This window comes from Eleutherodactylus coqui, chromosome 2 (genome assembly GCF_035609145.1).
Source record: "Eleutherodactylus coqui strain aEleCoq1 chromosome 2, aEleCoq1.hap1, whole genome shotgun sequence".
Taxonomy (NCBI): domain Eukaryota; kingdom Metazoa; phylum Chordata; class Amphibia; order Anura; family Eleutherodactylidae; genus Eleutherodactylus; species Eleutherodactylus coqui.
The window spans coordinates 343,028,665-343,317,022 of record NC_089838.1 but is presented as its reverse complement, the minus strand read 5'-3'; the positions used below and the strand labels follow the sequence as shown (position 1 = coordinate 343,317,022).

Genomic DNA, 288,358 nt, shown 5'->3' with positions numbered 1-288,358 from the left:
CTAGTATCACTGTGTGTAGGGTGTATATATGCTGTAGATATCTAGTATCACTGTGTGTAGGGTGTATATACTGTACATATCTAGTATCACTGTGTGTAGGGTATATATATGCTGTAGATATCTAGTATCACTGTGTGTAGGGTGTATATACTGTACATATCTAGTATCACTGTGTGTAGGGTGTATATACTGTAGATATCTAGTATCACTGTGTGTAGGGTGTATATACTGTAGATATCTAGTATCACTCTGTGTAGGGTGTATATACTGTAGATATCTAGTATCACTCTGTGTAGGGTGTATATACTGTAGACATCTAGTATCACTGTGTGTAGGGTATATATACTGTACATATCTAGTATCACTGTGTGTAGGGTGTATATACTGTAGATATCTAGTATCACTGTCTGCAGGGTGTATATACTGTAGATATCTAGTATTACTGTGTGTAGGGTGTATATACTGTAGATATCTAGTATTACTGTGTGTAGGCTGTATATACTGTAGATATCTAGTATCACTGTGTCTAGGGAATATATATGCTGTAGATATCTAGTATCACTGTGTGCGGGGTGTATATACTGTAGATATCTAGTATCACTGTGTCTAGGGTATATTTATGCTGTAGATATCCAGTATCACTGTCTGCAGGGTGTATATACTGTACATATCTAGTATCACTGTGTGTAGGGTGTATATACTGTAGATATCTAGTATCACTGTGTGCAGGGTGTATATACTGTAGATATCTAGTATTACTGTGTGTAGGGTGTATATACTGTAGATATCTAGTATCACTGTGTGTAGGGTGTATATACTGTAGATATCTAGTATCACTGTCTGCAGGGTGTATATACTGTAGATATCTTGTATTACTGTGTGTAGGGTGTATATACTGTAGATATCTAGTATCACTGTGTGTAGGGTATATATACTGTAGATATCTAGTATCACTGTGTGTAGGGTGTATATACTGTAGACATCTAGTATCACTCTGTGTAGGGTGTATATACTGTAGACATCTAGTATCACTGTGTGTAGGGTGTATATACTGTAGATATCTAGTATCACTGTGTGACGGGTGTATATACTGTAGATATCTAGTATTACTGTGTGTAGGGTGTATATACTGTAGATATCTAGTATCACTCTGTGTAGGGTGTATATACTGTAGATATCTAGTATCACTCTGTGTAGGGTGTATATACTGTAGACATCTAGTATCACGGTATGTAGGGTGTATATACTGTAGATATCTAGTATCACTGTGTGTAGGGTGTATATACTGTAGATATCTAGTATCACTGTCTGCAGGGTGTATATACTGTAGATATCTAGTATTACTGTGTGTAGGGTGTATATACTGTAGATATCTCGTATCACTCTGTGTAGGGTGTATATACTGTAGATATCTAGTATCACTCTGTGTAGGGTGTATATACTGTAGACATCTAGTATCACGGTATGTAGGGTGTATATACTGTAGATATCTAGTATTACTGTGGGTAGGGTATACATATACTGTAGATATCTAGTATCACTGTGTAGGGTGTATATACTGTAGATATCTAGTATCACTGTGTGTAGGGTGTATATACTGTAGATATCTAGTATCACTTTGTGTAGGGTGTATATACTGTAGATATCTAGTATCACTGTGTGTAGGGTGTATATACTGTAGATATCTAGTATCACTGTGTGTAGGGTGTATATACTGTAGATATCTAGTATCACTTTGTGTAGGGTGTATATACTGTAGATATCTAGTATCACTGTTTAGGGTGTATATACTGTAGATATCTAGTATCACTGTGTGACGGGTGTATATACTGTAGATATCTAGTATCACTCTGTGTAGGGTATATATACTGTAGATATCTAGTATCACTGTTTGTAGGGTGTATATACTGTAGATATCTAGTATCACTGTGTGTAGGGTATATATACTGTAGATATCTCGTTTCACTGTGTGTAGGGTGTATATACTGTAGATATCTAGTATCACTGTGTGCGGGGTGTATATACTGTAGATATCTAGTATCACTCTGTGTAGGGTGTATATACTGTAGATATCTAGTATCACTGTGTGTAGGGTGTATATACTGTAGATATCTAGTATCACTGTGTGTAGGGTGTATATACTGTAGATATCTAGTATCACTGTTTGTAGGGTGTATATACTGTAGATATCTAGTATCACTGTGTGTAGGGTATATATACTGTAGATATCTCGTTTCACTGTGTGTAGGGTGTATATACTGTAGATATCTAGTATCACTGTGTGCGGGGTGTATATACTGTAGATATCTAGTATCACTCTGTGTAGGGTGTATATACTGTAGATATCTAGTATCACTGTGTGTAGGGTGTATATACTGTAGATATCTAGTATCACTGTGTGTAGGGTGTATATACTGTAGATATCTAGTATCACTCTGTGTAGGGTGTATATACTGAAGACATCTAGTATCACTGTGTGCGGGGTGTATATACTGTAGATATCTAGTATTACTGTGTGTAGGGTGTATATACTGTAGATATCTAGTATCACTGTGTGTAGGGTGTATATACTGTAGACATCTAGTATCACTGTGTGCGGGGTGTATATACTGTAGATATCTAGTATTACTGTGTGTAGGGTATACATATACTGTAGATATCTAGTATTACTGTGTGTAGGGTATATATACTGTAGATATCTAGTATCACTGTGTGTAGGTTGTATATACTGTAGATATCTAGTATCACTGTCTGCAGGGTGTATATACTGTAGATATCTAGTATTACTGTGTGTAGGGTGTATATACTGTAGATATCTAGTATCACTGTCTGCAGGGTGTATATACTGTAGATATCTAGTATTACTGTGTGTAGGGTGTATATACTGTACATATCTAGTATCACTGTGTGTAGGGTATATATACTGTAGATATCTAGTATCACTCTGTGTAGGGTATATATACTGTAGATATCTAGTATCACTGTGTGTAGGGTGTATATACTGTAGATATCTAGTATCACTGTGTGAAGGGTGTATATACTGTAGATATCTAGTATCACTCTGTGTAGGGTGTATATACTGTAGATATCTAGTATTACTGTGTGTAGGGTGTATATACTGTAGATATCTAGTATCACTGTGTGCAGGGTGTATATACTGTAGATATCTAGTATCACTCTGTGTAGGGTGTATATACTGTAGATTTCTAGTATCACTGTGTGTAGGGTGTATATACTGTAGACATCTAGTATCACTGTGTGTAGGGTGTATATACTGTAGATATCTAGTATCACTGTGTGCGGGGTGTATATAATGTAGACATCTAGTATCACTGTGTGTAGGGTGTATATACTGTAGATATCTAGTATCACTGTGTGTAGGGTGTATATACTGTAGATAGCTAGTCTCACTGTGTGAAGGGTGTATATACTGTAGATATCTAATATCACTGTGTGTAGGGTGTATATACTGTAGATATCTAGTATCACTGTGTGCAGGGTATATATACTGTAGATTTCTAGTATCACTGTGTGTAGGGTGTATATACTGTAGATATCTAGTATTACTGTGTGTAGGGTGTATATACTGTAGATATCTAGTATCACTGTGTGACGGGTGTATATACTGTAGATATCTAGTATTACTGTGTGTAGGGTGTATATACTGTAGATATCTAGTATCACTGTGTGTAGGGTGTATATACTGTAGATATCTAGTATCACTGTGTGCAGGGTGTATATACTGTAGATATCTAGTATCACTGTGTGTAGGGGATATATACTGTAGATATCTAGTATCACTGTGTGTAGGGTGTATATACTGTAGATATCTAGTATCACTGTGTGTAGGGGATATATACTGTAGATATCTAGTATTACTGTGTGTAGGGTATATATACTGTACATATCTAGTATCACTGTGTGTAGGGTGTATATACTGTAGATATCTAGTATTACTGTGTGTAGGGTGTATATACTGTAGATATCTAGTATAACTGTGTGTAGGGTGTATATACTGTACATATCTAGTATCACTGTGTGTAGGGTATATATACTGTAGATATCTAGTATCACTGTGTTTAGGGTGTATATACTGTAGATATCTAGTATCACTGTGTGTAGGGTGTATATACTGTAGATATCTAGTATCACTCTGTGTAGGGTGTATATACTGTAGACATCTAGTATCACTGTGTGTAGGGTGTATATACTGTACATATCTAGTATCACTGTGTGTAGGGTGTATATACTGTAGATATCTAGTATCACTGTCTGCAGGGTGTATATACTGTAGATATCTAGTATTACTGTGTGTAGGGTGTATATACTGTAGATATCTAGTATTACTGTGTGTAGGGTGTATATACTGTAGATATCTAGTATTACTGTGTGTAGGCTGTATATACTGTAGATATCTAGTATCACTGTGTCTAGGGAATATATATGCTGTAGATATCTAGTATCACTGTGTGCGGGGTGTATATACTGTAGATATCTAGTATCACTGTGTCTAGGGTATATTTATGCTGTAGATATCCAGTATCACTGTCTGCAGGGTGTATATACTGTACATATCTAGTATCACTGTGTGTAGGGTGTATATACTGTAGATATCTAGTATCACTGTGTGCAGGGTGTATATACTGTAGATATCTAGTATTACTGTGTGTAGGGTGTATATACTGTAGATATCTAGTATCACTGTGTGTAGGGTGTATATACTGTAGATATCTAGTATCACTGTCTGCAGGGTGTATATACTGTAGATATCTTGTATTACTGTGTGTAGGGTATATATACTGTAGATATCTAGTATCACTGTGTGTAGGGTGTATATACTGTAGACATCTAGTATCACTCTGTGTAGGGTGTATATACTGTAGACATCTAGTATCACTGTGTGTAGGGTGTATATACTGTAGATATCTAGTATCACTGTGTGTAGGGTGTATATACTGTAGATATCTAGTATCACTGTGTGACGGGTGTATATACTGTAGATATCTAGTATTACTGTGTGTAGGGTGTATATACTGTAGATATCTAGTATCACTCTGTGTAGGGTGTATATACTGTGAATATCTAGTATCACTCTGTGTAGGGTGTATATACTGTAGACATCTAGTATCACGGTATGTAGGGTGTATATACTGTAGATATCTAGTATCACTGTGTGTAGGGTGTATATACTGTAGATATCTAGTATCACTGTCTGCAGGGTGTATATACTGTAGATATCTAGTATTACTGTGTGTAGGGTGTATATACTGTAGATATCTCGTATCACTCTGTGTAGGGTGTATATACTGTAGATATCTAGTATCACTCTGTGTAGGGTGTATATACTGTAGATATCTAGTATTACTGTGTGTAGGGTGTATATACTGTAGATATCTAGTATCACTGTGTAGGGTGTATATACTGTAGATATCTAGTATCACTGTGTGTAGGGTGTATATACTGTAGATATCTAGTATCACTGTGTGTAGGTTGTATATACTGTAGATATCTAGTATCACTGTGTGTAGGGTGTATATACTGTAGATATCTAGTATCACTGTGTGTAGGGTGTATATACTGTAGACATCTAGTATCACTGTGTGTAGGGTGTATATACTGTAGATATCTAGTATTACTGTGTGTAGGATATATATACTGTAGATATCTAGTATCACTGTGTGTAGGGTGTATATACTGTAGATATCTAGTATCACTGTGTGTAGGTTGTATATACTGTAGATATCTAGTATCACTGTGTGTAGGGTGTATATACTGTAGACATCTAGTATCACTGTGTGTAGGGTGTATATACTGTAGATATCTAGTATTACTGTGTGTAGGGTATATATACTGTAGATATCTAGTATCACTGTGTTTAGGGTGTATATACTGTAGATATCTAGTATCACTGTGTGTAGGGTGTATATACTGTAGACATCTAGTATCACTGTGTGCGGGGTGTATATACTGTAGATATCTAGTATTACTGTGTGTAGGGTATATATACTGTAGATATCTAGTATCACTGTGTTTAGGGTGTATATACTGTAGATATCTAGTATCACTGTGTGTAGGGTGTATATACTGTAGATATCTAGTATCACTCTGTGTAGGGTGTATATACTGTTGACATCTAGTATCACTCTGTGTAGGGTGTATATACTGTAGATATCTAGTATCACTGTGTGTAGGGTGTATATACTGTAGATATCTAGTATCACTCTGTGTAGGGTGTATATACTGTAGACATCTAGTATCACTGTGTGTAGGGTGTATATACTGTACATATCTAGTATCACTGTGTGTAGGGTGTATATACTGTAGATATCTAGTATCACTGTCTGCAGGGTGTATATACTGTAGATATCTAGTATTACTGTGTGTAGGGTGTATATACTGTAGATATCTAGTATAACTGTGTGTAGGGTGTATATACTGTAGATATCTAGTATCACTGTGTGTAGGGTATATATATACTGTAGATATCTAGTATCACTGTCTGCAGGGTGTATATACTGTAGATATCTAGTATCACTGTGTGCAGGGTGTATATACTGTAGATATCTAGTATAACTGTGTGTAGGGTGTATATACTGTAGATATCTAGTATCACTGTGTGTAGGCTGTATATACTGTAGATATCTAGTATCACTGTGTGCGGGGTGTATATACTGTAGATATCTAGTATCACTCTGTGTAGGGTGTATATACTGTAGATATCTAGTATCACTCTGTGTAGGGTGTATATACTGTAGACATCTAGTATCACGGTATGTAGGGTGTATATACTGTAGATATCTAGTATCACTGTGTGTAGGGTGTATATACTGTAGATATCTAGTATCACTGTGTGTGGGGTGTATATACTGTAGATATCTAGTATTACTGTGTGTAGGGTGTATATACTGTAGATATCTAGTATCACTGTGTGTAGGGTGTATATACTGTAGACATCTAGTATCACTGTGTGCGGGGTGTATATACTGTAGATATCTAGTATTACTGTGTGTAGGGTATACATATACTGTAGATATCTAGTATCACTGTGTGTAGGGTGTATATACTGTAGATATCTAGTATTACTGTGTGTAGGGTATATATACTGTAGATATCTAGTATCACTGTGTTTAGGGTGTATATACTGTAGATATCTAGTATTACTGTGTGTAGGGTGTATATACTGTAGATATCTAGTATAACTGTGTGTAGGGTATATATACTGTAGATATCTAGTATTACTGTATGTAGGGTATATATACTGTAGATATCTAGTATTACTGTATGTAGGGTATATATACTGTAGATATCTAGTATAACTGTGTGTAGGGTGTATATACTGTAGATATCTAGTATCACTGTGTGTAGGGTATATATATACTGTAGATATCTAGTATCACTGTCTGCAGGGTGTATATACTGTAGATATCTAGTATCACTGTGTGTAGGGTGTATATACTGTAGATATCTAGTATCACTCTGTGTAGGGTGTATATACTGTAGATATCTAGTATCACTCTGTGTAGGGTGTATATACTGTAGACATCTAGTATCACGGTATGTAGGGTGTAAATACTGTAGATATCTAGTATCACTGTGTGTAGGGTGTATATACTGTAGATATCTAGTATCACTGTGTGTAGGGTGTATATACTGTAGATATCTAGTATTACTGTGTGTAGGGTGTATATACTGTAGATATCTAGTATCACTGTGTGTAGGGTGTATATACTGTAGATATCTAGTATCACTGTGTGTAGGGTGTATATACTGTAGATATCTAGTATTACTGTGTGTAGGGTGTATATACTGTAGATATCTAGTATCACTGTCTGCAGGGTGTATATACTGTAGATATCTAGTATTACTGTGTGTAGGGTGTATATACTGTAGATATCTAGTATCACTGTGTGTAGGGTGTATATACTGTAGATATCTAGTATTACTGTGTGTAGGGTATATATACTGTAGATATCTAGTATCACTGTGTTTAGGGTGTATATACTGTAGATATCTAGTATCACTGTGTGTAGGGTGTATATACTGTAGACATCTAGTATCACTGTGTGCGGGGTGTATATACTGTAGATATCTAGTATTACTGTGTGTATGGTATATATACTGTAGATATCTAGTATCACTGTGTGTAGGGTGTATATACTGTAGATATCTAGTATCACTGTGTGTAGGGTGTATATACTGTAGATATCTAGTATCACTCTGTGTAGGGTGTATATACTGTTGACATCTAGTATCACTCTGTGTAGGGTGTATATACTGTAGATATCTAGTATCACTGTGTGTAGGGTGTATATACTGTAGATATCTAGTATCACTCTGTGTAGGGTGTATATACTGTAGACATCTAGTATCACTGTGTGTAGGGTGTCTATACTGTAGATATCTAGTATCACTCTGTGTAGGGTGTATATACTGTAGATATCTAGTATCACTGTCTGCGGGGTGTATATACTGTAGATATCTAGTATCACTGTGTGCGGGGTGTATATACTGTAGATATCTAGTATCACTGTGTGTAGGGTGTATATACTGTAGATATCTAGTATCACTGTGTGTAGGGTGTATATACTGTAGATATCTAGTATCACTGTGTGTAGGGTGTATATACTGTAGATATCTAGTATCACTGTGTGTAGGGTGTATATACTGTAGATATCTAGTATCACTGTGTGAAGGGTGTATATACTGTAGATATCTAGTATCACTGTGTGTAGGGTGTATATACTGTAGATATCTAGTATCACTCTGTGTAGGGTGTATATACTGTAGATATCTAGTATCACTCTGTGTAGGGTGTATATACTGTAGATATCTAGTATCACTGTGTGTAGGGTGTATATACTGTAGATATCTAGTATTACTGTGTGTAGGCTGTATATACTGTAGATATCTAGTATCACTGTGTCTAGGGTATATATATGCTGTAGATATCTAGTATCACTGTGTGTAGGGTGTATATACTGTAGACATCTAGTATCACTGTGTGTAGGGTGTATATACTGTAGATATCTAGTATCACTGTGTGCGGGGTGTATATACTGTAGACATCTAGTATCACTGTGTGCGGGGTGTATATACTGTAGATATCTAGTATTACTGTGTGTAGGGTGTATATACTGTAGATATCTAGTATCACTGTGTGCGGGGTGTATATACTGTAGATATCTAGTATTACTGTGTGTAGGGGATATATACTGTAGATATCTAGTATAACTGTGTGTAGGGTGTATATACTGTAGATATCTAGTATCACTGTGTGTAGGGTATATATATACTGTAGATATCTAGTATCACTGTCTGCAGGGTGTATATACTGTAGATATCTAGTATCACTGTGTAGGGTGTATATACTGTAGATATCTAGTATCACTCTGTGTAGGGTGTATATACTGTAGACATCTAGTATCACGGTATGTAGGGTGTATATACTGTAGATATCTAGTATCACTGTGTGTAGGGTGTATATACTGTAGATATCTAGTATCACTGTGTGTAGGGTGTATATACTGTAGATATCTAGTATTACTGTGTGTAGGGTGTATATACTGTAGATATCTAGTATCACTGTGTGTAGGGTGTATATACTGTAGATATCTAGTATCACTGTGTGTAGGGTGTATATACTGTAGATATCTAGTATTACTGTGTGTAGGGTGTATATACTGTAGATATCTAGTATCACTGTCTGCAGGGTGTATATACTGTAGATATCTAGTATTACTGTGTGTAGGGTGTATATACTGTAGATATCTAGTATCACTGTGTGTAGGGTGTATATACTGTAGATATCTAGTATTACTGTGTGTAGGGTATATATACTGTAGATATCTAGTATCACTGTGTTTAGGGTGTATATACTGTAGATATCTAGTATCACTGTGTGTAGGGTGTATATACTGTAGACATCTAGTATCACTGTGTGCGGGGTGTATATACTGTAGATATCTAGTATTACTGTGTGTATGGTATATATACTGTAGATATCTAGTATCACTGTGTGTAGGGTGTATATACTGTAGATATCTAGTATCACTCTGTGTAGGGTGTATATACTGTTGACATCTAGTATCACTCTGTGTAGGGTGTATATACTGTAGATATCTAGTATCACTGTGTGTAGGGTGTCTATACTGTAGATATCTAGTATCACTCTGTGTAGGGTGTATATACTGTAGATATCTAGTATCACTGTCTGCGGGGTGTATATACTGTAGATATCTAGTATCACTGTGTGCGGGGTGTATATACTGTAGATATCTAGTATCACTGTGTGTAGGGTGTATATACTGTAGATATCTAGTATCACTGTGTGTAGGGTGTATATACTGTAGATATCTAGTATCACTGTGTGTAGGGTGTATATACTGTAGATATCTAGTATCACTGTGTGTAGGGTGTATATACTGTAGATATCTAGTATCACTGTGTGAAGGGTGTATATACTGTAGATATCTAGTATCACTGTGTGTAGGGTGTATATACTGTAGATATCTAGTATCACTCTGTGTAGGGTGTATATACTGTAGATATCTAGTATCACTCTGTGTAGGGTGTATATACTGTAGATATCTAGTATCACTGTGTGTAGGGTGTATATACTGTAGATATCTAGTATTACTGTGTGTAGGCTGTATATACTGTAGATATCTAGTATCACTGTGTCTAGGGTATATATATGCTGTAGATATCTAGTATCACTGTGTGTAGGGTGTATATACTGTAGACATCTAGTATCACTGTGTGTAGGGTGTATATACTGTAGATATCTAGTATCACTGTGTGTAGGGTATATATACTGTAGATATCTAGTATCACTGTGTTTAGGGTGTATATACTGTAGATATCTAGTATCACTGTGTGTAGGGTGTATATACTGTAGATATCTAGTATTACTGTGTGTAGGGTATATATACTGTAGATATCTAGTATCACTGTGTTTAGGGTGTATATACTGTAGATATCTAGTATCACTGTGTTTAGGGTGTATATACTGTAGATATCTAGTATCACTGTGTGTAGGGTGTATATACTCTAGATATCTAGTATCACTGTGTGCGGGGTGTATATACTGTAGATATCTAGTATCACTGTGTGTAGGGTGTATATACTGTAGATATCTAGTATCACTCTGTGTAGGGTGTATATACTGTTGACATCTAGTATCACTCTGTGTAGGGTGTATATACTGTAGATATCTAGTATCACTGTGTGTAGGGTGTATATACTGTAGATATCTAGTATCACTCTGTGTAGGGTGTATATACTGTACACATCTAGTATCACTGTGTGTAGGCTGTATATACTGTAGATATCTAGTATCACTGTCTGCAGGGTGTATATACTGTAGATATCTAGTATCACTGTGTGTAGGGTGTATATACTGTAGATATCTAGTATTACTGTGTGTAGGGTGTATATACTGTAGATATCTAGTATCACTGTGTGTAGGCTGTATATACTGTAGATATCTAGTATCACTGTGTGTAGGGTGTATATACTGTAGATATCTAGTATCACTGTGTGGGGTGTATATACTGTAGATATCTAGTATTACTGTGTGTAGGGTGTATATACTGTAGATATCTAGTATAACTGTGTGTAGGGTGTATATACTGTAGATATCTAGTATCACTGTGTGTAGGGTATATATATACTGTAGATATCTAGTATCACTGTCTGCAGGGTGTATATACTGTAGATATCTAGTATCACTGTGTAGGGTGTATATACTGTAGATATCTAGTATCACTCTGTGTAGGGTGTATATACTGTAGACATCTAGTATCACGGTATGTAGGGTGTATATACTGTAGATATCTAGTATCACTGTGTGTAGGGTGTATATACTGTAGATATCTAGTATCACTGTGTGCGGGGTGTATATACTGTAGATATCTAGTATTACTGTGTGTAGGGGATATATACTGTAGATATCTAGTATAACTGTGTGTAGGGTGTATATACTGTAGATATCTAGTATCACTGTGTGTAGGGTATATATATACTGTAGATATCTAGTATCACTGTCTGCAGGGTGTATATACTGTAGATATCTAGTATCACTGTGTAGGGTGTATATACTGTAGATATCTAGTATCACTCTGTGTAGGGTGTATATACTGTAGACATCTAGTATCACTGTGTGTAGGCTGTATATACTGTAGATATCTAGTATCACTGTGTGTAGGGTGTATATACTGTAGATATCTAGTATCACTGTGTGCGGGGTGTATATACTGTAGATATCTAGTATTACTGTGTGTAGGGGATATATACTGTAGATATCTAGTATAACTGTGTGTAGGGTGTATATACTGTAGATATCTAGTATAACTGTGTGTAGGGTGTATATACTGTAGATATCTAGTATCACTGTGTGCGGGGTGTATATACTGTAGATATCTAGTATTACTGTGTGTAGGGTGTATATACTGTAGATATCTAGTATAACTGTGTGTAGGGTGTATATACTGTAGATATCTAGTATCACTGTGTGTAGGGTATATATATACTGTAGATATCTAGTATCACTGTCTGCAGGGTGTATATACTGTAGATATCTAGTATCACTGTGTAGGGTGTATATACTGTAGATATCTAGTATCACTCTGTGTAGGGTGTATATACTGTAGACATCTAGTATCACTGTGTGTAGGCTGTATATACTGTAGATATCTAGTATCACTGTGTGTAGGGTGTATATACTGTAGATATCTAGTATCACTGTGTGCGGGGTGTATATACTGTAGATATCTAGTATTACTGTGTGTAGGGGATATATACTGTAGATATCTAGTATAACTGTGTGTAGGGTGTATATACTGTAGATATCTAGTATCACTGTGTGTAGGGTATATATATACTGTAGATATCTAGTATCACTGTCTGCAGGGTGTATATACTGTAGATATCTAGTATCACTGTGTAGGGTGTATATACTGTAGATATCTAGTATCACTCTGTGTAGGGTGTATATACTGTAGACATCTAGTATCACGGTATGTAGGGTGTATATACTGTAGATATCTAGTATCACTGTGTGTAGGGTGTATATACTGTAGATATCTAGTATTACTGTGTGTAGGGTGTATATACTGTAGATATCTAGTATCACTGTGTGTAGGGTGTATATACTGTAGATATCTAGTATCACTGTGTGTAGGGTGTATATACTGTAGATATCTAGTATTACTGTGTGTAGGGTGTATATACTGTAGATATCTAGTATCACTGTCTGCAGGGTGTATATACTGTAGATATCTAGTATTACTGTGTGTAGGGTGTATATACTGTAGATATCTAGTATCACTGTGTGTAGGGTGTATATACTGTAGACATCTAGTATCACTGTGTGTAGGGTGTATATACTGTAGATATCTAGTATTACTGTGTGTAGGGTATATATACTGTAGATATCTAGTATCACTGTGTTTAGGGTGTATATACTGTAGATATCTAGTATCACTGTGTTTAGGGTGTATATACTGTAGATATCTAGTATCACTGTGTGAAGGGTGTATATACTGTAGATATCTAGTATCACTGTGTGTAGGGTGTATATACTGTAGATATCTAGTATCACTCTGTGTAGGGTGTATATACTGTAGATATCTAGTATCACTCTGTGTAGGGTGTATATACTGTAGATATCTAGTATCACTGTGTGTAGGGTGTATATACTGTAGATATCTAGTATTACTGTGTGTAGGCTGTATATACTGTAGATATCTAGTATCACTGTGTCTAGGGTATATATATGCTGTAGATATCTAGTATCACTGTGTGTAGGGTTTATATACTGTAGACATCTAGTATCACTGTGTGTAGGGTGTATATACTGTAGATATCTAGTATCACTGTGTGTAGGGTATATATACTGTAGATATCTAGTATCACTGTGTTTAGGGTGTATATACTGTAGATATCTAGTATCACTGTGTGTAGGGTGTATATACTGTAGATATCTAGTATCACTGTGTGAAGGGTGTATATACTGTAGATATGTAGTATCACTGTGTGTAGGGTGTATATACTGTAGACATCTAGTATCACTGTGTGTAGGGTGTATATACTGTAGATATCTAGTATTACTGTGTGTAGGGTATATATACTGTAGATATCTAGTATCACTGTGTTTAGGGTGTATATACTGTAGATATCTAGTATCACTGTGTTTAGGGTGTATATACTGTAGATATCTAGTATCACTGTGTGTAGGGTGTATATACTCTAGATATCTAGTATCACTGTGTGTAGGCTGTATATACTGTAGATATCTAGTATCACTGTGTCTAGGGTATATATATGCTGTAGATATCTAGTATCACTGTGTGTAGGGTGTATATACTGTAGACATCCAGTATCACTGTGTGTAGGGTGTATATACTGTAGATATCTAGTATTACTGTGTGTAGGCTGTATATACTGTAGATATCTAGTATCACTGTGTCTAGGGTATATATATGCTGTAGATATCTAGTATCACTGTGTGTAGGGTGTATATACTGTAGACATCTAGTATCACTGTGTGTAGGGTGTATATACTGTAGATATCTAGTATTACTGTGTGTAGGGTATATATACTGTAGATATCTAGTATCACTGTGTTTAGGGTGTATATACTGTAGATATCTAGTATCACTGTGTTTAGGGTGTATATACTGTAGATATCTAGTATCACTGTGTGTAGGGTGTATATACTCTAGATATCTAGTATCACTGTGTGCGGGGTGTATATACTGTAGATATCTAGTATCACTGTGTGTAGGGTGTATATACTGTAGATATCTAGTATCACTCTGTGTAGGGTGTATATACTGTTGACATCTAGTATCACTCTGTGTAGGGTGTATATACTGTAGATATCTAGTATCACTGTGTGTAGGGTGTATATACTGTAGATATCTAGTATCACTCTGTGTAGGGTGTATATACTGTACACATCTAGTATCACTGTGTGTAGGGTGTATATACTGTAGATATCTAGTATCACTGTCTGCAGGGTGTATATACTGTAGATATCTAGTATCACTGTGTGTAGGGTGTATATACTGTAGATATCTAGTATTACTGTGTGTAGGGTGTATATACTGTAGATATCTAGTATCACTGTGTGTAGGCTGTATATACTGTAGATATCTAGTATCACTGTGTGTAGGGTGTATATACTGTAGATATCTAGTATCACTGTGTGCGGGGTGTATATACTGTAGATATCTAGTATTACTGTGTGTAGGGGATATATACTGTAGATATCTAGTATAACTGTGTGTAGGGTGTATATACTGTAGATATCTAGTATCACTGTGTGTAGGGTATATATATACTGTAGATATCTAGTATCACTGTCTGCAGGGTGTATATACTGTAGATATCTAGTATCACTGTGTAGGGTGTATATACTGTAGATATCTAGTATCACTCTGTGTAGGGTGTATATACTGTAGACATCTAGTATCACGGTATGTAGGGTGTATATACTGTAGATATCTAGTATCACTGTGTGTAGGGTGTATATACTGTAGATATCTAGTATTACTGTGTGTAGGGTGTATATACTGTAGATATCTAGTATCACTGTGTGTAGGGTGTATATACTGTAGATATCTAGTATCACTGTGTGTAGGGTGTATATACTGTAGATATCTAGTATTACTGTGTGTAGGGTGTATATACTGTAGATATCTAGTATCACTGTCTGCAGGGTGTATATACTGTAGATATCTAGTATTACTGTGTGTAGGGTGTATATACTGTAGATATCTAGTATCACTGTGTGTAGGGTGTATATACTGTAGATATCTAGTATTACTGTGTGTAGGGTATATATACTGTAGATATCTAGTATCACTGTGTTTAGGGTGTATATACTGTAGATATCTAGTATCACTGTGTGTAGGGTGTATATACTGTAGACATCTAGTATCACTGTGTGCGGGGTGTATATACTGTAGATATCTAGTATTACTGTGTGTATGGTATATATACTGTAGATATCTAGTATCACTGTGTGTAGGGTGTATATACTGTAGATATCTAGTATCACTGTGTGTAGGGTGTATATACTGTAGATATCTAGTATCACTCTGTGTAGGGTGTATATACTGTTGACATCTAGTATCACTCTGTGTAGGGTGTATATACTGTAGATATCTAGTATCACTGTGTGTAGGGTGTCTATACTGTAGATATCTAGTATCACTCTGTGTAGGGTGTATATACTGTAGATATCTAGTATCACTGTCTGCGGGGTGTATATACTGTAGATATCTAGTATCACTGTGTGCGGGGTGTATATACTGTAGATATCTAGTATCACTGTGTGTAGGGTGTATATACTGTAGATATCTAGTATCACTGTGTGTAGGGTGTATATACTGTAGATATCTAGTATCACTGTGTGTAGGGTGTATATACTGTAGATATCTAGTATCACTGTGTGTAGGGTGTATATACTGTAGATATCTAGTATCACTGTGTGAAGGGTGTATATACTGTAGATATCTAGTATCACTGTGTGTAGGGTGTATATACTGTAGATATCTAGTATCACTCTGTGTAGGGTGTATATACTGTAGATATCTAGTATCACTCTGTGTAGGGTGTATATACTGTAGATATCTAGTATCACTGTGTGTAGGGTGTATATACTGTAGATATCTAGTATTACTGTGTGTAGGCTGTATATACTGTAGATATCTAGTATCACTGTGTCTAGGGTATATATATGCTGTAGATATCTAGTATCACTGTGTGTAGGGTGTATATACTGTAGACATCTAGTATCACTGTGTGTAGGGTGTATATACTGTAGATATCTAGTATCACTGTGTGTAGGGTATATATACTGTAGATATCTAGTATCACTGTGTTTAGGGTGTATATACTGTAGATATCTAGTATCACTGTGTGTAGGGTGTATATACTGTAGATATCTAGTATTACTGTGTGTAGGGTATATATACTGTAGATATCTAGTATCACTGTGTTTAGGGTGTATATACTGTAGATATCTAGTATCACTGTGTTTAGGGTGTATATACTGTAGATATCTAGTATCACTGTGTGTAGGGTGTATATACTCTAGATATCTAGTATCACTGTGTGCGGGGTGTATATACTGTAGATATCTAGTATCACTGTGTGTAGGGTGTATATACTGTAGATATCTAGTATCACTCTGTGTAGGGTGTATATACTGTTGACATCTAGTATCACTCTGTGTAGGGTGTATATACTGTAGATATCTAGTATCACTGTGTGTAGGGTGTATATACTGTAGATATCTAGTATCACTCTGTGTAGGGTGTATATACTGTACACATCTAGTATCACTGTGTGTAGGGTGTATATACTGTAGATATCTAGTATCACTGTCTGCAGGGTGTATATACTGTAGATATCTAGTATCACTGTGTGTAGGGTGTATATACTGTAGATATCTAGTATTACTGTGTGTAGGGTGTATATACTGTAGATATCTAGTATAACTGTGTGTAGGGTGTATATACTGTAGATATCTAGTATAACTGTGTGTAGGGTGTATATACTGTAGATATCTAGTATCACTGTGTGCGGGGTGTATATACTGTAGATATCTAGTATTACTGTGTGTAGGGTGTATATACTGTAGATATCTAGTATAACTGTGTGTAGGGTGTATATACTGTAGATATCTAGTATCACTGTGTGTAGGGTATATATATACTGTAGATATCTAGTATCACTGTCTGCAGGGTGTATATACTGTAGATATCTAGTATCACTGTGTAGGGTGTATATACTGTAGATATCTAGTATCACTCTGTGTAGGGTGTATATACTGTAGACATCTAGTATCACTGTGTGTAGGCTGTATATACTGTAGATATCTAGTATCACTGTGTGTAGGGTGTATATACTGTAGATATCTAGTATCACTGTGTGCGGGGTGTATATACTGTAGATATCTAGTATTACTGTGTGTAGGGGATATATACTGTAGATATCTAGTATAACTGTGTGTAGGGTGTATATACTGTAGATATCTAGTATCACTGTGTGTAGGGTATATATATACTGTAGATATCTAGTATCACTGTCTGCAGGGTGTATATACTGTAGATATCTAGTATCACTGTGTAGGGTGTATATACTGTAGATATCTAGTATCACTCTGTGTAGGGTGTATATACTGTAGACATCTAGTATCACGGTATGTAGGGTGTATATACTGTAGATATCTAGTATCACTGTGTGTAGGGTGTATATACTGTAGATATCTAGTATTACTGTGTGTAGGGTGTATATACTGTAGATATCTAGTATCACTGTGTGTAGGGTGTATATACTGTAGATATCTAGTATCACTGTGTGTAGGGTGTATATACTGTAGATATCTAGTATTACTGTGTGTAGGGTGTATATACTGTAGATATCTAGTATCACTGTCTGCAGGGTGTATATACTGTAGATATCTAGTATTACTGTGTGTAGGGTGTATATACTGTAGATATCTAGTATCACTGTGTTTAGGGTGTATATACTGTAGATATCTAGTATCACTGTGTGTAGGGTGTATATACTGTAGATATCTAGTATCACTGTGTTTAGGGTGTATATACTGTAGATATCTAGTATCACTGTGTGTAGGGTGTATATACTGTAGACATCTAGTATCACTGTGTGTAGGGTGTATATACTGTAGATATCTAGTATTACTGTGTGTAGGGTATATATACTGTAGATATCTAGTATCACTGTGTTTAGGGTGTATATACTGTAGATATCTAGTATCACTGTGTTTAGGGTGTATATACTGTAGATATCTAGTATCACTGTGTGAAGGGTGTATATACTGTAGATATCTAGTATCACTGTGTGTAGGGTGTATATACTGTAGATATCTAGTATCACTCTGTGTAGGGTGTATATACTGTAGATATCTAGTATCACTCTGTGTAGGGTGTATATACTGTAGATATCTAGTATCACTGTGTGTAGGGTGTATATACTGTAGATATCTAGTATTACTGTGTGTAGGCTGTATATACTGTAGATATCTAGTATCACTGTGTCTAGGGTATATATATGCTGTAGATATCTAGTATCACTGTGTGTAGGGTTTATATACTGTAGACATCTAGTATCACTGTGTGTAGGGTGTATATACTGTAGATATCTAGTATCACTGTGTGTAGGGTATATATACTGTAGATATCTAGTATCACTGTGTTTAGGGTGTATATACTGTAGATATCTAGTATCACTGTGTGTAGGGTGTATATACTGTAGATATCTAGTATCACTGTGTGAAGGGTGTATATACTGTAGATATGTAGTATCACTGTGTGTAGGGTGTATATACTGTAGACATCTAGTATCACTGTGTGTAGGGTGTATATACTGTAGATATCTAGTATTACTGTGTGTAGGGTATATATACTGTAGATATCTAGTATCACTGTGTTTAGGGTGTATATACTGTAGATATCTAGTATCACTGTGTTTAGGGTGTATATACTGTAGATATCTAGTATCACTGTGTGTAGGGTGTATATACTCTAGATATCTAGTATCACTGTGTGTAGGCTGTATATACTGTAGATATCTAGTATCACTGTGTCTAGGGTATATATATGCTGTAGATATCTAGTATCACTGTGTGTAGGGTGTATATACTGTAGACATCCAGTATCACTGTGTGTAGGGTGTATATACTGTAGATATCTAGTATTACTGTGTGTAGGCTGTATATACTGTAGATATCTAGTATCACTGTGTCTAGGGTATATATATGCTGTAGATATCTAGTATCACTGTGTGTAGGGTGTATATACTGTAGACATCTAGTATCACTGTGTGTAGGGTGTATATACTGTAGATATCTAGTATTACTGTGTGTAGGGTATATATACTGTAGATATCTAGTATCACTGTGTTTAGGGTGTATATACTGTAGATATCTAGTATCACTGTGTTTAGGGTGTATATACTGTAGATATCTAGTATCACTGTGTGTAGGGTGTATATACTCTAGATATCTAGTATCACTGTGTGCGGGGTGTATATACTGTAGATATCTAGTATCACTGTGTGTAGGGTGTATATACTGTAGATATCTAGTATCACTCTGTGTAGGGTGTATATACTGTTGACATCTAGTATCACTCTGTGTAGGGTGTATATACTGTAGATATCTAGTATCACTGTGTGTAGGGTGTATATACTGTAGATATCTAGTATCACTCTGTGTAGGGTGTATATACTGTACACATCTAGTATCACTGTGTGTAGGGTGTATATACTGTAGATATCTAGTATCACTGTCTGCAGGGTGTATATACTGTAGATATCTAGTATCACTGTGTGTAGGGTGTATATACTGTAGATATCTAGTATTACTGTGTGTAGGGTGTATATACTGTAGATATCTAGTATCACTGTGTGTAGGCTGTATATACTGTAGATATCTAGTATCACTGTGTGTAGGGTGTATATACTGTAGATATCTAGTATCACTGTGTGCGGGGTGTATATACTGTAGATATCTAGTATTACTGTGTGTAGGGGATATATACTGTAGATATCTAGTATAACTGTGTGTAGGGTGTATATACTGTAGATATCTAGTATCACTGTGTGTAGGGTATATATATACTGTAGATATCTAGTATCACTGTCTGCAGGGTGTATATACTGTAGATATCTAGTATCACTGTGTAGGGTGTATATACTGTAGATATCTAGTATCACTCTGTGTAGGGTGTATATACTGTAGACATCTAGTATCACGGTATGTAGGGTGTATATACTGTAGATATCTAGTATCACTGTGTGTAGGGTGTATATACTGTAGATATCTAGTATTACTGTGTGTAGGGTGTATATACTGTAGATATCTAGTATCACTGTGTGTAGGGTGTATATACTGTAGATATCTAGTATCACTGTGTGTAGGGTGTATATACTGTAGATATCTAGTATTACTGTGTGTAGGGTGTATATACTGTAGATATCTAGTATCACTGTCTGCAGGGTGTATATACTGTAGATATCTAGTATTACTGTGTGTAGGGTGTATATACTGTAGATATCTAGTATCACTGTGTGTAGGGTGTATATACTGTAGATATCTAGTATTACTGTGTGTAGGGTATATATACTGTAGATATCTAGTATCACTGTGTTTAGGGTGTATATACTGTAGATATCTAGTATCACTGTGTGTAGGGTGTATATACTGTAGACATCTAGTATCACTGTGTGCGGGGTGTATATACTGTAGATATCTAGTATTACTGTGTGTATGGTATATATACTGTAGATATCTAGTATCACTGTGTGTAGGGTGTATATACTGTAGATATCTAGTATCACTGTGTGTAGGGTGTATATACTGTAGATATCTAGTATCACTCTGTGTAGGGTGTATATACTGTTGACATCTAGTATCACTCTGTGTAGGGTGTATATACTGTAGATATCTAGTATCACTGTGTGTAGGGTGTCTATACTGTAGATATCTAGTATCACTCTGTGTAGGGTGTATATACTGTAGATATCTAGTATCACTGTCTGCGGGGTGTATATACTGTAGATATCTAGTATCACTGTGTGCGGGGTGTATATACTGTAGATATCTAGTATCACTGTGTGTAGGGTGTATATACTGTAGATATCTAGTATCACTGTGTGTAGGGTGTATATACTGTAGATATCTAGTATCACTGTGTGTAGGGTGTATATACTGTAGATATCTAGTATCACTGTGTGTAGGGTGTATATACTGTAGATATCTAGTATCACTGTGTGAAGGGTGTATATACTGTAGATATCTAGTATCACTGTGTGTAGGGTGTATATACTGTAGATATCTAGTATCACTCTGTGTAGGGTGTATATACTGTAGATATCTAGTATCACTCTGTGTAGGGTGTATATACTGTAGATATCTAGTATCACTGTGTGTAGGGTGTATATACTGTAGATATCTAGTATTACTGTGTGTAGGCTGTATATACTGTAGATATCTAGTATCACTGTGTCTAGGGTATATATATGCTGTAGATATCTAGTATCACTGTGTGTAGGGTGTATATACTGTAGACATCTAGTATCACTGTGTGTAGGGTGTATATACTGTAGATATCTAGTATCACTGTGTGTAGGGTATATATACTGTAGATATCTAGTATCACTGTGTTTAGGGTGTATATACTGTAGATATCTAGTATCACTGTGTGTAGGGTGTATATACTGTAGATATCTAGTATTACTGTGTGTAGGGTATATATACTGTAGATATCTAGTATCACTGTGTTTAGGGTGTATATACTGTAGATATCTAGTATCACTGTGTTTAGGGTGTATATACTGTAGATATCTAGTATCACTGTGTGTAGGGTGTATATACTCTAGATATCTAGTATCACTGTGTGCGGGGTGTATATACTGTAGATATCTAGTATCACTGTGTGTAGGGTGTATATACTGTAGATATCTAGTATCACTCTGTGTAGGGTGTATATACTGTTGACATCTAGTATCACTCTGTGTAGGGTGTATATACTGTAGATATCTAGTATCACTGTGTGTAGGGTGTATATACTGTAGATATCTAGTATCACTCTGTGTAGGGTGTATATACTGTACACATCTAGTATCACTGTGTGTAGGGTGTATATACTGTAGATATCTAGTATCACTGTCTGCAGGGTGTCTATACTGTAGATATCTAGTATCACTGTGTGTAGGGTGTATATACTGTAGATATCTAGTATTACTGTGTGTAGGGTGTATATACTGTAGATATCTAGTATCACTGTGTGTAGGCTGCATATACTGTAGATATCTAGTATCACTGTGTGTAGGGTGTATATACTGTAGATATCTAGTATCACTGTGTGCGGGGTGTATATACTGTAGATATCTAGTATTACTGTGTGTAGGGTGTATATACTGTAGATATCTAGTATAACTGTGTGTAGGGTGTATATACTGTAGATATCTAGTATCACTGTGTGTAGGGTATATATATACTGTAGATATCTAGTATCACTGTCTGCAGGGTGTATATACTGTAGATATCTAGTATCACTGTGTAGGGTGTATATACTGTAGATATCTAGTATCACTCTGTGTAGGGTGTATATACTGTAGACATCTAGTATCACGGTATGTAGGGTGTATATACTGTAGATATCTAGTATCACTGTGTGTAGGGTGTATATACTGTAGATATCTAGTATCACTGTGTGCGGGGTGTATATACTGTAGATATCTAGTATTACTGTGTGTAGGGGATATATACTGTAGATATCTAGTATAACTGTGTGTAGGGTGTATATACTGTAGATATCTAGTATCACTGTGTGTAGGGTATATATATACTGTAGATATCTAGTATCACTGTCTGCAGGGTGTATATACTGTAGATATCTAGTATCACTGTGTAGGGTGTATATACTGTAGATATCTAGTATCACTCTGTGTAGGGTGTATATACTGTAGACATCTAGTATCACTGTGTGTAGGCTGTATATACTGTAGATATCTAGTATCACTGTGTGTAGGGTGTATATACTGTAGATATCTAGTATCACTGTGTGCGGGGTGTATATACTGTAGATATCTAGTATTACTGTGTGTAGGGGATATATACTGTAGATATCTAGTATAACTGTGTGTAGGGTGTATATACTGTAGATATCTAGTATAACTGTGTGTAGGGTGTATATACTGTAGATATCTAGTATCACTGTGTGCGGGGTGTATATACTGTAGATATCTAGTATTACTGTGTGTAGGGTGTATATACTGTAGATATCTAGTATAACTGTGTGTAGGGTGTATATACTGTAGATATCTAGTATCACTGTGTGTAGGGTATATATATACTGTAGATATCTAGTATCACTGTCTGCAGGGTGTATATACTGTAGATATCTAGTATCACTGTGTAGGGTGTATATACTGTAGATATCTAGTATCACTCTGTGTAGGGTGTATATACTGTAGACATCTAGTATCACTGTGTGTAGGCTGTATATACTGTAGATATCTAGTATCACTGTGTGTAGGGTGTATATACTGTAGATATCTAGTATCACTGTGTGCGGGGTGTATATACTGTAGATATCTAGTATTACTGTGTGTAGGGGATATATACTGTAGATATCTAGTATAACTGTGTGTAGGGTGTATATACTGTAGATATCTAGTATCACTGTGTGTAGGGTATATATATACTGTAGATATCTAGTATCACTGTCTGCAGGGTGTATATACTGTAGATATCTAGTATCACTGTGTAGGGTGTATATACTGTAGATATCTAGTATCACTCTGTGTAGGGTGTATATACTGTAGACATCTAGTATCACGGTATGTAGGGTGTATATACTGTAGATATCTAGTATCACTGTGTGTAGGGTGTATATACTGTAGATATCTAGTATCACTGTGTGTAGGGTGTATATACTGTAGATATCTAGTATTACTGTGTGTAGGGTGTATATACTGTAGATATCTAGTATCACTGTGTGTAGGGTGTATATACTGTAGATATCTAGTATCACTGTGTGTAGGGTGTAAATACTGTAGATATCTAGTATTACTGTGTGTAGGGTGTATATACTGTAGATATCTAGTATCACTGTCTGCAGGGTGTATATACTGTAGATATCTAGTATTACTGTGTGTAGGGTGTATATACTGTAGATATCTAGTATCACTGTGTGTAGGGTGTATATACTGTAGACATCTAGTATCACTGTGTGTAGGGTGTATATACTGTAGATATCTAGTATTACTGTGTGTAGGGTATATATACTGTAGATATCTAGTATCACTGTGTTTAGGGTGTATATACTGTAGATATCTAGTATCACTGTGTTTAGGGTGTATATACTGTAGATATCTAGTATCACTGTGTGAAGGGTGTATATACTGTAGATATCTAGTATCACTGTGTGTAGGGTGTATATACTGTAGATATCTAGTATCACTCTGTGTAGGGTGTATATACTGTAGATATCTAGTATCACTCTGTGTAGGGTGTATATACTGTAGATATCTAGTATCACTGTGTGTAGGGTGTATATACTGTAGATATCTAGTATTACTGTGTGTAGGCTGTATATACTGTAGATATCTAGTATCACTGTGTCTAGGGTATATATATGCTGTAGATATCTAGTATCACTGTGTGTAGGGTTTATATACTGTAGACATCTAGTATCACTGTGTGTAGGGTGTATATACTGTAGATATCTAGTATCACTGTGTGTAGGGTATATATACTGTAGATATCTAGTATCACTGTGTTTAGGGTGTATATACTGTAGATATCTAGTATCACTGTGTGTAGGGTGTATATACTGTAGATATCTAGTATCACTGTGTGAAGGGTGTATATACTGTAGATATGTAGTATCACTGTGTCTAGGGTATATATATGCTGTAGATATCTAGTATCACTGTGTGTAGGCTGTATATACTGTAGATATCTAGTATCACTGTGTCTAGGGTATATATATGCTGTAGATATCTAGTATCACTGTGTGTAGGGTGTATATACTGTACATATCTAGTATCACTGTGTGTAGGGTGTATATACTGTATATATCTAGTATCACTGTGTGCAGGGTGTATATACTGTAGATATCTAGTATTACTGTGTGTAGGGTGTATATACTGTAGATATCTAGTATCACTCTGTGTAGGGTGTATATACTGTAGATATCTAGTATTACTGTGTGTAGGGTATACATATACTGTAGATATCTAGTATCACTGTGTGTAGGGTGTATATACTGTAGATATCTAGTATCACTGTGTGTAGGGTGTATATACTGTAGATATCTAGTATCACTGTGTGTAGGTTGTATATACTGTAGATATCTAGTATCACTGTGTGTAGGGTGTATATACTGTAGACATCTAGTATCACTGTGTGTAGGGTGTATATACTGTAGATATCTAGTATTACTGTGTGTAGGGTATATATACTGTAGATATCTAGTATCACTGTGTTTAGGGTGTATATACTGTAGATATCTAGTATCACTGTGTTTAGGGTGTATATACTGTAGATATCTAGTATCACTGTGTGTAGGGTGTATATACTCTAGATATCTAGTATCACTGTGTGCGGGGTGTATATACTGTAGATATCTAGTATCACTGTGTGTAGGGTGTATATACTGTAGATATCTAGTATCACTCTGTGTAGGGTGTATATACTGTTGACATCTAGTATCACTCTGTGTAGGGTGTATATACTGTAGATATCTAGTATCACTGTGTGTAGGGTGTATATACTGTAGATATCTAGTATCACTCTGTGTAGGGTGTATATACTGTACACATCTAGTATCACTGTGTGTAGGGTGTATATACTGTAGATATCTAGTATCACTGTCTGCAGGGTGTATATACTGTAGATATCTAGTATCACTGTGTGTAGGGTGTATATACTGTAGATATCTAGTATTACTGTGTGTAGGGTGTATATACTGTAGATATCTAGTATCACTGTGTGTAGGCTGTATATACTGTAGATATCTAGTATCACTGTGTGTAGGGTGTATATACTGTAGATATCTAGTATCACTGTGTGCGGGGTGTATATACTGTAGATATCTAGTATTACTGTGTGTAGGGTGTATATACTGTAGATATCTAGTATAACTGTGTGTAGGGTGTATATACTGTAGATATCTAGTATCACTGTGTGTAGGGTATATATATACTGTAGATATCTAGTATCACTGTCTGCAGGGTGTATATACTGTAGATATCTAGTATCACTGTGTAGGGTGTATATACTGTAGATATCTAGTATCACTCTGTGTAGGGTGTATATACTGTAGACATCTAGTATCACGGTATGTAGGGTGTATATACTGTAGATATCTAGTATCACTGTGTGTAGGGTGTATATACTGTAGATATCTAGTATCACTGTGTGCGGGGTGTATATACTGTAGATATCTAGTATTACTGTGTGTAGGGGATATATACTGTAGATATCTAGTATAACTGTGTGTAGGGTGTATATACTGTAGATATCTAGTATCACTGTGTGTAGGGTATATATATACTGTAGATATCTAGTATCACTGTCTGCAGGGTGTATATACTGTAGATATCTAGTATCACTGTGTAGGGTGTATATACTGTAGATATCTAGTATCACTCTGTGTAGGGTGTATATACTGTAGACATCTAGTATCACTGTGTGTAGGCTGTATATACTGTAGATATCTAGTATCACTGTGTGTAGGGTGTATATACTGTAGATATCTAGTATCACTGTGTGCGGGGTGTATATACTGTAGATATCTAGTATTACTGTGTGTAGGGGATATATACTGTAGATATCTAGTATAACTGTGTGTAGGGTGTATATACTGTAGATATCTAGTATCACTGTGTGTAGGGTATATATATACTGTAGATATCTAGTATCACTGTCTGCAGGGTGTATATACTGTAGATATCTAGTATCACTGTGTAGGGTGTATATACTGTAGATATCTAGTATCACTCTGTGTAGGGTGTATATACTGTAGACATCTAGTATCACGGTATGTAGGGTGTATATACTGTAGATATCTAGTATCACTGTGTGTAGGGTGTATATACTGTAGATATCTAGTATCACTGTGTGTAGGGTGTATATACTGTAGATATCTAGTATCACTGTCTGCAGGGTGTATATACTGTAGATATCTAGTATTACTGTGTGTAGGGTGTATATACTGTAGATATCTAGTATCACTGTGTGTAGGGTGTATATACTGTAGATATCTAGTATTACTGTGTGTAGGGTGTATATACTGTAGATATCTAGTATCACTGTGTGTAGGGTGTATATACTCTAGATATCTAGTATCACTGTGTGCGGGGTGTATATACTGTAGATATCTAGTATCACTGTGTGTAGGGTGTATATACTGTAGATATCTAGTATCACTCTGTGTAGGGTGTATATACTGTTGACATCTAGTATCACTCTGTGTAGGGTGTATATACTGTAGATATCTAGTATCACTGTGTGTAGGGTGTATATACTGTAGATATCTAGTATCACTCTGTGTAGGGTGTATATACTGTACACATCTAGTATCACTGTGTGTAGGGTGTATATACTGTAGATATCTAGTATCACTGTCTGCAGGGTGTATATACTGTAGATATCTAGTATCACTGTGTGTAGGGTGTATATACTGTAGATATCTAGTATTACTGTGTGTAGGGTGTATATACTGTAGATATCTAGTATCACTGTGTGTAGGCTGCATATACTGTAGATATCTAGTATCACTGTGTGTAGGGTGTATATACTGTAGATATCTAGTATCACTGTGTGCGGGGTGTATATACTGTAGATATCTAGTATTACTGTGTGTAGGGTGTATATACTGTAGATATCTAGTATAACTGTGTGTAGGGTGTATATACTGTAGATATCTAGTATCACTGTGTGTAGGGTATATATATACTGTAGATATCTAGTATCACTGTCTGCAGGGTGTATATACTGTAGATATCTAGTATCACTGTGTAGGGTGTATATACTGTAGATATCTAGTATCACTCTGTGTAGGGTGTATATACTGTAGACATCTAGTATCACGGTATGTAGGGTGTATATACTGTAGATATCTAGTATCACTGTGTGTAGGGTGTATATACTGTAGATATCTAGTATCACTGTGTGCGGGGTGTATATACTGTAGATATCTAGTATTACTGTGTGTAGGGGATATATACTGTAGATATCTAGTATAACTGTGTGTAGGGTGTATATACTGTAGATATCTAGTATCACTGTGTGTAGGGTATATATATACTGTAGATATCTAGTATCACTGTCTGCAGGGTGTATATACTGTAGATATCTAGTATCACTGTGTAGGGTGTATATACTGTAGATATCTAGTATCACTCTGTGTAGGGTGTATATACTGTAGACATCTAGTATCACTGTGTGTAGGCTGTATATACTGTAGATATCTAGTATCACTGTGTGTAGGGTGTATATACTGTAGATATCTAGTATCACTGTGTGCGGGGTGTATATACTGTAGATATCTAGTATTACTGTGTGTAGGGGATATATACTGTAGATATCTAGTATAACTGTGTGTAGGGTGTATATACTGTAGATATCTAGTATAACTGTGTGTAGGGTGTATATACTGTAGATATCTAGTATCACTGTGTGCGGGGTGTATATACTGTAGATATCTAGTATTACTGTGTGTAGGGTGTATATACTGTAGATATCTAGTATAACTGTGTGTAGTGTGTATATACTGTAGATATCTAGTATCACTGTGTGTAGGGTATATATACTGTAGATATCTAGTATCACTCTGTGTAGGGTGTATATACTGTAGATATCTAGTATCACTGTGTGTAGGGTATATATATACTGTAGATATCTAGTATCACTGTCTGCAGGGTGTATATACTGTAGATATCTAGTATCACTGTGTAGGGTGTATATACTGTAGATATCTAGTATCACTCTGTGTAGGGTGTATATACTGTAGACATCTAGTATCACTGTGTGTAGGCTGTATATACTGTAGATATCTAGTATCACTGTGTGTAGGGTGTATATACTGTAGATATCTAGTATCACTGTGTGCGGGGTGTATATACTGTAGATATCTAGTATTACTGTGTGTAGGGGATATATACTGTAGATATCTAGTATAACTGTGTGTAGGGTGTATATACTGTAGATATCTAGTATCACTGTGTGTAGGGTATATATATACTGTAGATATCTAGTATCACTGTCTGCAGGGTGTATATACTGTAGATATCTAGTATCACTGTGTAGGGTGTATATACTGTAGATATCTAGTATCACTCTGTGTAGGGTGTATATACTGTAGACATCTAGTATCACGGTATGTAGGGTGTATATACTGTAGATATCTAGTATCACTGTGTGTAGGGTGTATATACTGTAGATATCTAGTATCACTGTGTGTAGGGTGTATATACTGTAGATATCTAGTATTACTGTGTGTAGGGTGTATATACTGTAGATATCTAGTATCACTGTGTGTAGGGTGTATATACTGTAGATATCTAGTATCACTGTGTGTAGGGTGTAAATACTGTAGATATCTAGTATTACTGTGTGTAGGGTGTATATACTGTAGATATCTAGTATCACTGTCTGCAGGGTGTATATACTGTAGATATCTAGTATTACTGTGTGTAGGGTGTATATACTGTAGATATCTAGTATCACTGTGTGTAGGGTGTATATACTGTAGACATCTAGTATCACTGTGTGTAGGGTGTATATACTGTAGATATCTAGTATTACTGTGTGTAGGGTATATATACTGTAGATATCTAGTATCACTGTGTTTAGGGTGTATATACTGTAGATATCTAGTATCACTGTGTTTAGGGTGTATATACTGTAGATATCTAGTATCACTGTGTGAAGGGTGTATATACTGTAGATATCTAGTATCACTGTGTGTAGGGTGTATATACTGTAGATATCTAGTATCACTCTGTGTAGGGTGTATATACTGTAGATATCTAGTATCACTCTGTGTAGGGTGTATATACTGTAGATATCTAGTATCACTGTGTGTAGGGTGTATATACTGTAGATATCTAGTATTACTGTGTGTAGGCTGTATATACTGTAGATATCTAGTATCACTGTGTCTAGGGTATATATATGCTGTAGATATCTAGTATCACTGTGTGTAGGGTTTATATACTGTAGACATCTAGTATCACTGTGTGTAGGGTGTATATACTGTAGATATCTAGTATCACTGTGTGTAGGGTATATATACTGTAGATATCTAGTATCACTGTGTTTAGGGTGTATATACTGTAGATATCTAGTATCACTGTGTGTAGGGTGTATATACTGTAGATATCTAGTATCACTGTGTGAAGGGTGTATATACTGTAGATATGTAGTATCACTGTGTCTAGGGTATATATATGCTGTAGCTATCTAGTATCACTGTGTGTAGGCTGTATATACTGTAGATATCTAGTATCACTGTGTCTAGGGTATATATATGCTGTAGATATCTAGTATCACTGTGTGTAGGGTGTATATACTGTACATATCTAGTATCACTGTGTGTAGGGTGTATATACTGTATATATCTAGTATCACTGTGTGCAGGGTGTATATACTGTAGATATCTAGTATTACTGTGTGTAGGGTGTATATACTGTAGATATCTAGTATCACTCTGTGTAGGGTGTATATACTGTAGATATCTAGTATTACTGTGTGTAGGGTATACATATACTGTAGATATCTAGTATCACTGTGTGTAGGGTGTATATACTGTAGATATCTAGTATCACTGTGTGTAGGGTGTATATACTGTAGATATCTAGTATCACTGTGTGTAGGTTGTATATACTGTAGATATCTAGTATCACTGTGTGTAGGGTGTATATACTGTAGACATCTAGTATCACTGTGTGTAGGGTGTATATACTGTAGATATCTAGTATTACTGTGTGTAGGGTATATATACTGTAGATATCTAGTATCACTGTGTTTAGGGTGTATATACTGTAGATATCTAGTATCACTGTGTTTAGGGTGTATATACTGTAGATATCTAGTATCACTGTGTGTAGGGTGTATATACTCTAGATATCTAGTATCACTGTGTGCGGGGTGTATATACTGTAGATATCTAGTATCACTGTGTGTAGGGTGTATATACTGTAGATATCTAGTATCACTCTGTGTAGGGTGTATATACTGTTGACATCTAGTATCACTCTGTGTAGGGTGTATATACTGTAGATATCTAGTATCACTGTGTGTAGGGTGTATATACTGTAGATATCTAGTATCACTCTGTGTAGGGTGTATATACTGTACACATCTAGTATCACTGTGTGTAGGGTGTATATACTGTAGATATCTAGTATCACTGTCTGCAGGGTGTATATACTGTAGATATCTAGTATCACTGTGTGTAGGGTGTATATACTGTAGATATCTAGTATTACTGTGTGTAGGGTGTATATACTGTAGATATCTAGTATCACTGTGTGTAGGCTGTATATACTGTAGATATCTAGTATCACTGTGTGTAGGGTGTATATACTGTAGATATCTAGTATCACTGTGTGCGGGGTGTATATACTGTAGATATCTAGTATTACTGTGTGTAGGGTGTATATACTGTAGATATCTAGTATAACTGTGTGTAGGGTGTATATACTGTAGATATCTAGTATCACTGTGTGTAGGGTATATATATACTGTAGATATCTAGTATCACTGTCTGCAGGGTGTATATACTGTAGATATCTAGTATCACTGTGTAGGGTGTATATACTGTAGATATCTAGTATCACTCTGTGTAGGGTGTATATACTGTAGACATCTAGTATCACGGTATGTAGGGTGTATATACTGTAGATATCTAGTATCACTGTGTGTAGGGTGTATATACTGTAGATATCTAGTATCACTGTGTGCGGGGTGTATATACTGTAGATATCTAGTATTACTGTGTGTAGGGGATATATACTGTAGATATCTAGTATAACTGTGTGTAGGGTGTATATACTGTAGATATCTAGTATCACTGTGTGTAGGGTATATATATACTGTAGATATCTAGTATCACTGTCTGCAGGGTGTATATACTGTAGATATCTAGTATCACTGTGTAGGGTGTATATACTGTAGATATCTAGTATCACTCTGTGTAGGGTGTATATACTGTAGACATCTAGTATCACTGTGTGTAGGCTGTATATACTGTAGATATCTAGTATCACTGTGTGTAGGGTGTATATACTGTAGATATCTAGTATCACTGTGTGCGGGGTGTATATACTGTAGATATCTAGTATTACTGTGTGTAGGGGATATATACTGTAGATATCTAGTATAACTGTGTGTAGGGTGTATATACTGTAGATATCTAGTATAACTGTGTGTAGGGTGTATATACTGTAGATATCTAGTATCACTGTGTGCGGGGTGTATATACTGTAGATATCTAGTATTACTGTGTGTAGGGTGTATATACTGTAGATATCTAGTATAACTGTGTGTAGGGTGTATATACTGTAGATATCTAGTATCACTGTGTGTAGGGTATATATATACTGTAGATATCTAGTATCACTGTCTGCAGGGTGTATATACTGTAGATATCTAGTATCACTGTGTAGGGTGTATATACTGTAGATATCTAGTATCACTCTGTGTAGGGTGTATATACTGTAGACATCTAGTATCACTGTGTGTAGGCTGTATATACTGTAGATATCTAGTATCACTGTGTGTAGGGTGTATATACTGTAGATATCTAGTATCACTGTGTGCGGGGTGTATATACTGTAGATATCTAGTATTACTGTGTGTAGGGGATATATACTGTAGATATCTAGTATAACTGTGTGTAGGGTGTATATACTGTAGATATCTAGTATCACTGTGTGTAGGGTATATATATACTGTAGATATCTAGTATCACTGTCTGCAGGGTGTATATACTGTAGATATCTAGTATCACTGTGTAGGGTGTATATACTGTAGATATCTAGTATCACTCTGTGTAGGGTGTATATACTGTAGACATCTAGTATCACGGTATGTAGGGTGTATATACTGTAGATATCTAGTATCACTGTGTGTAGGGTGTATATACTGTAGATATCTAGTATCACTGTGTGTAGGGTGTATATACTGTAGATATCTAGTATCACTGTCTGCAGGGTGTATATACTGTAGATATCTAGTATTACTGTGTGTAGGGTGTATATACTGTAGATATCTAGTATCACTGTGTGTAGGGTGTATATACTGTAGATATCTAGTATTACTGTGTGTAGGGTATATATACTGTAGATATCTAGTATCACTGTGTTTAGGGTGTATATACTGTAGATATCTAGTATCACTGTGTGTAGGGTGTATATACTGTAGACATCTAGTATCACTGTGTGCGGGGTGTATATACTGTAGATATCTAGTATTACTGTGTGTATGGTATATATACTGTAGATATCTAGTATCACTGTGTGTAGGGTGTATATACTGTAGATATCTAGTATCACTGTGTGTAGGGTGTATATACTGTAGATATCTAGTATCACTCTGTGTAGGGTGTATATACTGTTGACATCTAGTATTACTCTGTGTAGGGTGTATATACTGTAGATATCTAGTATCACTGTGTGTAGGGTGTATATACTGTAGATATCTAGTATCACTCTGTGTAGGGTGTATATACTGTAGACATCTAGTATCACTGTGTGTAGGGTGTCTATACTGTAGATATCTAGTATCACTCTGTGTAGGGTGTATATACTGTAGATATCTAGTATCACTGTCTGCGGGGTGTATATACTGTAGATATCTAGTATCACTGTGTGCGGGGTGTATATACTGTAGATATCTAGTATCACTGTGTGTAGGGTGTATATACTGTAGATATCTAGTATCACTGTGTGTAGGGTGTATATACTGTAGATATCTAGTATCACTGTGTGTAGGGTGTATATACTGTAGATATCTAGTATCACTGTGTGAAGGGTGTATATACTGTAGATATCTAGTATCACTGTGTGTAGGGTGTATATACTGTAGATATCTAGTATCACTCTGTGTAGGGTGTATATACTGTAGATATCTAGTATCACTCTGTGTAGGGTGTATATACTGTAGATATCTAGTATCACTGTGTGTAGGGTGTATATACTGTAGATTTCTAGTATTACTGTGTGTAGGCTGTATATACTGTAGATATCTAGTATCACTGTGTCTAGGGTATATATATGCTGTAGATATCTAGTATCACTGTGTGTAGGGTGTATATACTGTAGACATCTAGTATCACTGTGTGTAGGGTGTATATACTGTAGATATCTAGTATCACTGTGTGTAGGGTATATATACTGTAGATATCTAGTATCACTGTGTTTAGGGTGTATATACTGTAGATATCTAGTATCACTGTGTGTAGGGTGTATATACTGTAGATATCTAGTATCACTGTGTGAAGGGTGTATATACTGTAGATATGTAGTATCACTGTGTCTAGGGTATATATATGCTGTAGATATCTAGTATCACTGTGTGTAGGCTGTATATACTGTAGATATCTAGTATCACTGTGTCTAGGGTATATATATGCTGTAGATATCTAGTATCACTGTGTGTAGGGTGTATATACTGTAGACATCTAGTATTACTGTGTGTAGGGTATATATACTGTAGATATCTAGTATCACTGTGTGTAGGGTGTATATACTGTAGATATCTAGTATCACTGTGTGTAGGGTGTATATACTGTAGATATCTAGTATCACTGTGTGTAGGGTGTATATACTGTAGATATCTAGTATCACTGTGTGCGGGGTGTATATACTGTAGATATCTAGTATCACTGTGTGTAGGGTGTATATACTGTAGACATCTAGTATCACTGTGTGTAGGGTGTATATACTGTAGATATCTAGTATCACTCTGTGTAGGGTGTATATACTGTAGATATCTAGTATAACTGTGTGTAGGGTGTATATACTGTACATATCTAGTATCACTGTGTGTAGGGTGTATATACTGTAGATATCTAGTATCACTGTCTGCAGGGTGTATATACTGTAGATATCTAGTATTACTGTGTGTAGGGTGTATATACTGTAGATATCTAGTATCACTGTCTGCAGGGTGTATATACTGTAGATATCTAGTATTACTGTGTGTAGGGTGTATATACTGTAGATATCTAGTATTACTGTGTGTAGGGTGTATATACTGTAGATATCTAGTATCACTGTCTGCAGGGTGTATATACTGTAGACATCTAGTATCACTGTGTGCGGGGTGTATATACTGTAGATATCTAGTATTACTGTGTGTAGGGTATATATACACTGTAGATATCTAGTATCACTGTGTGTAGGGTGTATATACTGTAGATATCTAGTATCACTCTGTGTAGGGTGTATATACTGTTGACATCTAGTATCACTCTGTGTAGGGTGTATATACTGTAGATATCTAGTATCACTGTGTGTAGGGTGTATATACTGTAGATATCTAGTATCACTCTGTGTAGGGTGTATATACTGTAGACATCTAGTATCACTGTGTTTAGGGTGTATATACTGTAGATATCTAGTATCACTGTGTTTAGGGTGTATATACTGTAGATATCTAGTATTACTGTGTGTAGGGTGTATATACTGTAGATATCTAGTATCACTGTGTGTAGGGTGTATATACTGTAGATATCTAGTATCACTGTGTTTAGGGTGTATATACTGTAGATATCTAGTATCACTGTGTGTAGGGTGTATATACTGTAGACATCTAGTATCACTGTGTGCGGGGTGTATATACTGTAGATATCTAGTATTACTGTGTGTAGGGTATATATACTGTAGATATCTAGTATCACTGTGTGTAGGGTGTATATACTGTAGATATCTAGTATCACTCTGTGTAGGGTGTATATACTGTTGACATCTAGTATCACTCTGTGTAGGGTGTATATACTGTAGATATCTAGTATCACTGTGTGTAGGGTGTATATACTGTAGATATCTAGTATCACTCTGTGTAGGGTGTATATACTGTAGACATCTAGTATCACTGTGTGTAGGGTGTCTATACTGTAGATATCTAGTATCACTCTGTGTAGGGTGTATATACTGTAGATATCTAGTATCACTGTCTGCGGGGTGTATATACTGTAGATATCTAGTATCACTGTGTGCGGGGTGTATATACTGTAGATATCTAGTATCACTGTGTGTAGGGTGTATATACTGTAGATATCTAGTATCACTGTGTGTAGGGTGTATATACTGTAGATATCTAGTATCACTGTGTGTAGGGTGTATATACTGTAGATATCTAGTATTACTGTGTGTAGGCTGTATATACTGTAGATATCTAGTATCACTGTGTCTAGGGTATATATATGCTGTAGATATCTAGTATCACTGTGTGTAGGGTGTATATACTGTAGACATCTAGTATCACTGTGTGTACGGTGTATATACTGTAGATATCTAGTATCACTGTGTGTAGGGTATATATACTGTAGATATCTAGTATCACTGTCTTTAGGGTGTATATACTGTAGATATCTAGTATCACTGTGTGTAGGGTGTATATACTGTAGATATCTAGTATCACTGTGTGAAGGGTGTATATACTGTAGATATCTAGTATCACTGTGTCTAGGGTATATATATGCTGTAGATATCTAGTATCACTGTGTGTAGGCTGTATATACTGTAGATATCTAGTATCACTGTGTCTAGGGTATATATATGCTGTAGATATCTAGTATCACTGTGTGTAGGGTGTATATACTGTAGATATCTAGTATCACTGTGTGCAGGGTGTATATACTGTAGATATCTAGTATTACTGTGTGTAGGGTGTATATACTGTAGATATCTAGTATCACTGTGTGTAGGGTGTATATACTGTAGATATCTAGTATCACTGTCTGCAGGGTGTATATACTGTAGATATCTTGTATTACTGTGTGTAGGGTGTATATACTGTAGACATCTAGTATCACTCTGTGTAGGGTGTATATAATGTAGACATCTAGTATCACTGTGTGCAGGGTGTATATACTGTAGATATCTAGTATCACTGTGTGTAGGGTGTATATACTGTAGATATCTAGTATCACTGTGTGAAGGGTGTATATACTGTAGATATCTAGTATTACTGTGTGTAGGCTGTATATACTGTAGATATCTAGTATCACTGTGTCTAGGGTATATATATGCTGTAGATATCTAGTATCACTGTGTGCGGGGTGTATATACTGTAGATATCTAGTATTACTGTGTGTAGGGTATATATACTGTAGACATCTAGTATCACTGTGTGTAGGCTGTATATACTGTAGATATCTAGTATCACTGTGTCTAGGGTATATATACTGTAGATATCTAGTATCACTGTGTGTAGGGTGTATATACTGTAGATATCTAGTATCACTGTGTGAAGGGTGTATATACTGTAGATATCTAGTATCACTCTGTGTAGGGTGTATATACTGTAGACATCTAGTATCACTGTGTGTAGGGTGTATATATACTGTAGATATCTAGTATCACTGTGTGTAGGGTGTATATACTGTAGATATCTAGTATCACTGTGTGTAGGGTGTATATACTGTACATATCTAGTATCACTGTGTGAAGGGTGTATATACTGTAGATATCTAGTATCACTGTGTGCGGGGTGTATATACTGTAGATATCTAGTATCACTGTGTGTAGGCTGTATATACTGTAGATATCTAGTATCACTGTGTGCGGGGTGTATATACTGTAGATATCTAGTATCACTGTGTCTAGGGTATATATATGCTGTAGATATCTAGTATTACTGTGTGTAGGGTATACATATACTGTAGATATCTAGTATCCCTATGTGTAGGGTATATATATGCTGTAGATATCTAGTATCACTGTGTGTAGGGTGTATATACTGTAGATATCTAGTATCACTCTGTGTAGGGTGTATATACTGTAGATATCTAGTATCACGGTATGTAGGGTGTATATACTGTAGATATCTAGTATCACTGTGTCTAGGGTATATATACTGTAGATATCTAGTATCACTGTGTGTAGGGTGTATATACTGTAGATATCTAGTATCACTGTGTGAAGGGTGTATATACTGTAGATATCTAGTATCACTCTGTGTAGGGTGTATATACTGTAGACATCTAGTATCACTGTGTGTAGGGTGTATATATACTGTAGATATCTAGTATCACTGTGTGTAGGGTGTATATACTGTAGATATCTAGTATCACTGTGTGTAGGGTGTATATACTGTACATATCTAGTATCACTGTGTGAAGGGTGTATATACTGTAGATATCTAGTATCACTGTGTGCGGGGTGTATATACTGTAGATATCTAGTATCACTGTGTGTAGGCTGTATATACTGTAGATATCTAGTATCACTGTGTGCGGGGTGTATATACTGTAGATATCTAGTATCACTGTGTCTAGGGTATATATATGCTGTAGATATCTAGTATTACTGTGTGTAGGGTATACATATACTGTAGATATCTAGTATCCCTATGTGTAGGGTATATATATGCTGTAGATATCTAGTATCACTGTGTGTAGGGTGTATATACTGTAGATATCTAGTATCACTCTGTGTAGGGTGTATATATGCTGTAGATATCTAGTATTACTGTGTGTAGGGTATACATATACTGTAGATATCTAGTATCCCTATGTGTAGGGTATATATATGCTGTAGATATCTAGTATCACTGTGTGTAGGTTGTATATATGCTGTAGATATCTAGTATCACTGTGTGTAGGGTGTATATACTGTAGATATCTAGTATTACTGTGTGTAGGGTGTATATACTGTAGATATCTAGTATTACTGTGTGTAGGGTATACATATACTGTAGATATCTAGTATCCCTATGTGTAGGGTATATATATATGCTGTAGATATCTAGTATCACTGTGTGTAGGTTGTATATATGCTGTAGATATCTAGTATCACTGTGTGTAGGGTATATTTATGCTGTAGATATCTAGTATCACTGTGTGTAGGTTGTATATATGCTGTAGATATCTAGTATCACTGTGTCTAGGGTATATATATGCTGTAGATATCTAGTATCACTATGTGTAGGGTGTATATATGCTGTAGATATCTAGTATCACTATGTGTAGGGTGTATATATGCTGTAGATATCTAGTATCACTGTGTCTAGGGTATACATATGCTGTAGATATCTAGTATCACTGTGTGTAGGTTGTATATATGCTGTAGATATCTAGTATCACTGTGTGTAGGGTATACATATGCTGTAGATATCTAGTATCCCTGCGTGCTGCTGGGTTGCATACATTGTATCGATGTCTGTGGGTTTGTATTGATTCATTGTGTCTGGCTGTGCAGAGGATGCGCTCTCTGTATACTCCCCCTGCTATAAGAAGGAGGGAGCGGTCACATGACATGTCAGCTGATGAGGAAGAGCTGTATACTGGGTGTTATGTAGCTACATTGTGTGATACGGAGGAGAGTATACAGGATATATGTGACGTGGATACAGGTATTGTACACTGCTGGGTATATGTGATACATGAGAGATGTACCGTGATGGGAACATGTGACACATGGGAGATGTACCGTGATGGGGGTGAATGGGAGATGTACCGTGATGGGAACATGTGACACATGGGAGATGTACCGTGATGGGGGCGCATGGGACATGTACCGTGACGGAAACGCGTGACATATGGGAGATGTATCGTCACGGTTTACGCATGGGAGATGTATCGTCACGGTTAACGCATGGGAGATGTACCGTCACGGTTTACGCATGGGAGATGTACCGTCACGGTTTACGCATGGGAGATGTACCGTCACGGTTTACGCATGGGAGATGTACCGTCACGGTTTACGCATGGGAGATGTACCGTCACGGTTTACGCATGGGAGATGTACCGTCACGGTTTACGCATGGGAGATGTACCGTCACGGTTTACGCATGGGAGATGTACCGTCACGGTTTACGCATGGGAGATGTACCGTCACGGGGGCGCATGGGAGATGTACCGTCACGGTTTACGCATGGGAGATGTACCGTCACGGTTTACGCATGGGAGATGTACCGTCACGGGGGCGCATGGGAGATGTACCGTCACGGTTTACGCATGGGAGATGTACCGTCACGGTTTACGCATGGGAGATGTACCGTCACGGTTTACGCATGGGAGATGTACCGTCACGGTTTACGCATGGGAGATGTACCGTCACGGTTTACGCATGGGAGATGTACCGTCACGGTTTACGCATGGGAGATGTACCGTCACGGTTTACGCATGGGAGATGTACCGTCACGGTTTACGCATGGGAGATGTACCGTCACGGGGGCGCATGGGAGATGTACCGTCACGGGGGCGCATGGGAGATGTACCGTCACGGTTTACGCATGGGAGATGTACCGTCACGGTTTACGCATGGGAGATGTACCGTCACGGGGGCGCATGGGAGATGTACCGTCACGGTTTACGCATGGGAGATGTACCGTCACGGTTTACGCATGGGAGATGTACCGTCACGGTTTACGCATGGGAGATGTACCGTCACGGTTTACGCATGGGAGATGTACCGTCACGGTTTACGCATGGGAGATGTACCGTCACGGTTTACGCATGGGAGATGTACCGTCACGGTTTACGCATGGGAGATGTACCGTCACGGTTTACGCATGGGAGATGTACCGTCACGGGGGCGCATGGGAGATGTACCGTCACGGTTTACGCATGGGAGATGTACCGTCACGGTTTACGCATGGGAGATGTACCGTCACGGTTTACGCATGGGAGATGTACCGTCACGGGGGCGCATGTGACGCATGTCAGATATATCATGCCGTCACCATGTGAGACATGGGAGATGTGCCAGGACTATGTGACACATGGGAGATGTACCGTGCCACTACCATGTGACACATGGGAGATGTGCCGTGACGGGGGCACATGGGAGGGGTACGGTCCTACCTTCACTAATAGTATACACTCTTTGTCTCCCCCTAGTGATGACCTCAGAAAATTCTCCACTCCTCCACTACCGTCTCTTTAGCGTAACCGATGGGGCCCTGGGATCCCCAAACTCCACCCTCTGCGATGTGGAGCCAACCACAGTGGGCACTGGCCCTGCACCCCGCAAGCTCTCCACGTTCTTCGGAGTTGTTGTCCCGACGGTCCTCTCTATGTTCAGTATTGTGGTCTTCATGAGGATCGGTGAGTGGGTGGGGCCTCCGGTCAGCATATGGTTAATACAATCTTGCCGTGGTAACTTGCAGTGTAAATGGCATATTATGCCCTGTGACTTCCATATCTTCCTCTAGGGAAGGCCTGTCTGCATTGTCTAGACCTCGGTGGCTGCACACAATGGCCGCCTTTGTCCTCCTTCACACGTCTATCCAGTTCTTTAGGGATGTCACCAGGCTGATCGCTGCATCAAAACCATTTTACTGCTATTGAAATCTTCTGCTTCATGTGGTGGTCTCTGGACAGGCATATCCGACGGATCAATGGTCCCAGGACAGGCACACGGGTATATCTGATGGTCCCAGGACAGACGCATGGGTATATCCGATGGACCAAAGGTCCCAGGACAGACGCATGGGTATATCCGATGGACCAAAGGTCCCAGGACAGGCGCATGGGTATATCCAAAGGATCAAAAGTCCCAGGACAGGCGCACGGGCATATCTGGCAGACCAAAAGTCCCAGGACAGGCGCACGGGTATATCCGACGGACCAAAGGTCCCAGGACCGGCGCATGGGTATATCCAACGAACCAAAAGTCCCAGGACAGGCGCACGGCATATCTGATGGTCCCAGGACAGGCGCACGGGTATATCCGACGGACCAAAGGTCCCAGAACAGGCGCATGGGTATATCCGACGAACCAAAAGTCCCAGAACAGACGCACGGGCATATATGATGGTCCCAGGACAGGCGCACGGGCATATCCGAAGGACTGATGGTCTCAGGACAGGCGCACGGGCATATCCGAAGGACTGATGGTCCCAGGACAGGCGCACGGGCATATCCGAAGGACTGATGGTCCCAGGACAGGCGCACGGGCATATCCGAAGGACTGATGGTCCCAGGACAGGCGCACGGGCATATCCGACGAACTGATGGTCCCAGGACAGGCGCACGGGCATATCCGACGAACTGATGGTCCCAGGACAGGCGCACGGGCATATCCGACGGACTGATGGTCCCAGGACAGGCGCACGGGCATATCCGACGGACTGATGGTCCCAGGACAGGCGCACGGGCATATCCGAAGGACTGATGGTCCCAGGACAGGCGCACGGGCATATCCGACGGACTGCTGGTCCCAGGACAGGCGCACGGGCATATCCGACGGACTGCTGGTCCCAGGACAGGCGCACGGGCATATCCGACGGACTGCTGGTCCCAGGACAGGCGCACGGGCATATCCGACGGACTGCTGGTCCCAGGACAGGCGCACGGGCATATCCGACGGACTGCTGGTCCCAGGACAGGCGCACGGGAATATCCGACGGACTGATGGTCCCAGGACAGGCGCACGGGAATATCCGACGGACTGATGGTCCCAGGACAGGCGCACGGGAATATCCGACGGACTGATGGTCCCAGGACAGGCGCACGGGCATATCCGACGGACTGATGGTCCCAGGACAGGCGCACGGGCATATCCGACGGACTGATGGTCCCAGGACAGGCGCACGGGAATATCCGACGGACTGATGGTCCCAGGACAGGCGCACGGGAATATCCGACGGACTGATGGTCCCAGGACAGGCGCACGGGAATATCCGACGGACTGATGGTCCCAGGACAGGCGCACGGGAATATCCGACGGACTGATGGTCCCAGGACAGGCGCACGGGCATATTTGATTGACTGTTGTGCACAGGCGTACAGTCATAGGGCTTGTTCACAATCCTCAGGGAACGTTGCCTATGTATTTTGATGTGTTCGTTCAGATGTCCTCTTCTCCCCGCCATGTTTGATGGTGTGTAGACCTACATGTCCTGCTTTGGTGCGCATCACGTACTGCCGTAGGCCATTGAAGTACATAGGAAGGCTCAGTATGCACTGATTGCGCAGGAAATGGTCTCTTCTGTGTATTTTTTTGTGTGCACAAATATGCAGTGTTTTTGACCGTACAAAAACCAGCAAGATCGGATGGAATCGGCACACAATTACGATTTTCAGCCATGATTTTTAAACCCTGCATGACTGAATATGGCGGCCAACAGACTGCCGTGTCTGTTCCTTCCGCGGTCTCATCCTGTCGTCTCTCTGTCGCGCAGGGTTCGTGGTGGGCCACGCTGGACTCCTGCAGTCCCTTCTCATGCTGTTAGTAGCATACGCCATCATCTGGTTGACGGTACTCAGTGTATCTGCCATATCTACCAACGGTGCCGTCCAAGGAGGTGGAGCTTACTGTATCCTTATATGCTGCAGTGTGATGTCTAGTATATATAATATATACACCATGTGGGGTCAGTATGTTGGTACCCCACCTATGGCTACAGAGGAAAGTGGCCAAATTCTGATGCTGCCGTAATCCTTTGGATTGTTCTTATTTGGGATGTAAGTAGCTGCAGACAGACATTGAGCTCTATGATTACCGAATAGAGAGTCAACCCTTCCCAACAGTCCATGGGGTGTAAGCTTATCCGGACCTTGCTGTATCCAGTGAGAAGAAGCGGATGGTAAGTGAGTCTGTTCTTTTCCTTGACTTCAGCCAGTTATGATCTCGAGGACTCTTGGCCCGGAGTTCGGTGGGAGCATCGGCCTCATGTTCTACTTGGCCAATGTTTGCGCTTGTGGAGTTTACGTCCTCGGTCTGGTGGAGGCGGTGCTGGATATTTTTGGAAAAGGTCAGTTCTGTCCTCCATTCCGTCTTCTACCCCAGTGTTTCCCATCTCCAGTCCTCGGTGACCCCCACAGGTCATGTTTTCAGGATCTCTCAGGTGATGTCATTGTTGTTGGTCCTCAGACATCACCACTGGTGGTCTTACTATGGGATATCCTGAAAACATGACCTGTTGGGGGGGGGCCCCGAGGACTGGAGGTGGGAAACGCCGATCTACCCCATTGTTTTTCCTCATGATGTTCTTGTCAGCCGCCCGGTAACCCATCGTCTCTCCTTCTCCTCCAGACACGTCTGACCCCACCAACCCTCTCCGCTCGCTACCCCAGGGTTATGGCTACAGCTTCCTCTACGCTAGCATGGTGCTCCTGCTCTGTCTGTCAGTCTGTCTGGTTGGGGCTTCCATCTACTCCCAAGCGGCTTTCTTCATCTTCATTCTTGTCAATTTAGTGCTTTTGTCCATTGTGCTCAGTTTCTTAGCGGTTGGTCCGCGCCAAATCACTATTCGCCATGGAGGTAATGTGACTCTGATCGGAGAGTACACCGGGATCAACAGCAGCACTCTGCATAACAACCTACGAGGTAAGCAGAGTGTTTATAGCCACCGCTGTCATTAATCAGCTGGTCGTACATATTTATGGGGGGAGACGGAGATATACACCGCATGGCCACTTTATTAGACTCTGACCCTCTCGCGATTGGGACTTCCTGTAGGTAATTCTCCCCGTGAGCCCGGAGTACGACATTAAATTATATGACAAGTTTTCCATGGAAAATCCAGTGATCGGAGCGACTTCCAACGAGGCCGGTCATCAGGGCTAGACTTGCCGGGGTCTCACCGCCAACCACAGGGGGCAGGGTTTCTCATGTAACGGTTGGAGAGTATGCCGAGAATGACGCGATCGAGGAAAACGCCCAGCGAGAGGGGATCCTGCTGACGGAAACAACTCCTCACTGAAAGGGGTCGGAGGAGGATGTCAGGAATCGTTCTGACCAACAGGCTGCACAGTCAGCTGAATACAACGCTGGAGCTCCAACTAACGTGTCCGAACGCACAACTCGCCGTTCCTCCGCACGGATGGTATAACAGCGGACGACCAGTTCCAGCGCCATTGTGTCTAAGAGAAACAGAAAGACTCCAGCGGGCAAAAGAGCGCAAAACTTGTATCACTGAGCAGCGGGAAAACATCTCCTGGTCAGATGGAGACAGATCTCTGTTGGTGATGGGAGGGCAGAATTTGGCGCAAGCAGCATGAATCACTGACCCCTTCCTGTCAGCCGGTCAGAACATGTCAGCACCGCCATCTAATCTGCAGCAACTACAAGAAGCTTCCTGTCCGCAGGGGCCGAAATTCCTGCAGAACGATTTCATCACCTGGTGGAATCTACAACAGAGTGAACTGCTGCGGGTCTGAAGGCCAAAGGAGTCCAAAGCTGGTAGATTGGGGGGGGGGGGGTATCATAATGAAGGGGTCATTGACTGTATATTGTGGGAGCTCAGCCTCCCGCTCCCCAGCCTTTCTATGTAAAGTATGGAGCACTAATTTGTATCTGATATCTGATACCTTATCTGCTGTGAGCCTCCAGGTAGAACCATCCCTCATCTGATATTGAATGTTGTAGGACTTCTCTGTCTGATATTTACTGCATGTGTTTCTCTTGGTGGGAGACCATAGCTGTTAGACTGCTGGGAGTCAGGGAGGTGATAACCCTAACCTCCACCTCCGGCCTGGCTCCAACAGTAGGTCCCATGTGTGGACGGTCTGTGCCCGTCATATCCTTGGAGGAGGCTGGCTGTTTGGCTCATCTTGGTAGTGAAGCCACCCCATTCTGTGTCTCGGCATCGACTATGATCGACAAGGGGGCTGGCGTAGATTTACATGAGCCCTCAAGCATGAGGGGACAGACCCTGAGGCAATCCAAACCACATGAGCCCGTGTCGGAATGAGGTTACAACACTGCAGGACTGGATAAGGCTTTGGCCCCCCTGGACAACTCTTTTTAAAAGAATTCCCTATAACTCTCAGATGTGTTTTGAAATGGCTGGGATTGTTATAAAGTAACAAATGAATCATTATCACCTGCTGGTTCGCCAACGACTCCTGCGCCTACGCTCCCTACAACGGTGAAGTCCTCGTTTCTCCACGCTACCGCTGAGGCCATCGATTGGCTGGAGCTGTGGAAACTTACATCTTTTTTAACCATGGAAAAAAATTTTTTTCTGACACCCAAAAAAGTTTGAAAAAAACCCCCAAAAACTGGCATCGTTACAAAAGTAAGATGCAAAGTGTTAGTCTGGAGACGCCATAGTCGGTGTGGGAGTTGGGAGAGAAAAGAGGAGATTCCTGAGGGGTCCATCACTTGCCCTGAAGGGGCCTATAATGTAACCTAATACTGCTTCCCGATGGTCCTGGTGTACCCCAAACATGCAGTCGGTCCGGAAAGTCCTCACACCCTCTAATTTTTTTTTACGTTGTGGCCTTGTGTCCCCCTCATTCTGCACTCAGTACCCCATGATGACGAAGTGACAACAGGACCCGAGAAATTGTTGTACATGCTTTAAAAATGGACCTCCGCCCCTGTAGTGACATAAGTAGTCACACCCCTGTACTCAGTACTTGGTTGGATCTGCTTTGGCAGTGATTCCAGCCTCCAGTCTTCTTGGGGATGATGCCACAAGGTTTGCACCCCTGGATTTGGGGACTTTCTGCCCTCCGTCAGATTGGCTGGGGGCCGTCTGTGGACAGCCATTGTCAGGTCTCCCCAGAGATGTCTCATTGGGTTCAGGGCTCTGGGCAAACCACTCAAGACCATTAACAGAGTTGTCCCCACTCCTGGGTGGTCTTGGCTGGGGTCATTGTCTGGTTGGAAGGTGACCCTCCTGCCCGCTCTGAGGTCCCTTGTGCTCTGAATTAGGGTGTCATTATCTCTGTACTTTTACTCCATTCAGTTAACCATCCATCATCACCCCCCCCCCCCCCCTTCGCCACATGGTGCCCTACCACCAGGCTTCACTGTAGAGATGGTATTGGGCAGATGATGAGCAGCGCCTGGTTTCCATCCACCCTGTCCGGCCTTCCCTCCCCCAGCATGATGCCCCACCACCAGACTTCACTGTAGAGATGGTATTGGACAGGTGATGAGCTGCGCCTTGTTTCCTCCAGACAGGATGCTTAGAGGCCAAAAAGCTCCATCTTGGTGTCATCAGAGCAGAGAACTTTTTTTCTGGGTCCTTTAGGGTCTTTTTGGTAACTCCAGGGGTCTTCCATGAGTCTTACTGAGGACGCTTCTATTTGGCCCCTCCACCATAAAGCCCAGATTGGTGGAGGCTGCAGGGATGGTTGGCCTTCTGGAAGTTTCTCCCATCTGCACACAGGATCTTTGGAGCTCAGCCAGAGTGACCGATGGGTTCTTGGTCACCTCTCTTACCGCTTAGTTTGGGGGGTGGGGGTACAGGACCTAGATAGTCTTGTGACAATCCTTACTGACTCCATTAGACTTTCCAAAAACACTGATGGAAATTGTGTTCTGTCAGTTGAGAACAGAACTGTATATTTGTCCTCCTAGTGACGGTTTGGGTAGTTGAGATGCTCAACTGCTGTTTTTTCAATGTCCAGCTTCATTGCTTGACTGGTTGTACCTTGCTCTCCTATGTCTCCTGGTAGCGGACTACTCCCTGGATTACACAACCGGAAACCTCATGAATTTCGCCACCGTGTTTGCCGTCATGTTTAATGGATGCACCGGGATCATGGCTGGATGTAACATGTCTGGTAAGACCCATCTGCACCTTGTTATTGTTTTAGTCACCGGTTTCATAAAGTTAGGACCATGAATTGTCATGTAGGAAGGGGCGAAGTCGGATTGCTCAAAGATCAGATTCTGGGAGTGATCTGAAACGATCTGCTTTAGTCGATTTCCCCTTTTGATTACTGTAGTTGGCGGTGGCTTTTGCCATCTATGGTCTTGTTGGATTGGTTTGGTCAGTTCCCAGTGCAGGGCTTTAATGGCTCTCATTCCACACTTGTACCACTTTGTAGTGTCTTGAGAACATGTCCCATGATTCATTGGTGTCTTTCTAAGACTCCCAGTACAGTGATCTCCACTGGGTTAAGAAGAAAAGCTTTGTTATTTTCATGTCAAGGAGACAAAGAGTACATGAAGTTCAAGAGTGTGTAGCCTCCAGTTTTGGTCCTGAGTTAGACCATTGGGGTTGGGGGGATTAATACAACATTGGTGATCCTTGTCATGGGGACTAAGCAACTTCCTGAGAAGCAGCCATGTCCTCCATGTCCCCAAGTGACTTCTTGTTTTACTTTTACAGGGGAGCTGAAGCAGCCAAGCCGTGCCATCCCTCTTGGTACCATCATAGCCGTAGTCATCACGTTCTTCGTCTATCTCATACTCTTCATCTTTACAGCCTTGACCTGCGACAGGTCCGTAATTCCTGCCATACTTCATTGCTAGGCGTGTCTCAAGCTTTTATGCTGCCTAACGCAAAGTGTAAAATGCCCCCCCCCCCCTCCTCCCTCCCCACAAAAAAACATGAATTTTGCAGTCATTGAAAGCACCAATACACAAGATACCCAACACATATTTGAACCATTGAGACTGAAGGGGGCTGGACAGAGGTTACAGACTGATGATAGCAGCATCGGCCTGAGCAGAGCTACAGACCCAGTGAGTTGGGTTGATGCCCGCCTAGCTTGGAGGTGGCCATTTATTTTTATCAATCATTATTATGGCTGGTAAAAATAAATGCCAGCTGGGCCGGAGACCTACCAGCTGGGTAACAACCCACCGCCACTCCTCTGAGGTCCTGCAGCTTTCCTCCTGGTGCAGCAGGCTATGGTTGCCTCACCGTAGGGGTCCCCGTCCATTGCTGAGGATGGTAAACCACATATTTACCGTATTTCCATACCTGCATAGAAATGAGAGGGTGATGCATGGTTGTATGGATGGACCGCTGTCCCCAATTTATACACCCACCCCCCACCCGCAAAGAGAGTGTTAGTCATTGGACCTGTTCTTCATGTGCTATAGGATGTAAGGTTGCAATGCGAGATGGTGGTTTCACTAGCTGACATTGTTCTGGAGGTCCACCCTTGACATTGCTGATCTTTCTCCTTCTTGTCAGGATATTACTGAAAGAAGATTATGGTTTCTTCCGGCCAATCAATTTCTGGCCTCCATTTGTCCTGATTGGCGTCTATGCCACCTCCCTGTCTGCCTCCATGAGCACTCTTATTGGAGCATCTCGCATCTTGCATGCTTTGGCCAAGGATGACCTATTTGGTGAGACATCTTAGTGTTAGTAGTTAAGTATTGGATCTTCGTCCGTCAACGCATTGCATCCGGTCCATCTAACATTGTGTCTTTCACAGGAATTCTCCTTGCACCTGCAAAACTTGTGTCAAAGGGAGGCAACCCATGGGGAGCAGTGGTGTATACTTGGGCCCTGGTGCAGGTTAGATATGTTGTTTATATGCTTTCTGTATAGTGATTGTGATGGCCAATCTGTGTCCATGTCTCCATGAAGTTGTCCAAAAAGTCGACCATAAAATCAGACTAATGATTATCATAGCAACCTTCCAGGCCCAAGAAAAAATTGGCCTTGGGTCTGAAGGGCGAGGAGTGATATTATCTGATGCTATCCTATATCTGGATCAGCCATTTGCCTCTTCATCCATTCAAGATGGCTGTGCTGTTTTTTAGACTACCCAATGCACACTGAGCACTCGTGGTGGGTCAGAAGTCTAAGACGTCCCATCCTGCTTGTAGGAACAGTGCTGGCCAATTGGGAACCAGCATGCATTGTCTGACTACTGATGCACAATGTGCATCGAGTAGTGACAGGAACACTTTGGCCATGTTTGAAGAATGACAAACAGCCCCAGGAAAAGGCAGATTGCTGGTGGAATTGGAAAAAAGGTCTTCACCAGGTAATATAACTCCCCTCCAGTCCCTGTACATATCTTATCGCAGCACCAGAGGGTTGCTTCAAAGTATAAGTATAGAAACTACTGACCAATAACAATTTTTGATGTGTGACTATGACATTTAATGATCGTAGTGTTTTTTTTCTTCTTAGCTGGTCTTGCTAGCCGGTAAGTTGAACACCATTGCTGGAATAGTGACCGTTTTCTACCTCATGGCATATGCGGCAATAGACCTTGCTTGTTTGGCCCTTGAATGGGCATCTGCTCCAAACTTCCGGTGAGTGTGCACAGACCGCTACTCTTTACCAAGCCTTGTTATTTTCATATTTCACTTTGTGTTGTTGATTTCCTGTTGTTCTCCCAAGGCCCACGTTCCGCCTCTTCTCCTGGCATACCTGCCTCCTGGGCATCTTCAGTTGCCTGGTGATGATGTTTCTCATTAATCCAGCCTATGCCTCTGGCAGCATTGTCCTACTTCTCCTCCTACTAGGTTTTATCCACTTCAGGAGTGGAAGCAGCAGCTGGGGATACATCAGCCAGGCACTTATTTTCCATCAGGTGAGCACTGGCAAAGAGTGACACAGGTCGTAGTGTGGATGTAGAAACATGTGAGGTGTAAGGAGGTCCACCATGAATAATAATGATGAGATAAATCTTTGAGACACGAAGGTTCCACCATGAAGACTAATGATGAGGTAGATCAGTGAGACATGAGGAGGTCCACCATGAATAATCAAGATAAGGTAGATCAGTGAGACGCGAAGGTTCCACCATGAAGAATAATGATAAGGGAGATTGAGACATAAGGTGGTTCCACCATGAAGAATGATAGCAATGTTATAGATTAATGAGATACAATGAGGTTCCACCATAAACAATAATGATGAGGTAGATCAGTGAGACAAGAGGAGGTCCACCATAAAGAATGATAGCAATGTTATAGATTGAGATAAAACGAGATTCCACCATGAAGACTAATGATCAGGTAGATCAGTAAAACATGAGGAGGTCCACCATGAAGAATGATAGCCATGTTCTAGATTAATGAGCTACAATGAGGTTCCACCATGAAGACTAATGATGAGGTAGATCAGTGAGACGTGAGGAGGTCCACCATGAAGAATGATAGCAATGTTATAGATTAATGAGATACAAAAAGGTTCCACCATGAAGAATAATGATGAGGTAGATCAGTGAGACGTGAGGAGGTCCACCATGAAGAATGATAGCAATGTTATAGATTAATGAGATACAAAAAGGTTCCACCATGAAGAATAATGATGAGGTAGATCAGTGAGACACTAAGGTTTCACCATGAATAATGATGATGAGGTAGATCAGTGAAATATGAGGATAATCCACCATGAAGAAGAATGATGAGATACATCAGTGAGAAACAAAGGTTCCACCATGAATAATAATGATGAGGTAGATCAGTGAGACATGAGGAGGTCCACCATGAAGCAGGGGCGTACCTAAAGGCTCAGGGGCTTGGGTGCAAAAGTTCAGCTTGGGGGGGCCCCCCAGGCCCTTTTTTTTTTTTTTTTTTTTCCCCTCGCCCCGTATCTATGCCTGAGGGCCAATGTCCACGTGCGGATTTTATTTATAAAATCCGCACGTGGCCCCCGCACGGGAGATCCATGCATCTTGCTGCCCATAGGGATGCATTGGCATCGGTAGGGCAGCTCAAAGCATGCAGATGGGATTCCTTCCCAGAGTGCGGGTCACGCGCACAGGACTAAATCGCAGCATGCTCCATTTTCCTGTGGATCTGCCACACGGATGGCTCCCGCGGCTTCTATTGAAGCCTATGGAAGCCGTTCGTATCCGTGGCACAGCTGCAGCTGTTTTTGTGCTGTGCAGCGGATATGCGGGAGAACAGGAGAGTCTTTTAAATATTGGTGCGCATGCACGCAGCACGCTGCCGGCATGGCGAGCCCGTCCCCCGACCCGAAGAAAGAAGATCCGGCCAGCACAGAGGGGAGCCTCACAGCATCCGGAGAGGTGAGTATAATGTATTTTCCCTCTCCATGTCCGCGGGCATGTACGGATTTTTCTACGGGATTCAGCAGTGAAATCTGAGCGTGCAAGTGGGTATGAGGTGATAGATAGATATGAGACTAGGCAAGATAGATAGATAGATACCCTGGTGCCCAGACTACTTCTCTGGTGAGGAGTGCAGCTGTACACAGTGTCAGCAGGAGGGAAGCAGCAGGGAGATGACATCATCCCTGCTCTACTTGCTGACTTGCTGTGCTGTGCCCGTGTGCGGTGAGTCTACTTCTGTGTCCTCCCCCCTCCCTTCTCCTACTCTCCTCTCTGGCTTGTGCTGTCGGCCGAACCGCACTAACTTAGCAAGCGGCCGCCGACAGTGTAAAGTGAAAGTGACCTGTATATGCTGGAGGGCGGCCTCTGGGCCCCATCAAGCTCAGGGGCCGGGAAGCCTATGCCAAGAAGAATGATAGCAATGTTATAGGTTATTGAGATACAATGAGGTTCCACCATGAAGAATAAGGATGAGGTAGATCATTGAGACGCGAAGGTTCCACTATGAAGACTACTGATGAGGTAGATCAGTGAGACGTGAGGAGGTCCACCATGAAGAATGATAGCCATGTTATAGATTAATGAGATACAATGAGGTTCCACCATGAAGAATACTGATGAGGTAGATCAGTGAGACATGAGGAAGTCCACCATGAAGAAGAATAATGATGAGGTAGATCAGTGGGTCACAAAGTTTCCAACATGAATAATAATGATGAGGTAGATCAGTGAGATGTGAGGAGGTCCACGATGAAAAATGATAGCAATGTTATAGATTATTAAGATACAATGAGGTGAGGTTCCACCATGAAGAATAATGTTGAGGTAGATCAGTGAGATATGAGGATGATCCACCATGAAGAATAAGGATGAGGTAAATCAGTGAGACACAAAGGTTCCACCATGAATAATAATGATGAGTTAGATCAGTGAGGCGTGAGGAGGTCCACCATGTCCACCGCAATGTTTTAGGTTAATGATACAATGAGGTTTCACCATAAGAATAATGATGAGGTAGATCAGTGAGGTGTGAGGAGGACCACTATGAAGAATGATAGCAATGTTATAGGTTATTGAGATACAATGAGGTTCCACCATGAAGTATAGTGATGAGGTAGATCAGTGAGACACAAAGGTTCCACTATGAAGAATAATGATGAGGTAGATCATTGAAACATAAAATGTTTCCACCATGAAGAAAGATTAAGTAATGTTATAGATTAATGAGATACAATGAGGTTCCACCATGAAGAATAAGGATGAGGTAGATCAGTGAAACGTGAGGAGGTCAACTATGAAGAATGATGGCAATGTTATAGGTTATTGAGATACAATGAGCTTCCAGCATGACGAATAAGGATAGGGTAGATCAGTGAGATGTGAGGAGGTCCACCATGAATAATAATGATGAGGTAGATCAGTGAGACATGAGGAGGTTCACTATGAATAATAAAGATGAGGTAGATCATTGAGACATAGGGCAGTTCCACCATGAAGAATGATAGCAATGTTATAGATTAATATGATAAAATGAGGTTCCACCATGAAGAATAAGGATGAGGTAGATCAGTGAGACGTGAGGAGGTTCCACCGTGAAGAATAATGATGAGACAGATCAGTGAGACATGAGGAGGTCCACTATGAATAATAAAGATGAGGTAGATCCGTGGGACACAAAGGTTCCACCATGAAGAATGATGATGGGGTAAATCATTGAGACATAAGGTGGTTCCACCATGAAGAATGATAGGAATGTCATAGATTAATGAGATACAATGAGATTCCACCATGAAGAATAAGGATGAGGTAGATCATTGAGACATAAGGCAGTTCTACCATGAAGAATGATAGCAGTGTTATAGATTAATGAGATACAATGAGATTCCACCATGAAGAATAAGGATGAGGTTGATCAGTGAGAAGTGAGGAGGTTCCACCATGAAAAATAATGATTAGGTAGATCAGTGAGACATGATGAAGTCCAGCATGAAGAATGATAGCAATGTTATAGATTAATGAGATACAATGAGGTTCCGCCATGAAGAATAAGGATGAGGTAGATCAGTGAGATGTAAGGAAGTCCACCGTGAAGACTAATGATGAGGTAGATCAGTGAGACACGAGGAGGTTCACCATGAAGAAAAATGATGAAGTAGATCAGTGATACATGAGGAGGTCCACCATGAAGAATGATAGCAATGTTATAGATTAATGAGATACAAAGAGATTCCACCATGAAGAATAACCTTGATGAGATAGAGGACACAAATAGAAGAATATTGGAGGAATGAGACTGGTGGAGGACATGTTCTGATTATTCGGTGATCATGGATATTCTCACACACTTGGCCTTGTTTGTCCTTCTGTCCAGGTCAGAAAATATCTACTGCTTTTGGATGTACGGAAGGAGCATGTGAAGTTCTGGAGGCCACAGATTCTTCTCATGGTGTCTAATCCGCGGACTTGCTGCCAACTCATCAAGTTCATCAATGACCTAAAGAAAGGTGGACTGTACATTATGGGTCACGTCGAAACTGGAGATCTAGGTGAGATAGTGTGGCATTCTTGTTATCTGGGGAACCACTGGTACGATGGGATCAGGTGCTCTTGATACATTGGGTTCCTGTTCTTCCTTCCTCAGATACCCTCCCGTCTGACCCAGTGCAGGCACATTACAGCTTCTGGCTCAGTCTGGTGGATAAATTAAACGTTAAAGCTTTTGTGGATTTGACCTTGAGTCCATCGGTACGACTTGGAACACAACAGCTTTTACGCATCACTGGGCTTGGTATGTACGATGTTACTCCTAAGAACACTTTGCATCATTGAAACCCAGTCCCTGCCTTCATACAATGGATCCATTAGTTTCCGGTACAGACCTCCCTTCCTCAGCCTTCTTTATACCTTATCGCCCTGACTAATGTATTTCTCTACTTCCAGGAGGGATGAAGCCGAACACCTTGGTTCTTGGGTTTTATGACAATGCCACTCCAGAAGACTACTTTCTGCAGGACTCTGCTTTTACCCCCGGTCTCTCTCCACACGATGACCCCTTTGGCGTAGATGCCACGTCCTTGCAGGCTCATTTTCCCCCCGTTCGTAGTCCGGAGACTCCTCACCATCTTGCGCCTAAGGAGTATGTAGCCATAATCTGTGATGCCTTAAAGATGCATAAGAACATTGTTTTGGCCCGGAGTTTTCCCTGTCTGGTGAGGCCGGGGACCTCCAGTAGTAATGCTGCCTTGTACATTGACGTATGGCCCCTGGACCTCCTCCGGCCTCAGGCTTCTGCCTATGTGGATGTCTGCAGTTTATTTTTGCTACAAATGGCTTGCATTCTGAACATGGCCGCCTCCTGGCGCCGGTACCAGTTGCGTGTCTTTCTCTGTGTGGAGTCCTCGGGCACTGGCAATGGGGACAGTAATGGCTTGTTGGCAGCAGAAGTCAAGTTTCAAGAGTTGCTTCTCAAGTTGCGCATCCGAGCTGCCATCCGGGTGGTGGACTGGGACCGAGTGGCGGTGCTGCGGGGCCAGGGCCTCCAACACCCAGGCCTCACGCGGGAGCCCATCTCTGTGGAGTATCTGAGGGCAGCCAACCAGGCGGTGCTGGAGGAAGGGGGCTTGGAGTCTGCGGTGCGGTTCCTCTACCTCCCCCGGCCTCCTGCTGACCCTACCCTCCACGAACGGTACTTGGAAGAGCTGGACCACCTGACGGAGGGGCTGGGCCCTACACTACTGATCCATGGCCTGACCCCCGTTACCTGCACTGAACTCTGATGGGCCAGTCATCGGCCAAACCCCCACGTCCACCTGATGGCACCTTCTAGAACCTTCCAGCGCAATAATGATCCACGTTTTGATGCCACAGGCCCCCCCCTATAGCTGGGTGTAAACCCTTCCCAGAATCCTCTGCTGAGTCCCACCAATCATCTGATGGATGTTACAACAGTGTGGCTGGAGATGAGCGGACCAAGGCTGCAATATAATGGACCTATAACTGCCTCCTTGCGGACAGTGAATTTGGCGCAATGTTAAGCCCGCCTCTCCTAGTAGGGCGCCGACTATTATCGGCCTTCTCCACTTTTTGCCTTTATTATCTGCATCTCGAATGTGTTATTTTATTTTGGCTTGAACAGAAACCTCTTGGTCTCTGAACACCGTATCACAGGCCCTGGGTGCCAGCATGCCTCCTACTGTAGTCACTGCCAGAGCTGCATTCACACTTTTACTGTCCTGACAAGTCTTGCACTCCAATTACACCCAAAGCTGCAGTCACTATCCTACTGCTCCTCCATGTATCTAAGATAATCCACTCCAATCACCTCTAGAGCTGCAGTCACTATCCTACTCTTCCTCCATCTATCTGTGGGAGAACCCCCTCCAATCACCTCTAGAGCTGCACTCGCAGTTCCACTCTTCTACCATCTTCCATTCTATCCACAGCTGGATTGCATTCATTACTTTTTGGTCATCACGCTCCATTCACAGCCAAAGCTGCATTCCCAATTCTACGGTTACAATCCGTTGACTGCTTTAATACTCCAGTCACATCCAGAGCTGCACCTTCTTATTCTCCAGGCTTACACTCCATTCACAGTTCTGCTGTTCTATCATATTTTGCAGCCTATTCACCCCCAAAGCTGTAAGAGAGAATGAGCGTGTCTCAGCGGCGCCCCCACGGAGCGCACTACATCTCCCACAATGCTTCACAGCAGCCGTGGGCATGCTGCGAGTTAGCAGCGGTCTGGTAGCCGTCCGCCAGGCCTCTAGTCTTCCACGTGGTGCCCGCTGGATCCTTGGTCCAGTTTCCGGAATCTTCTAGTCCTCGCACTCCAGGGACGGGCAGGATGGCAGACGGGTCCTGTGACACGAGATGGCGCTTCTGTTTTTGGGCTTCTATTTACGCACAGCGGGAACGTTTCTACTCCGTGTAAATATCGTCCATGTGCCCTCCCCCACTCCCCCCACCGCACCCCTCCCACACCCCTCCCCCACTCCGCACCCCTCCCCCACTCGTGGCCTCTTGTATCCGGCAGACGCATTTATTTTTGCTAATAACTAACTTTTAGAATGTGGGATTTTTTTTACAAGACTTTTGTTGGTTTCTTCAACTAGCGGGAAGAAGTGTCGTTCTGCCTCCGGTTGGCGCCGCAGCGGCACGGAGATGGTCCTCAGCAGGACAACGCTGGCGGGTTGATGCTCTTCCTGGGGAAAAAACCTGATGGGCACTTGAGGGCCGGTGACGTCATCAGGCCGTCCGCAGAGCCCCGCAGTGATGGGCTGCCAGCCCCGCTCCCACACATCTGCTGCAGAGACCTGGAGGGGCGCTATACACCACCACTGCTCATTATTGGGATTCTTTGTGTGCTCAACCTCCAGAGGCTGCAGCAAGCTGACAGCATTCTTCTTGTCTGAAGAGGCATTGTCTGAATCCCCTCCTCCAATCAGATCACCTCATTGGGTAAATCTCTGTATAACACAAAGTACTGCACATTTCTGGCTCTGCTTATCCTGTACTGCTCCTGAGTTACATCCTGTATTATACTGCAGAGCTGCACTCACTATTCTGCTGGTGGAGTCACTGTGTACCTACATTACTTATCCTGTACTGCTCCTGAGTTACATCCTGTATTATACCCCAGAGCTGCACTCACTATTCTGCTGGTGGAGTCACTGTGTACATACATTACTTATCCTGTACTGATCCTGAGTTACATCCTGTATTATACTCCAGAGCTGCACTCACTATTCTGCTGGTGGAGTCACTGTATACATACATTACTTATCCTGTACTGACCCTGAGTTACATCTTGTATTATACCCCAGAGCTGTACTCACTATTCTGCTGGTGGAGTCACTGTGTACATACATTACTTATCCTGTACTGCTCCTGAGTTACATCCCGTATTATACCCCAGAGCTGCACTCACTATTCTGCTACTGTAGTCACTGTGTACATACATTACTTATCCTGTACTGCTCTTGAGTTACATCCTGTATTATACTCCAGAGCTGCACTCACTATTCTGCTGCTAGTGGAGTCACTGTGTACATACATTACTTATCCTGTACTGATCCTGAGTTACATCCTGTATTATCCTCCAGAGCTGCACTCACTATTCTGCTGGTGGTGGAGTCACTGTGTACATACATTACTTATCCTGTACTGATCCTGAGTTACATCCTGTATTATACTCCAGAGCTGCACTCACTATTCTGCTGGTGGAGTCTCTGTGTACATATATGACTTATCCTGTACTGCTCCTGAGTTACATCTTGTATTATACTCCAGAGCTGCACTCACTATTCTGCTGGTGGAGTCACTGTGTACATACATTACTTATCCTGTACTGCTCCTGAGTTACATCCTGTATTATACTCCAGAGCTGCACTCACTATTCTGCTGGTGGAGTCACTGTGTACATACATTACTTATCCTGTACTGATGCTGAGTTACATCCTGTATTATACCCCAGAGCTGCACTCACTATTCTGCTGGTGGAGTCACTGTGTACATACATTACTTATCCTGTACTGCTCCTGAGTTCCATCCTGTATTATACCCCAGAGCTGCACTCACTATTCTGCTGGTGGAGTCACTGTGTACATACATAACTTATCCTGTACTGATCCTGAGTTACATCCTGTATTATACTCCAGAGCTGCACTCACAGTGCTGCTCATAACATGTCTTATAGTCCAGTCCCATCCATAACGGCCTTCACAAGGTTCTTGTCTTGCTCTCTAGTTATATTCACAGCTGTTGTCAAAATTCTGCTGCATTACATCTTCAGAGCTGCACTTCATCTAGCTGCGCTATTAGTGTCTGCTTTGGATTCTGGGTAGAGTTTGCTGTGAGCTGTGACCTGCTCTAATCACTACAGCCGTGCACTAACAGACCGCGCAGAGGACTGAAAGCTGAGCTAAATCCAGCAGAATTGTGAATGCAGCTCTGGATGTGCCCTTGGTGATGCTGTGCATCTAATGTTCTATAGAGAATTAACCCTTCCTTCATGGGCAGTGCAGCTCCACCTCTACTGCCTTAGACATGCAGCCAGTGTTAGTGGGCGGGGCTTTGTGGATGGTCCGTGCCTCCCTGCCTACGTTTGTGTGCCTCAGCGATACAGGTGGGCGGAGTTAACCCGGTTTATGACGGATATATATATATTTTTTTTCTTATTTAAACTTTTTTTTGTAACAATTTGACACTTAATTAAAAAATAACAAAATAAAACGAGTCGTTGTGATTTCTGCGCCGTGCGCCGCCGCCGCCATCCTGAATCACGAACAGCTTGATGGCTTCTCCTGACAAATGCGGCGCTGCCTTCCCTCCGCGTCGCGGCGGCACACGGATACATTGTTACAGGTTTTTACTCAGTAATGCTTAAAGAAAAAAAAATGACAATTTTATAAATAAAGCCCTTCCTGCCGCCGCGTTTCGCCCCTGAACTCTCCGCGGTTTTGCTCTGATGCTGCTTGTTGCTGCAGCGCGACCCGCAGCTCGTATTGGCGCCATTCTGGGGAAGATGGGACTTCTGGACAGATTTTTGTTCAATATTTAATTGTGATGGTCTGACCAAAAAAGTACAATTCTGCCATTTTGTGTATTTTTAGTTTTTCGGATGGCGCTCCTCATGCGGGATTATTAACGTAGCAGAAGGCGCGCTGTGCATGGGTGCAGCCGCGGCCGTTTGGGGGCCTAAATGTTTTCACGTCTGACAACTGTGAGAGTTTTGACTTTTTTTTTTTCATTTTTCCTTATTTTCCTCGGTCCTTGCGTTTATTTGATGGCGTATACAGTATGACGCAAGCTTATAACGTACTGCCCCCCCACAGGCTGCCAACAGTCATGGCCGCTCTGGGACCTTCAGAAGTCCCCCGGCGGCCATGATGCCCAAACTGCAGGATCCTATCAGGACATTTGAATAAAGATCAGGATATTTAAATGCTGCCGTCTAAACTGACAGCATTTAAAGAGTTAATGGCTGTTGTGGGGGTGCTGGCTGTCAGAGGCCACCCGTACCGGCTGTGTGTGGAGCAGGTTCGGATCCTGAGCCCGCTCCATATAAAGCTGATGCAGCCAACGGCTAGTTGCGCCCAAACTGCCCAGGGTATGTGGATTTAGGACATAGTCATATATATGTCATGAGGGGGTTAAACCCTTTACCCAATGCAGGGGAAGCTGCACTACCCAACATGGCCACATGCAGCGCTGTTCCTGCAAGGACAAATCCTGCTTCTACTCTGAAGCTTTTTGCTGCAAACCTGTCCTTACTGTATCTGCCTGCTGTGATCGATGACACCACTTGGTGGCGCCTCTATTGGCAGCAGATGTAGCTGAGTCCAGTGCCGCTGCTGCAGCCCATGCATCTAATGCAGCAGGTTCCACCCCACAAGCTGAGCTGCACGTCTTCATCATAGTCATGTGTGGTAGGGAACTGAGACTGCAAGCTCACTGCTTCAGGGCTGGGTGAGGCCTCGGTCCCAAGAGCTTACAGTCTATGGCTGCTGTAGAATGGGGGTCAGGAAGGTTTCTCCTTGGGGAGAGCAACTAAAAGATCTAAGGAGACTTATAAGGTAATGCAAGCTCCTCTGGGAAATATTCAAGGACTGCAGAGGTGGAGGGGAGATCAGAGACGGGTCAGGAGGCGGCAGAGAGACGGGTCAGGAGGCGGCAGAGAGACGGGTCAGGAGGCGGCAGTGAGACAATCTACCTCATAATGGGGATGTGACAGATGATCCCCCTGATATGACCCCCAGAGCTCCGCTTAATGACACTTCGATACGGAAATCTGATATCAATGGAAAAAGAAACTCAAAAGGTTTTGTTGCACAACATCAGAAAAGTTTCCCCCTCTTCGGTGGTGTCGCTGCGGCCCCCTCCTCCCTCGGTGGTGTCGGTGCGGCTCCCTCTTCGATGGTGTCGGTGCGGCCCCCTCTTCGGTGGTGTCGGTGCGGCCCCCTCTTCGGTGGTGTCGCTGCGGCCCCCTCTTCGGTGGTGTCGCTGCGGCCCCCTCCTCCCTCGGTGGTGTCGGTGCGGCTCCCTCTTCGATGGTGTCGGTGCGGCCCCCTCTTCGGTGGTGTCGCTGCGGCCCCCTCTTCGGTGGTGTCGCTGCGGCCCCCTCCTCCCTCGGTGGTGTCGGTGCGGCCCGCGTTGCAGCGTCGGCTCCCTTGGTCACCGGACACCCATGCAGCATGTAGTCACGTTCTTGCCATAGTGGATTACGACCAACCGATGCAATGACTTCTGGGATGCCGAAAATCATATATGGTGGGTGGTATGGGGGCATGTAGACTAATCACAAGGGCTAAGGTCCAGGGATTGTGGAAGATGGTCACGATGGTCACCACCTGCACAGACTATCTTTAGAGCCGGTGTCCAGTTGAGGCGGGCCGCTTGTCCTCCAGCTGGAGGGGCCCGGCGTGGCGGCAATGTCCGGGGCTCCCCCACTGTGGTGGTTGGTTGCAGCAGCGGGGGGAAGCGGCTTTGTCACTCCTCTGGTGGTCCTGTGACTTCTCCCCTTGGGGTGGTGAATTCTGCTTCTATACGTGGCTTGCCCAGACTCTGGTTGCCAGTGTTTGGTTCAGACTCGCTCCGCCTACACCCGCGGTATTTGACCCTACTTGTCTTTTGCCTCCGGGCTTTCTCTTGACTCTGCCTCGGTTAGCCCTCTTGTATCTCGCATGTGACATCTGCTTCTCACCCGGCCTGCTTTCCGATGACTCTCTGGTTTGTTCAGTGTGCCTTTTGTCAGTAGTCATTGCTATCTGCCAGCTCCCCTGTCCCCCCTTCCCTGGGGTCCCTGTCACTAGAGCAAACAGAACGCTCCCCCGTCGGCGTTGGCAGCCTTTTTGTATGTTATCCCCCTGACGACAACTACGGCAAAATATAACTTTTTGGGACTAATTTAGCAAAGCTGTCTAACAGTAAGACGTCCTCGATTCCCAACCAATCACAGCGCAGCTTTCATCTTACCTCTTCAACTTGAGAAATGAATGCTGCGCTGTGATTGGGTTCTCTGGAAAACCAGGCCGTCTTAGGCCTGTCTCACACGATGGGATTTGAATTGCGGACGATCCACTGTAAAACACGGCCATGGAAGGCAGGCAGTTTCTATTTTTCCTTCACAGCCGCGGTACAAATTGTATGTTCAGTGAGTGAAAGAAAAATGGCAACCGGCTCTATTTCACGCGGACGACCTCCATTAGTGCTAACGGCGACATGTGATGCACATGTATGCAGTTAGCATCCTGTAAGGACTGCGGGTACTTGCGTCATCGCTAGGTGACGGCATGGGAAATACAAACAAAACCCAGCCCGTGCGTGACCGCCTGCGAGCCGCCGCGCTCCTCCTCTGTGCCGTACGCAGGGTCACTTACTGGTAGATCCACTGTTCAGTCGTCCGACTCTGGCAGTTTATGCATCAACCGTCTCCTTGTAGTTCAGTTTTGTGCGGCTTCTTTCAGCCGATCATCTGCATGTTGGCATCGGCTTTCATAGTAGAACTTTTTTGACTCTACAGCAACTGCGATAGAAACCGTCCGCCAACAGCAGGAACCGTAGAAACCGTCCGCCAACAGCAGGAACCGTAGAAACCGTCCGCCAACAGCAGGAACCGTAGAAACCGTCCGCCAACAGCAGGAACCGTAGAAACCGTCCGCAAACAGCAGGAACCGTAGAAACCGTCCGCCAACAGCAGGAACCGTAGAGACCGTCTGCCAACACCAGGAACCGTAGAAACCGTCCGCTAACAGCAGGAACCATAGAAACCGTCCGCCAACACCTGGAACCGTAGAAACCGTCCGCCAACAGCAGGAAACGTAGAAACCGTCCGCCAACAGCTGGAACCGTAGAAACCATCCGCCAACAGCAGGAACCGTAGAAACCGTCCGCCAACAGCAGGAACCGTAGAAACCGTCCGCCAACAGCACGAGCCGTAGAAACCGTCCGCCAACAGCAGGAACCGTAGAAACCGTCCACCAACAGCAGGAACCGTAGAAACCGTCCGCCAACAGCAGGAACCGTAGAAACCGTCCGCCAACAGCAGGAACCGTAGAAACCGTCCGCCAACACCAGGAACCGTAGAAACCGTCCGCCAACACCAGGAACCGTAGAAACCGTCCGCCAACACCAGGAACCGTAGAAACCGTCCGCCAACACCAGGCACCGTAGAAACCGTCCGCCAACAGCAGGAACCGTAGAAACCGTCCGCCAACAGCAGGAACCGTAGAGACCGTCCGCCAACGCCAGGAGCCGTAGAGACCGTCCGCCAACGCCAGGAGCCGTAGAGACCGTCCGCCAACGCCAGGAGCCGTAGAGACCGTCCGCCAACGCCAGGAGCCGTAGAGACCGTCCGCCAACGCCAGGAGCCGTAGAGACCGTCCGCCAACGCCAGGAGCCGTAGAGACCGTCCGCCAACGCCAGGAGCCGTAGAGACCGTCCGCCAACGCCAGGAGCCGTAGAGACCGTCCGCCAACGCCAGGAGCCGTAGAGACCGTCCGCCAACGCCAGGAGCCGTAGAGACCGTCCGCCAACGCCAGGAGCCGTAGAGACCGTCCGCCAACGCCAGGAGCCGTAGAGACCGTCCGCCAACGCCAGGAGCCGTAGAGACCGTCCGCCAACGCCAGGAGCCGTAGAGACCGTCCGCCAACGCCAGGAGCCGTAGAGACCGTCCGCCAACGCCAGGAGCCGTAGAGACCGGCCGCCAACGCCACGAGCCGTAGAAACCGGCCGCCCAAACCTAGAACTAATTTATTAACATGTTTTATAAAAAGGGAATGTAAGTCAATCATTGTCCAGAGAGCATGTAAGGACAGGATGGACGGTTCCCCTACGGGTATATAGGACAGGATGGACGGTTCCCCTGCGGGTATATAGGACAGGATGGACGGTTCCCCTGCGGGTATATAGGACAGGATGGACGGTTCCCCTGCGGGTATATAGGACAGGATGGACGGTTCCCCTGCGGGTATATAGGACAGGATGGACGGTTCCCCTGCGGGTATATAGGACAGGATGGACGGTTCCCCTGCGGGTATATAGGACAGGATGAACGGTTCCCCTGTGGGTATATATGGACGCATTCCCCGGGGGTATATAGGACAGGATGGACGGATCCCCCGGGGGTATATAGGACAGGATGGACGGTTCCCCTGCGGGTATATAGGACAGGATGAACGGATCCCTCAAGAGTATATAAGACAGGATGGATGAATCCCCTGCGGGTATATAGGACAGGATGGACGATCCCCCTCGGGTATATAGGACAGGATGGACGATCCCCCTCGGGTATATAGGACAGGATGGACGATCCCCCTCGGGTATATAGGACAGGATGGACGGATTCCCCGTGGGTATATAGGACAGGATGGACGGATTCCCCGTGGGTATATAGGACAGGATGGACGGATTCCCCGTGGGTATATAGGACAGGATGGACGGATTCCCCGGGGGTATATAGGACAGGATGGACGGATCCCCCGGGGGTATATAGGACAGGATGGACGGATCCTCTGCACCTGCGGGTATATAGGACAGGATGGACGGTTCCCCTGCGGGTATATAGGACAGGATGGACGGTTCCCCTGCGGGTATATAGGACAGGATGGACGGTTCCCCTGCGGGTATATAGGACAGGATGGACGGTTCCCCTGCGGGTATATAGGACAGGATGGACGGTTCCCCTGCGGGTATATAGGACAGGATGGACGGTTCCCCTGCGGGTATATAGGACAGGATGAACGGTTCCCCTGTGGGTATATATGGACGCATTCCCCGGGGGTATATAGGACAGGATGGACGGATCCCCCGGGGGTATATAGGACAGGATGGACGGTTCCCCTGCGGGTATATAGGACAGGATGAACGGATCCCTCAAGAGTATATAAGACAGGATGGATGAATCCCCTGCGGGTATATAGGACAGGATGGACGATCCCCCTCGGGTATATAGGACAGGATGGACGATCCCCCTCGGGTATATAGGACAGGATGGACGATCCCCCTCGGGTATATAGGACAGGATGGACGGATTCCCCGTGGGTATATAGGACAGGATGGACGGATTCCCCGTGGGTATATAGGACAGGATGGACGGATTCCCCGTGGGTATATAGGACAGGATGGACGGATTCCCCGGGGGTATATAGGACAGGATGGACGGATCCCCCGGGGGTATATAGGACAGGATGGACGGATCCTCTGCACCTGCGGGTATATAGGACAGGATGGACGGATCCCCTGAGGGTATATAGGACAGGATGGACGGATCCCCCGAGAGTATATAGGACAGGATGGATGGATCCCCCGAGAGTATATAGGACAGGATGGACGGATCCCCTGAGGGTATATAGGACAGGATGGACGGATCCCCCGAGAGTATATAGGACAGGATGGACGGATCCCCCGAGAGTATATAGGACAGGATGGACGGATCCCCTGAGGGTATATAGGACAGGATGGACGGATCCCCTGAGGGTATATAGATCATGTGATTTTTGGACCCTATAAGGAGACCTTTATACACGTCACAGCCCATGCGGGGTTAATCGTCCGTCTTGTTACAGATCCTCTCTTCTGTAATTATGTACAAGGATAGTGTGTTACCGCAGTGAGGAGCGGCTGCTTTAATTACTGTTGCTATATAATGGATTTACAGAGAAGCGCCCAACAGTTGGAGAGTTTACCCGCGGGTCACAAAGTGGCGCCGGGCAGCTGAGAGTTGGTGGCCGCATCAGAAAGTTAGAAATGACCCTGAGAGGTTTGGCTGTTGGGAGCGTACCACTGCCACGGTCAAAGTGGGGGGAGGCGAACCCCCGCAATGGAACGCTCCATGGAAGAGGAAGAAAAAAGGTCCGGGAGTGAAGAAACAGCGAGACGTGCATCAGCCGCAGTTACCCAGAATCCTCAGCGGGTGAGTATTATAAAGAGCTATATCATTTAAGTAGAGCGAAGATACGGATCTATTCCTGAAGATGGAAGACAAGAAGTGATATTTGTGAGCAGACGGCTGTGGCTACACTGGAGACTCCTGCACCATCTGCAAAGAGGAGAGAAGGTCTATTATCTCAAAGTGCAAGGAAGCAAGGTGCCCCGCCCTCACAGAGTGATCCGCCCGTTCACAGGGGTGGGGAGGTGTACCAGCACCACCATCCAGCCGCCGGCAGAACGCACAGCCGCATGTAACAGGCCTGCCATCATGGCTGAGGAACGAGGAAACGTTTTCTTTTTCTCCCGTTCCTCGGTTATGGCCTACAAGTTCTGTCTTGGGTCGGCGTTCTTATTGTTGCACACTAAACCCTCCCACGGCGGTGGAGACTTGAAGTTTAGAAGCCGTTCTGTGCCATCCACAATGCGGATCAGATGTACCGCTCCCCTTATCGCATGGACTCTGACCCGGTGCAGGACTATTAATGATGGACTATTAATGATGTGATAACTGATTTTATGGCCCACCCTTCATCCACATCAGAGACTGTTGGGACATGATGCAATTATGTTATGTAATTGCTAAAACGATTGTGCAGGCATATTGAACCTCATTTATGTGGTAAAAATAGTCCGATAAAATTTGTGTATATTTATTAAAAACCTCAAAGTTGGGAAATTTTGAAACAAATCATCATTTTTTCACATTTTCAACTGCAATATCTCAAATATGTGCAAACATAATGTACAAATCTTTGCTGAGATATATATTCCCATCTATTTACTTTATTCTGGAAGCACATTGGAAAAAACTTTACTCGAGACGAGCACCACGGGGTACTCGAGTCAATTCCATTTCCTTCCCCGCATGTTTAGCGCCATTTTCTGGCCAATAGACATGCAGGGAAGGCATTACCACTTCCTGCTGTGATGTGCCAGCCCTATTCCACCCCCCTGCAGTGAGTGGCTGGGCCGATCAGGTGACCGCCGAGTACTTAAACTGGTCCCGCCCGCGGCTCGCCTCAGAAACGCGCTGGCAGAGGTTAGGGAAAGTGCTGCTGAGATAGGGAAAGTGTTAGTGTAGGATCCTGTCATTAAGAACCCCAACGGTCCTTCTTAGGGCTACTCCTCATTGTGTGCATTACTGTTGTGGCTGCTGGAAGCTGTAGTGCACCATTTTTTTTTCATCTCGGGCTGTGCAGCGTTCTCAGTCTGCAGTGTATTATACAGAGTTTAGGGAAAGAGCTGCTGATATAGGGAAAGTGTTAGAGTAGGATCCTGTCTGCAAAAACCCCAAAGCTCCTTCTTAGGGCTACATCTGACCGTGTGCATTATACTTGTGGCCTGCTGGGAGTTGTAGTGAATCCATTTTTGTATTACACATCTAGGCCTGTTCCCAGCCTTGCAGTTACAACGTTCTCAGCCTGTAGTGCCGTACAACCAGCTCTCACCGTGAAACTGCACTCTAATATTTCCTAGCCTGCTGCAAACGACTTCAGTTATACCGTTCTGTGTCTGCAGTGCATTAGACCGCGGTCTCACCGCTAAACAGTACTGTAATATTACCGGGGCCACTGCAGAGTATTTCAGCTCTGTCGCTGTGCAGAGCGTCTCACAATACCCTTTCCTTGGTGGGGCTGAGATCGCCGCAGTTACCAGCACTATCCACTGGCTTTAGAGTCTTCTCCCACTCCACACAGCCTCTATAATCTACAAGTCTCTGCGAGCGGTAAATTACCCCTAGGTATCAGCGCCAGACAGCGGTCACAGCATAGAGCCTCCGCTATCTACAAGTCTCTGTGTGCGGTGAATTAGCCACAGTTGTCAGCGCTGTACAGTGGGGTCATTTATTTTGGGCCCTGCTCTATTCTTAATCCGCCATGATGAGGAGTAGGGGTAAGGGTTGAGGACGTGGACGTGGACGCAGACGTCCAAGTGAGGGTGTGGGCACAGGCCAAGTTCCTGGTCCAGGTGAATCACAGCCGGCTGCTGCGGGATTAGGAGAGGCAAGTTTCTGGGGTCCCCAGCTTCATATCACAATTTATGGGTCCACGTAGTAGACCTTTATTACAAACAGAGCAGGTCCTGTCGTGGATGGCAGAAAATGCATCCAGCAATGTATCGACCACCCAGTCTTCTACGCAGTCCACTGCTGCAACTCTGAATCCTCTGGCTGCTCCTCCATTCTCCCAGCCTCCTCATTCCATGAAAATGACATATTCTGAGCAGGCAGACTCCCAGGAACTGTTCTCGGGTCCCTGCCCTGAGTGGGAAAAACTGGTTCCTCTCTCACCTGAGGAGTTTGTTGTGACCGATGCCCAACCTTTGGAAAGTTCCCGGGGTCCGGGGGATGAGGCTGGGGACTTCCGCCAACTGTCTCAAGAGCTTTCAGTGGGTGAGGAGGAGGATGATGATGAGACACAGTTGTCTGTCAGTGAGGTAGTAGTAAGGGCAGTAAGTCCGAGTGAGGAGCGCACAGAGGATTTTGAGGAAGAGCAGCTGGACGATGAGGTGACTGACCCCACCTGGTTTGCTAAGCCTACTGAGGACAGGTCTTCAGAGGGGGAGACAACTGCAGCAGCAGGACAGGTTGGAAGAGCCAGTGGAGTGGCCAGGGGTAGAGGAAGAGCCAGAGCAAAGAATCCCCCAACTGTTTGCCAAAGCACCCCCTTGCGGCAAGCCTTCGTGCAGAGGGCTAGGTGTTCAAAGGTGTGGATATTTTTTAGTGAGAGCGCAAATGACCAACGAACAGTGGTGTGCAACCTGTGTCCCACCAAGATCAGCCGGGGAGCCACCACTACCAGCCTCACCACCACCAGCATGCGCAGGCATATGATGGCCAAGCACACCACAAGGTGGGACGAAGGCCATTTACCGCCTCTGGGTCACACCACTGCCTCTCCCCCTGTGCCCCAAGCTGCCATTCAGATCCAATCCCCCTCCCAGGACACAGGCACGAGCGCCTCCCGACCTGCACTCACACACTTACCTCCAACGTCCATCACTCCATCCAGCAATGTCTCTCAGCGCAGCGTTCAGCTATCGCTAACACAAGTATTGGAGCGAAAGCGCAAATATGTCGCCAACCACCCGCACGCACAAGCTTTAAACGTGCACATTGCCAAATTAATCAGGCTGGAGATGCTTCCGTACAGGCTTGTGGAAACGGAGGCTTTCAAAAACATGATGGCGGCGGCGGTCCCGCGCTGCTCGGTCCCTAGTCACCACTATTTTTCCCGGTGTGCCGCCCCAGTCCTACACCTTCTCCCGCAACATTAATCCTGCCCTCACCAACGCGGTTACTGGGAAGGCCCACTTAATCACGGACATGTGGACAAGTACTGGCGGGCAGGGCCACTATATCTCCCTGACGGCACATTGGGTGAATTTGGTGGAGGCTGCGACCGAGTCAGAGCCTGGGACCACTCACGTCCTGCCCACACCCGGAATAGCGGGTCCTACCTCATTGCTGTATCTGCGGCGTTTTATGCCGCCTCCTCCAAACCCTCCTCCTCCGCCAACTCTACCTCTCAATTAAGAAGTGTGAGCACGTCGCCAGCAGTCGGTAGCACGCGGCGTGGCAGCACAGCGGTGGGTAAGCGTCAGCAGGCTGTGCTGAAACTAATCAGCTTAGGTGACAAGAGGCACACGGCCCCCAAGCTGTTGCAGGGTCTGACAGAGCAGACCGACCTCTGGCTTTCGCCGCTGAGCCTCCAACCGGGCATGGTCGTGTGTGACAACGTCCGTAACCTAGTGGTGGCTCTGCAGCTCGGCAGCCTCACGCACGTGCCATGCCTGGCCCATGTCTTCAATCTGGTGGTTCAGCGGTTTATGAAAAACTACCCCCACTTCTCTGTAGGATAGGTGTGCCGCCTCTGCGCACATTTCCACAAGTCCACCACGGACACTGCCACCCTGAGGACCCTGCAACATCGGTTTCACCTGCCAGAGCACCGACTGCTGTGCGAAGTGCCCACACGGTGGAATTCTACTCTCCCCATGTTGGCCAGGCTGTATGAGCAGCGTAGAGTAATAGTGGAATACCAGCTGCAACATGGGCAACATAGTGGTAGTCAGCCTCTGCAATTCTTTACTGAGGAGTGGGCATGGATGGCAGACATCTGCCAGGTCCTCGGAAACTTTGAGGAGTCTACCCAGATGGTGAGCGGCGATGCTGCAATCATTAGCGTTACCATCCCGCTGCTATGCCTGCTGAGAAGTTCGCTGCAAAGCATAAAGGTCAACGCTTTGCATTTGGAACAGGAGACAGGGGATAACAGTATGTCGCTTGATAGCCAGACCACCCTCATGTCTATATCTCAGCGCGTTTTGGAGAAGGGGGAGGAGCAGGAGGAGGAGGGGGAAGAGACAGCTGGGCACACTACAGAGGGTACTCATGCTGCTTGCCTGTCATCTGTTCAGAGTGTATGGGCTGTAGAGGAGGAGGAGGAGGATCCTGAAAGTCATCTTCCTAGTGAGGATAGCGATGTGTTGCGTACTGGTACCCTGGCACACATGGCTGACTTGATGTTAGGCTGCCTTTCCCGTGACCCTCGCATTAGACGCATTCTGGCCACTACAGATAACTGGGTGTACACCCTTCTCGACCCACGGTATAAGGAGAACCTTTCCACTCTCATTCCCAAAGAGGAAAGGGGTACGAGAGTGATGCAATACCACAAGGCCCTGGTGGAAAAAGTGATGCTAAAGCTCCCATCTCACAGCGCTAGTGGCAGAAGACGCAGTTCCGAGGGCCAAGTAGCAGGGGAGGCGTGGGGATCAGGCAGCATGTCCAGCGCAGGCAGGGGAACACTCTCCAAGGCATTTGCCAGCTTTATGGCTCCCCAGCAAGATTGTGTCACCACTCCCCAGTCAAGGCTGAGTCGGAGGGAGCACTGTAAAAAGATGGTGAGAGAGTACGTAGCCGATCGTACCACTGTCCTCCGTGATACCTCTGCTCCATACAACTATTGGGTGTCATAGCTGGACATGTGGCACAAACTTGCGCTGTACGCCCTAGAGGTTCTGGCCTGCCCTGCCGCTAGCGTCTTGTCAGAGAGGGTGTTTAGTGCAGCTGGGGAAATCATCACGGATAAGCGTACCCACCTGTCAACTGCCAGTGTCGACATGCTTACACTCATAAAGATAAACAAAGGCTGGATTTCCCCAGATTTCTCTTCTCCACCGGCGGAAAGCAGCAGTACCTAAAGATTCTTTTCGCTGCAACAGGAGAAAAAAACATTCTCTATCACCAGAAAAAAAGGGGGAATTAGCTTTGTCAATCACTCTCAGATATTATTACTGCTTCTCCTCCTAAAACAGCATGTCATCAGGCTGAACTGCCAATTTTTCTGTGGCCCAAAAGGCAATGTTTACATTTTTTTTACAATTTTTCAAAGTTTCAAAAGTATTAATAACAGAAACCAATTTTTTTCACAGGGCTGCCTCCAGACTCTATTACAAATTAAGCAACAGCGAGCTGTATCTTTAAAAAATGTTTATGGATTTCACCTGCCCTTGCAGTTGAGCAATTTCAGGGGTACACTTGTACTCTTGGTACACCAATTTTTCAGGCCCTCCCCTATACTGTTATCTAACTAATTTTTCTGGCCTTCACCTACATTCTTGGTACACTAATGTTTCAGGGGTTCGCCTACACTCTTGCTACAGAAATGTTACAGGGGTCCGCCTATCCTCTTGCTACAGAAATGTTACAGGGGTCCGCCTATCCTCTTGCTACAGAAATGTTACTGGGGTCTGCCTATACTCTTGCTACAGAAATGTTACTGGGGTCAGCCTATACCTTTGCTACAGAAATGTTACAGGGGTCCGTCTATACTTTTACTACAGAAATGTTACTGGGGTCCGCCTATACTCTTGCTACAGAAATGCTACAAGGGTCCGCCTTTACTCTTACTACAGAAATCTTACAGGGGTCCGCCTATACTCTTGCTACAGAAATGTTACAGGGGTCAGCCTATACCTTTGCTACAGAAATGTTACAGGGGTCCGTCTATACTTTTGCTACAGAAATGTTACTTGGGTCTGCCTATACTTTTACTACAGAAATGTTACTGGGGTCCGCCTATACTTCTGCTACAGAAATGTTACAATGGTCCGCCTATACTTTTACTACAGAAATGTTAGTGGGGTCCGCCTATACTCTTGCTACAGAAATGTTACAGGGGTCCGCCTATACTTCTGCTACAGAAATGTTACTGGGGTCTGCCTATATTTCTGCTACAGAAATGTTAATGGGGTCTGCCTATACTTTTGCTACAGAAATGATAGTGGGGTCCGCCTATACTCTTGCTACAGAAATGTTACAGGGGTCCGCCTATACTTCTGCTACAGAAATGTTACTGGGGTCTGCCTATACTTTTACTACAGAAATGTTACTGGGGTCCGCCTATACTTCTGCTACAGAAATGTTAGTGGGGTCTGCCTATATTTCTGCTACAGAAATGTTTGTGGGGTCCGCCTATACTCTTGCTACAGAAATGTTACTGGGGTCCACCTATACTTTTACTACAGAAATGTTACTGGGGTCCGCCTATACCTTTGCTACAGAAATGTTACAGGGGTCTGCCTATACTTCTGCTACAGAAATGTTACAGGGGTCTGCCTATATTTCTGCTACAGAAATGTTACTGGGGTCTGCCTATATTTCTGCTACAGAAATGTTAGTGGGGTCCGCCTATACTCTTGCTACAGAAATGTTACTGGGGTCCGCCTATACTTTTACTACAGAAATGTTACTGGGGTCCGCCTATACCTTTGCTACAGAAATGTTACTGGGGTCAGCCTATACTTCTGCTACAGAAATGTTACAGGGGTCTGCCTATACTTCTGCTACAGAAATGTTACAGGGGTCTGCCTATACTTCTGCTACAGAAATGTTAGTGGGGTCCGCCTGTACTTTTACTACAGAAATGTTACTGGGGTCCACCTCTACTTTTACTACAGAAATGTTACTTGGGTACGCCTGTACGTTTACTACAGAAATGTTACTGGGGTCCGCCTATACCCTTGCTACAGAAAAGTTATTAAGGTCCGCCTATACTTTTACTACAGAAATGTTACCGGGGTCTGCCTATACTTCTGCTACAGAAAAGTTATTGGGGTCCGCCTATACTTTTACTACAGAAATGTTACTGGGGTCTGTCATACTTTTACTACAGAAATGTTACTGGGGTCTGCCTATAATGTGGGTGCACAAATACTTCCCATCGCGGTGTTTTACACTGACTGACATGGGCAGAAATGTGGGCCAAGACCGAGGTCCTTGGCGGGGTGAAACATGTTTGGGCACTCTGATTTCTTCCTGTGTAATACTATCCTTGTGCACTGACAGCATAGGCGAGCCCAAGGAACTTAAAGACGCCCCCTTGCGGTGTTGAGCTATCTGACACCTACACAGAATGAAGTGTGTGTGGACACATGGATTTCCCATTGCTATGTAACTCATGGCACCTTGGGTCACACAAGGCGGAGGCTGGGACCGAGCCTGACCCAGGGCCTGCTCACATACTTCCCACACAGACTATTGCAGGTCCTACCTCAGTCATGGTTTCTTGGCCTTGTAATGCCACCTCCTCCTCCTGCTTGGGGTTAGGGGATCAGCACTGGGCAACATGTATTTTCTCCCGTGTTACCACAGTTATCTGAGACACTAGTTTGGGCCAAACAAAAGGAGCGTTACTGCATGAATGAGATGTTCACAGCTGCACTAGCATCCGAGTTCACTTTATGCCCACGACTACTGTGGGTGTGAGCCAAGGTTGAGGTCCTTGGCACGGTGAAACTGCCTTGTTTGGGCGCTCTGATTTCTGTATGTGTAATACTTTCCTTGGGTTCCAGGGGCTCGTCTATGCTATGAGGGCACAAAGACTTCCCATTGCAGTGTTTTACCTGTCTGACACAAATACATTGACTGACTAGGGCAAAAATGTGGGCAGAGGCCGAGGCCCTTAGCAGGGTGAAACTCTGCCATGTTTGGGCACTCTGATTTCCTTGTGTGTAATACTAGTCTTGAGTTCCTTTGGCTCGCCTATGCTGTCAGTGCACAAAGACTTCCCATTGCAGTGTTTTACCTGTCTGACACAAATACACTGACTGACTAGGGTAGAAATGTGGGCCGAGGTCCTTGGTGGGGTGAAACTCTGCCATGTTTGAGAACTCTGATTTCCTCATGTGTAATACCATGCTTGAGTTCCTTGGGCTCTCCTATGCTGTGAGTGCACAATGAGTTCCCATTGCGTTGCTTTATCTGTCTGGCACAAATACACTGACTGACTAGGGCAGAAATGTGGGCCGAGGTCCTTGGTGGGGTGAAACTCTACCTTGTTTGGGTGCTGTGATTTCTTTATGTTTAATACTTTCCTTATGTTCCTTTGGCTCACCTATGCTATGGGTGCACAAAGACTTCGCATTGCGTTGCTTTACCTGTCTGGCACAAATACACTAACTGACTATGGTAGAAATGTGGGCCGAGGTCCTTGGTGGGGTGAAACTCTGCCTTGTTTGGGCGCTGTGATTTCTTAAGGCGTAATACCATCTTTAAGTTCCTTTGGCTCGCCTATGCTGTGAGTGCACAACGACTTCCCATTGTGGTGTTTTACCAGTCTGGCACAAATACACTAACTGACTAGAGTAGAAATGTGGGCCGAGGTCCTTGGCGGGGTGAAACTCTGCCATGTTTGGGCACTCTGATTTCTTCATGGTTCATGTCTTGGGGTTCCTTGGACTCGCCTATGCTGTGGGCGCACAAAGACCTCCCATAGCTGTGTTTTACCTGTCTGGCTCAAATACACTAACTGACATGGGTAGAAATGTGGGCCGAGGTCCTTAGCAGGGTGAAACTCTGCCATAGGCGAGCCCAAGGAACTCAAAGACTTCCCATTGCGGTATTTTACCAGTCTGGCACAAATACACTGACTGACTAGGTTAGAAATGTGGGCCGAGGTCCTTGGTGGGGTGAAGCTGCCATGTTTGGGCGCTCTGATTTCTTTACGTGAAATAATTTCCTTGGGTTCCTTCGGCTCGCCTATGCTGTAGGTGCACAAAGACTTCCCATAGCGGTGTTTTATTGGTCTGGCACAAATACACTGACTGACTAGGGTAGAAATGTGGGCCGTGATCCTTGGTGGGGTGAAAGTCTGCCATCTTTGGGTGCTGTGATTTCTTTAGGTGTAATACCATCTTTAAGTTCCTTGGGCTCACCTACGCTGTGGGTGCACAAAGACTTCCCATTGTGTTGCTTTACATGTCTGGCACAAATACACTGACTGACTAGGGTAGAAATGTGGGCCGAGGTCCTTGGCGGGGTGAAACTCTGCTATGTTTGGGCGCTCTGATTTCTTCTTGTGTAATACCATCTTTGTGCACCGACAGCATAGGCAAGCCCAAGGAACTCAAAGACTTCCCATTGCGGTGTCGAGCTATCTGACACCTACACAGAATGAATTGTGTGGGGACACATGGATTTCCCATTGCTATGTAACTCACGGCACCTTGGGTCACACAAGGTGGAGGCTGGGACAGAGGCTGACCCTGGGCCCGCTCACATGCTTCCCACACAGAGTATTGCTGCATTGTGGAGATGTGTAGAAGTGCTGGCACCTGAGTCCCCTTTATGCCCACGTTTGCGGCTCCTGACAATTTTGTGACGGAGGTGGCACGGGATTGGAATGATGATCGTACGTCAATTTATCATCAATTCTCACCAGCATTGTGGGCTATCGCCCACACTTTCAAAGAGGGTCGCTGCCTGGCCCTGCCAACCCTCTGCAGTGTGTGCCTCCGGTTACTCCTCATCGCAGACGCACTTATAAATAGACATGAGGGTGATGTGGCTATGAAGCGAGCCAGCTGAATGCTGCATGCGGGGGGGGGGGGGGGTTGACAGCAATGCCTGCATGTAACCCAGGAGAAGAGGCAGCGGTGTCACCCGCAGGCAGTGATTGTCCTTGGTTGCAGGTAGTGTGGTGCTTAGCTAAGATGTGCCAGTGCATGTGCCTTGCTAATGAGGGTTTGTCCCAAGTAAATTGTTAGGGTGGTGAAGCCAGACTCTTGCCCCCATTTTGGCTTAATAGTGGGACCTGGGAGCCTCAGTCCTACCCATGCATGCTGCCCCTGCCCTTCCCTATCCGTTTCTGTGGTGTTTCCATGACTTTCAGATGTTTTCTGGAGCTCGAGTAGTCATCAGCTATGCGGAGCATCGGTCCCATACAAAAATGCTCGAGTCGCCTGTTGACTTTAATGGGGTTCGTTACTCGAATCGAGCTCTCGAGCATTACGAAAAGTACGACTTGAGCAACGAGCACCCGAGCATTTTGGTGCTCGCTCATCTCTAATTATTAACATTTTGAGGAACATTTTGTTTTCCTGCACCGAGCCTAGATTGCAAAGGCTCATGGGGTCAGAATGATAGATCCCCCACAAATGAGCCCATTTTACAAACCACACCCCTTAATGTACTCACTGAGCGGTCAGGAGGATTTTTACCCCACAGTTTCCTTTCAGGAATTAATGCAATTTAGAGCAGGAAAAAAAATTCAAATTTTTGCAAATATGTCATTTTAAAGGCAGGAAAAAAGAAAAAATCTTCCCGCGCTCCAAGGGTTAAAGTATGAATACAGGCCGCAGGTCCGTAAAGTTACAGGACTGCTTTATTGCTACGCGTTTCGGTGTCCAAATTACGCCTTTTCAAGCAGAATACACATACAAATTCTATTAAAAAAACGTCTTATGTGCATATTTACAGGGGTTGTGTTCGCTGCGGACGCCCTCCAATGCGGGAGGAGATTCGGTCACATGACCTAGTCATGTGACCCAGGTAATGGGACCAGAGATCTCAATCTGTGGAGCGCATCATGCGTTCCACTCGCATTTCAAAAGCCGGTTGCAATTAAACTCCATTTAAAAAGTGAAGTGTTGAGTTCATCCTTCTAGCTTCCCCCCCCCCCCCCCCATTAATGCCGAAATATCCTCATCAGAGGCAAAAATAAGGATCCAAACATAACATGATGCCTCCTCTCAACGAGGTTTATAAACATTAAAAATAGATCAAATCTCCCCAATATTCTAATTTGCCTTGAAGATTTTTCATATATACATAAATAAATAAATTCTCTTATTAGGAGGAGAGAATCCTCCTAAATGGGCAATAAAACCATTATAAAAAGGGATATATATAAATCTACAAAATCTACAAAATCTACAAAATCTACAAAATCTGCAAAATCTACCTGCATGTAAAACAAACGTAACCAACAATTTATATATATAAAATAAAAAGACACATTTACCGTATATACCGGCGTATAAGACGACTTTTGAACCCCGAAAAATCTGCTCTGCAGTCGGGGGTCGTCTTATGCGCCGGTAATACAAAAAAAAAAAAAGTGTAAAAAAAAAAAAATTCATTACTCACCTCCCACGGCGTTCTGTCGCGCTCCGGCAGGATGTCGCTCGCTCCGGGAAGCTGTCGCTGGCTCCTCGTCCCCGCCGCAGCATAGCTTTCTGAATGCGGGGCTTGAAATCCCCGCTTCCAGAAAGCTAGTACACACGCCGGCAGCCATGACAGCATTGAATGGCTGTGATTGGCTGAAGGCGCACGTGTTAGCAATCACACCCATTCAATGATGTCATTGAATAGTGTGATTGGCTGAAGCCACGTGCGCTTTAGCCAATCACAGCCATTCAATGATGTCATGGCTGCCGGCGTGTGTATTAGCTTTCTGGAAGCGGGGATTTCAAGCCCCACATTCAGAAAGCTATGCTGCGGCGGGGACGAGGAGCGAGCGACATCCTGCCGGGGCGAGCGACATCCTGCCGGAGCGCGACAGAACGCCGTGGGAGGTGAGTAATGAATTTTTTTTTTTTTCACCACTGAATACCGGCGTATAAGGTGACAGTTGGGGGGTCGTCTTATACGCCGGTATATACGGTAATGATTTAATATAAATTTGTTGTTTAAAAATAGTTTTATATGCAGGTAGATTTTGCATATTTTGTACATTTTGGACATTTTGCATATTTATATATTCATTTTTTTATAATAGTTTTATTTTAAAAAATTACGATTTTCATTTTTTTTTTGCAATTTAGTTATTTTAAAAACAGTTTTTTTTGTACAGCGTACATAGGAATCAAGACTTTCACCCCAAAATGGATTGCCCATTTGTCCTGTGTTCAGAGACATCCCCATTGTGGCCCTAATCTTATGTCTGGAGGCACAACGGGGCCCAAACCAAACAGAGCATCAAACTTTAACTGTCTTTTAACTTTTACGTGATCGCCATTATCCATTGGATAACGGTGATCATGTGACTGGGGGAATGCTCACCGCTGCTCTCGGTCACTGCCCTAAGCTCTCAGCTACCTTTAGTAGCCAGGAACAAGGACATTTTAATTTTTCCGGGTCCTCCCCAGCTTCTGCACTTGCGTCAACCATTTTGGCAACAGGCGCATGCACCAAAGCTGGGGAAAGGTCCACGGATAAGGATCCAGTTGGGGTACATCGCCAGAGGTCTTAGGTAAGTAATTTCACCCCCCTTCATGGTTCGGATCCGTGACAGGAGGTGAAACTTTAGCTTTTTTTTTACTTTTACATAATTGTAGTTATCCATTGGATAACGGCGATCATGTGACCAGGAACCACCTACTGCGGCCCCCTATGAGATCTCCAGGGTCTCAGCTACATTTAGTAGCCAGGTGCGGGGAGATTTTAAAATTACCCCAGCAATCTGCAGCTTTTGTGCCTGCATCCACCATTTAGGCAACGGTCACATGCGCAAAAGCCTGGGTAAGGTCCACGAATAAATCCGGAGGCCTTGGGTACCTAATTTCATCTCCCCGCACGGATATGATCCATGAGGGAAAATGAAACAAACTTGTTTTTTTTTTTTACACTTTCTTAAACTTTTACATGACTGCTGTTATCTATTGGATAGCAGCGATCATGTGACCAGGAAGCGCATACAGCGGCTCCCAGTGACAGCTCCCTGCTCTCGGCTACTCATACTAGCTGAGAGCAGGGAGTTTTTAGATTTCCCGGGCCTCCTGGCCCTTTGCGCATAACATAATGCCATCTGGCTCGCATGCACAGAGGCCGGCATCAGGTCAGTGGAGGACGAGAACCGCACCGGACATCTCGGAGGATGGGGGTGAGTATTCTCAGCTCTCTAGTTGGATCGGATCTGTAAGAGGATGCATGTGTTTATGTCCTCGAGGATTAAAGCCCAGACAGCCAGGACGTAAAAACACTACGGGCGGGTCACTAGGGGTTAAGTAGGGTCCACCTTTAAATATGCAAGCCAGTCATTGGAGGTTAACTTCAGTGCTTTGCATGGGGTCCAGGGCTCTCTGACCCATCGCCCCACCATACTTTGTGTGCCAGAGATGAAGTGTTTACCGTCCCTAGGCAAGGTAAGGAGATCTAGTTTTGGCTCCTTCTCTTAATTTTTCCTTTCTTAGCCACCCCTTTTACCAGGGGGTCAGCTCCAGCATGACATTCTTTTTGAGTCTTTGGGGAGAAGTTATGCATGGGCCCCTTAGCTTTGCTGATGGTCTATGGTTGCGCCTGGCTCAGCTAAAAATTGTAGAAAGGTTTGGTCCACCTCTAGTTTATGCCTGCTGTCAGGTATATGAACACTGGAATTGAGGGTCTGCAGCCCGAGTGGGCTGGTAGTCAGCTGGGGGGGGGGGGGGGGTTTAGACACAACGATCATCGCTCAAAAGATGTCTACGTGTGTCCCTCTGGGAGGGAGCGTGGCAAGTGCCGCCATGACAAGCCATTTGTGGTTACAGCAAACATTCCCTTACTTACACGTGATAAACATGTAGAACAGGTCTGGGGTTAGTTCCTTACAATGCGGGGCCTAGTTCATGTATTAAGGCCTGTTCAGATAGATATATATATATAAAGCTGAAAGCCCTCACTGACTCACTGACTGATTGACTGACTGACTCACTGACTGACTGACTCGCCAAAAGTTCTCCAACTTCCCGATGTCGTAGAAACATGAAATTTGGCACGAGCATTGATTATCTCCAAAATAGGAAAAGTAATTGGGTCCCAACTCGATTATTCAATTCTAGCGCAAAAGAATTGGCGTCGAAATTTAACGTACATAATCTAAATCACTCACTTCCCAATGTCATAGAAACGTGAAATTTGGCACGAGCATTGATTATGTCATAAATAGGAAAAGCTAATGGGTCCCAACTCGATTATTCAATTCTAGCGCAAAAGAATTGGCGTCAAAATTTTACGTGCGGAATGTAATTTTCTCACTTTCCGGTGTCATAGAAACGGGAAATTTGGCAGGAGCATTGATTGTGTCATAAATAGGAAAAGTTAATGGGTCCCAACTTGATTATTCAATTCTATGCACAAAAGATTTAGCGTCCAAATTTTATGTGCGGAATGTAATTTTCTCACTTTCCGGTGTCATAGAAACGTGAAATTTGGCATGAGCATTGATTATGTCATAAATAGGGAAAGCTAATGGGTCCCAACTCGATTATTCAATTCTATGCACAAAAGATTTAGCGTCCAAATTTTATGTGCGGAATGTAATTTTCTCACTTTCCGGTGTCATAGAAACAGGAAATTTGGCACGAGCATTGATTATGTCATAAATAGGAAAAGCTAATGGGTCCCAACTCCATTATTCAATTCTATGCGCAGAAGAATTAGCGTCAAAATTTTACGTACATAATCTAAATCTCTCACTTCCCAATGTCATAGAAACATGAAATTTTGCACAAGCATTGATTGTGTCATAAATATGAAAAGCTAATGGGTCCCAACTCGATTATTCAATTCTAGCGCAAAAGAATTAGTGTCCAAATTTTATGTATGTAATCTAATTCTCTCACTTCCTGATGTCATTTTATATAAAGGAAACGTCGCATGGTTACCTCCACGTGGTGTTTCCTGGGTAACGCAGAGAACTATGCAAAATGGTGAACATATGTTTTTCCTCAGTATCTCTAAAGTAACCACGACTTCATAAGATTTCCGTGTGAACACCAGATAAACACCAGTACCAAATTAACTCGGGCGAAGCCGGGTATATCAGCTAGTATATATATATATATATATATATATATATATATATATAATATAATATAATATACATACATACACATATATATATATATATATATATACTCCATCCATAACATATTATATATATATAAATGTATATATATATATATATGGTAAGCAGGTAAAGGGTGAGGTAGTGGATGGAGTATACCTCCCTCCCAGTCTTTTAGCCTGGACAGGGTAGAGCTCCAGTCCCCAGCTTCACCCTGGCTCTCAGGAAGCACAGCTGCAGGCTCTGGTCCCGTTAATGGAGGATAAAAGACTGCAGCTCCAGGAAGTCAGGGCCTGACAGCCTGAGGAGGGAGCCTCTGAGTACCTTGCATGGTGCAGCTTTCATTTTGTGATTCTTGCATGGACTTGAGCACCCTCCGTGGTGCCTCTATGATTTTTGAAAGACTTTTCTGTTTGCTGTGCTGGAAAATAAAAATGTCTCTCCCTAACATCTCTCCAGACCCACCTCCCTACCTACAGGAACCTTAAGGCCATTCACACCCAAGATTTTGCTGAGTCCCTACAGTCCTCTCTGTCCCCTATCTCTCTCCTCGCCTGCCCCAGCCTGGCTGCCGCTCACTGCAACACTGCTCTCAAACATGCCCTGGATGAAGCGGCGCCCCCCAGGACCTGAGCCATCTGGTGTAGAACGCGGCAACCCTGGCTCACGCCTCAAACGCGTTTCATCTGGCGGTGCTCTAGAAGTGCTGAACAGCTGTGGAGGAAGTCGCAAACGTCCGCAGACTTCCTCCACTACAAATTCATGCTCAGAACCTACAACCTCGCCCTCCACCATGCCAAACAAGTCTACTTCACCTCTCTAGTCTCCTCATTATCGCACAACCCTAAACGGCTCTTTGGTACTTTTCACTCTCTTCTCAGACCTAAACCGCAGCCCCCGGTGACGGATCTCAGTGCTGAAGAGCTGGCTGCTTACTTCAAATAGAAAATAGATGACATCCGTCAGGAAATAACTTCCCAATCCCAGACTAGCCCTGACCCTAGTCTTGTCAGCACTGCATCTAGCTCCTGCTCACTGTCTGCACTCAGACCAACGACAGAGGAAGTATCCAAATTGCTCTTCTCTGCTCGCCCCACCACCTGCGCTAGCAACCCTCTTCCCTCTCCCCTCCTCCGGTCCCTCTCCCCTCACACCTCCTCCGATCCCTCTCCCCTCACACCTCCTCCGTTCCTTCTCCCCAGTGGTCATCTCCCATCTCACAACTATATTCAACCTCTCTTTGACCCCTGGCATCTTTCCCTCTTCTTTCAAACACGCCATCATATCTCCACTGCTAAAGAAGCCGACTCTGGACGCGACTGATGCTGCCAACTACCGACCCATCTCAAACCTCCCCTTCATCTCCAAACTATTAGAACGCCTGGTTTACTCCCGCTTTGTAAGCTATTTATCAGAGCACTCTCTCCTAGACCCCCTACAGTCTGGCTTCCGACCCCAACACTCGACAGAAACTGCCCTTACTAGGGTATCCAATGACCTACTGCCAGCCAAATCGAGGGGCGATTACTCCCTACTGATCCTCCTCGACCTCTCCGCAGCATTTGACACTGTTGACCACAAACTCCTCCTCAGTATGCTTCGCTCCATCGGCCTAAAGGACACTGCTCTCTCCTGGTTCTCCTCCTACCTATCTGACCGCTCTTTAAGCATCTCCTTTGCTGGCTCTACCTCTCCTCCTCTTCCCCCTTGCTGTTGGGGTCCCCCAGGGCTCGGTCCTCGGCCCCCTCCCCCCTCTTCCTCTTGCTGTTAGGGTCCCCCAGGGCTCGGTCCTCGGCCCCTCCTTTTCTCCATCTACACAGCCCCCTATTGGACAAACCATCAGGAGATTTGGCCCCCAATACCCCCTGTACGCTGATGACACCCAGCTATACACCTCTTCCCATGACATCTCTGCACCTTTCCTCCAAAACATTACCGTCTGTCCGCTGTCTCTACCACCATGTCCTCTCTACCTAAAACTAAACCTCTCTAAAACTGACCTGCTGGTATTTCCACCCTCCACTAACCGACCTCATCCTGACATCTCCATCTCCGTGTGTGGCACCATAACTCCCAGCACGCCCGCTGCCTTGGGGTCATATTTGACTCCGATCTCTCATTTACCATCCAATCTCTGGCCCGAACATGTCAGCTGCACCTCAAGAACATCGCAAGAATCCGCTCTTTTCTCACTGTGGACACGCTTAACACGCTCACTGTCGCCCTCATCCACTCCCGGCTCGATTATTACAACTCGTTGCTGATCCCCCCCCGCACCAGACTCTACCCCCTCCAATCCATCCTGAATGCGGCAGCCAGGCTCATCTTCCTGTCCAGCCGCTACTCGGACGCCTCTGTCCTGTGCCAGTCACTGCACTGGCTGCCCGTTACATACAGAATTCAATTCAAACTCGCTACCTTCATCCACAAAGCCCTAAACCACAGTGCAGCGCCCCCCTATACTGTATCCCTCATCCACAGCGCCGCCCCCTATATTGTATCCCTCATCCACAGCGCAGCGCCCCCTATATTGTATCCCTCATCCACAGCGCAGCGCCCCCCTATATTGTATCCCTCATCCACAGCGCAGCGCCCCCTATATTGTATCCCTCATCCACAGCGCAGCGCCCCCCTATATTGTATCCCTCATCCACAGCGCCGCCCCCTACATTGTATCCCTCATCCACAGCGCCGCCCCCTATATTGTATCCCTCATCCACAGCGCAGCGCCCCCTATATTGTATCCCTCATCCACAGCGCAGCGCCCCCTATATTGTATCCCTCATCCACAGCGCCGCCCCCTACATTGTATCCCTCATCCACAGCGCCGCCCCCTATATTGTATCCCTCATCCACAGTGCAGCGCCCCCTACATTGTATCCCTCATCCACAGCGCCGCCCCCTATATTGTATCCCTCATCCACAGCGCAGCGCCCCCTATATTGTATCCCTCATCCACAGCGCAGCGCCCCCCTATATTGTATCCCTCATCCACAGCGCAGCGCCCCCTATATTGTATCCCTCATCCACAGCGCCGCCCCCTATATTGTATCCCTCATCCACAGCACTGCGCCCCCTATATTGTATCCCTCATCCACAGCGCAGCGCCCCCTATATTGTATCCTTCATCCACAGCGCAGCGCCCCCCTATATTGTATCCCTCATCCACAGCGCAGCGCCCCCCTATATTGTATCCCTCATCCACAGCGCAGCGCCCCCTATATTGTATCCCTCATCCACAGCGCCGCCCCCTACATTGTATCCCTCATCCACAGCGCCGCCCCCTATATTGTATCCCTCATCCACAGCGCAGCGCCCCCTATATTGTATCCCTCATCCACAGTGCAGCGCCCCCTATATTGTATCCCTCATCCACAGCGCAGCGCCCCCTATATTGTATCCCTCATCCACAGCGCCGCCCCCTATATTGTATCCCTCATCCACAGCGCAGCGCCCCCTATATTGTATCCCTCATCCACAGCGCAGCGCCCCCCTATATTGTATCCCTCATCCACAGCGCAGCGCCCCCTATATTGTATCCCTCATCCACAGCGCAGCGCCCCCCTATATTGTATCCCTCATCCACAGCGCCGCCCCCTACATTGTATCCCTCATCCACAGCGCCGCCCCCTATATTGTATCCCTCATCCACAGCGCAGCGCCCCCTATATTGTATCCCTCATCCACAGCGCAGCGCCCCCTATATTGTATCCCTCATCCACAGCGCCGCCCCCTACATTGTATCCCTCATCCACAGCGCCGCCCCCTATATTGTATCCCTCATCCACAGTGCAGCGCCCCCTACATTGTATCCCTCATCCACAGCGCCGCCCCCTATATTGTATCCCTCATCCACAGCGCAGCGCCCCCTATATTGTATCCCTCATCCACAGCGCAGCGCCCCCCTATATTGTATCCCTCATCCACAGCGCAGCGCCCCCTATATTGTATCCCTCATCCACAGCGCCGCCCCCTATATTGTATCCCTCATCCACAGCACTGCGCCCCCTATATTGTATCCCTCATCCACAGCGCAGCGCCCCCTATATTGTATCCTTCATCCACAGCGCAGCGCCCCCCTATATTGTATCCCTCATCCACAGCGCAGCGCCCCCCTATATTGTATCCCTCATCCACAGCGCAGCGCCCCCTATATTGTATCCCTCATCCACAGCGCCGCCCCCTACATTGTATCCCTCATCCACAGCGCCGCCCCCTATATTGTATCCCTCATCCACAGCGCAGCGCCCCCTATATTGTATCCCTCATCCACAGTGCAGCGCCCCCTATATTGTATCCCTCATCCACAGTGCAGCGCCCCCTATATTGTATCCTTCATCCACAGCGCAGCACCCCCCTATATTGTATCCCTCATCCACAAAGCCCTCCACAGCGCAGCGCCCCGCTATATTGCCTCCCTCATCTCAATCCATCACCCAGCCCGGGCTCTCCGCTCTGCTAACGAAACCAGACTGAGCGCCCCTCTAATTCGAACTTCTCATTCCGCCTCCAAGACTTCTCCAGAGCAGCACCGGTCCTCTGGAACGCACTACCAAAGGCTACCCGAGCAATCCAGGACTCGCAGAACTTCAGGCGTGCTCTAAAAACGCACCTCTTCAGGGAGGCATACCGCATTCCCTAAACAAACCCCTCTGTACTCCGCCTGATAACATGCTCCCTGACCTACTGACTGCAATCCCTGCTAGCCATCATCAACTGCCCCCTGCAGTCATACCGATCCTGCAATCACACGGCCAAATGTCTGATCATTTTCTGTGTATAACATCCCTCGCTCTCCACCCCGCCATACCGTGCACATCTTCACCCCACCATACTGGGCACATCTCCACCCCCCCATACCGTGCACATCTTCACCCCACCATACCGTGCACATCTCCACCCCGCCATACCGTGCACATCTCCACCCCGCCATACCGTGCACATCTCCACCCCGCCATACCGTGCACATCTCCACCCCGCCATACCGTGCACATCTCCACCCCGCCATACCGTGCACATCTCCACCCTGCCATACTGTGCACATCTCCACCCCGCCATACCGCGCACATCTCCACCCCACCATACCGTGCCCATCTCCACCCCACCATACCGTGCCCATCTCCACCCCGCCATACCGTGCACATCTCCACCCCACCATACCGTGCACATCTCCACCCCCGCCATACCGTGCAAATCTCCACCCCCGCCATACCGTGCCCATCTCCACCCCGCCATACCGTGCCCATCTCCAGCCCCCCATACTGTGCACATCTCCAGCCCCTTTACCTTCTGTATCACCCCATTATCTGTAGTATGTAAGCCCGTTGGAGCCCCGCACCCCTACTGTCTCCATCAGCTGATTACTATGTAACCGCGGTTCTGTAATGTTTGTATTTTGTCTTTCTGTATTCCCCCTGTCTATGTAAGCGCTGCGGGATATGTTGGCGCTATACAAATACAGATTATTATTATTATTGTTATTATTATTATATGTAAAGTCCACCGAACACAGCAGGAGTGACCGCATATCTGCAAGCAAAATCCAATATAGTTTTTTTCCTCCATTAACGCTACGTTTCGCCCCTCTTGGGGTCCTTGCCGAGCACAATACATACAAACACAGCGATTTATATAAACAGAACGTAAACCCACCGCCAGTCACAACTAAAAGCAATCAGGTGCCCCTAGTTCTGCAATCACCGAGCTCAGCTTCATTCTGACTTCAGTAAGTTTGCATTGCCTACCTCCTGCTCACTCCACACTCCATATGGTCCCAGAAGACATGCTGGAGTCCCATCGGCGGGTATACCCGGCAACAAACGGGGTAATACAATTGTACATAATACACCAATCCTATCTTACACCCTACGACTACATAAAATGGGCAGAGCTCGGAATGTGATGGGTGTCGCCAACTGAATGCTGACTTCTGGCATGTTATGGGACTGTCCACACATCAGGGACTTCTGGACGGAGGTGACAGCATTTTTACACAATCACTCCAGATCACATTCTTGGCTTAATAGTGGAAGAACAATGGCCTGATCACATGTGAATCTTCTAGAGGGCGGTGTTGTTCGCGGCAAGCAATCGCCCTGAAATGGATGGCTGACGAGTCGGGATGGTAAGCCCTGGTCAATACTCTGTTACCATATGAAACGGTCGTCTATCAACACAGAGGAGCCCGGCTACATTTATAGAAATCTCTGGGTTGATGCCTGTAATGCTCTATGTTAGCGCCAATGCCACTTCATAGCCACTTCATAGCCACTTCATAGCCACTTCATAGCAGACCAATACCGATGCGGACTGGTTCAGATTGGAAAGCCTCCGCTGTTCTAACAATGGCCCATGGGATATCAGAAGTTGTAAATGACAGCAAGAAACAAAAGTAACTGACTTATTGTCATAGTACCAACAGTAATGTATGGAGGGCACCGGTGTACCAGATTCACTAAGGGATCCAGGACACAAAGTAAAAAAAATGGAATCTGGACAAAAAGGATCCATCTGCAAGAAAGGCCCCGCCCCCACTCTGGAAAAATCACAATAAACCCCCCAACACTTGACAGAGCACATCAGAGACCCCTGAACTCGACCAATTACAATCCTTTTACCTTCCCCCGCCTGATCTGTCTGACGGTGCATTTATGCTGCAAAGATGATCGCTCAAGAGATGGCTTTTGAGCGATCATTTTGCATAAACTACTACTTGGCACTAATGCCTATTAGTACCAAGTAGCAGCGTGTGAGCCATCAGAAGCTGTAATCAGGGAACAGACCTCCTGCTGTTCCCTGATTACTTTCACTATGTTCTGCTGGTGGGGCTGACAGCTGAGAACAGCTGATACAATGTAATCAGCTGTAATCAGCTCTCCCCCGACAGAACACAGCATGTGGTCCTGCTTATCAGCTGTTCTGCCAGTGGGGCTGACAGCTGAGAACAGCTGATACAATGTTATCAGCAGCTATCAGCACTCTGCAGGTAGAGCACAGCATACGGTCCTACATATCAGCTGTTCTGCTGGTGGGGCTGACAGCTGAGAACAGCTGATACAATGTTATCAGCAGCTATCAGCACTCTGCAGGTAGAGCACAGCGTAAGGTCCTACATATCAGCTGTTCTGCTGGTGGGGCTGACAGCTGAGAACAGCTGATACAATGTTATCAGCAGTTATCAGCGCTCCGCAGGCAGAGCACAGCATACGGTCCTGCTTATCAGATGTTCTGCTGAACAATGGTTTTCAAGCAGAACTGAAAACCTTCGTCCGGCAGAAAACTGAAAGATGGGCCCATATAGACACAACGATTATCACTCAAAAGACGGCTTTTGATTGAATTTTGAGCAATAATCGTTCTGTCTAAATGGGCCTTTAGACCAGCGTATAATGACCTCCAAACGCCCTTGAAGAAGCCTCACATCCTTTGTAAATTAACCATCCCCTTCCTTTCTACTGAGAGAAACCAAGTTCCCCATCCAAGAAACGCCAATGAAAAAGCCACTCGAAATAAAGCCAATTCTAACCCTCCCGCCATGGATGCATTCCCCAACCACTAAGGCTCCCTCTGTCTTCTTCTATCCTTTTGTTGCCTAAGGACTCCACCCATTTCTTCCACTCCGGCCATTCAGCCGTGCACGCCACCGCTGTACCTGGCGCCAGTGAAGCACTGATCAGGTGATCTGCTGCTTCCTGACCAATCTCCAAAGCCGAGCCGGGCATGTACTCCCCTCCTCTTTCACACCCAGAGCCAACTCTCAAAAATGGTCCCACTGAAAACGCGAGAGCTTTTGCTGAATGTTTTACACCCGGTACATGCACCGCCACCACCCCATGCTCAACGACAAAGCTTGTAACACCAACTACACGATAAGCACGCCACGGGGGAGAAGGAGACGATAAACTATTAATGCCTGCAGCACCCCCATATTGTCGCAATGAAAACGCACCTTCTTATTCTTCAGAACGTCACCGCATAAAATGACCATAATTGGAGAAAGCTCCAGTCCTACCGAGCTCCAGTCCTACCGAGCTCCAGTCCTACCGAGCTCCTGATCGACCGAGCTCCAGTCCTACCGAGCTCCAGTCCTACCGAGATCCTGACCGACCGAGCTCCAGTCCTACCGAGATCCTGACCAACCGAGCTCCAGTCCTACCGAGCTCCAGTCCTACCGAGCTCCAGTCCTACCGAGCTCCTGACCGACCGAGCTCCAGTCCTACCGAGATCCTGACCAACCGGCTCCCCTCCATTCTTCTGGTCAACCTCCACACACCATTGCTCTTGAAAATAAGCGCCAAAACCTGAACTACCTGCTGCATTCGTGAACAGCTCACAGGCAAACCTTTCCACCACCTCCGAAATCATCACCGATTTTCCATTGCAGCCCTCTAACGAGGACAAGCATACCTCCAAGTCGTCCGAATGAGATGATGGGCCGATTTCACTCCCGCCATTGCAGATGCCCATCGCCTGCAAAAAACCCTTGCCATGGGCATGATCCGACATGCCAAATTAAGCTTACCAAAGTGATTGCAACTCCCGAAGCGTGCCCTTTTTACCCGCCGAGTCCTCCGTAACTCCCACATTCCATAACCCCCGTATCGATGGTGATGCTTAAAAAAGTCAAACACATCGATGGGCCCTCCTTCTTATCACGTGACCAGGGACCACATACTGTGGCCCCCTGTGAAATCCTCAGGCTCTCAGCTACATTTGGTAGCCAGGAGACGGAAGGCTTTAAAATACCCTGGAAGTCTGCGGCTTTTGCACATGCGTCCACCATTTTGGAAACAGACATGTTCGCAGAAGCAGGGATAAAGTCTGTGCATACGATCCGTGAGGGGAGGGGAAACTTAAACTTTTAAAACTTTTTTTAAACTGTTTAAACATTTTTTGGATTGGATACCGATGATCATGTGACCAGGGACCGCTGTGTGCAGCGCCTGGTGACCCCCCCCCTCCCCCCCCTGCTTTCAGATACTCATGCTAGCCGGGAGCAGGGAGATTTTAAACCTCCAAGGCTCCCTGGCCTTCTGTGCATGCGCTCAACATTTTACATCTGGCGCAGAAGGCGGTATCAGGCGCTGGAAGGACCAGAACGCCACAGGACATCGCGGAGGACAGAGGTGAGTCGTTTCAGCTCCCCTCATAGATCCGATCCGTGAGGGAAGCTGAAACTTTAACTTTGTTTCACTTTTTATTTACTTTCATGCAATTACGTGACCGGCGGAGGCATTTCAAGGACCCTGATGACAGCGCAAGGCTATTGGCTACCTCCAGCAGCCGACAGCAGGAGCTGTCACATCCACGGCCCCTACGGCTTTAATCCACAGGGTAAGCGTGTCTTTACGGACCTATGGACTAAAGCCCAACAAACCAAGACATGAAAAGGCATATGGCTGGTCACTAAGGGGTTAAGTGCAAATTAATCCCACCGTGCCTGTGCCTTGTCATGAGTATGTGTATATATATATATATATATATATATATATATCTTTGGATCTACTTCATTATGCCTTGATGAAGAACCCTGTGAGGTCTGAAAGCTGGCTGTAGCATCGTGTACTTTTGTTGGCCAGTACAAGGTCTCCTATCTACAGGATGACGCGGTTCCTCCTACTGAGAACAATCACATTTATGAACTAGTGACATCAATTGGGCCTTCCTGCTTTTTTTTGCACAAGGGAAACAAAATTCAAGAAATACATGTGCAAAACACACAAAAACCACATATATACACGTAATAAAAACACAACGTATTGCATGTATCGCAATACGCACACGTCCATGTGAAGGAGCCCTTAGTGAGAGGCCACATTACCAGACCTGCCAAGAGGTTGTCCACTGTTGGAGGTGGCCTGCTGTTTGTCCTGCCCCCCCACCCCCCTACAGCGCCGCGGTGTCCGCTATGTACTTCACACGCTGGTGCCGCCCACTGATAGCGGCGTTGCTCCATACAGAGGTTGACCTCTTCCCCAGCTTTTGCCTGATCTCAGTGTATCTGGAGGAGGCCGGTGTCAGCGGCCGGGCCAGTATATCACATACAAAGCAGTCACTGACAATAGAATCTCTTGTTCATTTTCATCGGTAGCTCCGGAAATAACAAATCTCCTGGACGGCACGCTGCGACTTTCGCAAAACACGCACACATATGCAGCGTCCGAAGAGTGGGCCCACAGCTGAGGAGATGGCGGGGGGGGGGACAGGGATTTCTTTGGTCATGCTGGCTCTACCATTTCCTCCCCTGGGGGTAGCACAGGACCCATCCAAGTTACTGCCGGGGGAGGTCACAGGGAAAAGTAACAGGGAGTTACCTTAATATACTTTTGTCACTCGTGACGCCACCGTTCCGTCCTCTGCGGTGAATCTGGATGCCATAAATAACTGAGTCCCCACACGGGGAAACTTTATGGGCAAATCGGGAACGGGTGGTAATGTCTGTTTACTATAACTGGTTGAACTTCCATAACATCAACAGTCTGGCACAGATACGATGAAATAAAGTGGTGTGACAGGAAGGACTCTCAGGGTATTCTGGACGATCCACAGTCCCAGTTATCTGTGTGATCCCGCTACCAGCGAATCTCTCTCTCTTACTCTCTACCAGTCAACACTCACATTTATTAGTACTTTGCTTCTGGCCATGTAGCAGTCCTTCTCTCATACTCAATACTTACAGGTAGTACTGGAACACTCTGGATGAACTAGTCCCAGGCCAAACAGTGGGAATCTTCCTCCATTCTCCACACACTGGACGATCACTGTGGTTGCAAGACTACCACCTCAGACTCCCTCTCACTCTCTTGCAATAAGCAAAAAGCCCCCTTGCATACAGATTACAAAGACATATATATATATATATATATATATATATATATATATATAAATATGACACTGTCACATGACATACAACAAGATACATTTCTCAGACATAACCCAGACATTAACCCATTCAGTGCTGCAGAGGGGCAATACACATCACAGACACACACTGCATGTAAGACACTGACTTTACCAATGCCTGAGACAACCATTTAACATGATGGAGGGGCCCCACTCACTTTGGGCCACTACACATACATGCATGCACGCAGATACACACATACATACATGCACAGACACACGCACAGACATACATACATATACACACGCCGATAATATTGTGTGACTTTATGCATGTTCTATAAGACTGTATGATGCCATTGGTTTCTTCTCCTAACCAGAAGGTTAGGAAATAGGAAGTACTGGACTAGTGACTCAGCAGCGTTACGCAAAACACATAGACGCGTGAAGAGACAATTATTAGACGCATTTACAACATTGTCTTTGGGTTGTTAGCACTGTAATAATGGACCCCCATTTACATCCTCTCATGTAATCTAGTGGAAGCCTCCAACTCGGGAGAAAGCTGCCGAACTTTGTCAAACAACTGATACACAACGCTGACATGTGATTGTCCCCAGCGGGAGAAACCAAGTCACCTTGTGGATATGAGACCTTGTAATGGCCAACACACATACATCAGGTTAATGCCAGCTTTCCAGCCTCTCAGGAGTCTTCCTCAGGCCAGCGCTCATGTATGCCACAAAGCCCAAGCGCTGCGGAATAAGTTGGGGCGGTTTCTGCGTGTCGGCCTGCATGACGAGCTCTCGACTTCTCCTGACATCAGCTTTATGAAGGGCGTCCGCAGATACGAGTAGGAGTTATTGCCTTCTGACAAGGCGAATGTGACTATTGATGATCTGATGGAGAGCTGGTGAGAAGCGTGAAGTAGAAGAAGCATTCACCAGGTCCGGACATCCCAGAAGTCTCAGCATTCTCCATCTGGTACAGAATGCATCTTGGGTCTACAGAGTAGGATGATAAGTTTGGTCCGAGTACTTAATAAGCCCACTAATTGTTACACAAGCGAGACACGTACCCGCAAAGACACGCGGCGTCTTAGAAGCTTTTGCTGATGCCACACAAGCACATTACGGGTATTTGCTGGGGGTTTAAGAGGAAATGCCCCGGAGGAGCTCCGCCTGAGAACGGGGTTGTTTCCAACAGGTTTACCGTATTCTCATAAGATCTCCAAAAAGTGAGATTATCATTACACCGACTACTTTAATCTCCGTACATAGTGCGGACAAGATGTCTGAGAGATTACACCGCAGTCAGGGCCGCTTGAAGCAACACCTACAGCCTGAAAGTCTATTGTGGGCAATGCAAGCAGTGATTCAATCACAACCATAGGAGAAGTCGCCTGACATATCTTAGAAGGGCGAATACCTCTGAAAGAGCATCCGAGAAACCTACTAAAGCAGCGGCGGAGGGCTATAATACACTCGGGTGATAAACTCTGGTCATAAGGGAAGAATCAGGCAGGCGGGTTTATAGGAGCGATATTAGGCTTCACGATTCCCATAATGAGTCTGCTTGCCGGTCGATAATGGAGTGCAGAGAAAATGTACTTGGTCCCGGAACGCAAGCTTAGCAAGTTAAGATGCGCCGCCATAACCGCCACTAACATACGTGATGGCACTACTCAGCATCTTGATGATGAAATTAGTGGGATTTATAACGTGGCGATTGTCTGATGTGCTACAAAGATACGTGGAAATGTTAATGATACACATGATTGGATACAAGGCTTGTAGGATACAATGTATTTATAAGGAACAGACCTAATAAAGGGGAGGAGGCGTTGTGTTGTATGTTAGGAGAACATTCATCTGCCAGGGTAATAAAATATTCTAAGTACAGCACCAATCGGGCCCACCCCACTTGCCCGCTGCCGGCGGTAAAGAAAGAAACACCACACAGAGGTCTGGTATCATTCCTCACACGGGACATGGCTCTCGGCTGTGCTTTATTACAGATTACATGAGATCTTATACCCTCTGTCCCATCACCACCAGGGGGTGATGGGCTCATAACCATATATGGGCAGTCCGGATTTTTGGCCTAAGACAGTGAAAGTTATGTACATTTGAACATCTTGATATCTTGTTCCAGCGCTTCTGGGAAAACAGCCAAGTACACGCGGCCTTGTGTCTGGTTCCGTATCTTCTCTGAATTTCTAGAACATCTCTCTCAGCCTTCTAAAGCCTTGGAATATCTGATGTAAGGCGACATATAAGATTTTTTTTCATTTGGAATTGAATAAAACTTGCATATAGGTATAAAACATAAAAAAAACATATGGCAATATATATATATACCCTCACACATCTCCACAGAGATTCAAGCTTCAGAGCTGGGAGTTCTGTAGAAACTGTTTGGGTAAGAATACAAGGAGAGAACAACAGAAAGGACACCATTGTAGGCACTTACTATAGGCCGCCGGCACAAGCAGAAGATATGGAGGAACTCTTTCTACATCAGATGGCCAAGCTCTCAGGGAAGCCCAACATAGTGATCATGGGAGATTTTACCCATCAGACATTTGTTGGGAATCTCTCAGGTAAAAGTAATGGATCCAACAGATTCTTATCCGCTCTTGTGACAACTTTATCTTCCAGAAGGTAGAAGAGAAAACAAGGGGATCTGCTGTCTTGGACCTACTGTAATTCTTACCAACAGGGAGGGAATGGTTGAGGAAGTAAGGGTGGCTGGGACCTTAGGAGGCAGCGATCATTATATCCTTGGATGTTGGATAACAAGGGGAGGAAGACCTGAGAAGACTCAGACCTCAAGGTTGGATTTCAGAAAGGCAGATTTTAATGAACTCAGAAAGAGGAGAGGAAGAATCCAATGGCTGGATGTTCTTAAGTGCAGAAATGTCCAAGAAGGTTGGGAAATATTGTGGAATGAGATTCTCAAAGCACAATCGTTACCAATCCCTAAAAGAATGAAGAATGGGAAGCATTTAAAGAGACCAGGATGGATGAACACAGAACTTGTACACATGTTAAAGAGGGAGAAAATATGTTTATCAAATGGGAAGAGGGGGAATATCTAAAGAAGAATATAATGGGGTCTGCAGAAACTGTAGGGGAAGTGTCCGAAAAGCTAAAGCTGATAATCAATTGAGGCTTGTAACAGAGGCCAAAAGCATTAAAAAAGGATTTGGGGGGGTCAAAAGAAAAGTCAAAGATGCTATTGGATGCTTACAGGATGAAAGACGGACGAACTGTTAAATTCCTATTTTGTATCTGTTTTCTCTCAGAAAGTAGATGTAACATCAATTGATCTTCCCTGTGCTATTGGGGTAATAAAAGAATGTAGGCTATCTATAAGCAGAGAGATGGTGAGGGAACACTCAGCTAACTTACATGTATTCAAGTCTCAAGGTCCAGATGAATTACATCCTAGGGTACTAAAGGAAGCAGCGGAGGTAATTGCTGAACCACTCGCCATAATCTGTGAAATTTCTTGGAGAACGGGAGAAGTCCTAGAAGATTGGAAAAGTGCAAATGTTGTCCCTATCTTCAAAAATGGGAAGAAGGTGGATCCAGGAAACTACAGGCCTGTGAGCCTGACTTCTATACCGGGAAGGATCTTTGAATAAATTATTAAACAGCATGTATGCAAGTACTTGGATGAGAATGGAGTAATTAACCAGAGCCAGCATGGGTTTGTAACAAACAAGTCATGCCAGACTAATCTAATTTCCTTCTATGACAGAATCACCGACTGGGTTGGTCAGGGAAATGTGGTGGATATAGTATATCTTGGCTTTAGTAAAGCATCTGACAAAGTATCTCATACCATACTTATTGAAAAATGACCAAATCTGGGATTGACAAGGCAACTGTTAGGTGGATTCACAACTAGCTGAGTGATCGTACTCAAAGAGTGGTCATAAATGGCTGCACATCCAAGTGGAAGAATGTATCAAGTGGGGACCACAAGGCTCTGTCCTGGGCCCAGTGTTGGCCAACATTGTTATAGTTGATCTGGAGGAGGGAATTGTGGGAAACTGATCAAATTTGCTGGCGACACAAAGCTGGGAGGGATAGCTAACACTAGGGAAGAGAGAGAGGATTCACAAAGATCTAGAAAAGCTTGAACAGTGGGCAGCGACTAACAGAATGGTATTTAACAAGGAGAAATGCAAAGTCCTACATCTGGGCAAGAAAAATGAAGAAGATACATACAGAATGGGAGGAATCGGGCTAAGCAGCAGCACATGTGAAAAAGACTTGGGTATACTAATAGATAACAGACTGAACATGAGTCAACAATGTGATGAAGCAGCCAAAAAGGCAAACACAATTCTGGGATGTATTAAGAGAAGCATAGAGTCTAGATCACGTGAGGTCATTATCCCCCTCTACTCCTCCTTAGTCAGACCTCATCTGGAATACTGTGTTCAGTTCTGGGCACCCCACTTTATACAAGACATAGACAATCTGGAGCAAGTTCAGAGAAGAGTTACCAAGATGGTGAGCGGTCTGCAAATCATGTCCTAGGAGAAACGGGTAAAGGATCTGGGAATGTTTAGCAGAAGAGAAGGCTGAGAGGAGACTTAATAGCTGTCTACAAATATCTGAAGGGCTGTCACAGTGCAGAGGGATCAGCCCTATTCTCACTTGTATAGCTGCCTGGACACTATTTGAATGTACGTTTTTTATTAAAGGGGTTCTGACACAAATAATTTTTTTTATGCTTTAGCAGCCATTGTTCCCTGGTCTGCCTAATGGACCCAGGGAACCCATGGGTTAATGGCTACTAAAGCATAAAAATCTTATACTTACCTGTTCTCCTGTTGTTGTTGACATCGGGGGGTCATCTACCGGCAGCATATTAGCACTTTCTGCTTAGGTTAAGCAGCCTGACTAGAGCCACCTGATTGGTGCACGCTGTGCAGTCACGTGGTGCCGAAGAGCCAATCAGGTGGCTCTAATCAGCAGCGCTGCTTAACCTAAGCAGAAAGTGCTAGTATGCCCCCCGGCAGGCAGTCTTCTTCCTCCAGCAGCCGCGCTGCTCCGGGATCGCGCGCATGCGCAGTGGAGAGGTGCCCTCTGACAGGAGTCAGGACGGGCCGCGTCTCCACTGCGCATGCTCAGCACTCCGGAGTTCAGCCAGGACGGACGGGCCGCCCACAGCAAGCACTGCTTGTGACGTGCTTGCTGTGGCGGTCCGTCCGTTGACCTCGGAAGTGCCTGACGGACGGACCAGAGCAGGAAGCGGTCTTTTTGACCGCTCCTGCTCTGCTTTAAAGGCACAGAAGAAGATGCCGGCTGGAGGGGACATGCCTGGCGATCGGGCCAGGCCAGGCAAGGTGAGTACAATTTTTTTTTTTCCATGTCAGAACCCCTTTAACGGTAATTAGGACTTATTTTTGGAGAATGGCTTTTATTTCAAGCATCCTTAAAAATTCTGAAAAATACTGAATCCTCCAAAATCATGAAAAATCATGCTAGGGCTTATTTTCAAGGAAACAAGGTATCAATCTTTTATCTATCCTGGGGGCGGAGTCGGCATTGGATGGAATTGGAAAGACTGCACCTAGATGCCACTCCTTTTCTGACAATTTGTGGAAGGGACACACTTGGTTTTAAAGCTTTCGTAGAACCACACCGACGCTGGACTTCTTCTGATGTCATAAATGGGCAGGTTGAGTATATGCGTGGATCATCTGGATGGAATCCCTATTTAACATTTCAGCCATATTTCCCCAGGAGGCGCTCCAATAGGGAAGATATGGCCGTCATGTCTAATATCAGGAGTCCACCTACATATGGATACTAAACATCATAGGTGACTGATGATTATCTACGTATATGGGCAATACTGTGGGTCGCACAGCGACTGGAGTGACTGCACCATATACGCAGACCGCTCCGAAGATATACCCACTGTTGGGCTGGCCCTGCGGGTGACTCATAATCCCCATCATAAATCTCTCCTTTAATAATTAGAGGATTAAGGCGAGGTGCAGCAATGTCAGCTTGGAGTAAGCAGGGCACAGGATGGGTGACAAATGGCTGGCAAAGGTGGTAATTAACATTCCTTTGTCACTTGGGTTCTTCTCACCATCACAACAAAGGGCTTCTTTACTGCTCCCAGAGACAAATGTACATCAGAGACCCCTGCAGATGTGAGGGAGGGGGAAAGAATATCCAGGAGTTCAGCCCAGCTTTCTCTAGATCAGAACGATGGCAAGTTGACTCAGAAAGCTGGGTGATGATTTATCAATATCATTAGATCACACTATCTCATATCTATCTATCTCATATCTATCTATCTATCTATCTATCTATCTATCTATCTATCTATCTATCTATCTATCTATCTATCTCATATCTATCTATCTATCTATCTATCTATCTATCTATCTATCTATCTATCTATCTATCTATCTATCTATCTATCTATCTATCTATCTATCTATCTCATATCTATTAGAGATGAGCGAACGTACTCGTCCGAGCTTGATGCTCGTTCCAGTATTAGGGTGTTCGGGATGCTCGTTACTCGTAACGAGTACCACGCGAAGTTCGGGTTACTTTCACTTTCATCTCTGAGACGTTAGCGCGCTTTTCTGGCCAATAGAAAGACAGGGAAGGCATTACAACTTCCCCCTGCGACGTTCAAGCCCTATACCACCCCTCTGCAGTGAGTGGCTGGCGAGATCAGATGTCACCCGAGTATAAAAATCTGCCCCTCCCGCGGCTCGCCACAGATGCATTCTGACAGAGATCAGGGACAGTGCTGCTGATGCCGGAGCTGCTATAGGGAGAGTGCTAGGAGTTATTGTAGGCTTCAAGAACCCCAACGGTCCTTCTTAGGGCCACATCTAACCGTGTGCAGTACTGTGGAGGCTGCTTTTAGCAGTGTTGCACATTTTTTTTTTTTGGTATATCGGCCGTGCAGAGCATTGCGCCCTGCAGTAATACTCCAGGGATAGAATTGTGTAGGCAGGGCCAGAAGACATATTATAGATTGAATATACGCAGTGGTCCTTTTGAAAAAAATATTTGGAAAAAATCTATTTGGCCTGCCTGTCACTGTGCTCAGTGTTCTGGGTCCGTGTGTGCTGGGGGTAGTAGTTCTCCAAATAAATACGCAGCCAGCTAAGTGTTACAGCAGGCTTGCGCCAAATTATTTCCTGGCTCTGAAATCACCGGTCTGTTGCAGTTAATAACAGTGCAACACTGCAGTTCCGTCACACACATCAGGGACAGAATTGTGTAGGCAGGGACAGAAGACATATATTATAGATTGAATATACGCAGTGGGCCTTTTGAAAAAAATCTTGGAAAAAAATCTATTTGGCCTGCCTGTCACTGTGCTCAGTGTTCTGGGTCCGTGTCTGCTGGGGGTAGTATTTCTCCAAATAAATACGCAGCCAGCTAAGTGTTACAGCAGGCTTGCGGCAAATTATTTCCTGGCGTTCCGTAAGCGAACTCAGCCTCCAACCACAGGCCAATAAGCGGCACATTTAATTACACCGTTCTGTTTCTGCATTGCTGGTAATACAGCATGCTGAGGGGTAGGGGTAGGCCTATAGGACGTGGGCGCGGCCGAGGACGCGGAGGCCCTAGTCCGGGTGTGGAAACAGGCCGAGCTCCTGATCCAGGTGTATCGCAGCCCACTGCTGCGGGATTAGGAGAGAGGCACATTTCTGGCGTCCCCACATTCATAGCACATTTAATGGGTCCACGCGGTAGACCTTTATTAGAAAATGAGCAGTGTGAGCAGGTCCTGTCGTGGATGGCAGAAAGTGCTTCCAGCAACCTATCGTCCAGCCACAGTTCTGCGCCATCCAGTGCTGCAACTCTGAATCCTCTGGCTGCTCCTCCTTCCTCCCAGCCTCCTCACTCCATGAAAATGAGACATTCTGAGGAGCGGGCAGACTCCCAGGAACTGTTCTCGGGCCCCTGCTCAGATTGGGCAGCAGTGGTTCCTCTCCCACCAGAGGAGTTTATCGTGACTGATGCCCAACCATTGCAAAGTTCCCGGGGTCCGGGGGATGAGGCTGGGGACTTCCGGCAACTGTCTCAAGACCTTTCAGTGGGTGAGGAGGCCGATGACGATGAGACACAGTTGTCTATCAGTGAGGTAGTAGTAAGGGCATTAAGTCCGAGGGAGGAGCGCACCGAGGATTCTGAGGAAGAGCAGCAGGACTATGAGGTGACTGACCCCACCTGGTTTGCTACGCCTACTGAGGACAGGTCTTCAGAGGGGGAGGCAAGGGCAGCAGCAGGGCAGGTTGCAAGAGGCAGTGCGGTGGCCAGGGGTAGAGGCAGGGCCAGACCGAATAATCCACCAACTGTTTCCCAAAGCGCCCCCTCGCGCCATGCCACCCTGCAGAGGCCGAGGTGCTCAAAGGTCTGGCAGTTTTTCACTGAGAGTGCACACGACCGATGAACAGTGGTGTGCAACCTTTGTCGCGCCAAGATCAGCCGGGGAGCCACCACCACCAGCCTCACCACCACCAGCATGTGCAGACATATGATGGCCAAGCACCCCACAAGGTGGGACAAAGGCCGTTCACCGCCTCCGGTTTGCACCGCTGCCTCTCCCCCTGTGCCCCAACCTGCCACTGAGATCCAACCCCCCTCTGAGGACACAGGCACTACCGTCTCCTGGCCTGCACCCACACCCTCACCTCCGCTGTCCTCGGCCCCATCCACCAATGTCTCTCAGCGCACCGTCCAGCCGTCGCTAGCGCAAGTGTTTGAGCGCAAGCGCAAGTACGCCGCCACGCACCCGCACGCTCAAGCGTTAAACGTGCACATAGCCAAATTTATCAGCCTTCAGATGCTGCCGTATGGGGTTCTGGAAACGGAGTCCTTCAAAAGCATGATGGCGGCGGTGGCCCCGCGCTACTCGGTTCCCAGTCACCACTACTTTTCCCGATGTGCCGTCCCAGCCCTGCACGACCACGTCTCCCGCAACATTGTACGCGCCCTCACCAACGCGGTTACTGCCAAGGTCCACTTAACAACGGACACGTGGACAAGCACAGGCGGGCAGGGCCACTACATCTCCCTGACGGCACATTGGGTGAATTTAGTGGAGGCTGGGACAGAGTCAGAGCCTGGGACCGCTCACGTCCTACCCACCCCCAGAATTGCGGGCCCCAGCTCGGTGGTGGTATCTGCGGCGGTGTATGCTTCCTCCACTAAAGCACCCTCCTCCTCCTCCAACGCAACCTCTGTCTCGCAATCATGATGTGTCAGCAGCAGCAGCACGTCGCCAGCAGTCGGTGTCGCGCGGCGTGGCAGCACAGCGGTGGGCAAGCGTCAGCAGGCCGTGCTGAAACTACTCAGCTTAGGAGAGAAGAGCCACACGGCCCACGAACTGCTGCAGGGTCTGACAGAGCAGACCGACCGCTGGCTTGCGCCGCTGAGCCTTCAACCGGGCATGGTCGTGTGTGACAACGGCCGTAACCTGGTGGCGGCTCTGCAGCTCGGCAGCCTCACGCACATGCCATGCCTGGCCCATGTCTTTAATTTGGTGGTTCAGCGCTTTCTGAAAAGCTACCCACGCTTGTCAGACCTGCTCGTAAAGGTGCGCCGGCTCTGCGCACATTTCCGCAAGTCCCACACGGACGCTGCCACCCTGCGCACCCTGCAACATCGGTTTAATCTGCCAGTGCACCGCCTGCTGTGCGACATGCCCACACGGTGGAACTCTACGCTCCACATGTTGGCCAGGCTCTATGAGCAGCGTAGAGCTATAGTGGAATACCAACTCCAACATGGGCGGCGCAGTGGGAGTCAGCCTCCTCAATTCTTTACAGAAGAGTGGGCCTGGTTGGCAGCCATCTGCCAGGTCCTTGGAAACTTTGAGGAGTCTACCCAGATGGTGAGTGGCGATGCTGCAATCATTAGCGTCACCATTCCTCTGCTATGCCTCTTGAGAAGTTCCCTGCAATGCATAAAGGCAGACGCTTTGCGCTCGGAAACAGAGCCGGGGGAAGACAGTATGTCGCTGGATAGTCAGAGCACCCTCCTGCCTATATCTCAGCGCGGTGAGGAGGAGGAGGAGGAAGATGAGGAGGAGGGGGAAGACACAGCTTGGCCCACTGGTGAGGGTAGACATGCTGCTGGCCTGTCATCCTTTCAGCGTGTATGGCCTGAGGAGGAGGAGGAGGAGGAGGATCCTGAAAGTGATCTTCCTAGTGAGGAGAGCCATGTGTTGCGTACAGGTACCCTGGCACACATGGCTGACTTCATGTTAGGATGCCTTTCTCATGACCCTCGCGTTACACGCATTCTGGCCACTACGGATTACTGGGTGTACACACTGCTCGACCCACGCTATAAGGAGAACCTTTCCACTCTCATACCCGAAGAGGAAAGGGGTTCGAGAGTGTTGCTATACCACAGGACCCTGGCGGACAAACTGATGGTAAACTTCCCATACGACAGCGCTAGTGGCCGAAGGCGCAGTTCCGAGGGCCAGGTAGCAGGGGAGGCGCGGAGATCAGGCAGCATGTACAGCGCAGGCAGGGGAACACTCTCTAAGGCCTTTGACAGCTTTCTGGCTCCCCAGCAAGACTGTGTCACCGCTCCCCAGTCAAGGCTGAGTTGGCGGGAGCACTGTAAAAGGATGGTAAGGGAGTACGTAGCGGATCGCACGACTGTCCTCGGTGACGCCTCTGCCACCTACAACTACTGGGTGTCGAAGCTGGTCACATGGCCTGAACTCGCGCTCTATGCCCTGGAGGTGCTTGCTTGTCCTGCGGCTAGCGTGTTGTCAGAGAGGGTGTTTAGTGCGGCTGGGGGAATCATCACAGATAAGCGTACCCGCCTGTCAACCGACAGTGCCGACAGGCTAACACTCATCAAGATGAACAAAGGCTGGATTTCCCCAGACTTCTCTTCTCCACCAGCGGACAGCAGCAATACCTAAGCAATATGTAGGCTGCACCCGCGGATGGAAGCATCGTTCTCTATCACCATCCAAAACGGGGACCTTTTTGCTTCATCAATCTGTGTATAATATTCCTCCTCCTCCTCCTGCTCCTCCTCCTGAAACCTCACATAATCACGCCGAACGGGCAATTTTTCTTAGGCCCACAAGGCTCAGTCATATAATTTTTGTAAACAATTTTTATACGTTTCAATGCTCATTAAAGTGTTGAAACTTTCACCTGAACCAATTTTTATTTTAACTGTTCTGCCTCCAGGCCTAGTTACCAATTAAGCCACATTAACCAAAGCGATTAATGGGTTTCACCTGCCCTCTTGGTTGGCCATGGCCAATTTTTCTCAGGTACATTAGTACTGTTGATACAGCAATTTTTGGGGGCCCTCGCCTACAGTGTAATCCAATTAATTTTTAGCCCACCTGCATTACAGCTGACGTTACCTCAGCTGTGATGGGCACTGCAATGGGATATATTTATGTACTGCCGGTGGCTTCCTGGCACCCACCCATGCCGTGGGTCCACAGGGAGTTGTAAATGCATCTGTTTCCACTTCTAAAGAACCCCAGTCTGACTGGGGCATGCAGTGTGGGCCGAAGCCCACCTGCATTAAACATGACATTACTACCTCAGCTGTGATGGGCAATGCAATGGGATACATTTATGTACAGTGGGTGGGTTCCAGGGAGCCACCCATGCTGTGGGTGCACACGGAATTCCCATTGCGGAGTTGTACCTGCCTGTGACTATTTATAAAAAACCGCGGTCTGACTGGGGCGTGCAGACACCTTGACAGAATGAATAGTGTGTGGCACATAGGTTCCCCATTGCTATGCCCACGTGTGCAGCTCCTGATGGCGGTGGCACAGGATTATATTTCTCATTGCTTCTGTACAGCATTGTGGGCTATCGCCCTGCCCCTTTTAAAGAGGGTCGCTGCCTAGCCGTGCCAACCTCTGCAGTGTGTGCCTGCGGTTCCTCCTCATGGCAGACGCACTTCTAAATAGACATGAGGGTGGTGAGGCATGAAGGCAGCTGAAGGCTGCGCAGGGACACTTTGGTGTGTGCTGTGGGGGAGAGGGGGGGCGGTTGGTCAGCATGTAACACAGGAGAAGTGGCAGCGGAGTGTCATGCAGGCAGTGATTGGCCCAACCTGCCACTGAGATCCAACCCCGCTCTGAGGACACAGGCACTACCGTCTCCTGGCCTGCACCCACACCCTCACCTCCACTGTCCTCGGCCCCATCCACCAATGTCTCTCAGCGCACCGTCCAGCCGTCGCTAGCGCAAGTGTTTGAGCGCAAGCGCAAGTACGCCGCCACGCACCTGCACGCTCAAGCATTAACCGTCCACATAGCCAAATTTATCAGCCTTGAGATGCTGCCGTATAGGGTTGTGGAAACGGAGTCCTTCAAAAGCATGATGGCGGCGGCGGCCCCGCGCTACTCGGTTCCCAGTCGCCACTACTTTTCCCGATGTGCCGTCCCAGCCCTGCATGACCACGTCTCCCGCAACATTGTACGCGCCCTCACCAACGCGGTTACTGCCAAGGTCCACTTAACAACGGACACGTGGACAAGCACAGGCGGGCAGGGCCACTATATCTCCCTGACGGCACATTGGGTGAATTTAGTGGAGGCTGGGACAGAGTCAGAGCCTGGGACCGCTCACGTCCTACCCACCCTCAGAATTGCGGGCCCCAGCTCGGTGCTGGTATCTGCGGCGGTGTATGCTTCCTCCACTAAAGCACCCTCCTCCTCCTCCAACGCAACCTCTGTCTCGCAATCATGATGTGTCAGCAGCAGCAGCACGTCGCCAGCAGTCGGTGTCGCGTGGCGTGGCAGCACAGCGGTGGGCAAGCGTCAGCAGGTCGTGCTGAAACTACTCAGCTTAGGAGAGAAGAGGCACACGGCCCACGAACTGCTGCAGGGTCTGACAGAGCAGACCGACCACTGGCTTGCACCGCTGAGCCTCCAACCGGGCATGGTCGTGTGTGACAACGGCCGTAACCTGGTGGCGGCTCTGCAGCTCGGCAGCCTGGCACAGGTTTGGATTTCTCATTGCTTCTGTACAGCATTGTGGGCTATCGCCCCGCCCCTTTTAAAGAGGGTCGCTGCCTAGCCGTGCCAACCCTCTGCAGTGTGTGCCTGCTTTTCCTGTGGCAGACGCACTTATAAATAGAGATGAGTGTGGCGTGGCATGAGGGCAGCTGAAGGCTGGGCAGGGACAGTTTGGTGTGCGCTGTGGACACTGGGTCGTGGGGGGGGGGGTTGGGCAGGAGAAGTGGCAGCGGAGTGTCATGCAGGCAGTGATTGTGCTTTGTTGGAGGTAGTGTGGTGCTTAGCTAAGGTATGCCATGCTAATGAGGGCTTTTCAGAAGTAAAAGTTGTTGGGGGGGCCCCACTCTTGCCGCTATTGTGGCTTAATAGTGGGACCTGGGAACTTGAGATGCAGCCCAACATGTAGCCCCTCGCCTGCCCTATCCGTTGCTGTGTCGTTCCCATCACTTTCTTGAATTGCCCAGATTTTCACAAATGAAAACCTTAGCGAGCATCGGCGAAATACAAAAATGTTCGGGTCACCCATTGACTTCAATGGGGTTCGTTACTCGAAACGAACCCTCGAGCATCGCGAAAAATTTGTCTCGAGTAACGAGCACCCGAGCATTTTGGTGCTCGCTCATCTCTAATAGTTATGAGATAGATAGATAGACAGATATGAGATAGTTATGAGATATATATAGGATAGATGTGAGACACATCTTGATTGCGAGACAGAGGTTGCGGAGGAGGAGGAGGATGGTTTAGTGGAGGAAGCATACACCGCCGCAGATACCACCACCGAGCTGGGGCCCGCAATTCTGGGGGTGGGTAGGACGTGAGCGGTCCCAGGCTCTGACTCTGTCCAAGCCTCCACTAAATTCACCCAATGTGCCGTCAGGGAGATATAGTGGCCCTGCCCGCCTGTGCTTGTCCACGTGTCTGTTGTTTAGGGGACCTTGGCAGTAACCGCGTTGGTGAGGGCGCGTACAATGTTGCGGGAGACGTGGTCATGCAGGGCTGGGACGGCACATCGGGAAAGGTAGTGGCGACTGGGAACTGAGTAGTGCGGGGCCGCCGCCGCCATCATGCTTTTGAAAGCCTCCGTTTCCACAAGCCTATACGGCAGCATCTCCAGGCTGATCAATTTTGCAATGTGCACGTTTAACGCTTGAGCGTGCGGGTGCGTGACGGCGTACTTGCGCTTGCGCTCAAACAGTGGCGCTAGCGACGTCTGGACGCTACGCTGAGAGACATTGCTGGATGGGGCCGAGGACAGCGGAGGTGAGGGTGTGGGTGCAGGCCGGGAGATGGTCGTGCCTGTGTCCTCAGAGGGGGGTTGGATCTCAGTGGCAGGTTGGGGCACAGGGGGAGAGGCAGTGGTGCAAACAGGAGGCGGTAAACGGGCATCGTCCCACCTTGTGGGGTGCTTGGCCATCATATGCCTGCGCATGCTGGTGGTGGTGGCTCCCCAGCTGATCTTGGCGCGACAAAGGTTGCACACCACTGTTCGTCGGTCGTCAGGCGTCTCTGTGAAAAACTGCCACACCGTAGAGCACCTTGACCTCTGCAGGGTGGCATGGCACGAGGGGGCGCTTTGGGAACCAGTTGGTGGATTATTCGGTCTGGCCCTGCCTCTACCCCTGGCCACCGCACCGGCTCGGCCTGTGCCCACACCCTGACTTGGACCTCCGCGTCCTCGGCCGCGTCCACATCCTCTAGGCCAATCTATAATATATGTCTTCTGGCCCTGCCTCCACAATTCTGTCCCTGGAGTATTACTGCAGGGCGCAATGCTCTGCACGGCCGATATACCAAAAAAAACAAAAAAGTGCAACACTGCTAACAGCACCCTCCACAGTACTGCACACGGTTAGATGTGGCCCTACGAAGGACCGTTGGGGTTCTTGAAGCCTACACTAACTCCTAACACTCTCCCTACAGCAGCTCCGGCACCAACAGCACTGTCCCTCAGCTATGTCACAACGCATCTGAGGCGAGCCGCGGGAGGGGCCGATTTTTATACTCGGGTGACACCTGATCTCCCCAGCCACTCACTGCAGGGGGGTGGTATAGGGCTTGAACGTCGCAGGGGGAAGTTGTAATGCCTTCCCTGTCTTTCTATTGGCCAGAAAAGCGCGCTAACGTCTCAGAGATGAAAGTGAAAGTAACCAGAACACCGCGTGGTACTCGTCACGAGTAACGAGCATCTCGAACACGCTAATACTCGAACGAATATCAAGCTCGGACGAGTACGTTCGCTCATCTCTAGTCATTTTATATGAAGGAAACGTCGCATGGTTACCTCCACGTGGGGTTTCCTGGGTAACGCAGAGAACTATGCAAAATGGGGAACATATGTTTTTTCCTCAGTATCTCTAAAGTAACCACGACTTCATAAGATTTTCTGTGTGAACTCCAGATAATTACCAGTACCTAATGTATTCGGGCGAAGCCGGGTATATCAGCTAGTACAATATATATAGATGACATATGTCATTACTGGTTACAGGAATAACCAGAGTTCGACGTTTGGGACCTCTGCCAATAGAACAAATAAGACGAAACTCATAACCTGTAAATCTTACTTCCTTGTTTTATTGTATTATGACTTCATTAGGATTAGCAGATACCAGATCGTCTAGAAGTGCATCTGGCATCATAGAGCGCGTGATAACTGCGGGCACCAGGGAACTGGACATAGAGCGCGTGATAACTGCGGGCACCAGGGAACTGGACATAGAGCGCGTGATAACTGCGGGCACCAAGGAACTGGACGGAGGTACATATATCTGGAGCCAACCTGTGAGAGGACAAGGTGAGGAGAGAGAGGGAAAGTAGAGTGTGGTGAGGGGAATGGGGTGAGTAGAGTGGAAGGGGGGAGAGTTGGAAAGTGGAATTAGCAGAGTGTGGGGAGTATCATGGGAAGAGTAGGGGGAGTTGATTGGAAGGAGTGAGGATAGTTGAGAAGAGGATAGAGTGGGTTAAATGAGGCAGAGGAGGGTTAGAGTAGAGTAGGTTCAGAAGAGTACATTCGGGTGAGTGTAGTGGGTTGAGAGGATTGGAGTCGGGGAAAATAGTAGGTGGAGCAGGGGAAGAATCGTTTGGGTGAGTGGAATGCTGAGAGCAGAGTGGGGGAGAGCGGTGGGGGGAGCAGAGTAGGGAGAGTAGAGTGGGCAGAAGGTAGAGCAGTGAATGGAATATAGTAGAGGGAGTGGAGTACGTATTGAGGTCCAAGTGGGAGGAGTGGAGAAATACAGTGGGGAGAGAAGAAGAACATGCACATTACTATGTACAATCTCTTCAGACCCATCATCCTCTGCTTTTAGCAGACAGTTCTACAGCCCACACAAATTGTGAGATTACTCCTGTCAACTATTACTGCAGTTATATTCTTGTACATAGGAGGCAGTATTATAGTAGTTATATTCTTGTACATAGGGGGCAGTATTATAGTAGTTATATTCATGTACATAGGGGCAGTATTATGGTAGTTATATTCTTGTACATAGGAGGCAGTATTATAGTAGTTATATTCTTGTACATAGGGGGCAGTATTATAGTAGTTATATTCTTGTACATAGGGGGCAGTATTATAGTAGTTATATTCTTGTACATAGGGGGCAGTATTATAGTAGTTATATTCTTGTACATAGGGGGCAGTATTATAGTAGTTATATTCTTGTACATAGGAGGCAGTATTATAGTAGTTATATTCTTGTACATAGGGGCAGTATTATGGTAGTTATATTCTTGTACATAGGGGGCAGTATTATAGTAGTTATATTCTTGTACATAGGGGGCGGTATTATAGTAGTTATATTCTTGTACATAGGGGGCAGTATTATAGTAGTTATATTCTTGTACATAGGGGGCAGTATTATAGTAGTTATATTCTTGTACATAGGGGCAGTATTATAGTAGTTATATTCTTGTACATAGGAGGCAGTATTATAGTAGTTATATTCTTGTACATAGGGGGCAGTATTATAGTAGTTATATTCTTGTACATAGGAGCAGTATTATAGTAGTTATATTCTTGTACATAGGGGGCAGTATTATAGTAGTTATATTCTTGTACATAGGAGCAGTATTATAGTAGTTATATTCTTGTACATGCGAGGCAGTATTATAGTAGTTATATTCTTGTACATAGGGGGCAGTATTATAGTAGTTATATTCTTGTACATAGGGGCAGTATTATAGTAGTTATATTCTTGTACATAGGGGGCAGTATTATAGTAGTTATATTCATGTACATAGGGGCAGTATTATGGTAGTTATATTCTTGTACATAGGAGGCAGTATTATAGTAGTTATATTCTTGTACATAGGGGGCAGTATTATAGTAGTTATATTCTTGTACATAGGGGGCAGTATTATAGTAGTTATATTCTTGTACATAGGGGGCAGTATTATAGTAGTTATATTCTTGTACATAGGGGGCAGTATTATAGTAGTTATATTCTTGTACATAGGAGGCAGTATTATAGTAGTTATATTCTTGTACATAGGGGCAGTATTATGGTAGTTATATTCTTGTACATAGGGGGCAGTATTATAGTAGTTATATTCTTGTACATAGGGGGCGGTATTATAGTAGTTATATTCTTGTACATAGGGGGCAGTATTATAGTAGTTATATTCTTGTACATAGGGGGCAGTATTATAGTAGTTATATTCTTGTACATAGGGGCAGTATTATAGTAGTTATATTCTTGTACATAGGAGGCAGTATTATAGTAGTTATATTCTTGTACATAGGGGGCAGTATTATAGTAGTTATATTCTTGTACATAGGAGCAGTATTATAGTAGTTATATTCTTGTACATAGGGGGCAGTATTATAGTAGTTATATTCTTGTACATAGGAGCAGTATTATAGTAGTTATATTCTTGTACATGCGAGGCAGTATTATAGTAGTTATATTCTTGTACATAGGGGGCAGTATTATAGTAGTTATATTCTTGTACATAGGGGCAGTATTATAGTAGTTATATTCTTGTACATAGGAGGCAGTATTATAGTAGTTATATTCTTGTACATAGGGGGCAGTATTATAGTAGTTATATTCTTGTACATAGGAGCAGTATTATAGTAGTTATATTCTTGTACATAGGGGCAGTATTATAGTAGTTATATTCTTGTACATAGGGGGCAGTATTATAGTAGTTATATTCTTGTACATAGGAGGCAGTATTATAGTAGTTATATTCTTGTACATAGGAGCAGTATTATAGTAGTTATATTCTTGTACATAGGGGGCAGTATTATAGTAGTTATATTCATGTACATAGGGGCAGTATTATAGTAGTTATATTCTTGTACATAGGAGGCAGTATTATAGTAGTTATATTCTTGTACATAGGGGCAGTATTATAGTAGTTATATTCTTGTACATAGGAGCAGTATTATAGTAGTTATATTCTTGTACATAGGGGGCAGTATTATAGTAGTTATATTATTGTACATAGTGGGCAGTATTATAGTAGTTATATTCTTGTACATAGGAGGCAGTATTATAGTAGTTATCTTCTTGTACATAGGGGGCAGTATTATAGTAGTTAAATTCTTGTACATTGGGGGCAGTATTATAGTAGTTATATTCTTGTACATAGGAGGCAGTATTATAGTAGTTGTATTCTTGTACATAGGGAGCAGTATTATAGTAGTTATATTCTTGTACATAGGGGGCAGTATTATAGTAGTTATATTCTTGTACATAGGGGGCAGTATTATAGTAGTTATATTCTTGTATGTAGGAGGCAGTATTATAGTAGTTATATTCTTGTACATAGGGGGCAGTATTATAGTAGTTATATTCTTGTACATAGGGGCAGTATTATAGGAGTTATATTCTTGTACATAGAAGACAGTATTAAAGTAGTTATATTCTTGTACATAGGGAGCAGTATTATAGTAGTTATATTCTTGTACATAGGGGGCAGTATTATAGTAGTTATATTCTTGTACATAGGTGCAGTATTATAGTAGTTATATTCTTGTACATAGGGAGCAGTATTATAGTAGTTATAGTCTTGTACATAGAGGCAGTATTATAGTAGTTATATTCTTGTATATAGGGGGCAGTATTATAGTAGTTATATTCTTGTACATAGTGCAGTATTACAGTAGTTATATTCTTGTACATAGAGGGCAGTATTATAGAAGTTATATTCTTGTACATAGGGGCAGTATTATAGTAGTTATATTCTTGTACATAGGGGCAGTATTATAGTAGTTATATTCTTGTACATTGGAGGCAGTATTATAGTAGGTATATTCTTGTACATAGGGAGCAGTATTATAGTAGTTATATTCTTGTACATAGGGGGCAGTATTATAGTAGTTATATTCTTGTACATAGGAGGCAGTATTATAGTACTTATATTCTTGTACATAGGAGGCAGTATTATAGTAGTTATATTCTTGTACATAGGGGCTGTATTATAGTAGTTATATTCTTGTACATAGGAGCAGTATTATAGTAGTTATATTCTTGTACATAGGGGGCAGTATTATAGTAGTTATATTCTTGTACATAGGGGGCAGTATTATAGTAGTTATAATCTTGTACATACGGAGGCAGTATTATAGTAGTTATATTCTTGTACATAGGGGCAGTATTATAGTAGTTATATTCTTGTACATAGGAGGCAGTATTATAGTAGTTATATTCTTGTACATAGGGGCAGTATTATAGTAATTATATTCTTGTACATAGGGGGCAGTATTATAGTAGTTATATTCTTGTACATGGGAGGCAGTATTATAGTAGTTATATTCTTGTACATAGGGGGCAGTATTATAGTAGTTATATTCTTGTACATAGGAGGCAGTATTATAGTAGTTATATTCTTGTACATAGGGGGCAGTATTATAGTAGTTATATTCTTGTACATAGGGGGCAGTATTATAGTAGTTATATTCTTGTACATAGGGGGCAGTATTATAGTAGTTATATTCTTGTACATAGGAGCAGTATTATAGTAGTTATATTCTTGTACGTAGGAGCAGTATTATAGTAGTTATATTCTTGTACATAGGGGGCAGTATTATAGTAGTTATATTCTTGTACATAGAGGGCAGTATTATAGTAGTTATATTCCTGTACATAGGGGGCAGTATTAAAGTAGTTACATTCTTGTACATAGGAGGCAGTATTATAGTAGTTATATTCTTGTACATAGGGGCAGCATTATAGTAGTTATATTCTTGTACGTAGGATGCAGTATTATAGTAGTTATATTCTTGTACATAGGGGGCAGTATTATAGTAGTTATATTCTTGTACATAGGAGCAGTATTATAGTAGTTATATTCTTGTACATAGGAGCAGTTTTATAGTAGTTATATTCTTGTACATAGGGGCAGTATTATAGGAGTTATATTCTTGTACATGGGGGGCAGTATTATAGTAGTTATATTCTTGAACATGGGGGGCAGTATTATAGTAGTTATATTCTTGTACGTAGGAGGCAGTATTATAGTAGTTATATTCTTGTATATAGGGGGCAGTATTATAGTAGTTATATTCTTGTACATAGGAGGCAGTATTATAGTAGTTATATTCTTGTACATAAGGGGCAGTATTATAGTAGTTATATTCTTGTACATAGGGGCAGTATTATAGTAGTTATATTCTTGTACGTAGGATGCAGTATTATAGTAGTTATATTCTTGTACATAGGGGGCAGTATTATAGTAGTTATATTCTTGTACATAGGAGCAGTATTATAGTAGTTATATTCTTGTACATAGGAGCAGTATTATAGTAGTTATATTCTTGTACATAGGGGCAGTATTATAGGAGTTATATTCTTGTACATAGAAGGCAGTATTATAGTAGTTATAGTCTTGTACATAGGAGGCAGTATTATAGTAGTTATATTCTTGTACATAGGAGGCAGTATTATAGTAGTTATATTCTTGTACATGGGGGGCAGTATTATAGTAGTTATATTCTTGTACATAGGGGGCAGTATTATAGTAGTTATATTCTTGTACATAGGAGGCAGTATTATAGTAGTTATATTCTTGAACATGGGGGGCAGTATTATAGTAGTTATATTCTTGTACATAGGGGGCAGTATTATAGTAGTTATATTCTTGTACATGCGAGGCAGTATTATAGTAGTTATATTCTTGTACATAGGGGGCAGTATTATAGTAGTTATATTCTTGTACATAGGAGCAGTATTATAGTAGTTATATTCTTGTACATAGGAGGCAGTATTATAGTAGTTATATTCTTGTACATAGGGGGCTGTATTATAGTAGTTATATTCTTGTACATAGGAGCAGTATTATAGTAGTCATATTATTGTACATAGGGGGCAGTATTATAGTAGTTATATTCTTGTACATAGGGGGCTGTATTATAGTAGTTATATTCTTGTACATAGGAGCAGTATTATAGTAGTGATATTATTGCACATAGGGGGCAGTATTATAGTAGTTATATTCTTGTACATAGGGGGCAGTATTATAGTAGTTATATTCTTGTACATAGGAGGCAGTATTATAGTAGTTATATTCTTGTACATAGGGGCAGTATTATAGTAATTATATTCTTGTACATAGGGGGCAGTATTATAGTAGTTATATTCTTGTACATGGGAGGCAGTATTATAGTAGTTATATTCTTGTACATAGGAGGCAGTATTATAGTAGTTATATTCTTGTACATAGGGGGCAGTATTATAGTAGTTATATTCTTGTACATAGGAGGCAGTATTATAGTAGTTATATTCTTGTACATAGGGGGCAGTATTATAGTAGTTATATTCTTGTACATAGGGAGCAGTATTATAGTAGTTATATTCTTGTACATAGGGGGCAGTATTATAGTAGTTATATTCTTGTACATAGGAGCAGTATTATAGTAGTTATATTCTTGTACGTAGGAGCAGTGTTATAGTAGTTATATTCTTGTACATAGGGGGCAGTATTATAGTAGTTATATTCTTGTACATAGAGGGCAGTATTATAGTAGTTATATTCCTGTACATAGGGGGCAGTATTATAGTAGTTATATTCTTATACATAGGAGCAGTATTATAGTAGTTATATTCTTGTACATAGGGGGCAGTATTATAGTAGTTATATTCTTGTACATAGGGGGCAGTATTATAGTAGTTATATTCTTGTACGTAGGAAGCAGTATTATAGTAGTTATATTCTTGTACATAGGGGGCAGTATTATAGTAGTTATATTCTTGTACATAGGGGCAGTATTATAGGAGTTATATTCTTGTACACAGAAGGCAGTATTATAGTAGTTATATTCTTGTACATAGGGAGCAGTATTATAGTAGTTATATTCTTGTACATAGGGGGCAGTATTATAGCAGTTATATTCTTGTACATAGGTGGCAGTATTATAGTAGTTATATTCTTGTACATAGCAGCAGTATTATAGTAGTTATATTCTTGTACATAGGGGGCAGTATTATAGTAGGTATATTTTTGTACATAGAGAGCAGTATAATAGTAGATATATTCTTGTACATAGGGGGCAGTATTATAGTAGTTATATTCTTGTACATAGGGGCAGCATTATAGTATTTATATTCTTGTACATAGGAGCAGTATTATAGTAGTTATATTCTTGTACGTAGGGGGCAGTATTATAGTAGTTATATTCTTGTACATAGGGGGCAGTATTATAGTAGTTATATTCTTGTACATAGGGGGCAGTATTATAGTAGTAATATTCTTATATATAGGGGGCAGTATTATAGTAGTTATATTCTTGTACATAGGAGGCAGTATTATAGTAGTTATATTCTTGTACATAGGGGGCAGTATTATAGTAGTTATATTCTTGTACATAGGGGCAGTATTATAGTAGTTATATTCTTGTACGTAGGAGGCAGTATTATAGTAGTTATATTCTTGTATATAGGGGGCAGTATTATAGTAGTTACATTCTTGTACATAGGAGGCTGTATTATAGTAGTTATATTCTTGTACATAGGGGGCAGTATTATAGTAGTTATATCCTTGTACATAGGGGCAGCATTATAGTAGTTATATTCTTGTACGTAGGATGCAGTATTATAGTAGTTAGATTCTTGTACATAGGGGGCAGTATTATAGTAGTTATATTCTTGTACATAGGAGCAGTATTATAGTAGTTATATTCTTGTACATAGGAGCAGTATTATAGTAGTTATATTCTTGTACATAGGGGCAGTATTATAGGAGTTATATTCTTGTACATGGGGGGCAGTATTATAGTAGTTATATTCTTGAACATGGGGGGCAGTATTATAGTAGTTATATTCTTGTACGTAGGAGGCAGTATTATAGTAGTTATATTCTTGTATATAGGGGGCAGTATTATAGTAGTTATATTCTTGTACATAGGAGGCAGTATTATAGTAGTTATATTCTTGTACATAGGGGGCAGTATTATAGTAGTTATATTCTTGTACATAGGGACAGTATTATAGTAGTTATATTCTTGTACGTAGGATGCAGTATTATAGTAGTTATATTCTTGTACATAGGGGGCAGTATTATAGTAGTTATATTCTTGTACATAGGAGCAGTATTATAGTAGTTATATTCTTGTACATAGGAGCAGTATTATAGTAGTTATATTCTTGTACATAGGGGCAGTATTATAGGAGTTATATTCTTGTACATAGAAGGCAGTATTATAGTAGTTATAGTCTTGTACATAGGAGGCAGTATTATAGTAGTTATATTCTTGTACATAGGAGGCAGTATTATAGTAGTTATATTCTTGTACATGGGGGGCAGTATTATAGTAGTTATATTCTTGAACATGGGGGGCAGTATTATAGTAGTTATATTCTTGTACATAGGAGGCAGTATTATAGTAGTTATATTTTTGTACATAGGGGGCAGTATTATAGTAGTTATATTCTTGTACATAGGGACAGTATTATAGTAGTTATATTCTTGTACGTAGGATGCAGTATTATAGTAGTTATATTCTTGTACATAGGGGGCAGTATTATAGTAGTTATATTCTTGTACATAGGAGCAGTATTATAGTAGTTATATTCTTGTACATAGGAGCAGTATTATAGTAGTTATATTCTTGTACATAGGGGCAGTATTATAGGAGTTATATTCTTGTACATAGAAGGCAGTATTATAGTAGTTATAGTCTTGTACATAGGAGGCAGTATTATAGTAGTTATATTCTTGTACATAGGAGGCAGTATTATAGTAGTTATATTCTTGTACATGGGGGGCAGTATTATAGTAGTTATATTCTTGAACATGGGGGGCAGTATTATAGTAGTTATATTCTTGTACATAGGGGGCAGTATTATAGTAGTTGTATTCTTGTACATAGGGGGCAGTATTATAGTAGTTATATTCTTGTACATGCGAGGCAGTATTATAGTAGTTATATTCTTGTACATAGGGGGCAGTATTATAGTAGTTATATTCTTGTACATAGGAGCAGTATTATAGTAGTTATATTCTTGTACATAGGAGGCAGTATTATAGTAGTTATATTCTTGTACATAGGGGGCTGTATTATAGTAGTTATAGTCTTGTACATAGGAGCAGTATTATAGTAGTCATATTATTGTACATAGCGGGCAGTATTATAGTAGTTATATTCTTGTACATAGGGGGCTGTATTATAGTAGTTATATTCTTGTACATAGGAGCAGTATTATAGTAGTCATATTATTGTACATAGGGGGCAGTATTATAGTAGTTATATTCTTGTACATAGGAGGAAGAATTATTGTAGTTATATTCTTGTACATAGTGCAGTATTATAGTAGTTATATTCTTGTACATAGGAGGCAGTATTATAGTAGTTATATTCTTGTACATAGGAACAGTATTATAGTAGTTATATTCTTCTACATAGGGGGCTGTATTATAGTAGTTATATTCTGGTACACAGGAGGCAGTATTATAGTAGTTATATTCTTGTACATAGGGGGCAGTATTATAGTAGTTATATTCTTGTACATAGGAGGCAGTATTATAGTAGTTATATTCTTGTACATAGGGGGCAGTATTATAGTAGTTATATTCTTGTACATAAGGGGCTGTATTATAGTAGTTATATTCTTGTACATAGGGGGCAGTATTATAGTAGTTATATTCTTGTACATGCGATGCAGTATTATAGTAATTATATTCTTGTACATAGGGGGCAGTATTATAGTAGTTACATTCTTGTACATGGGAGGCAGTATTATAGTAGTTATATTCTTGTTCATAGGGGGCAGTATTATAGTAGTTATATTCTTGTACATAGGAGCAGTATTATAGTAGTTATATTCTTGTACGTAGGAGGCAGTATTATAGTAGTTATATTCTTGTACATAGGGGGCTGTATTATAGTAGTCATAGTCTTGTACATAGTGCAGTATTATAGTAGTTATATTCTTGTACATAGGAGGTAGAATTATAGTAGTTATATTCTTGTACATAGGGGGCAGTATTATAGTAGTTATATTCTTGTACATAGGGGGCAGTATTATAGTAGTTATATTCTTGTACATAGGAGGCAGTATTATAGTAGTTATATTCTTGTACATTGGGAGCAGTATTATAGTAGTTATATTCTTGTACATAGGAGGCAGTATTATAGTAGTTATATTCTTGTACATAGGAGGTAGTATTATAGTAGTTATATTCTTGTACATAGGGGGCAGTATTATAGTAGTTATATTCTTGTACATAGGGGCAGTATTATAGTAGTTATATTCTTGCACATAGGAGCAGTATTATAGTAGTTATATTCTTGTACATAGGGGGCAGTATTATAGTAGTTATATTCTTGTACGTAGGGGGCAGTATTATAGTAGTTATTTCCTTGTACATATGGAGCAGTATTATAGTAGTTATATTATTGTACATAGGGGGCAGTATTATAGTAGTTATATTCTTGTACATATGGAGCAGTATTAAGGTAGTTATATTCTTGTACATAGGGAGCAGTATTACAGTAGTTCTATTCTTGTACATAGGGGCAGCAATATAGTAGTTATATTCTTGTACATAGGGAGCAGTATTATAGTAGTTATATTCCTGTACATAGGGGGCAGTATTATAGTAGTTATATTCTTGTATATAGGGGGCAGTATTATAGTAGTTATATTCTCGTACATAGGGGGCAGTATTATAATAGTTCTATTCTTGTACATAGGGGGCAGTTTTTTAGTAGTTATAGTCTTGTACATAGGGGGCAGTATTATAGTAGTTATATTCTTGTACATAGGGGCAGTATTATAGTAGTTATAGTCTTGTACATAGGAGCAGTATTATAGTAGTTATATTCTTGTACATAGGGGGCAGTATTATAGTAGTTATAGTCTTGTACATAGGAGTAGTATTATAGTAGTTATATTCTTGTACATAGGAGGCAGTATTATAGTAGTTATATTCTTGTACATAGGGGGCAGTATTATAGTAGTTATATTCTTGTACATAGGAGCAGTATTATAGTAGTTATATTCTTGTACGTAGGAGCAGTATTATAGTAGTTATATTCTTGTACATAGGGGGCAGTATTATAGTAGTTATATTCTTGTACATAGAGGGCAGTATTATAGTAGTTATATTCCTGTACATAGGGGGCAGTATTATAGTAGTTATATTCTTGTACATAGGAGCAGTATTATAGTAGTTATATTCTTGTACATAGGGGGCAGTATTATAGTAGTTATATTCTTGTACATAGGGGCAGTATTATAGGAGTTATATTCTTGTACATAGAAGGCAGTATTATAGTAGTTATATTCTTGTACATAGGGAGCAGTATTATAGTAGTTATATTCTTGTACACAGGGGGCAGTATTATAGTAGTTACATTCTTGTACATAGGAGGCAGTATTATAGTAGTTATATTCTTGTAAATAGCAGCAGTATTATAGTAGTTATATTCTTTTACATAGGGGGCAGTATTATAGTAGGTATATTCTTGTACATAGAGAGCAGTATAATAGTAGATATATTCTTGTACATAGGGGGCAGTATTATAGTAGTTATATTCTTGTACATAGGGGCAGTATTATAGTATTTATATTCTTGTACATGGGAGGCAGTATTATAGTAGTTATATTCTTGTTCATAGGGGGCAGTATTATAGTAGTTATATTCTTGTACATAGGGGGCAGTATTATAGTAGTTATATTCTTGTACATAGGGGGCAGTATTATAGTAGTTATATTCTTGTACATAGGGGGCAGTATTATAGTAGTTATATTCTTGTACATAGGAGGCAGTATTATAGTAGTTATATTCTTGTACATAGGGGCAGTATTATGGTAGTTATATTCTTGTACATAGGGGGCAGTATTATAGTAGTTATATTCTTGTACATAGGGGGCGGTATTATAGTAGTTATATTCTTGTACATAGGGGGCAGTATTATAGTAGTTATATTCTTGTACATAGGGGGCAGTATTATAGTAGTTATATTCTTGTACATAGGGGCAGTATTATAGTAGTTATATTCTTGTACATAGGAGGCAGTATTATAGTAGTTATATTCTTGTACATAGGGGGCAGTATTATAGTAGTTATATTCTTGTACATAGGAGCAGTATTATAGTAGTTATATTCTTGTACATAGGGGGCAGTATTATAGTAGTTATATTCTTGTACATAGGAGCAGTATTATAGTAGTTATATTCTTGTACATAGGGGGCTGTATTATAGTAGTTATATTCTTGTACATAGGGAGCAGTATTATACTAGTTCTATTCTTGTACATAGGGGGCAGTATTATAGTAGTTATATTCTTGTACATAGGAGGCAGTATTATAGTAGTTATATTCTTGTACATGCGAGGCAGTATTATAGTAGTTATATTCTTGTACATAGGGGGCAGTATTATAGTAGTTATATTCTTGTACATAGGGGCAGTATTATAGTAGTTATATTCTTGTACATAGGAGGCAGTATTATAGTAGTTATATTCTTGTACATAGGGGGCAGTATTATAGTAGTTATATTCTTGTACATAGGAGCAGTATTATAGTAGTTATATTCTTGTACATAGGGGCAGTATTATAGTAGTTATATTCTTGTACATAGGGGGCAGTATTATAGTAGTTATATTCTTGTACATAGGAGGCAGTATTATAGTAGTTATATTCTTGTACATAGGAGCAGTATTATAGTAGTTATATTCTTGTACATAGGGGGCAGTATTATAGTAGTTATATTCATGTACATAGGGGCAGTATTATAGTAGTTATATTCTTGTACATAGGAGGCAGTATTATAGTAGTTATATTCTTGTACATAGGGGCAGTATTATAGTAGTTATATTCTTGTACATAGGAGCAGTATTATAGTAGTTATATTCTTGTACATAGGGGGCAGTATTATAGTAGTTATATTATTGTACATAGGGGGCAGTATTATAGTAGTTATATTCTTGTACATAGGAGGCAGTATTATAGTAGTTATCTTCTTGTACATAGGGGGCAGTATTATAGTAGTTAAATTCTTGTACATTGGGGGCAGTATTATAGTAGTTATATTCTTGTACATAGGAGGCAGTATTATAGTAGTTGTATTCTTGTACATAGGGAGCAGTATTATAGTAGTTATATTCTTGTACATAGGGGGCAGTATTATAGTAGTTATATTCTTGTACATAGGGGGCAGTATTATAGTAGTTATATTCTTGTATGTAGGAGGCAGTATTATAGTAGTTATATTCTTGTACATAGGGGGCAGTATTATAGTAGTTATATTCTTGTACATAGGGGCAGTATTATAGGAGTTATATTCTTGTACATAGAAGACAGTATTAAAGTAGTTATATTCTTGTACATAGGGAGCAGTATTATAGTAGTTATATTCTTGTACATAGGGGGCAGTATTATAGTAGTTATATTCTTGTACATAGGTGCAGTATTATAGTAGTTATATTCTTGTACATAGGGAGCAGTATTATAGTAGTTATAGTCTTGTACATAGAGGCAGTATTATAGTAGTTATATTCTTGTATATAGGGGGCAGTATTATAGTAGTTATATTCTTGTACATAGTGCAGTATTACAGTAGTTATATTCTTGTACATAGAGGGCAGTATTATAGAAGTTATATTCTTGTACATAGGGGCAGTATTATAGTAGTTATATTCTTGTACATAGGGGCAGTATTATAGTAGTTATATTCTTGTACATTGGAGGCAGTATTATAGTAGGTATATTCTTGTACATAGGGAGCAGTATTATAGTAGTTATATTCTTGTACATAGGGGGCAGTATTATAGTAGTTATATTCTTGTACATAGGAGGCAGTATTATAGTACTTATATTCTTGTACATAGGAGGCAGTATTATAGTAGTTATATTCTTGTACATAGGGGCTGTATTATAGTAGTTATATTCTTGTACATAGGAGCAGTATTATAGTAGTTATATTCTTGTACATAGGGGGCAGTATTATAGTAGTTATATTCTTGTACATAGGGGGCAGTATTATAGTAGTTATAATCTTGTACATACGGAGGCAGTATTATAGTAGTTATATTCTTGTACATAGGGGCAGTATTATAGTAGTTATATTCTTGTACATAGGAGGCAGTATTATAGTAGTTATATTCTTGTACATAGGGGCAGTATTATAGTAATTATATTCTTGTACATAGGGGGCAGTATTATAGTAGTTATATTCTTGTACATGGGAGGCAGTATTATAGTAGTTATATTCTTGTACATAGGGGGCAGTATTATAGTAGTTATATTCTTGTACATAGGAGGCAGTATTATAGTAGTTATATTCTTGTACATAGGGGGCAGTATTATAGTAGTTATATTCTTGTACATAGGGGGCAGTATTATAGTAGTTATATTCTTGTACATAGGGGGCAGTATTATAGTAGTTATATTCTTGTACATAGGAGCAGTATTATAGTAGTTATATTCTTGTACGTAGGAGCAGTATTATAGTAGTTATATTCTTGTACATAGGGGGCAGTATTATAGTAGTTATATTCTTGTACATAGAGGGCAGTATTATAGTAGTTATATTCCTGTACATAGGGGGCAGTATTAAAGTAGTTACATTCTTGTACATAGGAGGCAGTATTATAGTAGTTATATTCTTGTACATAGGGGCAGCATTATAGTAGTTATATTCTTGTACGTAGGATGCAGTATTATAGTAGTTATATTCTTGTACATAGGGGGCAGTATTATAGTAGTTATATTCTTGTACATAGGAGCAGTATTATAGTAGTTATATTCTTGTACATAGGAGCAGTTTTATAGTAGTTATATTCTTGTACATAGGGGCAGTATTATAGGAGTTATATTCTTGTACATGGGGGGCAGTATTATAGTAGTTATATTCTTGAACATGGGGGGCAGTATTATAGTAGTTATATTCTTGTACGTAGGAGGCAGTATTATAGTAGTTATATTCTTGTATATAGGGGGCAGTATTATAGTAGTTATATTCTTGTACATAGGAGGCAGTATTATAGTAGTTATATTCTTGTACATAAGGGGCAGTATTATAGTAGTTATATTCTTGTACATAGGGGCAGTATTATAGTAGTTATATTCTTGTACGTAGGATGCAGTATTATAGTAGTTATATTCTTGTACATAGGGGGCAGTATTATAGTAGTTATATTCTTGTACATAGGAGCAGTATTATAGTAGTTATATTCTTGTACATAGGAGCAGTATTATAGTAGTTATATTCTTGTACATAGGGGCAGTATTATAGGAGTTATATTCTTGTACATAGAAGGCAGTATTATAGTAGTTATAGTCTTGTACATAGGAGGCAGTATTATAGTAGTTATATTCTTGTACATAGGAGGCAGTATTATAGTAGTTATATTCTTGTACATGGGGGGCAGTATTATAGTAGTTATATTCTTGTACATAGGGGGCAGTATTATAGTAGTTATATTCTTGTACATAGGAGGCAGTATTATAGTAGTTATATTCTTGAACATGGGGGGCAGTATTATAGTAGTTATATTCTTGTACATAGGGGGCAGTATTATAGTAGTTATATTCTTGTACATGCGAGGCAGTATTATAGTAGTTATATTCTTGTACATAGGGGGCAGTATTATAGTAGTTATATTCTTGTACATAGGAGCAGTATTATAGTAGTTATATTCTTGTACATAGGAGGCAGTATTATAGTAGTTATATTCTTGTACATAGGGGGCTGTATTATAGTAGTTATATTCTTGTACATAGGAGCAGTATTATAGTAGTCATATTATTGTACATAGGGGGCAGTATTATAGTAGTTATATTCTTGTACATAGGGGGCTGTATTATAGTAGTTATATTCTTGTACATAGGAGCAGTATTATAGTAGTGATATTATTGCACATAGGGGGCAGTATTATAGTAGTTATATTCTTGTACATAGGGGGCAGTATTATAGTAGTTATATTCTTGTACATAGGAGGCAGTATTATAGTAGTTATATTCTTGTACATAGGGGCAGTATTATAGTAATTATATTCTTGTACATAGGGGGCAGTATTATAGTAGTTATATTCTTGTACATGGGAGGCAGTATTATAGTAGTTATATTCTTGTACATAGGAGGCAGTATTATAGTAGTTATATTCTTGTACATAGGGGGCAGTATTATAGTAGTTATATTCTTGTACATAGGAGGCAGTATTATAGTAGTTATATTCTTGTACATAGGGGGCAGTATTATAGTAGTTATATTCTTGTACATAGGGAGCAGTATTATAGTAGTTATATTCTTGTACATAGGGGGCAGTATTATAGTAGTTATATTCTTGTACATAGGAGCAGTATTATAGTAGTTATATTCTTGTACGTAGGAGCAGTGTTATAGTAGTTATATTCTTGTACATAGGGGGCAGTATTATAGTAGTTATATTCTTGTACATAGAGGGCAGTATTATAGTAGTTATATTCCTGTACATAGGGGGCAGTATTATAGTAGTTATATTCTTATACATAGGAGCAGTATTATAGTAGTTATATTCTTGTACATAGGGGGCAGTATTATAGTAGTTATATTCTTGTACATAGGGGGCAGTATTATAGTAGTTATATTCTTGTACGTAGGAAGCAGTATTATAGTAGTTATATTCTTGTACATAGGGGGCAGTATTATAGTAGTTATATTCTTGTACATAGGGGCAGTATTATAGGAGTTATATTCTTGTACACAGAAGGCAGTATTATAGTAGTTATATTCTTGTACATAGGGAGCAGTATTATAGTAGTTATATTCTTGTACATAGGGGGCAGTATTATAGCAGTTATATTCTTGTACATAGGTGGCAGTATTATAGTAGTTATATTCTTGTACATAGCAGCAGTATTATAGTAGTTATATTCTTGTACATAGGGGGCAGTATTATAGTAGGTATATTTTTGTACATAGAGAGCAGTATAATAGTAGATATATTCTTGTACATAGGGGGCAGTATTATAGTAGTTATATTCTTGTACATAGGGGCAGCATTATAGTATTTATATTCTTGTACATAGGAGCAGTATTATAGTAGTTATATTCTTGTACGTAGGGGGCAGTATTATAGTAGTTATATTCTTGTACATAGGGGGCAGTATTATAGTAGTTATATTCTTGTACATAGGGGGCAGTATTATAGTAGTAATATTCTTATATATAGGGGGCAGTATTATAGTAGTTATATTCTTGTACATAGGAGGCAGTATTATAGTAGTTATATTCTTGTACATAGGGGGCAGTATTATAGTAGTTATATTCTTGTACATAGGGGCAGTATTATAGTAGTTATATTCTTGTACGTAGGAGGCAGTATTATAGTAGTTATATTCTTGTATATAGGGGGCAGTATTATAGTAGTTACATTCTTGTACATAGGAGGCTGTATTATAGTAGTTATATTCTTGTACATAGGGGGCAGTATTATAGTAGTTATATCCTTGTACATAGGGGCAGCATTATAGTAGTTATATTCTTGTACGTAGGATGCAGTATTATAGTAGTTAGATTCTTGTACATAGGGGGCAGTATTATAGTAGTTATATTCTTGTACATAGGAGCAGTATTATAGTAGTTATATTCTTGTACATAGGAGCAGTATTATAGTAGTTATATTCTTGTACATAGGGGCAGTATTATAGGAGTTATATTCTTGTACATGGGGGGCAGTATTATAGTAGTTATATTCTTGAACATGGGGGGCAGTATTATAGTAGTTATATTCTTGTACGTAGGAGGCAGTATTATAGTAGTTATATTCTTGTATATAGGGGGCAGTATTATAGTAGTTATATTCTTGTACATAGGAGGCAGTATTATAGTAGTTATATTCTTGTACATAGGGGGCAGTATTATAGTAGTTATATTCTTGTACATAGGGACAGTATTATAGTAGTTATATTCTTGTACGTAGGATGCAGTATTATAGTAGTTATATTCTTGTACATAGGGGGCAGTATTATAGTAGTTATATTCTTGTACATAGGAGCAGTATTATAGTAGTTATATTCTTGTACATAGGAGCAGTATTATAGTAGTTATATTCTTGTACATAGGGGCAGTATTATAGGAGTTATATTCTTGTACATAGAAGGCAGTATTATAGTAGTTATAGTCTTGTACATAGGAGGCAGTATTATAGTAGTTATATTCTTGTACATAGGAGGCAGTATTATAGTAGTTATATTCTTGTACATGGGGGGCAGTATTATAGTAGTTATATTCTTGAACATGGGGGGCAGTATTATAGTAGTTATATTCTTGTACATAGGAGGCAGTATTATAGTAGTTATATTTTTGTACATAGGGGGCAGTATTATAGTAGTTATATTCTTGTACATAGGGACAGTATTATAGTAGTTATATTCTTGTACGTAGGATGCAGTATTATAGTAGTTATATTCTTGTACATAGGGGGCAGTATTATAGTAGTTATATTCTTGTACATAGGAGCAGTATTATAGTAGTTATATTCTTGTACATAGGAGCAGTATTATAGTAGTTATATTCTTGTACATAGGGGCAGTATTATAGGAGTTATATTCTTGTACATAGAAGGCAGTATTATAGTAGTTATAGTCTTGTACATAGGAGGCAGTATTATAGTAGTTATATTCTTGTACATAGGAGGCAGTATTATAGTAGTTATATTCTTGTACATGGGGGGCAGTATTATAGTAGTTATATTCTTGAACATGGGGGGCAGTATTATAGTAGTTATATTCTTGTACATAGGGGGCAGTATTATAGTAGTTGTATTCTTGTACATAGGGGGCAGTATTATAGTAGTTATATTCTTGTACATGCGAGGCAGTATTATAGTAGTTATATTCTTGTACATAGGGGGCAGTATTATAGTAGTTATATTCTTGTACATAGGAGCAGTATTATAGTAGTTATATTCTTGTACATAGGAGGCAGTATTATAGTAGTTATATTCTTGTACATAGGGGGCTGTATTATAGTAGTTATATTCTTGTACATAGGAGCAGTATTATAGTAGTCATATTATTGTACATAGCGGGCAGTATTATAGTAGTTATATTCTTGTACATAGGGGGCTGTATTATAGTAGTTATATTCTTGTACATAGGAGCAGTATTATAGTAGTCATATTATTGTACATAGGGGGCAGTATTATAGTAGTTATATTCTTGTACATAGGAGGAAGAATTATTGTAGTTATATTCTTGTACATAGTGCAGTATTATAGTAGTTATATTCTTGTACATAGGAGGCAGTATTATAGTAGTTATATTCTTGTACATAGGAACAGTATTATAGTAGTTATATTCTTCTACATAGGGGGCTGTATTATAGTAGTTATATTCTGGTACACAGGAGGCAGTATTATAGTAGTTATATTCTTGTACATAGGGGGCAGTATTATAGTAGTTATATTCTTGTACATAGGAGGCAGTATTATAGTAGTTATATTCTTGTACATAGGGGGCAGTATTATAGTAGTTATATTCTTGTACATAAGGGGCTGTATTATAGTAGTTATATTCTTGTACATAGGGGGCAGTATTATAGTAGTTATATTCTTGTACATGCGATGCAGTATTATAGTAATTATATTCTTGTACATAGGGGGCAGTATTATAGTAGTTACATTCTTGTACATGGGAGGCAGTATTATAGTAGTTATATTCTTGTTCATAGGGGGCAGTATTATAGTAGTTATATTCTTGTACATAGGAGCAGTATTATAGTAGTTATATTCTTGTACGTAGGAGGCAGTATTATAGTAGTTATATTCTTGTACATAGGGGGCTGTATTATAGTAGTCATAGTCTTGTACATAGTGCAGTATTATAGTAGTTATATTCTTGTACATAGGAGGTAGAATTATAGTAGTTATATTCTTGTACATAGGGGGCAGTATTATAGTAGTTATATTCTTGTACATAGGGGGCAGTATTATAGTAGTTATATTCTTGTACATAGGAGGCAGTATTATAGTAGTTATATTCTTGTACATTGGGAGCAGTATTATAGTAGTTATATTCTTGTACATAGGAGGCAGTATTATAGTAGTTATATTCTTGTACATAGGAGGTAGTATTATAGTAGTTATATTCTTGTACATAGGGGGCAGTATTATAGTAGTTATATTCTTGTACATAGGGGCAGTATTATAGTAGTTATATTCTTGCACATAGGAGCAGTATTATAGTAGTTATATTCTTGTACATAGGGGGCAGTATTATAGTAGTTATATTCTTGTACGTAGGGGGCAGTATTATAGTAGTTATTTCCTTGTACATATGGAGCAGTATTATAGTAGTTATATTATTGTACATAGGGGGCAGTATTATAGTAGTTATATTCTTGTACATATGGAGCAGTATTAAGGTAGTTATATTCTTGTACATAGGGAGCAGTATTACAGTAGTTCTATTCTTGTACATAGGGGCAGCAATATAGTAGTTATATTCTTGTACATAGGGAGCAGTATTATAGTAGTTATATTCCTGTACATAGGGGGCAGTATTATAGTAGTTATATTCTTGTATATAGGGGGCAGTATTATAGTAGTTATATTCTCGTACATAGGGGGCAGTATTATAATAGTTCTATTCTTGTACATAGGGGGCAGTTTTTTAGTAGTTATAGTCTTGTACATAGGGGGCAGTATTATAGTAGTTATATTCTTGTACATAGGGGCAGTATTATAGTAGTTATAGTCTTGTACATAGGAGCAGTATTATAGTAGTTATATTCTTGTACATAGGGGGCAGTATTATAGTAGTTATAGTCTTGTACATAGGAGTAGTATTATAGTAGTTATATTCTTGTACATAGGAGGCAGTATTATAGTAGTTATATTCTTGTACATAGGGGGCAGTATTATAGTAGTTATATTCTTGTACATAGGAGCAGTATTATAGTAGTTATATTCTTGTACGTAGGAGCAGTATTATAGTAGTTATATTCTTGTACATAGGGGGCAGTATTATAGTAGTTATATTCTTGTACATAGAGGGCAGTATTATAGTAGTTATATTCCTGTACATAGGGGGCAGTATTATAGTAGTTATATTCTTGTACATAGGAGCAGTATTATAGTAGTTATATTCTTGTACATAGGGGGCAGTATTATAGTAGTTATATTCTTGTACATAGGGGCAGTATTATAGGAGTTATATTCTTGTACATAGAAGGCAGTATTATAGTAGTTATATTCTTGTACATAGGGAGCAGTATTATAGTAGTTATATTCTTGTACACAGGGGGCAGTATTATAGTAGTTACATTCTTGTACATAGGAGGCAGTATTATAGTAGTTATATTCTTGTAAATAGCAGCAGTATTATAGTAGTTATATTCTTTTACATAGGGGGCAGTATTATAGTAGGTATATTCTTGTACATAGAGAGCAGTATAATAGTAGATATATTCTTGTACATAGGGGGCAGTATTATAGTAGTTATATTCTTGTACATAGGGGCAGTATTATAGTATTTATATTCTTGTACATGGGAGGCAGTATTATAGTAGTTATATTCTTGTTCATAGGGGGCAGTATTATAGTAGTTATATTCTTGTACATAGGAGCAGTATTATAGTAGTTATATTCTTGTACGTAGGAGGCAGTATTATAGTAGTTATATTCTTGTACATAGGGGGTAGTATTATAGTAGTTATATTCTTGTACATAGGAGCAGTATTATAGTAGTTATATTCTTGTACGTAGGAGGCAGTATTATAGTAGTTATATTCTTGTACATAGGAGCAGTATTATAGTAGTTATATTCTTGTACGTAGGAGGCAGTATTATATTAGTTATATTCTTGTACATAGGGGGCTGTATTATAGTAGTCATAGTCTTGTACATAGTGCAGTATTATAGTAGTTATATTCTTGTACATAGGAGGTAGAATTATAGTAGTTATATTCTTGTACATAGGGGGCAGTATTATAGTAGTTATATTCTTGTACATAGGGGGCAGTATTATAGTAGTTATATTCTTGTACATAGGAGGCAGTATTATAGTAGTTATATTCTTGTACATTGGGAGCAGTATTATAGTAGTTATATTCTTGTACATAGGAGGCAGTATTATAGTAGTTATATTCTTGTACATAGGAGGCAGTATTATAGTAGTTATATTCTTGTACATAGGGGGCAGTATTATAGTAGTTATATTCTTGTACATAGGGGCAGTATTATAGTAGTTATATTCTTGCACATAGGAGCAGTATTATAGTAGTTATATTCTTGTACATAGGGGGCAGTATTATAGTAGTTATATTCTTGTACGTAGGGGGCAGTCGTATAGTAGTTATATCCTTGTACATATGGAGCAGTATTATAGTAGTTATATTATTGTACATAGGGGGCAGTATTATAGTAGTTATATTCTTGTACATATGGAGCAGTATTAAGGTAGTTATATTCTTGTACATAGGGAGCAGTATTACAGTAGTTCTATTCTTGTACATAGGGGCAGCAATATAGTAGTTATATTCTTGTACATAGGGAGCAGTATTATAGTAGTTATATTCCTGTACATAGGGGGCAGTATTATAGTAGTTATATTCTTGTATATAGGGGGCAGTATTATAGTAGTTATATTCTTGTACATAGGGGGCAGTATTATAATAGTAATATTCTTGTACATAGGGGGCAGTATTATAGTAGTTATAGTCTTGTACATAGGGGGCAGTATTATAGTAGTTATATTCTTGTACATAGGGGCAGTATTATAGTAGTTATAGTCTTGTACATAGGAGCAGTATTATAGTAGTTATATTCTTGTACATAGGGGGCAGTATTATAGTAGTTATAGTCTTGTACATAGGAGTAGTATTATAGTAGTTATATTCTTGTACATAGGAGGCAGTATTATAGTAGTTATATTCTTGTACATAGGGGGCAGTATTATAGTAGTTATATTCTTGTACATAGGGAGCAGTATTATAGTAGTTATATTCTTGTACATAGGGGGCAGTATTATAGTAGTTATATTCTTGTACATAGAGGGCAGTATTATAGTAGTTATATTCCTGTACATAGGGGGCAGTATTATAGTAGTTATATTCTTGTACATAGGAGCAGTATTATAGTAGTTATATTCTTGTACATAGGGGGCAGTATTATAGTAGTTATATTCTTGTACATAGGGGGCAGTATTATAGTAGTTATATTCTTGTACATAGGGGCAGTATTATAGGAGTTATATTCTTGTACATAGAAGGCAGTATTATAGTAGTTATATTCTTGTACATAGGGAGCAGTATTATAGTAGTTATATTCTTGTACGCAGGGGGCAGTATTATAGTAGTTACATTCTTGTACATAGGAGGCAGTATTATAGTAGTTATATTCTTGTAAATAGCAGCAGTATTATATTAGTTATATTCTTGTACATAGGGGGCAGTATTATAGTAGGTATATTCTTGTACATAGAGAGCAGTATAATAGTAGATATATTCTTGTACATAGGGGGCAGTATTATAGTAGTTATATTCTTGTACATAGGGGCAGTATTATAGTATTTATATTCTTGTACATAGGAGCAGTATTATAGTAGTTATATTCTTGTACGTAGGGGGCAGTATTATAGTAGTTATATTCTTGTACATAGGGGGCAGTATTATGGTAGTTATATTCTTGTACATAGGGGGCAGTATTATAGTAGTTATATTCTTGTATATAGGGGGCAGTATTATAGTAGTTATATTCTTGTACATAGGAGGCAGTATTATAGTAGTTATATTCTTGTACATAGGGGGCAGTATTATACTAGTTATATTCTTGTACATAGGGGGCAGTATTATAGTAGTTATATTCTTGTACATAGGAGGCAGTATTATAGTAGTTATATTCTTGTACATAGGGGGCAGTATTATAGTAGTTATATTCTTGTACATAAGGGGCTGTATTAGAGTAGTTATATTCTTGTACATAGGGGGCAGTATTATAGTAGTTATATTCTTGTACATGCGAGGCAGTATTATAGTAATTATATTCTTGTACATAGGGGGCAGTATTATAGTAGTTACATTCTTGTACATGGGAGGCAGTATTATAGTAGTTATATTCTTGTACATAGGAGCAGTATTATAGTAGTTATATTCTTGTACATAGGAGCAGTATTATAGTAGTTATATTCTTGTACATAGGGGCAGTATTATAGGAGTTATATTCTTGTACATAGAAGGCAGTATTATAGTAGTTATAGTCTTGTACATAGGAGGCAGTATTATAGTAGTTATATTCTTGTACATAGGAGGCAGTATTATAGTAGTTATATTCTTCTACATGGGGGCAGTATTATAGTCGTTATATTCTTGTACATAGGAGGCAGTATTATAGTAGTTATATTCTTGTACATAGTGCAGTATTATAGTAGTTATATTCTTGTACATAGGAGGTAGAATTATAGTAGTTATATTCTTGTACATAGGGGGCAGTATTAAAGTAGTTATATTCTTGTACATGCGAGGCAGTATAATAGTAGTTATATTCTTGTACATAGGGGGCAGTATTATAGTAGTTACATTCTTGTACATGGGAGGCAGTATTATAGTAGTTATATTCTTGTTCATAGGGGGCAGTATTATAGTAGTTATATTCTTGTTCATAGGGGGCAGTATTATAGTAGTTATATTCTTGTACATAGGAACAGTATTATAGTAGTTATATTCTTGTACATAGGGGGCTGTATTATAGTAGTTATATTCTGGTACACAGGAGGCAGTATTATAGTAGTTATATTCTTGTACATAGGGGGCAGTATTATAGTAGTTATATTCTTGTACTTAGGAGGCAGTATTATAGTAGTTATATTCTTGTACATAGGGGGCTGTATTATAGTAGTTATATTCTTGTACATAGGGGGCTGTATTATAGTAGTTATATTCTTGTACATAGGGGGCAGTATTATAGTAGTTATATTCTTGTAGATAGGGGGCAGTATTATGGTAGTTATATTCTTGTACATAGGGGGCAGTATTATAGTAGTTATATTCTTGTATATAGGGGGCAGTATTATAGTAGTTATATTCTTGTTCATAGGGGGCAGTATTACAGTAGTTATATTCTTGTACATAGGAGCAGTATTATAGTAGTTATATTCTTGTACGTAGGAGGCAGTATTATAGTAGTTATATTCTTTAACATAGGGGGCTGTATTATAGTAGTCATAGTCTTGTACATAGTGCAGTATTATAGTAGTTATATTCTTGTACATAGGAGGTAGAATTATAGGAGTTATATTCTTGTACATAGGGGGCAGTATTATAGTAGTTATATTCTTGTACATAGGGGGCAGTATTATAGTAGTTATATTCTTGTACATAGGAGGCAGTATTATAGTAGTTATATTCTTGTACATTGGGAGCAGTATTACAGTAGTTATATTCTTGTACATAGGAGGCAGTATTATAGTAGTTATATTCTTGTACATAGGAGGCAGTATTATAGTAGTTATATTCTTGTACATAGGGGGCAGTATTATAGTAGTTATATTCTTGTACATAGGGGCAGTATTATAGTAGTTATATTCTTGCACATAGGAGCAGTATTATAGTAGTTATATTCTTGTACATAGGGGGCAGTATTATAGTAGTTATATTCATGTACGTAGGGGGCAGTATTATAGTAGTTATATCCTTGTACATATGGATCAGTATTATAGTAGTTATATTATTGTACATAGGGGGCAGTATTATAGTAGTTATATTCTTGTACATATGGAGCAGTATTAAGGTAGTTATATTCTTGTACATAGAGGGCAGTATTATAGTAGTTATATTCTTGTACATAGAGGGCAGTATTATAGTAGTTATATTCTTGTACATAGAGGGCAGAATTATAGTTGTTATATTCCTGTACATGGGGGGCAGTATTATAGTAGTTATATTCCTGTACATGGGGGGCAGTATTATAGTAGTTATATTCCTGTACATAGGGGCAGTATTATAGTAGTTATATTCTTGTACATAGGGAGCAGTATTACAGTAGTTCTATTCTTGTACATAGGGGCAGTAATATAGTAGTTATATTCTTGTACATAGGGGGCAGTATTATAGTAGTTATAGTCTTGTACATAGGAGTAGTATTATAGTAGTTATATTCTTGTACATGGGGGGCAGTATTATAGTAGTTATATTCTTGTATATAGGAGTAGTATTATAATAGTTATATTCTTGTACATAGGAGGCAGTATTATAGTAGTTATATTCTTGTACATAGGAGTAGTATTATAATAGTTATATTCTTGTACATAGGAGGCAGTATTATAGTAGTTATATTCTTGTACATAGGAGGCAGTATTATAGTAGTTATATTCTTGTCCATAGGGAGCAGTATTATAGTAGGTATATTCTTGTACATAGGGGGCAGTATTATAGTAGGTATATTCTTGTACATAGGGGCAGTATTATAGTAGTTATATTCTTGTACGTAGGATGCAGTATTATAGTAGTTATATTCTTGTACATAGGGGGCAGTATTATAGTAGTTACATTCTTGTACATGGGAGGCAGTATTATAGTAGTTATATTCTTGTTCATAGGGGGCAGTATTATAGTAGTTATATTCTTGTTCATAGGGGGCAGTATTATAGTAGTTATATTCTTGTACATAGGAACAGTATTATAGTAGTTATATTCTTGTACATAGGGGGCTGTATTATAGTAGTTATATTCTGGTACACAGGAGGCAGTATTATAGTAGTTATATTCTTGTACATAGGGGGCAGTATTATAGTAGTTATATTCTTGTACTTAGGAGGCAGTATTATAGTAGTTATATTCTTGTACATAGGGGGCTGTATTATAGTAGTTATATTCTTGTACATAGGGGGCAGTATTATGGTAGTTATATTCTTGTACATAGGGGGCAGTATTATAGTAGTTATATTCTTGTATATAGGGGGCAGTATTATAGTAGTTATATTCTTGTTCATAGGGGGCAGTATTACAGTAGTTATATTCTTGTACATAGGAGCAGTATTATAGTAGTTATATTCTTGTACGTAGGAGGCAGTATTATAGTAGTTATATTCTTTAACATAGGGGGCTGTATTATAGTAGTCATAGTCTTGTACATAGTGCAGTATTATAGTAGTTATATTCTTGTACATAGGAGGTAGAATTATAGGAGTTATATTCTTGTACATAGGGGGCAGTATTATAGTAGTTATATTCTTGTACATAGGGGGCAGTATTATAGTAGTTATATTCTTGTACATAGGGGGCAGTATTATAGTAGTTATAGTCTTGTACATAGGAGTAGTATTATAGTAGTTATATTCTTGTACATAGGAGGCAGTATTATAGTAGTTATATTCTTGTACATAGGGGGCAGTATTATAGTAGTTATATTCTTGTACATAGGGAGCAGTATTATAGTAGTTATATTCTTGTACATAGGGGGCAGTATTATAGTAGTTATATTCTTGTACATAGAGGGCAGTATTATAGTAGTTATATTCCTGTACATAGGGGGCAGTATTATAGTAGTTATATTCTTGTACATAGGAGCAGTATTATAGTAGTTATATTCTTGTACGTAGGGGGCAGTATTATAGTAGTTATATTCTTGTACATAGGGGGCAGTATTATAGTAGTTATATTCTTGTACATAGGGGCAGTATTATAGGAGTTATATTCTTGTACATAGAAGGCAGTATTATAGTAGTTATATTCTTGTACATAGGGAGCAGTATTATAGTAGTTATATTCTTGTACGCAGGGGGCAGTATTATAGTAGTTACATTCTTGTACATAGGAGGCAGTATTATAGTAGTTATATTCTTGTAAATAGCAGCAGTATTATAGTAGTTATATTCTTGTACATAGGGGGCAGTATTATAGTAGGTATATTCTTGTACATAGAGAGCAGTATAATAGTAGATATATTCTTGTACATAGGGGGCAGTATTATAGTAGTTATATTCTTGTACATAGGGGCAGTATTATAGTATTTATATTCTTGTACATAGGAGCAGTATTATAGTAGTTATATTCTTGTACGTAGGGGGCAGTATTATAGTAGTTATATTCTTGTACATAGGGGGCAGTATTATGGTAGTTATATTCTTGTACATAGGGGGCAGTATTATAGTAGTTATATTCTTGTATATAGGGGGCAGTATTATAGTAGTTATATTCTTGTACATAGGAGGCAGTATTATAGTAGTTATATTCTTGTACATAGGGGGCAGTATTATACTAGTTATATTCTTGTACATAGGGGGCAGTATTATAGTAGTTATATTCTTGTACATAGGAGGCAGTATTATAGTAGTTATATTCTTGTACATAGGGGGCAGTATTATAGTAGTTATATTCTTGTACATAAGGGGCTGTATTATAGTAGTTATATTCTTGTACATAGGGGGCAGTATTATAGTAGTTATATTCTTGTACATGCGAGGCAGTATTATAGTAATTATATTCTTGTACATAGGGGGCAGTATTATAGTAGTTACATTCTTGTACATGGGAGGCAGTATTATAGTAGTTATATTCTTGTACATAGGAGCAGTATTATAGTAGTTATATTCTTGTACATAGGAGCAGTATTATAGTAGTTATATTCTTGTACATAGGGGCAGTATTATAGGAGTTATATTCTTGTACATAGAAGGCAGTATTATAGTAGTTATAGTCTTGTACATAGGAGGCAGTATTATAGTAGTTATATTCTTGTACATAGGAGGCAGTATTATAGTAGTTATATTCTTCTACATGGGGGGCAGTATTATAGTCGTTATATTCTTGTACATAGGAGGCAGTATTATAGTAGTTATATTCTTGTACATAGTGCAGTATTATAGTAGTTATATTCTTGTACATAGGAGGTAGAATTATAGTAGTTATATTCTTGTACATAGGGGGCAGTATTATAGTAGTTATATTCTTGTACATGCGAGGCAGTATAATAGTAGTTATATTCTTGTACATAGGGGGCAGTATTATAGTAGTTACATTCTTGTACATGGGAGGCAGTATTATAGTAGTTATATTCTTGTTCATAGGGGGCAGTATTATAGTAGTTATATTCTTGTTCATAGGGGGCAGTATTATAGTAGTTATATTCTTGTACATAGGAACAGTATTATAGTAGTTATATTCTTGTACATAGGGGGCTGTATTATAGTAGTTATATTCTGGTACACAGGAGGCAGTATTATAGTAGTTATATTCTTGTACATAGGGGGCAGTATTATAGTAGTTATATTCTTGTACTTAGGAGGCAGTATTATAGTAGTTATATTCTTGTACATAGGGGGCTGTATTATAGTAGTTATATTCTTGTACATAGGGGGCTGTATTATAGTAGTTATATTCTTGTACATAGGGGGCAGTATTATAGTAGTTATATTCTTGTACATAGGGGGCAGTATTATGGTAGTTATATTCTTGTACATAGGGGGCAGTATTATAGTAGTTATATTCTTGTATATAGGGGGCAGTATTATAGTAGTTATATTCTTGTTCATAGGGGGCAGTATTACAGTAGTTATATTCTTGTACATAGGAGCAGTATTATAGTAGTTATATTCTTGTACGTAGGAGGCAGTATTATAGTAGTTATATTCTTTAACATAGGGGGCTGTATTATAGTAGTCATAGTCTTGTACATAGTGCAGTATTATAGTAGTTATATTCTTGTACATAGGAGGTAGAATTATAGGAGTTATATTCTTGTACATAGGGGGCAGTATTATAGTAGTTATATTCTTGTACATAGGGGGCAGTATTATAGTAGTTATATTCTTGTACATAGGAGGCAGTATTATAGTAGTTATATTCTTGTACATTGGGAGCAGTATTACAGTAGTTATATTCTTGTACATAGGAGGCAGTATTATAGTAGTTATATTCTTGTACATAGGAGGCAGTATTATAGTAGTTATATTCTTGTACATAGGGGGCAGTATTATAGTAGTTATATTCTTGTACATAGGGGCAGTATTATAGTAGTTATATTCTTGCACATAGGAGCAGTATTATAGTAGTTATATTCTTGTACATAGGGGGCAGTATTATAGTAGTTATATTCATGTACGTAGGGGGCAGTATTATAGTAGTTATATCCTTGTACATATGGATCAGTATTATAGTAGTTATATTATTGTACATAGGGGCAGTATTATAGTATTTATATTCTTGTACATAGGAGCAGTATTATAGTAGTTATATTCTTGTACGTAGGGGGCAGTATTATAGTAGTTATATTCTTGTACATAGGGGCAGTATTATAGTATTTATATTCTTGTACATAGGAGCAGTATTATAGTAGTTATATTCTTGTACGTAGGGGGCAGTATTATAGTAGTTATATTCTTGTACATAGGGGGCAGTATTATGGTAGTTATATTCTTGTACATAGGGGGCAGTATTATAGTAGTTATATTCTTGTATATAGGGGGCAGTATTATAGTAGTTATATTCTTGTACATAGGAGGCAGTATTATAGTAGTTATATTCTTGTACATAGGGGGCAGTATTATACTAGTTATATTCTTGTACATAGGGGGCAGTATTATAGTAGTTATATTCTTGTACATAGGAGGCAGTATTATAGTAGTTATATTCTTGTACATAGGGGGCAGTATTATAGTAGTTATATTCTTGTACATAAGGGGCTGTATTATAGTAGTTATATTCTTGTACATAGGGGGCAGTATTATAGTAGTTATATTCTTGTACATGCGAGGCAGTATTATAGTAATTATATTCTTGTACATAGGGGGCAGTATTATAGTAGTTACATTCTTGTACATGGGAGGCAGTATTATAGTAGTTATATTCTTGTACATAGGAGCAGTATTATAGTAGTTATATTCTTGTACATAGGAGCAGTATTATAGTAGTTATATTCTTGTACATAGGGGCAGTATTATAGGAGTTATATTCTTGTACATAGAAGGCAGTATTATAGTAGTTATAGTCTTGTACATAGGAGGCAGTATTATAGTAGTTATATTCTTGTACATAGGAGGCAGTATTATAGTAGTTATATTCTTCTACATGGGGGGCAGTATTATAGTCGTTATATTCTTGTACATAGGAGGCAGTATTATAGTAGTTATATTCTTGTACATAGTGCAGTATTATAGTAGTTATATTCTTGTACATAGGAGGTAGAATTATAGTAGTTATATTCTTGTACATAGGGGGCAGTATTATAGTAGTTATATTCTTGTACATGCGAGGCAGTATAATAGTAGTTATATTCTTGTACATAGGGGGCAGTATTATAGTAGTTACATTCTTGTACATGGGAGGCAGTATTATAGTAGTTATATTCTTGTTCATAGGGGGCAGTATTATAGTAGTTATATTCTTGTTCATAGGGGGCAGTATTATAGTAGTTATATTCTTGTACATAGGAACAGTATTATAGTAGTTATATTCTTGTACATAGGGGGCTGTATTATAGTAGTTATATTCTGGTACACAGGAGGCAGTATTATAGTAGTTATATTCTTGTACATAGGGGGCAGTATTATAGTAGTTATATTCTTGTACTTAGGAGGCAGTATTATAGTAGTTATATTCTTGTACATAGGGGGCTGTATTATAGTAGTTATATTCTTGTACATAGGGGGCTGTATTATAGTAGTTATATTCTTGTACATAGGGGGCAGTATTATAGTAGTTATATTCTTGTACATAGGGGGCAGTATTATGGTAGTTATATTCTTGTACATAGGGGGCAGTATTATAGTAGTTATATTCTTGTATATAGGGGGCAGTATTATAGTAGTTATATTCTTGTTCATAGGGGGCAGTATTACAGTAGTTATATTCTTGTACATAGGAGCAGTATTATAGTAGTTATATTCTTGTACGTAGGAGGCAGTATTATAGTAGTTATATTCTTTAACATAGGGGGCTGTATTATAGTAGTCATAGTCTTGTACATAGTGCAGTATTATAGTAGTTATATTCTTGTACATAGGAGGTAGAATTATAGGAGTTATATTCTTGTACATAGGGGGCAGTATTATAGTAGTTATATTCTTGTACATAGGGGGCAGTATTATAGTAGTTATATTCTTGTACATAGGAGGCAGTATTATAGTAGTTATATTCTTGTACATTGGGAGCAGTATTACAGTAGTTATATTCTTGTACATAGGAGGCAGTATTATAGTAGTTATATTCTTGTACATAGGAGGCAGTATTATAGTAGTTATATTCTTGTACATAGGGGGCAGTATTATAGTAGTTATATTCTTGTACATAGGGGCAGTATTATAGTAGTTATATTCTTGCACATAGGAGCAGTATTATAGTAGTTATATTCTTGTACATAGGGGGCAGTATTATAGTAGTTATATTCATGTACGTAGGGGGCAGTATTATAGTAGTTATATCCTTGTACATATGGATCAGTATTATAGTAGTTATATTATTGTACATAGGGGGCAGTATTATAGTAGTTATATTCTTGTACATATGGAGCAGTATTAAGGTAGTTATATTCTTGTACATAGAGGGCAGTATTATAGTAGTTATATTCTTGTACATAGAGGGCAGTATTATAGTAGTTATATTCTTGTACATAGAGGGCAGAATTATAGTTGTTATATTCCTGTACATGGGGGGCAGTATTATAGTAGTTATATTCCTGTACATGGGGGGCAGTATTATAGTAGTTATATTCCTGTACATAGGGGCAGTATTATAGTAGTTATATTCTTGTACATAGGGAGCAGTATTACAGTAGTTCTATTCTTGTACATAGGGGCAGTAATATAGTAGTTATATTCTTGTACATAGGGGGCAGTATTATAGTAGTTATAGTCTTGTACATAGGAGTAGTATTATAGTAGTTATATTCTTGTACATGGGGGGCAGTATTATAGTAGTTATATTCTTGTATATAGGAGTAGTATTATAATAGTTATATTCTTGTACATAGGAGGCAGTATTATAGTAGTTATATTCTTGTACATAGGAGTAGTATTATAATAGTTATATTCTTGTACATAGGAGGCAGTATTATAGTAGTTATATTCTTGTACATAGGAGGCAGTATTATAGTAGTTATATTCTTGTCCATAGGGAGCAGTATTATAGTAGGTATATTCTTGTACATAGGGGGCAGTATTATAGTAGGTATATTCTTGTACATAGGGGCAGTATTATAGTAGTTATATTCTTGTACGTAGGATGCAGTATTATAGTAGTTATATTCTTGTACATAGGGGGCAGTATTATAGTAGTTACATTCTTGTACATGGGAGGCAGTATTATAGTAGTTATATTCTTGTTCATAGGGGGCAGTATTATAGTAGTTATATTCTTGTTCATAGGGGGCAGTATTATAGTAGTTATATTCTTGTACATAGGAACAGTATTATAGTAGTTATATTCTTGTACATAGGGGGCTGTATTATAGTAGTTATATTCTGGTACACAGGAGGCAGTATTATAGTAGTTATATTCTTGTACATAGGGGGCAGTATTATAGTAGTTATATTCTTGTACTTAGGAGGCAGTATTATAGTAGTTATATTCTTGTACATAGGGGGCTGTATTATAGTAGTTATATTCTTGTACATAGGGGGCAGAATTATGGTAGTTATATTCTTGTACATAGGGGGCAGTATTATAGTAGTTATATTCTTGTATATAGGGGGCAGTATCATAGTAGTTATATTCTTGTTCATAGGGGGCAGTATTACAGTAGTTATATTCTTGTACATAGGAGCAGTATTATAGTAGTTATATTCTTGTACGTAGGAGGCAGTATTATAGTAGTTATATTCTTTAACATAGGGGGCTGTATTATAGTAGTCATAGTCTTGTACATAGTGCAGTATTATAGTAGTTATATTCTTGTACATAGGAGGTAGAATTATAGGAGTTATATTCTTGTACATAGGGGGCAGTATTATAGTAGTTATATTCTTGTACATAGGGGGCAGTATTATAGTAGTTATATTCTTGTACATAGGAGGCAGTATTATAGTAGTTATATTCTTGTACATTGGGAGCAGTATTACAGTAGTTATATTCTTGTACATAGGAGGCAGTATTATAGTAGTTATATTCTTGTACATAGGAGGCAGTATTATAGTAGTTATATTCTTGTACATAGGGGGCAGTATTATAGTAGTTATATTCTTGTACATAGGGGCAGTATTATAGTAGTTATATTCTTGCACATAGGAGCAGTATTATAGTAGTTATATTCTTGTACATAGGGGGCAGTATTATAGTAGTTATATTCATGTACGTAGGGGGCAGTATTATAGTAGTTATATCCTTGTACATATGGATCAGTATTATAGTAGTTATATTATTGTACATAGGGGGCAGTATTATAGTAGTTATATTCTTGTACATATGGAGCAGTATTAAGGTAGTTATATTCTTGTACATAGAGGGCAGTATTATAGTAGTTATATTCTTGTACATAGAGGGCAGTATTATAGTAGTTATATTCTTGTACATAGAGGGCAGAATTATAGTTGTTATATTCCTGTACATGGGGGGCAGTATTATAGTAGTTATATTCCTGTACATGGGGGGCAGTATTATAGTAGTTATATTCCTGTACATAGGGGCAGTATTATAGTAGTTATATTCTTGTACATAGGGAGCAGTATTACAGTAGTTCTATTCTTGTACATAGGGGCAGTAATATAGTAGTTATATTCTTGTACATAGGGGGCAGTATTATAGTAGTTATAGTCTTGTACATAGGAGTAGTATTATAGTAGTTATATTCTTGTACATGGGGGGCAGTATTATAGTAGTTATATTCTTGTATATAGGAGTAGTATTATAATAGTTATATTCTTGTACATAGGAGGCAGTATTATAGTAGTTATATTCTTGTACATAGGAGTAGTATTATAATAGTTATATTCTTGTACATAGGAGGCAGTATTATAGTAGTTATATTCTTGTACATAGGAGGCAGTATTATAGTAGTTATATTCTTGTCCATAGGGAGCAGTATTATAGTAGGTATATTCTTGTACATAGGGGGCAGTATTATAGTAGGTATATTCTTGTACATAGGGGCAGTATTATAGTAGTTATATTCTTGTACGTAGGATGCAGTATTATAGTAGTTATATTCTTGTACATAGGGGGCAGTATTATAGTAGTTATATTCTTGTACATAGGAGCAGTATTATAGTAGTTATATTCTTGTACATAGGAGCAGTATTATAGTAGTTATATTCTTGTACATAGGGGCAGTATTATAGGAGTTATATTCTTGTACATAGAAGGCAGTATTATAGTAGTTATAGTCTTGTACATAGGAGGCAGTATTATAGTAGTTATATTCTTGTACATAGGAGGCAGTATTATAGTAGTTATATTCTTGTACATGGGGGGCAGTATTATAGTAGTTATATTCTTGAACATGGGGGGCAGTATTATAGTAGTTATATTCTTGTACATAGGAGGCAGTATTATAGTAGTTATATTCTTGTACATAGGGGGCAGTATTATAGTAGTTATATTCTTGTACATAGGGACAGTATTATAGTAGTTATATTCTTGTACGTAGGATGCAGTATTATAGTAGTTATATTCTTGTACATAGGGGGCAGTATTATAGTAGTTATATTCTTGTACATAGGAGCAGTATTATAGTAGTTATATTCTTGTACATAGGAGCAGTATTATAGTAGTTATATTCTTGTACATAGGGGCAGTATTATAGGAGTTATATTCTTGTACATAGAAGGCAGTATTATAGTAGTTATAGTCTTGTACATAGGAGGCAGTATTATAGTAGTTATATTCTTGTACATAGGAGGCAGTATTATAGTAGTTATATTCTTGAACATGGGGGGCAGTATTATAGTAGTTATATTCTTGTACATAGGGGGCAGTATTATAGTAGTTATATTCTTGTACATAGGAGCAGTATTATAGTAGTTATATTCTTGTACATAGGAGGCAGTATTATAGTAGTTATATTCTTGTACATAGGGGGCTGTATTATAGTAGTTATATTCTTGTACATGGGGGGCAGTATTATAGTAGTTATATTCTTGAACATGGGGGGCAGTATTATAGTAGTTATATTCTTGTACATAGGGGGCAGTATTATAGTAGTTGTATTCTTGTACATAGGGGGCAGTATTATAGTAGTTATATTCTTGTACATGCGAGGCAGTATTATAGTAGTTATATTCTTGTACATAGGGGGCAGTATTATAGTAGTTATATTCTTGTACATAGGAGCAGTATTATAGTAGTTATATTCTTGTACATAGGGGGCAGAATTATGGTAGTTATATTCTTGTACATAGGGGGCAGTATTATAGTAGTTATATTCTTGTATATAGGGGGCAGTATCATAGTAGTTATATTCTTGTTCATAGGGGGCAGTATTACAGTAGTTATATTCTTGTACATAGGAGCAGTATTATAGTAGTTATATTCTTGTACGTAGGAGGCAGTATTATAGTAGTTATATTCTTTAACATAGGGGGCTGTATTATAGTAGTCATAGTCTTGTACATAGTGCAGTATTATAGTAGTTATATTCTTGTACATAGGAGGTAGAATTATAGGAGTTATATTCTTGTACATAGGGGGCAGTATTATAGTAGTTATATTCTTGTACATAGGGGGCAGTATTATAGTAGTTATATTCTTGTACATAGGAGGCAGTATTATAGTAGTTATATTCTTGTACATTGGGAGCAGTATTACAGTAGTTATATTCTTGTACATAGGAGGCAGTATTATAGTAGTTATATTCTTGTACATAGGAGGCAGTATTATAGTAGTTATATTCTTGTACATAGGGGGCAGTATTATAGTAGTTATATTCTTGTACATAGGGGCAGTATTATAGTAGTTATATTCTTGCACATAGGAGCAGTATTATAGTAGTTATATTCTTGTACATAGGGGGCAGTATTATAGTAGTTATATTCATGTACGTAGGGGGCAGTATTATAGTAGTTATATCCTTGTACATATGGATCAGTATTATAGTAGTTATATTATTGTACATAGGGGGCAGTATTATAGTAGTTATATTCTTGTACATATGGAGCAGTATTAAGGTAGTTATATTCTTGTACATAGAGGGCAGTATTATAGTAGTTATATTCTTGTACATAGAGGGCAGTATTATAGTAGTTATATTCTTGTACATAGAGGGCAGAATTATAGTTGTTATATTCCTGTACATGGGGGGCAGTATTATAGTAGTTATATTCCTGTACATGGGGGGCAGTATTATAGTAGTTATATTCCTGTACATAGGGGCAGTATTATAGTAGTTATATTCTTGTACATAGGGAGCAGTATTACAGTAGTTCTATTCTTGTACATAGGGGCAGTAATATAGTAGTTATATTCTTGTACATAGGGGGCAGTATTATAGTAGTTATAGTCTTGTACATAGGAGTAGTATTATAGTAGTTATATTCTTGTACATGGGGGGCAGTATTATAGTAGTTATATTCTTGTATATAGGAGTAGTATTATAATAGTTATATTCTTGTACATAGGAGGCAGTATTATAGTAGTTATATTCTTGTACATAGGAGTAGTATTATAATAGTTATATTCTTGTACATAGGAGGCAGTATTATAGTAGTTATATTCTTGTACATAGGAGGCAGTATTATAGTAGTTATATTCTTGTCCATAGGGAGCAGTATTATAGTAGGTATATTCTTGTACATAGGGGGCAGTATTATAGTAGGTATATTCTTGTACATAGGGGCAGTATTATAGTAGTTATATTCTTGTACGTAGGATGCAGTATTATAGTAGTTATATTCTTGTACATAGGGGGCAGTATTATAGTAGTTATATTCTTGTACATAGGAGCAGTATTATAGTAGTTATATTCTTGTACATAGGAGCAGTATTATAGTAGTTATATTCTTGTACATAGGGGCAGTATTATAGGAGTTATATTCTTGTACATAGAAGGCAGTATTATAGTAGTTATAGTCTTGTACATAGGAGGCAGTATTATAGTAGTTATATTCTTGTACATAGGAGGCAGTATTATAGTAGTTATATTCTTGTACATGGGGGGCAGTATTATAGTAGTTATATTCTTGAACATGGGGGGCAGTATTATAGTAGTTATATTCTTGTACATAGGAGGCAGTATTATAGTAGTTATATTCTTGTACATAGGGGGCAGTATTATAGTAGTTATATTCTTGTACATAGGGACAGTATTATAGTAGTTATATTCTTGTACGTAGGATGCAGTATTATAGTAGTTATATTCTTGTATATAGGGGGCAGTATTATAGTAGTTATATTCTTGTACATAGGAGCAGTATTATAGTAGTTATATTCTTGTACATAGGAGCAGTATTATAGTAGTTATATTCTTGTACATAGGGGCAGTATTATAGGAGTTATATTCTTGTACATAGAAGGCAGTATTATAGTAGTTATAGTCTTGTACATAGAGGCAGTATTATAGTAGTTATAGTCTTGTACATAGGAGTAGTATTATAGTAGTTATATTCTTGTACATGGGGGGCAGTATTATAGTAGTTATATTCTTGTATATAGGAGTAGTATTATAATAGTTATATTCTTGTACATAGGAGGCAGTATTATAGTAGTTATATTCTTGTACATAGGAGTAGTATTATAATAGTTATATTCTTGTACATAGGAGGCAGTATTATAGTAGTTATATTCTTGTACATAGGAGGCAGTATTATAGTAGTTATATTCTTGTCCATAGGGAGCAGTATTATAGTAGGTATATTCTTGTACATAGGGGGCAGTATTATAGTAGGTATATTCTTGTACATAGGGGCAGTATTATAGTAGTTATATTCTTGTACGTAGGATGCAGTATTATAGTAGTTATATTCTTGTACATAGGGGGCAGTATTATAGTAGTTATATTCTTGTACATAGGAGCAGTATTATAGTAGTTATATTCTTGTACATAGGAGCAGTATTATAGTAGTTATATTCTTGTACATAGGGGCAGTATTATAGGAGTTATATTCTTGTACATAGAAGGCAGTATTATAGTAGTTATAGTCTTGTACATAGGAGGCAGTATTATAGTAGTTATATTCTTGTACATAGGAGGCAGTATTATAGTAGTTATATTCTTGTACATGGGGGGCAGTATTATAGTAGTTATATTCTTGAACATGGGGGGCAGTATTATAGTAGTTATATTCTTGTACATAGGAGGCAGTATTATAGTAGTTATATTCTTGTACATAGGGGGCAGTATTATAGTAGTTATATTCTTGTACATAGGGACAGTATTATAGTAGTTATATTCTTGTACGTAGGATGCAGTATTATAGTAGTTATATTCTTGTATATAGGGGGCAGTATTATAGTAGTTATATTCTTGTACATAGGAGCAGTATTATAGTAGTTATATTCTTGTACATAGGAGCAGTATTATAGTAGTTATATTCTTGTACATAGGGGCAGTATTATAGGAGTTATATTCTTGTACATAGAAGGCAGTATTATAGTAGTTATAGTCTTGTACATAGGAGGCAGTATTATAGTAGTTATATTCTTGTACATAGGAGGCAGTATTATAGTAGTTATATTCTTGAACATGGGGGGCAGTATTATAGTAGTTATATTCTTGTACATAGGGGGCAGTATTATAGTAGTTATATTCTTGTACATAGGAGCAGTATTATAGTAGTTATATTCTTGTACATAGGAGGCAGTATTATAGTAGTTATATTCTTGTACATAGGGGGCTGTATTATAGTAGTTATATTCTTGTACATGGGGGGCAGTATTATAGTAGTTATATTCTTGAACATGGGGGGCAGTATTATAGTAGTTATATTCTTGTACATAGGGGGCAGTATTATAGTAGTTGTATTCTTGTACATAGGGGGCAGTATTATAGTAGTTATATTCTTGTACATGCGAGGCAGTATTATAGTAGTTATATTCTTGTACATAGGGGGCAGTATTATAGTAGTTATATTCTTGTACATAGGAGCAGTATTATAGTAGTTATATTCTTGTACATAGGAGGCAGTATTATAGTAGTTATATTCTTGTACATAGGGGGCTGTATTATAGTAGTTATAGTCTTGTACATAGGAGCAGTATTATAGTAGTCATATTATTGTACATAGGGGGCAGTATTATAGTAGTTATATTCTTGTACATAGGGGGCTGTATTATAGTAGTTATATTCTTGTACATAGGAGCAGTATTATGGTAGTCATATTATTGTACATAGGGGGCAGTATTAGAGTAGTTATATTCTTGTACATAGGAGGAAGAATTATTGTAGTTATATTCTTGTACATAGTGCAGTATTATAGTAGTTATATTCTTGTACATAGGAGGCAGTATTATAGTAGTTATATTCTTGTACATAGTGCAGTATTATAGTAGTTATATTCTAGTACATCGGGGCAGTATTATAGTAGTTATATTCTTGTACATAGGGGGCAGTATTATAGTAGTTATATTCTTGTTCATAGGGGGCAGTGTTATAGTAGTTATATTCTTGTACATAGGAACAGTATTATAGTAGTTATATTCTTCTACATAGGGGGCTGTATTATAGTAGTTATATTCTGGTACACAGGAGGCAGTATTATAGTAGTTATATTCTTGTACATAGGGGGCAGTATTATAGTAGTTATATTCTTGTACATAGGAGGCAGTATTATAGTAGTTATATTCTTGTACATAGGGGGCAGTATTATAGTAGTTATATTCTTGTACATTAGGGGCAGTATTATAGTAGTTATATTCTTGTACATAGGGGGCAGTATTATAGTAGTTATATTCTTGTACATGCGATGCAGTATTATAGTAATTATATTCTTGTACATAGGGGGCAGTATTATAGTAGTTACATTCTTGTACATAGGGGGCAGTATTATAGTAGTTATATTCTTGTACATAGGGGGCAGTATTATAGTAGTTATATTCTTGTACATAGGGGGCAGTATTATAGTAGTTATATTCTTGTACATAGGGGGCAGTATTATAGTAGTTATATTCTTGTACATGCGATGCAGTATTATAGTAATTATATTCTTGTACATAGGGGGCAGTATTATAGTAGTTACATTCTTGTACATGGGAGGCAGTATTATAGTAGTTATATTCTTGTTCATAGGGGGCAGTATTATAGTAGTTATATTCTTGTACATAGGAGCAGTATTATAGTAGTTATATTCTTGTACGTAGGAGGCAGTATTATAGTAGTTATATTCTTGTACATAGGGGGCTGTATTATAGTAGTCATAGTCTTGTACATAGTGCAGTATTATAGTAGTTATATTCTTGTACATAGGAGGTAGAATTATAGTAGTTATATTCTTGTACATAGGGGGCAGTATTATAGTAGTTATATTCTTGTACATAGGGGGCAGTATTATAGTAGTTATATTCTTGTACATAGGAGGCAGTATTATAGTAGTTATATTCTTGTACATTGGGAGCAGTATTATAGTAGTTATATTCTTGTACATAGGAGGCAGTATTATAGTAGTTATATTCTTGTACATAGGAGGCAGTATTATAGTAGTTATATTCTTGTACATAGGGGGCAGTATTATAGTAGTTATATTCTTGTACATAGGGGCAGTATTATAGTAGTTATATTCTTGCACATAGGAGCAGTATTATAGTAGTTATATTCTTGTACATAGGGGGCAGTATTATAGTAGTTATATTCTTGTACGTAGGAAGCAGTATTATAGTAGTTATATCCTTGTACATATGGAGCAGTATTATAGTAGTTATATTATTGTACATAGGGGGCAGTATTATAGTAGTTATATTCTTGTACATATGGAGCAGTATTAAGGTAGTTATATTCTTGTACATAGGGAGCAGTATTACAGTAGTTCTATTCTTGTACATAGGGGCAGCAATATAGCAGTTATATTCTTGTACATAGGGAGCAGTATTATAGTAGTTATATTCCTGTACATAGGGGGCAGTATTATAGTAGTTATATTCTTGTATATAGGGGGCAGTATTATAGTAGTTATATTCTTGTACATAGGGGGCAGTATTATAATAGTTATATTCTTGTACATAGGGGGCAGTATTATAGTAGTTATAGTCTTGTACATAGGGGGCAGTATTATAGTAGTTATATTCTTGTACATAGGGGCAGTATTATAGTAGTTATAGTCTTGTACATAGGAGCAGTATTATAGTAGTTATATTCTTGTACATAGGGGGCAGTATTATAGTAGTTATAGTCTTGTACATAGGAGTAGTATTATAGTAGTTATATTCTTGTACATAGGAGGCAGTATTATAGTAGTTATATTCTTGTACATAGGGGGCAGTATTATAGTAGTTATATTCTTGTACATAGGAGCAGTATTATAGTAGTTATATTCTTGTACGTAGGAGCAGTATTATAGTAGTTATATTCTTGTACATAGGGGGCAGTATTATAGTAGTTATATTCTTGTACATAGAGGGCAGTATTATAGTAGTTATATTCCTGTACATAGGGGGCAGTATTATAGTAGTTATATTCTTGTACATAGGAGCAGTATTATAGTAGTTATATTCTTGTACATAGGGGGCAGTATTATAGTAGTTATATTCTTGTACATAGGGGGCAGTATTATAGTAGTTATATTCTTGTACATAGGGGCAGTATTATAGGAGTTATATTCTTGTACATAGAAGGCAGTATTATAGTAGTTATATTCTTGTACATAGGGAGCAGTATTATAGTAGTTATATTCTTGTACACAGGGGGCAGTATTATAGTAGTTACATTCTTGTACATAGGAGGCAGTATTATAGTAGTTATATTCTTGTAAATAGCAGCAGTATTATAGTAGTTATATTCTTGTACATAGGGAGCAGTATAATAGTAGATATATTCTTGTACATAGGGGGCGGTATTATAGTAGTTATATTCTTGTACATAGGGGCAGTATTATAGTATTTATATTCTTGTACATGGGAGGCAGTATTATAGTAGTTATATTCTTGTTCATAGGGGGCAGTATTATAGTAGTTATATTCTTGTACATAGGAGCAGTATTATAGTAGTTATATTCTTGTACGTAGGAGGCAGTATTATAGTAGTTATATTCTTGTACATAGGGGGCTGTATTATAGTAGTCATAGTCTTGTACATAGTGCAGTATTATAGTAGTTATATTCTTGTACATAGGAGGTAGAATTATAGTAGTTATATTCTTGTACATAGGGGGCAGTATTATAGTAGTTATATTCTTGTACATAGGGGGCAGTATTATAGTAGTTATATTCTTGTACATAGGAGGCAGTATTATAGTAGTTATATTCTTGTACATTGGGAGCAGTATTATAGTAGTTATATTCTTGTACATAGGAGGCAGTATTATAGTAGTTATATTCTTGTACATAGGAGGCAGTATTATAGTAGTTATATTCTTGTACATAGGGGGCAGTATTATAGTAGTTATATTCTTGTACATAGGGGCAGTATTATAGTAGTTATATTCTTGCACATAGGAGCAGTATTATAGTAGTTATATTCTTGTACATAGGGGGCAGTATTATAGTAGTTATATTCTTGTACGTAGGGGGCAGTATTATAGTAGTTATATCCTTGTACATATGGAGCAGTATTATAGTAGTTATATTATTGTACATAGGGGGCAGTATTATAGTAGTTATATTCTTGTACATATGGAGCAGTATTAAGGTAGTTATATTCTTGTACATAGGGAGCAGTATTACAGTAGTTCTATTCTTGTACATAGGGGCAGCAATATAGCAGTTATATTCTTGTACATAGGGAGCAGTATTATAGTAGTTATATTCCTGTACATAGGGGGCAGTATTATAGTAGTTATATTCTTGTATATAGGGGGCAGTATTATAGTAGTTATATTCTTGTACATAGGGGGCAGTATTATAATAGTTATATTCTTGTACATAGGGGGCAGTATTATAGTAGTTATAGTCTTGTACATAGGGGGCAGTATTATAGTAGTTATATTCTTGTACATAGAGGGCAGTATTATAGTAGTTATATTCCTGTACATAGGGGGCAGTATTATAGTAGTTATATTCTTGTACATAGGAGCAGTATTATAGTAGTTATATTCTTGTACATAGGGGGCAGTATTATAGTAGTTATATTCTTGTACATAGGGGGCAGTATTATAGTAGTTATATTCTTGTACATAGGGGCAGTATTATAGGAGTTATATTCTTGTACATAGAAGGCAGTATTATAGTAGTTATATTCTTGTACATAGGGAGCAGTATTATAGTAGTTATATTCTTGTACGCAGGGGGCAGTATTATAGTAGTTACATTCTTGTACATAGGAGGCAGTATTATAGTAGTTATATTCTTGTAAATAGCAGCAGTATTATAGTAGTTATATTCTTGTACATAGGGGGCAGTATTATAGTAGGTATATTCTTGTACATAGAGAGCAGTATAATAGTAGATATATTCTTGTACATAGGGGGCAGTATTATAGTAGTTATATTCTTGTACATAGGGGCAGTATTATAGTATTTATATTCTTGTACATAGGAGCAGTATTATAGTAGTTATATTCTTGTACGTAGGGGGCAGTATTATAGTAGTTATATTCTTGTACATAGGGGGCAGTATTATGGTAGTTATATTCTTGTACATAGGGGGCAGTATTATAGTAGTTATATTCTTGTATATAGGGGGCAGTATTATAGTAGTTATATTCTTGTACATAGGAGGCAGTATTATAGTAGTTATATTCTTGTACATAGGGGGCAGTATTATACTAGTTATATTCTTGTACATAGGGGGCAGTATTATAGTAGTTATATTCTTGTACATAGGAGGCAGTATTATAGTAGTTATATTCTTGTACATAGGGGGCAGTATTATAGTAGTTATATTCTTGTACATAAGGGGCTGTATTATAGTAGTTATATTCTTGTACATAGGGGGCAGTATTATAGTAGTTATATTCTTGTACATGCGAGGCAGTATTATAGTAATTATATTCTTGTACATAGGGGGCAGTATTATAGTAGTTACATTCTTGTACATGGGAGGCAGTATTATAGTAGTTATATTCTTGTACATAGGAGCAGTATTATAGTAGTTATATTCTTGTACATAGGAGCAGTATTATAGTAGTTATATTCTTGTACATAGGGGCAGTATTATAGGAGTTATATTCTTGTACATAGAAGGCAGTATTATAGTAGTTATAGTCTTGTACATAGGAGGCAGTATTATAGTAGTTATATTCTTGTACATAGGAGGCAGTATTATAGTAGTTATATTCTTCTACATGGGGGGCAGTATTATAGTCGTTATATTCTTGTACATAGGAGGCAGTATTATAGTAGTTATATTCTTGTACATAGTGCAGTATTATAGTAGTTATATTCTTGTACATAGGAGGTAGAATTATAGTAGTTATATTCTTGTACATAGGGGGGCAGTATTATAGTAGTTATATTCTTGTACATGCGAGGCAGTATAATAGTAGTTATATTCTTGTACATAGGGGGCAGTATTATAGTAGTTACATTCTTGTACATGGGAGGCAGTATTATAGTAGTTATATTCTTGTTCATAGGGGGCAGTATTATAGTAGTTATATTCTTGTTCATAGGGGGCAGTATTATAGTAGTTATATTCTTGTACATAGGAACAGTATTATAGTAGTTATATTCTTGTACATAGGGGGCTGTATTATAGTAGTTATATTCTGGTACACAGGAGGCAGTATTATAGTAGTTATATTCTTGTACATAGGGGGCAGTATTATAGTAGTTATATTCTTGTACTTAGGAGGCAGTATTATAGTAGTTATATTCTTGTACATAGGGGGCTGTATTATAGTAGTTATATTCTTGTACATAGGGGGCTGTATTATAGTAGTTATATTCTTGTACATAGGGGGCAGTATTATAGTAGTTATATTCTTGTACATAGGGGGCAGTATTATGGTAGTTATATTCTTGTACATAGGGGGCAGTATTATAGTAGTTATATTCTTGTATATAGGGGGCAGTATTATAGTAGTTATATTCTTGTTCATAGGGGGCAGTATTACAGTAGTTATATTCTTGTACATAGGAGCAGTATTATAGTAGTTATATTCTTGTACGTAGGAGGCAGTATTATAGTAGTTATATTCTTTAACATAGGGGGCTGTATTATAGTAGTCATAGTCTTGTACATAGTGCAGTATTATAGTAGTTATATTCTTGTACATAGGAGGTAGAATTATAGGAGTTATATTCTTGTACATAGGGGGCAGTATTATAGTAGTTATATTCTTGTACATAGGGGGCAGTATTATAGTAGTTATATTCTTGTACATAGGAGGCAGTATTATAGTAGTTATATTCTTGTACATTGGGAGCAGTATTACAGTAGTTATATTCTTGTACATAGGAGGCAGTATTACAGTAGTTATATTCTTGTACATAGGAGGCAGTATTATAGTAGTTATATTCTTGTACATAGGAGGCAGTATTATAGTAGTTATATTCTTGTACATAGGGGGCAGTATTATAGTAGTTATATTCTTGTACATAGGAGCAGTATTATAGTAGTTATATTCTTGCACATAGGAGCAGTATTATAGTAGTTATATTCTTGTACATAGGGGGCAGTATTATAGTAGTTATATTCATGTACGTAGGGGGCAGTATTATAGTAGTTATATCCTTGTACATATGGATCAGTATTATAGTAGTTATATTATTGTACATAGGGGGCAGTATTATAGTAGTTATATTCTTGTACATATGGAGCAGTATTAAGGTAGTTATATTCTTGTACATAGAGGGCAGTATTATAGTAGTTATATTCTTGTACATAGAGGGCAGTATTATAGTAGTTATATTCTTGTACATAGAGGGCAGAATTATAGTTGTTATATTCCTGTACATGGGGGGCAGTATTATAGTAGTTATATTCCTGTACATGGGGGGCAGTATTATAGTAGTTATATTCCTGTACATAGGGGCAGTATTATAGTAGTTATATTCTTGTACATAGGGAGCAGTATTACAGTAGTTCTATTCTTGTACATAGGGGCAGTAATATAGTAGTTATATTCTTGTACATAGGGGGCAGTATTATAGTAGTTATAGTCTTGTACATAGGAGTAGTATTATAGTAGTTATATTCTTGTACATGGGGGGCAGTATTATAGTAGTTATATTCTTGTATATAGGAGTAGTATTATAATAGTTATATTCTTGTACATAGGAGGCAGTATTATAGTAGTTATATTCTTGTACATAGGAGTAGTATTATAATAGTTATATTCTTGTACATAGGAGGCAGTATTATAGTAGTTATATTCTTGTACATAGGAGGCAGTATTATAGTAGTTATATTCTTGTCCATAGGGAGCAGTATTATAGTAGGTATATTCTTGTACATAGGGGGCAGTATTATAGTAGGTATATTCTTGTACATAGGGGCAGTATTATAGTAGTTATATTCTTGTACGTAGGATGCAGTATTATAGTAGTTATATTCTTGTACATAGGGGGCAGTATTATAGTAGTTACATTCTTGTACATGGGAGGCAGTATTATAGTAGTTATATTCTTGTTCATAGGGGGCAGTATTATAGTAGTTATATTCTTGTTCATAGGGGGCAGTATTATAGTAGTTATATTCTTGTACATAGGAACAGTATTATAGTAGTTATATTCTTGTACATAGGGGGCTGTATTATAGTAGTTATATTCTGGTACACAGGAGGCAGTATTATAGTAGTTATATTCTTGTACATAGGGGGCAGTATTATAGTAGTTATATTCTTGTACTTAGGAGGCAGTATTATAGTAGTTATATTCTTGTACATAGGGGGCTGTATTATAGTAGTTATATTCTTGTACATAGGGGGCAGTATTATGGTAGTTATATTCTTGTACATAGGGGGCAGTATTATAGTAGTTATATTCTTGTATATAGGGGGCAGTATTATAGTAGTTATATTCTTGTTCATAGGGGGCAGTATTACAGTAGTTATATTCTTGTACATAGGAGCAGTATTATAGTAGTTATATTCTTGTACGTAGGAGGCAGTATTATAGTAGTTATATTCTTTAACATAGGGGGCTGTATTATAGTAGTCATAGTCTTGTACATAGTGCAGTATTATAGTAGTTATATTCTTGTACATAGGAGGTAGAATTATAGGAGTTATATTCTTGTACATAGGGGGCAGTATTATAGTAGTTATATTCTTGTACATAGGGGGCAGTATTATAGTAGTTATATTCTTGTACATAGGAGGCAGTATTATAGTAGTTATATTCTTGTACATTGGGAGCAGTATTACAGTAGTTATATTCTTGTACATAGGAGGCAGTATTATAGTAGTTATATTCTTGTACATAGGAGGCAGTATTATAGTAGTTATATTCTTGTACATAGGGGGCAGTATTATAGTAGTTATATTCTTGTACATAGGGGCAGTATTATAGTAGTTATATTCTTGCACATAGGAGCAGTATTATAGTAGTTATATTCTTGTACATAGGGGGCAGTATTATAGTAGTTATATTCATGTACGTAGGGGGCAGTATTATAGTAGTTATATCCTTGTACATATGGATCAGTATTATAGTAGTTATATTATTGTACATAGGGGGCAGTATTATAGTAGTTATATTCTTGTACATATGGAGCAGTATTAAGGTAGTTATATTCTTGTACATAGAGGGCAGTATTATAGTAGTTATATTCTTGTACATAGAGGGCAGTATTATAGTAGTTATATTCTTGTACATAGAGGGCAGAATTATAGTTGTTATATTCCTGTACATGGGGGGCAGTATTATAGTAGTTATATTCCTGTACATGGGGGGCAGTATTATAGTAGTTATATTCCTGTACATAGGGGCAGTATTATAGTAGTTATATTCTTGTACATAGGGAGCAGTATTACAGTAGTTCTATTCTTGTACATAGGGGCAGTAATATAGTAGTTATATTCTTGTACATAGGGGGCAGTATTATAGTAGTTATAGTCTTGTACATAGGAGTAGTATTATAGTAGTTATATTCTTGTACATGGGGGGCAGTATTATAGTAGTTATATTCTTGTATATAGGAGTAGTATTATAATAGTTATATTCTTGTACATAGGAGGCAGTATTATAGTAGTTATATTCTTGTACATAGGAGTAGTATTATAATAGTTATATTCTTGTACATAGGAGGCAGTATTATAGTAGTTATATTCTTGTACATAGGAGGCAGTATTATAGTAGTTATATTCTTGTCCATAGGGAGCAGTATTATAGTAGGTATATTCTTGTACATAGGGGGCAGTATTATAGTAGGTATATTCTTGTACATAGGGGCAGTATTATAGTAGTTATATTCTTGTACGTAGGATGCAGTATTATAGTAGTTATATTCTTGTACATAGGGGGCAGTATTATAGTAGTTATATTCTTGTACATAGGAGCAGTATTATAGTAGTTATATTCTTGTACATAGGAGCAGTATTATAGTAGTTATATTCTTGTACATAGGGGCAGTATTATAGGAGTTATATTCTTGTACATAGAAGGCAGTATTATAGTAGTTATAGTCTTGTACATAGGAGGCAGTATTATAGTAGTTATATTCTTGTACATAGGAGGCAGTATTATAGTAGTTATATTCTTGTACATGGGGGGCAGTATTATAGTAGTTATATTCTTGAACATGGGGGGCAGTATTATAGTAGTTATATTCTTGTACATAGGAGGCAGTATTATAGTAGTTATATTCTTGTACATAGGGGGCAGTATTATAGTAGTTATATTCTTGTACATAGGGACAGTATTATAGTAGTTATATTCTTGTACGTAGGATGCAGTATTATAGTAGTTATATTCTTGTACATAGGGGGCAGTATTATAGTAGTTATATTCTTGTACATAGGAGCAGTATTATAGTAGTTATATTCTTGTACATAGGAGCAGTATTATAGTAGTTATATTCTTGTACATAGGGGCAGTATTATAGGAGTTATATTCTTGTACATAGAAGGCAGTATTATAGTAGTTATAGTCTTGTACATAGGAGGCAGTATTATAGTAGTTATATTCTTGTACATAGGAGGCAGTATTATAGTAGTTATATTCTTGAACATGGGGGGCAGTATTATAGTAGTTATATTCTTGTACATAGGGGGCAGTATTATAGTAGTTATATTCTTGTACATAGGAGCAGTATTATAGTAGTTATATTCTTGTACATAGGAGGCAGTATTATAGTAGTTATATTCTTGTACATAGGGGGCTGTATTATAGTAGTTATATTCTTGTACATGGGGGGCAGTATTATAGTAGTTATATTCTTGAACATGGGGGGCAGTATTATAGTAGTTATATTCTTGTACATAGGGGGCAGTATTATAGTAGTTGTATTCTTGTACATAGGGGGCAGTATTATAGTAGTTATATTCTTGTACATGCGAGGCAGTATTATAGTAGTTATATTCTTGTACATAGGGGGCAGTATTATAGTAGTTATATTCTTGTACATAGGAGCAGTATTATAGTAGTTATATTCTTGTACATAGGAGGCAGTATTATAGTAGTTATATTCTTGTACATAGGGGGCTGTATTATAGTAGTTATAGTCTTGTACATAGGAGCAGTATTATAGTAGTCATATTATTGTACATAGGGGGCAGTATTATAGTAGTTATATTCTTGTACATAGGGGGCTGTATTATAGTAGTTATATTCTTGTACATAGGAGCAGTATTATGGTAGTCATATTATTGTACATAGGGGGCAGTATTATAGTAGTTATATTCTTGTACATAGGAGGAAGAATTATTGTAGTTATATTCTTGTACATAGTGCAGTATTATAGTAGTTATATTCTTGTACATAGGAGGCAGTATTATAGTAGTTATATTCTTGTACATAGTGCAGTATTATAGTAGTTATATTCTAGTACATCGGGGCAGTATTATAGTAGTTATATTCTTGTACATAGGGGGCAGTATTATAGTAGTTATATTCTTGTTCATAGGGGGCAGTGTTATAGTAGTTATATTCTTGTACATAGGAACAGTATTATAGTAGTTATATTCTTCTACATAGGGGGCTGTATTATAGTAGTTATATTCTGGTACACAGGAGGCAGTATTATAGTAGTTATATTCTTGTACATAGGGGGCAGTATTATAGTAGTTATATTCTTGTACATAGGAGGCAGTATTATAGTAGTTATATTCTTGTACATAGGGGGCAGTATTATAGTAGTTATATTCTTGTACATTAGGGGCAGTATTATAGTAGTTATATTCTTGTACATAGGGGGCAGTATTATAGTAGTTATATTCTTGTACATGCGATGCAGTATTATAGTAATTATATTCTTGTACATAGGGGGCAGTATTATAGTAGTTACATTCTTGTACATAGGGGGCAGTATTATAGTAGTTATATTCTTGTACATAGGGGGCAGTATTATAGTAGTTATATTCTTGTACATAGGGGGCAGTATTATAGTAGTTATATTCTTGTACATAGGGGGCAGTATTATAGTAGTTATATTCTTGTACATGCGATGCAGTATTATAGTAATTATATTCTTGTACATAGGGGGCAGTATTATAGTAGTTACATTCTTGTACATGGGAGGCAGTATTATAGTAGTTATATTCTTGTTCATAGGGGGCAGTATTATAGTAGTTATATTCTTGTACATAGGAGCAGTATTATAGTAGTTATATTCTTGTACGTAGGAGGCAGTATTATAGTAGTTATATTCTTGTACATAGGGGGCTGTATTATAGTAGTCATAGTCTTGTACATAGTGCAGTATTATAGTAGTTATATTCTTGTACATAGGAGGTAGAATTATAGTAGTTATATTCTTGTACATAGGGGGCAGTATTATAGTAGTTATATTCTTGTACATAGGGGGCAGTATTATAGTAGTTATATTCTTGTACATAGGAGGCAGTATTATAGTAGTTATATTCTTGTACATTGGGAGCAGTATTATAGTAGTTATATTCTTGTACATAGGAGGCAGTATTATAGTAGTTATATTCTTGTACATAGGAGGCAGTATTATAGTAGTTATATTCTTGTACATAGGGGGCAGTATTATAGTAGTTATATTCTTGTACATAGGGGCAGTATTATAGTAGTTATATTCTTGCACATAGGAGCAGTATTATAGTAGTTATATTCTTGTACATAGGGGGCAGTATTATAGTAGTTATATTCTTGTACGTAGGAAGCAGTATTATAGTAGTTATATCCTTGTACATATGGAGCAGTATTATAGTAGTTATATTATTGTACATAGGGGGCAGTATTATAGTAGTTATATTCTTGTACATATGGAGCAGTATTAAGGTAGTTATATTCTTGTACATAGGGAGCAGTATTACAGTAGTTCTATTCTTGTACATAGGGGCAGCAATATAGCAGTTATATTCTTGTACATAGGGAGCAGTATTATAGTAGTTATATTCCTGTACATAGGGGGCAGTATTATAGTAGTTATATTCTTGTATATAGGGGGCAGTATTATAGTAGTTATATTCTTGTACATAGGGGGCAGTATTATAATAGTTATATTCTTGTACATAGGGGGCAGTATTATAGTAGTTATAGTCTTGTACATAGGGGGCAGTATTATAGTAGTTATATTCTTGTACATAGGGGCAGTATTATAGTAGTTATAGTCTTGTACATAGGAGCAGTATTATAGTAGTTATATTCTTGTACATAGGGGGCAGTATTATAGTAGTTATAGTCTTGTACATAGGAGTAGTATTATAGTAGTTATATTCTTGTACATAGGAGGCAGTATTATAGTAGTTATATTCTTGTACATAGGGGGCAGTATTATAGTAGTTATATTCTTGTACATAGGAGCAGTATTATAGTAGTTATATTCTTGTACGTAGGAGCAGTATTATAGTAGTTATATTCTTGTACATAGGGGGCAGTATTATAGTAGTTATATTCTTGTACATAGAGGGCAGTATTATAGTAGTTATATTCCTGTACATAGGGGGCAGTATTATAGTAGTTATATTCTTGTACATAGGAGCAGTATTATAGTAGTTATATTCTTGTACATAGGGGGCAGTATTATAGTAGTTATATTCTTGTACATAGGGGGCAGTATTATAGTAGTTATATTCTTGTACATAGGGGCAGTATTATAGGAGTTATATTCTTGTACATAGAAGGCAGTATTATAGTAGTTATATTCTTGTACATAGGGAGCAGTATTATAGTAGTTATATTCTTGTACACAGGGGGCAGTATTATAGTAGTTACATTCTTGTACATAGGAGGCAGTATTATAGTAGTTATATTCTTGTAAATAGCAGCAGTATTATAGTAGTTATATTCTTGTACATAGGGGGCAGTATTATAGTAGGTATATTCTTGTACATAGAGAGCAGTATAATAGTAGATATATTCTTGTACATAGGGGGCGGTATTATAGTAGTTATATTCTTGTACATAGGGGCAGTATTATAGTATTTATATTCTTGTACATGGGAGGCAGTATTATAGTAGTTATATTCTTGTTCATAGGGGGCAGTATTATAGTAGTTATATTCTTGTACATAGGAGCAGTATTATAGTAGTTATATTCTTGTACGTAGGAGGCAGTATTATAGTAGTTATATTCTTGTACATAGGGGGCTGTATTATAGTAGTCATAGTCTTGTACATAGTGCAGTATTATAGTAGTTATATTCTTGTACATAGGAGGTAGAATTATAGTAGTTATATTCTTGTACATAGGGGGCAGTATTATAGTAGTTATATTCTTGTACATAGGGGGCAGTATTATAGTAGTTATATTCTTGTACATAGGAGGCAGTATTATAGTAGTTATATTCTTGTACATTGGGAGCAGTATTATAGTAGTTATATTCTTGTACATAGGAGGCAGTATTATAGTAGTTATATTCTTGTACATAGGAGGCAGTATTATAGTAGTTATATTCTTGTACATAGGGGGCAGTATTATAGTAGTTATATTCTTGTACATAGGGGCAGTATTATAGTAGTTATATTCTTGCACATAGGAGCAGTATTATAGTAGTTATATTCTTGTACATAGGGGGCAGTATTATAGTAGTTATATTCTTGTACGTAGGGGGCAGTATTATAGTAGTTATATCCTTGTACATATGGAGCAGTATTATAGTAGTTATATTATTGTACATAGGGGGCAGTATTATAGTAGTTATATTCTTGTACATATGGAGCAGTATTAAGGTAGTTATATTCTTGTACATAGGGAGCAGTATTACAGTAGTTCTATTCTTGTACATAGGGGCAGCAATATAGCAGTTATATTCTTGTACATAGGGAGCAGTATTATAGTAGTTATATTCCTGTACATAGGGGGCAGTATTATAGTAGTTATATTCTTGTATATAGGGGGCAGTATTATAGTAGTTATATTCTTGTACATAGGGGGCAGTATTATAATAGTTATATTCTTGTACATAGGGGGCAGTATTATAGTAGTTATAGTCTTGTACATAGGGGGCAGTATTATAGTAGTTATATTCTTGTACATAGGGGCAGTATTATAGTAGTTATAGTCTTGTACATAGGAGCAGTATTATAGTAGTTATATTCTTGTACATAGGGGGCAGTATTATAGTAGTTATAGTCTTGTACATAGGAGTAGTATTATAGTAGTTATATTCTTGTACATAGGAGGCAGTATTATAGTAGTTATATTCTTGTACATAGGGGGCAGTATTATAGTAGTTATATTCTTGTACATAGGAGCAGTATTATAGTAGTTATATTCTTGTACGTAGGAGCAGTATTATAGTAGTTATATTCTTGTACATAGGGGGCAGTATTATAGTAGTTATATTCTTGTACATAGAGGGCAGTATTATAGTAGTTATATTCCTGTACATAGGGGGCAGTATTATAGTAGTTATATTCTTGTACATAGGAGCAGTATTATAGTAGTTATATTCTTGTACGTAGGATGCAGTATTATAGTAGTTATATTCTTGTACATAGGGGGCAGTATTATAGTAGTTATATTCTTGTACATAGGAGCAGTATTATAGTAGTTATATTCTTGTACATAGGAGCAGTATTATAGTAGTTATATTCTTGTACATAGGGGCAGTATTATAGGAGTTATATTCTTGTACATAGAAGGCAGTATTATAGTAGTTATAGTCTTGTACATAGGAGGCAGTATTATAGTAGTTATATTCTTGTACATAGGAGGCAGTATTATAGTAGTTATATTCTTGAACATGGGGGGCAGTATTATAGTAGTTATATTCTTGTACATAGGGGGCAGTATTATAGTAGTTATATTCTTGTACATAGGAGCAGTATTATAGTAGTTATATTCTTGTACATAGGAGGCAGTATTATAGTAGTTATATTCTTGTACATAGGGGGCTGTATTATAGTAGTTATATTCTTGTACATGGGGGGCAGTATTATAGTAGTTATATTCTTGAACATGGGGGGCAGTATTATAGTAGTTATATTCTTGTACATAGGGGGCAGTATTATAGTAGTTGTATTCTTGTACATAGGGGGCAGTATTATAGTAGTTATATTCTTGTACATGCGAGGCAGTATTATAGTAGTTATATTCTTGTACATAGGGGGCAGTATTATAGTAGTTATATTCTTGTACATAGGAGCAGTATTATAGTAGTTATATTCTTGTACATAGGAGGCAGTATTATAGTAGTTATATTCTTGTACATAGGGGGCTGTATTATAGTAGTTATAGTCTTGTACATAGGAGCAGTATTATAGTAGTCATATTATTGTACATAGGGGGCAGTATTATAGTAGTTATATTCTTGTACATAGGGGGCTGTATTATAGTAGTTATATTCTTGTACATAGGAGCAGTATTATGGTAGTCATATTATTGTACATAGGGGGCAGTATTATAGTAGTTATATTCTTGTACATAGGAGGAAGAATTATTGTAGTTATATTCTTGTACATAGTGCAGTATTATAGTAGTTATATTCTTGTACATAGGAGGCAGTATTATAGTAGTTATATTCTTGTACATAGTGCAGTATTATAGTAGTTATATTCTAGTACATCGGGGCAGTATTATAGTAGTTATATTCTTGTACATAGGGGGCAGTATTATAGTAGTTATATTCTTGTTCATAGGGGGCAGTGTTATAGTAGTTATATTCTTGTACATAGGAACAGTATTATAGTAGTTATATTCTTCTACATAGGGGGCTGTATTATAGTAGTTATATTCTTGTACATAGGGGGCAGTATTATAGTAGTTATATTCTTGTACATAGGAGGCAGTATTATAGTAGTTATATTCTTGTACATAGGGGGCAGTATTATAGTAGTTATATTCTTGTACATTAGGGGCAGTATTATAGTAGTTATATTCTTGTACATAGGGGGCAGTATTATAGTAGTTATATTCTTGTACATGCGATGCAGTATTATAGTAATTATATTCTTGTACATAGGGGGCAGTATTATAGTAGTTACATTCTTGTACATAGGGGGCAGTATTATAGTAGTTATATTCTTGTACATAGGGGGCAGTATTATAGTAGTTATATTCTTGTACATAGGGGGCAGTATTATAGTAGTTATATTCTTGTACATAGGGGGCAGTATTATAGTAGTTATATTCTTGTACATGCGATGCAGTATTATAGTAATTATATTCTTGTACATAGGGGGCAGTATTATAGTAGTTACATTCTTGTACATGGGAGGCAGTATTATAGTAGTTATATTCTTGTTCATAGGGGGCAGTATTATAGTAGTTATATTCTTGTACATAGGAGCAGTATTATAGTAGTTATATTCTTGTACGTAGGAGGCAGTATTATAGTAGTTATATTCTTGTACATAGGGGGCTGTATTATAGTAGTCATAGTCTTGTACATAGTGCAGTATTATAGTAGTTATATTCTTGTACATAGGAGGTAGAATTATAGTAGTTATATTCTTGTACATAGGGGGCAGTATTATAGTAGTTATATTCTTGTACATAGGGGGCAGTATTATAGTAGTTATATTCTTGTACATAGGAGGCAGTATTATAGTAGTTATATTCTTGTACATTGGGAGCAGTATTATAGTAGTTATATTCTTGTACATAGGAGGCAGTATTATAGTAGTTATATTCTTGTACATAGGAGGCAGTATTATAGTAGTTATATTCTTGTACATAGGGGGCAGTATTATAGTAGTTATATTCTTGTACATAGGGGCAGTATTATAGTAGTTATATTCTTGCACATAGGAGCAGTATTATAGTAGTTATATTCTTGTACATAGGGGGCAGTATTATAGTAGTTATATTCTTGTACGTAGGAAGCAGTATTATAGTAGTTATATCCTTGTACATATGGAGCAGTATTATAGTAGTTATATTATTGTACATAGGGGGCAGTATTATAGTAGTTATATTCTTGTACATATGGAGCAGTATTAAGGTAGTTATATTCTTGTACATAGGGAGCAGTATTACAGTAGTTCTATTCTTGTACATAGGGGCAGCAATATAGCAGTTATATTCTTGTACATAGGGAGCAGTATTATAGTAGTTATTTTCCTGTACATAGGGGGCAGTATTATAGTAGTTATATTCTTGTATATAGGGGGCAGTATTATAGTAGTTATATTCTTGTACATAGGGGGCAGTATTATAATAGTTATATTCTTGTACATAGGGGGCAGTATTATAGTAGTTATAGTCTTGTACATAGGGGGCAGTATTATAGTAGTTATATTCTTGTACATAGGGGCAGTATTATAGTAGTTATAGTCTTGTACATAGGAGCAGTATTATAGTAGTTATATTCTTGTACATAGGGGGCAGTATTATAGTAGTTATAGTCTTGTACATAGGAGTAGTATTATAGTAGTTATATTCTTGTACATAGGAGGCAGTATTATAGTAGTTATATTCTTGTACATAGGGGGCAGTATTATAGTAGTTATATTCTTGTACATAGGAGCAGTATTATAGTAGTTATATTCTTGTACGTAGGAGCAGTATTATAGTAGTTATATTCTTGTACATAGGGGGCAGTATTATAGTAGTTATATTCTTGTACATAGAGGGCAGTATTATAGTAGTTATATTCCTGTACATAGGGGGCAGTATTATAGTAGTTATATTCTTGTACATAGGAGCAGTATTATAGTAGTTATATTCTTGTACATAGGGGGCAGTATTATAGTAGTTATATTCTTGTACATAGGGGGCAGTATTATAGTAGTTATATTCTTGTACATAGGGGCAGTATTATAGGAGTTATATTCTTGTACATAGAAGGCAGTATTATAGTAGTTATATTCTTGTACATAGGGAGCAGTATTATAGTAGTTATATTCTTGTACACAGGGGGCAGTATTATAGTAGTTACATTCTTGTACATAGGAGGCAGTATTATAGTAGTTATATTCTTGTAAATAGCAGCAGTATTATAGTAGTTATATTCTTGTACATAGGGGGCAGTATTATAGTAGGTATATTCTTGTACATAGAGAGCAGTATAATAGTAGATATATTCTTGTACATAGGGGGCGGTATTATAGTAGTTATATTCTTGTACATAGGGGCAGTATTATAGTATTTATATTCTTGTACATGGGAGGCAGTATTATAGTAGTTATATTCTTGTTCATAGGGGGCAGTATTATAGTAGTTATATTCTTGTACATAGGAGCAGTATTATAGTAGTTATATTCTTGTACGTAGGAGGCAGTATTATAGTAGTTATATTCTTGTACATAGGGGGCTGTATTATAGTAGTCATAGTCTTGTACATAGTGCAGTATTATAGTAGTTATATTCTTGTACATAGGAGGTAGAATTATAGTAGTTATATTCTTGTACATAGGGGGCAGTATTATAGTAGTTATATTCTTGTACATAGGGGGCAGTATTATAGTAGTTATATTCTTGTACATAGGAGGCAGTATTATAGTAGTTATATTCTTGTACATTGGGAGCAGTATTATAGTAGTTATATTCTTGTACATAGGAGGCAGTATTATAGTAGTTATATTCTTGTACATAGGAGGCAGTATTATAGTAGTTATATTCTTGTACATAGGGGGCAGTATTATAGTAGTTATATTCTTGTACATAGGGGCAGTATTATAGTAGTTATATTCTTGCACATAGGAGCAGTATTATAGTAGTTATATTCTTGTACATAGGGGGCAGTATTATAGTAGTTATATTCTTGTACGTAGGGGGCAGTATTATAGTAGTTATATCCTTGTACATATGGAGCAGTATTATAGTAGTTATATTATTGTACATAGGGGGCAGTATTATAGTAGTTATATTCTTGTACATATGGAGCAGTATTAAGGTAGTTATATTCTTGTACATAGGGAGCAGTATTACAGTAGTTCTATTCTTGTACATAGGGGCAGCAATATAGCAGTTATATTCTTGTACATAGGGAGCAGTATTATAGTAGTTATATTCCTGTACATAGGGGGCAGTATTATAGTAGTTATATTCTTGTATATAGGGGGCAGTATTATAGTAGTTATATTCTTGTACATAGGGGGCAGTATTATAATAGTTATATTCTTGTACATAGGGGGCAGTATTATAGTAGTTATAGTCTTGTACATAGGGGGCAGTATTATAGTAGTTATATTCTTGTACATAGGGGCAGTATTATAGTAGTTATAGTCTTGTACATAGGAGCAGTATTATAGTAGTTATATTCTTGTACATAGGGGGCAGTATTATAGTAGTTATAGTCTTGTACATAGGAGTAGTATTATAGTAGTTATATTCTTGTACATAGGAGGCAGTATTATAGTAGTTATATTCTTGTACATAGGGGGCAGTATTATAGTAGTTATATTCTTGTACATAGGAGCAGTATTATAGTAGTTATATTCTTGTACGTAGGAGCAGTATTATAGTAGTTATATTCTTGTACATAGGGGGCAGTATTATAGTAGTTATATTCTTGTACATAGAGGGCAGTATTATAGTAGTTATATTCCTGTACATAGGGGGCAGTATTATAGTAGTTATATTCTTGTACATAGGAGCAGTATTATAGTAGTTATATTCTTGTACATAGGGGGCAGTATTATAGTAGTTATATTCTTGTACATAGGGGGCAGTATTATAGTAGTTATATTCTTGTACATAGGGGCAGTATTATAGGAGTTATATTCTTGTACATAGAAGGCAGTATTATAGTAGTTATATTCTTGTACATAGGGAGCAGTATTATAGTAGTTATATTCTTGTACACAGGGGGCAGTATTATAGTAGTTACATTCTTGTACATAGGAGGCAGTATTATAGTAGTTATATTCTTGTAAATAGCAGCAGTATTATAGTAGTTATATTCTTGTACATAGGGGGCAGTATTATAGTAGGTATATTCTTGTACATAGAGAGCAGTATAATAGTAGATATATTCTTGTACATAGGGGGCAGTATTATAGTAGTTATATTCTTGTACATAGGGGCAGTATTATAGTATTTATATTCTTGTACATGGGAGGCAGTATTATAGTAGTTATATTCTTGTTCATAGGGGGCAGTATTATAGTAGTTATATTCTTGTACATAGGAGCAGTATTATAGTAGTTATATTCTTGTACGTAGGAGGCAGTATTATAGTAGTTATATTCTTGTACATAGGGGGCTGTATTATAGTAGTCATAGTCTTGTACATAGTGCAGTATTATAGTAGTTATATTCTTGTACATAGGAGGTAGAATTATAGTAGTTATATTCTTGTACATAGGGGGCAGTATTATAGTAGTTATATTCTTGTACATTGGGAGCAGTATTATAGTAGTTATATTCTTGTACATAGGAGGCAGTATTATAGTAGTTATATTCTTGTACATAGGAGGCAGTATTATAGTAGTTATATTCTTGTACATAGGGGGCAGTATTATAGTAGTTATATTCTTGTACATAGGGGCAGTATTATAGTAGTTATATTCTTGCACATAGGAGCAGTATTATAGTAGTTATATTCTTGTACATAGGGGGCAGTATTATAGTAGTTATATTCTTGTACATAGAGGGCAGTATTATAGTAGTTATATTCCTGTACATAGGGGGCAGTATTATAGTAGTTATATTCTTGTACATAGGAGCAGTATTATAGTAGTTATATTCTTGTACATAGGGGGCAGTATTATAGTAGTTATATTCTTGTACATAGGGGGCAGTATTATAGTAGTTATATTCTTGTACATAGGGGCAGTATTATAGGAGTTATATTCTTGTACATAGAAGGCAGTATTATAGTAGTTATATTCTTGTACATAGGGAGCAGTATTATAGTAGTTATATTCTTGTACACAGGGGGCAGTATTATAGTAGTTACATTCTTGTACATAGGAGGCAGTATTATAGTAGTTATATTCTTGTAAATAGCAGCAGTATTATAGTAGTTATATTCTTGTACATAGGGGGCAATATTATAGTAGGTATATTCTTGTACATAGAGAGCAGTATAATAGTAGATATATTCTTGTACATAGGGGGCAGTATTATAGTAGTTATATTCTTGTACATAGGGGCAGTATTATAGTATTTATATTCTTGTACATGGGAGGCAGTATTATAGTAGTTATATTCTTGTACATAGGGGGCAGTATTATAGTAGTTATATTCTTGTACATAGGAGCAGTATTATAGTAGTTATATTCTTGTACGTAGGAGGCAGTATTATAGTAGTTATATTCTTGTACATAGGGGGCTGTATTATAGTAGTCATAGTCTTGTACATAGTGCAGTATTATAGTAGTTATATTCTTGTACATTGGAGGTAGAATTATAGTAGTTATATTCTTGTACATAGGGGGCAGTATTATAGTAGTTATATTCTTGTACATAGGGGGCAGTATTATAGTAGTTATATTCTTGTACATAGGAGGCAGTATTATAGTAGTTATATTCTTGTACATTGGGAGCAGTATTATAGTAGTTATATTCTTGTACATAGGAGGCAGTATTATAGTAGTTATATTCTTGTACATAGGAGGCAGTATTATAGTAGTTATATTCTTGTACATAGGGGGCAGTATTATAGTAGTTATATTCTTGTACATAGGGGCAGTATTATAGTAGTTATATTCTTGCACATAGGAGCAGTATTATAGTAGTTATATTCTTGTACATAGGGGGCAGTATTATAGTAGTTATATTCTTGTACGTAGGGGGCAGTATTATAGTAGTTATATCCTTGTACATATGGAGCAGTATTATAGTAGTTATATTATTGTACATAGGGGGCAGTATTATAGTAGTTATATTCTTGTACATATGGAGCAGTATTAAGGTAGTTATATTCTTGTACATAGGGAGCAGTATTACAGTAGTTCTATTCTTGTACATAGGGGCAGCAATATAGCAGTTATATTCTTGTACATAGGGAGCAGTATTATAGTAGTTATATTCCTGTACATAGGGGGCAGTATTATAGTAGTTATATTCTTGTATATAGGGGGCAGTATTATAGTAGTTATATTCTTGTACATAGGGGGCAGTATTATAATAGTTATATTCTTGTACATAGGGGGCAGTATTATAGTAGTTATAGTCTTGTACATAGGGGGCAGTATTATAGTAGTTATATTCTTGTACATAGGGGCAGTATTATAGTAGTTATAGTCTTGTACATAGGAGCAGTATTATAGTAGTTATATTCTTGTACATAGGGGGCAGTATTATAGTAGTTATAGTCTTGTACATAGGAGTAGTATTATAGTAGTTATATTCTTGTACATAGGAGGCAGTATTATAGTAGTTATATTCTTGTACATAGGGGGCAGTATTATAGTAGTTATATTCTTGTACATAGGAGCAGTATTATAGTAGTTATATTCTTGTACGTAGGAGCAGTATTATAGTAGTTATATTCTTGTACATAGGGGGCAGTATTATAGTAGTTATATTCTTGTACATAGAGGGCAGTATTATAGTAGTTATATTCCTGTACATAGGGGGCAGTATTATAGTAGTTATATTCTTGTACATAGGAGCAGTATTATAGTAGTTATATTCTTGTACATAGGGGGCAGTATTATAGTAGTTATATTCTTGTACATAGGGGGCAGTATTATAGTAGTTATATTCTTGTACATAGGGGCAGTATTATAGGAGTTATATTCTTGTACATAGAAGGCAGTATTATAGTAGTTATATTCTTGTACATAGGGAGCAGTATTATAGTAGTTATATTCTTGTACACAGGGGGCAGTATTATAGTAGTTACATTCTTGTACATAGGAGGCAGTATTATAGTAGTTATATTCTTGTAAATAGCAGCAGTATTATAGTAGTTATATTCTTGTACATAGGGGGCAGTATTATAGTAGGTATATTCTTGTACATAGAGAGCAGTATAATAGTAGATATATTCTTGTACATAGGGGGCAGTATTATAGTAGTTATATTCTTGTACATAGGGGCAGTATTATAGTATTTATATTCTTGTACATGGGAGGCAGTATTATAGTAGTTATATTCTTGTTCATAGGGGGCAGTATTATAGTAGTTATATTCTTGTACATAGGAGCAGTATTATAGTAGTTATATTCTTGTACGTAGGAGGCAGTATTATAGTAGTTATATTCTTGTACATAGGGGGCTGTATTATAGTAGTCATAGTCTTGTACATAGTGCAGTATTATAGTAGTTATATTCTTGTACATAGGAGGTAGAATTATAGTAGTTATATTCTTGTACATAGGGGGCAGTATTATAGTAGTTATATTCTTGTACATAGGGGGCAGTATTATAGTAGTTATATTCTTGTACATAGGAGGCAGTATTATAGTAGTTATATTCTTGTACATTGGGAGCAGTATTATAGTAGTTATATTCTTGTACATAGGAGGCAGTATTATAGTAGTTATATTCTTGTACATAGGAGGCAGTATTATAGTAGTTATATTCTTGTACATAGGGGGCAGTATTATAGTAGTTATATTCTTGTACATAGGGGCAGTATTATAGTAGTTATATTCTTGCACATAGGAGCAGTATTATAGTAGTTATATTCTTGTACATAGGGGGCAGTATTATAGTAGTTATATTCTTGTACGTAGGGGGCAGTATTATAGTAGTTATATCCTTGTACATATGGAGCAGTATTATAGTAGTTATATTATTGTACATAGGGGGCAGTATTATAGTAGTTATATTCTTGTACATATGGAGCAGTATTAAGGTAGTTATATTCTTGTACATAGGGAGCAGTATTACAGTAGTTCTATTCTTGTACATAGGGGCAGCAATATAGCAGTTATATTCTTGTACATAGGGAGCAGTATTATAGTAGTTATATTCCTGTACATAGGGGGCAGTATTATAGTAGTTATATTCTTGTATATAGGGGGCAGTATTATAGTAGTTATATTCTTGTACATAGGGGGCAGTATTATAATAGTTATATTCTTGTACATAGGGGGCAGTATTATAGTAGTTATAGTCTTGTACATAGGGGGCAGTATTATAGTAGTTATATTCTTGTACATAGGGGCAGTATTATAGTAGTTATAGTCTTGTACATAGGAGCAGTATTATAGTAGTTATATTCTTGTACATAGGGGGCAGTATTATAGTAGTTATAGTCTTGTACATAGGAGTAGTATTATAGTAGTTATATTCTTGTACATAGGAGGCAGTATTATAGTAGTTATATTCTTGTACATAGGGGGCAGTATTATAGTAGTTATATTCTTGTACATAGGAGCAGTATTATAGTAGTTATATTCTTGTACGTAGGAGCAGTATTATAGTAGTTATATTCTTGTACATAGGGGGCAGTATTATAGTAGTTATATTCTTGTACATAGAGGGCAGTATTATAGTAGTTATATTCCTGTACATAGGGGGCAGTATTATAGTAGTTATATTCTTGTACATAGGAGCAGTATTATAGTAGTTATATTCTTGTACATAGGGGGCAGTATTATAGTAGTTATATTCTTGTACATAGGGGGCAGTATTATAGTAGTTATATTCTTGTACATAGGGGCAGTATTATAGGAGTTATATTCTTGTACATAGAAGGCAGTATTATAGTAGTTATATTCTTGTACATAGGGAGCAGTATTATAGTAGTTATATTCTTGTACACAGGGGGCAGTATTATAGTAGTTACATTCTTGTACATAGGAGGCAGTATTATAGTAGTTATATTCTTGTAAATAGCAGCAGTATTATAGTAGTTATATTCTTGTACATAGGGGGCAGTATTATAGTAGGTATATTCTTGTACATAGAGAGCAGTATAATAGTAGATATATTCTTGTACATAGGGGGCAGTATTATAGTAGTTATATTCTTGTACATAGGGGCAGTATTATAGTATTTATATTCTTGTACATGGGAGGCAGTATTATAGTAGTTATATTCTTGTTCATAGGGGGCAGTATTATAGTAGTTATATTCTTGTACATAGGAGCAGTATTATAGTAGTTATATTCTTGTACGTAGGAGGCAGTATTATAGTAGTTATATTCTTGTACATAGGGGGCTGTATTATAGTAGTCATAGTCTTGTACATAGTGCAGTATTATAGTAGTTATATTCTTGTACATAGGAGGTAGAATTATAGTAGTTATATTCTTGTACATAGGGGGCAGTATTATAGTAGTTATATTCTTGTACATAGGGGGCAGTATTATAGTAGTTATATTCTTGTACATAGGAGGCAGTATTATAGTAGTTATATTCTTGTACATTGGGAGCAGTATTTTAGTAGTTATATTCTTGTACATAGGAGGCAGTATTATAGTAGTTATATTCTTGTACATAGGAGGCAGTATTATAGTAGTTATATTCTTGTACATAGGGGGCAGTATTATAGTAGTTATATTCTTGTACATAGGGGCAGTATTATAGTAGTTATATTCTTGCACATAGGAGCAGTATTATAGTAGTTATATTCTTGTACATAGGGGGCAGTATTATAGTAGTTATATTCTTGTACGTAGGGGGCAGTATTATAGTAGTTATATCCTTGTACATATGGAGCAGTATTATAGTAGTTATATTATTGTACATAGGGGGCAGTATTATAGTAGTTATATTCTTGTACATATGGAGCAGTATTAAGGTAGTTATATTCTTGTACATAGGGAGCAGTATTACAGTAGTTCTATTCTTGTACATAGGGGCAGCAATATAGCAGTTATATTCTTGTACATAGGGAGCAGTATTATAGTAGTTATATTCCTGTACATAGGGGGCAGTATTATAGTAGTTATATTCTTGTATATAGGGGGCAGTATTATAGTAGTTATATTCTTGTACATAGGGGGCAGTATTATAATAGTTATATTCTTGTACATAGGGGGCAGTATTATAGTAGTTATAGTCTTGTACATAGGGGGCAGTATTATAGTAGTTATATTCTTGTACATAGGGGCAGTATTATAGTAGTTATAGTCTTGTACATAGGAGCAGTATTATAGTAGTTATATTCTTGTACATAGGGGGCAGTATTATAGTAGTTATAGTCTTGTACATAGGAGTAGTATTATAGTAGTTATATTCTTGTACATAGGAGGCAGTATTATAGTAGTTATATTCTTGTACATAGGGGGCAGTATTATAGTAGTTATATTCTTGTACATAGGAGCAGTATTATAGTAGTTATATTCTTGTACGTAGGAGCAGTATTATAGTAGTTATATTCTTGTACATAGGGGGCAGTATTATAGTAGTTATATTCTTGTACATAGAGGGCAGTATTATAGTAGTTATATTCCTGTACATAGGGGGCAGTATTATAGTAGTTATATTCTTGTACATAGGAGCAGTATTATAGTAGTTATATTCTTGTACATAGGGGGCAGTATTATAGTAGTTATATTCTTGTACATAGGGGGCAGTATTATAGTAGTTATATTCTTGTACATAGGGGCAGTATTATAGGAGTTATATTCTTGTACATAGAAGGCAGTATTATAGTAGTTATATTCTTGTACATAGGGAGCAGTATTATAGTAGTTATATTTTTGTACACAGGGGGCAGTATTATAGTAGTTACATTCTTGTACATAGGAGGCAGTATTATAGTAGTTATATTCTTGTAAATAGCAGCAGTATTATAGTAGTTATATTCTTGTACATAGGGGGCAGTATTATAGTAGGTATATTCTTGTACATAGAGAGCAGTATAATAGTAGATATATTCTTGTACATAGGGGGCAGTATTATAGTAGTTATATTCTTGTACATAGGGGCAGTATTATAGTATTTATATTCTTGTACATGGGAGGCAGTATTATAGTAGTTATATTCTTGTTCATAGGGGGCAGTATTATAGTAGTTATATTCTTGTACATAGGAGCAGTATTATAGTAGTTATATTCTTGTACGTAGGAGGCAGTATTATAGTAGTTATATTCTTGTACATAGGGGGCTGTATTATAGTAGTCATAGTCTTGTACATAGTGCAGTATTATAGTAGTTATATTCTTGTACATAGGAGGTAGAATTATAGTAGTTATATTCTTGTACATAGGGGGCAGTATTATAGTAGTTATATTCTTGTACATAGGGGGCAGTATTATAGTAGTTATATTCTTGTACATAGGAGGCAGTATTATAGTAGTTATATTCTTGTACATTGGGAGCAGTATTATAGTAGTTATATTCTTGTACATAGGAGGCAGTATTATAGTAGTTATATTCTTGTACATAGGAGGCAGTATTATAGTAGTTATATTCTTGTACATAGGGGGCAGTATTATAGTAGTTATATTCTTGTACATAGGGGCAGTATTATAGTAGTTATATTCTTGCACATAGGAGCAGTATTATAGTAGTTATATTCTTGTACATAGGGGGCAGTATTATAGTAGTTATATTCTTGTACGTAGGGGGCAGTATTATAGTAGTTATATCCTTGTACATATGGAGCAGTATTATAGTAGTTATATTATTGTACATAGGGGGCAGTATTATAGTAGTTATATTCTTGTACATATGGAGCAGTATTAAGGTAGTTATATTCTTGTACATAGGGAGCAGTATTACAGTAGTTATATTCTTGTACATAGGGGCAGCAATATAGCAGGTATATTCTTGTACATAGGGAGCAGTATTATAGTAGTTATATTCCTGTACATAGGGGGCAGTATTATAGTAGTTATATTCTTGTATATAGGGGGCAGTATTATAGTAGTTATATTCTTGTACATAGGGGGCAGTATTATAATAGTTATATTCTTGTACATAGGGGGCAGTATTATAGTAGTTATAGTCTTGTACATAGGGGGCAGTATTATAGTAGTTATATTCTTGTACATAGGGGCAGTATTATAGTAGTTATAGTCTTGTACATAGGAGCAGTATTATAGTAGTTATATTCTTGTACATAGGGGGCAGTATTATAGTAGTTATAGTCTTGTACATAGGAGTAGTATTATAGTAGTTATATTCTTGTACATAGGAGGCAGTATTATAGTAGTTATATTCTTGTACATAGGGGGCAGTATTATAGTAGTTATATTCTTGTACATAGGGAGCAGTATTATAGTAGTTATATTCTTGTACATAGGGGGCAGTATTATAGTAGTTATATTCTTGTACATAGGAGCAGTATTATAGTAGTTATATTCTTGTACGTAGGAGCAGTATTATAGTAGTTATATTCTTGTACATAGGGGGCAGTATTATAGTAGTTATATTCTTGTACATAGAGGGCAGTATTATAGTAGTTATATTCCTGTACATAGGGGGCAGTATTATAGTAGTTATATTCTTGTACATCGGAGCAGTATTATAGTAGTTATATTCTTGTACATAGGGGGCAGTATTATAGTAGTTATATTCTTGTACATAGGGGGCAGTATTATAGTAGTTATATTCTTGTACATAGGGGCAGTATTATAGGAGTTATATTCTTGTACATAGAAGGCAGTATTATAGTAGTTATATTCTTGTACATAGGGAGCAGTATTATAGTAGTTATATTCTTGTACACAGGGGGCAGTATTATAGTAGTTACATTCTTGTACATAGGAGGCAGTATTATAGTAGTTATATTCTTGTAAATAGCAGCAGTATTATAGTAGTTATATTCTTGTACATAGGGGGCAGTATTATAGTAGGTATATTCTTGTACATAGAGAGCAGTATAATAGTAGATATATTCTTGTACATAGGGGGCAGTATTATAGTAGTTATATTCTTGTACATAAGGGCAGTATTATAGTATTTATATTCTAGTACATAGGAGCAGTATTATAGTAGTTATATTCTTGTACGTAGGGGGCAGTATTATAGTAGTTATATTCTTGTACATAGGGGGCAGTATTATGGTAGTTATATTCTTGTACATAGGGGGCAGTATTATAGTAGTTATATTCTTGTATATAGGGGGCAGTATTATAGTAGTTATATTCTTGTACATAGGAGGCAGTATTATAGTAGTTATATTCTTGTACATAGGGGGCAGTATTATACTAGTTATATTCTTGTACATAGGGGGCAGTATTATAGTAGTTATATTCTTGTACATAGGAGGCAGTATTATAGTAGTTATATTCTTGTACATAAGGGGCAGTATTATAGTAGTTATATTCTTGTACATAAGGGGCTGGATTATAGTAGTTATATTCTTGTACATAGGGGGCAGTATTATAGTAGTTATATTCTTGTACATGCGAGGCAGTATTAAAGTAATTATATTCTTGTACATAGGGGGCAGTATTATAGTAGTTACATTCTTGTACATGGGAGGCAGTATTATAGTAGTTATATTCTTGTACATAGGAGCAGTATTATAGTAGTTATATTCTTGTACATAGGAGCAGTATTATAGTAGTTATATTCTTGTACATAGGGGCAGTATTATAGGAGTTATATTCTTGTACATAGAAGGCAGTATTATAGTAGTTATAGTCTTGTACATAGGAGGCAGTATTATAGTAGTTATATTCTTGTACATAGGAGGCAGTATTATAGTAGTTATATTCTTCTACATGGGGGGCAGTATTATAGTCGTTATATTCTTGTACATAGGAGTCAGTATTATAGTAGTTATATTCTTGTACATAGTGCAGTATTATAGTAGTTATATTCTTGTACATAGGAGGTAGAATTATAGTAGTTATATTCTTGTACATAGGGGGCAGTATTATAGCAGTTATATTCTTGTACATGCGAGGCAGTATTATAGTAGTTATATTCTTGTACATAGGGGGCAGTATTATAGTAGTTACATTCTTGTACATGGGAGGCAGTATTATAGTAGTTATATTCTTGTTCATAGGGGGCAGTATTATAGTAGTTATATTCTTGTTCATAGGGGGCAGTATTATAGTAGTTATATTCTTGTACATAGGGGGCTGTATTATAGTAGTTATATTCTGGTACACAGGAGGCAGTATTATAGTAGTTATATTCTTGTACATAGGGGGCAGTATTATAGTAGTTATATTCTTGTACTTAGGAGGCAGTATTATAGTATTTATATTCTTGTACATAGGGGGCTGTATTATAGTAGTTATATTCTTGTACATAGGGGGCTGTATTATAGTAGTTATATTCTTGTACATAGGGGGCAGTATTATAGTAGTTATATTCTTGTACATAGGGGGCAGTATTATGGTAGTTATATTCTTGTACATAGGGGGCAGTATTATAGTAGTTATATTCTTGTATATAGGGGGCAGTATTATAGTAGTTATATTCTTGTTCATAGGGGGCAGTATTACAGTAGTTATATTCTTGTACATAGGAGCAGTATTATAGTAGTTATATTCTTGTACGTAGGAGGCAGTATTATAGTAGTTATATTCTTTAACATAGGGGGCTGTATTATAGTAGTCATAGTCTTGTACATAGGAGGTAGAATTATAGTAGTTATATTCTTGTACATAGGGGGCAGTATTATAGTAGTTATATTCCTGTACATAGGGGGCAGTATTATAGTAGTTATATTCTTGTACATAGGAGGCAGTATTATAGTAGTTATATTCTTGTACATTGGGAGCAGTATTACAGTAGTTATATTCTTGTACATAGGAGGCAGTATTATAGTAGTTATATTCTTGTACATAGGAGGCAGTATTATAGTAGTTATATTCTTGTACATAGGGGGCAGTATTATAGTAGTTATATTCTTGTACATAGGGGCAGTATTATAGTAGTTATATTCTTGCACATAGGAGCAGTATTATAGTAGTTATATTCTTGTACATAGGGGGCAGTATTATAGTAGTTATATTCATGTACGTAGGGTGCAGTATTATAGTAGTTATATCCTTATACATATGGATCAGTATTATAGTAGTTATATTCTTGTACATAGGGGGCAGTATTATAGTAGTTATATTCTTGTACATAGGGGGCAGTATTATAGTAGTTATAGTCTTGTACATAGGAGTAGTATTATAGTAGTTATATTCTTGTACATGGGGGGCAGTATTATAGTAGTTATATTCTTGTATATAGGAGTAGTATTATAATAGTTGTATTCTTGTACATAGGAGGCAGTATTATAGTAGTTATATTCTTGTACATAGAGGGCAGTATTATAGTAGTTATATTCTTGTACATAGAGGGCAGAATTATAGTTGTTATATTCCTGTACATGGGGGGCAGTATTATAGTAGTTATATGCCTGTACATGGGGGGCAGTATTATAGTAGTTATATTCCTGTACATAGGGGCAGTATTATAGTAGTTATATTCTTGTACATAGGGAGCAGTATTACAGTAGTTCTTTTCTTGTACATAGGGGCAGTAATATAGTAGTTATATTCTTGTACATAGGGGGCAGTATTATAGTAGTTATAGTCTTGTACATAGGAGTAGTATTATAGTAGTTATATTCTTGTACATGGGGGGCAGTATTATAGTAGTTATATTCTTGTATATAGGAGTAGTATTATAATAGTTGTATTCTTGTACATAGGAGGCAGTATTATAGTAGTTATATTCTTGTACATAGGAGTAGTATTATAATAGTTATATTCTTGTACATAGGAGGCAGCATTATAGTAGTTATATTCTTGTACATAGGAGGCAGTATTATAGTAGTTATATTCTTGTCCATAGGGAGCAGTATTATAGTAGGTATATTCTTGTACATAGGGGGCAGTATTATAGTAGGTATATTCTTGTACATAGGGGCAGTATTATAGTAGTTATATTCTTGTACATAGGGAGCAGTATTATAGTAGTTACATTCTTGTACATAGGGGGCAGTATTATAGTAGTTATATTCTTGCACATAGGGGGCAGTATTATAGTAGTTTTATTCTTGTACTTAGGGGGCAGTATTATAGTAGTTATATTCTTGTACATAGGGAGCAGTATTATAGTAGTTATATTCTTGTACATAGAGGGCAGAATTATAGTTGTTATATTCCTGTATATGGGGGGCAGTATTATAGTAGCTATATTGCTGTACATGGGGGGCAGTATTATAGTAGTTATATTCCTGTACATAGGGGCAGTATTATAGTAGTTATATTCTTGTACATAGGAGTAGTATTATAATAGTTATATTCTTGTACATAGGAGGCAGTATTATAGTAGTTATATTCTTGTACATAGGAGGCAGTATTATAGTAGTTATATTCTTGTCCATAGGGAGCAGTATTATAGTAGGTATATTCTTGTACATAGGGGGCAGTATTATAGTAGGTATATTCTTGTACATAGGGGCAGTATTATAGTAGTTATATTCTTGTACATAGGGAGCAGTATTATAGTAGTTACATTCTTGTACATAGGGGGCAGTATTATAGTAGTTATATTCTTGCACATAGGGGGCAGTATTATAGTAGTTTTATTCTTGTACTTAGGGGGCAGTATTATAGTAGTTATATTCTTGTACATAGGGAGCAGTATTATAGTAGTTATATTCTTGTACATAGAGGGCAGAATTATAGTTGTTATATTCCTGTACATGGGGGGCAGTATTATAGTAGTTATATTCCTGTACATGGGGGGCAGTATTATAGTAGTTATATTCCTGTACATAGGGGCAGTATTATAGTAGTTATATTCTTGTACATAGGAGTAGTATTATAATAGTTATATTCTTGTACATAGGAGGCAGTATTATAGTAGTTATATTCTTGTACATAGGAGGCAGTATTATAGTAGTTATATTCTTGTCCATAGGGAGCAGTATTATAGTAGGTATATTCTTGTACATAGGGGGCAGTATTATAGTAGGTATATTCTTGTACATAGGGGCAGTATTATAGTAGTTATATTCTTGTACATAGGGAGCAGTATTATAGTAGTTACATTCTTGTACATAGGGGGCAGAATTATAGTAGTTATATTCTTGTACATAGGGGGCAGTATTATAGTAGTTATATTCTTGTACATAGGGGGCAGTATTATAGTAGTTATATTCTTGTACATAGGAGCAGTATTATAGTAGTTATATTCTTGTACCTAGGGGCAGTATTATAGTAATTATATTCTTGTACATAGGGAGCAGTATTATAGTAGTTATATTCTTGTACATGGGAGGCAGTATTATAGTAGTTATATTCTTGTACATAGGGAGCAGTATTATAGTAGTTATATTCTTGTACATGGGAGGCAGTATTATAGTAGTTATATTCTTGTACATAGGGGGCAGTATTATAGTAGTTATATTCTTGTACATAGGAGGCAGTATTATAGTAGTTATATTCTTGTACATAGGAGCAGCATTATAGTAGTTATATTCTTGTACATAGGGAGCAGTATTATAATAGTTATATTCTTGTACATTGGGGGCAGTATTATAGTAGTTAAATTCTTGTACATTGGGGGCAGTATTATAGTAGTTATATTCTTGTACATAGGAGGCAGTATTATAGTAGTTATATTCTTGTACATAGGAGTAGTATTATAATAGTTATATTCTTGTACATAGGAGGCAGTATTATAGTAGTTATATTCTTGTACATAGGAGGCAGTATTATAGTAGTTATATTCTTGTCCATAGGGAGCAGTATTATAGTAGGTATATTCTTGTACATAGGGGGCAGTATTATAGTAGGTATATTCTTGTACATAGGGGCAGTATTATAGTAGTTATATTCTTGTACATAGGGAGCAGTATTATAGTAGTTACATTCTTGTACATAGGGGGCAGTATTATAGTAGTTATATTCTTGCACATAGGGGGCAGTATTATAGTAGTTTTATTCTTGTACTTAGGGGGCAGTATTATAGTAGTTATATTCTTGTACATAGGGAGCAGTATTATAGTAGTTATATTCTTGTACATAGAGGGCAGAATTATAGTTGTTATATTCCTGTACATGGGGGGCAGTATTATAGTAGTTATATTCCTGTACATGGGGGGCAGTATTATAGTAGTTATATTCCTGTACATAGGGGCAGTATTATAGTAGTTATATTCTTGTACATAGGAGTAGTATTATAATAGTTATATTCTTGTACATAGGAGGCAGTATTATAGTAGTTATATTCTTGTACATAGGAGGCAGTATTATAGTAGTTATATTCTTGGCCATAGGGAGCAGTATTATAGTAGGTATATTCTTGTACATAGGGGGCAGTATTATAGTAGGTATATTCTTGTACATAGGGGCAGTATTATAGTAGTTATATTCTTGTACATAGGGAGCAGTATTATAGTAGTTACATTCTTGTACATAGGGGGCAGAATTATAGTAGTTATATTCTTGTACATAGGGGGCAGTATTATAGTAGTTATATTCTTGTACATAGGGGGCAGTATTATAGTAGTTATATTCTTGTACATAGGAGCAGTATTATAGTAGTTATATTCTTGTACCTAGGGGCAGTATTATATTAATTATATTCTTGTACATAGGGAGCAGTATTATAGTAGTTATATTCTTGTACATGGGAGGCAGTATTATAGTAGTTATATTCTTGTACATAGGGGGCAGTATTATAGTAGTTATATTCTTGTACATAGGAGGCAGTATTATAGTAGTTATATTCTTGTACATAGGAGCAGCATTATAGTAGTTATATTCTTGTACATAGGGAGCAGTATTATAATAGTTATATTCTTGTACATTGGGGGCAGTATTATAGTAGTTAAATTCTTGTACATTGGGGGCAGTATTATAGTAGTTATATTCTTGTACATAGGAGGCAGTATTATAGTAGTTATATTCTTGTACATAGGGGGCAGTATTATAGTAGTTATATTCTTGTACATAGGAGGCAGTATTATAGTAGTTATATTCTTGTACATGGGAGGCAGTATTATAGTAGTTATATTCTTGTACATAGGGGGCAGTATTATAGTAGTTATATTCTTGTACATAGGAGGCAGTATTATAGTAGTTATATTCTTGTACATAGGAGCAGCATTATAGTAGTTATATTCTTGTACATAGGGAGCAGTATTATAATAGTTATATTCTTGTACATTGGGGGCAGTATTATAGTAGTTAAATTCTTGTACATTGGGGGCAGTATTATAGTAGTTATATTCTTGTACATAGGAGGCAGTATTATAGTAGTTATATTCTTGTACATAGGGGGCAGTATTATAGTAGTTATATTCTTGTACATAGGGGGCAGTATTATAGTAGTTATAGTCTTGTACATAGGAGTAGTATTATAGTAGTTATATTCTTGTACATGGGGGGCAGTATTATAGTAGTTATATTCTTGTATATAGGAGTAGTATTATAATAGTTGTATTCTTGTACATAGGAGGCAGTATTATAGTAGTTATATTCTTGTACATAGGAGTAGTATTATAATAGTTATATTCTTGTACATAGGAGGCAGTATTATAGTAGTTATATTCTTGTACATAGGAGGCAGTATTATAGTAGTTATATTCTTGTCCATAGGGAGCAGTATTATAGTAGGTATATTCTTGTACATAGGGGGCAGTATTATAGTAGGTATATTCTTGTACATAGGGGCAGTATTATAGTAGTTATATTCTTGTACATAGGGAGCAGTATTATAGTAGTTACATTCTTGTACATAGGGGGCAGTATTATAGTAGTTATATTCTTGCACATAGGGGGCAGTATTATAGTAGTTTTATTCTTGTACTTAGGGGGCAGTATTATAGTAGTTATATTCTTGTACATAGGGAGCAGTATTATAGTAGTTATATTCTTGTACATAGAGGGCAGAATTATAGTTGTTATATTCCTGTACATGGGGGGCAGTATTATAGTAGTTATATTCCTGTACATGGGGGGCAGTATTATAGTAGTTATATTCCTGTACATAGGGGCAGTATTATAGTAGTTATATTCTTGTACATAGGAGTAGTATTATAATAGTTATATTCTTGTACATAGGAGGCAGTATTATAGTAGTTATATTCTTGTACATAGGAGGCAGTATTATAGTAGTTATATTCTTGTCCATAGGGAGCAGTATTATAGTAGGTATATTCTTGTACATAGGGGGCAGTATTATAGTAGGTATATTCTTGTACATAGGGGCAGTATTATAGTAGTTATATTCTTGTACATAGGGAGCAGTATTATAGTAGTTACATTCTTGTACATAGGGGGCAGAATTATAGTAGTTATATTCTTGTACATAGGGGGCAGTATTATAGTAGTTATATTCTTGTACATAGGGGGCAGTATTATAGTAGTTATATTCTTGTACATAGGAGCAGTATTATAGTAGTTATATTCTTGTACCTAGGGGCAGTATTATAGTAATTATATTCTTGTACATAGGGAGCAGTATTATAGTAGTTATATTCTTGTACATGGGAGGCAGTATTATAGTAGTTATATTCTTGTACATAGGGGGCAGTATTATAGTAGTTATATTCTTGTACATAGGAGGCAGTATTATAGTAGTTATATTCTTGTACATAGGAGCAGCATTATAGTAGTTATATTCTTGTACATAGGGAGCAGTATTATAATAGTTATATTATTGTACATTTGGGGCAGTATTATAGTAGTTAAATTCTTGTACATTGGGGGCAGTATTATAGTAGTTATATTCTTGTACATAGGAGGCAGTATTATAGTAGTTATATTCTTGTACATAGGGGGCAGTATTATAGTAGTTATATTCTTGTACATAGGAGGCAGTATTATAGTAGATATATTATTGTACATAGGAGCAGTATTATAGTAGTTATATTCTTGTACATAGGGGGCAGTATTATAGTAGTTATATACTTGTTCACAGGGGGCAGTATTATAGTAGTTATACTCCTGTACATATGGGGCAGTATTATAGTACTTTTATTCTTGTACATAGGGGGCAGTATTATAGTAGTTATATTCTTGTACATAGGAGCAGTATTATAGTAGTTAAATTCTTGTACATTGGGGGCAGTATTATAGTAGTTATATTCTTGTACATAGGGGGCAGTATTATAGTAGTTATATTCTTGTACATGGGGGGCAGTATTATAGTAGTTCTATTCTTGTACATGGGGGGCAGTATTATAGTAGTAATATTCTTGTACATAGGGGGCAGTATTATAGTAGTTATATTCTTGTACATAGGGGGCAATATTATAGTAGTTATATTCATGTACATGCGAGGCAGTATTATAGTAGTTATATTCTTGTACCTAGGGGCAGTATTATAGTAATTATATTCTTGTACATAGGGGGCAGTATTATAGTAGTTATATTCTTGTACATGGGAGGCAGTATTATAGTAGTTATATTCTTGTACATAGGGGGGAGTATTATAGTAGTTATATTCTTGTACATAGGAGGCAGAATTATAGTAGTTATATTCTTGTACATAGGAGCAGCATTATAGTAGTTATATTTTTGTACATAGGAGGCAGTATTATAGTAGTTATATTCTTGTACATAGTAGGTAGTATTATAGTAGTTATATTCTTGTACATAGGGAGCAGTATTATAGTAGTTATATTCTTGTACATAGGGAGCAGTATTATAGTAGTTATATTCTTGTACATTGGGGGCAGTATTATAGTAGTTATATTCTTGTACATTGGGGGCAGTATTATTGTAGTTATATTCTTGTACATAGGAGCAGTATTATAGTAGTTATATTCTAGTATATAGGGGGCAGTATTATAGTAGTTATATTCTTGTACATAGGGGGCAGTATTATAGTAGTTATATTCTTGTACATAGGGGGCAGTATTATAGTAGTTATATTCTTGTACATAGGGGGCAGTATTATAGTAGTTATAATCTTGTACGTAGGAGCAGTATTATAGTAGTTATATTCTTGTATATAGGGGGCAGTATTACAGTAGTTATATTCTTGCACATAGGAGGCAGTATTATAGTAGTTATATTCTTGTACATAGGGGGCAGTATTATAGTAGTTATATTCTTGTACATTGGGGGCAGTATTATAGTAGTTATATTCTTGTACATTGGGGGCAGTATTATTGTAGTTATATTCTTGTACATAGGAGCAGTATTATAGTAGTTATATTCTTGTACATAGGGGGCAGTATTATAGTAGTTATATTCTTGTACATTGGGGGCAGTATTATAGTAGTTATATTCTTGTACATTGGGGGCAGTATTATTGTAGTTATATTCTTGTACATAGGAGCAGTATTATAGTAGTTATATTCTAGTATATAGGGGGCAGTATTATAGTAGTTATATTCTTGTACATAGGGGGCAGTATTATAGTAGTTATATTCTTGTACATAGGGGGCAGTATTATAGTAGTTATATTCTTGTACATAGGGGGCAGTATTATAGTAGTTATATTCTTGTACGTAGGAGCAGTATTATAGTAGTTATATTCTTGTATATAGGGGGCAGTATTTCAGTAGTTATATTCTTGAACATGGGGGGCAGTATTATAGTAGTTATATTCTTGTACATAGGGGGCAGTATTATAGTAGTTGTATTCTTGTACATAGGGGGCAGTATTATAGTAGTTATATTCTTGTACATGCGAGGCAGTATTATAGTAGTTATATTCTTGTACATAGGGGGCAGTATTATAGTAGTTATATTCTTGTACATAGGAGCAGTATTATAGTAGTTATATTCTTGTACATAGGAGGCAGTATTATAGTAGTTATATTCTTGTACATAGGGGGCTGTATTATAGTAGTTATAGTCTTGTACCTAGGGGGCTGTATTATAGTAGTTATAGTCTTGTACATAGTGCAGTATTATAGTAGTTATAGTCTTGTACATAGGAGGTTGAATTATAGTAGGTATATTCTTGTACATAAGGGGCATTATTATAGTAGGTATATTCTTGTACATAGGGGGCAGTTTTATAGTAGTTATATTCTTGTACATGGGAGGCAGTATTATAGTAGTTATATTCTTGTACATAGGGGGCAGTATTATAGTAGTTATATTCTTGTACATAGGAGGCAGTATTATAGTAGTTATATTCTTGTACATAGGAGGCAGTATTATAGTCGTTATATTCTTGTACATAGGGGACAGTATTATAGTAGTTATATTTTTGTACATAGGGGGCAGTATTATAGTAGTTACATTCTTGTACATGGGAGGCAGTATTATAGTAGTTATATTCTTGTTCATAGGGGGCAGTATTATAGTAGTTATATTCTTGTACATAGGGCAGTATTATAGTAGTTATATTCTTGTACATAGGGGCAGTATTATAGTAGTTATATTCTTGTACATAGGGGGCAGTATTATAGTAGTTATATTCTTGTACATGGGGGGCAGTATTATAGTAGTTATATTCTTGTACATTGGGAGCAGTATTACAGTAGTTATATTCTTGTACATAGGAGGCAGTATTATAGTAGTTATATTCTTGTACATAGGAGGCAGTATTATAGTAGTTATATTCTTGTACATAGGGGGCAGTATTATAGTAATAATAATAATCTTTATTTGTATAGCGCCAACTTATTCCGCAGTAGTTATATTCTTGTACATAGGGGCAGTATTATAGTAGTTATATTCTTGCACATAGGAGCAGTATTATAGTAGTTATATTCTTGTACATAGGGGGCAGTATTATAGTAGTTATATTCATGTACGTAGGGGGCAGTATTATAGTAGTTATATCCTTGTACATATGGATCAGTATTATAGTAGTTATATTATTGTACATAGGGGGCAGTATTATAGTAGTTATATTCTTGTACATATGGAGCAGTATTAAGGTAGTTATATTCTTGTACATAGAGGGCAGTATTATAGTAGTTATATTCTTGTACATAGAGGGCAGTATTATAGTAGTTATATTCTTGTACATAGAGGGCAGAATTATAGTTGTTATATTCCTGTACATGGGGGGCAGTATTATAGTAGTTATATTCCTGTACATGGGGGGCAGTATTATAGTAGTTATATTCCTGTACATAGGGGCAGTATTATAGTAGTTATATTCTTGTACATAGGGAGCAGTATTACAGTAGTTCTATTCTTGTACATAGGGGCAGTAATATAGTAGTTATATTCTTGTACATAGGGGGCAGTATTATAGTAGTTATAGTCTTGCACATAGGAGTAGTATTATAGTAGTTATATTCTTGTACATGGGGGGCAGTATTATAGTAGTTATATTCTTGTATATAGGGGCAGTATTATAGTAGTTATATTCTTGTACATAGGAGTAGTATTATAATAGTTATATTCTTGTACATAGGAGGCAGTATTATAGTAGTTATATTCTTGTACATAGGAGGCAGTATTATAGTAGTTATATTCTTGTCCATAGGGAGCAGTATTATAGTAGTTCTATTCTTGTACATAGGGGGCAGTATTATAGTAGGTATATTCTTGTACATAGGGGCAGTATTATAGTAGTTATATTCTTGTACATAGGGAGCAGTATTATAGTAGTTACATTCTTGTACATAGGGGGCAGAATTATAGTAGTTATATTCTTGTACATGGGAGGTAGTATTATAGTAGTTATATTCTTGTACATAGGGGCAATATTATAGTAGTTATATTCTTGTACAAAGGGGGCAGTATTATAGTAGTTATATTCTTGTACATAGGGGCAATATTATAGTAGTTATATTCTTGTACATAGGGGCAATATTATAGTAGATATATTCTTGTACATAGGGGGCAGTATTATAGTAGTTATATTCTTGCACATAGGGGGCAGTATTATAGTAGTTTTATTCTTGTACTTAGGGGGCAGTATTATAGTAGTTATATTCTTGTACATAGGGAGCAGTATTATAGTAGTTATATTCTTGTACATAGCAGGCAGTATTATAGTAGTTATATTCTTGTACATAGGGGAAGTATTATAGTAGTTATATTCTTGTACATAGGGGGCAGTATTATAGTAGTTATATTCTTGTACATGGGGGGCAGTATTATAGTAGTTCTATTCTTGTACATGGGGGGCAGTATTATAGTAGTTATATTCTTGTACATAGGGGGCAGTATTATAGTAGTTATATTCTTGTACATAGGGGGCAATATTATAGTAGTTATATTCATGTACATGCGAGGCAGTATTATAGTACTTATATTCTTGTACCTAGGGGCAGTATTATAGTAATTATATTCTTGTACATAGGGAGCAGTATTATAGTAGTTATATTCTTGTACATGGGAGGCAGTATTATAGTAGTTATATTCTTGTACATAGGGGGCAGTATTATAGTAGTTATATTCTTGTACATAGGAGGCAGTATTATAGTAGTTATATTCTTGTACATAGGAGCAGCTTTATAGTAGTTATATTCTTGTACATAGGGAGCAGAATTATAGTAGTTATATTCTTGTACATTGGGGGCAGTATTATTGTAGTTAAATTCTTGTACATTGGGGGCAGTATTATAGTAGTTATATTCTTGTACATAGGAGGCAGTATTATAGTAGTTATATTCTTGTACATAGGGGGCAGTATTATAGTAGTTATATTCTTGTACATAGGAGGCAGTATTATAGTAGATATATTATTGTACATAGGAGCAGTATTATAGTAGTTATATTCTTGTACATAGGGGGCAGTATTATAGTAGTTATATACTTGTACACAGGGGGCAGTATTATAGTAGTTATACTCCTGTACATATGGGGCAGTATTATAGTACTTTTATTCTTGTACATAGGGGGCAGTATTATAGTAGTTATATTCTTGTACATAGGAGCAGTATTATAGTAGTTAAATTCTTGTACATTGGGGGCAGTATTATAGTAGTTATATTCTTGTACATAGGGGGCAGTATTATAGTAGTTATATTCTTGTACATGGGGGGCAGTATTATAGTAGTTATATTCTTGTACATGGGGGGCAGTATTATAGTAGTAATATTCTTGTACATAGGGGGCAGTATTATAGTAGTTATATTCTTGTACATAGAGGGCAATATTATAGTAGTTATATTCATGTTCATGCGAGGCAGTATTATAGTAGTTATATTCTTGTACCTAGGGGCAGTATTATAGTAATTATATTCTTGTACATAGGGGGCAGTATTATAGTAGTTATATTCTTGTACATGGGAGGCAGTATTATAGTAGTTATATTCTTGTACATAGGGGGGAGTATTATAGTAGTTATATTCTTGTACATAGGAGGCAGTATTATAGTAGTTATATTCTTGTACATAGGAGCAGCATTATAGTAGTTATATTCTTGTACATAGGGAGCAGTATTATAGTAGTTATATTCTTGTACATAGGGGCAGTATTATAGTATTTATATTCTTGTACATGGGAGGCAGTATTATAGTAGTTATATTCTTGTTCATAGGGGGCAGTATTATAGTAGTTATATTCTTGTACATAGGAGCAGTATTATAGTAGTTATATTCTTGTACGTAGGAGGCAGTATTATAGTAGTTATATTCTTGTACATAGGGGGCTGTATTATAGTAGTCATAGTCTTGTACATAGTGCAGTATTATAGTAGTTATATTCTTGTACATAGGAGGTAGAATTATAGTAGTTATATTCTTGTACATAGGGGGCAGTATTATAGTAGTTATATTCTTGTACATAGGGGGCAGTATTATAGTAGTTATATTCTTGTACATAGGAGGCAGTATTATAGTAGTTATATTCTTGTACATTGGGAGCAGTATTATAGTAGTTATATTCTTGTACATAGGAGGCAGTATTATAGTAGTTATATTCTTGTACATAGGAGGCAGTATTATAGTAGTTATATTCTTGTACATAGGGGGCAGTATTATAGTAGTTATATTCTTGTACATAGGGGCAGTATTATAGTAGTTATATTCTTGCACATAGGAGCAGTATTATAGTAGTTATATTCTTGTACATAGGGGGCAGTATTATAGTAGTTATATTCTTGTACGTAGGGGGCAGTATTATAGTAGTTATATCCTTGTACATATGGAGCAGTATTATAGTAGTTATATTATTGTACATAGGGGGCAGTATTATAGTAGTTATATTCTTGTACATATGGAGCAGTATTAAGGTAGTTATATTCTTGTACATAGGGAGCAGTATTACAGTAGTTCTATTCTTGTACATAGGGGCAGCAATATAGTAGGTATATTCTTGTACATAGGGAGCAGTATTATAGTAGTTATATTCCTGTACATAGGGGGCAGTATTATAGTAGTTATATTCTTGTATATAGGGGGCAGTATTATAGTAGTTATATTCTTGTACATAGGGGGCAGTATTATAATAGTTATATTCTTGTACATAGGGGGCAGTATTATAGTAGTTATAGTCTTGTACATAGGGGGCAGTATTATAGTAGTTATATTCTTGTACATAGGGGCAGTATTATAGTAGTTATAGTCTTGTACATAGGAGCAGTATTATAGTAGTTATATTCTTGAACATAGGGGGCAGTATTATAGTAGTTATAGTCTTGTACATAGGAGTAGTATTATAGTAGTTATATTCTTGTACATAGGAGGCAGTATTATAGTAGTTATATTCTTGTACATAGGGGGCAGTATTATAGTAGTTATATTCTTGTACATAGGGAGCAGTATTATAGTAGTTATATTCTTGTACATAGGGGGCAGTATTATAGTAGTTATATTCTTGTACATAGGAGCAGTATTATAGTAGTTATATTCTAGTATATAGGGGGCAGTATTATAGTAGTTATATTCTTGTACATAGGGGGCAGTATTATAGTAGTTATATTCTTGTACATAGGGGGCAGTATTATAGTAGTTATATTCTTGTACATAGGGGGCAGTATTATAGTAGTTATATTCTTGTACGTAGGAGCAGTATTATAGTAGTTATATTCTTGTATATAGGGGGCAGTATTACAGTAGTTATATTCTTGAACATGGGGGGCAGTATTATAGTAGTTATATTCTTGTACATAGGGGGCAGTATTATAGTAGTTGTATTCTTGTACATAGGGGGCAGTATTATAGTAGTTATATTCTTGTACATGCGAGGCAGTATTATAGTAGTTATTTTCTTGTACATAGGGGGCAGTATTATAGTAGTTATATTCTTGTACATAGGAGCAGTATTATAGTAGTTATATTCTTGTACATAGGAGGCAGTATTATAGTAGTTATATTCTTGTACATAGGGGGCTGTATTATAGTAGTTATAGTCTTGTACCTAGGGGGCTGTATTATAGTAGTTATAGTCTTGTACATAGTGCAGTATTATAGTAGTTATAGTCTTGTACATAGGAGGTAGAATTATAGTAGGTATATTCTTGTACATAAGGGGCATTATTATAGTAGGTATATTCTTGTACATAGGGGGCAGTTTTATAGTAGTTATATTCTTGTACATGGGAGGCAGTATTATAGTAGTTATATTCTTGTACATAGGGGGCAGTATTATAGTAGTTATATTCTTGTACATAGGAGGCAGTATTATAGTAGTTATATTCTTGTACATAGGAGGCAGTATTATAGTCGTTATATTCTTGTACATAGGGGACAGTATTATAGTAGTTATATTTTTGTACATAGGGGGCAGTATTATAGTAGTTACATTCTTGTACATGGGAGGCAGTATTATAGTAGTTATATTCTTGTTCATAGGGGGCAGTATTATAGTAGTTATATTCTTGTACATAGGGCAGTATTATAGTAGTTATATTCTTGTACATAGGGGCAGTATTATAGTAGTTATATTCTTGTACATAGGGGGCAGTATTATAGTAGTTATATTCTTGTACATGGGGGGCAGTATTATAGTAGTTATATTCTTGTACATTGGGAGCAGTATTACAGTAGTTATATTCTTGTACATAGGAGGCAGTATTATAGTAGTTATATTCTTGTACATAGGAGGCAGTATTATAGTAGTTATATTCTTGTACATAGGGGGCAGTATTATAGTAATAATAATAATCTTTATTTGTATAGCGCCAACTTATTCCGCAGTAGTTATATTCTTGTACATAGGGGCAGTATTATAGTAGTTATATTCTTGCACATAGGGGGCAGTATTATAGTAGTTATATTCTTGTACATAGGGGGCAGTATTATAGTAGTTATATTCATGTACGTAGGGGGCAGTATTATAGTAGTTATATCCTTGTACATATGGATCAGTATTATAGTAGTTATATTACTGTACATAGGGGGCAGTATTATAGTAGTTATATTCTTGTACATATGGAGCAGTATTAAGGTAGTTATATTCTTGTACATAGAGGGCAGTATTATAGTAGTTATATTCTTGTACATAGAGGGCAGTATTATAGTAGTTATATTCTTGTACATAGAGGGCAGAATTATAGTTGTTATATTCCTGTACATGGGGGGCAGTATTATAGTAGTTATATTCCTGTACATGGGGGGCAGTATTATAGTAGTTATATTCCTGTACATAGGGGCAGTATTATAGTAGTTATATTCTTGTACATAGGGAGCAGTATTACAGTAGTTCTATTCTTGTACATAGGGGCAGTAATATAGTAGTTATATTCTTGTACATAGGGGGCAGTATTATAGTAGTTATAGTCTTGTACATAGGAGTAGTATTATAGTAGTTATATTCTTGTACATGGGGGGCAGTATTATAGTAGTTATATTCTTGTATATAGGGGCAGTATTATAGTAGTTATATTCTTGTACATAGGAGTAGTATTATAATAGTTATATTCTTGTACATAGGAGGCAGTATTATAGTAGTTATATTCTTGTACATAGGAGGCAGTATTATAGTAGTTATATTCTTGTCCATAGGGAGCAGTATTATAGTAGTTCTATTCTTGTACATAGGGGGCAGTATTATAGTAGGTATATTCTTGTACATAGGGGCAGTATTATAGTAGTTATATTCTTGTACATAGGGAGCAGTATTATAGTAGTTACATTCTTGTACATAGGGGGCAGAATTATAGTAGTTATATTCTTGTACATGGGAGGTAGTATTATAGTAGTTATATTCTTGTACATAGGGGCAATATTATAGTAGTTATATTCTTGTACAAAGGGGGCAGTATTATAGTAGTTATATTCTTGTACATAGGGGCAATATTATAGTAGTTATATTCTTGTACATAGGGGCAATATTATAGTAGATATATTCTTGTACATAGGGGGCAGTATTATAGTAGTTATATTCTTGCACATAGGGGGCAGTATTATAGTAGTTTTATTCTTGTACTTAGGGGGCAGTATTATAGTAGTTATATTCTTGTACATAGGGAGCAGTATTATAGTAGTTATATTCTTGTACATAGCAGGCAGTATTATAGTAGTTATATTCTTGTACATAGGGGAAGTATTATAGTAGTTATATTCTTGTACATGGGGGGCAGTATTATAGTAGTTATATTCTTGTACATAGGGGGCAGTATTATAGTAGTTATATTCTTGTACATGGGGGGCAGTATTATAGTAGTTATATTCTTGTACATTGGGAGCAGTATTACAGTAGTTATATTCTTGTACATAGGAGGCAGTATTATAGTAGTTATATTCTTGTACATAGGAGGCAGTATTATAGTAGTTATATTCTTGTACATAGGGGGCAGTATTATAGTAATAATAATAATTTTTATTTGTATAGCGCCAACTTATTCCGCAGTAGTTATATTCTTGTACATAGGGGCAGTATTATAGTAGTTATATTCTTGCACATAGGAGCAGTATTATAGTAGTTATATTCTTGTACATAGGGGGCAGTATTATAGTAGTTATATTCATGTACGTAGGGGGCAGTATTATAGTAGTTATATCCTTGTACATATGGATCAGTATTATAGTAGTTATATTATTGTACATAGGGGGCAGTATTATAGTAGTTATATTCTTGTACATATGGAGCAGTATTAAGGTAGTTATATTCTTGTACATAGAGGGCAGTATTATAGTAGTTATATTCTTGTACATAGAGGGCAGTATTATAGTAGTTATATTCTTGTACATAGAGGGCAGAATTATAGTTGTTATATTCCTGTACATGGGGGGCAGTATTATAGTAGTTATATTCCTGTACATGGGGGGCAGTATTATAGTAGTTATATTCCTGTACATAGGGGCAGTATTATAGTAGTTATATTCTTGTACATAGGGAGCAGTATTACAGTAGTTCTATTCTTGTACATAGGGGCAGTAATATAGTAGTTATATTCTTGTACATAGGGGGCAGTATTATAGTAGTTATAGTCTTGTACATAGGAGTAGTATTATAGTAGTTATATTCTTGTACATGGGGGGCAGTATTATAGTAGTTATATTCTTGTATATAGGGGCAGTATTATAGTAGTTATATTCTTGTACATAGGAGTAGTATTATAATAGTTATATTCTTGTACATAGGAGGCAGTATTATAGTAGTTATATTCTTGTACATAGGAGGCAGTATTATAGTAGTTATATTCTTGTCCATAGGGAGCAGTATTATAGTAGTTCTATTCTTGTACATAGGGGGCAGTATTATAGTAGGTATATTCTTGTACATAGGGGCAGTATTATAGTAGTTATATTCTTGTACATAGGGAGCAGTATTATAGTAGTTACATTCTTGTACATAGGGGGCAGAATTATAGTAGTTATATTCTTGTACATGGGAGGTAGTATTATAGTAGTTATATTCTTGTACATAGGGGCAATATTATAGTAGTTATATTCTTGTACAAAGGGGGCAGTATTATAGTAGTTATATTCTTGTACATAGGGGCAATATTATAGTAGTTATATTCTTGTACATAGGGGCAATATTATAGTAGATATATTCTTGTACATAGGGGGCAGTATTATAGTAGTTATATTCTTGCACATAGGGGGCAGTATTATAGTAGTTTTATTCTTGTACTTAGGGGGCAGTATTATAGTAGTTATATTCTTGTACATAGGGAGCAGTATTATAGTAGTTATATTCTTGTACATAGCAGGCAGTATTATAGTAGTTATATTCTTGTACATAGGGGAAGTATTATAGTAGTTATATTCTTGTACATAGGGGGCAGTATTATAGTAGTTATATTCTTGTACATGGGGGGCAGTATTATAGTAGTTCTATTCTTGTACATGGGGGGCAGTATTATAGTAGTTATATTCTTGTACATAGGGGGCAGTATTATAGTAGTTATATTCTTGTACATAGGGGCAATATTATAGTAGTTATATTCATGTACATGCGAGGCAGTATTATAGTACTTATATTCTTGTACCTAGGGGCAGTATTATAGTAATTATATTCTTGTACATAGGGAGCAGTATTATAGTAGTTATATTCTTGTACATGGGAGGCAGTATTATAGTAGTTATATTCTTGTACATAGGAGGCAGTATTATAGTCGTTATATTCTTGTACATAGGGGACAGTATTATAGTAGTTATATTTTTGTACATAGGGGGCAGTATTATAGTAGTTACATTCTTGTACATGGGAGGCAGTATTATAGTAGTTATATTCTTGTTCATAGGGGGCAGTATTATAGTAGTTATATTCTTGTACATAGGGCAGTATTATAGTAGTTATATTCTTGTACATAGGGGCAGTATTATAGTAGTTATATTCTTGTACATAGGGGGCAGTATTATAGTAGTTATATTCTTGTACATGGGGGGCAGTATTATAGTAGTTATATTCTTGTACATTGGGAGCAGTATTACAGTAGTTATATTCTTGTACATAGGAGGCAGTATTATAGTAGTTATATTCTTGTACATAGGAGGCAGTATTATAGTAGTTATATTCTTGTACATAGGGGGCAGTATTATAGTAATAATAATAATCTTTATTTGTATAGCGCCAACTTATTCCGCAGTAGTTATATTCTTGTACATAGGGGCAGTATTATAGTAGTTATATTCTTGCACATAGGAGCAGTATTATAGTAGTTATATTCTTGTACATAGGGGGCAGTATTATAGTAGTTATATTCATGTACGTAGGGGGCAGTATTATAGTAGTTATATCCTTGTACATATGGATCAGTATTATAGTAGTTATATTATTGTACATAGGGGGCAGTATTATAGTAGTTATATTCTTGTACATATGGAGCAGTATTAAGGTAGTTATATTCTTGTACATAGAGGGCAGTATTATAGTAGTTATATTCTTGTACATAGAGGGCAGTATTATAGTAGTTATATTCTTGTACATAGAGGGCAGAATTATAGTTGTTATATTCCTGTACATGGGGGGCAGTATTATAGTAGTTATATTCCTGTACATGGGGGGCAGTATTATAGTAGTTATATTCCTGTACATAGGGGCAGTATTATAGTAGTTATATTCTTGTACATAGGGAGCAGTATTACAGTAGTTCTATTCTTGTACATAGGGGCAGTAATATAGTAGTTATATTCTTGTACATAGGGGGCAGTATTATAGTAGTTATAGTCTTGTACATAGGAGTAGTATTATAGTAGTTATATTCTTGTACATGGGGGGCAGTATTATAGTAGTTATATTCTTGTATATAGGGGCAGTATTATAGTAGTTATATTCTTGTACATAGGAGTAGTATTATAATAGTTATATTCTTGTACATAGGAGGCAGTATTATAGTAGTTATATTCTTGTACATAGGAGGCAGTATTATAGTAGTTATATTCTTGTCCATAGGGAGCAGTATTATAGTAGTTCTATTCTTGTACATAGGGGGCAGTATTATAGTAGGTATATTCTTGTACATAGGGGCAGTATTATAGTAGTTATATTCTTGTACATAGGGAGCAGTATTATAGTAGTTACATTCTTGTACATAGGGGGCAGAATTATAGTAGTTATATTCTTGTACATGGGAGGTAGTATTATAGTAGTTATATTCTTGTACATAGGGGCAATATTATAGTAGTTATATTCTTGTACAAAGGGGGCAGTATTATAGTAGTTATATTCTTGTACATAGGGGCAATATTATAGTAGTTATATTCTTGTACATAGGGGCAATATTATAGTAGATATATTCTTGTACATAGGGGGCAGTATTATAGTAGTTATATTCTTGCACATAGGGGGCAGTATTATAGTAGTTTTATTCTTGTACTTAGGGGGCAGTATTATAGTAGTTATATTCTTGTACATAGGGAGCAGTATTATAGTAGTTATATTCTTGTACATAGCAGGCAGTATTATAGTAGTTATATTCTTGTACATAGGGGAAGTATTATAGTAGTTATATTCTTGTACATAGGGGGCAGTATTATAGTAGTTATATTCTTGTACATGGGGGCAGTATTATAGTAGTTCTATTCTTGTACATGGGGGGCAGTATTATAGTAGTTATATTCTTGTACATAGGGGGCAGTATTATAGTAGTTATATTCTTGTACATAGGGGGCAATATTATAGTAGTTATATTCATGTACATGCGAGGCAGTATTATAGTACTTATATTCTTGTACCTAGGGGCAGTATTATAGTAATTATATTCTTGTACATAGGGAGCAGTATTATAGTAGTTATATTCTTGTACATGGGAGGCAGTATTATAGTAGTTATATTCTTGTACATAGGGGGCAGTATTATAGTAGTTATATTCTTGTACATAGGAGGCAGTATTATAGTAGTTATATTCTTGTACATAGGAGCAGCTTTATAGTAGTTATATTCTTGTACATAGGGAGCAGAATTATAGTAGTTATATTCTTGTACATTGGGGGCAGTATTATTGTAGTTAAATTCTTGTACATTGGGGGCAGTATTATAGTAGTTATATTCTTGTACATAGGAGGCAGTATTATAGTAGTTATATTCTTGTACATAGGGGGCAGTATTATAGTAGTTATATTCTTGTACATAGGAGGCAGTATTATAGTAGATATATTATTGTACATAGGAGCAGTATTATAGTAGTTATATTCTTGTACATAGGGGGCAGTATTATAGTAGTTATATACTTGTACACAGGGGGCAGTATTATAGTAGTTATACTCCTGTACATATGGGGCAGTATTATAGTACTTTTATTCTTGTACATAGGGGGCAGTATTATAGTAGTTATATTCTTGTACATAGGAGCAGTATTATAGTAGTTATATTCTTGTACATTGGGGGCAGTATTATAGTAGTTATATTCTTGCACATAGGGGCAGTATTATAGTAGTTATATTCTTGTACATGGGGGGCAGTATTATAGTAGTTATATTCTTGTACATGGGGGGCAGTATTATAGTAGTAATATTCTTGTACATAGGGGGCAGTATTATAGTAGTTATATTCTTGTACATAGAGGGCAATATTATAGTAGTTATATTCATGTTCATGCGAGGCAGTATTATAGTAGTTATATTCTTGTACCTAGGGGCAGTATTATAGTAATTATATTCTTGTACATAGGCGGCAGTATTATAGTAGTTATATTCTTGTACATGGGAGGCAGTATTATAGTAGTTATATTCTTGTACATAGGGGGGAGTATTATAGTAGTTATATTCTTGTACATAGGAGGCAGTATTATAGTAGTTATATTCTTGTACATAGGAGCAGCATTATAGTAGTTATATTCTTGTACATAGGGAGCAGTATTATAGTAGTTATATTCTTGTACATAGGGGCAGTATTATAGTATTTATATTCTTGTACATGGGAGGCAGTATTATAGTAGTTATATTCTTGTTCATAGGGGGCAGTATTATAGTAGTTATATTCTTGTACATAGGAGCAGTATTATAGTAGTTATATTCTTGTACGTAGGAGGCAGTATTATAGTAGTTATATTCTTGTACATAGGGGGCTGTATTATAGTAGTCATAGTCTTGTACATAGTGCAGTATTATAGTAGTTATATTCTTGTACATAGGAGGTAGAATTATAGTAGTTATATTCTTGTACATAGGGGGCAGTATTATAGTAGTTATATTCTTGTACATAGGGGGCAGTATTATAGTAGTTATATTCTTGTACATAGGAGGCAGTATTATAGTAGTTATATTCTTGTACATTGGGAGCAGTATTATAGTAGTTATATTCTTGTACATAGGAGGCAGTATTATAGTAGTTATATTCTTGTACATAGGAGGCAGTATTATAGTAGTTATATTCTTGTACATAGGGGGCAGTATTATAGTAGTTATATTCTTGTACATAGGGGCAGTATTATAGTAGTTATATTCTTGCACATAGGAGCAGTATTATAGTAGTTATATTCTTGTACATAGGGGGCAGTATTATAGTAGTTATATTCTTGTACGTAGGGGGCAGTATTATAGTAGTTATATCCTTGTACATATGGAGCAGTATTATAGTAGTTATATTATTGTACATAGGGGGCAGTATTATAGTAGTTATATTCTTGTACATATGGAGCAGTATTAAGGTAGTTATATTCTTGTACATAGGGAGCAGTATTACAGTAGTTCTATTCTTGTACATAGGGGCAGCAATATAGTAGGTATATTCTTGTACATAGGGAGCAGTATTATAGTAGTTATATTCCTGTACATAGGGGGCAGTATTATAGTAGTTATATTCTTGTATATAGGGGGCAGTATTATAGTAGTTATATTCTTGTACATAGGGGGCAGTATTATAATAGTTATATTCTTGTACATAGGGGGCAGTATTATAGTAGTTATAGTCTTGTACATAGGGGGCAGTATTATAGTAGTTATATTCTTGTACATAGGGGCAGTATTATAGTAGTTATAGTCTTGTACATAGGAGCAGTATTATAGTAGTTATATTCTTGTACATAGGGGGCAGTATTATAGTAGTTATAGTCTTGTACATAGGAGTAGTATTATAGTAGTTATATTCTTGTACATAGGAGGCAGTATTATAGTAGTTATATTCTTGTACATAGGGGGCAGTATTATAGTAGTTATATTCTTGTACATAGGGAGCAGTATTATAGTAGTTATATTCTTGTACATAGGGGGCAGTATTATAGTAGTTATATTCTTGTACATAGGAGCAGTATTATAGTAGTTATATTCTAGTATATAGGGGGCAGTATTATAGTAGTTATATTCTTGTACATAGGGGGCAATATTATAGTAGTTATATTCTTGTACATAGGGGGCAGTATTATAGTAGTTATATTCTTGTACATAGGGGGCAGTATTATAGTAGTTATATTCTTGTACGTAGGAGCAGTATTATAGTAGTTATATTCTTGTATATAGGGGGCAGTATTACAGTAGTTATATTCTTGAACATGGGGGGCAGTATTATAGTAGTTATATTCTTGTACATAGGGGGCAGTATTATAGTAGTTGTATTCTTGTACATAGGGGGCAGTATTATAGTAGTTATATTCTTGTACATGCGAGGCAGTATTATAGTAGTTATATTCTTGTACATAGGGGGCAGTATTATAGTAGTTATATTCTTGTACATAGGAGCAGTATTATAGTAGTTATATTCTTGTACATAGGAGGCAGTATTATAGTAGTTATATTCTTGTACATAGGGGGCTGTATTATAGTAGTTATAGTCTTGTACCTAGGGGGCTGTATTATAGTAGTTATAGTCTTGTACATAGTGCAGTATTATAGTAGTTATAGTCTTGTACATAGGAGGTAGAATTATAGTAGGTATATTCTTGTACATAAGGGGCATTATTATAGTAGGTATATTCTTGTACATAGGGGGCAGTTTTATAGTAGTTATATTCTTGTACATGGGAGGCAGTATTATAGTAGTTATATTCTTGTACATAGGGGGCAGTATTATAGTAGTTATATTCTTGTACATAGGAGGCAGTATTATAGTAGTTATATTCTTGTACATAGGAGGCAGTATTATAGTCGTTATATTCTTGTACATAGGGGACAGTATTATAGTAGTTATATTTTTGTACATAGGGGGCAGTATTATAGTAGTTACATTCTTGTACATGGGAGGCAGTATTATAGTAGTTATATTCTTGTTCATAGGGGGCAGTATTATAGTAGTTATATTCTTGTACATAGGGCAGTATTATAGTAGTTATATTCTTGTACATAGGGGCAGTATTATAGTAGTTATATTCTTGTACATAGGGGGCAGTATTATAGTAGTTATATTCTTGTACATGGGGGGCAGTATTATAGTAGTTATATTCTTGTACATTGGGAGCAGTATTACAGTAGTTATATTCTTGTACATAGGAGGCAGTATTATAGTAGTTATATTCTTGTACATAGGAGGCAGTATTATAGTAGTTATATTCTTGTACATAGGGGGCAGTATTATAGTAATAATAATAATCTTTATTTGTATAGCGCCAACTTATTCCGCAGTAGTTATATTCTTGTACATAGGGGCAGTATTATAGTAGTTATATTCTTGCACATAGGAGCAGTATTATAGTAGTTATATTCTTGTACATAGGGGGCAGTATTATAGTAGTTATATTCATGTACGTAGGGGGCAGTATTATAGTAGTTATATCCTTGTACATATGGATCAGTATTATAGTAGTTATATTATTGTACATAGGGGGCAGAATTATAGTAGTTATATTCTTGTACATATGGAGCAGTATTAAGGTAGTTATATTCTTGTACATAGAGGGCAGTATTATAGTAGTTATATTCTTGTACATAGAGGGCAGTATTATAGTAGTTATATTCTTGTACATAGAGGGCAGAATTATAGTTGTTATATTCCTGTACATGGGGGGCAGTATTATAGTAGTTATATTCCTGTACATGGGGGGCAGTATTATAGTAGTTATATTCCTGTACATAGGGGCAGTATTATAGTAGTTATATTCTTGTACATAGGGAGCAGTATTACAGTAGTTCTATTCTTGTACATAGGGGCAGTAATATAGTAGTTATATTCTTGTACATAGGGGGCAGTATTATAGTAGTTATAGTCTTGTACATAGGAGTAGTATTATAGTAGTTATATTCTTGTACATGGGGGGCAGTATTATAGTAGTTATATTCTTGTATATAGGGGCAGTATTATAGTAGTTATATTCTTGTACATAGGAGTAGTATTATAATAGTTATATTCTTGTACATAGGAGGCAGTATTATAGTAGTTATATTCTTGTACATAGGAGGCAGTATTATAGTAGTTATATTCTTGTCCATAGGGAGCAGTATTATAGTAGTTCTATTCTTGTACATAGGGGGCAGTATTATAGTAGGTATATTCTTGTACATAGGGGCAGTATTATAGTAGTTATATTCTTGTACATAGGGAGCAGTATTATAGTAGTTACATTCTTGTACATAGGGGGCAGAATTATAGTAGTTATATTCTTGTACATGGGAGGTAGTATTATAGTAGTTATATTCTTGTACATAGGGGCAATATTATAGTAGTTATATTCTTGTACAAAGGGGGCAGTATTATAGTAGTTATATTCTTGTACATAGGGGCAATATTATAGTAGTTATATTCTTGTACATAGGGGCAATATTATAGTAGATATATTCTTGTACATAGGGGGCAGTATTATAGTAGTTATATTCTTGCACATAGGGGGCAGTATTATAGTAGTTTTATTCTTGTACTTAGGGGGCAGTATTATAGTAGTTATATTCTTGTACATAGGGAGCAGTATTATAGTAGTTATATTCTTGTACATAGCAGGCAGTATTATAGTAGTTATATTCTTGTACATAGGGGAAGTATTATAGTAGTTATATTCTTGTACATAGGGGGCAGTATTATAGTAGTTATATTCTTGTACATGGGGGGCAGTATTATAGTAGTTCTATTCTTGTACATGGGGGGCAGTATTATAGTAGTTATATTCTTGTACATAGGGGGCAGTATTATAGTAGTTATATTCTTGTACATAGGGGGCAATATTATAGTAGTTATATTCATGTACATGCGAGGCAGTATTATAGTACTTATATTCTTGTACCTAGGGGCAGTATTATAGTAATTATATTCTTGTACATAGGGAGCAGTATTATAGTAGTTATATTCTTGTACATGGGAGGCAGTATTATAGTAGTTATATTCTTGTACATAGGGGGCAGTATTATAGTAGTTATATTCTTGTACATAGGAGGCAGTATTATAGTAGTTATATTCTTGTACATAGGAGCAGCTTTATAGTAGTTATATTCTTGTACATAGGGAGCAGAATTATAGTAGTTATATTCTTGTACATTGGGGGCAGTATTATTGTAGTTAAATTCTTGTACATTGGGGGCAGTATTATAGTAGTTATATTCTTGTACATAGGAGGCAGTATTATAGTAGTTATATTCTTGTACATAGGGGGCAGTATTATAGTAGTTATATTCTTGTACATAGGAGGCAGTATTATAGTAGATATATTATTGTACATAGGAGCAGTATTATAGTAGTTATATTCTTGTACATAGGGGGCAGTATTATAGTAGTTATATACTTGTACACAGGGGGCAGTATTATAGTAGTTATACTCCTGTACATATGGGGCAGTATTATAGTACTTTTATTCTTGTACATAGGGGGCAGTATTATAGTAGTTATATTCTTGTACATAGGAGCAGTATTATAGTAGTTAAATTCTTGTACATTGGGGGCAGTATTATAGTAGTTATATTCTTGTACATAGGGGGCAGTATTATAGTAGTTATATTCTTGTACATGGGGGGCAGTATTATAGTAGTTATATTCTTGTACATGGGGGGCAGTATTATAGTAGTAATATTCTTGTACATAGGGGGCAGTATTATAGTAGTTATATTCTTGTACATAGAGGGCAATATTATAGTAGTTATATTCATGTTCATGCGAGGCAGTATTATAGTAGTTATATTCTTGTACCTAGGGGCAGTATTATAGTAATTATATTCTTGTACATAGGGGGCAGTATTATAGTAGTTATATTCTTGTACATGGGAGGCAGTATTATAGTAGTTATATTCTTGTACATAGGGGGGAGTATTATAGTAGTTATATTCTTGTACATAGGAGGCAGTATTATAGTAGTTATATTCTTGTACATAGGAGCAGCATTATAGTAGTTATATTCTTGTACATAGGGAGCAGTATTATAGTAGTTATATTCTTGTACATAGGGGCAGTATTATAGTATTTATATTCTTGTACATGGGAGGCAGTATTATAGTAGTTATATTCTTGTTCATAGGGGGCAGTATTATAGTAGTTATATTCTTGTACATAGGAGCAGTATTATAGTAGTTATATTCTTGTACGTAGGAGGCAGTATTATAGTAGTTATATTCTTGTACATAGGGGGCTGTATTATAGTAGTCATAGTCTTGTACATAGTGCAGTATTATAGTAGTTATATTCTTGTACATAGGAGGTAGAATTATAGTAGTTATATTCTTGTACATAGGGGGCAGTATTATAGTAGTTATATTCTTGTACATAGGGGGCAGTATTATAGTAGTTATATTCTTGTACATAGGAGGCAGTATTATAGTAGTTATATTCTTGTACATTGGGAGCAGTATTATAGTAGTTATATTCTTGTACATAGGAGGCAGTATTATAGTAGTTATATTCTTGTACATAGGAGGCAGTATTATAGTAGTTATATTCTTGTACATAGGGGGCAGTATTATAGTAGTTATATTCTTGTACATAGGGGCAGTATTATAGTAGTTATATTCTTGCACATAGGAGCAGTATTATAGTAGTTATATTCTTGTACATAGGGGGCAGTATTATAGTAGTTATATTCTTGTACGTAGGGGGCAGTATTATAGTAGTTATATCCTTGTACATATGGAGCAGTATTACAGTAGTTCTATTCTTGTACATAGGGGCAGCAATATAGTAGGTATATTCTTGTACATAGGGAGCAGTATTATAGTAGTTATATTCCTGTACATAGGGGGCAGTATTATAGTAGTTATATTCTTGTATATAGGGGGCAGTATTATAGTAGTTATATTCTTGTACATAGGGGGCAGTATTATAATAGTTATATTCTTGTACATAGGGGGCAGTATTATAGTAGTTATATTCTTGTACATATGGAGCAGTATTAAGGTAGTTATATTCTTGTACATAGGGAGCAGTATTACAGTAGTTCTATTCTTGTACATAGGGGCAGCAATATAGTAGGTATATTCTTGTACATAGGGAGCAGTATTATAGTAGTTATATTCCTGTACATAGGGGGCAGTATTATAGTAGTTATATTCTTGTATATAGGGGGCAGTATTATAGTAGTTATATTCTTGTACATAGGGGGCAGTATTATAATAGTTATATTCTTGTACATAGGGGGCAGTATTATAGTAGTTATAGTCTTGTACATAGGGGGCAGTATTATAGTAGTTATATTCCTGTACATAGGGGCAGTATTATAGTAGTTATAGTCTTGTACATAGGAGCAGTATTATAGTAGTTATATTCTTGTACATAGGGGGCAGTATTATAGTAGTTATAGTCTTGTACATAGGAGTAGTATTATAGTAGTTATATTCTTGTACATAGGAGGCGGTATTATAGTAGTTATATTCTTGTACATAGGGGGCAGTATTATAGTAGTTATATTCTTGTACATAGGGAGCAGTATTATAGTAGTTATATTCTTGTACATAGGGGGCAGTATTATAGTAGTTATATTCTTGTACATAGGAGCAGTATTATAGTAGTTATATTCTTGTACGTAGGAGCAGTATTATAGTAGTTATATTCTTGTACATAGGGGGCAGTATTATAGTAGTTATATTCTTGTACATAGAGGGCAGTATTATAGTAGTTATATTCCTGTACATAGGGGGCAGTATTATAGTAGTTATATTCTTGTACATAGGAGCAGTATTATAGTAGTTATATTCTTGTACATAGGGGGCAGTATTATAGTAGTTATATTCTTGTACATAGGGGGCAGTATTATAGTAGTTATATTCTTGTACATAGGGGCAGTATTATAGGAGTTATATTCTTGTACATAGAAGGCAGTATTATAGTAGTTATATTCTTGTACATAGGGAGCAGTATTATAGTAGTTATATTCTTGTACACAGGGGGCAGTATTATAGTAGTTACATTCTTGTACATAGGAGGCAGTATTATAGTAGTTATATTCTTGTAAATAGCAGCAGTATTATAGTAGTTATATTCTTGTACATAGGGGGCAGTATTATAGTAGGTATATTCTTGTACATAGAGAGCAGTATAATAGTAGATATATTCTTGTACATAGGGGGCAGTATTATAGTAGTTATATTCTTGTACATAGGGGCAGTATTATAGTAGTTATATTATTGTACATAGGGGGCAGTATTATAGTAGTTATATTCTTGTACATATGGAGCAGTATTAAGGTAGTTATATTCTTGTACATAGGGAGCAGTATTACAGTAGTTCTATTCTTGTACATAGGGGCAGCAATATAGTAGGTATATTCTTGTACATAGGGAGCAGTATTATAGTAGTTATATTCCTGTACATAGGGGGCAGTATTATAGTAGTTATATTCTTGTATATAGGGGGCAGTATTATAGTAGTTATATTCTTGTACATAGGGGGCAGTATTATAATAGTTATATTCTTGTACATAGGGGGCAGTATTATAGTAGTTATAGTCTTGTACATAGGGGGCAGTATTATAGTAGTTATATTCTTGTACATAGGGGCAGTATTATAGTAGTTATAGTCTTGTACATAGGAGCAGTATTATAGTAGTTATATTCTTGTACATAGGGGGCAGTATTATAGTAGTTATAGTCTTGTACATAGGAGTAGTATTATAGTAGTTATATTCTTGTACATAGGAGGCAGTATTATAGTAGTTATATTCTTGTACATAGGGGGCAGTATTATAGTAGTTATATTCTTGTACATAGGGAGCAGTATTATAGTAGTTATATTCTTGTACATAGGGGGCAGTATTATAGTAGTTATATTCTTGTACATAGGAGCAGTATTATAGTAGTTATATTCTTGTACGTAGGAGCAGTATTATAGTAGTTATATTCTTGTACATAGGGGGCAGTATTATAGTAGTTATATTCTTGTACATAGAGGGCAGTATTATAGTAGTTATATTCCTGTACATAGGGGGCAGTATTATAGTAGTTATATTCTTGTACATAGGAGCAGTATTATAGTAGTTAAATTCTTGTACATAGGGGGCAGTATTATAGTAGTTATATTCTTGTACATAGGGGGCAGTATTATAGTAGTTATATTCTTGTACATAGGGGCAGTATTATAGGAGTTATATTCTTGTACATAGAAGGCAGTATTATAGTAGTTATATTCTTGTACATAGGGAGCAGTATTATAGTAGTTATATTCTTGTACACAGGGGGCAGTATTATAGTAGTTACATTCTTGTACATAGGAGGCAGTATTATAGTAGTTATATTCTTGTAAATAGCAGCAGTATTATAGTAGTTATATTCTTGTACATAGGGGGCAGTATTATAGTAGGTATATTCTTGTACATAGAGAGCAGTATAATAGTAGATATATTCTTGTACATAGGGGGCAGTATTATAGTAGTTATATTCTTGTACATAGGGGCAGTATTATAGTATTTATATTCTTGTACATAGGAGCAGTATTATAGTAGTTATATTCTTGTACGTAGGGGGCAGTATTATAGTAGTTATATTCTTGTACATAGGGGGCAGTATTATGGTAGTTATATTCTTGTACATAGGGGGCAGTATTATAGTAGTTATATTCTTGTATATAGGGGGCAGTATTATAGTAGTTATATTCTTGTACATAGGAGGCAGTATTATAGTAGTTATATTCTTGTACATAGGGGGCAGTATTATACTAGTTATATTCTTGTACATAGGGGGCAGTATTATAGTAGTTATATTCTTGTACATAGGAGGCAGTATTATAGTAGTTATATTCTTGTACATAGGGGGCAGTTTTATAGTAGTTATATTCTTGTACATAAGGGGCTGTATTATAGTAGTTATATTCTTGTACATAGGGGGCAGTATTATAGTAGTTATATTCTTGTACATGCGAGGCAGTATTATAGTAATTATATTCTTGTACATAGGGGGCAGTATTATAGTAGTTACATTCTTGTACATGGGAGGCAGTATTATAGTAGTTATATTCTTGTACATAGGAGCAGTATTATAGTAGTTATATTCTTGTACATAGGAGCAGTATTATAGTAGTTATATTCTTGTACATAGGGGCAGTATTATAGGAGTTATATTCTTGTACATAGAAGGCAGTATTATAGTAGTTATAGTCTTGTACATAGGAGGCAGTATTATAGTAGTTATATTCTTGTACATAGGAGGCAGTATTATAGTAGTTATATTCTTCTACATGGGGGGCAGTATTATAGTCGTTATATTCTTGTACATAGGAGGCAGTATTATAGTAGTTATATTCTTGTACATAGTGCAGTATTATAGTAGTTATATTCTTGTACATAGGAGGTAGAATTATAGTAGTTATATTCTTGTACATAGGGGGCAGTATTATAGTAGTTATATTCTTGTACATGCGAGGCAGTATTATAGTAGTTATATTCTTGTACATAGGGGGCAGTATTATAGTAGTTACATTCTTGTACATGGGAGGCAGTATTATAGTAGTTATATTCTTGTTCATAGGGGGCAGTATTATAGTAGTTATATTCTTGTTCATAGGGGGCAGTATTATAGTAGTTATATTCTTGTACATGGGGGGCAGTATTATAGTAGTAATATTCTTGTACATAGGGGGCAGTATTATAGTAGTTATATTCTTGTACATAGAGGGCAATATTATAGTAGTTATATTCATGTTCATGCGAGGCAGTATTATAGTAGTTATATTCTTGTACCTAGGGGCAGTATTATAGTAATTATATTCTTGTACATAGGGGGCAGTATTATAGTAGTTATATTCTTGTACATGGGAGGCAGTATTATAGTAGTTATATTCTTGTACATAGGGGGGAGTATTATAGTAGTTATATTCTTGTACATAGGAGGCAGTATTATAGTAGTTATATTCTTGTACATAGGAGCAGCATTATAGTAGTTATATTCTTGTACATAGGGAGCAGTATTATAGTAGTTATATTCTTGTACATAGGGGCAGTATTATAGTATTTATATTCTTGTACATGGGAGGCAGTATTATAGTAGTTATATTCTTGTTCATCGGGGGCAGTATTATAGTAGTTATATTCTTGTACATAGGAGCAGTATTATAGTAGTTATATTCTTGTACGTAGGAGGCAGTATTATAGTAGTTATATTCTTGTACATAGGGGGCTGTATTATAGTAGTCATAGTCTTGTACATAGTGCAGTATTATAGTAGTTATATTCTTGTACATAGGAGGTAGAATTATAGTAGTTATATTCTTGTACATAGGGGGCAGTATTATAGTAGTTATATTCTTGTACATAGGGGGCAGTATTATAGTAGTTATATTCTTGTACATAGGAGGCAGTATTATAGTAGTTATATTCTTGTACATTGGGAGCAGTATTATAGTAGTTATATTCTTGTACATAGGAGGCAGTATTATAGTAGTTATATTCTTGTACATAGGAGGCAGTATTATAGTAGTTATATTCTTGTACATAGGGGGCAGTATTATAGTAGTTATATTCTTGTACATAGGGGCAGTATTATAGTAGTTATATTCTTGCACATAGGAGCAGTATTATAGTAGTTATATTCTTGTACATAGGGGGCAGTATTATAGTAGTTATATTCTTGTACGTAGGGGGCAGTATTATAGTAGTTATATCCTTGTACATATGGAGCAGTATTATAGTAGTTATATTATTGTACATAGGGGGCAGTATTATAGTAGTTATATTCTTGTACATATGGAGCAGTATTAAGGTAGTTATATTCTTGTACATAGGGAGCAGTATTACAGTAGTTCTATTCTTGTACATAGGGGCAGCAATATAGTAGGTATATTCTTGTACATAGGGAGCAGTATTATAGTAGTTATATTCCTGTACATAGGGGGCAGTATTATAGTAGTTATATTCTTGTATATAGGGGGCAGTATTATAGTAGTTATATTCTTGTACATAGGGGGCAGTATTATAATAGTTATATTCTTGTACATAGGGGGCAGTATTATAGTAGTTATAGTCTTGTACATAGGGGGCAGTATTATAGTAGTTATATTCTTGTACATAGGGGCAGTATTATAGTAGTTATAGTCTTGTACAAAAGGAGCAGTATTATAGTAGTTATATTCTTGTACATAGGGGGCAGTATTATAGTAGTTATAGTCTTGTACATAGGAGTAGTATTATAGTAGTTATATTCTTGTACATAGGAGGCAGTATTATAGTAGTTATATTCTTGTACATAGGGGGCAGTATTATAGTAGTTATATTCTTGTACATAGGGAGCAGTATTATAGTAGTTATATTCTTGTACATAGGGGGCAGTATTATAGTAGTTATATTCTTGTACATAGGAGCAGTATTATAGTAGTTATATTCTTGTACGTAGGAGCAGTATTATAGTAGTTATATTCTTGTACATAGGGGGCAGTATTATAGTAGTTATATTCTTGTACATAGAGGGCAGTATTATAGTAGTTATATTCCTGTACATAGGGGGCAGTATTATAGTAGTTATATTCTTGTACATAGGAGCAGTATTATAGTAGTTATATTCTTGTACATAGGGGGCAGTATTATAGTAGTTATATTCTTGTACATAGGGGGCAGTATTATAGTAGTTATATTCTTGTACATAGGGGCAGTATTATAGGAGTTATATTCTTGTACATAGAAGGCAGTATTATAGTAGTTATATTCTTGTACATAGGGAGCAGTATTATAGTAGTTATATTCTTGTACACAGGGGGCAGTATTATAGTAGTTATATTCTTGTACATAGGGGGCAGTATTATAGTAATAATAATAATCTTTATTTGTATAGCGCCAACTTATTCCGCAGTAGTTATATTCTTGTACATAGGGGCAGTATTATAGTAGTTATATTCTTGCACATAGGAGCAGTATTATAGTAGTTATATTCTTGTACATAGGGGGCAGTATTATAGTAGTTATATTCATGTACGTAGGGGGCAGTATTATAGTAGTTATATCCTTGTACATATGGATCAGTATTATAGTAGTTATATTATTGTACATAGGGGGCAGTATTATAGTAGTTATATTCTTGTACATATGGAGCAGTATTAAGGTAGTTATATTCTTGTACATAGAGGGCAGTATTATAGTAGTTATATTCTTGTACATAGAGGGCAGTATTATAGTAGTTATATTCTTGTACATAGAGGGCAGAATTATAGTTGTTATATTCCTGTACATGGGGGGCAGTATTATAGTAGTTATATTCCTGTACATGGGGGGCAGTATTATAGTAGTTATATTCCTGTACATAGGGGCAGTATTATAGTAGTTATATTCTTGTACATAGGGAGCAGTATTACAGTAGTTCTATTCTTGTACATAGGGGCAGTAATATAGTAGTTATATTCTTGTACATAGGGGGCAGTATTATAGTAGTTATAGTCTTGTACATAGGAGTAGTATTATAGTAGTTATATTCTTGTACATGGGGGGCAGTATTATAGTAGTTATATTCTTGTATATAGGGGCAGTATTATAGTAGTTATATTCTTGTACATAGGAGTAGTATTATAATGGTTATATTCTTGTACATAGGAGGCAGTATTATAGTAGTTATATTCTTGTACATAGGAGGCAGTATTATAGTAGTTATATTCTTGTCCATAGGGAGCAGTATTATAGTAGTTATATTCTTGTACATAGGGGGCAGTATTATAGTAGTTATATTCTTGTACATAGGAGCAGTATTATAGTAGTTATATTCTTGTACATAGGAGGCAGTATTATAGTAGTTATATTCTTGTACATAGGGGGCTGTATTATAGTAGTTATAGTCTTGTACATAGTGCAGTATTATAGTAGTTATAGTCTTGTACATAGGAGGTAGAATTATAGTAGTTCTATTCTTGTACATAAGGGGCATTATTATAGTAGGTATATTCTTGTACATAGGGGGCAGTTTTATAGTAGTTATATTCTTGTACATGGGAGGCAGTATTATAGTAGTTATATTCTTGTACAAAGGGGGCAGTATTATAGTAGTTATATTCTTGTACATAGGAGGCAGTATTATAGTAGTTATATTCTTGTACATAGGAGGCAGTATTATAGTCGTTATATTGTTGTACATAGGGGACAGTATTATAGTAGTTATATTTTTGTACATAGGGGGCAGTATTATAGTAGTTACATTCTTGTACATGGGAGGCAGTATTATAGTAGTTATATTCTTGTTCATAGGGGGCAGTATTATAGTAGTTATATTCTTGTACATAGGGCAGTATTATAGTAGTTATATTCTTGTACATAGGGGCAGTATTATAGTAGTTATATTCTTGTACATAGGGGGCAGTATTATAGTAGTTATATTCTTGTACATGGGGGGCAGTATTATAGTAGTTATATTCTTGTACATTGGGAGCAGTATTACAGTAGTTATATTCTTGTACATAGGAGGCAGTATTATAGTAGTTATATTCTTGTACATAGGAGGCAGTATTATAGTAGTTATATTCTTGTACATAGGGGGCAGTATTATAGTAATAATAATAATCTTTATTTGTATAGCGCCAACTTATTCCGCAGTAGTTATATTCTTGTACATAGGGGCAGTATTATAGTAGTTATATTCTTGCACATAGGAGCAGTATTATAGTAGTTATATTCTTGTACATAGGGGGCAGTATTATAGTAGTTATATTCATGTACGTAGGGGGCAGTATTATAGTAGTTATATCCTTGTACATATGGATCAGTATTATAGTAGTTATATTATTGTACATAGGGGGCAGTATTATAGTAGTTATATTCTTGTACATATGGAGCAGTATTAAGGTAGTTATATTCTTGTTCATAGAGGGCAGTATTATAGTAGTTATATTCTTGTACATAGAGGGCAGTATTATAGTAGTTATATTCTTGCACATAGAGGGCAGAATTATAGTTGTTATATTCCTGTACATGGGGGGCAGTATTATAGTAGTTATATTCCTGTACATGGGGGGCAGTATTATAGTAGTTATATTCCTGTACATAGGGGCAGTATTATAGTAGTTATATTCTTGTACATAGGGAGCAGTATTACAGTAGTTCTATTCTTGTACATAGGGGCAGTAATATAGTAGTTATATTCTTGTACATAGGAGGCAATTATAGTAGTTATATTCTTGTACATAGGGGCAATATTATAGTAGTTATATTCTTGTACATAGGGGCAATATTATAGTAGATATATTCTTGTACATAGGGGGCAGTATTATAGTAGTTATATTCTTGCACATAGGGGGCAGTATTATAGTAGTTTTATTCTTGTACTTAGGGGGCAGTATTATAGTAGTTATATTCTTGTACATAGGGGGCAGTATTATAGTAGTTATATTCTTGTACATAGCAGGCAGTATTATAGTAGTTATATTCTTGTACATAGGGGCAGTATTATAGTAGTTATATTCTTGTACATAGGGGGCAGTATTATAGTAGTTATATTCTTGTACATGGGGGGCAGTATTATAGTAGTTCTATTCTTGTACATGGGGGGCAGTATTATAGTAGTTATATTCTTGTACATAGGGGGCAGTATTATAGTAGTTATATTCTTGTACATAGGGGGCAATATTATAGTAGTTATTTTCATGTACATGCGAGGCAGTATTATAGTACTTATATTCTTGTACCTAGGGGCAGTATTATAGTAATTATATTCTTGTACATAGGGAGCAGTATTATAGTAGTTATATTCTTGTACATGGGAGGCAGTATTATAGTAGTTATATTCTTGTACATAGGGGGCAGTATTATAGTAGTTATATTCTTGTACATAGGAGGCAGTATTATAGTAGTTATATTCTTGTACATAGGAGCAGCTTTATAGTAGTTATATTCTTGTACATAGGGAGCAGAATTATAGTAGTTATATTCTTGTACATTGGGGGCAGTATTATTGTAGTTAAATTCTTGTACATTGGGGGCAGTATTATAGTAGTTATATTCTTGTACATAGGAGGCAGTATTATAGTAGTTATATTCTTGTACATAGGGGGCAGTATTATAGTAGTTATATTCTTGTACATAGGAGGCAGTATTATAGTAGATATATTATTGTACATAGGAGCAGTATTATAGTAGTTATATTCTTGTACATAGGGGGCAGTATTATAGTAGTTATATACTTGTACACAGGGGGCAGTATTATAGTAGTTATACTCCTGTACATATGGGGCAGTATTATAGTACTTTTATTCTTGTACATAGGGGGCAGTATTATAGTAGTTATATTCTTGTACATAGGAGCAGTATTATAGTAGTTAAATTCTTGTACATTGGGGGCAGTATTATAGTAGTTATATTCTTGTACATAGGGGGCAGTATTATAGTAGTTATATTCTTGTACATATGGAGCAGTATTAAGGTAGTTATATTCTTGTTCATAGAGGGCAGTATTATAGTAGTTATATTCTTGTACATAGAGGGCAGTATTATAGTAGTTATATTCTTGCACATAGAGGGCAGAATTATAGTTGTTATATTCCTGTACATGGGGGGCAGTATTATAGTAGTTATATTCCTGTACATGGGGGGCAGTATTATAGTAGTTATATTCCTGTACATAGGGGCAGTATTATAGTAGTTATATTCTTGTACATAGGGAGCAGTATTACAGTAGTTCTATTCTTGTACATAGGGGCAGTAATATAGTAGTTATATTCTTGTACATAGGAGGCAATTATAGTAGTTATATTCTTGTACATAGGGGCAATATTATAGTAGTTATATTCTTGTACATAGGGGCAATATTATAGTAGATATATTCTTGTACATAGGGGGCAGTATTATAGTAGTTATATTCTTGCACATAGGGGGCAGTATTATAGTAGTTTTATTCTTGTACTTAGGGGGCAGTATTATAGTAGTTATATTCTTGTACATAGGGGGCAGTATTATAGTAGTTATATTCTTGTACATAGCAGGCAGTATTATAGTAGTTATATTCTTGTACATAGGGGCAGTATTATAGTAGTTATATTCTTGTACATAGGGGGCAGTATTATAGTAGTTATATTCTTGTACATGGGGGGCAGTATTATAGTAGTTCTATTCTTGTACATGGGGGGCAGTATTATAGTAGTTATATTCTTGTACATAGGGGGCAGTATTATAGTAGTTATATTCTTGTACATAGGGGGCAATATTATAGTAGTTATTTTCATGTACATGCGAGGCAGTATTATAGTACTTATATTCTTGTACCTAGGGGCAGTATTATAGTAATTATATTCTTGTACATAGGGAGCAGTATTATAGTAGTTATATTCTTGTACATGGGAGGCAGTATTATAGTAGTTATATTCTTGTACATAGGGGGCAGTATTATAGTAGTTATATTCTTGTACATAGGAGGCAGTATTATAGTAGTTATATTCTTGTACATAGGAGCAGCTTTATAGTAGTTATATTCTTGTACATAGGGAGCAGAATTATAGTAGTTATATTCTTGTACATTGGGGGCAGTATTATTGTAGTTAAATTCTTGTACATTGGGGGCAGTATTATAGTAGTTATATTCTTGTACATAGGAGGCAGTATTATAGTAGTTATATTCTTGTACATAGGGGGCAGTATTATAGTAGTTATATTCTTGTACATAGGAGGCAGTATTATAGTAGATATATTATTGTACATAGGAGCAGTATTATAGTAGTTATATTCTTGTACATAGGGGGCAGTATTATAGTAGTTATATACTTGTACACAGGGGGCAGTATTATAGTAGTTATACTCCTGTACATATGGGGCAGTATTATAGTACTTTTATTCTTGTACATAGGGGGCAGTATTATAGTAGTTATATTCTTGTACATAGGAGCAGTATTATAGTAGTTAAATTCTTGTACATTGGGGGCAGTATTATAGTAGTTATATTCTTGTACATAGGGGTAGTATTATAGTAGTTATATTCTTGTACATGGGGGGCAGTATTATAGTAGTTCTATTCTTGTACATGGGGGGCAGTATTATAGTAGTAATATTCTTGTACATAGGGGGCAGTATTATAGTAGTTATATTCTTGTACATAGAGGGCAATATTATAGTAGTTATATTCATGTACATGCGAGGCAGTATTATAGTAGTTATATTCTTGTACCTAGGGGCAGTATTATAGTAATTATATTCTTGTACATAGGGGGCAGTATTATAGTAGTTATATTCTTGTACATGGGAGGCAGTATTATAGTAGTTATATTCTTGTACATAGGGGGGAGTATTATAGTAGTTATATTCTTGTACATAGCAGGCAGTATTATAGTAGTTATATTCTTGTACATAGGAGCAGCATTATAGTAGTTATATTCTTGTTCATAGGGAGCAGTATTATAGTAGTTATATTCTTGTACATTGGGGGCAGTATTATAGTAGTTATATTCTTGTACATTGGGGGCAGTATTATTGTAGTTATATTCTTGTACATAGGAGCAGTATTATAGTAGTTATATTCTAGTATATAGGGGGCAGTATTATAGTAGTTATATTCTTGTACATAGGGGGCAGTATTATAGTAGTTATATTCTTGTACATAGGGGGCAGTATTATAGTAGTTATATTCTTGTACATAGGGGGCAGTATTATAGTAGTTATATTCTTGTACATTCGGGGCAGTATTATAGTAGTTATATTCTTGTACATTGGGGGCAGTATTATTGTAGTTATATTCTTGTACATAGGAGCAGTATTATAGTAGTTATATTCTTGTACATAGGGGGCAGTATTATAGTAGTTATATTCTTGTACATAGGGGGCAGTATTATAGTAGTTATATTCTTGTATATAGGGGGCAGTATTATAGTAGTTATATTCTTGTACATAGGGGGCAGTATTATAGTAGTTATATTCTTGTACATAGGAGGCAGTATTATAGTAGTTATATTCTTGTACATAGGAGGCAGTATTATAGTAGTTATATTCTTGTACATAGCAGCAGTATTATAGTAGTTATATTCTTGTACATAGGGGGCAGTATTATAGTAGGTATATTCTTGTACATAAAGAGCAGTATAATAGTAGATATATTCTTGTACATAGGGGGCAGTATTATAGTAGTTATATTCTTGTACATAGGGGGCAGTATTATAGTATTTATATTCTTGTACATAGGAGCAGTATTATAGTAGTTATATTCTTGTACGTAGGGGGCAGTATTATAGTAGTTATATTCTTGTACATAGGGGGCAGTATTATGGTAGTTATATTCTTGTACATAGGGGGCAGTATTTTAGTAGTTATAATCTTGTATATAGGGGGCAGTATTATAGTAGTTATATTCTTGTACATAGGAGGCTGTATTATAGTAGTTATATTCTTGTACATAGGGGGCAGTATTATAGTAGTTATATTCTTGTACATAGGGGGCAGTATTATAGTAGTTATATTCTTGTACGTAGTGGGCTGTATTATAGTAGTTATATTCTGGTACACAGGAGGCAGTATTATAGTAGTTATATTCTTGTACATAGGGGTCAGTATTATAGTAGTTATATTCTTGTACATAGGGGGGCAGTATTATATTAGATATATTCTTGTACATAGGGGGCAGTATTATAGTAGTTATATTCTTGTACATAGGAGGCAGTATTATAGTAGTTATATTCTTGTACATAGGGGGCAGTATTATAGGAGTTATATTCTTGTACATAGGAGGCAGTATTATGGTAGTTATATTCTTGTACATAGGGGGGAGTATTATAGTAGTTATAATCTTGTATATAGGGGGCAGTATTATAGTAGTTATATTCTTGTACATAGGAGGCAGTATTATAGTAGTTATATCCTTGTACATAGGAGCAGTATTATAGTAGTTATATTCTTGTACATAGGGGGCAGTATTATAGTAGTTATATTCTTGTACGTAGGAGGCAGTATTATATTAGTTATATTCTTGTACATAGGGGGCAGTATTATAGTAGTTATATTCTTGTACATAGGGGGCAGTATTATAGTAGTTATATTCTTGTACGTAGGAGGCAGTATTATAGTAGTTATATTCTTGTACATAGGGGGCAGTATTATAGTAGTTATATTCTTGTACATAGCGGGCAGTATTATAGTAGTTATATTCTTGTACATAGGGGGCAGTATTATAGTAGTTATATTCTTGTACATAGGAGGCAGTATTATAGTAGTTATATACTTGTACATGGGGGGCAGTATTATAGTAGTTATATTCTTGAACATGGGGGGCAGTATTATAGTAGTTGTATTCTTGTACACAGGAGGCAGTATTATAGTAGTTATATTCTTGTACATAGGGGGCAGTATTATAGTAGTTATATTCTTGTACATAGGGGGCAGTATTATAGTAGTTATATTCTTGTACATGGGGGGCAGTATTATAGTAGTTCTATTCTTGTACATGGGGGGCAGTATTATAGTAGTTATATTCTTGTACATAGGGGGCAGTATTATAGTAGTTATATTCTTGTACATAGGGGGCAATATTATAGTAGTTATTTTCATGTACATGCGAGGCAGTATTATAGTACTTATATTCTTGTACCTAGGGGCAGTATTATAGTAATTATATTCTTGTACATAGGGAGCAGTATTATAGTAGTTATATTCTTGTACATGGGAGGCAGTATTATAGTAGTTATATTCTTGTACATAGGGGGCAGTATTATAGTAGTTATATTCTTGTACATAGGAGGCAGTATTATAGTAGTTATATTCTTGTACATAGGAGCAGCTTTATAGTAGTTATATTCTTGTACATAGGGAGCAGAATTATAGTAGTTATATTCTTGTACATTGGGGGCAGTATTATTGTAGTTAAATTCTTGTACATTGGGGGCAGTATTATAGTAGTTATATTCTTGTACATAGGAGGCAGTATTATAGTAGTTATATTCTTGTACATAGGGGGCAGTATTATAGTAGTTATATTCTTGTACATAGGAGGCAGTATTATAGTAGATATATTATTGTACATAGGAGCAGTATTATAGTAGTTATATTCTTGTACATAGGGGGCAGTATTATAGTAGTTATATACTTGTACACAGGGGGCAGTATTATAGTAGTTATACTCCTGTACATATGGGGCAGTATTATAGTACTTTTATTCTTGTACATAGGGGGCAGTATTATAGTAGTTATATTCTTGTACATAGGAGCAGTATTATAGTAGTTAAATTCTTGTACATTGGGGGCAGTATTATAGTAGTTATATTCTTGTACATAGGGGGCAGTATTATAGTAGTTATATTCTTGTACATGGGGGGCAGTATTATAGTAGTTCTATTCTTGTACATGGGGGGCAGTATTATAGTAGTAATATTCTTGTACATAGGGGGCAGTATTATAGTAGTTATATTCTTGTACATAGAGGGCAATATTATAGTAGTTATATTCATGTACATGCGAGGCAGTATTATAGTAGTTATATTCTTGTACCTAGGGGCAGTATTATAGTAATTATATTCTTGTACATAGGGGGCAGTATTATAGTAGTTATATTCTTGTACATGGGAGGCAGTATTATAGTAGTTATATTCTTGTACATAGGGGGGAGTATTATAGTAGTTATATTCTTGTACATAGCAGGCAGTATTATAGTAGTTATATTCTTGTACATAGGAGCAGCATTATAGTAGTTATATTCTTGTTCATAGGGAGCAGTATTATAGTAGTTATATTCTTGTACATTGGGGGCAGTATTATAGTAGTTATATTCTTGTACATTGGGGGCAGTATTATTGTAGTTATATTCTTGTACATAGGAGCAGTATTATAGTAGTTATATTCTAGTATATAGGGGGCAGTATTATAGTAGTTATATTCTTGTACATAGGGGGCAGTATTATAGTAGTTATATTCTTGTACATAGGGGGCAGTATTATAGTAGTTATATTCTTGTACATAGGGGGCAGTATTATAGTAGTTATATTCTTGTACATTGGGGGCAGTATTATAGTAGTTATATTCTTGTACATTGGGGGCAGTATTATTGTAGTTATATTCTTGTACATAGGAGCAGTATTATAGTAGTTATATTCTTGTACATAGGGGGCAGTATTATAGTAGTTATATTCTTGTACATAGGGGGCAGTATTATAGTAGTTATATTCTTGTATATAGGGGGCAGTATTATAGTAGTTATATTCTTGTACATAGGGGGCAGTATTATAGTAGTTATATTCTTGTACATAGGAGGCAGTATTATAGTAGTTATATTCTTGTACATAGGAGGCAGTATTATAGTAGTTATATTCTTGTACATAGCAGCAGTATTATAGTAGTTATATTCTTGTACATAGGGGGCAGTATTATAGTAGGTATATTCTTGTACATAAAGAGCAGTATAATAGTAGATATATTCTTGTACATAGGGGGCAGTATTATAGTAGTTATATTCTTGTACATAGGGGGCAGTATTATAGTATTTATATTCTTGTACATAGGAGCAGTATTATAGTAGTTATATTCTTGTACGTAGGGGGCAGTATTATAGTAGTTATATTCTTGTACATAGGGGGCAGTATTATGGTAGTTATATTCTTGTACATAGGGGGCAGTATTTTAGTAGTTATAATCTTGTATATAGGGGGCAGTATTATAGTAGTTATATTCTTGTACATAGGAGGCTGTATTATAGTAGTTATATTCTTGTACATAGGGGGCAGTATTATAGTAGTTATATTCTTGTACATAGGGGGCAGTATTATAGTAGTTATATTCTTGTACGTAGTGGGCTGTATTATAGTAGTTATATTCTGGTACACAGGAGGCAGTATTATAGTAGTTATATTCTTGTACATAGGGGTCAGTATTATAGTAGTTATATTCTTGTACATAGGGGGGCAGTATTATATTAGATATATTCTTGTACATAGGGGGCAGTATTATAGTAGTTATATTCTTGTACATAGGAGGCAGTATTATAGTAGTTATATTCTTGTACATAGGGGGCAGTATTATAGGAGTTATATTCTTGTACATAGGAGGCAGTATTATGGTAGTTATATTCTTGTACATAGGGGGGAGTATTATAGTAGTTATAATCTTGTATATAGGGGGCAGTATTATAGTAGTTATATTCTTGTACATAGGAGGCAGTATTATAGTAGTTATATCCTTGTACATAGGAGCAGTATTATAGTAGTTATATTCTTGTACATAGGGGGCAGTATTATAGTAGTTATATTCTTGTACGTAGGAGGCAGTATTATATTAGTTATATTCTTGTACATAGGGGGCAGTATTATAGTAGTTATATTCTTGTACATAGGGGGCAGTATTATAGTAGTTATATTCTTGTACGTAGGAGGCAGTATTATAGTAGTTATATTCTTGTACATAGGGGGCAGTATTATAGTAGTTATATTCTTGTACATAGCGGGCAGTATTATAGTAGTTATATTCTTGTACATAGGGGGCAGTATTATAGTAGTTATATTCTTGTACATAGGAGGCAGTATTATAGTAGTTATATACTTGTACATGGGGGGCAGTATTATAGTAGTTATATTCTTGAACATGGGGGGCAGTATTATAGTAGTTGTATTCTTGTACATAGGGGCAGTATTATAGTAGTTATATTCTTGTACATGCGAGGCAGTATTATAGTAGTTATATTCTTGTACATAGGGGGCAGTATTATAGTAGTTATATTCTTGTACATAGGAGCAGTATTATAGTAGTTATATTCTTGTACATAGGAGGCAGTATTATTGTAGTTATATTCTTGTACATAGGGGGCTGTATTATAGTAGTTATAGTCTTGTACCTAGGGGGCTGTATTATAGTAGTTATAGTCTTGTACATAGGAGGTAGAATTATAGTAGTTATAGTCTTGTACATAGGAGGTAGAATTATAGTAGGTATATTCTTGTACATAAGGGGCATTATTATAGTAGGTATATTCTTGTACATAGGGGGCAGTATTATAGTAGTTATATTCTTGTACATAGGGGGCAGTATTATAGTAGTTACATTCTTGTACATGGGAGGCAGTATTATAGTAGTTATATTCTTGTTCATAGGGGGCAGTATTATAGTAGTTATATTCTTGTACATAGGAGCAGTATTATAGTAGTTATATTCTTGTACATAGGGGGCTGTATTATAGTAGTTATATTCTGGTACACAGGAGGCAGTATTATAGTAGTTATATTCTTGTACATAGGAGCAGTATTATAGTAGTTATATTCTTGTACATAGGGAGCAGTATTATAGTAGTTATATTCTTGTACATAGGGGGCAGTATTATAGTAGTTATATTCTTGTACATAGGGGGCTGTATTATAGTAGTTATATTCTTGTACATAGGGGGCAGTATTATAGTAGTTATATTCTTGTACATGCGAGGCAGTATTATAGAAATTATATTCTTGTACATAGGGGGCAGTATTATAGTAGTTACATTCTTGTACATGGGAGGCAGTATTATAGTAGTTATATTCTTGTTCATAGAGGGCAGTATTATAGTAGTTATATTCTTGTACGTAGGAGGCAGTATTATAGTAGTTATATTCTTGTACATAGGGGGCTGTATTATAGTAGTCATAGTCTTGTACATAGTGCAGTATTATAGTAGTTATATTCTTGTACATAGGAGGTAGAATTATAGTAGTTATATTCTTGTACGTAGGTGGCAGTATTATAGTAGTTATATTCTTGTACATAGGGGGGCAGTATTATAGTAGTTATATTCTTGTACATAGGGGGCAGTATTATAGTATTTATATTCTTGTACATAGGAGCAGTATTATAGTAGTTATATTCTTGTACGTAGGGGGCAGTATTATAGTAGTTATATTCTTGTACATAGGGGGCAGTATTATGGTAGTTATATTCTTGTACATAGGGGGCAGTATTATAGTAGTTATAATCTTGTATATGGGGGGCAGTATTATAGTAGTTATATTCTTGTACATAGGAGGCAGTATTATAGTAGTTATATTCTTGTACATAGGGGGCAGTATTATAGTAGTTATATTCTTGTACATAGGGGGCAGTATTATAGTAGTTATATTCTTGTACGTAGGAGGCAGTATTATAGTAGTTATATTCTTGTACATAGGGGGCAGTATTATAGTAGTTATATTCTTGTACATAGGGGGCAGTATTATAGTAGTTATATTCTTGTACGTAGGAGGCAGTATTATAGTAGTTATATTCTTGTACATAGGGGGCAGTATTATAGTAGTTATATTCTTGTACATAGCGGGCAGTATTATAGTAGTTATATTCTTGTACATAGGGGGCAGTATTATAGTAGTTATATTCTTGTACATAGGAGGCAGTATTATAGTAGTTATATTCTTGTACATGGGGGGCAGTATTATAGTAGTTATATTCTTGAACATGGGGGGCAGTATTATAGTAGTTATATTCTTGTACATAGGGGGCAGTATTATAGTAGTTGTATTCTTGTACATAGGGGGCAGTATTATAGTAGTTATATTCTTGTACATGCGAGGCAGTATTATAGTAGTTATATTCTTGTACATAGGGGGCAGTATTATAGTAGTTATATTCTTGTACATAGGAGCATTATTATAGTAGTTATATTCTTGTACACAGGAGGCAGTATTATAGTAGTTATATTCTTGTACATAGGGGGCTGTATTATAGTAGTTATAGTCTTGTACCTAGGGGGCTGTATTATAGTAGTTATAGTCTTGTACATAGTGCAGTATTATAGTAGTTATAGTCTTGTACATAGGAGGTAGAATTATAGTAGGTATATTCTTGTACATAAGGGGCATTATTATAGTAGGTATATTCTTGTACATAGGGGGCAGTATTATAGTAGTTATATTCTTGTACATAGGGGGCAGTATTATAGTAGTTACATTCTTGTACATGGGAGGCAGTATTATAGTAGTTATATTCTTGTTCATAGGGGGCAGTATTATAGTAGTTATATTCTTGTACATAGGAGCAGTATTATAGTAGTTATATTCTTGTACATAGGGGGCTGTATTATAGTAGTTATATTCTGGTACACAGGAGGCAGTATTATAGTAGTTATATTCTTGTACATAGGAGCAGTATTATAGTAGTTATATTCTTGTACATAGGAGCAGTATTATAGTAGTTATATTCTTGTACATGGGAGGCAGTATTATAGTAGTTATATTCTTGTTCATAGGGGGCAGTATTATAGTAGTTATATTCTTGTACATAGGGGGCAGTATTATAGTAGTTATATTCTTGTACATAGGGGGCTGTATTATAGTAGTTATATTCTTGTACATAGGGGGCAGTATTATAGTAGTTATATTCTTGTACATGCGAGGCAGTATTATAGAAATTATATTCTTGTACATAGGGGGCAGTATTATAGTAGTTACATTCTTGTACATGGGAGGCAGTATTATAGTAGTTATATTCTTGTTCATAGAGGGCAGTATTATAGTAGTTATATTCTTGTACGTAGGAGGCAGTATTATAGTAGTTATATTCTTGTACATAGGGGGCTGTATTATAGTAGTCATAGTCTTGTACATAGTGCAGTATTATAGTAGTTATATTCTTGTACATAGGAGGTAGAATTATAGTAGTTATATTCTTGTACGTAGGTGGCAGTATTATAGTAGTTATATTCTTGTACATAGGGGGGCAGTATTATAGTAGTTATATTCTTGTACATAGGAGGCAGTATTATAGTATTTATATTCTTGTACATAGGAGCAGTATTATAGTAGTTATATTCTTGTACGTAGGGGGCAGTATTATAGTAGTTATATTCTTGTACACAGGGGGCAGTATTATGGTAGTTATATTCTTGTACATAGGGGGCAGTATTATAGTAGTTATAATCTTGTATATAGGGGGCAGTATTATAGTAGTTATATTCTTGTACATAGGAGGCAGTATTATAGTAGTTATATTCTTGTACATAGGGGGCAGTATTATAGTAGTTATATTCTTGTACATAGGGGGCAGTATTATAGTAGTTATATTCTTGTACGTAGGAGGCAGTATTATAGTAGTTATATTCTTGTACATAGGGGGCAGTATTATAGTAGTTATATTCTTGTACATAGGGGGCAGTATTATAGTAGTTATAGTCTTGTACGTAGGAGGCAGTATTATAGTAGTTATATTCTTGTACATAGGGGGCAGTATTATAGTAGTTATATTCTTGTACATAGCGGGCAGTATTATAGTAGTTATATTCTTGTACATAGGGGGCAGTATTATAGTAGTTATATTCTTGTACATAGGAGGCAGTATTATAGTAGTTATATTCTTGTACATGGGGGGCAGTATTATAGTAGTTATATTCTTGAACATGGGGGGCAGTATTATAGTAGTTATATTCTTGTACATAGGGGGCAGTATTATAGTAGTTGTATTCTTGTACATAGGGGGCAGTATTATAGTAGTTATATTCTTGTACATGCGAGGCAGTATTATAGTAGTTATATTCTTGTACATAGGGGGCAGTATTATAGTAGTTATATTCTTGTACATAGGAGCATTATTATAGTAGTTATATTCTTGTACACAGGAGGCAGTATTATAGTAGTTATATTCTTGTACATAGGGGGCTGTATTATAGTAGTTATAGTCTTGTACATAGGGGGCTGTATTATAGTAGTTATAGTCTTGTACATAGTGCAGTATTATAGTAGTTATAGTCTTGTACATAGGAGGTAGAATTATAGTAGGTATATTCTTGTACATAGGGGGCATTATTATAGTAGGTATATTCTTGTACATAGGGGGCAGTATTATAGTAGTTATATTCTTGTACATGCGAGGCAGTATTATAGTAGTTATATTCTTGTACATAGGGGGCAGTATTATAGTAGTTACATTCTTGTACATGGGAGGCAGTATTATAGTAGTTATATTCTTGTTCATAGGGGGCAGTATTATAGTAGTTATATTCTTGTACATAGGAGCAGTATTATAGTAGTTATATTCTTGTACATAGGGGGCTGTATTATAGTAGTTATATTCTGGTACACAGGAGGCAGTATTATAGTAGTTATATTCTTGTACATAGTGGGCAGTATTATAGTAGTTATATTCTTGTACATAGGAGGCAGTATTATAGTAGTTATATTCTTGTACATAGGGGGCAGTATTATAGTAGTTATATTCTTGTACATAGGGGGCTGTATTATAGTAGTTATATTCTTGTACATAGGGGGCAGTATTATAGTAGTTATATTCTTGTACATGCGAGGCAGTATTATAGTAATTATATTCTTGTACATAGGGGGCAGTATTATAGTAGTTACATTCTTGTACATGGGAGGCAGTATTATAGTAGTTATATTCTTGTTCATAGGGGGCAGTATTATAGTAGTTATATTCTTGTACATAGGAGCAGTATTATAGTAGTTATATTCTTGTACGTAGGAGGCAGTATTATAGTAGTTATATTCTTGTACATAGGGGGCTGTATTATAGTAGTCATAGTCTTGTACATAGTGCAGTATTATAGTAGTTATATTCTTGTACATAGGTGGCAGTATTATAGTAGTTATATTCTTGTACATAGGGGGCAGTATTATAGTAGTTATATTCTTGTACATAGGAGGCAGTATTATAGTAGTTATATTCTTGTACATTGGGAGCAGTATTATAGTAGTTATATTCTTGTACATAGGAGGCAGTATTATAGTAGTTATATTCTTGTACATAGGAGGCAGTATTATAGTAGTTATATTCTTGTACATAGAGGTCAGTATTATAGTAGTTATATTCTTGTACATAGGGGCAGTATTATAGTAGTTATATTGTTGCACATAGGAGCAGTATTATAGTAGTTATATTCTTGTACATAGGGGGCAGTATTATAGTAGTTATATTCTTGTACGTAGGGGGCAGTATTATAGTAGTTAAATCCTTGTACATATGGAGCAGTATTATAGTAGTTATATTATTGTACATAGGGGGCAGTATTATAGTAGTTATATTCTTGTACATATGGAGCAGTATTAAGGTAGTTATATTCTTGTACATAGAGGGCAGTATTATAGTAGTTATATTCTTTGACATAGAGGGCAGTATTATAGTAGTTATATTCTTGTACATGGAGGGCAGAATTATAGTAGTTATATTCCTGTACATGGGGGGCAGTATTATAGTAGTTATATTCCTGTACATAGGGGCAGTATTATTGTAGTTATATTCTTGTACATAGGGAGCAGTATTACAGTAGTTCTATTCTTGTACATAGGGGCAGTAATATAGTAGTTATATTCTTGTACATAGGGAGCAGTATTATAGTAGTTATATTCCTGTACATAGGGGGCAGTATTATAGTAGTTATATTTTTGTATATAGGGGGCAGTATTATAGTAGTTATATTCTTGTACATGGGGGGCAGTATTATAGTAGTTATATTCTTGAACATGGGGGGCAGTATTATAGTAGTTATATTCTTGTACATAGGGGGCAGTATTATAGTAGTTGTATTCTTGTACATAGGGGGCAGTATTATAGTAGTTATATTCTTGTACATGCGAGGCAGTATTATAGTAGCTATATTCTTGTACATAGGGGGCAGTATTATAGTAGTTATATTTTTGTACATAGGAGCAGTATTATAGTAGTTATAGTCTTGTACATAGGGGGCAGTATTATAGTAGTTATATTCTTGTACATAGGAGGCAGTATTATAGTAGTTATATTCTTGTACATAGGGAGCAGTATTATAGTAGTTATATTCTTGTACATAACAGGCAGTATTATAGTAGTTATATTCTTGTACATAGGGGGCTGTATTATAGTAGTTATAGTCTTGTACATAGTGCAGTATTATAGTAGTTATATTCTTGTACATAGGAGGTAGAATTATAGTAGTTATATTCTTGTACATAGGGGGCAGTATTATAGTAGTTATATTCTTGTACATGCGAGGCAGTATTATAGTAGTTATATTCTTGTACATAGGGGGCAGTATTATAGTAGTTACATTCTTGTACATGGGAGGCAGTATTATAGTAGTTATATTCTTGTTCATAGGGGGCAGTATTATATTAGTTATATTCTTGTACATAGGAGCAGTATTATAGTAGTTATATTCTTGTACGTAGGAGACAGTATTATAGTAGTTATATTCTTGTACATAGGGGGCTGTATTATAGTAGTTATATTCTGGTACACAGGAGGCAGTATTATAGTAGTTATATTCTTGTACATAGGGGGCAGTATTATAGTAGTTATATTCTTGTACATAGGAGACAGTATTATAGTAGTTATATTCTTGTACATAGGGGGCAGTATTATAGTTGTTATATTCTTGTACATAGGGGGCTGTATTATAGTAGTTATATTCTTGTACATAGGGGGCAGTATTATAGTAGTTATATTCTTGTACATGCGAGGCAGTATTATAGTAATTATATTCTTGTACATAGGGGGCAGTATTATAGTAGTTACATTCTTGTACATGGGAGGCAGTATTATAGTAGTTATATTCTTGTTCATAGGGGGCAGTATTATAGTAGTTATATTCTTGTACATAGGAGCAGTATTATAGTAGTTATATTCTTGTACGTAGGAGGCAGTATTATAGTAGTTATATTCTTGTACATAGGGGGCAGTATTATAGTAGTTATATTCTTGTACGTAGGGGGCAGTATTATAGTAGTTAAATCCTTGTACATATGGAGCAGTATTATAGTAGTTATATTATTGTACATAGGGGGCAGTATTATAGTAGTTATATTCTTGTACATATGGAGCAGTATTAAGGTAGTTATATTCTTGTACATAGAGGGCAGTATTATAGTAGTTATATTCTTTGACATAGAGGGCAGTATTATAGTAGTTATATTCTTGTACATGGAGGGCAGAATTATAGTAGTTATATTCCTGTACATGGGGGGCAGTATTATAGTAGTTATATTCCTGTACATAGGGGCAGTATTATTGTAGTTATATTCTTGTACATAGGGAGCAGTATTACAGTAGTTCTATTCTTGTACATAGGGGCAGTAATATAGTAGTTATATTCTTGTACATAGGGAGCAGTATTATAGTAGTTATATTCCTGTACATAGGGGGCAGTATTATAGTAGTTATATTTTTGTATATAGGGGGCAGTATTATAGTAGTTATATTCTTGTACATGGGGGGCAGTATTATAGTAGTTATATTCTTGAACATGGGGGGCAGTATTATAGTAGTTATATTCTTGTACATAGGGGCAGTATTATAGTAGTTGTATTCTTGTACATAGGGGGCAGTATTATAGTAGTTATATTCTTGTACATGCGAGGCAGTATTATAGTAGCTATATTCTTGTACATAGGGGGCAGTATTATAGTAGTTATATTTTTGTACATAGGAGCAGTATTATAGTAGTTATAGTCTTGTACATAGGGGGCAGTATTATAGTAGTTATATTCTTGTACATAGGAGGCAGTATTATAGTAGTTATATTCTTGTACATAGGGAGCAGTATTATAGTAGTTATATTCTTGTACATAACAGGCAGTATTATAGTAGTTATATTCTTGTACATAGGGGGCTGTATTATAGTAGTTATAGTCTTGTACATAGTGCAGTATTATAGTAGTTATATTCTTGTACATAGGAGGTAGAATTATAGTAGTTATATTCTTGTACATAGGGGGCAGTATTATAGTAGTTATATTCTTGTACATGCGAGGCAGTATTATAGTAGTTATATTCTTGTACATAGGGGGCAGTATTATAGTAGTTACATTCTTGTACATGGGAGGCAGTATTATAGTAGTTATATTCTTGTTCATAGGGGGCAGTATTATATTAGTTATATTCTTGTACATAGGAGCAGTATTATAGTAGTTATATTCTTGTACGTAGGAGACAGTATTATAGTAGTTATATTCTTGTACATAGGGGGCTGTATTATAGTAGTTATATTCTGGTACACAGGAGGCAGTATTATAGTAGTTATATTCTTGTACATAGGGGGCAGTATTATAGTAGTTATATTCTTGTACATAGGAGACAGTATTATAGTAGTTATATTCTTGTACATAGGGGGCAGTATTATAGTTGTTATATTCTTGTACATAGGGGGCTGTATTATAGTAGTTATATTCTTGTACATAGGGGGCAGTATTATAGTAGTTATATTCTTGTACATGCGAGGCAGTATTATAGTAATTATATTCTTGTACATAGGGGGCAGTATTATAGTAGTTACATTCTTGTACATGGGAGGCAGTATTATAGTAGTTATATTCTTGTTCATAGGGGGCAGTATTATAGTAGTTATATTCTTGTACATAGGAGCAGTATTATAGTAGTTATATTCTTGTACGTAGGAGGCAGTATTATAGTAGTTATATTCTTGTACATAGGGGGCTGTATTATAGTAGTTATATTCTTATACATAGGGGGTAGTATTATAGTAGTTATATTCTTGTACATAGGAGCAGTATTATAGTAGTTATATTGTTGCACATAGGAGCAGTATTATAGTAGTTATATTCTTGTACATAGGGGGCTGTATTATAGTAGTTATATTCTTGTACATAGGGGGCAGTATTATAGTAGTTATATTCTTGTACATGCGAGGCAGTATTATAGTAATTATATTCTTGTACATAGGGGGCAGTATTATAGTAGTTACATTCTTGTACATGGGAGGCAGTATTATAGTAGTTATATTCTTGTTCATAGGGGGCAGTATTATAGTAGTTATATTCTTGTACATAGGAGCAGTATTATAGTAGTTATATTCTTGTACGTAGGAGGCAGTATTATAGTAGTTATATTCTTGTACATAGTGGGCTGTATTATAGTAGTCATAGTCTTGTACATAGTGCAGTATTATAGTAGTTATATTCTTGTACATAGGTGGCAGTATTATAGTAGTTATATTCTTGTACATAGGGGGCAGTATTATAGTAGTTATATTCTTGTACATAGGAGGCAGTATTATAGTAGTTATATTCTTGTACATTGGGAGCAGTATTATAGTAGTTATATTCTTGTACATAGGAGGCAGTATTATAGTAGTTATATTCTTGTACATAGGAGGCAGTATTATAGTAGTTATATTCTTGTACATAGGGGTCAGTATTATAGTAGTTATATTCTTGTACATAGGGGCAGTATTATAGTAGTTATATTGTTGCACATAGGAGCAGTATTATAGTAGTTATATTCTTGTACATAGGGGGCAGTATTATAGTAGTTATATTCTTGTACGTAGGGGGCAGTATTATAGTAGTTAAATCCTTGTACATATGGAGCAGTATTATAGTAGTTATATTATTGTACATAGGGGGCAGTATTATAGTAGTTATATTCTTGTACATATGGAGCAGTATTAAGGTAGTTATATTCTTGTACATAGAGGGCAGTATTATAGTAGTTATATTCTTTGACATAGAGGGCAGTATTATAGTAGTTATATTCTTGTACATGGAGGGCAGAATTATAGTAGTTATATTCCTGTACATGGGGGGCAGTATTATAGTAGTTATATTCCTGTACATAGGGGCAGTATTATAGTAGTTATATTCTTGTACATAGGGAGCAGTATTACAGTAGTTCTATTCTTGTACATAGGGGCAGTAATATAGTAGTTATATTCTTGTACATAGGGAGCAGTATTATAGTAGTTATATTCCTGTACATAGGGGGCAGTATTATAGTAGTTATATTCTTGTATATAGGGGGCAGTATTATAGTAGTTATATTCTTGTACATGGGGGGCAGTATTATAGTAGTTATACTCTTGAACATGGGGGGCAGTATTATAGTAGTTATATTCTTGTACATAGGGGGCAGTATTATAGTAGTTGTATTCTTGTACATAGGGGGCAGTATTATAGTAGTTATATTCTTGTACATGCGAGGCAGTATTATAGTAGCTATATTCTTGTACATAGGGGGCAGTATTATAGTAGTTATATTTTTGTACATAGGAGCAGTATTATAGTAGTTATAGTCTTGTACATAGGGGGCAGTATTATAGTAGTTATATTCTTGTACATAGGAGGCAGTATTATAGTAGTTATATTCTTGTACATAGGGAGCAGTATTATAGTAGTTATATTCTTGTACATAACAGGCAGTATTATAGTAGTTATATTCTTGTACATAGGGGGCTGTATTATAGTAGTTATAGTCTTGTACATAGTGCAGTATTATAGTAGTTATATTCTTGTACATAGGAGGTAGAATTATAGTAGTTATATTCTTGTACATAGGGGGCAGTATTATAGTAGTTATATTCTTGTACATGCGAGGCAGTATTATAGTAGTTATATTCTTGTACATAGGGGGCAGTATTATAGTAGTTACATTCTTGTACATGGGAGGCAGTATTATAGTAGTTATATTCTTGTTCATAGGGGGCAGTATTATATTAGTTATATTCTTGTACATAGGAGCAGTATTATAGTAGTTATATTCTTGTACGTAGGAGACAGTATTATAGTAGTTATATTCTTGTACATAGGGGGCTGTATTATAGTAGTTATATTCTGGTACACAGGAGGCAGTATTATAGTAGTTATATTCTTGTACATAGGGGGCAGTATTATAGTAGTTATATTCTTGTACATAGGAGACAGTATTATAGTAGTTATATTCTTGTACATAGGGGGCAGTATTATAGTTGTTATATTCTTGTACATAGGGGGCTGTATTATAGTAGTTATATTCTTGTACATAGGGGGCAGTATTATAGTAGTTATATTCTTGTACATGCGAGGCAGTATTATAGTAATTATATTCTTGTACATAGGGGGCAGTATTATAGTAGTTACATTCTTGTACATGGGAGGCAGTATTATAGTAGTTATATTCTTGTTCATAGGGGGCAGTATTATAGTAGTTATATTCTTGTACATAGGAGCAGTATTATAGTAGTTATATTCTTGTACGTAGGAGGCAGTATTATAGTAGTTATATTCTTGTACATAGGGGGCTGTATTATAGTAGTTATATTCTTATACATAGGGGGTAGTATTATAGTAGTTATATTCTTGTACATAGGAGCAGTATTATAGTAGTTATATTCTTGTACGAAGGAGGCAGTATTATAATAGTTATATTCTTGTACATAGTAGGTAGAATTATAGTAGTTATATTCTTGTACATAGGGGGCAGTATTATAGTAGTTATATTCTTGTACATAGGAGGCAGTATTATAGTAGTTATATTCTTGTACATTGGGAGCAGTATTATAGTAGTTATATTCTTGTACATAGGAGGCAGTATTATAGTAGTTATATTCTTGTACATAGGAGGCAGTATTATAGTAGTTATATTCTTGTACATAGGGGGCAGTATTATAGTAGTTATATTCTTGTACATAGGGGCAGTATTATAGTAGTTATATTCTTGCACATAGGAGCAGTATTACAGTAGTTATATTCTTGTACATAGGGGGCAGTATTATAGTAGTTATATTCTTGTACGTAGGGGGCAGTATTATAGTAGTTATATTCTTGTACATAGAGGGCAGTATTATAGTAGTTATATTCTTGTACATAGAGGGCAGAATTATAGTAGTTATATTCCTGTACATGGGGGGCAGTATTATAGTAGTTATATTCTTGTACATAGAGGGCAGTATTATAGTAGTTATATCCTTGTACATATGGAGCAGTATTATAGTAGTTATATTCTTGTACATAGAGGGCAGTATTATAGTAATTATATTCTTGTACATAGAGGGCAGTATTATAGTAGTTATATTCTTGTACATAGAGGGCAGAATTATAGTAGTTATATTCCTGTACATGGGGGGCAGTATTATAGTAGTTATATTCCTGTACATAGGGGCAGTATTATAGTAGTTATATTCTTGTACATAGGGAGCAGTATTACAGTAGTTCTATTCTTGTACATAGGGGCAGTATTATAGTAGTTATATTCTTGTACATAGGGAGTAGTATTATAGTAGTTATATTCCTGTACATAGGGGGCAGTATTATAGTAGTTATATTCTTGTATATAGGGGGCAGTATTATAGTAGTTATATTCTTGTACATAGGGGGCAGTATTATAGTAGTTATATTCTTGTACATAGGGGGCAGTATTATAGTAGTTATAGTCTTGTACATAGGGGGCAGTATTATAGTAGTTATAGTCTTGTACATAGGAGTAGTATTATAGTAGTTATATTCTTGTACATGGGGGGCAGTATTATAGTAGTTATATTCTTGTATATAGGGGCAGTATTATAGTAGTTATATTCTTGTACATAGGAGTAGTATTATAGTAGTTATATTCTTGTACATAGGGGCAGTATTATAGTAGTTATATTCTTGTACATAGGGGGCAGTATTATAGTAGTTATATTCTTGTACATAGGAGGCAGTATTATAGTAGTTATATTCTTGTACATAGGAGGCAGTATTATAGTAGTTATATTCTTGTACATAGGAGCAGTATTATAGTAGTTATATTCTTGTACATAGGAGGCAGTATTATAGTAGTTATATTCTTGTCCATAGGGAGCAGTATTATAGTAGTTATATTCTTGTACATAGGGGGCAGTATTATAGTAGTTATATTCTTGTACATAGGGGCAGTATTATAGTAGTTATATTCTTGTACATAGGGAGCAGTATTATAGTAGTTACATTCTTGTACATAGGGGGCAGTATTATAGTAGTTATATTCTTGTACATGGGAGGTAGTATTATAGTAGTTATATTCTTGTACATAGGGGCAATATTATAGTAGTTATATTCTTGTACATAGGGGCAGTATTATAGTAGTTATATTCTTGCACATAGGGGGCAGTATTATAGTAGTTATATTCTTGTACATAGGGGCAATATTATAGTAGTTATATTCTTGTACATAGGGGCAATATTGTAGTAGTTATATTCTTGTACATAGGGGGCAGTATTATAGTAGTTATATTCTTGCACATAGGGGGCAGTATTATAGTAGTTCTATTCTTGTACTTAGGGGGCAGTATTATAGTAGTTATATTCTTGTACATAGGGAGCAGTATTATAGTAGTTATATTCTTGTACATAGCAGGCAGTATTATAGTAGTTATATTCTTGTACATAGGGGAGTATTATAGTAGTTATATTCTTGTACATAGGGGGCAGTATTATTAAAGTTATATTCTTGTACATGGGGGGCAGTATTATAGTAGTTCTATTCTTGTACATGGGGGGCAGTATTATAGTTGTTATATTCTTGTACATAGGGGGCATTATTATAGTAGTTATATTCTTGTACATAGGGGGCAATATTATAGTAGTTATATTCATGTACATGCGAGGCAGTATTATAGTAGTTATATTCTTGTACCTAGGGGCAGTATTATAGTAATTATATTCTTGTACATAGGGGGCAGTATAATAGTAGTTATATTCTTGTACATGGGAGGCAGTATTATAGTATTTATATTCTTGTACATAGGGGGCAGTATTATAGTAGTTATATTCTTGTACATAGGAGGCAGTATTATAGTAGTTATATTCTTGTACATAGGAGCAGCATTATAGTAGTTATATTCTTGTACATAGGGAGCAGTATTATAGTAGTTATATTCTTGTACATTGGGGGCAGTATTATAGTAGTTATATTCTTGTACATAGGGGCAGTATTATAGTAGTTATATTCTTGTACATGGGAGGCAGTATTATAGTATTTATATTCTTGTACATAGGGGGCAGTATTATAGTAGTTATATTCTTGTACATTGGGGGCAGTATTATAGTAGTTATATTCTTGTACATAGGGGCAGTATTATAGTAGTTATATTCTTGTACATAGGGGGCAGTATTATAGTAGATATATTCTTGTACATAGGGGGCAGTATTATAGTAGTTATATTCCTGTACATAGGAGGCAGTATTATAGTAGTTATATTCTTGTACATAGGCAGCAGTATTATAGTAGATATATTATTGTACATAGGAGCAGTATTATAGTAGTTATATTCTTGTACATAGGGGGCAGTATTATAGAAGTTATATACTTGTACACAGGGGGCAGTATTATAGTAGTTATACTCCTGTACATATGGGGCAGTATTATAGTACTTTTATTCTTGTACATAGGGGGCAGTATTATAGTAGTTATATTCTTGTACGTAGGGGGCAGTATTATAGTACTTATATACTTGTACATAGGGGGCAGTATTATAGTAGTTATGTTCTTGTACATAGGAGGCAGTATTATAGTAGTTATATTCTTGTACATAGGGGCAGCATTATAGTAGTTATATTCTTGCACATAGGAGCAGTATTATAGTAGTTATATTCTTGTACATAGGGGGCAGTATTATAGTAGTTATATTCTTGTACGTAGGGGGCAGTATTATAGTAGTTATATCCTTGTACATATGGAGCAGTATTATAGTAGTTATATTATTGTACATAGGGGGCAGTATTATAGTAGTTATATTCTTGTACATATGGAGCAGTATTATAGTACTTTTATTCTTGTACATAGGGGGCAGTATTATAGTAGTTATATTCTTGTACGTAGGGGGCAGTTTTATAGTACTTATATTCTTGTACATAGGGGGCAGTATTATAGTAGTTATATTCTTGTACATAGAGGGCAGAATTATAGTTGTTATATTCCTGTACATGGGGGGCAGTATTATAGTAGTTATATTCCTGTACATGGGGGGCAGTATTATAGTAGTTATATTCCTGTACATAGGGGCAGTATTATAGTAGTTATATTCTTATACATAGGGAGCAGTATTACAGTAGTTCTATTCTTGTACATAGGGGCAGTAATATAGTAGTTATATTCTTGTACATAGGGGGCAGTATTATAGTAGTTATAGTCTTGTACATAGAAGTAGTATTATAGTAGTTATATTCTTGTACATGGGGGGCAGTATTATAGTAGTTATATTCTTGTATATAGGGGCAGTATTATAGTAGTTATATTCTTGTACATAGGAGTAGTATTATAAAAGTTATATTCTTGTACATAGGAGGCAGTATTATAGTAGTTATATTCTTGTACATAGGAGGCAGTATTATAGTAGTTATATTCTTGTCCATAGGGAGCAGTATTATAGTAGGTATATTCTTGTACATAGGGGGCAGTATTATAGTAGGTATATTCTTGTACATAGGGGCAGTATTATAGTAGTTATATTCTTGTACATAGGGAGCAGTATTATAGTAGTTACATTCTTGTACATAGGGGGCAGTATTATAGTAGTTATATTCTTGCACATAGGGGGCAGTATTATAGTAGTTTTATTCTTGTACTTAGGGGGCAGTATTATAGTAGTTATATTCTTGTACATAGGGAGCAGTATTATAGTAGTTATATTCTTGTACATAGGGAGCAGTATTATAGTAGTTACATTCTTGTACATAGGGGGCAGTATTATAGTAGTTATATTCTTGCACATAGGGGGCAGTATTATAGTAGTTTTATTCTTGTACTTAGGGGGCAGTATTATAGTAGTTATATTCTTGTACATAGGGAGCAGTATTATAGTAGTTATATTCTTGTACATAGAGGGCAGAATTATAGTTGTTATATTCCTGTACATGGGGGGCAGTATTATAGTAGTTATATTCCTGTACATGGGGGGCAGTATTATAGTAGTTATATTCCTGTACATAGGGGCAGTATTATAGTAGTTATATTCTTGTACATAGGAGCAGTATTATAGTAGTTATATTCTTGTACATAGGAGGCAGTATTATAGTAGTTATATTCTTGTCCATAGGGAGCAGTATTATAGTAGGTATATTCTTGTACATAGGGGGCAGTATTATAGTAGGTATATTCTTGTACATAGGGGCAGTATTATAGTAGTTATATTCTTGTACATAGGGAGCAGTATTATAGTAGTTACATTCTTGTACATAGGGGGCAGAATTATAGTAGTTATATTCTTGTACATGGGAGGTAGTATTATAGTAGTTATATTCTTGTACATAGGGGCAATATTATAGTAATTATATTCTTGTACATAGGGGGCAGTATTATAGTAGTTATATTCTTGTACATAGGGGCAATATTATAGTAGTTATATTCTTGTACATAGGGGCAATATTATAGTAGATATATTCTTGTACATAGGGGGCAGTATTATAGTAGTTATATTCTTGCACATAGGGGGCAGTATTATAGTAGTTTTATTCTTGTACTTAGGGGGCAATATTATAGTAGTTATATTCTTGTACATAGGGAGCAGTATTATAGTAGTTATATTCTTGTACATAGCAGGCAGTATTATAGTAGTTATATTCTTGTACATAGGGGCAGTATTATAGTAGTTATATTCTTGTACATAGGGGGCAGTATTATAGTAGTTATATTCTTGTACATGGGGGGCAGTATTATAGTAGTTATATTCTTGTACATTGGGAGCAGTATTACAGTAGTTATATTCTTGTACATAGGAGGCAGTATTATAGTAGTTATATTCTTGTACATAGGAGGCAGTATTATAGTAGTTATATTCTTGTACATAGGGGGCAGTATTATAGTAGTTATATTCTTGTACATAGGGGCAGTATTATAGTAGTTATATTCTTGCACATAGGAGCAGTATTATAGTAGTTATATTCTTGTACATAGGGGGCAGTATTATAGTAGTTATATTCATGTACGTAGGGGGCAGTATTATAGTAGTTATATCCTTGTACATATGGATCAGTATTATAGTAGTTATATTATTGTACATAGGGGGCAGAATTATAGTAGTTATATTCTTGTACATATGGAGCAGTATTAAGGTAGTTATATTCTTGTACATAGAGGGCAGTATTATAGTAGTTATATTCTTGTACATAGAGGGCAGTATTATAGTAGTTATATTCTTGTACATAGAGGGCAGAATTATAGTTGTTATATTCCTGTACATGGGGGGCAGTATTATAGTAGTTATATTCCTGTACATGGGGGGCAGTATTATAGTAGTTATATTCCTGTACATAGGGGCAGTATTATAGTAGTTATATTCTTGTACATAGGGAGCAGTATTACAGTAGTTCTATTCTTGTACATAGGGGCAGTAATATAGTAGTTATATTCTTGTACATAGGAGGCAGTATTATAGTAGTTATAGTCTTGTACATAGGAGTAGTATTATAGTAGTTATATTCTTGTACATGGGGGGCAGTATTATAGTAGTTATATTCTTGTATATAGGGGCAGTATTATAGTAGTTATATTCTTGTACATAGGAGTAGTATTATAATAGTTATATTCTTGTACATAGGAGGCAGTATTATAGTAGTTATATTCTTGTACATAGGAGGCAGTATTATAGTAGTTCTATTCTTGTACATAGGGGGCAGTATTATAGTAGGTATATTCTTGTACATAGGGGCAGTATTATAGTAGTTATATTCTTGTACATAGGGAGCAGTATTATAGTAGCTACATTCTTGTACATAGGGGGCAGTATTATAGTAGTTATATTCTTGTACATGGGAGGTAGTATTATAGTAGTTATATTCTTGTACATAGGGGCAATATTATAGTAGTTATATTCTTGTACATAGGGGGCAGTATTATAGTAGTTATATTCTTGTACATAGGGGCAATATTATAGTAGTTATATTCTTGTACATAGGGGCAATATTATAGTAGATATATTCTTGTACATAGGGGGCAGTATTATAGTAGTTATATTCTTGCACATAGGGGGCAGTATTATAGTAGTTTTATTCTTGTACTTAGGGGGCAGTATTATAGTAGTTATATTCTTGTACATAGGGAGCAGTATTATAGTAGTTATATTCTTGTACATAGCAGGCAGTATTATAGTAGTTATATTCTTGTACATAGGGGCAGTATTATAGTAGTTATATTCTTGTACATAGGGGGCAGTATTATAGTAGTTATATTCTTGTACATGGGGGGCAGTATTATAGTAGTTCTATTCTTGTACATGGGGGGCAGTATTATAGTAGTTATATTCTTGTACATAGGGGGCAGTATTATAGTAGTTATATTCTTGTACATAGGGGGCAATATTATAGTAGTTATATTCATGTACATGCGAGGCAGTATTATAGTACTTATATTCTTGTACCTAGGGGCAGTATTATAGTAATTATATTCTTGTACATAGGGAGCAGTATTATAGTAGTTATATTCTTGTACATGGGAGGCAGTATTATAGTAGTTATATTCTTGTACATAGGGGGCAGTATTATAGTAGTTATATTCTTGTACATAGGAGGCAGTATTATAGTAGTTATATTCTTGTACATAGGAGCAGCATTATAGTAGTTATATTCTTGTACATAGGGAGCAGTATTATAGTAGTTATATTCTTGTACATTGGGGGCAGTATTATAGTAGTTAAATTCTTGTACATTGGGGGCAGTATTATAGTAGTTATATTCTTGTACATAGGAGGCAGTATTATAGTAGTTATATTCTTTTACATAGGGGGCAGTATTATAGTAGTTATATTCTTGTACATAGGGGTAGTATTATAGTAGTTATATTCTTGTACATAGGAGGCAGTATTATAGTAGATATATTATTGTACATAGGAGCAGTATTATAGTAGTTATATTCTTGTACATAGGGGGCAGTATTATAGTAGTTATATTCTTGTACATAGGAGGCAGTATTATAGTAGTTATATTCTTGTACATAGGAGGCAGTATTATAGTAGATATATTATTATACATAGGAGCAGTATTATAGTAGTTATATTCTTGTACATAGGGGGCAGTATTATAGTAGTTATATTCTTGTACATAGGAGCAGTATTATAGTAGTTACATTCTTGTACATAGGGGGCAGTATTATAGTAGTTATATTCTTGTACATAGGAGGCAGTATTATAGTAGATATATTATTGTACATAGGAGCAGTATTATAGTAGTTATATTCTTGTACATAGGGGGCAGTATTATAGTAGTTATATACTTGTACACAGGGGGCAGTATTATTGTAGTTATACTCCTGTACATATGGGGCAGTATTATAGTACTTTTATTCTTGTACATAGGGGGCAGTATTATAGTAGTTATATTCTTGTACATAGGAGCAGTATTATAGTAGTTAAATTCTTGTACATTGGGGGCAGTATTATAGTAGTTATATTCTTGTACATAGGGGGCAGTATTATAGTAGTTATATTCTTGTACATGGGGGGCAGTGATATAGTAGTTCTATTCTTGTACATGGGGGGCAGTATTATAGTAGTAATATTCTTGTACATAGGGGGCAGTATTATAGTAGTTATATTCTTGTACATTGGGGGCAGTATTATAGTAGTTATATTTTTGTACATTGGGGGCAGTATTATTGTAGTTATATTCTTGTACAAAGGAGCAGTATTATAGTAGTTATATTCTAGTATATAGGGGGCAGTATTATAGTAGTTATATTCTTGTACATAGGGGGCAGTATTATAGTAGTTATATTCTTGTACATAGGGGGCAGTATTATAGTAGTTATATTCTTGTACATAGGGGGCAGTATTATAGTAGTTATATTCTTGTACGTAGGAGCAGTATTATAGTAGTTATATTCTTGTATATAGGGGGCAGTATTACAGTAGTTATATTCTTGCACATAGGAGGCAGTATTATAGTAGTTATATTCTTGTACATAGGGGGCAGTATTATAGTAGTTATATTCTTGTACATAGGGGGCAGTATTATAGTAGTTATATTCTTGTACGTAGGAGGCAGTATTATAGTAGTTATATTCTTCTACATAGGGGGCAGTATTATAGTAGTTATATTCTTGTACATAGGGGCAGTATTATAGGAGTTATATTCTTGTACATAGAAGGCAGTATTATAGTAGTTATATTCTTGTACATAGGGAGCAGTATTATAGTAGTTATATTCTTGTACATAGGGGGCAGTATTATAGTAGTTATATTCTTGTACATAGGGGGCAGTATTATAGTAGTTATATTCTTGTACGTAGGAGGCTGTATTATAGTAGTTATATTCTTGTACATAGGGGGCAGTATTATAGTAGTTATATTCTTGTACATAGGGGCAGTATTATAGGAGTTATATTCTTGTACATAGAAGGCAGTATTATAGTAGTTATATTCTTGTACATAGGGAGCAGTATTATAGTAGTTATATTCTTGTACATAGGAGGCAGTATTATAATAGTTATATTCTTGTACATAGCAGCAGTATTATAGTAGTTATATTCTTGTACATAGGGGGCAGTATTATAGTAGGTATATTCTTGTACATAGAGAGCAGTATAATAGTAGATATATTCTTGTACATAGGGGGCAGTATTATAGTAGTTATATTCTTGTACGTACGAGGCAGTATTATAGTAGTTATATTCTTGTACATAGGGGGCAGTATTATAGTAGTTATATTCTTGTACATAGGGGGCAGTATTATAGTAGTTATATTCTTGTACGTAGGAGGCAGTATTATAGTAGTTATATTCTTGTACATAGGGGGCAGTATTATAGTAGTTATATTCTTGTACATAGGAGGCAGTATTATAGTAGTTATATTCTTGTACATAGGAGGCAGTATTATAGTAGTTATATTCTTGTACATGGGGGGCAGTATTATAGTAGTTATATTCTTGAACATGGGGGGCAGTATTATAGTAGTTATATTCTTGTACATAGGGGGCAGTATTATAGTAGTTGTATTCTTGTACATAGGGGGCAGTATTATAGTAGTTATATTCTTGTACATGCGAGGAAGTATTATAGTAGTTATATTCTTGTACATAGGGGGCAGTATTATAGTAGTTATATTCTTGTACATAGGAGCAGTATTATAGTAGTTATATTCTTGTACATAGGAGGCAGTATTATAGTAGTTTAATTCTTGTACATAGGAGGCAGTATTATAGTAGTTATATTCTTGTACATAGGGGGCTGTATTATAGTAGTTATAGTCTTGTACCTAGGGGGCTGTATTATAGTAGTTATAGTCTTGTACATAGTGCAGTATTATAGTAGTTATAGTCTTGTACATAGGAGGTAGAATTATAGTAGGTATATTCTTGTACATAAGGGGCATTATTATAGTAGGTATATTCTTGTACATAGGGGGCAGTATTATAGTAGTTATATTCTTGTACATAGGGGGCAGTATTATAGTAGTTACATTCTTGTACATGGGAGGCAGTATTATAGTAGTTATATTCTTGTTCATAGGGGGCAGTATTATAGTAGTTATATTCTTGTACATAGGAGCAGTATTATAGTAGTTATATTCTTGTACATAGGGGGCAGTATTATAGTAGTTATATTCTGGTACACAGGAGGCAGTATTATAGTAGTTATATTCTTGTACATAGTGGGCAGTATTATAGTAGTTATATTCTTGTACATAGGAGGCAGTATTATAGTAGTTATATTCATGTACATAGGAGCAGTATTATAGTAGTTATATTCTTGTACATAGGGAGCAGTATTATAGTAGTTATATTCTTGTACATAGGGGGCAGTATTATAGTTGTTATATTCTTGTACATAGGGGGCTGTATTATAGTAGTTATATTCTTGTACATAGGGGGCAGTATTATAGTAGTTATATTCTTGTACATGCGAGGCAGTATTATAGTAATTATATTCTTGTACATAGGGGGCAGTATTATAGTAGTTACATTCTTGTACATGGGAGGCAGTATTATAGTAGTTATATTCTTGTTCATAGAGGGCAGTATTATAGTAGTTATATTCTTGTACATAGGAGCAGTATTATAGTAGTTATATTCTTGTACGTAGGAGGCAGTATTATAGTAGTTATATTCTTGTACATAGGGGGCTGTATTATAGTAGTCATAGTCTTGTACATAGTGCATTATTATAGTAGTTATATTCTTGTACATAGGAGGTAGAATTATAGTAGTTATATTCTTGTACATAGGTGGCAGTATTATAGTAGTTATATTCTTGTACATAGGGGGCAGTATTATAGTAGTTATATTCTTGTACATAGGAGGCAGTATTATAGTAGTTATATTCTTGTACATTGGGAGCAGTATTATAGTAGTTATATTCTTGTACATAGGAGGCAGTATTATAGTAGTTATATTCTTGTACATAGGAGGCAGTATTATAGTAGTTATATTCTTGTACATAGGGAGCAGTATTATAGTAGTTATATTCTTGTACATAGGTGGCAGTATTATAGTAGTTATATTCTTGTACATAGGGGGCAGTATTATAGTAGTTATATTCTTGTACATAGGAGGCAGTATTATAGTAGTTATATTCTTGTACATTGGGAGCAGTATTATAGTAGTTATATTCTTGTACATAGGAGGCAGTATTATAGTAGTTATATTCTTGTACATAGGAGGCAGTATTATAGTAGTTATATTCTTGTACATAGGGGCAGTATTATAGTAGTTATATTCTTGCACATAGGAGCAGTATTATAGTAGTTATATTCTTGTACATAGGGGGCAGTATTATAGTAGTTATATTCTTGTACATAGGGGCAGTATTATAGGAGTTATATTCTTGTACATAGAAGGCAGTATTATAGTAGTTATATTCTTGTACATAGGGAGCAGTATTATAGTAGTTATATTCTTGTACATAGGGGGCAGTATTATAGTAGTTATATTCTTGTACATAGGAGGCAGTATTATAGTAGTTATATTCTTGTACATAGCAGCAGTATAATAGTAGTTATATTCTTGTACATAGAAGGCAGTATTATAGTAGTTATATTCTTGTACATAGGGAGCAGTATTATAGTAGTTATATTCTTGTACATAGGGGGCAGTACTATAGTAGTTATATTCTTGTACATAGGGGGCAGTATTATAGTAGTTATATTCTTGTACGTAGGGGGCTGTATAATAGTAGTTATATTCTGGTACACAGGAGGCAGTATTATAGTAGTTATATTCTTGTACATAGGGGGCAGTATTAAAGTAGTTATATTCTTGTACATAGGGGCAGTATTATAGTAGTTATATTCTTGTACATAGGAGGCAGTATTATAGTAGTTATATTCTTGTACATAGCAGCAGTATTATAGTAGTTATATTCTTGTACATAGGGGGCAGTATTATAGTAGGTATATTCTTGTACATAGAGAGCAGTATAATAGTAGATAAATTCTTGTACATAGGGGGCAGTATTATAGTAGTTATATTCTTGTACATAGGGGGCAGTATTATAGTATTTATATTCTTGTACATAGGAGCAGTATTATAGTAGTTATATTCTTGTACATAGGGGGCAGTATTATAGTAGTTATATTCTTGTACATAGGGGGCAGTATTATGGTAGTTATATTCTTGTACATAGGGGGCAGTATTATAGTAGTTATAATCTTGTATATAGGGGGCAGTATTATAGTAGTTATATTCTTGTACATAGGAGGCAGTATTATAGTAGTTATATTCTTGTACATAGGGGGCAGTATTATAGTAGTTATATTCTTGTACATAGGAGGCAGTATTATAGTATTTATATTCTTGTACGTAGGAGGCAGTATTATAGTAGTTATATTCTTGTACATAGGGGGCAGTATTATAGTAGTTATATTCTTGTACATAGGGGGCAGTATTATAGTAGTTATATTCTTCTACGTAGGAGGCAGTATTATAGTAGTTATATTCTTGTACATAGGGGGCAGTTTTATAGTAGTTATATTCTTGTACATAGCGGGCAGTATTATAGTAGTTATATTCTTGTACATAGGGGGCAGTATTATAGTAGTTATATTCTTGTACATAGGAGGCAGTATTATAGTAGTTATATTCTTGTACATGGGGGGCAGTATTATAGTAGTTATATTCTTGAACATGGGGGGCAGTATTATAGTAGTTATATTCTTGTACATAGGGGGCAGTATTATAGTAGTTGTATTCTTGTACATAGGGGGCAGTATTATAGTAGTTATATTCTTGTACATGCGAGGCAGTATTATAGTAGTTATATTCTTGTACATAGGGGGCAGTATTATAGTAGTTATATTCTTGTACATAGGAGCATTATTATAGTAGTTATATTCTTGTACATAGGAGGCAGTATTATAGTAGTTATATTCTTGTACATAGGGGGCTGTATTATAGTAGTTATAGTCTTGTACATAGGGGGCTGTATTATAGTAGTTATAGTCTTGTACATAGTGCAGTATTATAGTAGTTATAGTCTTGTACATAGGAGGTAGAATTATAGTAGGTATATTCTTGTACATAGGGGGCATTATTATAGTAGGTATATTCTTGTACATAGGGGGCAGTATTATAGTAGTTATATTCTTGTACATGCGAGGCAGTATTATAGTAGTTATATTCTTGTACATAGGGGGCAGTATTATAGTAGTTTCATTCTTGTACATGGGAGGCAGTATTATAGTAGTTATATTCTTGTTCATAGGGGGCAGTATTATAGTAGTTATATTCTTGTACATAGGAGCAGTATTATAGTAGTTATATTCTTGTACATAGGGGGCTGTATTACAGTAGTTATATTCTGGTACACAGGAGGCAGTATTATAGTAGTTATATTCTTGTACATAGTGGGCAGTATTATAGTAGTTATATTCTTGTACATAGGAGGCAGTATTATAGTAGTTATATTCTTGTACATAGGGGGCAGTATTATAGTAGTTATATTCTTGTACAAAGGGGGCTGTATTATAGTAGTTATATTCTTGTACATAGGGGGCAGTATTATAGTAGTTATATTCTTGTACATGCGAGGCAGTATTATAGTAATTATATTCTTGTACATAGGGGGCAGTATTATAGTAGTTACATTCTTGTACATGGGAGGCAGTATTATAGTAGTTATATTCTTGTTCATAGGGGGCAGTATTATAGTAGTTATATTCTTGTACATAGGAGCAGTATTATAGTAGTTATATTCTTGTACGTAGGAGGCAGTATTATAGTAGTTATATTCTTGTACATAGGGGGCTGTATTATAGTAGTCATAGTCTTGTACATAGTGCAGTATTATAGTAGTTATATTCTTGTACATAGGTGGCAGTATTATAGTAGTTATATTCTTGTACATAGGGGGCAGTATTATAGTAGTTATATTCTTGTACATAGGAGGCAGTATTATAGCAGTTATATTCTTGTACATTGGGAGCAGTATTATAGTAGTTATATTCTTGTACATAGGAGGCAGTATTATAGTAGTTATATTCTTGTACATAGGAGGCAGTATTATAGTAGTTATATTCTTGTACATAGGGGGCAGTATTATAGTAGTTATATTCTTGTACATAGGGGCAGTATTATAGTAGTTATATTCTTGCACATAGGAGCAGTATTATAGTAGTTATATTCTTGTACATAGGGGGCAGTATTATAGTAGTTATATTCTTGTACGTAGGGGGCAGTATTATAGTAGTTATATCCTTGTACATATGGAGCAGTATTATAGTAGTTATATTCTTGTACATAGGGGGCAGTATTATAGTAGTTATATTCTTGTACATATGGAGCAGTATTAAGGTAGTTATATTCTTGTACATAGAGGGCAGTATTATAGTAGTTATATTCTTGTACATAGAGGGCAGTATTATAGTAGTTATATTCTTGTACATAGAGGGCAGAATTATAGTAGTTATATTCCTGTACATGGGGGGCAGTATTATAGTAGTTATATTCCTGTACATAGGGGCAGTATTATAGTAGTTATATTCTTGTACATAGGGAGCAGTATTACAGTAGTTCTATTCTTGTACATAGGGGCAGTAATATAGTAGTTATATTCTTGTACATAGGGAGCAGTATTATAGTAGTTATATTCCTTTACATAGGGGGCAGTATTATAGTAGTTATATTCTTGTATATAGGGGACAGTATTATAGTAGTTATATTCTTGTACATGGGGGGCAGTATTATAGTAGTTATATTCTTGAACATGGGGGGCAGTATTATAGTAGTTATATTCTTGTACATAGGGGGCAGTATTATAGTAGTTGTATTCTTGTACATAGGGGGCAGTATTATAGTAGTTATATTCTTGTACATGCGAGGCAGTATTATAGTAGATATATTCTTGTACATAGGGGGCTGTATTATAGTAGTTATAGTCTTGTACATAGTGCAGTATTATAGTAGTTATATTCTTGTACATAGGAGGTAGAATTATTGTAGTTATATTCTTGTACATAGGTGGCAGTATTATAGTAGTTATATTCTTGTACATGCGAGGCAGTATTATAGTAGTTATATTCTTGTACATAGGGGGCAGTATTATAGTAGTTACATTCTTGTACATGGGAGGCAGTATTATAGTAGTTATATTCTTGTTCATAGGGGGCAGTATTATAGTAGTTATATTCTTGTACATAGGAGCAGTATTATAGTAGTTATATTCTTGTACGTAGGAGACAGTGTTATAGTAGTTATATTCTTGTACATAGGGGGCTGTATTATAGTAGTTATATTCTGGTACACAGGAGGCAGTATTATAGTAGTTATATTCTTGTACATAGGGGGCAGTATTATAGTAGTTATATTCTTGTACATAGGAGACAGTATTATAGTTGTTATATTCTTGTACATAGGGGGCTGTATTATAGTAGTTATATTCTTGTACATAGGGGGCAGTATTATAGTAGTTATATTCTTGTACATGCGAGGCAGTATTATAGTAATTATATTCTTGTACATAGGGGGCAGTATTATAGTAGTTACATTCTTGTACATGGGAGGCAGTATTATAGTAGTTATATTCTTGTTCATAGGGGGCAGTATTATAGTAGTTATATTCTTGTACATAGGAGCAGTATTATAGTAGTTATATTCTTGTACGGAGGAGGCAGTATTATAGTAGTTATATTCTTGTACATAGGGGGCTGTATTATAGTAGTTATATTCTTGTACATAGGGGGCAGTATTATAGTAGTTATATTCTTATACATAGGGGGTAGTATTATAGTAGTTATATTCTTGTACATAGGAGCAGTATTATAGTAGTTATATTCTTGTACGAAGGAGGCAGTATTATAATAGTTATATTCTTGTACATAGTAGGTAGAATTATAGTAGTTATATTCTTGTACATAGGGGGCAGTATTATAGTAGTTATATTCTTGTACAAAGGAGGCAGTATTATAGTAGTTATATTCTTGTACATTGGGAGCAGTATTATAGTAGTTATATTCTTGTACATAGGAGGCAGTATTATAGTAGTTATATTCTTGTACATAGGAGGCAGTATTATAGTAGTTATATTCTTGTACATAGGGGGCAGTATTATAGTAGTTATATTCTTGTACATAGGGGCAGTATTATAGTAGTTATATTCTTGCACATAGGAGCAGTATTATAGTAGTTATATTCTTGTACATAGGGGGCAGTATTATAGTAGTTATATTCTTGTACGTAGGGGGCAGTATTATAGTAGTTATATTCTTGTACATAGAGGGCAGTATTATAGTAGTTATATTCTTGTACATAGAGGGCAGAATTATAGTAGTAATATTCCTGTACATGGGGGGCAGTATTATAGTAGTTATATTCCTGTACATAGGGGCAGTATTATAGTAGTTATATTCTTGTACATATGGAGCAGTATTATAGTAGTTATATTCTTGTACATAGAGGGCAGTATTATAGTAGTTATATTCTTGTACATAGGGGGCAGTATTATAGTAGTTATATTCTTGTACGTAGGGGGCAGTATTATAGTAGTTATATCCTTGTACATATGGAGCAGTATTATAGTAGTTATATTATTGTACATAGGGGGCAGTATTATAGTAGTTATATTCTTGTACATATGGAGCAGTATTAAGGTAGTTATATTCTTGTACATAGAGGGCAGTATTATAGTAGTTATATTCTTGTACATAGAGGGCAGTATTATAGTAGTTATATTCTTGTACATAGAGGGCAGAATTATAGTAGTTATATTCCTGTACATGGGGGGCAGTATTATAGTAGTTATATTCCTGTACATAGGGGCAGTATTATAGTAGTTATATTCTTGTACATAGGGAGCAGTATTACAGTAGTTCTATTCTTGTACATAGGGGCAGTAATATAGTAGTTATATTCTTGTACATAGGGAGCAGTATTATAGTAGTTATATTCCTGTACATAGGGGGCAGTATTATAGTAGTTATATTCTTGTATATAGGGGGCAGTATTATAGTAGTTATATTCTTGTACATGGGGGGCAGTATTATAGTAGTTATATTCTTGAACATGGGGGGCAGTATTATAGTAGTTATATTCTTGTACATAGGGGGCAGTATTATAGTAGTTGTATTCTTGTACATAGGGGGCAGTATTATAGTAGTTATATTCTTGTACATGCGAGGCAGTATTATAGTAGCTATATTCTTGTACATAGGGGGCAGTATTATAGTAGTTATATTTTTGTACATAGGAGCAGTATTAAAGTAGTTATAGTCTTGTACATAGGGGGCAGTATTATAGTAGTTATATTCTTGTACATAGGAGGCAGTATTATAGTAGTTATATTCTTGTACATAGGGAGCAGTATTATAGTAGTTATATTCTTGTACATAGGAGGCAGTATTATAGTAGTTATATTCTTGTACATAGGGGGCTGTATTATAGTAGTTATAGTCTTGTACATAGTGCAGTATTATAGTAGTTATATTCTTGTACATAGGAGGTAGAATTATAGTAGTTATATTCTTGTACATAGGGGGCAGTATTATAGTAGTTATATTCTTGTACATGCGAGGCAGTATTATAGTAGTTATATTCTTGTACATAGGGGGCAGTATTATAGTAGTTACATTCTTGTACTTGGGAGGCAGTATTATAGTAGTTATATTCTTGTTCATAGGGGGCAGTATTATAGTTGTTATATTCTTGTACATAGGGGGCTGTATTATAGTAGTTATATTCTTGTACATAGGAGGCAGTATTATAGTAGTTATATTCTTGTACATAGGGGGCTGTATTATAGTAGTTATAGTCTTGTACATAGTGCAGTATTATAGTAGTTATATTCTTGTACATAGGAGGTAGAATTATAGTAGTTATATTCTTGTACATAGGGGGCAGTATTATAGTAGTTATATTCTTGTACATGCGAGGCAGTATTATAGTAGTTATATTCTTGTACATAGGGGGCAGTATTATAGTAGTTACATTCTTGTACTTGGGAGGCAGTATTATAGTAGTTATATTCTTGTTCATAGGGGGCAGTATTATAGTAGTTATATTCTTGTACATAGGAGCAGTATTATAGTAGTTATATTCTTCTACGTAGGAGACAGTGTTATAGTAGTTATATTCTTGTACATAGGGGGCTGTATTATAGTAGTTATATTCTGGTACACAGGAGGCAGTATTATAGTAGTTATATTCTTGTACATAGGGGGCAGTATTATAGTAGTTATATTCTTGTACATAGGAGACAGTATTATAGTAGTTATATTCTTGTACATAGGGGGCAGTATTATAGTTGTTATATTCTTGTACATAGGGGGCTGTATTATAGTAGTTATATTCTTGTACATAGGGGGCAGTATTATAGTAGTTATATTCTTGTACATGCGAGGCAGTATTATAGTAATTATATTCTTGTACATAGGGGGCAGTATTATAGTAGTTACATTCTTGTACATGGGAGGCAGTATTATAGTAGTTATATTCTTGTTCATAGGGGGCAGTATTATAGTAGTTATATTCTTGTACATAGGAGCAGTATTATAGTAGTTATATTCTTGTACGTAGGAGGCAGTATTATAGTAGTTATATTCTTGTACATAGGGGGCTGTATTATAGTAGTTATATTCGTGTACATAGGGGGCAGTATTATAGTAGTTATATTCTTATACATAGGGGGTAGTATTATAGTAGTTATATTCTTGTACATAGGAGCAGTATTATAGTAGTTATATTCTTGTACGAAGGAGGCAGTATTATAATAGTTATATTCTTGTACATAGTAGGTAGAATTATAGTAGTTATATTCTTGTACATAGGGGGCAGTATTATAGTAGTTATATTCTTGTACATAGGAGGCAGTATTATAGTAGTTATATTCTTGTACATTGGGAGCAGTATTATAGTAGTTATATTCTTGTACATAGGGGGCAGTATTATAGTAGTTATATTCTTGTACGTAGGGGGCAGTATTATAGTAGTTATATTCCTGTACATAGGGAGCAGTATTACAGTAGTTCTATTCTTGTACATAGGGGCAGTAATATAGTAGTTATATTCTTGTACATAGGGAGCAGTATTATAGTAGTTATATTCTTGTACATAGGAGGCAGTATTATAGTAGTTATATTCTTGTACATAGGAGGCAGTATTATAGTAGTTATATTCTTGTACATAGGGGCAGTATTATAGTAGTTATATTCTTGCACATAGGAGCAGTATTATAGTAGTTATATTCTAGTACATAGGGGGCAGTATTATAGTAGTTATATTCTTGTACGTAGGGGGCAGTATTATAGTAGTTATATTCTTGTACATAGAGGGCAGTATTATAGTAGTTATATTCTTGTACATAGAGGGCAGAATTATAGTAGGTATATTCCTGTACATGGGGGGCAGTATTATAGTAGTTATATTCCTGTACATAGGGGCAGTATTATAGTAGTTATATTCTTGTACATATGGAGCAGTATTATAGTAGTTATATTCTTGTACATAGAGGGCAGTATTATAGTAGTTATATTCTTGTACATAGAGGGCAGTATTATAGTAGTTATATCCTTGTACATATGGAGCAGTATTATAGTAGTTATATTCTTGTACATAGAGGGCAGTATTATAGTAGTTATATTCTTGTACATAGAGGGCAGTATTATAGTAGTTATATTCTTGTACATAGAGGGCAGAATTATAGTAGTTATATTCCTGTACATGGGGGGCAGTATTATAGTAGTTATATTCCTGTACATAGGGGCAGTATTATAGTAGTTATATTCTTGTACATAGGGAGCAGTATTACAGTAGTACTATTCTTGTACATAGGGGCAGTATTATAGTAGTTATATTCTTGTACATAGGGAGCAGTATTATAGTAGTTATATTCCTGTACATAGGGGGCAGTATTATAGTAGTTATATTCTTGTATATACCGGGCAGTATTATAGTAGTTATATTCTTGTACATAGGGGGCAGTATTATAGTAGTTATATTCTTGTACATAGGGGGCAGTATTATAGTAGTTATAGTCTTGTACATAGGGGGCAGTATTATAGTAGTTATAGTCTTGTACATAGGAGTAGTATTATAGTAGTTATATTCTTGTACATAGGGGGCAGTATTATAGTAGTTATATTCTTGTATATAGGGGCAGTATTATAGTAGTTATATTCTTGTACATAGGGGGCAGTATTATAGTAGTTATAGTCTTGTACATAGGGGGCAGTATTATAGTAGTTATAGTCTTGTACATAGGAGTAGTATTATAGTAGTTATATTCTTGTACATAGGGAGCAGTATTATAGTAGTTATATTCCTGTACATAGGGGGCAGTATTATAGTAGTTATAGTCTTGTACATAGGAGGCAGTATTATAGTAGTTATATTCTTGTCCATAGGGAGCAGTATTATAGTAGTTATATTCTTGTACATAGGGGGCAGTATTATAGTAGTTATATTCTTGTACATAGGGGCAGTATTATAGTAGTTATATTCTTGTACATAGGGAGCAGTATTATAGTAGTTACATTCTTGTACATAGGGGGCAGTATTATAGTAGTTATATTCTTGTACATGGGAGGTAGTATTATAGTAGTTATATTCTTGTACATAGGGGCAATATTATAGTAGTTATATTCTTGTACATAGGGGGCAGTATTATAGTAGTTATATTCTTGCACATAGGGGGCAGTATTATAGTAGTTATATTCTTGTACATAGGGGCAATATTATAGTAGTTATATTCTTGTACATAGGGGCAATATTGTAGTAGTTATATTCTTGTACATAGGGGGCAGTATTATAGTAGTTATATTCTTGCACATAGGGGGCAGTATAATAGTAGTTCTATTCTTGTACTTAGGGGGCAGTATTATAGTAGTTATATTCTTGTACATTGGGAGCAGTATTATAGTAGTTATATTCTTGTACATAGCAGGCAGTATTATAGTAGTTATATTCTTGTACATAGGGCAGTATTATAGTAGTTATATTCTTGTACATAGGGGGCAGTATTATAGTAGTTATATTCTTGTACATGGGGGGCAGTATTATAGTAGTTCTATTCTTGTACATGGGGGGCAGTATTATAGTTGTTATATTCTTGTACATAGGGGGCAGTATTATAGTAGTTATATTCTTGTACATAGGGGGCAATATTATAGTAGTTATATTCATGTACATGCGAGGCAGTATTATAGTAGTTATATTCTTGTACCTAGGGGCAGTATTATAGTAATTATATTCTTGTACATAGGGGGCAGTATTATAGTAGTTATATTCTTGTACATGGGAGGCAGTATTATAGTATTTATATTCTTGTACATAGGGGGCAGTATTATAGTAGTTATATTCTTGTACATAGGAGGCAGTATTATAGTAGTTATATTCTTGTACACAGGGAGCAGTATTATAGTAGTTATATTCTTGTACATTGGGGGCAGTATTATAGTAGTTAAATTCTTGTACATTGGGGGCAGTATTATAGTAGTTATATTCTTGTACATAGGGGCAGTATTATAGTAGTTATATTCTTGTACATAGGGGGCAGTATTATAGTAGGTATATTCTTGTACATAGGGGGCAGTATTATAGTAGTTATATTCCTGTACATAGGAGGCAGTGTAATAGTAGTTATATTCTTGTACATAGGCAGCAGTATTATAGTAGATATATTATTGTACATAGGAGCAGTATTATAGTAGTTATATTCTTGTACATAGGGGGCAGTATTATAGTAGTTATATTCTTGTACATAGGGGGCAGTATTATAGTAGTTATATTCTTGTACGTAGGGGGCAGTATTATAGTACTTATATTCTTGTACATAGGGGGCAGTATTATAGTAGTTATGTTCTTGTACATAGGAGGCAGTATTATAGTAGTTATATTCTTGTACATAGGGGCAGCATTATAGTAGTTATATTCTTGCACATAGGAGCAGTATTATAGTAGTTATATTCTTGTACATAGGGGGCAGTATTATAGTACTTATATTCTTGTACGTAGGGGGCAGTATTATAGTAGTTATATCCTTGTACATGGGGTCAGTATTATAGTAGTTCTATTCTTGTACATGGGGGGCAGTATTATAGTTGTTATATTCTTGTACATAGGGGGCAGTATTATAGTAGTTATATTCTTGTACATAGGGGGCAATATTATAGTAGTTATATTCATGTACATGCGAGGCAGTATTATAGTAGTTATATTCTTGTACCTAGGGGCAGTATTATAGTAATTATATTCTTGTACATAGGGGGCAGTATTATAGTAGTTATATTCTTGTACATGGGAGGTAGTATTATAGTATTTATATTCTTGTACATAGGGGGCAGTATTATAGTAGTTATATTCTTGTACATAGGAGGCAGTATTATAGTAGTTATATTCTTGTACATAGGAGCAGCATTATAGTAGTTATATTCTTGTACACAGGGAGCAGTATTATAGTAGTTATATTCTTGTACATTGGGGGCAGTATTATAGTAGTTAAATTCTTGTACATTGGGGGCAGTATTATAGTAGTTATATTCTTGTACATAGGGGCAGTATTATAGTAGTTATATTCTTGTACATAGGGGGCAGTATTATAGTAGGTATATTCTTATACATAGGGGGCAGTATTATAGTAGTTATATTCCTGTACATAGGAGGCAGTGTTATAGTAGTTATATTCTTGTACATAGGGAGCAGTATTATAGTAGTTATATTCTTGTACATAGGGGGCAGTATTATAGTAGTTATATTCTTGTACATAGGGGGCAGTATTATAGTAGTTATATTCTTGTACGTAGGGGGCAGTATTATAGTGCTTATATTCTTGTACATAGGGGGCAGTATTATAGTAGTTATGTTCTTGTACATAGGAGGCAGTATTATAGTAGTTATATTCTTGTACATAGGGGCAGCATTATAGTAGTTATATTCTTGCACATAGGAGCAGTATTATAGTAGTTATATTCTTGTACATAGGGGGCAGTATTATAGTAGTTATATTCTTGTACGTAGGGGGCAGTATTATAGTAGTTATATCCTTGTACATATGGAGCAGTATTATAGTAGTTATATTATTGTACATAGGGGGCAGTATTATAGTAGTTATATTCTTGTACATATGGAGCAGTATTAAGGTAGTTATATTCTTGTACATAGAGGGCAGTATTATAGTAGTTATATTCTTGTACATAGAGGGCAGTATTATAGTAGTTATATTCTTGTACATAGAGGGCAGAATTATAGTAGTTATATTCCTGTACATGGGGGGCAGTATTATAGTAGTTATATTCCTGTACATAGGGGCAGTATTATAGTAGTTATATTCTTGTACATAGGGAGCAGTATTACAGTAGTTCTATTCTTGTACATAGGGGCAGTAATATAGTAGTTATATTCTTGTACATAGGGAGCAGTATTATAGTAGTTATATTCCTGTACATAGGGGGCAGTATTATAGTAGTTATATTCTTGTATATAGGGGGCAGTATTATTGTAGTTATATTCTTGTACATGTGGGGCAGTATTATAGTAGTTATATTCTTGAACATGGGGGGCAGTATTATAGTAGTTATATTCTTGTACATAGGGGGCAGTATTATAGTAGTTGTATTCTTGTACATAGGGGGCAGTATTATAGTAGTTATATTCTTGTACATGGGAGGCAGTATTATAGTAGCTATATTCTTGTACATAGGGGGCAGTATTATAGTAGTTATATTTTTGTACATAGGAGCAGTATTATAGTAGTTATAGTCTTGTACATAGGGGGCAGTATTATAGTAGTTATATTCTTGTACATAGGAGGCAGTATTATAGTAGTTATATTCTTGTACATAGGGGGCTGTATTATAGTAGTTATATTCTTGTACATGGGAGGCAGTATTATAGTAGTTATATTCTTGTTCATAGGGGGCAGTATTATAGTAGTTATATTCTTGTACATAGGAGGTAGAATTATAGTAGTTATATTCTTGTACATAGGGGGCAGTATTATAGTAGTTATATTCTTGTACATGCGAGGCAGTATTATAGTAGTTATATTCTTGTACATAGGGGGCAGTATTATAGTAGTTACATTCTTGTACATGGGAGGCAGTATTATAGTAGTTATATTCTTGTTCATAGGGGGCAGTATTATAGTAGTTATATTCTTGTACATAGGAGCAGTATTAGAGTAGTTATATTCTTGTACGTAGGAGACAGTATTATAGTAGTTATATTCTTGTACATAGGGGGCTGTATTATAGTAGTTATATTCTGGTACACAGGAGGCAGTATTATAGTAGTTATATTCTTGTACATAGGGGGCAGTATTATAGTAGTTATATTCTTGTACATAGGAGACAGTATTATAGTAGTTATATTCTTGTACATAGGGGGCAGTATTATAGTTGTTATATTCTTGTACATAGGGGGCTGTATTATAGTAGTTATATTCTTGTACATAGGGGGCAGTATTATAGTAGTTATATACTTGTACATGCGAGGCAGTATTATAGTAATTATATTCTTGTACATAGGGGGCAGTATTATAGTAGTTTCATTCTTGTACATGGGAGACAGTATTATAGTAGTTATATTCTTGTTCATAGGGGGCAGTATTATAGTAGTTATATTCTTGTACATAGGAGCAGTATTATAGTAGTTATATTCTTGTACGTAGGAGGCAGTATTATAGTAGTTATATTCTTGTACATAGGGGGCTGTATTATAGTAGTTATATTCTTGTACATAGGGGACAGTATTATAGTAGTTATATTCTTATACATAGGGGGTAGTATTATAGTAGTTATATTCTTGTACATAGGAGCAGTATTATAGTAGTTATATTCTTGTACGTAGGAGGCAGTATTATAATAGTTATATTCTTGTACATAGTAGGTAGAATTATAGTAGTTATATTCTTGTACATAGGGGGCAGTATTATAGTAGTTATATTCTTGTACATAGGAGGCAGTATTATAGTAGTTATATTCTTGTACATTGGGAGCAGTATTATAGTAGTTATATTCTTGTACATAGGAGGCAGTATTATAGTAGTTATATTCTTGTACATAGGAGGCAGTATTATAGTAGTTATATTCTTGTACATAGGGGGCAGTATTATAGTAGTTATATTCTTGTACATAGGGGCAGTATTATAGTAGTTATATTCTTGCACATAGGAGCAGTATTATAGTAGTTATATTCTTGTACATAGGGGGCAGTATTATAGTAGTTATATTCTTGTACGTAGGGGGCAGTATTATAGTAGTTATATTCTTGTACATATGGAGCAGTATTATAGTAGTTATATTCTTGTACATATGGAGCAGTATTATAGTAGTTATATTCTTGTACATAGAGGGCAGTATTATAGTAGTTATATTCTTGTACATAGAGGGCAGTATTATAGTAGTTATATTCTTGTACATAGAGGGCAGAATTATAGTAGTTATATTCCTGTACATGGGGGGCAGTATTATAGTAGTTATATTCCTGTACATAGGGGCAGTATTATAGTAGTTATATTCTTGTACATAGGGAGCAGTATTACAGTAGTTCTATTCTTGTACATAGGGGCAGTATTATAATAGTTATATTCTTGTACATAGGGAGCAGTATTATAGTAGTTATATTCCTGTACATAGGGGGCAGTATTATAGTAGTTATATTCTTGTATATAGGGGGCAGTATTATAGTAGTTATATTCTTGTACATAGGGGGCAGTATTATAGTAGTTATATTCTTGTACATAGGGGGCAGTATTATAGTAGTTATAGTCTTGTACATAGGGGGCAGTATTATAGTAGTTATAGTCTTGTACATAGGAGTAGTATTATAGTAGTTATATTCTTGTACATGGGGGGCAGTATTATAGTAGTTATATTCTTGTATATAGGGGCAGTATTATAGTAGTTATATTCTTGTACATAGGAGCAGTATTATAGTAGTTATATTCTTGTACATAGGAGGCAGTATTATAGTAATTATATTCTTGTACATAGGAGGCAGTATTATAGTAGTTATATTCTTGTCCATAGGGAGCAGTATTATAGTAGTTATATTCTTGTACATAGGGGGCAGTATTATAGTAGTTATATTCTTGTACATAGGGGCAGTATTATAGTAGTTATATTCTTGTACATAGGGAGCAGTATTATAGTAGTTACATTCTTGTACATAGGGGGCAGTATTATAGTAGTTATATTCTTGCACATAGGGGGCAGTATTATAGTAGTTATATTCTTGTACATAGGGGCAATATTATAGTAGTTATATTCTTGTACATAGGGGCAATATTGTAGTAGTTATATTCTTGTACATAGGGGGCAGTATTATAGTAGTTATATTCTTGCACATAGGGGGCAGTATTATAGTAGTTCTATTCTTGTACTTAGGGGGCAGAATTATAGTAGTTATATTCTTGTACATAGGGAGCAGTATTATAGTAGTTATATTCTTGTACATAGCAGGCAGTATTATAGTAGTTATATTCTTGTACATAGGGCAGTATTATAGTAGTTATATTCTTGTACATAGGGGGCAGTATTATAGTAGTTATATTCTTGTACATGGGGGGCAGTATTATAGTAGTTCTATTCTTGTACATGGGGGGCAGTATTATAGTTGTTATATTCTTGTACATAGGGGGCAGTATTATAGTAGTTATATTCTTGTACATAGGGGGCAATATTATAGTAGTTATATTCATGTACATGCGAGGCAGTATTATAGTAGTTATATTCTTGTACCTAGGGGCAGTATTATAGTAATTATATTCTTGTACATAGGGGGCAGTATTATAGTAGTTATATTCTTGTACATGGGAGGCAGTATTATAGTAGTTATATTCTTGTACATAGGGGGCAGTATTATAGTAGTTATATTCTTGTACATAGGAGGCAGTATTATAGTAGTTATATTCTTGTACATAGGAGCAGCATTATAGGAGTTATATTCTTGTACATAGGGGGCAGTATTATAGTAGTTAAATTCTTGTACATTGGGGGCAGTATTATAGTAGTTATATTCTTGTACATTGGGGGCAGTATTATAGTAGTTATATTCTTGTACATAGGGGCAGTATTATAGTAGTTATATTCTTGTACATAGGGGGCAGTATTATAGTAGTTAAATTCTTGTACATTGGGGGCAGTATTATAGTAGTTATATTCTTGTACATAGGGGCAGTATTATAGTAGTTATATTCTTGTACATAGGGGGCAGTATTATAGTAGGTATATTCTTGTACATAGGGGGCAGTATTATAGTACTTATATTCTTGTACATAGGGGGCAGTATTATAGTAGTTATATTCTTGTACATAGGGGGCAGTATTATAGTAGTTAAATTCTTGTACATTGGGGGCAGTATTATAGTAGTTATATTCTTGTACATAGGGGCAGTATTATAGTAGTTATATTCTTGTACATAGGGGGCAGTATTATAGTAGTTATATTCTTGTACATAGGGGGCAGTATTATAGTACTTATATTCTTGTACATAGGGGGCAGTATTATAGTAGTTATATTCTTGTACATATGGGGCAGTATTATAGTAGTTATATTCCTGTACATAGGAGGCAGTATTATAGTAGTTATATTCTTGTACATAGGCAGCAGTATTATAGTAGATATATTATTGTACATAGGAGCAGTATTATAGTAGTTATATTCTTGTACATAGGGGGCAGTATTATAGTAGTTATATACTTGTACACAGGGGGCAGTATTATAGTAGTTATACTCCTGTACATATGGGGCAGTATTATAGTACTTTTATTCTTGTACATAGGGGGCAGTATTATAGTAGTTATATTCTTGTACGTAGGGGGCAGTATTATAGTACTTATATTCTTGTACATAGGGGGCAGTATTATAGTAGTTATATTCTTGTACATAGGGGGCAGTATTATAGTAGTTATATTCTTTTACATAGGGGGCAGTATTATAGTAGTTATGTTCTTGTACATAGGAGGCAGTATTATAGTAGTTATATTCTTGTACATACGGGGCAGTATTATAGTAGTTATATACTTGTACATAGGAGGCAGTATTATAGTAGTTATATTCTTGTACATGGGGGCAGTATTATAGCAGTTATATACTTGTACATAGGAGCAGTATTATAGTAGTTATATTCTTGTACATAGGGGCGCAGTATTATAGTAGTTATATTCTTGTACATAGGGGGCTGTATTATAGTAGTTATATTCTTGTACATAGGGGCAGTATTATAGTAGTTATATTCTTGTACATAGGGAGCAGTATTATAGTAGTTATATTCCTGTACATAGGGGGCAGTATTATAGCAGTTATATACTTGTACATAGGAGCAGTATTACAGTAGTTATATTCTTGTACATAGGGGGCAGTATTATAATAGTTATATTCTTGTACATGGAAGGCAGTATTACTGTTGATTTTATACTTATTTATCGGTATAGTCATTTTTCTCATATGTTTTTCCTTTTTTTCAGGAAATGAAGCGTAACTGTATCTTGCTCTTGTTCATCCTTCTTTTCTCCATCATCTACCTGATGTTTAAATGGATTTACGAGTCAGAACTCATCATGTCGGAATCTCATCTTGAGTCGCAGTCTATGAGCCCCCTTATTACCATGACAAGACAATTGGTGACTCTTAATGATGGAAAATATGATTATTCCTTGAACTACACTAGTTTTCAGTTGGAGTTCCCGCACCTGCAGAGATACCAGTGCTCACTGATCCACAGTCCACCTGTAGCACCATATGATGACAGCGACTTACCTTCCGTAATTCTGGCCATCAAATCCCATCCAGGGGCCAGGAGGAGAAGGTTTGCTGTACGACAAACTTGGGCCACAGAACAAGAACTGAAAGGCTACAAGCTGAGACGATTCTTTCTCCTGGGGAGGACGGAGGTGCAAGGGCAAATGGAGATGGTGAGGTTGGAGAGCGCCACTTATGGGGACATCCTACAATGGGACATGACCGAGGGACATCACAACTTGTCTCTGAAGGAGCGGTGCTTGCTGGAGTGGCTGCACCACAATCTCCCCGAAGTGGAGTATATATTCAAAGGTTAGTAGTGGAGCAGCGACTGGCGCTATAAGTAATGGCCGAGAGGGAGTTGTGCCTGAAATTTTTTTCTGGTGGGCCCAGTGTGAAGCAGAGTGGGCACTGCATGTCCTTCTCCCGACATTGAATTGGAGCACAATAGAACGTGCCGCAAGTTGTTTTTTTTTTTAAACATTTCATTGAACATTTTCAACATACGATTAGGACCCACATCTCGGGAAGAGTGGACTGCACAGAGTCTGCTCACATTATATTAACCCCTTAGTGAGCAGCCTTAGGGACAAGGTGATTTTTAGTGTTGCGTGGAAGAGACGACTGAGGGCTTGTGTAACACCCTGGGGTTGGCAGGCATAGCTCAAGTGGGAACTCCAGCATGTTTCACGGTGGTGGCTACTCTACCTTGAACAGTAGTGTTATGTTGGTATGGGCAACTAAGCACCGGCCCCCACGAACGTAACCTAAAACCGGAGTGGGCACCCAGGATAGGGAAACTGACCCTGTGCTGCAGGAAAGATGGCTTGGCCCTACCTACAAGTGGAGCGATCGCCTCGATAAAGGTGGCCCCATGCTGGAACCTCGGCCCTGGCTCTCCCAGAATAGGTGGTACACGGAACCAGGACAAGTACAGACAAACCCAATGCACAAACTGGTAACTGACAGATGATAAACTCACTGACTACTCAACCTCACACACTAAAGCAGATGGTAAAGCTGAATATAAAAACGAGGGATTAGTTTGTACATTGGCCAAAGAACGTAAGCCACAATGCCACGGTCAAGGCTCCTTGTGTCTTGCGGTCCCTACTCTAGCAAGAAATAAACAGGCAGCACAGCATGCAAAACACCCAGCAAGCTGCAAGCTGACCAAACACTACACATACAGCAAGCTGCAAGCGGACATGACAGAGAGACAAGACTGGGGCAATACAGCTTCCTTTTTCAGAGGGTCTGAGATCAAATCTACCTCCAAACCCAGGGGATTGGCTGATCAGAACAACCACACCTAGCCAGCTCAATTAACCCCTACCTGTGAAGGTGTACTGCTGTACAACACAGAGTCCAGCAGCACAACGTGACAAGTGGCTTGCACAGCAGACGGATTACCCCCCAAAAAGGTTGTTATACCAATTGCTATGTGACGCCAGCGCTTCTGAGAGTAATATCGATTGAAAATAAAGAGTCCGAGCCAAACAATCTTAGTAAAACCGGAGGCAGACAGTTCCACAATCTCTTGTAGGGTGATGAAGATAACATTCACGGATCAGTTCCTCCAGACAGTAGAAACTTCAACAGTATTTTACACGGTCATAAAACAACAGTCTCCGACTCCTTAACTCTTTCTCTCTCTGTCCCTCTCCCCCTCTTCGAGTAGATGACTCGAAACAGAGTCTTGATCACCTGATTTGGGAAGTTACCTCACTTCCTTACATCGCTGACGGTGTTTAAAGCCCAGCTAAAAACAATCAGTAGCAGCTGGTAAATGAGCCCTAAATGACCATATATAGCATTAAATGAGCACATGGACCATTATTACAGGGCACCTTCCACCAAAAGACAGACAAGACTTACCGTATATACTCGAGTATAAGCTGAGTTTTTCAGGACATTTTTTAATGCTGAAAAAGCCCCCCCTCGGCTTATACTCGAGTGAGGTAAAAAAAAAAAACAACAATAAAACACCCACAATACTCACCTCCCAGCTGCGTCTGTGTCCCCGGGGTCATGGTCTCCCCGGCGGTGCGGCAAGCTGCTTGAGAATTCTCCCTACTGTCATCTCCATGCTCAGCTTGGAATTCCCCCGCCGTCAGTGCTGTGAAAGTAAGCGCTGTGATTGGATTGAGTGCCAGCCAATCACAACCGCCGCTCGATCATTCACAGCCATTGAGTGGATGACATCCCTTTAGAGATGAGCGAACACCAAAATGTTCGGGTGTTCGTTATTCGGAACGAACTTCCCGTGATGCTCGAGGGTTCGTTTCGAACAACGAACCCCATTGAAGTCAATGGGCGACCAGAACATTTTTGTATTTCGCCGATGCTCGCTAAGGTTTTCATGTGTGAAAATCTGGGCAATTCAGGAAAGTGATGGGAATGACACAGTGACGGATAGGGCAGGCGAGGGGCTACATGTTGGGCTGCATCTCAAGTTCACAGGTCCCACTATTAAGCCACAATACCGGCAAGAGTGCCCCCCCCCCTCCCAACAACTTTTACTTCTGAAAAGCCCTCATTAGCATGGCATACCTTTGCTAAGCACCACACTACCTCCAACAAAGCACAATCACTGCCTGCATGACACTCCGCTGCCACTTCTCCTGGGTTACATGCTGCCCAACCGCCCCCCCTCCCCCCCACAGCGCACACCAAACTGTCCCTGCGCAGCCTTCAGCTGCCCTCATGCCACACCACGCTCATGTCTATTTAGAATTGCGTCTGCCATGACGAGGGACCGCAGGCACACACTGCAGAGGTTGGCACGGCTAGGCAGCGACCCTCTTTAAAAGTGGCGGAGCGATAGCCCACAATGCTGTACAGAAGCAATGAGAAATAGAATCCTGTGCCACCGCCATCAGGAGCTGCACACGTGGGCATAGCAATGGGGAACCTATGTGCCACACACTATTCATTCTGTCAAGGTGTCTGCATGCCCCAGTCAGACCGGGCTTTTTAATTCATAGACACAGGCAGGTACAACTCCCTATTGTGAAGTCCCTGTCGACCCACAGCATGGGTGGCTCCCTGGAACCCACCGGCGGTACACAGAAATATCCCATTGCATTGCCCAACACAGCTGAGGTAGTAATGTCGTGCTTAATGCAGGTGGGCTTCGGCCCACACTGCATGCCCCAGTCAGACTGGGGTTCTTTATAAGTGTACAGATGTAGTAAAAACTCCGTGTGCACCCACAGCATGGGTGGGTGCCAGGAAGCCACCGGCGGTACATAGAAATATCCCATTGCATTGCCCAACACAGCTGAGGTAGTAATGTCGTGCTTAATGCAGGTGGGCTTCGGCCCACACTGCATGCCCCAGTCTGACTGGGGTTCTTTATAAGTGTACAGATGTAGTAAAAACTCCGTGTGCACCTACAGCATGGGTGGGTGCCAGGAAGCCACCGGCGGTACATAGAAATATCCCATTGCATTGCCCAACACAGCTGAGGTAGTAATGTTGTGCTTAACCCTTTCCAATCCAATTTGTATATGGTTTTCCTAGGGGGCTTACTCTTTTTCTGCTGTTATACAACGGCGCTATATGCTGGCTAAAGCCAGTACTGCATGAGCTGACACGTAGGATAGGCTCCGACAGCAGAGAGGCTGGCAATATACAGTAAGAGAACCCCGACGGACGTCTACCAACAACGGAGCTGTACAGCCTTAAACCCTAATGTCTTCACAGGTCACACAGTGGACTGGAAAGGGTTAATGCAGGTGGGTTTCGGCCCACACTGCATGCCCCAGTCAGACTGGGGTTCTTTACAAGTGGACACATGTAGGTTAAACTCCCTGTGGACCCACTGCCTGGGTGGGTGCCAGGAAGCCACCGGCGGTACATAGAAATATCCCATTGCATTGCCCAACACAGCTGAGGTAGTAATGTCGTGCGTAATACAGGTGGGCTTCGGCCCACACTGCATGCCCCAGTCAGACTGGGGTTCTTTACAAGTGGACACATGTAGGTTAAACTCCCTGTGGACCCACTGCCTGGGTGGGTGCCAGGAAGCCACCGGCGGTACATAAATATATCCCATTGCAGTGCCCAACACAGCTGAGGTAGTAATGTCATGTTTAATGCAGGTGGGCTTCGGCCCACACTGCATGCCCCAGTCAGACTGGGGTTCTTTACAAGTGGACACATGTAGGTTAAACTCCCTGTGGACCCACTGCCTGGGTGGGTGCCAGGAAGCCACCGGCGGTACATAGAAATATCCCATTGCATTGCCCAACACAGCTGAGGTAGTAATGTCGTGCGTAATACAGGTGGGCTTCGGCCCACACTGCATGCCCCAGTCAGACTGGGGTTCTTTACAAGTGGACACATGTAGGTTAAACTCCCTGTGGACCCACTGCCTGGGTGGGTGCCAGGAAGCCACCGGCGGTACATAAATATATCCCATTGCAGTGCCCAACACAGCTGAGGTAGTAATGTCATGTTTAATGCAGGTGGGCTTCGGCCCACACTGCATGCCCCAGTCAGACGGGTTCTTTAGAAGTGTACAGATGTATTAAAAACTCAGTGTGCACCTACAGCATGGGTGGCTCCCTGGAACCCACCGGCGGTACACAAAAATATCCCATTGCATTGCCCAACACAGCTGAGGTAACGTCAGCTGTAATGCAGGTGGGCTAAAAATTAATTTGATTACACTGTAGGCGAGGGCCCACAAAAATTGCTGTATCAACAGTACTAATGTACATCCCAAAAATTGGCCATGGCCAGCCAAGAGGGCAGGTGAAACCCATTAATCGCTTTGGTTAATGTGGCTTAATTGGTAACTAGGCCTGGAGGCAGCCCAGTGTAACGAAAAATTGGTTCAAGTTAAAGTTCCAACGCTTTTAAGCGCATTGAAACTTATAAAAATTGTTCTGAAAAATTATATGACTGAGCCTTGTGGGCCTAAGAAAAATTGCCCGTTCAGCGTGATTACGTGAGGTTTCAGGAGGAGGAGCAGGAGGAGGAGGAGGAGGAATATTAGACACAGATTGATGAAGCAGAAATGTCCCCGTTTTGGATGGTGAGAGAGAACGTAGCTTCCATCCGCGGGTGCAGCCTACGTATTGCTTACGTATCGCTGCTGTCCGCTGGTGGAGAAGAGAAGTCTGGGGAAATCCAGGCTTTGTTCATCTTGATGAGTGTAAGCCTGTCGGCACTGTCGGTTGACAAGCGGCTACGCTTATCCGTGATGATTCCCCCAGCCACACTAAACACCCTCTCCGACAAGACGCTAGCCGCAGGACAAGCAAGCACCTCCAGGGCATACAGCGCTAGTTCAGGCCACATGTCCAGCTTCGACACCCAGTAGTTGTAGGGGGCAGAGGCGTCACCAAGGATGGTCGTGCGATCCGCTACGTACTCCCTCACCATCCTTTTACAGTGCTCCCGCCGACTCAGCCGTGACTGGGGAGCGGTGACACAGTCTTGGTGGGGAGCCATAAAGCTGGCCAGGCCCTTAAAGACTGTTGCACTGCCTGGGCTGTACATGCTGCTCGATCTACGCACATCCCCTGCTACCTTGCCCTCGGTACTGCGCCTTCTGCCACTAGCGCTGTCGGCTGGGAATTTTACCATCAGCTTGTCCGCAAGGGTCCTGTGGTATAGCAACACTCTCGAACCCCTTTCCTCTTCGGGAATCAGAGTGGGCAGGTTCTCCTTATACCGTGGATCGAGCAGTGTGTACACCCAGTAATCCGTCGTGGCCAGAATGCGTGCAACGCGAGGGTCACGAGAAAGGCATCCTAACATGAAGTCAGCCATGTGTGCCAGGGTACCAGTACGCAACACATGGCTGTCTTCACTAGGAAGATCACTTTCAGGATCCTCCTCCTCCTCCTCCTCCTCCTCCTCAGGCCATACACGCTGAAAGGATGACAGGCAATCAGCCGGTGTACCGTCAGCAGCGGCCCAAGCTGTCTCTTCCCCCTCCTCCTCATCCTCCTCATGCTCCTCCTCCTCCTCCTGTACGCGCTGAGATATAGACAGGAGGGTGCCCTGACTATCCAGCGGCATACTGTCTTCCCCCGCCCCCGTTTCCGAGCGCAAAGCAGCTGCCTTTATGGTTTGCAGGGAATTTCTCAAGATGCATAGCAGAGGAATGGTGACGCTAATGATTGTAGCATCGCCGCTCACCACCTGGGTAGACTCCTCAAAATTACCAAGGACATGGCAGATGTCTGCCAACCAGGCCCACTCTTCTGAAAGGAATTGAGGAGGCTGACTCCCACTGCGCCGGCCATGTTGGAGTTGGTATTCGACTATAGCTCTACGCTGTTCATAGAGCCTGGCCAACATGTGGAGCGTAGAGTTCCACCGTGTGGGCACGTCGCACAGCAGTCGGTGCACTGGCAGCTTAAAGTGATGTTGCAGGGTGCGCAGGGTGGCAGCGTCCGTGTGGGACTTGCGGAAATGTGCGCAGAGCCGGCGCGCCTTTACGAGCAGGTCTGACAAGCGTGGGTAGCTTTTCAGAAACCGCTGAACCACCAAATTAAAGACGTGGGCCAGGCATGGCACGTGCGTGAGGCTGCCAAGCTGCAGAGCCGCCACCAGGTTACGGCCGTTGTCACACACGACCATGCCCGGTTGGAGGCTCAGCGGCGCAAGCCAGCGGTCGGTCTGCTGTGTCAGACCCTGCAGCAGTTCGTGGGCCGTGTGCCTCTTATCGCCTAAGCTGAGTAGTTTCAGCACGGCCTGCTGACGCTTGCCCACCGCTGTGCTGCCACACCGCGCGACACCGACTGCTGGCGACATGCTGCTGCTGACACATCTTGATTGTGAGACAGAGGAGGAGGAGGAGGAGGAGGGTGCTTTAGTGGAGGAAGCATACACCTCCGCAGATACCAGCACCGAGCTGGGGCCCGCAATTCTGGGGGTGGGTAGGACGTGAGCGGTCCCAGGCTCTGACTCTGTCCCAGCCTCCACTAAATTCACCCAGTGTGCCGTCAGGGAGATGTAGTGGCCCTGCCCGCCTGTGCTTGTCCACGTGTCTGTTAAGTGGACCGTGGCAGTAACCGCGTTGGTGAGGGCGCGCACAATGTTGCGGGAGACGTGGTCGTGCAGGGCTGGGACGGCACATCGGGAAAAGTAGTGGCGACTGGGAACTGAGTAGCGCGGGGCCGCCGCCTCCATGATACTTTTGAAGGACTCCGTTTCCACAACCCTATACGGCAGCATCTCAAGGCTGATAAATTTGGCTATGCGGACGGTTAACGTTTGAGCGTGCGGGTGCGTGGCGGCGTACTTGCGCTTGCGCTCGAACACTTGCGCAAGCGACGGCTGAACGGTGCGCTGAACTACACTGCTGGATGGGGCCGAGGACAGCGGAGATGAGGGTGTGGGTGCAGGCCATGAGGCGGTAGTGCCTGTGTCCTGAGAGGGGGGTTGCATCTCAGTGGCAGGTTGGGGCACAGGGGGAGAGGCAGGGGTGCAAACCGGAGGCGGTGAACGGCCTTCGTCCCACCTTGTGGGGTGCTTGGCCATCATATGTCTGCGCATGGTGGTGGTGGTGAGGCTGTTGGTGTTGGCTCCCCGGCTGAGCTTTGCGCAACAAAGGTTGCACACCACTGTTCGTCGGTCGTCAGGCGTCTCTGTGAAAAACTGCCAGACCTTAGAGCACCTCGGCCTCTGCAGGGTGGCATGGCGCGAGGGGGCGCTTTGGGAAACACTTGGTGGATTATTCGGTCTGGCCCTGCCTCTACCCCTGGCCCTGGCCACCGCACTGCCTCTTGCAACCTGCCCTGCTGATGCCCTTGACTCCCCCTCTGAAGACCTGTCCTCCTGAGTAAGCGTTGCACACCAGGTGGGGTCAGTCACCTCATCGTCCTGCTGCTCTTCCTCCGAATCCTCTGTGCGCTGCTCCCTTGGACTTACTGCCCTTACTACTACCTCACTGCAAGACAACTGTGTCTGATCGTCATCGTCCTCCTCACCCACAGAAAGTTGTTGAGACAGTTGGCGGAAGTCCCCAGCCTCTTCCCTCGGACCCCGGGAACTTTCGAATGGTTGGGCATCAGTGACGATAAACTCCTCTGGTGGGAGAGGAACCGCTGCTGCCCAATCTAAGCAGGGGCCCGAGAACAGTTCCTGGGAGTGTTCCCGCTCCTGAGCAGGTGTCATTGTAGTGAAGTGAGGAGGCTGGGAGGAAGGAGGAGCAGCAGACAGAGGATTCGGATTTGCAGCAGTGGACGGCGCAGAACTGCGTGTTGACGATAGGTTGCTCGAAGCACTTTCTGCCATCCAGGACAGGACCTGCTCACACTGCTCATTTTCTAATAACCGTCTCCCGCATGGACCCATTAATTGGGCATGAATGTGGGGACGCCAGAAACGTGCCTCTCTCCTAATCGCGCAGCAGTCGGCTGCGACACACCGGGATCAGGAGCTCGGGCTGTGCCCACACCCTGACTTGGCCCTCCGCGTCCTCGGCCGCGTCCACGTCCTCTAGGCCTACCCCTACCCCTCAGCATGCTGTATTACCAGTGATTTGATTTCACAGGCAGGAAATAAATTGGCGCAAGACTGCAGGCCAAATATAATTTTTGCCCTTTTTGGAAAACGAAAGGCCCCACTGCCTCTAGTGAATGAATTATCTAAGTTTAATAACTGTGCTGTGTCCCTGCTTATGTGTCACAGAACGTGAGGGTAGCAGAGTTATTATAACTCTTGGAGAGCAGGTATTTTTTTCCCAATTAAGGAAAGCAAATGGCGAAGCCAGCAGTAAAGCGTAGCTGGGTGCGTCTGATTTAGCAATGTTTTTCACGCAGCTCACACGTGTCCACAGGCGTTAGGACGGACAGAGGCTGGACAAATAGATTTGTTTTCAGTTTTTTTCCACCAAAAGGCAGCACTGCGTATATTCTATGAATAATAACTGTGTTGTGGCCCTGCCTATACAATTCTTTCCCTGCAGTATCAATGGAGGGTGCAATGGTCTGCAGAGGCGATTTTGAGAAGCAAAAAAAAATGCAGCACAGCTAACAGCAGCCTGGACAGTACTGCACACGGATAAATATGGCCCTAGAAAGGACCGTTGAGGTTCTTGAAGGCTACACTCACTCCTAACACTCTCCCTGCCTATGCAGCACTTCTGTCCCTAATGCCAGGTGCAACGGTCTGCAGAGGCGATTTTGAGGAAAAAAAAATTTGCCACTGCTAACAGCAGCCAACACACAGCTATCAGTGGCCCTAATAAGGACCTTTGGGGGGTCTTGAAGCCTACACTAACTACCAATTCTTTCCCTACAGCAGCTCCGGTACAAACAGCACTGTCCCTCATCTAACTCACACCGCATCTGAGGCGAGCCGCGGGAGGGGCCGACTTTTATGTTCGGGTGACACCTGATCTCCCCAGCCACTCACAGCAGGGGGGTGGTATAGGGCTTGAACATCACAGGGGGAAGTTGTAATGCCTTCCCTGTCTTTCAATTGGCCAGAAAAGCGCGCTAACGTCTCAGGGAAGGAAGTGAAAGTAACCAGAACACCGCATGGTGTTCGTTACGAATAACGAACATCCCGAACACCCTAATATTCGCACGAATATCAAGCTCGGACGAACGCGTTCGCTCATCTCTACATCCCTTAATGTCTGTGATTGGTTTATCGAGTGTTGGCTGTGATTGGCTGGCGCTTGATCCAATTACAGCGCTTACCTACACAGCACTAACCGCAGGGGAATTCCAAGCCGAGCAGGGAGATAATAGCGGGAGAATTCTCAAGCAACTTGCCGCACCGCCGGGGAGACCATCACCCCGGGGACACTCGGCTTATACTCTAGTCAATAAGTTTTACCAGTTTTTTGTGGTAAAACGCATTGACCCGGCTTACACTCGGGTCGGCTGATACTCCAGTATATATGGTATATTATATTAAAACATTAAATATGTCATAAAAATCTCCACAAAAGTGTTTTAAGCATAAATTTCGTTTGATATAAATTTTTAGCACAAGAATTTAATAAAAAATGACATTCCTGTCAGTAAATCTACAATAAATGTGATGTAACGTTCAGACCTGCTGGAGGTCTGCTATCTAATCGTAACGTCCAGTAGGCTTCCCTCCTCAATAACCCCTTCTGATCTGCCTTGAGTTTCCTGCTTTTTTTAGCCATCTGTGCAATGAATGTGTCTGCATGTCTATCAAGTGTTTCTATTAAGTGTTTCTATTAAATGTTTTGCCGCTCCTGAGCTCTTAGGCCGGCTTCACACGGCCGTGACGGGCTCCGCAGGCAGAATTCTTACCCAGCTAGGCCTTTTTGCAGCCTTGCGTATTATTTTTTACTTCTATAGAAATGTTACTGGGGTCTGCCTATACTGCTGCTACAAAAATGTTACAGGGGTCTGCCTATGCTTCTGCTACATTAATGTTTCAGGGGTCTGCTTATACTGCTGCTACAGAAATGTTACAGGGGTCTACTAATACTGCTACTACAGAAACGTTGCAGGGGTCTGCCTATACTGTTACTACAGAAATGTTACTGGGGTCTGTCTATACTGTTACTACTGAAATGTTACAAATACTGGGCTCTGCCTGTACTGCTGCTACTGAAATGTTACAGGGGTCTGCATATACTGCTGCTACTGAAATGTTACAGGGGTCTGCCAATGCTGCTGCTACATAAATGTTACAGGGGTCTGCCTATACTGCTGCAACAGAAACATTACTGGGGTCTGCCTATACTGTTACTACTGAAATGTTACTCGGCGCTGTCTATACTATTACAACAGAAATGTTACTGGGGTCTGTCTATACTGTTACTACTGAAATGTTACAAATACTGGCCTCTGCCTGTACTGCTGTTACTGAAATGTTACAGGGGTCTGCATATACTGCTGCTACTGAAATGTTACAGGGGTCTACCAATACTGCTGCTACATAAATGTTACAGGGGTCTGCCTATACTGCTGCCACTTACATGTTACAGGGGTCTGCCTATACTGCTGCCACTTGAATGTTACAGGGGTCTGCCTATACTTCTGCTACAGAAATGTTACTGGGATCTGTCTATAGTGTTACTACAGAAATGATACAGGGGTCTGCGAATACTTCTGCTACAAAAATGTTACTGGGGTCTGCCTATACTTCAACAACAGAAATGGTGGTAGGGGTCTGCCTATACTGCTGCTACAGAAATGTTACAGGGCTCTGCCTATACTCCTGCTACATAACTGTTACTGGGGTCTGCCTATACTTCCACTACAGAAATGTTACAGGGGTCTGCCTATGCTTCTTCTACTAAAATGTTACTGGGGTCTGCCTATACTTCTGGCACGTAAATGTTACAGGGCTCTGCCTATACTTCTGCTGCAGAAATCTTACAGGGGTCTGCCTATACTTCTGCTAATGAAATGTTACTGGGGTCTGTCTATACTGTTACTACAGAAATGTTACTGGGGTCTCCCTAGACTTCTGCAGCATAACTGTTACAGGGGTCAGCTTATACCTTTGCTACAGGAATATTACAGGGGTCTGTGCATACTATGGGGGCACTAAGTCTTCTCATCGCGGTGTTCTACCTATCTGGTCCCCCCAAAAAACTGAATGTCTAAGGCATGGCGTGTGGGCCGCAGCCAACATGTATTTGCTCTCACGTAACCTCAGCTATCCGGGGCACTGCAATGGGATTTCTTTATGTACCGTCTGTGTGTTCCTGCTAGCCACCCATGCTGTGGTTGCACACAGACTTGCCATAGTGGAGTTGTTCCTGTCTGTCCCCAAAACACTGACAGACTTGGGTAGGGTGCAGAGTACATATGGTTTACCCCTTGCGTTGTCGATGAGGTATCCGACACCCAAACAGAATGAGTAGTGTGTGGACACATGGAGTCCCCATTGCTATGTCACTCGTAGCACCTTGGGCCACACAAGGTGTTTGCTGAGACAGAGGCTGACCCAGGGCCCGCTCACATACTTCCCACACCGAGTATTGCTGCATTGTGGAGATGTGTAGAAGTGCTTGGCTGGCAGCGGAGTCCCCTTTATGCCCACGTTTGCAGCTCCTGACGGAGGTGGCACAGGATTGGAATGAAGATCGAACGTCAATCTATTACCAATTCTCAACAGCATTGTGGGCTATCGCCAACACTGTTAAAGAGGGCCGCTGCCTGGCCGTGCCAACCCTCTGCAGTGTGTGCCTGCGGTTCCTCCTCATGGCAGATGCACTTATAAATAGACATGAGGGTGGTGTGGCTATGAAGCCAGCATGTGGCATGAGGGCAGCTGAAGGCTGCGCAGGGACACTTTGGTGTGCGCTGTGGACACTGGGTCGTGCGGGGGAGGGGGGGGGGTTGGGCAGCATGTAACCCAGCAGAAGTGGCAGCGGAGTGTCATGCAGGCAGTGATTGTGCTTTGTTGGAGGTATTGTGGTGCTTAGCTAAGGTATGCCTTGCTAATGAGGGTTTGTCCGAAGTAAAAATTGTTAGGGGGTGGCTCATTCTTGCCGCTATTGTGGCTTAATAGTGGGACCTGGGAACTTGAGATGCAGCCCAACATGTAGCCCCTCGCCTGCCCTATCCATTGCTGTGTCGTTCCCATCACTTTCTTGAATTGCCCCGATTTTCACAAATGGAAACCTTAGTGAGCATCGGCGATATACAAAAATGCTCGAGTCGCTCATTGACTTCAATGGGGTTCGTTACTCAAAACGAACCCTCGAGCATTGCGATAATTTCGTCCCGAGTAACGAGCACCCGAGCATTTTGGTGCTCGCTCATCTCTACTATCTATCTATCTATCTATTCATCATCTATCTATCTCATGTCTACCTCATGAGCACCCGAGCATTTTGGTGCTTGCTCATCTCTAATAATGTCATTATCAGTGTTCTGTTCCTGAATCTCCTGTGCCGGCTGGGATATCTTCGGCTGGGATATCTTCGGCTGGGATATCTTCGGCTGGGATATCTTTGGCTGGGATATCTTCCGCTGGGATATCTTCCGCTGGGATATCTTCCGCTGGGATATTTTCCCTGGGATATCTTCGGCTTGGATATCTTCGGCTTGGATATCTTCGGCTGGGATATCTTCTGCTGGGATATCTTCTGCTGGGATATCTTCTGCTGGGATATCTTCCGCTGGGATATTTTCCGCTGGGATATTTTCCCTGGGATATCTTTGGCTGGGATATCATCGGCTGGGATATCTTCCACTGGGAAATCTTCCGCTGGGATATCTTTGGCTGGGATATCTTCGGCTGGAATATCTTTGGCTGGGATATCTTCGGCTGGGATATCTTCTGCTGGGATATCTGCCACTGGGATATCTTCCGCTGGGATATCTGCCACTGGGATATCTTCCGCTGGGATATCTTCGTCTGGGATATTTTCCCTGGGATATCTTCGGCTTGGATATCTTCGGCTTGGATATCTTCGGCTGGGATATCTTCTGCTGGGATATCTTCTGCTGGGATATCTTCCGCTGGGATATTTTCCGCTGGGATATTTTCCCTGGGATATCTTTGGCTGGGATATCTTCGGCTGGGATATCTTCCACTGGGAAATCTTCCGCTGGGATATCTTTGGCTGGGATATCTGCGGCTGGAATATCTTCGGCTGGGATATCTTCGGCTGGGATATCTTCTGCTGGGATATCTGCCGCTGGGATATCTTCCGCTGGGATATCTTCCGCTGGGATATTTTCCCTGGGATATCTTCGGCTGGGATATCTTCGGCTGGGATATCTTCGGCTGGGAAATCTTCCGCTGGGATATCTTCCGCTGGGATATCTTCCGCTGGGATATCTTCGGATGGGATATCTGCGGGTGTTCCTTGCACTTCTTTCTCCGGTTTTTGTAGGATATGCATTCCTTTTCCCTGGCCATTTGTATGTGTTAGCATTGGCTTCAGAGCTGGAAGAGTTAAAGCTGGAGGTCTGGGCGTCTGTGTAAATCCTCTGTTTCCGAGGCTGTGAATGTGACCCGATTAGCTCCTCTGCTTCTGGTGGGCTCCCTTCTGTTCTTTATTGTGGGTTACTTCCCCAATTGTAGTTTTGTATTTGACTCCTAATCTTTTCGATCTCCATCTAACTTCCTTTTTCTATTTGCACAATAGAATCTTCCAGAGTTCCTAAATGATCTTTTGGTTTCTTGCTGAAGGCATGGCCTTTTCCTTTATCAGAGCCCTCAGACCCTTCTTTAAGGTGTCCCGTTTAGTTCTGTTATACCCAATGATGAGCTTACTGAGGTTTAAAGCCCTTTCAGAGGGATCTCCTTCCATCGTTCGATGAATTCCTTTGAGAGCTCGGTGGTTGGGATGTCTTCATGCGGAGCCCTGGTGGGATCATATTCACATCCACATGTTTAGAGGGACTATCAGAGTCCCACCACACCTTTATCTCGCTTTTTTTTACTTTTTCCAACAAGCGGGATAAAGCTTTGCCTTCATTGCTGCTGGTCTGGAGAGGTGCGGTGGGATTACCACCTGACACAGTTTAGTCTGCAGGAGCCGGGCTGTCAGCAGTCTGCCATCCAGCGTCGGTTTAATGCCTATTATTGAGGTCAGTAAAAAGGGCATGTTGGCATCACCCCCCTTAGTTAAAATAATGCGTGAAGAAATAACAGAAGAAGACGTAAGACGGAGGAACGCTCTGTATCTCAGAATGCTGTATTATAACTGCAGGAGCCATCACCAGGTGCCGAGCCCCGCTGTCTGCTGCAGGCTCACATTGTACTCCAAACACATCACAAGATCATAACCATAGCGGTGGCTTCCGAAGTAACACCCACCTGACTCACGTCTCGGAGCAACGACCGAACTCTAGACCTGCGGAGTATGAGGCACCAAACGAGTGACCCCCTCCCCAGACATTAGGGGTGCGGGAGAGGTGCCTAACCTCTTCCCACCCCAGGATGTAAATGTACATCCTGGCAGAAGGTGTTCCTACAAATATATGTAAGCTTATGTCCTATGTGTCGTGGGCTCAGAAGCGAAGCCCTTGCCATACGTAGTAGGAGCGGGGGGGGGGGGGGTCTGTGAGAACACAAATCACTACTGTTAACTCCTCACATGCCACAATCAATGTTTATTGCAGTGTGTAAAGGATTCACAGAGATGAGAGGGTGCTCCTTTCATGTCATCATCATCCTGCCGTGATGTAATCCTGGAGGGCCAATAGGTTGCTACCAGACACCAAACAGTGGTGTCAGAGTCTGCCATAGCCTATGACTGCTATGATTGGCAGTAGTGCATTGCAGAACAGAAGTACAGCAATACATTATCATGAGGATCAGGTCCCCTACAGGATCATAAAAATGTAAAAAAAAAAGATGGCCTCCCGTGGTAACCTGTTCCACTCATTGATCCCCCTCACTGTCTAATATCTAATCTGTGTCTCCTCCCTTTCAGTTTCATCCCATTGCTTCTAGTCTTTCCTTGTACAGATGAGAATAGGGCTGATCCCTCTGCACTGTGACAACCTGTTCCACTCATTGATCACCCTCACTATCTAATATCTAATCTGTGTCTCCTCCCTTTCAGTTTCATCCCATTGCTTCTAGTCTTTCCTTGTACAGATGAGAATAGGGCTGATCCCTCTGCATTGTGACAGCCCTTCAGATATTTGTAGACGGCTATTAAGTCTCCTCTCAGCCTTCTCGTCTGCTAAACATTCCCAGATCCTTTACCCGTTCCTCATAGGACATGATTTGCAGACCGCTCACCATCTTGGTAACTCTTCTCTGAACTTGCTGCAGTTTGTCTATGTCTTGTATAAAGTGGGGTGCCCAGAACTGGACCCAGTATTCGAGATGAGGCCTGACTAAGGAAGAGTAGAGGGGGATAATGACCTCACGTGATCTAGACTATATGCTTCTCTTAGTACATCCCAGAATTGGGTTTGCCTTTTTGGCTGCTGCATCACATTGTTGACTCATGTTCAGTCTATGATCTATTAGTATACCCAAGTCTTTTTCACATGTGCTGCTGCTTAGCCCGATTCCTCCCATTCTGTATGTGCTTTCTTCATTTTTCTTGCCCAGATGTAGGACTTTGCATTTCTCCTTGTTAAATACCATTCTGTTAGTCGCCGACCACTGTTCAAGCTTTTCTAGATCTTTTTGAATCCTCTCTCTCTCTCTTCCATAGTGTTAGCTATCCCTCCTAGCTTTGTGTCGTCGGCAAATTTGATCAGTTTCCCATCAATTCCCTCCTCCAGATCATTTATAACATTGCTGACCAACACTGGGCCCAGGACAGAGCCTTGTGGTGCCCCATTTCATACATTCTTCCACTTGGATGTGCAGCCATTTATGACCACTCTTTGAGTACGATCACTCAGCCAGTTGTGAATCCACCTACCAGTTGCCTTGTCAATCCCAGATTTGGACATTTTTTTCAATAAGGATGGTATGAGATATTTTGTCAAATGCTTTACTAAGGTCAAAATATACTATATCCACCACATTTCCCTGATCAACCCAGTCGCTGATACTATCATAGAAGGAAATTAGATTCATCTGGCATGACTTGTTTGTTACAGACCCATGCTGGCTCTGGTTAATTACTCCATTTTCATCCAAGTACTTGCATATATGCTGTTTAATAATTTGTACAAAGATCTTTCCTGGTATAGAAGTCAGGCTCACAGGCCTGTAGTTTCCTGGATTCTTCCCTTTTTTGAAGATAGGGACAACATTTGCCCTTTTCCAATCTTTTGGGACTTCTCCTGTTCTCCAGGAATTCTCACAGATTCCAGCGAGTGGTTCAGCAATTACCTCCACTGCTTCCTTTAGTATCCTGGGATGTAATTCATCTGGACCTTGAAACTTGAATACATTTAAGTTAGCTAAGTGTTCCCTCACCATCTCTCTGCTTACAGATAGCCTGCATTCTTTTATTCCCCCAATAGCACAGGGAAGATCAGCTGATGTTACATCTACTTTCTGAGAGGAAACAGATACAAAATAGGAATTTAACAGTCCGTCCTTCTCAATAACATTCTTAACCAATTCCCCATTTTCATTCTGTAAGCATCCAATAGCATCTCTGACTTTTCTTTTGCTTTTGACTCCTAAATCCTTTTCTATTGCTTTTGGCCTCACTTACAAGCCTCAATTCATTATCAGCTTTAGCTTTTCTGACCCTTGCCCTACAGTTTCTGCAGACCCCATTATATTCTTCTTTAGATATTCTTCCTCTTTCCATTTGATAAACATATTTTCCTTCCTCTTTAACATGTGTGCAAGTTCTGTGTTCATCCATCCGGGTCTCTTTAAATGTTTCCCATTCTTCCTTCTTTTAGGAATTGGTAATGATTGTGCTTTGAGAATCTCATTTCACAATATTTCCCAACCTTCTTGGACATTTCTGTCCTTAAGATCATCCAGCCATTGGATTCTTCCTCTTTCTGAGTTCAGTAAAATCAGCCTTTCTGAAATCCATCCTTGAGGTCTGAGTCTTCCTAGGTCTTCCTCCCCTTGTTATCCAACATCCAAGGATATCATGATCCCTGCCTCCTAAGGTCCCAGCCACCCTTACTTCCTCAACCATTCCCTCCCGGTTGGTAAGAATTAGGTCCGAATTAAACTACACTTTTTATCTTGCACAGCAAATGCTATAAAAAGAAATGCTAAAAAACGGAGCCAAAATGCTTTTTTTCCCTTAATTTCACCTCCCAATAAAATACAATAAAAGTCATTAAAAAAGCCATATGTATCCCAATATAGTACCAAAAAACTACAGCTCGTCACGAAAACAGCATGCAGCCCTCACAGAGCTCCAGCCATGAGCTGTCAGGGAATCCTATCAGTAGTTGTGTCGGAGGTCTCCGGAAATGTATGGACAGGTTTCCGAACACACTGTGAGTTTTTATATGGATTATCGGTCTGTGGAAAAAATAGCTGATCTGAAGAGCCCTGTCTATCTTAATAGCTCCGAGTTCTCTCCATGCTAACTCAGTTACAGAATTAGATCTAAAAGTCATCTGTGTGAATAGTGCCTTATAGGAATCCAGTGTGCGAGGTTATTTCCCCAATGACCATATATGATTGGTAACGTCTTCTTTCTTTCGGCAGGTGATGACGATGTGTTTGTGAATGTAGAACTAATGATAGATCTTATTAGAGATTTTGGTTCTCCAAATATAATCCATGGATTCCATCAAAATCGCCCACCTGTGATGCGTCACACTAAATACCGAATCACCCAGACTCTCTACCCAATGGAATTCTATCCTGGCTTTGTGTCAGGTGGAGGCTTCATCTTCTCTGGACTGTCAGTGCCCCGTCTATATGAAGCTTCTCGGAAAATACCAGTTTTCCCATTGGACGATGTTTATTTCGGCTTCTTGGCTTTGGCAGCAAAATTAATCTTCAGACATGACCCTCGGTTCTATGTTTCGGGGCTGAAGTATGAGGTGTGTAGATACAAGAAGGCAATGGTCGTGCATGGAATAAGCCCAGACGACCTGCTCACAATATGGAGAGAGGTGAATAACAACGACTGCAAAAACTCAACACAACAGAAGAATTAATGGAGGATGAGAAGCAGAGATGATGAAGAAGAAAGGATCATGAGAAATGTCCCTCATTAAGAGCGTATTCTAGGGTTAGTAGGACTGTCTAAAGAACATTGATGCGTCACTATATTTATAACGTGCATATTTATCCAACAGCCATAAAGTCAGTAAATTTCCCTCTCAGGTAGAAGAATCTTCTCTATTTTCTCCTGTATAGTTCTCCATCTCTCTAGTGTATAAACCTTCTCCTGTGTTCCAAACCTTTCTAGTATATGCAATGTCTCAGTTTTCTCTACCTCTGTAGTACATAATCTTTCTCCCATTCTCTCCATTTCTCTAGTATTGTCCACCTATCTAGTATATGTTCTATCTCCGTATTCTCCACCTCTGTAGGGTGTCATCCCTCTCTGGTGTTTTCCACCTCTCTAGTGCATCATCGTTTTCCTGTGCTCTTTACCTCTCTGTTGTATCATCTTTCTCTTCTGCTTGCTACTTCTGTAGTGTGTTATGCCTCTCTGGTATTCTCCAACTGGTGAACCGTGTTATAGTTATAATATACGTATTCTATTGTGTATATACTTTAATATGTTTCTCACATCAGCCTATGCAAAAACTTGATATACATATACATATATGTATATATATATATATATATATATATATATATATATATATATATATATATATATATATATATATATATATATAATATATATATATATATATATATATATATTGCTTCCATGTAAATAGCAGCATCTAAATAGTTAACTTGTTCATATTATACACTAGAATTAATTAGATTCTTGTATCTACCTCCCACAGGCTTTTCTCATGAACAGTTCTATATTCTGATAAGGGGAGCTACTCTCCTCCCCCTCCCTTTTCACTTTCCTTAGGCTAAGCAGTTATATTAAAACGTCTATCCTCCGTTAAGTTTTGTTTTGTCTTTGTTTCTTCTAAATCACCTATTTTAGTAGTAACACACACCTTAAGGCATTAACATATCTTAATCATTAGCCTATCACGAGTTCTTATGATTTTAGGAGTATGTACCTCTATTGCTACGTCATTTGGAGTATATATTTACCATGATGTTATTAATAAATCAGAAGCATAATGACATTGATACAAGCATTGTGTCAGCCTTCATTACTCTGCCTGCATGCACTTCTCAATAACCAATTTGGAGCAGTACAGTGTTACTGCCTTAATAAACATGAGGTGCATTGTACAGATTTTTTTGTCATTCTCTAAATCTTGGATAAAAGTAATAATGTAAACTGTGTGGTATGTCTAAAAAGAAGGGTAATTACAGAGGCCTGGCTGGGATAGGCACATGGGGCAATAAAGCCAGGTGTCCCTCCTCCCATGCTTGTGGCAAACCCAACACTTCTTTGGGGGATATTTCTTGATCTCAGTGCATGCCACTGAGGGCAAGAAATATCCCCCGAAGAACATGGGTTGCAGGACGTGGCGCTCTGTGAGGTTTTGCACTTCCTCAGACTCATAATCTTGCTGAGGTGCGGTGGTGTCAGGGATCGAACCTGGAACCTCTTGCACTCAAGTCAGTAGCTCTCCTTGAGCCATCCAGCCTTTGGACAATTCCCCCACAAGACTCTTTACCTTGTTCCCAGATCCTACAAACGAGCCCCTATCCTGACCCACCTCTGTTCCTATTTAGGCTCATTATAAAAGCATGACCTTGCCACTACACCAGCATGTGATTATTGTGCTGCACAGCCTTAGTCAAACACTTCCTGCCTGCTACTCTGCAAATCCAAACTGAGACCTACCAATACCCACCCCTGCCTCTTCTCTGACAACTCTCTGCACCTGCATAGCTACTACACCCGTGGGTCCAAACCCATTGCTGGAAACACTACAGGTGGTCTCAAACTGAAGGCGCTTAAGAAGTTGCTCCTGGAACTACAGGATTGTGACCGTTCCCTGGGACTTCTTGTAGAGCACGTAGGGATTACAGGTAGCCATCTTAATAAAGGAGATCTCTACCTTTTTATACCATTGGATAAAGGCGATCATACAACCGGGGCCGCTCACTCCAGCCTCTGGTCAGTGTTTCAGGCTCTCAGCTACCTTTGTTAGCAAAATCTCCTTTGGTAGCAAGGAAATTTTAAATTTGCCGGGCCCTCAACGGCTTCTGCGCTTGCGTCTGCCTTTTCACCAAATGGCAGATGCGCTGAAGCCAGAGAAAGGTTTGTGGAAAAAGATCTCGTTGGGGAACATTGCAGGGGCTTCCGGTAAGTGGTTTCATCTCCCCTCACCGATCAGATCCACGAGGCTAGATAAAAATGTAAACTTTTAGAATTGTTTTTCCATCCAAAATATCTAGATAATAATAATACCTGTAGTAATACTAATAGTAATACCAATACCTAGAGAATAATAATACCTGTCGGCCCATTATAAAGATTGAAATGGATATGTTGTGATGAACAAACTTTTGGGAGGAGGGCTGCAAAGCTGAGTGATAGATTTAGAGATAGGGATAGGGCAATGAGGCATATAGCTGAGCTAGACACCAGAAATGAGCTGAATTATTGGCAAAGAGACCAAGAGATGGTATACGTTCTGATGGCCCGGTGAGATATGTTTCTCCTTTTAACTCCCATTGGAGAGAGGTTAGGGGGGTCGTGGACACATATTGGAATCTTTTGATGTTTGATCCGATTTTCATTTCAGGGAGCACCCAGTCTTTGAGACAGATTAGTCAGAAGTTACCGTTCCGGTGGACAAATTGAATGCATTTTTGAGAATGAAGGCTTTTTGGGGATGCGAGGCATGTGGAAAATGTGTCGCGTGTTGTAATATTGACACTCAGAAAACCTTTTGCAATTCTGCAGGTACGTACCAGATCCTGCAGACTATCACGTGCAACACTGATAGAGAGATATACTACAGAAAGGGAAAAAAGGGGGGTCAGCACTACCCATTGGAAATATATCCCAATAGAAATGTATAGGTGCACGCTAAACCATGGCTACAACATCAAGAGAGATATACTACGGCGCATGTCCTTGTGTCAGGGAAATTCTGCGTACAGCACCAATCAGGCCCACCCCAATGCCCCGCTGCCGGCGGTAAAGAAGAGACACCACACACGGAGGTCTGGTATAGTTCCTCACACAGGGACATGACTGCGCACTTTATTACAGATTACATGGGATCTTATAACATTTGGTCACATCACTAGGAATGGGTGATGGTCTCATTGGCTCAAATTCACCGCATAACCATATATGTGAAGTCCGGATTTCCGCCTGAGACAGTGAAAGTTATATACGTAGTTGAACAGTCGTTATCTAGATACGGCGCTTCTGGGAAAACAGCCAAGCACACGGCCTTTGTGTCCGATTCTTCCTTGCGGTGTTTAAGATACATTTTGTCTTCCCCTTGCAAGGCCTTTGGAATATCTGATGTAAGGCGACAGATTAAGTTTTTCTCATTTTAGAATTGAATAGAACTTGCATACAGGTATAAAAGCATAAAAAACATATGGCAATATATACATATACCCTCACAAACCCCCCTAAAAACTTAATATGGAGATCAAGCACCAGGCCTTGCACTCTTCCTCGGTCGCCTCTCCCTTGCGTCAGGGTTTCCCCACTGCCCGTAAGGCCCTACTCCTAGGAGGGCGGATCCCTACCTCACCTCAGAAGGAGGCCATGGATTCCCTGGGCTCATTTTCCGGGCATCCATACCCTCTATCTGTACAAGTTAACACCCAGCAGAGTGTGCCCTCGCTGGAACCTAAGGTCTTCTGCACTATCCCTAGACAAATGGGAATTCCACTGACAATCCATCTTAGGAGATCGGGGCAGGCGCAGTACTAGTACATTTTTCCATTCTTCTGGTAACGTTCGGTGGTTGGCATTATCGGAACTGGCTCTTCATCTTTTTCAAACAAGGGAAACGTTGGTGTCACATTGTCCAGTCCCTTACTCATACTCTTTTTGATCAAAGGGATAATACACATACAGGAAGTTACATATTCCACCTCTTTCTGCTAAAATCATATCCAGGGCCACTCTATTTTGGAACGCCATGGATGCAGTGGGCCCTAACTGGTCAGCTAACCCTTGTAAAGCATGCCTGGTGTAGTTTACAAACCTCTGCTGATTGTAATAGATATAAATCATCCAATCTACATTATTATTAACAGTGACAAAAGCAAATAAGGACTCAAAACCTGCTTTAACCTGATCTCTAGAATTAAATTCATCTGGCACCCCCCTTGGCACTCCTATTGCATCTATGTATACATGTGGATCAAAGTTACCACCTGGAGCGTCAACTTCTCTCTTAGCACGATGCAGTGTTGGATTCTCACCCTCACTGTAGTCTTCATATTGCACATTTGATTGTATTAATTTGTTCTGATCCCTGAAACAGGGGGCTAGTGTACAGTAGTCAAAGGTGTATGTTAGAGGAATTGTACCACAATGTCACTTCCGCTTCATATTCTCTGGAACAGGGGTTCCAGTTCCCCTCCTTTCCTGCCCCTGCACGTGTGACAGCCATGTCTGCCCAGGTCTCCACCCCTGCCTATAGCATGTGAGGGATATGCAGGATCATGAGTTCTGTGTTCCGGGACCCAGGGCCTTTTTGCAGTGCGAGGTGTGGATCCAAGTGGACTTTCTTTCGAGCTTGACTGCAGTTGGGGTGGTGAGCAACATTTGGTAAGGACCTTCAAACCAGGTTTCTCTCTCAAACTTTTTCACATAGACCCTGTCACCTGGTTTCAGATTGTGACACTCGTCTGTAGGACCTGGGAGAAAAGCAGAGACTGCAGAATGCGTTACTGACAATTCCTTGGAGAGACCTATGACAAAATTAACAAGAGAATCATTCCCCAAACTTGGCTACTGTGGCATGTACCCTCCTGGGAAAGAACTAATGGGAGACACTCAATTCAAAATTTGCCCATTTCCTCCATTGCCTTTTGTATCTACTTTCCCACTACTCCGTGGATGGTAGGGTGTGTGAAAAGCCTGGAATATACCCCAAAACAGACATGATGTGTTGCATTATTTCACCTGTGAAGTGTGTACCTTTGTTTGACTTCCGGTGCCCATATCTGCAGATTACCTCATTCATGAGCTTCTGTGCGGTTACCTGCTTATTTGCTTTGGTAACAGAGTAGGTCTCCAACCTGAAAAGACAACAACAACAACAAGCACATATTCATACTTCCCAACAAGTGGGAGCTGAGTGTAGCCAATTGGCAATCCCTGAAATGGGTAGAGTGGTCTAGGCAAGTGTGATGTGGCAAATTTGCTTACGGCAAAGATCATGCAAAATTGGATAAATGATGCAGCAGCTACAGAAAACCCAGGAGCCACCCGTCCTTGTTCAAGCATCGACATCATTGCTGCTTTGAGAGGTGCGTCTTTCCGTGCATCAGCTGGGCCATCATGGGGCACAGGGACCGTGGTAGGCAAGTTCTGTTGACTGTTCGCCATACGCCGTCCCTTTTTCGTCCATTTTTCCTTTTCTTCCTTGCTGGCTTGTAACTGTAAAGTCCTCAGTATATCAAAGTTTTTATCAAAGTTCAAAGTTTTTATCAAAGTCCAAAGTTTTTAGTCAAAGTCCAAAGTTTTTAGTCAAAGTCCAAAGTTTTTGTCAATGTCTTCTTTTCTCCCACGGCTTGAGGGCCGCTGCCTTTGCTGTGTGGTCTGTGATGGCGTTGCCTCTTGTTTCTCCGGTGTAGGAATTGGTGTGAGCTTTCCACTTTGTTAGGTAGTAGTAGAGCCTCCAAGAGACTCTGCACCGCTGCACCATTCTTAATTGGCTGTCCTGCTGAGGTAAAAAACTGTCTGGCCTTCCATGTTGGGCCGTAATCATGAGCTATGCCAAATGCATACTGGGAATCAGTGTAAATGGTTGCCGTCTTACCTTCTGCCACTCTGCACGCCTCAGTGAGGGCCTTCAGTTCCGCTTCTTTTACTGAGATATGCAGAGGCATTCTGCTTTTAGGACATCTCGTTGTGTGACCACTGCATATCCAGTATGGAGTCGTCAATCACCCCTGGGACCATCTACAAAAAACAACTAAAAATATGCATTGTTAACAAGGGCTTTTAGTAACTTTTTAAAACTTAAATTTTCTTGTTGCATCACTGCTAGACAGTCAGGCTGGTATTATATTTCAAAAAGATCAGAATCTTGTTGCAAAAAAAAAATTTTAAATGGCTGATTTGCAATACCTAGATCACCTATGCCTTCTCCTCCCCCCGTTTGAACCAGGGTACTCAATTGGAAGAAGAGTAGCCGGGTTCAAGGTAGTACAACATTGGAAAAAGATTTGATGGATGCAGATAAGGCCTGTAAGATGTTAGCACCAATAACAGAGACATGAGTTACATCGGAGCAGAATAATCTACAAACACCTATTAATATTGGAAGTGTGATATCCTTTAAGCAAATTCATTATTAATCTGATCCTGCCTGCAATGTCTTATCAAATGTGTGGGGAAAAAAAAAACTTTTACTGGCCACTCAAGATCCTCACCCCCTCCCTTGTGGACGAGAGAAGGATGATCCATTACGTACTTTTACATCATCTAGCTCCACCCCCTCGATACTGGCCGCTTGCATCTATTTTCACACCTTCATTCAAACTCCACAGTCTGCATGTCCACATCACAACCAAGTAAACTCTTATGCATGGGAGGGGGGGGGGACTTTTATCCCCTGTCAATATCTGCATCACACATTTTACATTCATCACAGCCCGAACACGGGTCATTAACTCTCATCCATCCATGCGCTCAAGTCTGCCCCGTCACCCCCCATTGAAGGTGTACCAGTACATACAGATGCACAGACAAAAAGTGTGACAAACAAACATACATCAGTTGAAAAACATTGAGGTGAGTGCTGTAACGTTATAAAGTATATTCAACATATTTATCAATGACCAGATAGAGGGGCTGCACAGTAAAATATCAATATTTGCAGATGACACAAAATTATACAATATAATTAATACAACAGAGGACAATGTGCGGCTACAAACGGACCTGTATAAGCCGGGGGCTTGGGCAGAAAAATGGCAAATGAAGTTCAATGTTGATAAATGTAAGGTTATGCACATGGGCAGGAGAAACGGATGTCACCAATATACACTAAATGGGGTACTGCTAGGGAAAAGTGATATGGAAAAAGACCTGGGGGTACTAGTGGATAGTAGACTAAACTGGAGTAACCAATGCCAGTCAGCTGCTGCAAAGGCAAATAAAGTCTTGGGGTGCAGTAAAAGAGGTATA

At 38.4% G+C, this 288,358-nt stretch overlaps 2 protein-coding genes across 4 annotated transcripts; both read left to right on the top strand.

The window, feature by feature from the left end:
• Window positions 1-40,043: 40,043 nt before the first annotated feature.
• Window positions 40,044-59,684, top strand: SLC12A9 (solute carrier family 12 member 9). 2 transcript variants are annotated; one of them, XM_066593926.1, is made up of 14 exons: window positions 40,044-40,132; window positions 41,622-41,828; window positions 43,907-44,041; window positions 44,348-44,479; window positions 44,761-45,054; window positions 48,138-48,245; window positions 48,797-48,908; window positions 49,610-49,767; window positions 49,857-49,939; window positions 50,564-50,688; window positions 50,777-50,969; window positions 54,829-55,003; window positions 55,099-55,245; window positions 55,398-59,684. In XM_066593926.1, exons 2-14 carry the CDS (start codon window positions 41,624-41,626, stop codon window positions 56,231-56,233), a joined length of 2,703 nt encoding a protein of 900 aa, XP_066450023.1. In that variant the 5' UTR covers window positions 40,044-40,132; window positions 41,622-41,623; the 3' UTR covers window positions 56,234-59,684. The 2 variants fall into 2 exon arrangements, with proteins under 2 accessions (XP_066450023.1, XP_066450024.1); XM_066593927.1 differs by lacking the exon at window positions 41,622-41,828 and having other exon boundaries at window positions 40,046-40,132.
• Window positions 59,685-107,896: 48,212 nt separating this feature from the next.
• On the top strand, window positions 107,897-281,695 carry LOC136613085 (beta-1,3-galactosyltransferase 5-like). Of its 2 annotated transcripts, none has more exons than XM_066593925.1 (3): window positions 107,897-108,122; window positions 262,326-262,911; window positions 280,624-281,695. In XM_066593925.1, the coding sequence occupies exons 2-3, from the start codon at window positions 262,329-262,331 to the stop codon at window positions 281,079-281,081; spliced, it is 1,041 nt and encodes a 346-aa protein (XP_066450022.1). In that variant the 5' UTR covers window positions 107,897-108,122; window positions 262,326-262,328; the 3' UTR covers window positions 281,082-281,695. The 2 variants fall into 2 exon arrangements, with proteins under 2 accessions (XP_066450022.1, XP_066450021.1); XM_066593924.1 differs by having other exon boundaries at window positions 107,898-108,158.
• The last annotated feature ends 6,663 nt before the right edge of the window (window positions 281,696-288,358 follow it).

Excerpts from the sequence above, each read along its gene's own strand:
- LOC136613085 (XM_066593925.1), top strand. The coding sequence starts at position 262,329 with ATGAAGCGTAACTGTATCTTGCTCTTGTTCATCCTTCTTTTCTCCATC. Across the intron at positions 262,912-280,623 it reads AGTGGAGTATATATTCAAAG|GTGATGACGATGTGTTTGTG; the intron begins GTTAGTAGTGGA and ends TTCTTTCGGCAG.
- SLC12A9 (XM_066593926.1), top strand. The coding sequence starts at position 41,624 with ATGACCTCAGAAAATTCTCCACTCCTCCACTACCGTCTCTTTAGCGTA. Across the intron at positions 48,909-49,609 it reads ACAGCCTTGACCTGCGACAG|GATATTACTGAAAGAAGATT; the intron begins GTCCGTAATTCC and ends CCTTCTTGTCAG. Across the intron at positions 49,768-49,856 it reads GGCCAAGGATGACCTATTTG|GAATTCTCCTTGCACCTGCA; the intron begins GTGAGACATCTT and ends TGTCTTTCACAG.